This window comes from Polypterus senegalus, chromosome 14 (genome assembly GCF_016835505.1).
Source record: "Polypterus senegalus isolate Bchr_013 chromosome 14, ASM1683550v1, whole genome shotgun sequence".
Classification (NCBI taxonomy): Eukaryota; Metazoa; Chordata; class Cladistia; order Polypteriformes; family Polypteridae; genus Polypterus; species Polypterus senegalus.
Window position 1 is genome coordinate 42030620 of NC_053167.1, and position 231623 is coordinate 42262242.

The following is a 231623-nucleotide window of genomic DNA, read 5'->3' on the forward strand; positions in this document are numbered from 1 at the left end:
GGAATGGTTTCTCGCAGGTTTGAGTGTGTGTTATTCAGGAATCAACTACAATTAGTTTAATATCATTATCAATACGGCAGCAATCTAAAATTGAATATGACATTTTGACACTTCATTCAATAAAAGCCTTAAAATACCTGCCCGCATTGCCATTACTCTCCAATGCGGCGGCTGTAACTCCCGTAAACTGCCTGAACAACGGCGCCCTGCGCCCGCTCCTGGTAAGGCGTCTTCTCCCGCGGTTCCCATAGCGACGTTTGTACACAGCACTGGAAAGCACGTGACAAAAGGTCGGAAAAGCAAAGCCTAATACAAGTAAGTTTTTTTTCTCTACTTTCATTACTGAGGAGAATAACTGAGTAGTAAAATCGGCCGCCGTTTATTAGTGTTTCATACCTTAACTACATGTCTCGGACGACAGTGAAGAAAATGTTCCATTTTGATAACATAAAATGTACATTTCCTTATGCGGTAGTATATGACACGATATACTGCACAGTGCAAGTTACCGCATTATTTCATGTGAGCAGACTATTACTTGATAATTAAATTTCAGATGTTTTTTTAAACGTCTTTAACTTCAAAAATGTCATCTTTTGTACACTCGGATTCGACGTATTACTGAAAGAAGTTGTTGAATACTAGTAAAGATTTTTCTATTTACATATACATGAACGTGTATTTCCGTCTGGACCGTATTGTTCTTCTGCATCAATGACAGCGTTAGAAATAAGTCAACTGTCCGCTCGAAATCCGCTGGAGCCAGAATAGAGTTGCATGGAGCCGAATCAGAGGCAGCATCGGCAGGACAGCAGTCCATCGCAGTGCACACTCTTCACCGTTCCCGTTTATAGAGTTAGATGAATACATCGCGTACGTCCTTTTTATCAAAATCTAAACCGCAAAATAAGGAGAAACGTAGCAAACGTGGATGTAGAGGGATTCGAACCTGAGCTCGTAAAGCTGTGACGTGGCAGCGTCTGCAATTAAATTAGAATTTTAATTATTGATAGCAGTACAGTGTGCAGCCTCTGATTGCTTGAGAAGAAGAAGAAAAATGAAATACTGACTACTGTAATATAATTGTTACTATTAACTACTTAATAATAATAATATCTTCATAGTCACAATAAGGCTGACACATACCTGCACTGGAACATTTGCAAAGATTTTAACATCAGTACAAAAGAAAAATGGTGTGAGAATGAGCCCCAAACAGTAACAGAAAAAGATAACATAACAATCCTAAGGAATATGCCAATACAGACAGATTGTGAGATAAAGGCCAACAGACCAGACATTGTCATTAAGAGCAAAAAAGAAAAAAGTTGCCTGGTCATCGATATGTCCATCCCGACTGAAACAAACACCTCAGTAAAAATAATCAAAAAACTGTCAAAATATAAAGACCTTGAAAATGAACGCTTGTGGGGAAGGATAGCCATAACAATACCAGTAATGATAGGAGCCACCAGACTTCTAAAGAAAGAAATGGTGAAATGTACTGTATCTAACCCTGGTAACATCAAAATATGAGAATTACAGAAGATCACACCACTTGGAACATGTCATGTCCTAAGAAGGGCACTATCCATTAAATAGATGTCTACGTAATTCTAACCCTAGGCGTAAGGAATGGACCTGGTTATTATGTTGTATTATGGCATGAACTCAAATGGACTAATAATAATAATGTAAAGAAAACTAGTGTTAGGGTATATTAACAATTTGTTCTGTGTGTAGTAATGAAATGTTGATCCTGAAGAGCAGTACAGAGATATGTAAAGAAAGGGAGTAATCTTTTTTTTTTTTAATGAAGCTCGTTTTTTTTTCTGTTGTAACTAATGAAGAAATAATTAGTGGAATAACCACAAACATTAACAAAAATAATGAAATAATTAAAAATGCGAAGTGTCATGATAAACGATTAAAGAAACATTGCAGGAGTGTCACAGTGTGAGACCAGAAGCCCCTACTGTGAGAGATCAAAGGCACTCTTGGAGGGGTTGTTTGTTAGCATGGAGAAACAGTGTAGCGATGTGCGAGTACAGTCTCAATAGCCGGTGAAAATCATTATGATGAAACACCATATGAATGCTCCCCTGTGTCATAAATACAGTACTTAGAGCTGGCTTTAAAAAAAAATGTTAAGGTAGAATTTAGAATACAAATATGATCTCAAATTAAGAAAAAACATTGAACTTTATCAAAACCTCAAGAATTTATTATATGTAGAGACCAAATCAGAAGATGATAAAATCTCTTTTTACTTTTTTTAAACATGCTCACATCTAGTGTTACTGACCCAATTTTGGGATAGCAATTTACGTAAACCTCGACAAAATGCAGCGGGCTAAAGACATTTCCTTCCTTGCTTCTGATGCTGTTGGGATTGGTAGCTCTGAACTGAATTAAATGGACGTGAAAGAAAATTTACGAAAGGAAGTATATTTAAAATCAATTTTGGCCTACCGATCACATGCGGTCTAGCAATTGAAAACTGCTTCTTTAGCTGTGCAGCTTGGCACAGGATGCATTTATTTTCAGTCTTGCATTAGCACCCTCATATGTAAAATGTTTTCCATCTTTTTTAATATGCTGTCAAGTGTACATCACACTATAAATATGAATTTCTACAGTACTCTCTAGAGTTAACTTATCTCACTTTAGCAAAGTTCTGCACCAATTGTTGTGCCAGTTTTGAAAATGATTACAGTATATTATTGTTTTTTAATCATCTGTTCCAGTACCACATTTAAATAAAAACCCAATCTTTTGGGTTCCCTGCTAATTAAAAATCTATATGTTTTAAATGAATTTTGCAAGCTAGTGTTAAGCCAAAATTCAAGGTGTTACAGTCCGTAAAAGCACTCCTCACGGTGACATATTACTGCTAAATTATTCTATTTAATGCTTGTTATCTGTTTCATTGTTCTATTCAGGAAAACATTTGTATCCAATGTTACATATACCCTGCTTTTTGTTTTCTCTAAGACTCTGTGAAGCACCTTGAGCATGGTAAAGGCGCTATATAAATAAAATGTATTTTTATTATTATTATCACGATGGAAGTCTTTTGGACTTTTTTTAACTTAATGCAGTTACACCTACAGGAATTAGAGAGATGGATGACCTTTTCTGGTATCTACAGTATAATTTTATTAGAGCTTGACTTTTGTTATTACTCTGCTGACATTTTGCTTTGAATGCAGTTATCCCAGGTGGTTTGAACCTATGTGAGACTTTCAGTTTAGAGAGTTCTGCTTAATAAATGTGGAAGTTGTCCTTTTTCTAATTTTTCCTGTAAATAGTTTTTCATGTGTAGTGAAATGATATCTAAGTTATGAACATTCTTTAACACATTATGTATTTACAGTACTTGTACATGCACCTCCATTTAAAATGTGTACCCCAAGGATGAGGTGAGAATGATCTTGAGTCACCTGGACGGGACTAATTTGGTAGATCGAAAATGAATACTGTTCCTGAATATTTACAGTTAATGCTAATGATGTAAAACACTGAAGGTTAGGTGACCACTAGATATTAAAGAATGAAAAAAGACCACAAATTACAGATGTGACACAAAGGGCTGAGCAAAATACGTTAAAATTCAAAAGGGGTATTCAGGTTTTGAAGTCAAAAATAAAATGTTACAAGCAAAAAAAAGTTCAAAAAGCCAAACTAGAAAATCAGCAAGGCCCCATCCAAAAATCAGTAAAGTAATTGCAAATGAACAATTGAATTAGAAAGAGAGATGTTGTAAATCACTATCTTAAATATGCAGAGGGTGATGATGCCTATGGCAGACAAAGGTCTTAAGATATGTCAAAATGATGTGCTAATTATAATGATACAAAAGAATTAGAGGCAAAGAAAACTGACCAAAAAAGTACATATTAACAACAGTGATTATTAAGAAAAAGAGAAAAAAAACTGGAATCATTACAGGTGGTGCTGGGAAATGCCTTCTTTTAATTTACTGAATTCCATCTGCTTAGATACGTATTTTGGGATGTGTTCATTGAGAATACCTGTTGATGCTAACTGTGTGAGTATTGTAATCACAGTGTTCTTCATGGTTTGAATACACAAAGTGTTTTGATTCCATTTTGAGTCAAGTGAACAGACTGCCAATTTCAATCTCTATGTACAGTAAAATATTCATCTGTGTTTTCCTTGTTGATTTTTACTGTTAGGATTTTTGAATAATATAATGGGGAGAAGGATAGTTTTCAGTACAATCATTGTCACAGGACATTTATACACGCCTCTTTCTCTTTTTGCTTCTGTTTGATTTGATGATGTCTACTGTGAATCTATTCTACATTTTACTTTAAAATAATAAGCATATACAATAATATCTCACCTGCTTATAACCACTAAAGGGCTATACTTAGGTGCAAATGGAAATCTTTGTATGATGAATGTATTTTAGCATTGACTTGTCTCATACATATGCTTATTGCCCAGTGTAGTGCTTTTGAAGTAGCGGTTTAGGGATTGGCACTATATAAATCCAAAAATAGTCACTGTTAGTGCAGGGTTTGCATGTTCTTTGCACGTCAGCATTGGTTTTCTTCTGGTGCTACACACAGGTAATGTTGACTGGCAAGTCTAGATTGGGCTGTTTTGAGTTTATTGTATAAATATGTGTGAGCAGAATTAATTGCCTGTGATGGCCAGGAATTCAATTTTGCCATCATGTTGCCAGAATGGTTCAATAAATCAATTGACAAAAGTATATATATATCAACCTTGCTAGTACTGGGTTAAACCTCCTTTTGCTTTCAGAATTGCAATAATTCTTCGTGCATAGATTCAATAAGGTGCTAGAAACATTCCTCAGGGATTTTGGTTCATACTGATATGATACCATCATGCAGTTGCTGCAGATTTGTCAGCTGCAGATCCATGATGCAAATATCCTGTTCCACCACATCCCAAAGCTGCTCTATTGGAATGAGATCTGGGTATGTTTCCTTTTTCTGACCATGCTCTGTAATCCTAGAGATAGTTTTGCATGAAAATCTCAGTAGATCAGAGTTTGTGACATACTCAGGCCAATCTGTCTGGCACCAAGACCCATCCTACATTCAAAGTCACTTAAATCACCTTTCTTCCCCATTCTGATGCTACGTTTGATCATCAGCAGATCATATTGACAATGTCTACATGCCTAAATTAATTGAGTTGCTGCCATTTGATTGGCTGATTAGATATTTGCATTAACAAGCAGTTGAACAGGTGTACCTAATAAAGTGACTGGTGAGTGTTTATAGTACTGTACAGGTATGTACACAATGGGTGTCCCTAATATTCTGAGAATCATTAAAAAAAACCCTTATAAAAAGATTAGAAATTCCTTTTTAGTAACATTCAGAATACTCTTTTTCAGCTAACATACACTTGTCCTAGTGCCATTCCCATTCCCATTTCTTTTACTCGTCTTTTGTTACCGTGTCTAGAGTCCAGTATTTTCTCCATATTCCTTCCACACCCATATTTCACAATTTTAATTTCAGAAACAAAAACAAGTCACAAAGAGCAAGATCTGATAATTGTAAGGGGTGTCAAGCAACAACCATATTGTTTTGATGAAAAACTCTTTGACTATGCTGAGTATTCAGGTGAGCTGTCATGGTGCAAAATACAGTTTTGCCTGAACCATTTCTCCATACATTTTCTTTCTGATGTTTTACTGTTGAAACCTCAGCACTTCAGTGTAACATCACTGATTAACATTCTGTTCAAAGGGAACAATCTCTTTACTAACAAGTTCATCAGTGCTGAAAAATGTGATCATCACTGTCTCTTGAAAATATTCTCTGATGGCTTGGAGGAAAACAAAAAGCGTCAAAGTCACCCCTGCAATTGTAGACTAAACAGCAGAAATATGTATTCGATCAACTCAAGACGGTGCCACGGATATGTATGTTTATGACACCTAGTGGCATATTCGATAACTACACCCTACTCTTGTACCTACTGACCGACTCTGGGTATATATATGCACAGTATATATTAGAGTGGTCCAAAAAAAAAAACAGATTCAAGTTCTCTAGAAGCTTGGTTTTATATTTATAACAAACACACAAAATTTCATTTAAACATTTACAGGTCACTCCACTAGTTTTTATGTCATCATAAACCAAACAGCAGACAACTGTTCTACATGTAGGTCTACAATAATAGGTCTACTGCTAGTTAAAAAATTCTTGCAATTGTTTTCATCCACTTGGCGAATAAACTGTTTTTGTTCCTTGTCCTCTATCAGTATGTCATTGTATTTTAAGATGTGACTTAATCCTCTGTCAGCTGTATGTTCACTACCATCATGCCTGCCGACAGTTCACAAAATTCATTGAAGATTGGATCATCAGTCCACTGTTCTGATAGTTTCCTGAGAAATGGCTGAGCACTTTCTTTGCCTTTTCCAATAAGGATATCAAAAAGTGATGTTGATCTTTCTATTACTAGATCCTCCAACCTCAGATTTTCAGATTATCTGTCAATTTAAGACATCAATGTCAATTAATGTATGTTAATGTCGGCCGCTGCAGGCTTTGCATCTTCGCCTTTGTTTCTGTTGAGTCATCAAAAAGGGCTAAGCCTGTCAAATGTTTAGACAAAAAATGCATGAAAGTGTTGCATATGCAACTAACAAGTTTAGGTAAGTGTTAAGAACTAATAAAAAATTTATATCATTGAGAGATAAATATGAATTCATGTGCAGCCACTCTAATCTGTGACTTAAAAGAAATATTTACAATGCATAAATGCTGGGACTAGCATCAACAGGTCAAGTCTATGTGGATCCTTTCTGTGGATAAATGAGAGACTGGCTTTCCAAGCAACCAGTTCTCTGAGCCAGATCTTAAACTAGATTAAAATAACACACTGTTATTGTTATGACTGTTATGTGTAATGGGTTACTGGTTAGGCGTTTTGAACACTTTGCATAGGCAATGGTTGTTACCAGACGCTTCTATAAATTTCTGTGTAGACAATGAATAAACCAGAAATAAAATTAAAACTACTTACAGAGTTTTCTTCAGACTCCTTAATACTAGAATGTTCTGTAAATTTCCACTTAATACTATCACATAGCCATTTATGAACTCTGTGTAAGAGTATGTATATACAGTAGTAACAATACAAATAAAATGTTCTGAGTGGAATGAGCTTTAAATGCTACACAATCATTTATTTATATATATATATATATACATACACACAGTATATATATATATATATATATATATATATATATATACACACAGTATATATATTGTGGACTTGAACCCGGACACACACAGACGGACATCGTTGGCTCCACCACACACTGTTTATTTACAATTTATGTACAGTTAGTCACGTGCACCCCCAGTGCCTCTTGCACCGTTTCCCCAAACGTCCAGGCCACACAGTCACAATGCCTCTCTCCTGGCCGCCTCCAGTCCTCTCTCCAGCTCCGTCTCTCTTCCACCCGACTTCCGCTATCGACTGAAGGGAGGCGGCCCCTTGAATAGGAACCTGGATGGGCTCCAGCTGCTTCCCGGCACTCCTCTGTAGACACGCCCCAGTGTGGTGGGAGTGCCGGCTGCGCACCCGGAAGCCATCCGGGTGTCCCCTGTCGTCTTCCCCCCAGCACTTCCGCCACACCAGGAATCCAGGGATATTCAGGCACCGGGGCGCTGCCTGGCGGCCACGGGTCCCTACAGGGCTGGGCTTCCAAGCCCTTTACCCGAGGCCCCCAACATAACCAGGGCGGACGCCCCCTCATGGTCTGGAGGAGGCACAAGCCCTCCTCCGGTCCTCTTGGCCGATGCCACAATATATATATATATATATATATATATATATATATATATATATATATATATATATATATATATACAGTGGTGTGAAAACTATTTGCCCCTTCCTGATTTCTTATTCTTTTGCATGTTTGTCACACAAAATGTTTCTGATCATCAAACACATTTAACCATTGGTCAAATATAACACAAGTAAACACAAAATGCAGTTTTTAAATGATGGTTTTATTATTTAGGAGAAAAAAATCCAAACCTACATGGCCCTGTGTGAAAAAGTAATTGCCCCCTGAACCTAATAACTGGTTGGGCCACCCTTAGCAACAATAACTGCAATCAAGCGTTTGCGATAACTTGCAATGAATCTTTTACAGCGCTCTGGAGGAATTTTGGCCCACTCATCTTTGCAGAATTGTTGTAATTCAGCTTTATTTGAGGGTTTTCTAGCATGAACCGCCTTTTAAGGTCATGCCATAGCATCTCAATTGGATTCAGGTCAGGACTTTGACTAGGCCACTGCAAAGTCTTCATTTTGTTTTTCTTCAGCCATTCAGAGGTGGATTTGCTGGTGTGTTTTGGGTCATTGTCCTGTTGCAGCACCCAAGATCGCTTCAGCTTGAGTTGACGAACAGATGGCGGACATTCTCCTTCAGGATTTTTTAGTAGACAGTAGAATTCATGGTTCCATCTATCACAGTAAGCCTTCCAGGTCCTGAAGCAGCAAAACAACCCCAGACCATCACACTACCACCACCATATTTTACTGTTGGTATGATGTTCTTTTCTGAAATGCTGTGTTCCTTTTACGCCAGATGCAGCGGGACATTTGCCTTCCAAAAAGTTCAACTTTTGTCTCATCAGTCCACGAGGTATTTTCCCAAAAGTCTTGGCAATCATTGAGATGTTTCTTAGCAAAATTGAGACAAGCCCTAACGTTCTTTTTGCTTAACAGTGGTTTGCGTCTTGGAAATCTGCCATGCAGGCCATTTTTGCCCAGTCTCTTTCTTATGGTGGAGTCGTGAACACCGACCTTAATTGAGGCAAGTGAGGCCTGCAGTTCTTTAGACGTTGTCCTGGGGTCTTTTGTGACCTCTCGGATGAGTCGTCTCTGCGCTCTTGGGGGAGTTTTGGTCAGCCGCCACTCCTGGGAAGGTTCACCACTGTTCCATGTTTTTGCCATTTGTGGATAATGGCTCTCACTGTGGTTCGCTGGAGTCCCAAAGCTTTAGAAATGGCTTTATAACCTTTACCAGACTGATAGATCTCAATTACTTCTGTTCTCATTTGTTCCTGAATTTCTTTGGATCTTGGCATGATGTCTAGCTTTTGAGTTGCTTTTGGTCTACTTCTCTGTGTCAGGCAGCTCCTATTTAAGTGATTTCTTGATTGAAACAGGTGTGGCAGTAATCAGGCCTGGGGGTGGCTACGGAAATTGAACTCAGGTGTGATACACCACAGTTAGGTTAGTTTTTAACAAGGGGGCAATTACTTTTTCACACAGGGCCATGTAGGTTTGGATTTTTTTTCTCCCTAAATAATAAAAACCATCATTTAAAAGCTGCATTTTGTGTTTACTTGTGTTATATTTGACTAATGGTTAAATGTGTTTGATGATCAGAAACATTTTGTGTGACAAACATGCAAAAGAATAAGAAATCAGGAAGGGGGCAAATAGTTTTTCACACCACTGTATATATATATATATATATATACAGTATATATACCTTGTTTTCTAACTCCTAAATAATGAATTGGTAACTTTTCAATTTGTAGATTTAAAGACATTCTGATTTGTCAAATTAAAATTAAGCACAATAAATGGTCAAAAAATTGTCTTTCTGTGCAATAATATACGTGTTCTTTTTTAGTTAATATTTTTTATTTTGCTTTATATTTACCAAGTGTAAAAATATATTTTTGTTTTTATTAAAATATGATTACTTATTAATGTGTGCCATTTACATATATACACATCTATAAAAAAATATTTTTTCAATTGTAAACTATTAGGCAAATTAATTTTTGATTGTTTTGTACAGACTCTGTTTGGGCAGGTTTCATAGATGGCTGATAAGGAATCACAAATGCAAAAAGAAAAATACATAATGAAAAGTAATACTAAGTCTCCTGCAGAGCTAAGAAAGATGAATCCTCAAGAGAAAGCCCGATATCTGGCATATAAAGAACCTAGTAAAGAAATCAGGAGTGCAATTTTATGTTCCCAGCAGCGATTGCAACAATGGTCCAAAGAGAGTAAGAATACTTTGAAGACCACCATTCCCCAAAGGGATGAAGAATACAGAAAACATGAAAATCTGATCGGCCAACTCAAGGCAGCTGAAGCAAGGAATAGGATTCGTTTGATGAGACTAAAGTATCAAAGTTTCAGAGTAAGTAACCCTGTCTCTGAGTAGTGGTAGACTGTTTCATGAACATAAATTTTCCATTATTTTCTGTTATGTACATGAACATATTTAATACTTAAGACCAGTTGAATAGTGAATCTTGTGTAATTTGCAATTGTTGAAAAAAGATATATAGTATTAGATGATAGTTTTATCTTGAAACACCAAGAAATATCACTCTTTACGTATGACATACAGTACATTGCACATTGCCACTACATTTGTACTGCCAGTTTCAGGCAACAAAGTGACATGGGAAAAAGAGATCATCTTAAATGGTAAACAGGAAATTAAAGCTCAAAACAGTAAACAAAATAGTTTTTAAGAAACCGTTGGCTAAGTTCAATTGCCAGAAAATCCCTCAATCCCTGAACTGAGAAATTTGAACAAAGAGGAGAGAATGACACTGCCCTAAATAGTATTGCACAACTATGGTACCAACAAAAATGGTCATATAAGAAAACAGATTCCTATAAAAAAATTGTAACAACTTTAAATAATTTTATAGCAAAGGAAAAAGTGGAAACAATCGTAACACTTGGTTCTGTAGTGTGCAACACATTTCAGGAAAGGAACAGGTTCCCTTTTGTATGTTTGCAATTTCATACTTTATTTCAAACACAAAACAGAGCATAGGAAAACAGGGAGCAACTTATTTCACACCAGCACAGGAAACTTGTCAATAGGTCTTCAGATAGGGAAGAATAGAGAGCACTTACTGTAACTCAGATAGCCATGGTTCTGAAAAAAATCAATAATGTTTTCATTGTTAAATTAATACTCAGATATTCTTGATGTTCTGAAAAACAGAAGCCTGCTAAGAAGAATCCACCTGGAGTTCCAAATATTTGTGATGCACTATCACTTTGTTTCTAATCACAACTTTTAACAGGTTTAAACTTTCTAGATGCTTGAGGGTGTTTATTGTGTCTCCCTTCCATGATTGGATCATGTTAATTACAATGTCTCTTTCTCTGACTGAGAAGACAGAGAAGAAAAGCTTATTCCAACCACAGCCACGTCCATCCTTTTTGCAAAATCCACTACTATCTGACCTTCTGCATTCCTCTCACTGACACCGTACCTACCCAACATCCTCAGCTTCTCTATTCCCTTCACCAACATGTCTGTTGAAACCTACTCCAATCACCACTCTCTCTCCCTTAGGTACATTGTCCATCACTTTATCCAACTCACTCCAGAAATATTCTTTCTCATCCATTGCACACCCAACTTGCGGGGCATATGCATTAACAACATTCATCATCACACCTTCAATTTCCAGCTTTATAATCATCACTTAGTCCGGCACACTTTTCATCTTCAAAACACTCTTAACATACTGTTCCTACAGGATAACCCTACCCTATTTCTCCTCCCATCCACAACATGGTAGAACAAGTTGAGCCTGTTTCCAATACATCTGGCCTTACTTCCTTTCCATCTGGTCTGTTGCACACACAATATATCAGCCTTCCTTATTTCTAGTATTTCAGCTTACTCTTTGCCCTTACCAGTCATACTGCCAACATTCAAAGTTCCTACCCTCACTTCCACTCTCTTTACTTTCCTCTTCTCCCTCTGCCATGCAGACACACCGTCCTCTTCTACTTCTCCTTCCTTCTCCAACATTAGCCCAATTTTTGTCAGTGCCCTGTTGTCTAACAGTACTGGTGGTAGCCATTGTTAACCTGGGCCTTGATCGAACAGGTATTGTTGCCTGTATATTGATCTAGCAAAATTTTAGACTAGATGCCTTCCTGACGTAACCTTCCCCATTTATCCGAACTTGTGACCGGCACAAAGAAATACACTGGTTTGTACATCCCCTGTGGCTGGGTTAAAGTTTTTTATATAATTATATTAAATGATATAATTAAATTAACATTTTTATATTTAAAGATTTTCAAGCAAACAAAGCCAAGAATTGCAAAACAGAAGACAGTACTTTAAAGAAGAAGCAGGGGTTGATGCCAGTAAATCCAAGACAGCAAATAAATCACAAGAACAGAAATAAAGAAAAAAGATATATAATGCCACTGCAGTTTTTCTTTTTATACAGCTAGGGCTGTCCTGTTAGCACAGAAAACTAATACAGTAGAGTCTCGCTTATCCTACCTTCGCTTATCCAACATTCTGTATTATGCGACGTCCCACTGCAAAAAAAAATCAAACAAACAAAAAAAAATATGCATCAATCGGCAACAAGAACTGCAAGTTGCGAGCGTGAGCGTAGTCTATTTTTTGTTGCTCCCGACTCTGCCAGAGCTAATTACAGTGGAACCTCAGTTTGTGAGCATAATTCGTTCTGGAAATGTGCTTGCAGTCCAAAGCACTCGTACAGTATATCAATGCAAATTTCCCCATAAGAAATAATGGCAACTCAGATGATTCGTTCCACAACCCAAAACTATTCATATAAAAATTATTAATACAAAATATAAATTAAAAATACATAAAGCAAATGAACCTGCACTTTATCCTTGAAAAGAATCATGGCTGGTGTGAGTGATTTTCTAAACTCTTGTGGGATTCCACCCAATGGGACAACACACGGAAGAGCGTCCCAAAGCAATCGCAGTCTCCCAGCGTTGTAGCAGTTCGATGTAGAAGCCAATCCGAAAAGATCGCGGACATGCTATAAGCGCCTGCCATTGATGGGTGATACAAAGAACAAGGGACATTATAAATGCGCTGGGCTCAGTATTACTTTCCCCCCGACCCTGCCTGACTGGTGTGTCTGTGTATAGGAGAATGAAAGATCCAGCTACATTAAATAACCTCGCTGTTTCTGTTTCAGGCTAAATAAAGCTGGTGTTGCTAAAAGTACTAAGACTCAGCTTCGAGTTTTCGGGTGCAAGATGGGGACTTGCACGTCACAGCACAAACACACACACGCAGTCACAATGCTGTAGTAAACAGTATAAGCTGCTGTAGTAAACAGTATAAGCTCGTACAGATGTTGACTATATTAGTGACGGAGTTAAGGCTAGAAACTGCAATTAATTACACTGAGCAACAAGAAGAAGCTACAGGAATCGACATAATGATGCTGCAAAGATTGTGAGACTTCACAGTGAAGAAACGGCACTCGTCAGGAAAGCAGACTACGATCAAAAATGTCTTTAAATCATCACATTGATTATTAGGTTCGTAATGTGTAAAATTATAACATAGTTTGACGTTTAATAGTTTTTTTTCTTAACACCTGCCATTATCCAACATTTTCGCTTATCCGACGTTCGGCCGGCCCGTTTATGTCGGATAAGCGAGACTCTACTGTACATATAATGATAACAATGCTAAAGTATGCAATAATTAAGCAACTATCAATACAATTACTATATTACAAAATTATAGAAAAGACAAAATTAAAACAATTAATTTCTTTAATGTGAAAAACAATAAAAAGAATAAATAACAATGGGCATCACTGAGCCAGGTAAAAGATGCTAACTGAAACAGAATACTAATACCTCCCTATACCACAAACAACTTTCTGGTCATTAGTTTCAAACCCTGACAAGCGGTTGCATTTTATATGTGTCCTGCGTATCTCCCCAGTGTACAGTATATTCCTAAAATATATTAAAACATGCAAAATATATTTACACACTCAATTACATAGGCAGTGATTGGTTGGATAACTTGCATAAGAATACCAAATACAAATTTAATTTTACATTCTTTCATTTCTAGGTAGAAGAAGTCAATCATTTTATATCATGTCAACCAACAGCACAAAGGGCTCTTCGATTAGAATTATTACTTCCTCGCAAAATTGACACCTCTAGCCCTGGAGACACATTGGATACATTAGAGGTGAGTCTGTACTGATATGGTAACCTTGAGGTATCTAAATCTAACTCAGAAGCAAGATAAATAGTTAGTACTAATAAAGCATACATAAATAGTTTTTGTTTCAAAATATACACTTTCAAAATTGAGTAACTTTGGGGTTTGCTGTCAGTAAAATGTCTGCTTATTTTAATTACATTATTTTATATATTGGCATAAACATTAAGCTTAGCAGTTCTGAGAACTGATATCTACGAGATTGCAATTTAATTAAAAGTAATTTTATAGCTACGAATAACATCATTGACTATTATCATTATTTAATTAATTATATTATTTAGACTGGGATCACAGTTTTATGGGCTCATAAGGATATATGTTTGATTTAAATATATGAACTCCTAACAAGAACAAGAGACTGATTATTACTGTTGAAAGTATGCACAGGAGCTCTACATATAATTTCAATGGGATGAGAAAGAGGCATTCAGACATTCAAAACCTGAAATTCAGTGTTTGAATAAAACAAACATATTGGTAAATCAGAAAGAATTTTGTTTAACTAAATGATCAGCCTACCCCCTGTATACATTTAATAGTTTTTGTTTTTGCCAACATTCTCAGAAAAAATACAAAGAGCTTTTAGCTTCATTTAAAGTCCAACAGTCCACATTCTGAATCCAGTTTTTAGGGTTACTCAGTATAGAAGGCTGTCCCACCAGCCCTCATTGCACAATAGAAACAAAACCACGATGGGGTGTCAGTTCATCTCAGATGATAACTATGCACACATCCACACTGTGCTCCAGTTTGCAGTTGTTAATTAACATATCAGGTGCCAGTGCAGCTTTGTAGAAGTAATAAAACTACAATTCCACAGAGAGTCTGCCCCTCAGAGGCATACATTTCAGTTTTGTCTGCTAAGCAATTTCTTTCTTCATCATCTATTTAAGGTATGTCACAAGATTAAGGAAATAGAGTTTTTAAATGTATATATCTTTTGATGCAAACTTGTGTTTGGTGAATTTTACACTTATCTGGAAGAATCCACCAGGTGGCAGTGCAAGATATCATCATGGTGAGAAAACATTTGGCTTTCCAGTGTTGTGTATTGCCTGAAACATCCTTTAAATTCTGAGCACACCTTTCCACAATATCTCTAAAAAGGATGTTTAATGATTACATCCATCAATCCAGGGATGCGCCCATTCCAGCAAGCATCGGGCACGAGGCAGAAACAAAATCCCTGGATGGGGTATCAGCTCATCGCACACACATACACTAGCGTCATTTTAGCATCACCAAATCCCCAAACCTTCATGTCTTTGAAAGGAAACCGGAGCTCACTGTGGAAACCCACCAGAAAAACATGCAAACTCCAGGCAGGGAACATAAGGGAAGTGACTCCCTACTGTGAGGCAGAAATGGCAGGAACAGCATGTGTAATTATTATCAGTGTTCATTATTTAAATGAAGTTAATGACTTTTCTGTAAAATGTAACATACATTCTTTAATGCATTTCATCATGAAAGTGATATCAAGTATAAATCTAAGGATTCTAAATGTGCAGAGAGCTGGAATATCATAAAAGTAATGTGTTCTGTGTGACAATCAATTGCTGCTTGCTGCTTCTGTCAGTTCAGGAGGAAGCCCCAGAAGCACGTAGCGATTAACAACTGTGTCGGTTTTAAGATGACGTTTATGACGGTCTACTTTAATGATAAAATAAACTACAAGGTTAAAGTGGACATTTTGATATTAAAGCCAAAATGTCCACTTTAATCATAAAACAGACCTTTCACTGTGACCTTAATTTTTTTCTCGGTGGCTCAAACATGCTGCCGTACATTCTGATGATGTTGTGAAGTTGCAAAAAAAAAAAAAAAAGACGGCACAGTAGATGGTATGTGAGACTTTTAAAATGTATCGTGTCATTACGTTGGGGAATATGCAGTGCTTGAATATAAAAGCAATATGAATACATTTGTACGTCTGCATTTTGCTTTACCACATTGAACCATTCATCAATCAATCAATCAACATTTATTTATATAGCACATATTCATACAAAAAAATGTAGCTCAAAGTGCTTTACAAAATGAATAGAAAAATAGAAGACACAATAAAAAATAAACATAAGTCACCATTAATTAACATAGAATAAGTAAGGTCCGATGGCCAGGGTGGACAGAAAAAACAAAAAAAAAAAAAACTCCAAGAGCTGGAGAAAAATAAATAAAATCTGTAGGGGTTCCAGACCACGAGACCGCCCAGTCCCCTCTGGGCAATCTACCTAACATAAGTCAAACAGTCCTCTTTGTATTTAGGGTTTTCATGGAAGGACCTGATGATGATGGTCACGTAGACTTCTGGCTTTCAGTCCATCAATGTTGGAGTATCATGATGCTTTGAGTAGGTGGTGGTGGCGCAGGCCGCAACCACAAAGAAACCGGAAAAAGAAACAGAAGAGAGAGTTGGGGTCAGTACGGATTTTACAGCCACTATGAATAGTTATTGTGATGAATTGAACATACAGAGTATCAGTATTAAGTTAAAGTGAAGTTATGAGAAGGCCATGTTAAAGAAATGTGTTTTCAGCAGTGTTTTAAAGTGCTTTACTGTATTAGCCTGGCGAATTCCTATTGGCAGGCTATTCCAGATTTTAGGTGCATAACAGCTGAAGGCCGTCTCACCACTTCTTTTAAGTTTAGCTTTTGGAATTATAAGGAGACACTCATTTGAAGATCTAAGGTTACGATTTGGAATATAATGTGTCAAGCATTCCGATATATAAGATGGAGCGCGATTATTTAAGGCTTTATAAACCAAAAAATCAACCAAAATAAATCAAACATCAAAGCGTGCACATCGATCCTGTAGTATCCGCATAGTCCTTTTTTGTCACATGTAGATAGTAAACAGAGACTCTGATGTCATGTCCTGACTTTATCACACTGCACCCTAAAAACTTTTTGCTGGGACTGCAACTCACACATGCATCATGTTCATTTCTGGGGATGTGCTCAGAGGGCGCGTCAAATGAACGATGGGAATGTGTGACAGCCATGATAAGTGCTTGTACGCATTCAGAGCATGAAGTATAAACCGGCCCTTAGTCTGATTCACAGTTTTCTTAAATAATGGTCAACTGAAACTTCTTGAAATTGAAGCTAGCTGAATGTGACAGCAGCACTTTTTTCACTTTGTGCAGCATTGTTTTCTTGTTAGAAAAGCCCCTTTAATAAACTTTTTTAGAGAGCTTACTTAGAAACTCAAAATGTAAGTAAGTTCACTGAAGCCATGCCATACCATAAAAGATGTTTGCATGTAATAAGCAATGCGGAAAATTATGGTCTCAGTTGATGGCATTGAGTGACAAATAATAACAATCAGTGGCAGTGGTAGATATTTTCATTAATGGGTTCACAAAAGCACAAATAAGCAGAATATATTTCAGTTTTGGCTTACCCATAAAGATTGTTTTTTGTCTTTTGAGTCTTTGCAGTATATTGTAAATAATAATTGACAAGAAATACAGTACAGTAATCCCTCCTCGATCGTGGGGGTTGCGTTCCAGAACCCCCCGCGATAGGTGAGAATCCGCGAAGTAGAAACCATATGTTTGTATGATTATTTTTATATATTTTAACCCCTTAGAAACTCTCCCACACTGTTTATAAATATTCTCCGCACAGTTATACAGTAAACCCTTGTTTATCGCGGTTAATCCGCTCCAGACAGATAAATGAATTTCCACGAAGTAGGATTCTTTATTTATAAATCTAATATTTTCACAGTTAGAGCATAGAAAACCTGTTTACGACCTTCTAAATATGTTATTTAACATTATTAGAGCCCTAAAAAGTTTAAACTGTGCTCCATGACAAGACAGAGATGACAGTTCTTTCTCACAATTGCACAAATGCAAACATATCTTCCTCTTCAAAGTGCGCGTAAGGAGCAGAGAACGTCAGAGAGAGAGTAAAGTAAACAATGAAAAATCAATAGGGCTGTTGCGCTTTTAAGTATGCAAGCACCGCGATAAAGCAGCGGCAATGAAGGGATCAATGCGAAGGTAGCCTTTCAGCATTTTTTACAGGAGCGTCCGTATCTTCTAAGCAAACAGCCTCTGTGCAAAGCCCTCTGCTCACATCTCCTCCGTCAAGCGCAGAGAACGTCAGAGAGAGAGAGAGAGAGAGAGCAAGATTAAAGCAAACAATCAAAAAATCAATAAGTGTGCTTTTGGACGCACCTCGATAAAGCGGCATTTCTTAGAGGATCGTCAGTATCCACTAGGCAAACAGCTTCTGTGCAAACAGCACCTCTGCTCACACCCCCTCCGTCAGGTGCAGAGAATGTTAGAGAGGGTGAGATAGAGGCAGAGACAAGCAAACAATCGAGCACCGCGCAGGAGGCATATCTTATAGCATTGAGGAGTTTTAGTTAATATGTAATACGTGCTCTGATTGGGTAGCTTCTAAGCCATCCGCCAATAGCGTCCCTTGTATGAAATCAACTGGGCAAACAAACTGAGGAAGCATGTACCATAAATTAAAAGACCCATTGTCCGCAGAAATCCATGAATCAGCTTAAAAATCCGCAATATACATTTACATATGCTTACATATAAAATCCGCGATAGAGCAAAACCGCGAAAGTCAAAGCGCGATACAGCAAGGGATCACTGTATATCAAGTTGAAAAGCCCAAGGATACTGTAATTTTTTTCTTTGATTAGGGGCTTTCAGACTAAACAATGCTCTTCAAATTCTAAATACTCATCTCTAAAATTTTACTTATCTTGACAGAATCTGGCAAGTTCAAAACTTTTTTTGCTTTACTAGACTGCCTTTCATTATAGACACTTAATTTCACATGTTTTCTCTCCTAGTAGTCCTAGGTTTGCCTTTAATTCTTTCCTGTAGCAGTTTTCTTAAAAGAAATAAAATAAACTCATGTGGAAACAATGGCTACAAACAGGATCAAACAAAACAGTAGTCAAAAGTCAAACAAGCTGAATATTTGAACCAAAACTTTAAATCAAATTTAAAAGAGTTATATCTAATGTTGTGACCAGAATCCAACACTAAAATTATGTGTTTTTGGGACTCGATTTAGTATCTGTTACCTAAGGTCTGGGCAATGGTGTGATTTGCAGCGTGAGTTTAAAGACATCACTTGTCAAAGTGACAGGTTTCAGGGCTTTAAACAATATGACAGCACCCATGAAAGTCAAAGCACAAAATGGTGCTGCTGATTAAAGAGAATGGTGATGCATACACATGAAAAATTAAGGTTTTAATAACACTGCCAGAAATAAAAGTTAGAAATAATTATAATCATTGTGTGAATATTTACTGTCCTTGTTTGTTATTTAGCAAAGAACGTTAGTACAGTCCTACTTTGTTCACACAAACATCTAACATACAAAATCTCCTGTGCGTGTCTCATATATAAAATGGTGCCTATGCAATCATAAACTTTTACGTCCATGCACTTGTATGTTTATAATGCCCACATAATGAAAAGAGTACCAGAACATAAACAGGCAAAAGGAAATAGGTGACAACAATAGGTGCAAAGATATTCCAAAAACAAAATGAACAAAAAAACCCTAAAATTTGTGCACAAGCATTTTCAGATATACGGAAGATTGTTCCCACTAAAAAACTTGCTTATAGCATTACCGTATACCTTCTAGTAGTGGCCGGCTTCTTATTGACGCCCGTTTCCAATAAACGCCTGGTTTGAAGAGATGTCGCGACAAATAGACGCCGGTCTCTAATAGTAGCCGGTCTCCTTTAAGCGCCGGTCTGTAGTAAACGCCGCTCTCCAATGACCCACCGCCTTTTTCTTACGCTAATCCTCTTTTCGTACCACCTGGGCTACCGCCCTCCTGCAGTGAATCATATGGTAAGTACCCTTTCGTGTCAAAAATGTTTTGTCGTTGGATGCTATCGAGGAAGTGAGAAAGTCAAAAAGAAATTTCTCTGTGTACATTTTGCCCTTTCGTCTCCACGTCAATCATAACCCCTCAGGGAGGGCAGAGGTGGTGGGAAGAACATGAAAATGCCATCTTCGACACGTTAATTCTGATAAAACTGATTACTGCGCGACAACAAGCAATGGGATTACCTGTATTGCCATCACAAGAAGAGGAAGATGAAGAAGAACTTGCAAATAACGAAGCAATCATTACCTATTCAGACGACGAGTAGATGGTAAGTACTGTACTTTATTGTATCTTATCCAGTCTCATGTCATAATGTATACGTATATGCGTGAGTTTGGAGCTTATTGCATTTCCTTATGTTTCGCAGGGGACTTGTCGGGCTGATGAGCGCTTTCGTGCGAAATTCGGACTGGTGTAGGCCAGAGCTGGTGGCATCATTGGCAAGAAAGTTGACGTCTACCGTACCTGTTTTTCATGCTTATGGTAGTACCGTACTGTATACTGCTTTAATAAGACCGTACTGCTGTACTGATAATTTCATTAAATCCTGAAATGTTCATCCGGTGTTGTTGCCTACATTTTGTGACCGTAAATACGGTACCATACCGTATTTTACTGCCAAATGAACCCCGTTTACCCATCACCATTCCGTCCGCGAGGCGAATAATAGCCGGTCTCCAACAACCGCCGATCTCTTTTAAACGCCGGGCCGTCCGAATAATTTTTTGAATAAACGCCGGGGCTACTATTGGAAGATATACGGTATATTACAAAGATATTGCCTGCTGATGCCAGTAACATCATGCTATTCATAAAAAGATTATAGCACACACATAGGGTGCAATCAAGTGTCAAGAAATGAAGAAAAGTTATAGGTATACATTTGGTTTTAATTACATTAAAGTCTAGTAATTTTGCTACAGATGTTTCAACATAGGCAGAGCTGTCATTCTTGCCTCGCAGCACCAGCATCTCCATGGGATTTTTGGATTCCCCAATGCAATTATGAATTCATTGGTATCAGTGAGTGTGCCTAACTTTGTTTTTCTTACCTGTTTTTGTACTGAATACTAGAAATGTATCATTAATACTTCACAATTATCAAAATACATTATATTGTCTTTTTCCATCCCCAACCTAAGCCTCCAATGATTTGCGGTAAGAACACTAGCTACTGCGCCACTAGATTGACTGTTTCAAAATATTTACATATAGCAAACAATTGTATGAATTGCTCATTAACAGCTAATACTTCATTTATATGTTTCTGTTACTGGACTGCAAATAGTATACTTGTTTTTGATTCGCTTTGTGATTCAATCTTGCAAAGAACCGGCATACTATTCACTACATTTGCTTTGTGTCTTACACCCAGTGCTGTTGCAATACTCACTGGGTTCCTTTGACCATAAACTGGGTGGTTTAAATTTACCCCTCAGCACAGGATTAAATGTACAGTATATGTCTACAATGTCTGTTCAATTCTTGTCCCTCGGTTACATGTTAAATGCATGCTTAACCTGTGGCTGTCACTAGACAACTGGAGCACTAAAGACAACTGATTGTGGCTGGCAAATTTGTTGTGAAATACCGCAGTAAATTTATTTTTTGAGTGGCAAGAGTAGGCTTCCATGCAGATACAATGCAGACCAAGCTCTGACACTGGTTGTACAGAGACCGAACAGCCCTTATCAGGGGGTCCAGTACCCCATGCTCTCAGGGCACCCCGCACGGGATTCCCTGAGGAACACTGTCGAACACCTTTTCCAAGTCCACAGAACACATGTTGACTGGTTGGGCAAACTCCCATACACCCTCCAGGACTCTGCCAAGGGTGTAGAGCTGGTCCACTGTTCTGCGACTAGGACGAAAACCCCACACTGTTCCTCCTGAATCTGAGGTTCGACTATCTGATGAACCCTCCTCTCCAGGACCCCCGAATAGACTTTTCCAGGGAGGCTGAGGAGTGTGATCCCTCTGTAATTGGAACACACCCTCTGGGCCCCTTTCTTAAAGAGGGGGACCACCACCCCGATCTGCCAATCCAGAGGCACTGTCCCTGATGTCCATGCAGTGTTGCAGAGGCATGTCAACCAAGACAGTCCTACAACATCCAGAGCTTTGAGGAACTCCATCTCCAAGTCCACAGGCTCTGCTTCCTCATTGGAAGGCATGCTAGTGGGATTGAGGAGATCTTCAAAGTACTCCCCCCACCAACCCACAACGTCCTGAGTCAAGGTCAGCAGCGCACCATCCCCACCATACACAGTGTTGACACTCCACTGCTTTCCCCTCCTGAGACGCCGGATGGTGGGCCAGTATCTCCTCGAAGCCATCCGGAAGTCGTTCTCCATGGCCTCCCCAAACTCCTCCCATGCCCGAGTTTTTGCCTCAGCACCCATCGAAGCTGCATTCCACTTGGCCTGCCAGTACCTGTTAGCTGCCTCCAGAGTCCCACAGGACAAGCTTGAGGCAGTAAACAGCTTGACGGCATCCTTCACTGCCAGTATCCAGCAACGGGTTCCGGGATTGGCACCACGACAGGCACCAACCACCTTACAGCCACAGCTCCGGTAAGCCGCCTCAACAATAGAGGCAAAAAACATGGCTCATTCGGACTCAATGTCCCCCACCTCCCTCAAGTTCTGCCGGAAGTGGGAGTTGAAACTACTTCTGACAGGGGACTATTCCAGACTTTCCCAGCAGACCCTCACAATACATTTGGGACTACCAAGCCTGACCGGCATCCTCCCCCACCATCAAAGCCAACTCACCACCAGGTGGTATTCAGTTGACAGCTCCACCCCTCTCTTCACCCGAGTGTCCAAGACATGTGGCCGCAAGTCCGATGACACGACCATGAAGTCGATCATCGAACTAAGGCCTAGAGTGTCCTTGTGCCAGGTGCACATATGGACAGCCCTATGCTTGAACATGGTGTTTGTTATGAACAATCTGTGATGAGCACAGAAGTCCAATAACAAAACACTGCTCGGGTTCAGATCGGGGGGGCCATTCCTCCTAATCACGCCCTTCCAGGTCTCACTGTCATTGCCCACATCAACATTGACGTCTCCCAGCAGAACAAGGGAGTTCCCAGAAGGTGTGCCCTCTAGCGCCCCCTCCAGGGACTCCAAAAAGAGTTGGTTCTTGTGCGCATACGCACAAACAACAGTTAGGACCCATCCCCCCGCCTGAAGGCGGAGGGAGGCTACCCTCTCATCTACTGGGTTGAACCCCAATGAACAGGTCCCAAGTCGGGGGGCAATAAGTAGGCCCACACCCACTTGGCGCCTCTCACTAGGGGCAACTCCTAAGTGGTAGAGAGTCCAGCCCCTCTCAAGGAGATTGGTTACAGAGTCCACGTTGTGTATTAAGGTGAGCCTGACTATATCTAGCCGGAACCTCTCTACCTCGTGCACTACTTAAGGCTCCTTCCCCTTCAGACAGGTGACATTCCACATCCCAGGAGCCAGCTTCTGTAGCCGAGGAATGGACCGACAAGGTCCCCGCCTTTGGCCACCACCCGATTCAAACTGCACCCAACCTCCTTGGCCCCTCCTATAGGTGGTGAGCCCATGTGAAGGGGGACCAACATTGCCTCTTCGGGGTGTGCCCGGCCGAGCCCCATGGGTGCAGGCCTGGCCACCAGGTGCTCTCAATCGAGCCCCACCTCCAGGCCTGGCTCCAGAGAGGGGCCCTGGTGACCTGCGTCCAGGCGAGGGAAAACACCGTCCAAAGTTTTTATTCTTCATTGGAAGGTTTTCTGAACTGCTCTTTGTCTCGTCCCTCACCTAGGACCAGTTTGCCTTGGGTGACCCTACCAGGGGCATAAAGCCCCCGACAACAGAGCTCCTAGAATCATTGGGACATGCAAACCCCTCCACCACGAGAAGGTGGCAGCTTGAGGATGAGAGTATGAAGTGCACAACAGCAAAATATTTAGTCTTTTATTCTATGCTGCAAAAACTGTTTTAAGTAAATAAATGTTACTCTGAATTGAGGACATGCACCAAAAAAATCAACAATGTTGGTTTCATTTCAAACTTTCAAATGGGGCTTGTCAGCAATAAGGAAGCAAGAGTCCAGGAAGCACAATGCATCAGAAATGTAAAAGTGAACTTATAGTAAATGGTTTCAGTGCCTTGATTTGATTGAGAAAAGCTACATCAGCAAATCAGCCTCAAATCCTTAGTTTCTTGTGTGTACTGTCTTGAATTAATTAGAGGATCAGAAATCTGATAACAGCAATATTTGTTAAAAGTTTCTGAAGTACAAAACCAGCAAAACTGCATGTTAGAAAATGAAGCTAGGTAATGCTTTACGAGTCCTCACTGGCTTTCTTTGACAATGGAAATGTGGCAGCTGGCATTATCTTAATTGTTTCAACATCTACAGTATATTTCTGTAATTCATCTAGATCAAAACAAATATTGTTAAACAGGAATCTAAATATGTGAAAACTGATAAACAAAAGGAAAAAAGATAATGTGGTAAAGACTGACTTTTTTAAAGAAAGAAATGATAATTATAGGAAGGGGAACAATTAAAAGTGCAAAATGAGGTTTTGCTTGGTTTTAAATAATTGATATTTTTTAAATTAAAGTAGGCTGATGGGTGGTGACTTGGTCTCCACACTAACCTCCCTCACTTAATAAGGAACATTAGTTGCTGTTGCTTTATAATTCTTACTGTTTACTGACTTTAGCACCAACTGATAAATTGCTTATTTTTTATTGTCAATAGATTATGAAAAATGTGTATACTATACTCAGAAATTAAAGCAGCCGCCTAGATTCAGTCTCAAAATCTAAGAGTTGTGAATAAGTAACAACAGCTACAGCAGTTGGATCTATTTTCTATTCAATTGCCTGTAAATTAAAAGAAATGTGCTTATAGTAATAGTAACCAAGCCATTAATGCTTGTACACATGCTGTTCTGAACGAGCTAAAGTTAAATGATAAAAGTTAACAGCACGTGTAAAACCTTACAAAATTTACTTTGTAAGTATATCAAAATCTCAATCTTGTGTATAATGTGTCATCATTTCAAGTCAGACTATCTTAAAATATCTTTTCCAACACGCATTTCTGTAGCTGGTTAAAAGCTTGCTGCAGGAAGTCAAACAGAAACAACTTCCTGAGGATACGATCGGCTACTGAAATGATAAGAATCATGATGACAGGTTGCCTTGAGTGTTACTCTTTGCGCAATGAACTATGAGTCAGCCTTGCAATACTGTCAAGACCGACTTCTGAAAGTATTGTCTTGATTACAACAAAAGTCTGAAAGTCCTGCATGTTGTATTTGTGTTAACATGGTAGTCACCTTTATTATTAAAAGAAATCTTCCATTTTGTAGCTGTAGAAGAGTTAAAGTGTATCTCTATATGAACACAAACATCAGGCTGTGCAAGCATTCATAAGAAATAATTAGAAATGAAAATGTTTAGGTTCATAATGACTTATACCAGCATATGTTGATTGCCAAGCAGTGCAACTTCTTATTACAGATTTAAACTTAATGCTAAAGCAAAAGGCACCACAGTTAATTGAAGAAAATGACTCAGATTACAAACAACTGTCTTCCCATATTTAGATTCATCAATTTATTTTCAGATAATATAGCATTTTAAGTTTTGCAAAAGTAGCTTTAAAACGTGTTGATGACATTTTTACTCATTTTGTTGCTCACTATATCCTCACATGATACTATTTACAGTATAAATCAATTCTTTGCATTGCTATTGTTTCATTGGTGATTTTTTCTTTTTATAATATGTGTTAAGTTGATTCTAACTAGAAGACTCACAAAATGCTTTTATTTGTTCATTTATACAATAGTATAGATTCCAGCAGAGGGCAGAACTCTAAACTAATAAGGCGTGAAGGACAAAATAAAAAATTTGGATGTTTTGTGGATCATTATGCCGTCTGTACCTATTACTTTATACACTTGTATTTCAAACCTGCTGACTCATGGGAGGGAGGTCAAAACAATTGTTATTTTTATTATTATCGGTGTGCACCCCAAATATTTTTGCATTAGTGAGATTTTTTTTGCTATTTATCAATTTGAAAGAATATAAATGTTAAAATGAAAGCAAATACTTCACTGGTCCTATATATTCTATAGGTGTTTTGGAATACTTTCTTTGACAGAACACGTTAACTTCATCTGTTCTTCTTAGTAAAACTGCGCAGGCCCTCACAGTGATGGGACTGACAGCTGGTCGTCATTTTGAGATCCTGTTGTTTAATCTCGACTGGATTGTGATCTAGAATTACACTTGACCTCTTTAGAACTTTTACTTTCATGTAAAGTAATACAACTACCCTTTGGCTGAATATGTGGATAGTTGTCCAACTGTAAATCTTAACGTAAGATGTCCCAGGCTGGCTGCAGACTACAGATTTTCCTTCAGGAATTATTTGTATGTTGCTTTATCTCCTTAAATTGGCAATGTTATGAAAAGGAGTCTTTATAGCAAGATGGTGCCTCCACCTTGCTTCACAGAATAGATAGTAATCTTACTCTGATGAGAGGTGATATGCATTCTCCAAACTTAGCACTGAGCTTTGCTTTGAAAACCATTTTCATTCATATTTCATTAGTCTATAAGTGTAGATCAGATATGATGTTTTTATTTCAACAGTTGCTTTTGTTTTCACACTTTCCTCTGGAACATTTGTTTTGTTCATTTTCACCCATTTCTGTTCTGGAAAGCTATTTCCACAGTGGTTCATAGTGGCCTAATAGACTCATGCCCTTCTTCTTCCATACCCGATTATAGACAGATGGACAGTTCAGTTATATTTCCTCCTTTCATTTATGTACTTGTCTGTTTTTGAGGATTTACAATTCCATGGGCATTGTATTATAGCCCTCTTTTGAGCTGAAGACTTTTGATAAACTTTTGTGACACAGAAATACATTTTGTGTCCTTCTTAAGAGAATAAATTGATAATTAGGTTTATTCTTATAAAACTGTTGTAGGCTATCCTAACTAAGATAAGGTTTGGGTGAGGCATGGAAAGCAGATGTTTCAAAGGAAAGTTTCTGTGGTGCGCTGGGTGGAGTGCGGGCAACTGGTTGCATGCTGCTAATAATGACCCTATAAATATATAAACATATTTATTTGGTTGTCAGTAAAATCTTTATCATCATGGTGTAGTATTTGCCAACTCTGAGATTTTCGCAGATAGATGTAGTTAATCTAAACTTATGTGAAATGCCATTTTTACACATTTTTACTTCACTTTTAAAGATAATTAGTTGCACCACTGCTAATTTATCTCTGACAAAGCCAGCAGACTTATCATTATGGAATAGGACTTGTTGTTACTGCAGGTATAACTCTTTTAAAAGTAGCTGTCGAATTATATTTTTGCCTTAGAATCATTTCAGATTTTTTTGTATTGTTCATTGGCAAAACAATTCAATTAAGTACACTGATTCCTTATTTTAACACAACGAAATACGAAAAAGGCCATGGCCTATATATTTCCAAATGTCCAATTAATTTATATATTATGTGTTAAATATCAAACTGTGAAACTGTCTCCTCCTGATCTGATAAGTGACTGTAAGTTCAGGAAGTACAGCAGATGGATTGATGGATGTTTGACTGCCTGTCATTTGATCATTCTTAATGTGAAAGGCCACATTGAACTAAAGTGATGGATAACCTTTTGAAATATGCTTTCAAGTTTTCAGTCTGAAGCAGTAAATAGCTTTATTTTTTATACCAGGAAACAACCTACATTCAAGGGAGTTTGGCTCCGCAACTAAGCCTCTCCTTTACATTCTGGGGGTCAGTGAAGGGTGTAAGGTCCCAGTATCTGAGCTGGTTGTCACATTTTACCTGACACATGTGACATGATTGATGTCAAAATGAATAGTACAGGCCATTTGAAAAACTGGGGGCTCAATCAGTTACCTTACCACCAAGCCCACCACCATATGCAATGCCAAGTCACAGATGATTGTGCATTAATGGAATATAACTGTTTAGAGTTAACAAAAGCTGCTTCATTCTTGATTCTCTGATTACATTAGGAGAACCAGATACAGCTACAGATTGTTTTTAAGCTGGCAAAAGTATGCTATATTTTATGTATGTACAGTTGTGCTTGAAAGTTTGTGAACCCTTTAGAATTTTCTATATTTCTGCATAAATATGACCTAAAACATCATCAGATTTTCACGCAACTCCTAAAAGTAGATAAAGAGAAACCAATTAAACAAATGAGACAAAAATATTATACTTGGTCATTTATTTATTAAGGAAAATGATCGAATATTACATATTTGTGAGTGGCAAAAGTATGTGAACCTTTGTTTTCAGTACCTGGTGTGATCAAGGGTGTCATCATTTCCCTGTTTTTGCCGAAATGTTGTGTTTAGATTTTTTAGAGTTGTCATAAATGTATACACAGTGGTGTGAAAAACTATTTGCCCCCTTCCTGATTTCTTATTCTTTTGCATGTTTGTCACACAAAATGTTTCTGATCATCAAACACATTTAACCATTAGTCAAATATAACACAAGTAAACACAAAATGCAGTTTTTAAATGATGGTTTTTATTATTTAGGGAGAAAAAAAAATCCAAACCGACATGGCCCTGTGTGAAAAAGTAATTGCCCCCTGAACCTAATAACTGGTTGGGCCACCCTTAGCAGCAATAACTGCAATCAAGCGTTTGCGATAACTTGCAATGAGTCTTTACAGCTCTGGAGGAATTTTGGCCTACTCATCTTTGCAGAATTGTTGTAATTCAGCTTTATTTGAGGGTTTTCTAGCATGAACCGCCTTTTAAGGTCATGCCAGAGCATCTCAATCGGATTCAGGTCAGGACTTTGACTAGGCCACTCCAAAGTCTTCATTTTGTTTTTCTTCAGCCATTCAGAGGTGGATTTGCTGGTGTGTTTTGGGTCATTGTCCTGTTGCAGCACCCAAGATCGCTTCAGCTTGAGTTGACGAACAGATGGCCGGACATTCTCCTTCAGGATTTTTGGTAGACAGTAGAATTCATGGTTCCATCTATCACAGCAAGCCTTCCAGGTCCTGAAGCAGCAAAACAACCCCAGACCATCACACTACCACCACCATATTTTACTGTTGGTATGATGTTCTTTTTCTGAAATGCTGTGTTCCTTTTACACCAGATGCAACGGGACATTTGCCTTCCAAAAAGTTCAACTTTTGTCTCATCAGTCCACAAGGTATTTTCCCAAAAGTCTTGGCAATCATTGAGATGTTTCTTAGCAAAATTGAGACGAGCCCTAATGTTCTTTTGCTTAACAGTGGTTTGCGTCTTGGAAATCTGCCATGCAGGCCGTTTTTGCCCAGTCTCTTTCTTATGGTGGAGTCGTGAACACTGAACTTAATTGAAGCAAGTAAGGCCTGCAGTTCTTTAGACGTTGTCCTGGCGTCTTTTGTGACCTCTCGGATGAGTCGTCTCTGCGCTCTTGGGGTAATTTTGGCCAGCCGGCCACTCCTGGGAAAGTTCACCACTGTTCCATGTTTTTGCCATTTGTGGATAATGGCTCTCACTGTGGTTCGCTGGTGTCCCAAAGCTTTAGAAATGGCTTTATAACCTTTACCAGACTGATAGATCTCAATTACTTCTGTTCTCATTTGTTCCTGAATTTCTTTGGATCTTGGCATGATGTCTAGCTTTTGAGGTGCTTTTGGTCTACTTCTCTGTGTCAGGCAGCTCCTATTTAGGTGATTTCTTGATTGAAACAGGTGTGGCAGTAATCAGGCCTGGGGGTGGCTACGGAAATTGAACTCAGGTGTGATACACCACAGTTAGGTTATTTTTAACAAGGGGCAATTACTTTTTCACACAGGGCCATGTAGGTTTGGATTTTTTTTCTCCCTAAATATTAAAAACCATCATTGAAAAACTGCATTTTGTGTTTACTTGTGTTATATTTGACTAATGGTTAAATGTGTTTGATGATCAGAAACATTTTGTGTGACAAACATGCAAAAGAATAAGAAATCAGGAAGGGGGCAAATAGTTTTTCACACCACTGTATGTTCTGCCATCAAGTTTTGTTTCACAAATCTTGACTTTTTTTTTTTAATTTTATTGATTTTATTGAAATCACACAAGAATAGGATTGAAAACAATCAACCCCCGCCCCTGAGAAAGAGAGCATGGGCAGCAGAATAAATCTTAAACCTAGTAAAAATAAGTAAATAGATAAATTAATAAGTGAATATAGATGAATGGAGAAGAAAAAGAAAAAAAAAGCAATAGGGAGAGAATCTGCTTCCTCAGTGCTTTAAAAGCTTATTTTAAAATGTTATTGATTAGATCCTGCCAGGTTTTGAAACATTTCTGCACAGATCCTCTAAGTGAGAATTTGATTTTTTCCAATTTCAAATAGTATAAAACATCAGTTACCCACTGACTTAAAAGGGGAGAGTTAGGATTCTTCCAGTTGAGCAGGATAAGTCTGCATGCCAGTAGTGTATTTAAGGCAAGTACAGTTTGTTTGTTCTTCACTGCTTTAAGCCCATCTGGAAGAACACCAAACACAGCTGTTAATGGGTTAGGATTGATTGTGACACCAAGGCTGTCTGAAAGGCACTTAAAGATTTTGGTCCAGAATGATGTTAATTTGGTGCAGGCCCAAAACATGTCACCCGGTGAACCTGGAACTTGATTGCAGCGTTCGCAGGTTGGATCTTGCCCTGGAAACATTTTGGACAGTTTTAAGCGAGACAGATAACAACAACAACAACATTTATTTATTTAGCACATTTTCATACAAAAAATGTAGCTCAAAGTGCTTTACATAATGAAGAACAGAAAAATAAAAGACACAGTAAAAAAATAAAATAAGTCAATATTAATTTAACATAGAATAAGAGTAAGGTCCGATGGCCAGGGAGGACAAAAAAAAACTCCAGACGGCTGGAGAAAAAAAAAATCTGCAGGAATTCCAGACCATGAGACCGCCCAGTCCCCTCTGGGCATTCTACCTCACATAAATGAAACAGTCATCTTTGTATTTTGGGTTCTCATGGAAGGACTTGATGATGATGGTCATGTAGACTTTTAGCTTTTAGTCCATTAATGTTGGAGCATCATGATGCTTTGAGTTGGTGGTGGTGGTGGTGCACCACAAAGAAACCAGAAAAAGAAACAAAAGAGAGAGTAGGGGTTAGTATGGAATTTAGAGCCACCATGAATAGTTATTATAATGAATTGAACATACAGAGTATCAGGATTAAATTAAAGTGAGGTTATGAGAAGGCCATGTTAAAGTAATGTGTTTTCAGCAGTGTTTTAAAGTGCTCCACTGTATTTGCCTGGCGAATTCCTATTGGCAGGCTATTCCAAATTTTTAGGTGCATAACAGCAGAAGGCCGGCTCACCACTTCTTTTATGTTTTGCTTTTGGAATTCTAAGGAGACACTCATTTGAGGATCTAAAGGTACAATTTGGAATATAGGGTATCAGACATTCCAATATATAAGATGGAGCGAGATTATTTAAAGCTTTATAAACCATAAGCAGAATTTTAAAGTCAATTCCGAATGACACAGGTAACCAGTGTTGAGACATCAAAACTGGAGTAATGTGTTCGGATTTTCTTTTCCTAGTTAGAATTCTAGCAGCTGCATTCTGCACTTGTTGTAAACGATTTATGTCTTTTTTGGGTAGTCCTGAGAGGAGTGCGTTACAGTAAACTAGTCGACTGAAAACAAAAGCGTGAATTAATTTCTCAGCATCTTTCAATGAAATAAGAGGTCTAACTTTTGCTATGTTTCTTAAGTGAAAAAATGCTGTCCTAGTGGTCTGATGAATATGCAATTTAAAATTCAGGTTACAGTCAACAGCTACCCCAAAGTTTTTTACTTCCGTCTTGACTTTTAATCCTAATGCATCAAGTTTATTTCTGATAACCTCATTGAATCCTTTATTGCCAATCACTAAAATTTCAGTTTTCTCTTTATTTAGCTTGAGAAAATTACTATTCATCCATTCAGAAATACAAGTAAGACATTGTGTTAGTGAATCGAGAGAGTCGGAGTAATCAGGTGCTATTGATAAGTACAGCTGTGTGTCATCAGCATAGCTGTGGTAGCTCACGTTGTGCCCTGAGATAATCTGACCTAATGGAAGCAAATAGATTGAGAAGAGCAGCGGACCCAGTATAAAGCCTTGTGGAACACCATATCGGATATCATGTGTCTTTGACATGTGATTACCACAACTAACAAAGAATTTTCTACATGCCAGGTATGATTCAAACCAATTAAGGACCCTGCCAGAGAGGCCCACAAATTGACTAAGGCGATTTCTAAGAATATTGTGATCAATGGTGTCAAATGCGGCACTCAGATCTAGGAGGATGAGAACAGATAAATGGCCTATGTCTGAATTCACCCGCAAATCATTTACTACTTTAATGAGTGCAGTTTCTATGCTGTGATTTGTTCTAAAACCTCACTGAAATTTATCATGAATAGCATTTTTATTGAGGTGGTCATTTAACTGCATAATGACTGCCTTCTCTAGAATTTTACTTAAGAAGGGCAGGTTAGAGATGGGTCTAAAATTTTCAAAGCAGAGGGGTCAAGATTATTTTTCTTGAGTAGGGGTTTAACTACAGCAGTCTTAAGACAGTCTGGGAAGACCCCCATAACTAATGACGAGTTTACGATGTCAAGAATATTATCAACTAGCAGAATACCCGCGCTTCGCAGCGGAGAAGTAGTGTGTTAAAGAAGTTATGAAAAAGAAAAGGAAAAATTTTAAAAATAACATAACATGATTGTTAATGTAATTGTTTTGTCATTGATATGAGTGTTGTTGTCATATCTATATATATATATATATTGTAAAAGATGCAACAACAAACAGCATAAAGGTTTGGGGTTTTCCGGCCCCGTATATTGCAAACAATCCACAATGCAATAAATCAAAAATTGGGTCAAATATAAACAAAACAGTTCATATGCGCGACGCCACTCTGAGGCGTCGGCGGTCATTTTATAGGGGAGGAGCCGGAAGTGGAGGAATGCTGGGAAGGAACCGTGAGGGAGGATGGAACTGCTGACGTTACGAAAGATGGCGGAGGAAGGGCAGAAGTAGACGTACTGCGGGAAGGCTTGTGATGGCGGAGCGTCTCTTTTCCTGGAAGACTTTAAAGGAGAAAGGTTAGTACCCCGCCACTCCCTGCCGGCGAACGTCTTTCGAAGCAGTTTAAGGTCAGTCTGCGGTCTCCTACTCGCGCGTGCGTGACACGACCCCCCCCTTAGCCCAAGACCGTCAGGTCGGGCGGACCTAACCGAGAGGTCATGGATGCGAGAGAGGGCATCGGCATTGGCCGATGTGACCGTGAACTTATAGGGCTGCAAGTCCTGAAACCACCTGGTGACCCACGGATTCGACTCTTTGTGTAGGGACATTCACTGAAGCGCAGCGTGATCAGTCACTAGAGTGAATTCGCGACCCAACAGGTAGTACCGGAGATAAGTTACTGCCCACTTAATGGCCAGGGCTTCCCTCTCCACCGCTGCATACCTGGTCTCTCGGTCCAGCAGTTTCCGGCTTAGGTACATCACGGGGTGTTCGACACCATCGACGCTTTGGCTCAACACAGCACCCAGGCCTGTGTCTGAAGTGTCGGTCTGGAGGATAAAAGGCAGCCCAAAATCAGGGGTCCTTAGTACAGGTGCCGACGTTAGGGCCTTTTTAAGGTCACTGAATGCGTGTTCCGCCTTGTCGTTCCATACCACATGTAGGGGAGCGCCCTTCTTTGTTAAATTAGTCAAGGGTGCTGCCCTCTCGGAAAAACGGGGTACGAACTGGCGGTAATACCCCGCTAGCCCCAAGAAAGCCTGCACCTGTCTCTTGGTATTCGGACGGGGCCATTCCAGGATGTCTTTGATTTTGGAACATTGGGGTCTCACCTGTCCTCGTCCCACAAGGTAGCCTAAATACTTGGCCTCCTTTAAGCCAAAGAAACACTTACGGGGATTGATGCGGAGGCCGGCCTTAGCCAGTGTCGCGAGGACAGCAGAGACCTGCAATAGATGCTCTTCCCAGGTGCCGGAATAGATGACGACGTCATCCAGGTAGGCGACACTATAGGACTGGTGGGGCCTCAGCACTCTATCCACCAGATGTTGAAAGGTCGCTGGGGCCCCGTGCAGCCCAAATGGGAGGACCTTGTATTGCCAATGTCCACTGGGGGTGCTAAAGGCCGTTTTTTCTTTTGAAGATGCCGTTAAGGGAATTTGCCAATACCCTTTTGTCATGTCAAGGGTAGTCGAGTATCGAGCCGCACCCAGCCGCTCAAGTAGGTCGTCGATGCGGGGCAACTTGGAGACCTGGTTCTAAAGTCATTGCAGAACCTCCAGGAGCTGTCCGGCTTGGAAACGAGGACGATTGGACTGGACCAAGGGCTATGGCTTTCCTCGATAATGTCCATATCCAACATTCGTTGCACCTCCAGTTCCACTTTGGCGCGTTTTGCCTCCGGGAGTCTATAGGGCCTCTCCCGGACAATTACTCCAGGGTCCTTGACTATATCGTGCGCAATCAGCGAGGTCCGGCCCGGTGACTCGCTCACTATTTCGGGGATGGCGTGGATAGCCTGGGTTATCTCTCGCCGCTGTAAGGGTGTCAGCACGTCACCGAGGTTAAGGGCAGACGTGTTAGCGAATAGGGAGAGGGATCTACGAGTGTCGGGAGACTCCTCCCTGTCCTTCCAAGGTTTCAACAAATTGACATGGTAGATCCTCTCGTTCGGTCGATGATTAGGTTGCTTGACTAAATAGTCTACGAGCCCCTTTCTTTCCTTAACCTCGTATGGCCCCTGCCAGTGAGCTAGCAACTTGGAGTGGGAGGTAGGAACGAGCACTATCACTCGATCCCCCGGGCGGAACTCCCGGAGGACGGAGTTGCGGTTGTAACACCGGGCCTGCACAGCCTGCACACGAGTCACGTGGTCCTTTAGGAGTGGCCTGATTTTGGCGAGCCTGTTGCGCAGTTGCACCACATACTCCAATATATTGGAGGAGGGAAGGGCCTCAGCCTCCCAGCCCTCTTTTAGTATGTCTAAAAGTCTCCGGGGTTGTCGCCCGTACAATAATTCAAAAGGGGAGAAGCCCGTAGAGGCCTGGGGCACCTCCCGGTAAGCAAAAAGCACGAGCGTTAGGAGCTGGTCCCAATTCCTGCCATCGGCGCTGACTACCTTGCGGAGCATCTGTTTAAGCATCTGGTTAAAGCGCTCTACCAATCCGTCTGTTTGGGGGTGGTAGAAAGACGTCTTCAGGTGCTTTATTCGCAGTAATCTGGCAACCTACCTGAACGTATCTGAGGTGTAGGGAGTACCCTGGTCCGTGAAGACTTCTTTGGGGATACCCACTCTGGAAAATCAGTTGACTAATTCCCGTGCGATATTCTTGGTATTAGCGGAGCGCAGGGGAACCACCTCTGGGTATCGGGTCGCGTAATCCACCATGACCAATATGTATTTATGGCCACGGTTAGAGGGTTCCAGGGGTCCTACTAAATCCACCCCTATTCTGTCAAACGGGATTTCTATCAGGGGTATTGGGATGAGAGGAGCGCGGTCCCTCCTAGGAATCTGGCGAATCTGACATTCTGGACAGGATTGACAGAAGCACCAGACCTCCTCGTTGATCCCGGGCCAGTAAAAGCGGAGCTTGATTCTCTCCAATGTTTTTTCGGCCCCAAGGTGGGCGCCTAGGAGGCGAGCGTGAGCTAGCAGCAATTTCCACACCTCACCCTCGTGGGTTGCCACCCGATACAACAGATCATTCTCCAGCACAAAGGGCTCGTGTGGCATGGAACCGTCAGCTTGTGAGCAGCCTGGAAGAACAATCGCTTTCCGGGCAAACCGCAGGGAATCGTCATTCCACTGCTCCCTTTTAAATGAGGCAGGCGTGGACCGAAATTGATGGTCCAAATTGCTCAGGGGGTCTTGTGAGCGGGTTGGCAGAAGTGTACCCTGGCTTGTCCCTTCCCCGGCGGATACTTCCGGGTCAGGGTCCGTCGCCTGAGAAACGTCCCCCGATGGGCCTGCGTCACTAGGGCCTGCCCCAGAGCACAGTGTGGAGACCGTAGGAGGGGTGCCTCGCCCCCTCATCACTAGACCTAGTGAGGCTCCGGGAGCGGTGTTCGTCTTACCGCGTTTTCTGTGCGACCAGTCTTGTCCCAAAATTACTGGATAGGGGGGTTCGGGCAACACCGCGACCGTCAAGTTGGATACCTGCCCCTTCCACGTGATGTAACAGCGGGCGGAGCGGTAAGACTTGGTCTCCCCATTTACACACGTGACTTGCAAATGCTGCGTAAGCCACTGTCAAGGTAATACGTAACGGCGAGCAACAATGGTAATGTTGCTGCCGGAGTCAAATAAAGCCACCACCGAGTGCCCGTTCAGTAACACCACTCCCGTGTTTGGACTTGAAACAGCGCGGGGAGGCCGACTTTTCTTTGGGCCTTTGCGGTGCTTCTGCAGCGCGTCGAGAGGGCTTGGGGGTGGCCGCCCTGTCGGTTCCCACGAGCGTACTTTTCCGACCCCGGCTTGGTAGACCGCGAGCTGACGCTCCAGGACTTCCAGGGGGCCTGGCATATCCTTATAGGGGTGGCGCCGGACCTGCTGGGCGAGGGAGCTTGGCAAGGCGTTCACCAGGCCCTCACAGGCCACCTGCTCCACGACCTTCCGGGCTTGGGGACCTCTGGGCCGTAACCAGCGTCCCATCTTCCCCCAGAAGTCGAAGGCCTGTGCACGGGTCAAACTGCCAGCTCCGCCATTCGGTCGCCTGCTGGCCCGGCGTGATGCCGTATCGTGCTAGGATCTCCTGCTTTAGGAGGTCGTAACTCGCGGCCTCCTCCTCGGGGAGGTCGTAATAAGCCTGCTGCGCGGGTCCCTTCAGGTAGGGCGCCAGAATGGGCGCCCACTCGGACCGCTGCCACTGTTCGGGTGGCGTCCGTTCGAATATGCCCAGGTAAGACTCGATGTCATCCGCCTCTGTCATGGGTACCAGAGGCGGGGGAGTTGGATGAGGCAGTTAGGGTCTTACCCTTTGGGCTTCTGCCAACCTGGCCTTCGTTTCCTCCAACTCGCGGGTGGTAGCGGCTTGCGCTTGCTGCAGGGCCAGGATCTGGGCGTTCATTCCCTGCAGCACTGTGTTGAGGTCTTGTCCTTCAGTCATCTCTCTTGGACTGGTATCCTGCCGGCTACGCCACTGTAAAAGATGCAACAACAAACAGCATAAAGATTTGGGGTTTTCCGGCCCCGTATATTGCAGACAATCCACAATGCAATAAATCAAAAATTGGGTCAAATATAAACAAAACAGTTCATATGCGCGACGCCACTCTGAGGCGTCGGCGGCCATTTAATAGGGCAGGAGCCGGAAGTGGAGGAATGCTGGGAAGGAACCGTGAGGGAGGATGGGACTGCTGACGTCAGGAAAGATGGTGGAGGAAGGGCGGAAGTAGACGTACGGCAGGAAGGCTTATGATGGCGGAGTGTCTCTTTTCCTGGAAGACATTAAAGGAGAAAGGTATATATATATATACACATGCGGAGAACTAAAAAGAAAAGGAAACATTTTAATAATAACGTAACATGATTGACAATGTAATTGTTTTGTCATTGTCATGAGTGTTGCTGGCATATATATATACATACATGTGTACATATATACACACACACATATACTACGGGGTGCCAAACAGGCAAATACATTGATTTTCTGAATATATATAGTCGGCGTCAGAATATATAAAGTCAAAACTTGAATATATAAAGTCATTCCCGAATATATAAAGTCAAAACTTGAATATATAAAGTCAGTGTCAGAATATATAAAGTGACTTTATATATACAAGTTTTGACTTTATATAGTTACATTTAGTCATCATTGCATAACTTTTTCTTTAAATTCAACTTCCATTCCTACCAAAGATATTTCTAGCGACTAAACAGAGCCTACTTATATCCAAATTCGAGCTATTGAGCTGTCGCCTGCCTGCCTGAATAAGTCAATTATGACTGTTGCTGTCATCAAGGATTTCATTATTATTATTTCTTTCAATCAGGTTCGTATTTGGACAGTGTGCACAAAACCACGCTTTTATTAAGGCTTCCGTCGGGTAGTCTTTTAAAATAAAATTTCCCTCCGGTCAGTCCTAGAAACGCGCTTTCTTCCGACTATTATATTTTTGTAGCTATGATGTGTGCATCAATGTAATCGATGTACCAGGAAATCATGCATTGACAAAAGTTACCTTTTGCTTGGAATGCAAAGTGTGATTAAATTTTTTTTACGCGTTATGGAGTACATGCATCGAAGCTTCTCAGCTTTGCTTGTGCTAAGAAAAGGAAACATTTTAAAAATAACGTAACATGATTGTCAATGTAATAGTCTTGTGACCGTTATGAGTGTTGCTGTCATCAAGGATTTGATTATCATTATTTCTTTCAATCAGGTTCGTATTTGGAGGACGTGTTGTGTTCAAGTATATTCCGTGTTTGTCAACCGTTGTAAAGATAATTCATCGAAGTGTTCACCACCCAAAACGGAACTCGTGAATGTAAGATGTTCAACAGGCATTCCCGGTAGTAAGTTGTGGAAATTGCCTGTGAATATTTAGCGTTAGCGTGTGTATGAACTTAGTTTAATCTTTTCCAGTCCTGCAAAGTCAGTTGACGCGAGCGCTCGGAGTACATGCATCGAAGCTTCTCAGCTGTGCTTGTGCGATCTCGCGATGTCCACGACTTTATTTAATATTAGCTAAGACCCGGCACTTCAAAGTTTCTTGCTACAGCAATTTTAACTCCGCAACAAAGTGATCCAAAGTCTCGTTTATACCTCGTGTCTTCTCATTAAACTTGTATCTCGCGAACACCATACTCGTTGTAGGCATGACAAACGGCAGCGGGAGTGTGTCTATAAAGTTAATTTAAACTTGCGGTTCACACTGCTTTGTTTCCACAGTTGTGTAATTCGGTTTTTGTTGAGCACTCTTTGGAACAATTGCTTTTTGTCTGTGAACTGCGTCAGTTCACATGAGCCACTCGGTGAACATGCATCGAAGGTTCCCAGCTGTGCTGGTGCCATCTCGTGCGATGTCCACGGCTGTATTTAATGTTAGCTGAGACCCGGCACTTAAACGTTTCTCTCGCAGTTTCGCTGAGTTTGCGCCAAACACCACCCTGACCATCTCATCTTCGTCTGCATAAGCACAGTCCTTCACCCGTGAATATTTAACGGCAGTGTTTCTATTGGATTGCCGATGACGGACGGCCTTATATGGGCAGGCACTAAATTACGTCCACAGCCATCTATTATAGTATATAGACGAAAAAATAGGGTCCAGTTATGACCATTACGCGTAGAATTTCAAAATGAAACCTGCCCAACTTTTGTAAGTAAGCTGTAAGGAATGAGCCTGCCAAATTTCAGCCTCCTACCTACACAGGAAGTTGGAGAATTAGTGATGAGTGAGTGAGTGAGTGAGTCAGTGAGGGCTTTGCGTTTTATTAGTATAGATTAGCACGCATGATACCTCCTTGAAAAAACTTGTTGGTATTGTGTCAAGGACACAAGTGGAGGGTTTCAGTTGAGAGATTATTCTGTGTAAATCAGTCAAATCCATCCTGGTGAAATAATTTGTGCTCAATACATTATTTTGAGTTGGATAATTGTATGCTTTGCGCATATCGAGCTCGGATGAATTCTCTGCACTGCTACCTTCCACTCCTTTTCTGATATGCTGAGTTAGAGATCCTTTTCCCATTGTCCTCTTGGATCTTTGAAAGGAAGGGACAGTGAAATGGTTTTATATATTGCAGAGATACTGTCTGTCCTTGAAACTGATCAATATTTTTTCCAGCATAGAGGAAGGTGGGAGGTGAGGAAAATTGGGCAGGTTCTGTTTAATAAAGTTTCTAATTTGAAGATAGTGAAAGAAATTTGTTGCTGGAAAGTTAAATTTAGAATATAAATGGTCGAATGATGCAAAGATGTTGTCTATGTACAGATCTCTAAGTGATTTAATCCCAAATGTGTTCCAGACATTAAAAACTGCACATGTTTGTGAGGGTTGAAAAAGATGATTCTCGTGCAGAGGTGCCACCGATAAAAGATTCTCTATCTTAAAATACTTCATACACTGGTTCCATATTCTGAGTGAGTGAAGCACTATCGGGTTATTAGTATATTGGCGATTTTTTGCATTTATTGGGGCACAAACCAAGGAATATAACGAGGAACTGCAGGATTTTATTGCTATTGCAGATCAAGCCTGTATATGTTCATCTATTTGTGTAAATGTCCAGGTTTTTATATGTTGTATGTTTGCAGCCCAGTAGTAAAATTGAAAGTTAGGTAGGGCCATGCCACCTTCTGCCTTTGGCCTTTGTAGGGTCGCTCTTTGGATACATGGATATTTTGAATTCCAAATAAATGTGGTTATGGTTGAATCTAATTTCTTAAAGAATGATTTATTTATGTATATTCGAATATTTTGAAATAAAAGAGAAGCTTAGGGAGGATATTCATCTTAACAATGTTAATTCTTCCAGCTAAAGTGAGATGAAGGGTTAACCATCTATGCAAGTCTTGCTTGAATTTTTCCATACAGACAGCGAAATTTTGTTGAGCTTTATGTTTACTTGTGATGTTTACCCCTAAATATTTAAACTGATCTGCAATGATAAAAGAGAAGGTGTCCAATCTAATATTGTGTGCTTGAGAATTCACTGGAAAGAGCACACTTTTAGTCAAATTAATTCTGAGACCAGAAATCTTTTGAAATTCTCTTAGTGCTGTTAGGACAACAGGCACAGTATTTTGTGGGTCTGATATATACAATACCATATCATCTGCATATAGAGAAATTTTCTGTTCTAGTCCTTCTCTGATAATCCCCTTTATCTCATAAGCATTTTGACAATGAACTGCCAGTGGCTCAATGGTGATTGCAAAAAGTAGTGGTGACAAGGGGCATCCTTGTCTGGTACCACGTTCTAGTTTAAAGTAGTCTGAATTAATGTTGTTAATACAAACTGAAGCTTCTGGATTGGTATACAGTAGTTTGATCCATGCACAAATGTTTGATCCAAACCCAACTTTCTCCAATGTGGTGAAAAGGTAGTTCCATTCAATCATATCAAATGCTTTTTCTGCATCCAAGGATAATAAAATCTCTGGGATGTTTGACTTTGCGGGTGAATATATTACATTAAACAGAAGATTGGACGCTAAATGTCGGCCTTTAATAAATCCAGTTTGATCTTGTGATATTACTGAAGGCAGTACTTTCTCCATCCTTCTAGCTAGGACTTTGGAGAGTATCGTTATCATCATTATTCAGAAGTGAAATTGGTCTGTATGATGCACATTGTAATACATCCTTATTTTGTTTAGGAAAGACAGTGATTAATGCTTGATGAAAAGTTTGAGGATAGTTTTATTGTCTCGAGCTTCTGTGAATGTTGCTAATAGGAGGGGAGTTAGCTGAGTGGAGAACTTCTTATAAAATTTGGCAGGGTAGCCATCGGGGCCTGCTGCTTTCCCACTCTGAAGTAACTTTATAGCATCTAATAATTCTGATAGTGTCAACGGTTTATCCAATTCCTCTACACTAAGAGTATCTATTTGTGGTATCTCTAATGCATTCAGAAATGCATTAGATTGTGTCTTGTCTTCTTTACACTCAGTAGAATATAAGGATTTATAGTAAACTCTAAATGTGTTCATAATATTTTCATAGTCAATGATTATGTCTGCGTTTGTGTTGGTAATTGCTGGGATGGCATTGCGAACTTCTTGCTTGTGGATTTGTCGAGCTAAATGCTAATTAGCGTTCTCTCCATGTTCATAGTAATGATATCTTGATTTAAAAATGAGTTGTTCAGTTTCTTTAGTTGTGAAGAGGTTGAATTCTGAATGCAGAGCCTGCCTTTTCCTATGAAGAGCCTCACTTGGACACCTGGCATGTTCTTGATCTATTCTAGTAATTTCGTTAGTTAGCTTTGATACCTGCTTGGTTTCCAATTTATTTCTGTGGGAAAGATATGAAATAATTCGTCCTCTTAAGAAGGCCTTCAGGGTTTCCCAGAGTATATCTGCCTTTGAGGATATATTTGTCTCTAGAAAAAAACTGATTTGTTTTGATACAAATTCTGTAAAGTTCTTGTCTGCTAATAAAAGTGGGTTAAGATGCCATCTGCGAGATGAGTATGTGGGGCATAATGATTGACTTTTGTGTGGAAAGCTGCATATGCACATTTTGACCTTTTTTTTTGCATACACGAGTTTTATAAATCTGTTTACTGAACGTATAAGTTAAAAGGTTTAATATAAAGCAAAGTTATTTTTTTACTCAAATAATAATTTGTTATAATGTTTTAAGCATACATTATATGCATAGATCTTCCAGAAGTATCAAACACCTGGCCCATTCAGAACACAAATCATATTAACCTTTTGAACAATGGAGAGTGTTAAAGTAGAAAAAGCACAAAGGAAAAAATAATGCTACCAAAATGATTTCTGGATTGTGCTGTCTTGGGCTGTCAAAGAATTTTAATGCTTGTAGTAAACTATGAGGGCGGCACGGTGGTAGCGCTGCTGCCTCGCAGTTAGGAGACCCAGGTTCGCTTCCCAGGTCCTCCCTGTGTGGAGTTTGCATGTTCTCCCCATGTCTGCGTGGATTTTCTCTAGGCGCTCCGGTTTCCTCCCACAATCCAAAGACATGCAGGTTAGGTGGATTGGCGATTCTAAATTGGGCCTAGTGTGTGCTTGGTGTGTTGGTGTGTTTGTGTGTGTCCTGTGGTGGGTTGGCACCCTGCCCAGGATTGGTTCCTGCCTTGTGCCCTGTGTTGGCTGGGATTGGCTCCAGCAGACCCCCGTGACCCTGTATTCGGATTCAGCAGGTTAGAAAATGGATGGATAGTAAACTATAAAACTGCAAAAAGAAACTTTTTAAAAAGATTGATTTTAAATATCAGACCAAGGAGGAAGCACATGATTATATTCCTTTTGTAGCCATTTCGAAATGGGCCATACTTAATTTACATCAATAATTACCCATCTTCTAAAACCCAAAATGCACTGGGAGTTCAAGGCAGATTGTTTAACTTTCTGATCCCTGTAATAATCACACATGGTGTCTAGCCACTGCGCAAGATTCAACATAGCACAGATGCTTAATATTTATAAAAACTGTTCAGTTTCACTACTGAAGCTGCAATCTCTGCTTCCGAAAAACTATTTTCTTTTTCCCCTCTACCAAACCCATAGACAGATTGGTACAAAACGCTTTTTGTTTAATTTGTACATTGTAAAATTGCAGCGGTTGTCTTTCAAGTAAAAGTAAAGAACAATGAAAACCATCCATTGTGCATCTCTACAGCACCACATTGCAGTCACTAACTTTGGCAACTCAGCAAGGCTGCAGCTTTTATACAGCAACACCTCAAGATGCACACAAGATATGACTAGTCTGACCCTTGTTGAGTAATTGAATGTCTTTTTAACAGAGAAATCACATTGTAAAATCCAGGAATCTCAACTTTATTTTATTTTCCTTCTTGCCATTTTAATACAAATCTGTAAATATTTTAATATGCTGTTCATTTTTTCAGTGCTTTTATTAACATCTGTCCTCATGTCAAGGTTTTGGGTGTGTCAGGTTCTTAGTGTCAGATTTTTTGAACTGTAGCTTTGTTTATATATTTTAGCAAGATTGACAATCAGCATTATATGTACGCGATGAGACACAAAAATAACCAGATTGGTAAAAAAATAATATTTATTGATGAATTGCAACATTCTAAACATTGTCACCATCTACTGTATATACTCTCCCTCCTGATCTCTACACCACTCCATACGTATCTTGCTTGAGGCTCTTCAACAGGCTTGCCGTTTCTGTCTTCACTTCATCCATTGAAGAAAAAAGTGTTCCCTTCAGGTCACTTTTGAAATTTCAGCAACAAGTAAAAATCACAGGGCGCGAAATCGGGAGAATAGGGAAGATGATTGAGGACAGGTATGTTTTTGTCAGTCAAAAAATGCTTTACGGAAAAAGAAAATTTGCGAGAAATTTGATGTTCAATTGCTGTTCGATTTTTTCCACCCAACATTATCGCGGCAACTCGTGTACCGATTGTTGTGCAAATACTGACTGAGCTATTCACAAGATATACCTAGCCAGTCAGTGGTTTGACAGGGCGTGTAGGAGGGGATATAATTCTATGATTCACATCCAGCCGACCTCCAGATGGTTTTCCAGGAAAGCCCCAAGCCTAGTCCGTTTTTTTTGTGTCTCTCCTCGTATATACATATACATATATATATATATATATATATATATATATATATGTGTATATATATATATATATATATGTGTGTGTGTGTGTGTGTGTGTGCGTGTGTGTGCCTGTGTGTTTGTGCGTGTGTGTGTGTGTGTGTGTGACCCTTATCATTTTCAAATAATAATCAAATTGATAATGGAAAATCTATCCAAATTCACAAAAATATGTTTCTTTATTCCAATATGGTGTAAAGTGCAGGAAAAATTCAAGATATCAATACTTTTTCCCCAGAAATAATCTTGCTACCTTTCTGGGCTTTCCTTCTCATGCATTTTGGCCCTGGATATAGTGGCTGGCCCAGTTGTAGATCTCCCAAGTATCATAAACTCCTCTTGGTTGTCACCTCATGTCTCTCATTCACCGTCTCTCCCTTTCTCTAAACTCTGGACTTTCTTGTTTCCTTTTCCCACCTAAGCTACTGTAAGCTCAGTTAGACTTTGATAGGGGAGCCACATTTAAATCCAGGTATTCTCAGGACCTCCAGGTCATATTGAAGCACAATATAGCACTATGTGCAGTACACATTGCAAAATTAGCTAGAAAATGTTTTCCTTATTTGTTCTAATATTGTTAAATGTGCTGGTGCTGTATCTTTAAAAGCTTAATTCTTCACTGAAATAAGATGTACAGTAAATTGGACTAATCATTATGCAGATAAAACTTAAGAGATACTTGTATACTCATCATTTTGATGTTTTTTATTTCACAGAGAAAAAGAATTGAAGAAATTCTTGAAGATGAAAGAGGACTGACAATTAAACGGACTTAAACACTTTCTTTTAGGTGTTTCTTAATTTAGTGGCTCACGTCACATTCCATAACATGTATTCACCTGGTACATTTCATGTAAGAATGACATTGATATTGCCAGGATAGTCTCTACTAATGCCTTTACTGGACTGGCAGATTCATGGACTTCATAAATGAAGGCATCAGCTCACATAAATCTTCAATCTGCAGTAAGCATTTCATTATGACTCATTTATATATGACAGAAATAATGATTATTCTAATTTAAATATTTAGTTTTGTCATGTATCTACCCATTTTCTGAACATTCTGTCACTATTAAATGTGTACATCATAGTTCTTTCACATCATACAGTATATGAAACAATACAATTGCACATTTATGCTTTTTATGACTTGGCTCTAAACAATAAAGTGTGTGATTATAAAGACTGAAAAAATTTATTTTGGGCAGTATCTGAAAATGGTTACTTATTTTGAAGCACATTTTTCATCTTTTGTCAAGTTTATTGTTTTTTTCATACAGTTATAGTATAGCTAACCTCACTGCACAGTTATTTTTGCTTTAGAAAAAATGAAAACAAAAAAAACAATAACTAAGGAATAAATTAGTTTTTCCAAATCATTCTATCCCTTCTATTTCTTCGTTGGAATTGTGGCATGTCTTTACCAGTATAAAATGACATTTGCAATAATGTGGGTAGACACAAAAGGAACACCAGTTGCCTGAAGAAAACAGAAAGTGATATACAGTGGTGCTAAATTTACGGCTGCCATCTGCTTACTTTCATTCTCTCCTCTGAAAATTAATCATTGCGAAAATGTGTTATGATAATCAATTATATATCTGAAAATGTAGTATAAAATAAAATCAAGTTTAAAAAAATTATATGCATTACTTCAATGTTTACTCTGTGTTAACTATTCCTGTATTTTATTCGATTTTGCGGAATCTTATGATGTGTTTTCAGTTATCTTGTGTTTCTTCAGTAGTGTAAGTCTACATGTTTCAGATTCAGCTATATTAACATATTACTAAGCACCATAAATAAAGCACTATCTATCTATCTGTCTATCTATTGTGGCAGATAGGGGACTATCGCTTCCTTGAACCCTTGTCCACAATTCCAAACACCAGGTAAAAGTCCAATTGTTGACTTTATTAAACTGCCACAGTGCACAAAGCACCCTCTCCTCCACTATACTCATACAATACCAATAATAAACACAATAATCCAATCCTCCAACTCCCAGACGTGTTGCCACCCTTCCACCCAGCTCAGCTCGCCGTCTGGGAGCTCCCATAGTCCTTTTGTATTCCCTGACCCGGAAGGGTTCCCAATCCCAGTCCATGTGACTCTCAATCACTCCCGGTCAGGTAAAATGTTCTTTTCTTCACGCCGGAAGTACGTCATTCCACTTGTCCATGTGTGCTTCCGGGGCGTAGGGAAAATACCCGTTGTTCCTCCCTGCAACGTCTCCTAGTGGCTCCCATGGCATCCAGCAGGGCTGTGTATAAAAACTGCAATGTCCATGATGCCCTGCTGGTCTTCGGGGAACCTCCATACTGCAGGGAGGGCTCCACTTGGCGGCTTGGGGGATATTGGCCACACCACATCTATCTATCTATCTATCTATCTATCTATCTATCTATCTATCTAGTAAACAATTTAATTACATTAAAATATTTTAATACCTTTTTTGGCCCTGCGGTGGGCTGGCGCCCTGCCCGGGGTTTGTTTCCTGCCTTGCGCCCTGTGTTGGCTCGGATTGGCACCAGCAGACCCCTGTGACCCTGTGGTTAGGATATAGCGGGTTGGGTAATGGATGGATGGATGGATGGATGGACACCTTTTTTGTTTATTTTGTGCATGGAAGGTTATTGTAAGTGAGGATGCATGAGTTTTACTTGTGATGGACATTTTCCTGGATTGGTTCCTGTTTAATTTATGACGCTGCTGAGATACTATCTACCTCTTTACCACAGTGAAAAAAATCAGGCTTAGAAAAAAGGATACATAGGGCATGTGTTTTGTATTTTCTTTTTAAAATGTGTTAAGGTTCATGTTTCTCTGCATTCTTCAAAAGATAAAGAAAACTTTGAAAAATGTGAAATTTGTCAGAATGCCAGAAATATTTTTACTCCTCCACTGAACTGTTTGTATCCATCCATCCATCTGTCTATCTTTTTAATCCGCTTGTCCAGGACAGGGTCTCAGGTCAGCAGGATCCTGTCTCATCAATCAAAGGGTGCAAGGCAGGAGTATGTGATAGTGCTGGTCGGCTCCACACTACTGGTTGCATTCCTGGAGTCTCTTGAACCCACCATTGCCAATAACATACCAGAGGGATGAGCCAGCAGATGAGGACACAACACATATATCAAGGGGTAGGTGCATAAAGTGTATCAGTGCTTTTATGAAAAAAAATCCAAAAAACAGTGAAAACCCCTGAATTTAAAAGCAAGACTTAAAGTGAGAATAAAAAACAACAGTCTTTGGGCAATGCACCTTCCATTCATAGACAAGCCCAGCACAACTCCCTCTTCGCCTCCCCTGCTCATCCATTCACTTCAGCAGCCACAGTTCTCACCAACCTGACCCCCATCTTGGCCGCCATGAGTGCTGCCAGCCAGACCGCTCGGGGCCGGTTGTCCTCTCGTTTTCCTTCTTGCTCGCTCGCTCGCGTACCTGAGATCCCTGGAGAGGATGCTGCCTCGATTGCACGGACTCCATTACAACTATTCAATGGGGATTATCAGCCCCTGGAGCACCAGTCTTATTCTCCTCCACGGGGCCAATGACCGTGCTGCCTTTCTCCATACTGGCTGGTGCTAGCTCACCACCCCAAAGCTGCCCTCACAGCTCTGCTTCTATTCTGTCTTTCTTCTCTTCCCTTATATCAACGCTCCTAATGAGGCACTTGCCTGATGCGCTCACTCGCACGTGTCTTCAATATCAGACAGGCACCACCAGCCGCACTTGGAGTAAAGCGTGCTCACACCCGATTAGAGCCTGTCTTCTTGCGGGGTGTGATTACTTATTTAAAATGAGCACAGCATCACAGGCCACTTATCACAGAGCAGCACCTGAACAGGGGGCCAGTCCATCACAGGGTGAACACACACACAGAACAGGGCCAGTTTAACAATGCCAATTGTTAATTTCTTAATATATACCTGTGTGATATAATATGGCAAAAACACACAATATTGTGAGCAGTTGGGGCGCTCTTGAGTCTTCAAACACACAAAAAAAAGAAATGTTACAAAAGTGTGGTTTGATTATACAAAAATAAAACACTCAAGGAAGAGCAAGATAACCATACCAAGTGGGTATTCATAAACGGATTATTTCACTTTACTAACTCCGTTTACATTGCATGTATCAAAGCAGAACACACCCTTCCAATAACGCCTAACCTTTGGCATTTCTTCCTCCCGCCTGCGCTCCCAAATCAATTCTCTACTGTACTAAAACTGGAAGAACTCTTTAGTCCTCATTTGGGGTCTTCTTTTGAGTTTTTACCATTTTAGCTTCAAGATTGCCCTGTAAAACTCCTCAGGCCACTCTCCTGCAGTTATTCATGGCAGCCCCAGGTGTCTCTATAGTCTTGAATCCCAATATACACTTAAAAGGTTAGGCAACCATCCAGAGCCCTGTCCAAAATGACAAATAGCAGGGGGCTCTGCATACCCTAAAGCACCTCCTAACTGCCACAAAGTTGGCAGGGGAGCTCCTAACCTGTTACATTTTGTACACTACTCTCCTCCTGTTATATTTACTGTATTTGCTGAGAATATCTACTTCTGAAGCTCCTTCTGTTATTAACTTTTAGACACTGTCATTTCCAAGTTGCCATTGTGGCCAAGTTTCCATTGCATTTCTCAGCTTGCTGTTGCTAGTGAACATCAACTAGGAACTGTCTAACCTGTCCTGGAAATAGGTTGCAGTCGTAGTCTTGGCCAGGCCCGACATTACAATATACTCTTGTTATAGCGCAAATGTGACTTCTTACAGCAACTGTGGTTTTTAGAAAATATTTTTGAGAAACTGTAACTAAAATCAACATATTCCTGTAATTACAGTAGTTAGTGATGCAAGCAATTACCACCATCAAAAGCAAAATCCTGCTTTTGCTGGCAAACAGGGAATCCATAACATCAACGTCCTGTCATCTCTCTGGGCTCATGAGCTGCTGCTGTGAATGATACAAGTAACGCAGGTTTTTCTGGGGGATCCTTGAACTTCTTGTAGAATTGCACACAATCACATGAGGTTCCAAACATTCTTTCAAAATGCGATTTCTAGGTGTTTTAAAAATGGTTTGAAAGTCCAAAGTTCAATTCCATGTTTTGGAACTCTCATACTGTATATAATGCACCTTTCTGTATAATCTATTCACCCCTGTGACTTTAAGAAAAATCTATAAGGATCGAAACCTACCACATTTAACAGGGAAATGTAAACACTCCATAATAGACAGCCATACTTTGTAAGTTTTTTTTTTTGCTTGTTTTTTTGCTAATTAATGCCTACAATAAAACCATTGAAAGATTTCAGAAGGATACTGCTTACAAAAAGGTGATCAATTTTGAAGGAGACTGGTGGAATATCATAAGCCATACACAAAGAGAGGTTTTTGTCTAGTGAATAGGCAATGGTAGCTTCAGAGCACTTTTTCTTATTAAAAATGAAAAGTAAAAACATCACATTTATTACTGCTCATTGACAGCAGTAATAAATTTTAATGACAAGAGAACTGTCAAGTACTGCCAGGGGTTTATTATTGCAGTAGCTCTTAATGGAACTGTAGGTGTCCTTTCTACAATAAAAAGCACAACTTACACAATCCATTCACAGTCTGCTTGGAATCCCCATTCACTCTGAAGGAAAGGAAGAAGAAAGGAGCAGCAAAGCTTCTCTTTAACTCTGTGTTGACAGTCAATTATAGGAAAGAGTCTGGGAATAGCAAGGTCATACAGTACATGCTGAAGGAAGTACAAAGTTATAGGAAGAAATGCATTGACTTCAATTGGCTGAGTAGCCAGTATCGTCAAGCACTCAAAAACAGTTCATAATAGCTTAGTGTTTAAAAGAAGGTGAAATCAGTCACTCGACTATCCATTTCTCTGCATAACCTTTTGAGGGGTTGGAGTCTGCAGCACCTCAAGATTTCTTAATTTGTCACGTATAACAGGCAGTGAAATGTCAGTCTGGTTCACTACTGGGATTATGCAAATATGAGTAAAAAATATAAATAGAAAGAAACAGAAAAGCAAGTAAGATTAAATAGAACCACTTAAATTCTAAATATAAACTAACAATATGTAATACACTTGGTGTGATATACAGTGTCAAAATGACACAATGTTATGTCATTTATTATATCCATCCATCCATTATCCACCGCTTATCCGAGGTCGGGTTGCAAGGGCAGCAGCCTAAGCAGGAAAGCCCAGACCTTCCTCTCCCCAGTCACCTCCTCCAGCTCTACTGGGAGGACCCCGAGGCGTGCCCAGGCCAGCCAGGAGATATAATCCCTCCAGCGTGTCCTGGGTCTGCCCTGTGGCCTTCTCCCAGTGGGACATGCCTGGAACATCCTCCCCAGGGAGGCGTCCAGGGGGCATCCTGACCAGATGACCAAACCACCTCAACTGACTCCTCTCAATGCAGAGGAGCAGCGACTCTACTCCGAGTCTCTCCCAGATAATTGAACTCCTTACCTTATCTCTAAGGGAAAGTCCAGCCACCTTGTGCATCTCTCTGGTTTGGTGTCATAAGATGGCGGAACCTTTTTCCCAATTTCAGCAGGCAGAATGGTCTGTTACGGGGTGGGAGGAGACCTTAATGATTTGTGTTGCTTTGGTCCTGCAATGCTTAGTGGAAATGAGCTGCAGTGAGGGGAGAGCAGATCTCATAGCGTGGTTCACTGCCCACATGACCCTTTTTTGGTCTTTACAACCTTGCCAGTTGCCAGACCAAGATGTGCCATTCAGTGTTACAATACTTTCTACACCATCTTTGTAGAATTATTTCAGGAGACCCTAAATTGGTTAAGACACTGCCTTGTCCTTCTGACCTGGATATGGGATCTGCCTAAGTTGATGTCAGGTCCTCAGAGATATGAACTCCAAGGTACCTGAAACTACTCTCTCTTTCCTCTATAGTCCCATTGATATGGACTGGTGTGAGGGACCGCTACTATTTTATGCTGAAACAAGCCATCTCATCATTTTAGACACTGTAGAGAGTATCAGATACAATGAAGAAACCAGAATTGAGTAGATGTTACTCCTTTGCAAACGACACTCATGCAAATCCTTAGACTCACTAATATCAATTAACCTAAATACACATTTTTTTCTGAATTTACTGAATCAGAGAAAACTTAAAATTGGAGAATGTGCAAACTCCACTCTGTGACTGGATGGGAGCTCAAGCCTAAAGCCCTGCAGCAGTGAGGTAGAACAGAAGGCTATTAACTACCCTGAGTGTTGTTTTTTTTCTGAAGGTCTGAATCACTTAACAGAGTGTCTCGGTAATTAGAAACGGCTATGACAAGCCATGTGTTTTGCAGAAGTGCTAGCCATTGAAAGCAGAGAGCTGGGAGCATACTTTCCATACATGATGCATTTTGACATTCTTTCCACAGCTTGATTCACTACATATCCTACAACTTTTATATGGATGATCTGTGAACCTCTGGCAAGTTTGTTACAGCTAATTTTAGCTTTAATTCCTGCTCAAGGTCCTGAGTTAATATCTAAATTTCTCATCAGCCAATGAAAACTACGAGTACACTTGTTTAAATGCATAACTTGTAAAATCTCCTTTGAAATATCGCAAGGTACCTTTATGAACTTTTACAGGAAAAGCTGATTGCCCTTTCCAGTTGGGTAAGTCTGGAAGGGTGACACCCAGAGGCATCACAGGATGATTATGTTAGTGGAGATTGCTGTAGTACCAGAATAATTTAATCCATAAGCACCTTAAAAAATAAAAGCATTAAATAATTTACTGGACATCAGAAATCATGATTTAGAAATTACAAGCATATACATGATATATGTATACGAAATATTCATTATTATTTGTAATAAGCTAAAAGGAGATGTGGTACTGAGATAAATGTTATCTATGTTCCCTTCTTTATTTGTGTTCTAGTGTTTAGTGTGGGAATGATATTTTATAAAAAAAAATATGTCAGTTGCGAAAGAAATGCCATATCTTTAAGAGAGCATAAGGAAAATCTGCCTTTTTTATTAATTATTAAAAATTGGGAGACTGATTGAAGTTCTACGATTATCTCAGAATCACATATCCTCTCTTTTTTGATGCTTTTGGACATCACTTTTGACCTTGTCTTGTTTTATCAAATTAAATGTGGTTTAGTGCACAATTGTCAGTTGTACCACTCAAAATAAAATAAGTGATCTAGCAGCCATGTAAAATATTGTGTGTTGACCAGCCTCTGGAGCTTCACCTCAGCCAGGACCTTTCCAGCCACAGCAAGCAGAGATATACCTCTGCTGTCCTAGATGGCCTTGTCGCCATCGTTCTTACAGAAGATTAACATGTTAGCATCTCTCCACTGTTGTAGGGTGGGTTCCTCATCTTAGGCCTTGGTGATGTACTGGTGTAGAGTATTGCATTCATGTATTTGACTTTTTTTCATTTTTAATTTCAAACTTTAGATAATCACAGATTGACTCATGAAATTCTTTAAGTGCAGTAAGACTTAAAAAAAATAAAGAATACTTCTTTGCTGTTGGGAACTGTGCACATTTTTTGTTGAAAAATGGATATGTTATGTATAAATATTGTTTCCAGTGCTTTGATATTATTAAACAAAAGATACATTCTGCTATACTTTAAATATACTGTGCATTATAATAATATGCATGAGCATTTTAGCAGGTTAAAAAATTCAAAAGTTTTATAAGAGAGGAATATGAGGAAGGACAATCTGAAATCAGTCAAACATCAATTATGAAAACCTGGCTAGACTTGTCCCTCTTTTAATCATATACCTCTTTCCTAGCTAATCTTCCTTTGGCCGACATCTTAAAAGTACTACTGACACATTAAATAACCACATAAAAAGCACATTGGATTGTTCTACTGTATATATCCTTAATTTTTTTAAATATTTTCTTTCTCTAGTCAGTGTCCACTGAGTAATAGCAACCAGACCAGAAACTGGCAAGATGGCAGTGCAAAAAATGAACATTTGAAAAACACAAAACACAAGATATACTAAGCTGGAAAAAATGAATCACACTCAGTAAATGTTCTTTTTTAACTATGCTAAAATATATTTGGAACAGAGTGTGATATGATTAACGTACATGTTGTTACACACGTGCGACTAGGAGTGAGCTGAGTGGATCAAGTGGAGGTAATTACCCACTGGGCCAGGGGGTGACGGGGTGCACTAAACCTACCTCTGTTATCTGTGCAGGCCAAATATGGGAAAACCTGCCTGATTCAACGTCACTGCTGGTTCCGGCACCCAGACAGGTGCCACTTCCAGTTCTGGTGGCCAGACTGACGTCACTTCCGGTTCTGGCCAGATGACATCACTTCTGCTTTTCGGCTTATAAAGCCGCCATCTTTCCTCAACTATTGATTTCAGTTCAGGACTCAAAACAGTGCACATGAGTGCTGAGTCAAAACAGCCAGGGACAATATATGGGTGGCTGCCCCAAACCTTTTTGCGTGTGTCAAGGCGATTCATTTCACAATGTGTAAGTAAGCATTATTAGAATAATTGAAATGGCTTGAATATTAAAATATAAATGTTTAATGATTCACATCCATTCAAAGAAGCAATGAAAATATTAAAGTAACTAAAAAAGCAGGATACACTAGTTAGAATCTAATTTACCTCTGTAGTCATGTGAATACTATGCATGGGAGACCATTATGGTATAATGAGAATCATTTATTTCACTGAATGCACAATTAAAGATTCTTATATTGAATAAATGTTCAAATTCAAAGGCTGCCTGTGATAATTGTCTTCAGAAAATGTAAAACATTTATTCAAAAGTCTGTCACTGTGGCTTGCAGTACAAAATACTGGAAATCTCTTTTTTATTCTGAAAGGCTTATGTGTATCATATAGAATGAGCTATTTGCTTGGAGTGAGAACAGCATCTTTGTGTAATCCAACTCTTACAATGGCTGCTATAATAATCCTTTGTAGATGCATGTGCGTAATTGTTTTTTTTTCCTTGTGATGAATCTGTCATTTTTAGAATCCTGTAATGCCCCTTCTCTCATCTGTAACGAGTGACTTCTTTACTGAATACACCCGCACTTTCCAATTAATTGACCATTATATAAGCGATCCTATCATAAACAGAAAATTATATTTAAATGGATTTAGAGAGGTAAAGGTGGATTGTGTGCGTATACAGATCTGTGAATTGGCAATGAATGGCTTCATGAATATGGAAAATTGATTTATTCCCAGTCACCAAAATTCAATGACGAATCTATACAGTGAGAAGCAACGTGCTTTTCTCAGTTGACATGCAAATAGGAAGTTAGAGAGTCACTAAATAGGACATGTGAGCGAAAATATCCTACTGTGTGTGTGTTGTGTGTCTTTCTATGACACCGGGTGTGTGAAGCGCCTAGTGCAGTAGTGCAGAAGTCATTTTGATAACTGAAGTTAGCGCATATTGCATGGCACATTCTACATTTTACTCTCTGCTTATAGCTGTTGCTGCTGGCCGGTGCCCTTCATAGGGTTTAAAAGTGGACACAAGTTCACAACTCAGTATATAGCCTCTCTATCACCAAGATAGAGCCTCCTTGTGGCCACCCACGTACCTCACAGTTCCAGGTTAAACTGCAGGGCATCTCAGAGAAGCATGCAGGCCCACCAATGCATGGACATATCCTGATGCCCATCAACCACAATTCCAGCTATAAGCAAATAGCCCCACTGCCCTATGGTTAGTTTATTAAGATAAGTTCTAAGGGAGCACACCCTGAAAAGAAACCAATATCCTGCTGCTGCACAATAGGTAGGCCTTAACAGACCAAGGATCTGGCAGCCTTAGGTAGCCAAGATGGGTGACTGGTCATCCTGGGCCTATGTTTGCCACCAGGACCTACATCATCAAGGCAAAGACAGTGCACCTGGGGGACTGTGTACCCCATGACACTTTAAAAACTTCCTTGAGCTGGTCACCTTATTTCTGGTCAAAGTCTGGTGGAAATGGGGTATATGTTGAGCAGGTGTGAATGAACTGGGAGCTCTTACTCAGAGCCCTGCAAGTTGGCAGCACAGAGTATTGGGCCAGCAATAGCTTGGATTAGGCGGCAGCTGTTTTCAGCAGGCCCTTGTATGTCTGAGCTGACCAATTCAGAGACCACACTGCTCATCCCAGCTGAGAAAGGGCCTAGAAGATGTGGCCTAAAAATGACCCACTCAATCCATGCATGGAAAAACTACTGTACCTGTTGTGTCATTTCATTTATGCAGTGACAATAAAAATAAGGAAATACTTATCTTGAAATTGGCTCTGATAGACCCAATTTGTGAAGAGCACTGGTTGCCTCTGAACTGAGATGCTATAACTGACATTTTTGCCCTGAATGAGACCAGGCTTCTGGATGAAGTTTTTCTAACAGTAGAAGGGATGGGTTACAGTTTCTTCTGGAAATGTTATCCCTTAGGTGGACAACAGCTCTATGGTGTGGGAGTGGCCATCAAGAATACACTTCTACCAAGGCTCATTGAAACACCCTTGGAGATTAGTGAAAGACTAATAACCCTCCGTATTTCCCTGGCTTTAAAGCTTTTCACCACACTTATCAATGCCTAGGCACCAACTATGGCATCTGAAAAAGAGGCCAAGATAGCCATCTGTCTAGCTATCATTGGATGAGGTTCTTGCAGAATTTCCAAGAGTAATAAGATCCTTTAGTGTGGGGCTTTTAATGCCTGAATGAAACAGAACAACACAATATCAAGTACAGTAAGTGCTTTGCAGACATAGTATTGAACAGGCCAATGCAAATGGCATGAGATTGCTCACTCTTTACTCTGAACACAATCTCACCATAACCAACACAGAAAAATAAAATGAATATATGACATCAATTTTGCACTTATGTTCTAAACACTGGCACCTGATTGACTATATCACAGTGAGGCACCGTGACATTGGAGACATTCTCATCACGCGTGCTTTGGGAGATGCAGAATGTTGGACTGACGATCATAGTGACTGCAACACTAAAATGCATAGAGAGAGGGTTCTGGAGCTGCAGTATGCAGATGACTGTGGTTCAGTGGCTCCCATTTCACAAGACTTTCAGGTTGTTCTTGCTGTGGCAGTGAAAGCATGCAGTAGGATGGAATTGACTAACAAGATCAGTAAAACTGAAGTGGTCTGCTAATGGAGTACCAACATCCCACCTACAGCACCATCTGTCTTCACTGTTGCTGGCAAACAACTCTCAATATTCTCATCTTTAAGGCATCTTGTGAGTATACAACAGTATTGAGAATCAGATTCAGAATCACATTAAGCAAGCATCAACTGCCTTGGAAGACTCTGTCTCTAGGTCTTCCAAAACAAGAACCTCCATCTCCACACTAAAATGAATGTTTACCAGCCAGTCTGTGTCGCTACCCTCCTCTACAGCTGTAAAGCCTGGGTACTCTACAGAAGCCACATCAAATCTGTGGAGCACTTTCATATATACGGCCTTCATATTACAAGGTGTGATTGTCTGCCTCATTTTAAAATATATGTGGAAGGATCAACTGTAGAAAAATTTGAGGCCATCAGCTAATAATTGCCCAGCACATTATAAGGTTGCCCCCAAATTGCCTGTCCCGCAGTGTGTTACATGGGCATTTGCACTTCGGTTGACACTCAGCTGCAGGGAAAAGAAGTGATATACATACCAACTGAAGATCACATTAAAAAAGTGCAAGATCTCACGTGGGGACCTGGAGAAGGCACCTTCTGACTGCAATACCTGGTGACAACTGTGTCAATAGGGGACTTTCCTGCTGGAGGAAGACAGAACAGCCAAGAGACTTTGCAAAAGGTTCAAGAGAAGCTCTCTTTGCTGCCACTACCACCACTGCTACTATTACATACACATGCCCCACATGCAACAGGACTTGTAGATCCACAGTAGGACTTTTCAGCTATGAGAAAACTCCCTGTTAAAGACAGAGTCAGACATCTTTATGGAACTCATTAGACAACTGAGAGAAAAAATGAGAGAGAGAAAGACCCTGCAGTAAATTGGCACTCAGTCCTGAGCTCATTCCTGTCTCATGCCTGGAGCCTTTGTACCTCTGTACTGGAAAAATCAAGTGTGGAATATGAATAGACCAATAATTTAGTAAAAAAAAGAAGTAATATATTTGCAGCATGAATCCCCCAAAATGTAATGTTTAATATTTACATATGCAAATACTATAAAATGAACTGATAAAATCATGGATGAGTGTTTTTTAATGTAGATTTGTTTTTTTTTTTCAAATCATCTCTAAACAGCTCTTTATTGTGACTACTAATAAAATAACTTTAGTCTTGATGATTCATTTTTTTTTCACAACAAATGTTGAAACATGCATAAAGCAGATGAAACGTTTTTGAAAGAATAACAAAACTCAGTCCAGTCTCAACTTGCACATTTCATTTTATGCTATTGCCAGCAGAGTTGAGCTTCATGAATATTTTTCAAATTTAATATTGCTCAATAGCAGTGTGCAAATACTTACATAGATTTGTAACCTTTCAAATATAAAAAATCTGTTATTTGTTGTAGTACTTGAGGTTGATAGCGCAGTTAATTTAGTAAATTTACCAATGCATAAATGTAATTCAGAAAGCCTGTTTTGGTATAGACATCCCTTTTTAGAACTATTTTTTATTACTTACTATTAATCTGTATTCATTTTTTTCATAAACGTACTAAGGATAGGATTACATGGTTAATCTAGGTCAGTATCAGGATTTAAGAAATTATTCTGTATTTTGCATTATTATTTTTGTTTATTCTACTTTTTACTGGAGATGCCACAGTCATGGGCATTTTGTGAGCTGTCTGTTATGCTGCATCACTAGGAATGTGAATCACGGGTTGTGTAATGTGTGACAGGAGGGTTTCGTTATTTATGACTAGGCTGTATCTCATTTGCTGTCAGAACATTGTGAAAATACAGGAAAGACTGCTGAAAGACTGTTTGCTGAGCAATCTCATTACAAGAATTTTCCTTTTAACATCTATTCTGTTTATTGACTTCAAATTTTGTTGTAGCCCATTAAGCCAGGCTATCGCTGATTTAGTGTTTTGACCTCAGCCAGTTTAAGTTACTCAGTAAAATGTTGGTTAGACTTACTATAACCTATGCTTAATAATTAGTCTTTACTACAGTCACAAATGAAACTGACACATTTTACAATTTGTTGTATATAAATACCTGTCAGCATGGAAGATATTTAACATCGTAATAGGGTTCTTTCTTGACAAACCATGTTAAAATTATGTCAGAGTAGCTGAAGTACACAGTATTGTCAAGGTATATTTGTAGAGTGGGTTAAGGAACAAAAGCAAAGGTTTATGTGTTTCTTAAAAGGTGACCCTGTTGTTATTGCTAGCTATCCCATCCATCATCCACACTGCCTCTGCATCAATGGTTCTACTCTCATAAGTTGTGAATTTGTTGTTTTTGGTTCTGAATGGATTCCAGAATTGCAGTAGCTCTTTGTTTGGTTGTAATCATGACAGCTAGTAGTGCTTAAATTATGAAGCAAAGCCAACAAAGCAGAAGTTAAACAACAACCCTTTCATTTTTCATGGTGTTGCACTGCACTTCCACTCTTGATCAAGCCTCACCTAACACCCTCCTTCAAAAACACACAATACTCCAATTTGTATTACAGTAGATAGAATCAGCATCAGAATCAGCATTGCTTGGGTAAGTAACGTTAAAGTAATTTGGTGTGCTAGTCCAGCTTCAGTCTGTTTGGATGTTTCACTCTCTCTGAGCCAGTAGGTGGTACTGATGTACACATTGTACCAAACAGGAAAAATAAAGAAAAACACTGGGTCCCTCAGGGACAAAATTTTAAAGTGGTCTGTCTTATCTGTATGGTCTTGAGATCAACTATGCAAATGTTGTCCCAGATTGCTAAAAGGGTGTAGGATTGTGTGGAGAACACACAGACAGACATTCTGATTTATATACTGTATATACAGTACAGATAGATAGATAGATAGATAGATAGATAGATAGATAGATAGATAGATAGATAGATAGATAGATTAGTAAATTTATTTAATATATTTATGAAAATGAAGTTATAGAAGACACCTGCAGATGTTCAGTTGAAATTCTTGTAATATGCTCATTTTAAGGAGCAGATTGGGATTTCAGGACATAACTCACAAGGAAGGTCATGTCCTATAGTTATTTTTTTTTTTTTCAGTGATCACATATTTGTTCAGATTTTACATGTTTCCTAACCTTTGAAGCAGAAAAATCTCAAAAGATGTGAAAAGATCCCACAACATAAATAAAGATTAAGATTAAATAAAGATATCCCAAGTTTGAAATCACTATTGTATACTATGATAGACAAATCTGACAGAGATGATGACAATAAGGTTTATTGGCTTCTGGGGCAATTTATTGTTACGTTGAGCTAGTTGTTGAAGTGGGCGGGTTACTTCTAAAATTGTAATTTAAGCATTCCCTCACTTCTCATACGTTTCCTTTACTACAAGCACCTTGCAATTTCAAAAGCAAAAAAACCTTCTTTGTTGTGTATTAAACCCATGACGGGTACATAAGAAAAAAAGCAACATTCAAGTATCACATCAATGCAAATACTGGTGGATTTTGACAAAAAAAGTTAGAAATATTTTGCCAAGAACAGGCCATTTACTCCAACAAAGTCTGCAAATCCAATCCACCTGATTTCTCCAAAAATAACATCAAGTCAAGTGTTGAAAGTAACTAAAGTCCTACTGTCTACCATACTACTTGGTAATTTATTTCATGTGTCTATAGTTCTCTGCGTGAAGAAAAACTTTTGAACATTTGTGCAAAATTCAACCTTACAAGTTTGCACGTGTCTCTGTGTTTTCATTAGAAAACTCTTTTAAAAGTAACAGTCTGAATTCAGTGTAGTAATTACTTTCAGAAGTATAAAAATTTCAATCATGGCACCTCTTATTCTCTATTTAAACTGAAAAGGTTTGACTCCTTCAGTAACACATACCTTACAGTTGTGGAATCAGCCTAGTTGCTCTTCTCTAGACATTTTCTAAACCTGATATGTCTTTTTTTGTAATACAGAGACCAAAACTGTACACATTACTCCAGGTCAAGCCTCACTAAGGTGTTATAAAGCTTAAGTATAACTCTTTTGATTTGTACTCCATACCTCTTGCTAAACAACCTAACATTCTCTTAGCTTTCTTAAAGGCTTCTGTAAGCTATTTAGATGTAGATAGTGATGAGTCCGCTATGCCTCCTAAGTTCTTCTCAAATTAGGTACTTTTAAGTTTCAGACCTCCTATTAACATTTTTACTTCCTACATGTAATACTTAACATTTACATACGATAAATTCCATTTATCAGAAATTTCTTTAGTCCTCTGTAATGACACGTGTGATTCTATCCTAACTTTTTGGCATCATCTGCAAATTTCACCAACTTGCTCTTTATACTCCTATCCATATGATTTATCATTATTGCAAAAGAACAGCAGCCTCAGCACTGATTCATGAGGAACACCACTTTTAACATTACATAAATCTTATCAGGCTCCTCTTACCATAACCCTTTGCTTCTGTGTTTCGTATTCAATTTTGGAGCCATCTATGTAATGCACCCTAAACTCCCACATCTGGGACCTTATCAAAGCTTTCCAAAAATCAAGATAAATAATAGCATATGCCCTTATTATATCATTTATTTTTGACTTCCTCATAGAATTCCAGCATAATCTTCCCCACCTGATCCCATGTTAACTGCTCACTGACACGCCTGCTGTTCATGCCTTGTGATTCTCAATCTTTTCCTCAATCTTTTCCTTAATAATTCCTTCCATTAACTTATTAGTGATATGCATTAAGCTTACCAGTCAACAGTTATTTGGATTTGTCTGATCACCCTTTTATATAATAGGACTAACAAAATACCCAAGTTTCGCAGTGGCGAAAATTTGTATTAAGAAGAAAATTAAACCTTTTTAAACTGAGGGAAAATATACCAATAAGTGTTTGTTAAGGATCTCTTTGTATACCACATTGTGAGTTCGGCCCTCCGGTTGTAATATGACCAAGCTGTGCGCTGAGCTTACTCTTGAGCATGCAACGTACAGTTGGCCATGTGAACAGTAATCTTTTTCAAATCTCACAGCTTGAATTGCTGCTGTCATAATCGGTTTGAGTTTCATGGTTTGTTTCAAATACGACAGTATTTGTAGGACTTGTGTTGAAGAGACATTCGGCATCTGTCAAGCGTTGTAAGTATACAACCGGTTTCATTGATAACTTCACATCCAGCTTTTGAGAGTTTAAACATTCATAAAAATTAAAGTGTCCACTACTGAAATCGTCACCTGTGAATCTAAGATATTTAAGAGGTTGTCCAAAGGTGTAAAATATTTGGCCATTTCGGTACACTTGAAAGAGACAACCGAACAATTCAGCGGCAGCCATCAACTCACATGCAGAACCATAGGTGAAGGGCTTAAGCATTTCACTCTTATAGTGCTCCTGTGTAGTATAATTATCTCCTGTACCGTCATCAGTCCACACCTTGAACCTGTCCCAGTCATTCAATACATAAGACACAAGAGTGAGCCTGATATGGCCGTGCAATATTTAACAAAGAGAATGGAAAAAGTAGGTGCCATCTCCGGGCATGGAAACCACACGGTAAGTGACAGTTCTTTGATCGATGGTAATCACCTTGATAGACATGTTAATGTGCGTACGGTTGGAATGATAAAGGAAATGGGTACCTGAACAATGTAAAGTAAGTCCAAAATACCTACACAACAACTAGAATCGTAATAAATGAACAATAAAACAGCGGAGAAGCTGTGGATTAAATTAAAAGGCTGTAGTTATCAGCAGGGAGACGTGAATCCTGTGACGTGGCAAGGAAGGGAATGTAGGGAATGAGACTGGAGCGACGGACGGCCTTATATAAGCAGGCAGCCAACAACGTGGGAGACGTTGGGATGGGGGACCCAACGCCGCCTCACACGGTGACCGAGCTGCAGGCTATGGATGTATATATGTACGTAAGTAGGATTCAGTTAGCGTTGGGAACCCGCGTACCACATTTCTTGAAGATGGGCCCATAAGTAACAAAGACTGTTGAAAAGTTCAATATGGCAGCCGACAGTGGCATCATACCACCGAAATAAGTACGTACATTTGTTTCGGTTAGCGCAGGGAAGCCGCCTACCAAATTTCGTGAAGATGGGGCCATAAATAAGAAAGTTCAACATGGCGGACGTTGTCGACCGTTATGACCGTTACGCGTAGAATTTCGAAATGAAACCTGCTTAACTTTTGTAAGTAAGTTGTAAGGAATGAGCCTGCAAAATTTCAGCCTTCTACCTACACGGGAAGTTGGAGAATTAGTGATGAGTCAGTGAGTGAGTGAGTGAGTCAGTGAGGGCTTTGCCTTTTATTAGTATAGGTAATATTTGATTTTTTTGTTGTCTTTAGGAAATTTCCTAGTGTGCAGTGGCTTTCAAAAAATATGTGTCCAGCATTTATATACAATATGTACTAACTTACCTCCTTAAACACTAAATGTCATCTGGTCCTGATGATTTGTTTGATTTATGCCTTTCTAATCCAAGATGAACTTCCCTTCTAAAATTATCAAGTACCTCCTTGGCAGTCCTTATTATTTTTTCAAGGTTATTCACTTCTTCACACATGTAAACTTCAGACAAATGCAAGTTTAGAACATTTGCTATTTCAATGTTAGTCTATTTCATTCACTTAGTGTCTCAATTGCACTTCACTTCCCAGTTGCCCAGCATCCCCTGACCACCCCTCTAGCTTTTTCTACTGCTGCCAACTCCACAGCTCCTTCCTGCTTCCAGGTAAGAGTTGTTTTGTGTATTATAATGACCCCTTCAGCACTCAGCTACTGCTGCTTCTGCTTCACAGCCAGCCAGTACTATTTGTAGTTCCACCAGTTCTTTATCAAGGTTACATTTCAGAGGTGCTCCTACATTCCTGGTGTCTGTGAACACCCACACCCTCACACTCATGGACTCACTCACTCACTCACAAGCACACACTCAAGCACCACCAAACGCTGCTCCAGTCTCTGATCCTTTAATTCTTTCTGGGAGTGGACGCTACCCTCGTGACCTTTCAGCACCAAATTGCTCTATCTGATTGGTTCACTTGAGTCCCAAAGGTTGCATCTCCTGTAGCTTAGAAATGCTGTAATTTGTATCCCTCTGAGGCTGTTGGCACATCAGCAGACCCTCCTCTTCTGAGTGTAAACACTCACAAGCATATTGCTGCTCTAGGTACCCAGCCAAAAATAGCGGAGTCATTACAGTACTTATTTGGCAAACATATATCTTTGCAATAATGAAAAAATATGAGAAAGAAAATATTGTTTTGTAAGTAACTTTCTGTATTACAGATTTCTTGTAAAATGTACATACATTTTACACCATATTTGTGTAGCTTGATCACTTTTACCCACTAAGTTTAATTAATATAAAATGTCATCACTGTAACATCATAATCATTACATTGCATATAAAAATGAGGCGGGATATAGAATAAAAAAAAAAACAAACAATTAAGTTGAGTCAAGTCAAGAAATGTACATTATATTTGGCCTTGCAATGGTGCCACAATAGGTATGACTTGTGTTCTGTTTTCTGTTAAGAATGCATTGAACTTTCCATGAAATGGTTTGGTCAATGTTCTGTACTAAATAAAAATACAGTTGTAGAAATGTACAACTTCAAATAAATACTCTTAAGACATACAATCAGCCAAACTATCACAGAGTAATTCTACACAATTTTCTATATCTATAAATTGCTGAAGGTTTTATGAAATTTGCAGACCCATACTCATCATTTCCATTGCTATTCAAGTTTCTAGGAGACTTTCATAGGATTCCTGGATTCAAAATGAAGTAAAAAAAATAAGTGTTTTAAATTAAATTAGACAATACTGCTCTTTAAACTTTATATTATAATTTTGTATTTCTGATACATATTAAGTGCTTAATACTAATTTCCACTATTTTAGAAGTGTCTTGATGAGTGAAAGTTGTTTCCATTTGAAAACTAGGAAGGATCCACAGACTAATCTGCATTATAACAGAGTACAGATTAAACGTTTTCAGCAGTTACTGTTTTTAAAGAGATAGGAAGGAGCTCTCTTAACTATAAAAGTGTGTATCGGAAAGGAATTAATGAATATAATAACTCGATTTTGTTCATGTTTTTGTTAGGGATATTACTAAATTCCACACATAAAAAATATTAAATGCACAATATAATAATCTGCAAAACATTAACTACTCCGCTATTTGTTCATCTGTTTGCACAGTAGTTGCTTAAATGGATTTCTTTTGGACCTGGGCTGGTACTTGCCTGTACTGATTTGGGATTGATCTGATTTATGATTGAATGAATCTTAAACTAAACACATTGAAGGAAAATATGTCAGCAAATGATAATGTGACACTAACTGAACCATTGAAACAGTAAAATTCCTTTATACATTGCCAGCTCCAAATAAATTTACTAAATGCTACTTAAAAAGAGCGTGACTGCTACAAATGAATCAAGAAGATGAGTTTCAACGTTGTATTGATAAAGAAAAGAGTATTTATTTGTGTTTTATGCATAAAAAGAGAAATCAAAAGAGAAGGCTTTAGCATCACTTAAGTGCCATGAAGGCCAAAATAACCTGAAGTTTTTCGAGGTAGCAAATTCACACTGAAAAGACGTTTCAGCGGTGAAGTGTAATGAGAAGTCTTGCAAAATGACACCTTTTATTGGAAAACTAAAAAAATTACAATATGAAAGCTTTAAGGGCAACTCAGGCTCCTTCTTCAGGCAGGATGAGTTGTCTCGAAAGCGTGAAAACTGTAATCTTTTTGGTTAGCCAATGAAAGGTGCCATTTTGCTTGACTTCACACTACAACCATAATGGCTAACATGGTACAACACCCTAGTACTACAGTGGTGAAGTGCAGATGAATTTATTGTGAACAGTAACTGAACAAGGAAGGGTCTTGCATAAGGAAGCTTACACTGCGGCTAAGTCATGGAAGTTGCTCTCAATCCTCACTATTCAAATGCTTTACGCTGCTCAAGGACAAGAACAGGTACAACAGATCTGATTTAGAGTGACGCAAAGCATCTGGAGTTGTGACTTTGATTGATGGCAGTATTGCCCTCTATTGACATGACAGCCTCACACATGTATTAGGCCTGATTGCTTTCTTCTCCCCCCTTTAATTGGTGAGGTAGATCATCCCCCTTTTCTCCTTATAGAAGTTGCCATAAGAATTATAACGTGACATAACTCCAGCTGGTTTAGTAATTGCACTATGCCAACCAAAGCTGTGGACTGAAAGGATGCATCAACTTGGGAAACAACACCAAACTTCATGTAGGTTTAATTAGGGGATTGCTTTTAGGCTGATTGCTGACACTAAATTTGTCCAGAATGCGCGAGTCTACCCCATGATGCACTTATGCCTAAGGCTGCAGAAGTAGGCTCCTGCTCCAATGACCTTGTATTGGATAATGCAGGATTGTTAATGGATTAAAATATAGACACAAGTATTACTTTGAATCTTTATTTTGGCCATAGCAATAATTGTAGCAATGAATATAAAAATGTTAGAAAGCCTTTTAACATAAAGTGGTTTCTTAGCAACCGTGTTATTTTGAACATTTACTCTCATAAAAGTATGAATATCAGGAATTAAATATAAAGATGTGTTTATAAAACATAAGTATTATTTTCTGCTTTTATTATTCCCATTATTGAGCTTTTGTTTGATCTTATTGATGCTTCTATGACAAAGAGAAATGATGCCATTATAATACTTACAAGTTGAGCGCCCTTTTAAACATTTTGAACACCTGCCCACAGAGGCAGAGTGGGGGGCACTTAGCCGTGTGCTTAGAAATGGTATAAATGTCACTAATTAACATCTGCTGTATTTTTCATGTTTTTTTTTTCTACATTTTTTTATGTACCTGATGCTGCTGGGATAGAATCTGAGCCCCTTGGCCCTCAATTGAATTTAAAAGGTTGGACAGCATGCTGCAAATTGTTATGATATGCATAAAATATACATTAATTATAACATAAAAATGTGTCCAGGTAAATAAAATTACTAACCAATGAAATGTTAAAGTATAAAGCAATTTGTCCAGTTCTAGGTTGAAATGAAAAATGTTCATTTAGTTACATTTATATTTACAAAACTAGGGGTGTGCCACCCTGGCGGCCCAGCTCTCTTCTCTCACTATCGGTGCACGATGGAATCTTTGGTTAAATGAAAACAAAAACCATTTACACAACATTTCACACAGGGAGGACCTGGGACACAAACTCACAGTCTCCTTAATGTGAGACAGTCACGCTACCATTCCGCCACATGCGTGGCTTGTCAAGTCCTAACACACAACTCAACCACTACTGCGGAGTAAATGTATAAAATGCATTTTTTGACATATTCACATTAAATTTGTTGTACTGGCATGAGAGTATCATCGTTGTATTCTCCTAAGGAAGACGAAAAAAATTATTTATAGATGGATACTATATGGCGTGCAATTTTGAAGAAAAATGAGCATTACATGAAAGATTTGCATGATTTATCTAATCTATTTATATATAGAGAGTCTAGTCTAATTCAAATTTCACAGTACAATTAGGAGATTAGAAAGAAGCAAAGAAAACAATTTATGTTAAACTAAACTGAGTTGTCAATTAATTCATTAATTTAATTTATATAACCCTTTTCTAATATCCTCAAAGAGCTTTACACAGAGAGTAGTTACCCACTTCAACAACCACCAATGTGTGGCATCCACCAGGATGATGTGACAGGAGCCGTTTTTGTGCCACTACACTCACCACACATTAGCTATTAGCTGGTGAAGGTGTGAAAAAGGTAGTTAGCCAATAAGAGAGTAAAGATGATTAGGGGGCCAGAAAGAAAAAGCCATGTTGGTCAGGACATCAGCAAACTCTACTCTTTCTAAAAGATGCCCAGGAATCTTTTATGATCGCCAGTGCTGGTGCTATGTGCCCTAGGCCAAGCTAATTAGTGTGCCAACTGACTTTTTGGTAGCTAACCCATGCAGCTGGGTCCCCCCCCCCTTATGATATGCGCCCTAGGCAAATGCCAATTTCACCTTAAAGGTGGCAGTGGCCCTGATAACCAGTCAGAACAGGGTTTTATTTCTATTCCAAAGAACAGCACCAATTTTGCACAGCACACAGTGGTGTAGCTAGAGTTCATGCCGCTCGGTGCAGGGTGGTGCTTCAATTTGCCGCCCTTCAACATATTTAAATATGTTAACCTATTTAAATAGAAAATTAAAATGACGTATAGAGAAAAATTAAGATAAATTTTGCATAGATTTATTCATATATAGAGAAATAGCAATAATTTTTCACATATAATTATTTATAAGCATCAACTAGACATGAATATAGCATAGACGGCACTGATAAGCCGTGTTCTAATTATTAGTTTAATATAATTATGCTGTGAAAACCAGAACCAGTGTAGTGTACAAGTGATAGTTGGGGATGTTTTCTGCGCAGAAGAAGAAGGCATTCAGATTGATAACGAAACAAAATTATAAATTAGTTATAAATCTTCCTAGAAATTATTATCGGTGTAATGTTTATGTGTATTTTTGCTATTGCCTCATAAATTTCAACTGCTGTGTCTGATGCCGTCACGTGGCGCGCAAACCGCTTGGGGCAAGGAGGAATGCAGGTGGAGGGCGAGGAGGGTTGGTGTGCTTGCTAATCCGTTGGCGGTCCCACATACTGGCGTGGTGATCGCCAACACAAGACCACAGGTTTGTTCGACCCGCAGCAACATTTCCATTGTTGCCCGCCGCTTTGTGCAACCGCAACAGTGGCTAAAATTTAAGACCGGTATAACCTGTGTCCACGGAGACATCCGCTGGTACAGGTCCGCCGCTGTGTCATCAGTTACGGAGGGTCAGTTCAGAAACTCACCGTAGCGTCCTACCTGATCCTCCACACCCGGTGATACTAGGGCGGGACTGGTCTAAAATCAAAAGCGGTGAGACACATACCACTCCCGGGGTTAATTTGGGCCTCGTTATGGACGGAGATAACCCGTCTCAAGCTGCCTCCACGCCGTGTAATCAGCCGGCAGAGAGACGAAGCGGTCGCCCTGACTGACGCGGGCAACTCCGGCCGCCGCTGGCTAACACGCCATCCACCAACGCGCGGCGGAGCGGGAGAAACCACGCCCATTGAGGTCGACGCTGACCCTCTCTCCGTGTTGCGGTTCCAGAAGGACAGTCTGAGAATTGTTTTTGAAGCATTTCTGGATAAAAATCAGAGAATTTTACTTTTTTCGTTCATGAGTGATATTTTTCCAAACCCTGCTGCTTACATACAAATTGTACTGAGCCTTTTGGCCAATAATGTTGCCCCCAAAAATGTGACGTCTGGGAAAGACGACCCCCTCCGCCCATCCCTAACTACACAACTGACAGCACAGTTTCTCAAATGCTGTACTGGAGCTTTACGCCGGGCGCCTCCACGCCAACGCTGATGCCTTTCTCGGGTTCACGACCTCTCGGTTAGATAAACCCACAGACCACAGGTTAAGCACCCCTTGCTGGTCTCACCAACATCTCCTCCAGCACCAACCCAAGCTTCTCCTAGATGGTCTCCCATTCAAATGCTGGCTGGACCCAAACATGCCATCCTTCAGGTGATTTACCTGTTCTGGTACCTGGTCGTAATACTGACATCAAACAAATACCTTATTGTACTCAAGGAGTTGTGTCAATCACAATGAGTGAAGTATGACATCCTGACTCATCACCTCAGAAGCTTAATTAATGAGAGCAACATGCAACTAAGACTAACAAATGAAGTAAGTAGAAAAAGGCAAAAAAATGAAGGCACTTCATTGGTCACAATGTGCCAGTCAGAAATCTGAAAACGATTCTGCAGCATGTCCTACAAAAATGGCTTTCACTGACCATGAAATCATCTGCATCCTCATCAGCAAAGTTAAGCAAATTAAAAAAACAGTTTTTTTTCTCTTTATCATACTTTGCTTCGGCCTGTGATCTCTTTATGTTTATGCATAGGTCTATGAATTTTATAATTTCTGTATCAAAAAGCAAATTCATCTTAAACCAATAAATATCATACAAAGCAGTTATCAGCATTAAGAATTACTACTTTTGAGATCAAATACATTTTATATTCATAATAATGGATATTAGAAGAGCTTGCTTATACTAAATGAAAAATATGAAATATGCTCTGAGCTTTTTCAGTTAAGGAAGACATGTTTTGAGGTAAGGTAGTCATTTCAGGGAGGAAAACAGATGATTCAAACTAAGGTAGTTATACTCACTTATTTTGACAACATGTTGTATATTAATTAGCACATACAAGTAAAAATGTAACTGTACTTTCTATATGGTACAATAATGACCTATGGCATACAGTTTTGATGAAACAGATATACTAATACAGTTTTAAAGGGTAATTTCTAATATCAGCAAACTGTGTAGCATAAAGACGCAGTGGTAACGGCAAGTCCAGGAGGCTGAGTAGAAGTCCTAGCCTGGTCAATTTGCAAGAAGTTTGCATGTTCTCCATATGTCTACATGGGTGTTTCATAAGGTACTACAGTTACTCAAGTAAACTAGAGACTCTGAACTGGCACCGTATTAATGATTGAGGATTACTATGTCTAATTATGGACTGCCCTCTCTTCTACTTGATGGTGCCTACATATCCATACCTGTATTTTGAATTACTGAGGTACACTAAGGAACCCAGTGCACTCTCCCACCTGCCCTCTAGGGGGCTCTACATTGGCCCTACAGAGGAAACTGTGTGTGTGTGTGGGTTGGGTTCTTAATATGTCTGCCCCAGCTTGGAATGTGAGATTTCGAAGGGTCCAGGGGAAAGAAGGATTGCAGGAACACCAATGACCACTACATGAAGTTCTAGTCTGGAATCCCTTAGGCCAAGAGTGTTAAACCTCATTCAGGAAATGATTGTAGGGCTAAATGTAAGTGGCCTCTATAAAGAATGTAAAGTGCTCTGAGCCAGTGACCCATCGAGTCTTAAGATGATGATTTTGTAGTACTAGGGAGAGGTATGCAAGAGCTGGATACGACTTAAAAACCTGCAGGAGCTAAGCCCATTGGGCCAGGTATGGTTTTGCTCTGTGTGATATTTCATACTTTTTAGTTCTCCTTTTGCAAATGCTTCTCTTTTGTCTTTTATTTATGTAACGTTCCAATAACCAGTCAGTATAATTTCCAAGTTATGAATTTATTTCAAACTTTATTTAAACAACAGGTGTTACATTTAGTTACTGAGTGGAACTGGGGTACCTCCTGCAGCTAACCATCAGGACCCCTGCTACCTGGTCTGCCTGCATAGCTGCCCGATTAATAATCCAACAATTTATTTATAATTACCAGAACATGTATCGGTTTATTGGGTTGTTCTTGGCACACGTACAGAGAAAACTGATTTTTTTACCTTTTGATACATCCATAGCTCATCTTCATTACAATTTGTGAAAAAATACTAGGTGGGCAAACTCCTTTCACAGTAAATGTATATTTATCTTTATTTTACAACAGTTACAACTTGAGTTTTTTGGTCATGCCAAAATGGCTGTCTTCAAATTTTTGCACTCACCAAAAATATGAACTCTGTGAAAAGTTTGGTTGTGCATTATGGAGAATGGTAAAATGATTATAACAAAAGGAGTGCACAGTGGAAGAATAAAGAGAAGCAGCTTATCAATAATGATGACTGGCAGTGCCAGAGAATGAACTTTAAAAAAAAACAATAACGGTAATAACTGTAAGAACATTACTATGTGATAAATAATGCAAAAAAAAAAAAAAACCCTCAGTAATGTCACAGAAAGAATTTACTGCACATCTAGTAAACCTTCTAGCAGAATATTTATTTGAAGGTGCAATTGTCATCATAATTTAAAAATAAAAGTTTAGTTGCAACAATAGCCTAAATATCAGGGTAACAGACATTGACAGTGTCAGTCTGGTGACTTCCAGCAGTAATAAGCATTATATTGAGCTTCACACCTTCTTCTAAAAATGCTCATGAGCACCACCTCTGGGCCAATAAACAGCAATAAACCTTCACTTCATGCATTGGTATTACAAAAGGTGATAGATTAACATATTAAATCTAAAGTAAGCTGAATATTTAATGAGCTAACACTTTTTACTCAACACTCATTAAGCACAACTGTCTATAATGTAAAATCCTGTTATGGTAACTATACAGGAATCATTGTTTATAATTAAAACCATATATGGTCTGTTCATGAAGACTATGTAACAAAATGAATTAATCAGATTATTAAACATTTTTGATGATAATGGTTTTTCGATTAAGGACTTAAAGACAATACAGATGCCTAGATTGCCAGTTTTGTTTTGCATGCTTTACTCATTCGTGGCAGCTAGGATGGAAATGTCTTTAAAAGTAGAATATGAGACTTCATAGCATTAAAAAAATATGTATTTCTAAATTTCTGGCGATATTCTATTAAGAACAGATCTGCAATTATAAGCAAGTATGTCTTGACTATACCCAACTGGCTCTTTAAAATGCACAGCCGTAGGGATATTTAAGATTAGAAATTGTTTTACTTATGGTGTTTGGCGACACCTACCGTTATATAACAGTTATAACGGGGAAGGACTAAACTGCCTCAAACAAGCTCACGACTAGTGGGATATCTTACCCACAAAGCACTTTGGTTTACCTTTTGTGATAATTAATTTTTAAAATAAATCGAGATGTGTTCTAACCGGTTTTGTAATTAATCTTTGTCCATCATCAAATATCTCAACTAACAATCAATACTCGTGTAACATTGCTGCACGAGTCCTGATTTTTCAAAACGCAATTCTTGTGCGAGTACAAAAAGCTGTGCTTGGACTGGCTACTTGTCCCATCTGGATACAAACGTGTTTCCTTACTTATTTAAGTACATGCATAGAATTATTCACGCATTAATTACTCCTATGTTTCAAGCTTGCTTCCATACTTTTAGCACTATGACCGTGATGATCTTGATTTTGAATGTAACAATATGGATATTGCTGTAATAAGTATTTGAACCACATGTAATTCCTATAAGTTAACTTAAACAAAGAAACAGTAAGATGTATTCCATTTTTCAAGGTCCGATGTGCTACATAAACGTGTTAGGTCACGTTTCTCTCGTTAGTCTGAGAGTTTGTTTAAGTAAATAGAAAAAATTAAAGGTTTGGAAATATACTGCAAAAAAATGTAATGCTTATCATGCTGTTGTTTTCATTAAAGAAATTTTATTTAAACGGCACTTAGCACTAATTAAAAGAAACATACAATAACGTTTCTCCCAGGTTATAGAGTTAATTACGTGGTCGGTGTCCATCAATCAATCAATAAATCAATCAATCAATCAGTAAATAAAAGATCCGCATTTTCTCGACGTGTTGTGTAATATGAAGAACATTAAGACAATGCAGATTATCTCAATGATGATATCAAGGTGGGGTAACACTACACTAGAATAGGAAAAATAATAAAACAATGATTTCTGGTGATACATGGTATTAACTATTAGGTCATAGAGATGCGCATTTACGATACTAAACAAAATGGTAACGTAAGCAATTTGAATCGATTGCGTAAAGTATCAACAAAGCAAAATGCCAGATTAAATGTGACAGTGCAACGGCTTTTAATATGTCACCTGGAAGACAGTAAATACTGAAAATCGTCACCAATGTAGTGCGCCCGATAATTTCATTACAGAATCGCTTCGAAAAGGAGCATCGGCAGCAACGAAGGAAAAAGAAGGGGGTGCTGGCTCTGCCAGGGCTCTCGCACTTAACCATCTGCATTCACACTTGGAAACTTTAAAGTTATCGAATAAACCAAAAGTAAGACTCGTTCAGATGTGCTCAGAGTACCTGAATGGCCAAAGCAATGGCATTCTTTTGAAGCAGTGAGACAATAGCATTGTCCCCTCGATGCCCCACTCACTCAAGATATGAATTCGATCCATCAGTGTATCAAGATGTGCAACTATCAATCCGGCTGCTCGAGATCGATCGATTTGAGGTCCTTCGATCTGCCATATCTACAAACACCCATGAGCACAATCATGAATGACATGAGCTGCAGAAAGAACCTGAAACAAACTACCTCGTGCGTAAAGCTGCGACGTAGCATTGACTGGCTTTCACTCCAAAATGGCACCATTTTCTTAATTTGCTGCTCTAGACAACTGTTCTAGGTAGTTTTAAACTGGACGAGTGTATAAAGGAGACACATATTTGAACCCGCTCTGATTTGTTTCTGTCCTTTCTGAGCCAGAGGCTGTGCGGGTAGTAACAGGCAGAAGCCACTTTGCCGCAGTGTTTTTGCCCTCTTACTAGGAAGGTCGGCTTAGAAGTGTTAGGGTGAACTGAAGGAAAGGAACCCGAACTTCTCAAAGCAAACGCAAGCACAAGCAGAACACGTTATCTTCTTCAGAAAAAGACATCCGTTACACGCAAAGGTGCTGTGTATCAGACGCTGGACCACAATGCAATCGACAAACAAATACTCATTTTTAAGAAGTAAAAGAATAAAAGTATAATTGTAAATCCTGTTCTGTATAATACCCTGGGTCTTGCATGTGCATTAGATTTGAGTTCACATGGCATGTAGTGCAGGAAACAGCCCCGAACCTGGGGGCCAGTCCATTGTATGGCCCACTCACGTACACGCCCACCCTCAGAATCAGACAGACGGACGGACGGACGGATGGACGGACAGACAGACAGACACACAGATAGACAGACACACACACAGACGTGTGTAGTTTCTTATACTGATCACGGATTTGCCAAGTCACATTCGCTTGTACTTCCTGTTACGTTACAAATGGACTAAGTTGGTTCGATCGTTCATGAAGTTGCCATGCTCTTTATTTTAATGCATATAATTACATTTTAATCCATGTTGCCCTTAGTTACTTTTGTTAAAAATGTATTCAACGTTTGTAAAGCTCAAATTATTAAACTGAAAAATGTCTTTGTAGTTGTATTTTCACAATCCGACCAATTGTAGAGCTTCCATAATTATTTTTTAATGAATATAATCGAAATCGATATAAAAGTAACCTACGAGTGAATTAACTCAGTAACCATCTACAATTAAATTAGATTTTATATTGTGGCCGATGTACAGTCATTCGAATTTCTTAACTTTAAAACATTACATATAGGTTTACTTCGCTACATAATCTTTAGTACTTTCTGGTAGCATATAAAAATCCTGTACGAGTATCTTCTATTTATAGCTTTCCCCTTTTTTAAGTGCATTGTTAAAATTCATCACATCTTTAAACGGTGTAATTGCCACCCCCACAGCGCCCCCCTTACTCTTCCTCAGACGCACGCACATTCATACACGAATACAGACATTACTCGAACAGTTCGTCACGATAAGTGCACGATCTAGTAATGGTGACACAACACAACTTGCAAGTTCTCTGTAAATGCCCCTTTCGCGAAGGGTTAGGCGAAAAAGGGAGTTCCGAACGAAAAGAGCACGGTTACGGTACAGAGGAAGCCATAGGCAGCGAGCAGCTTCAGTAAAGCAGCTACAGGGGACGCCTGCGCACTGCAGCCCTGCCAGCCTCCTGTCTCAGGGTGTCGATACTGAAGCTGGAACACGAGAGCAAATATATTAATTTGTACATATATAATAACCATCATAATAATAAAGAAACGGATGTGCTTCAGAAAACGAAACGGCTACAGCCCTCCAGATCATTTTAATGCAAAAATTGTAAGTACTGCTTGGTAACGAATGATTGTATTTTGCTAAGAGCGCGGCTGGATGTGGGATTTTCTCCAGATTTAAAAGGTCTGTGATTGCTTTAAGTCGCTCGTGGTTAAATAAACCCTTCATTTCCACTCGATCCTATCTGACGTGTAGTTTAGATGAGCAGCACATCTGCGTGTTCTGTTCTAAGGTTTTCCTGGGTTTAGATCCCCTCCGATTGTCATTGCAGAAGTACAAATGCGTTTCCTATTCTGAACTCCTGTGTGGATGCAGTGTTTTTAAATATCTTGACACTCTTTACATTTTCGTTTTCTTTCAGTTATTCACAGTACGGGGTGGGGATGTGGATTGAGCGTGTACGATACCCGGGCCAGTCTTATTCGGGTTTGGTGAAAAAAAAAACCGAAACGATGGCATAGTTATTTACGTAAGATGAAGTGTCCATAACGCCAGTCGTAAGTGGTGTGCTCATTGTAAAAGCGACATGAGGTTGCTTACACGCTGCTTTTATTCATTCCAGCTTTCTTTTTAAAAGCAACAGCTTAACACACATTGCGGTTATCTTAGGTACACATGAGCAACATGATGTATATGCATATGTGTACGCTTTGGCGCCGTACTTGAAACGTATTTAATCGAACGGATGTTAAAATGTTTTATGGAATAATCTCCATTATTAATCGTCTTCATTTATAATTGTTTTAGCAAAATAACAAATTAAAATGTAAGTGTCAAGGGCATATAGGTGTTTGTTCAGGTATAATTTACTTAACATTGAATCAAAAAACAGGCGTATAAATAGACATTATTATATGTGTAAGATAACATGATTTTTTTATAGCGATTTATTTTCAATGTTAAACAAACTGTTCTTTAGGCTCTTCTCTAACGTGTGTATATATATATATGTGTGTGTGTAGTAAGGCGCGCTCACAGAATTGCGCGCGCCTATCCAGTGAATGAACTGTTTGTGCGCGTGGCGGATTGCGCGCGTCCGGAAGGCGGATAGGGCGGGGGCACGCTAAGGTGTCGCGTGGCGGCGTAGTGTTTGGATAGTTCCGCGCGTGCCGTGTAGAAGGGCACGCGCTTTTGAATTGGTTTGTGTGAGCGAGTGAGTGTGTGTGTGTCAGTGGAGGCGGGGTGCTGGCGGTGGTTTGAAAGGCTGAACGTTGCACAGTGTGAGGACAACGCGCTTTCAGTATTACTGTATTTCCTCTTTTTGCCAGTGCTTTTACATACTGTTACTTAGGCACGTTATAAGGAGGCTTTTAGTTTCGTGTTAAAGGTTTTCCACGTATTGCAAATTCAACTGATAAGCGTATGCTATAACCACAACGTCACACTCAGTCATGAAATATTTGGTATTTCACATTTCAGATAGTTTAATTTTCTAAACAATACTACATATGATATGTGTTCAGTAATTTTAGTATAAAATGTAATTTTAGATATATGAACTTTGTACTGTTGGCAATAAGAGCTTGCATTTCCGGTCACTAAAAGACATGGTATTTATCTGGACATGAATAAATAATTGTCTTTGTTCAAGTGAATGCGTGAACACAATAATTATAACAACTAAAGGTTTAGAATTTTGGGACCAAAAATATAATAAACTATAAAGGCAACACATATGAGCTGATTGTGTCACCAGTTTTTTCACAGAAGTGGGTGATTATCAACACTAACCTTCTAGGCATTTGTAGAAAGATTAGTGGGAGCCTTGATTAAGAAAATGGCTCAATGTCCACCAGCCTTCACAGTTATTATACATACTGTTCTAAATTATGCTCTTTAAGCGAAATGTTGCTTTCTCACAGATACAGTGCCATATATTGGCAACATTGTTACATATGATATCATGTGAGGAACTTTGGAAATTGATTAAAAAAATATCAAAGTTACTTTTTGATGGAACTTTACAAATTAATCTTTTTGGAGTACTAAAGGGACTCTTCTGACCTATTAAGGTCAAAATTGGGAATGTGATTTAACATTGAGAGACTTGACTTTTCAAATTTTAAGTTAATTTCCTGAGTTTACAAATATTAAGAAGTGACTAAGTGTTCTTCCAGGCTTCACCCAGAAGAGGGATAAAACGTATGTCACATGCGCACATTTGACACTTACTGTATGACCGACTAGTCGTGTTAGTAAGACATGTAATTTTTTGGCATTTATTTAGCATCTAGTGCCTCTGAGCTTAGTAAGTCTTTGCAAAATTTTAGTATGAAATTAAGTGTAATATTTAGGGAAATACTTGTAGAAATAATTTTGCAGCAAAGAGCAACTTGTTGAACAGTAATAATATTTATTTCAATAGTTCATTAATAATATTGGAATGTTAAAGAGTGTGTAGAATGCACCAGCCGTAATGTACAAGTCGATCGCTAAGAGACAAATGAGGTTCCAGGGTTACACATACCCTCCTTCTCCCTGTGCAGTGCTCCTGGCGGATCCTCATTAAGTGTCTGTCCCCTCTCAGTCCTGCCGTCTCAAAAGGCTTTTGTTACTCCAGCTCAAGCATGGATCTTGTTGAAAATAGGTAATTTCATAACTTATTGTTTGCCCTACACAAAAACTGAATATGAACTTTTTTGGTTGTTACAAAATAAGCATTCAGAAAAGAGGAAGTTGACTTTTAGTGAGGCTGTCTGCTTTTTAATTCTTTCTAAATATTCATACATAGAAAATGTAATATTTTATTAGTCAGTATTCAAAGTTAGACTATACCAGAAATATTTTCATAGCGAGAGGGACCAAGGGGATGTGACACAAGTACCTTTCTCATTTGATGCTACAGCTATTGTGACTTTCATGTAATTGTGATGAAGCTCTCATGCTATGCCCTTAATAAACTGTCCTATTTTTTGTGAATACGTAGTGAATACCAAATATGGGTATTCATCGCAACCAAGTCTAGCAGGTTATAACTCACAGAGACATGCATCCGGCGGCTCCAACCTTTTACAGTGTAAAGCCTTTCATCTGTTTGAGTACATCCACACCTACCTACAAAAGTGATCAAATACAGCAATGTCAGTTTATGTGGCCTTTTTTCCCCAAAGTGACATGTTTAGATAAAAATAAGAAATACAGTGAGTAGCAAACTACATGATTTGGTGTGACTGTAGTCTGTCACTCTGTCTTGATTCTTTTTTGCATCTGTGCTAATGCTGACAGTGGGATGCATGTTGCTGAGAAGGTTGACACCCTTTCTTGACTAATACATTTAGGCACCGAGTGTGGCCTTTCCAGTCTTCACTGCCATTGACAAAACCTATCTTTGCAGACGGCGGCAGCTCTTGCCTTTTTTTGTTCACTTTGCCATGAAGGCTAGTTTTTCTTTCTTTTTTTTTTCCAAACAGCTTGTTCACCAGGGAAATTGATATAAAAATTGTTAATGGTGACATTTCTCTCCTTGCCAGTGAAAGGTTCGACTAGTCACATCGCTTCAGCCTTTGACAGTTTCTCCTAGTGGTCACTTGGAATCTTTTCGCAAATATGGAAAATCAGTTGGCAAATATTTTCTGTTCATTCCAGCAGCTACCCAATAGCTAAATAACTTTGCATTATGTACTTATTACTCAAAATTGGATGTAAAGACATAGAAATGCAATTGAAAGTGAGTTTGTATATGTTTTCTCAGCTAATTGAAATTACTGGGGTGTCTACAGTTTTCTGATTAATCTATTATTTTTTATTATATGTACTGAAGCAATTCAATTGATTATTATTGATATTTTGTATGCACTTTTTGTGTAGTGGTCTGGATGACAGAGTCAGAGCAATTCACATTTGGGTAGAAACATACAAAAACCTCGATAACAGCAGCTAGATTGAATTTTCTGACCTGAAAAGAATATGCAAATGTGGTCAAGTGTGTGCCAGAGAACAGACAGCGATTCACACCTGGGTACCAGTGTTCAATGGCGTTGTTTGTGATGGTAGTAGGAGGTCTTTTGTATTAAAAAAAAGAAAGAGAAATCTAATCAATCATGTTATCTGAATAGAATTTTAGAGTTACAAGTATGTGGGACTTTACAGTGCAGCTATTTATTAAGCAAGGAAGGATAGGAGTGTGACACACACACTGTGGAAATAATTAATGATTTAAAAGCACAATGGCAACTGACACTGGCCATTGCTCTTCTAGTGTTAAGTGATCAAGAAGTGATGAACCAAATTATGCTGAATGGCCTGTTCTTGTTAAAATATTTCTTATATCCATACATATGTTATTGTCATGTATATTACTACATTTTTTATTTATGTGCATCTCTCTGACATACAAAACTAGAATTAAGTATTAAATACAATAAAGCATCAAGTCTGTTGCATGATGGAACCTTTCTTAGTGCTGTTGTACCATAGCTCCAGAAAACTAGGTTTGAATCCCTGTCTGACCAATGTCTGTTTGGAGTTTTCATGACCTCACCATGTCTTCAGGTACCCTGGCTTTTATCAGATATCTGAAAGATGTGCATCATAGGTTGTTTGGTGATTCTAAATTTACCTTGTATGGATGTAGGTAGTTGTGTGAGAATGTTTACTGTGACATGGCTCCTGGCTTGCACATGATGCTTCCAGGACAGACTGCAGCTGACTGTAACCATATTATTTAATAATAAACTTTTAGTAAAGTGTAAAAGTCTATCCGTGGATTATACTTCATTCTAGGTTACACGGTGACAGTTCATAAATAGGACAAAGTAATCAGAATTTTTATGAACCAACTGTTGTGTGCTATTTTGGCTTTTTCTTCACTATATATTTACATTTGGCTTCAATATTCATAGAATGTTCATGTGTTATTTATTTATTTTTTAATTTTTTAATGAACTCTGAGTTGCTATCATAAACAGTATACCAGTGTGGTAGCTGAAGTTCTTGACGGTTTCTAGGGTTATTCTGAGTAGAGGGTTTGGGATTTTGCTGTGTGATTGTTTATTTCAAAAAGTATCCTTGCTTTTCTTTTCCCAAATGTACAAACACACTCTTCTGTGTTTGCTTTGTGTTTTTCTTCACTGTGATGGATGTTGGTATTTGCTTTATCCAGAAATACTTTCCTTATACATAACCTTTTGCTTGTTTCCATTTTAGGCAGTACACACTTTTATATTTTTGATTAGTTTTTGGTCATTCTCTGAAGTATGTCCTGTGTATAATTCTCTTTGGTTTTTGTCCGGTTCTTCTCATAAAGACACTTAAATTGACAATTTGTTCAAATTAATCCATCCATCCATTTTCCAACCCGCTGAATCTGAACACAGGGTCACGGGGGTCTGCTGGAGCCAATCCCAGCCAACACAGGGCACAAGGCAGGAACCAATCCTGGGCAGGGTGCCAACCCACCGCAGGACACACACAAACACACCCACACACCAAGCACACACTAGGGCCAATTTAGAATCGCCAATCCACCTAACCTGCATGTCTTTGAACTGTTGGAGGAAACCGGAGCACCCAGAGGAAACCCACGCAGACACGGGGAGAACATGCAAACTCCACGCAGGGAGGACCCGGGAAGTCTTTGTATTACTTTGGATTGTTACTATGGAGTGTCAAGATCTTCAGAGTTAAATGCATTGTGGTGCTTTTTGGAGACTTTTACTATGTTTTATTTCTTTCAAAGTTCGTTTTATTTGTTATTTCTATTCTGTTGTTTCCTCATCTTGAAGATGACACGATGCATTTCATGCAACATTTCGCAAACAAAGGAACCTATAACGTTGCATCATTTCACTGTGCAGGCCTCAATTGATTGTATACTTTATCAGATGCTGTTTATTTATTGGGTTGGCACCATGCCCAGGATTGGTTCCTGCCTTGTGCCCTGTGTTGGCTGGGATTGGCTCCAGCAGACCCCCGTGACACTGTATTCGGATTCAGCGGGTTTGAAAATGGATGGATGGATGGATGTTTATTTATTGTGAGATTACAGGTGATCAGTAAGAATATGTCTGTACTTTACTTAAAAAAAAAAAAAGAAAAGACTCTTTTAAAACAGAATTCAAAAGACCATTATGGAGAATTTTAGGTTACCATCTTAACACTCTATACTATGATTTCTTGGTTATCCTTTGAATAAAAGTTCACCTTATTGTTTGATCTTTGCCTTTCTTAGAATATGATTTCTGTTTAGTGTTTACAAATTTGTAGTACCTGAGAAACATTTTTCTAGCAATTCACTCCTTTTCTTTGGAAAGTTGCTCATGTTGATCACTACCAAGTAGTTACAAGCACTATCATACATTAAGGCAGTGTTTCCCAATCTTTCTGGTGTCACAACAGTTTTTTAAATGTCAGTCCCCCGCTGTGAATTTAGCGTGATCATCTTAGCTGGGACAATGGGGTGGTCCACCTCTGTGAATTGTGAGCAATCGTCAAAGCAGTGGTGCAGAGGTCTCACACATTCACCAGAGCATCAAAGTGTTAGATGAATCAAGAGCGATCATCGATGCTTTTCCTACTTGATGAACTAAGCACAATCATCAGAGTGGGAGTTGAAGAGGTCATCCACGGTCGGTTGCAGTCCACCTGTGATGTTGCCACTGAGATCAATCGTGATTATCAGGGCAGTGGGGTGTTTGGGGATGTTTCTTCCATGGTAGGACACAGCCCACAAGCAGTTCCAGCCACAGGTTATAAAATGCTGCTTTAAGTCTGAATCTTCTTTATTTGTAGGGCAAAGAAAAGTAATTACTTTGAGGTTTCACATCCTCTTAGCATTCATAAATACGGGTAATACTTTATAAGAAAGTTTAGATCTTGAGAGCTGAAACATGTAACATTTAAGTATTCAGTGTCAGAATGGTGCTTTGTAAAATGTAACATTTGATTGTATATCACAAACCATCAAATTTAGATGAGGAATTTGTAGATATAGTTGATTTTATTATCCAAAAAGGAACCAGAGAACACAATAAATGGCAACCATAGCATTCACCAAGTAATAAAAATAATAAAAATTCTTAAAAGAAAAAAAAAGATCAGAGAAGGAAAAGCCTTTGAGAAATAAACTGAGAAACACATCTGTATGTTTGTTAATGGAGTAATACTAGTTTTAGTTTAAAAGACTAATTTGTATGATGAATACTCATTTTCTAATATAAATTAGTAGCAGCAGGATAACCAAAATTTATCTGCAGTGAATGAGTAGCAAAATAAATCATAAAAGGAAGCACTACTTTATCTTAAGAAAAAACACTACATTGTTAACCATAAGGCACATGAAAATATGACAGGAATTATGAAAAAAGGAAACTGAAGATGCCTAAGTGTCAGTGTATTAGAGTACAAAAGCATTGGCAATAAAATGTTTTTAGTTTATAGTGGAATGCTCAAGATAATATTATGGAGTGTGTAAGGAACGGCATAGGGTAATAAAACATATGGAGGATTAATTTAGACTATTAGATAAAAAATAATCTATTAATTTGTTAAATTGATATTTTACTTCTTACGTATAGTGACAGAGTTTAAGTTTCCTTTTCTGTAGACAAACTCAAATCCAATTTTATGTTCAGAGTCAAAAGCCAGTAGTCAGTTTAAATCAAGACTTTTAAAATGAAAAAAATTGACAAACAGGGGTAAGTTCAAATTAATAATACCAAAAGCACATTTTTTTCTTTTGCTTTAAACACTAAAACACTTTCTCTCACACTAATATAATCTAGAAATTTGTTTCAATTAATTGTATTTAAATTATATATATATGTGTATATATTTCCTTTCAATTCTTAAACACTAGGATTTTTGCTTTTAAAATGCATTTTTGTCCAACGCTTAATTAGTTTTGTCCTGAACCACTAAATACTCCTTCTTTATTTTTCTTCTGATGAACATAGTAAGGCCCATAAATATTTGGACAACTTTTTTCTAATTTTAGGTTCTGTACATTACCACAATGAGTTTTAAACAAAACAACTCAGATGCAGTTCAAGTGCAGACTTTCAGCTTTAATTCAGTGGGTTGAACAAAATAATTGCATAAAAATGTGAGGGAACTAAAGTATTTTTTTTAACACAATCCCTTTATTTCAGGGGCTCAAAAGTAATTGGACAAATTAAATAACTGGAAATAAAATGTTCATTTCTAATACTTGGTTGAAAACCCTTTGCTGGCAATACAGCCTGAAGTCTTGAACTCATGGACATCACCAGATGCTGGGTTTCCTCCTTTTAGTGCTCTGCCAGGCCTTTACTGCAGCGCTTTCAGTTGTTGTTTGTTTGTGGACCTTTCTGTCCGAAGTTTAGTCTTCAACAAGTGAAATGCATGCTCAATTGGGTTAAGATCAGGTGACTGACTTGGCCTTTCAAGAATTTTCCACTTCTTTGCTTTAATAAACTCCTGGGTTACTTTGCCTGTATGTTTTGGGCCATTGTCCATCTGCATCATGAAACGCCGCCCAATCAATTTGACTGCATTTAGCTGGATTTGAGCAGACAGTATGTCTCTGAACACCTCAGAATTCATTCGGCTTCTGTCCTGTGTCACATCATCAATAAACACTAGTGTCCCAGTGCCACTGGCAGCCATGCACGCCCAAGCCATCACACTGCCTCCACCGTGTTTTACAGATGATGTGGTATGCTTTGGATAATGAGCTGTTTCACTCCTTCTCCATACTTTTTCTTGCCATCATTCTGGTAGAGGTTGATCTTGGTTTCATCTGTCCAAAGAATGTTTTTCCAGAACTGTGCTGGCTTTTTTAGATGTTCTTTAGCAAAGTCCAATCTAGCCTTTCTATTCTTGAGGCTTATGAGTGGCTTGCACCTTGCAGTGCACCCTCTGTATTTACTTTCATGCAGTCTTCTCTTTATGGTAGACTTGGATATCGATACGCCTACCCCCGGAGAGTGTTGTTCACTTGGTTGGCTGTTGTGAAGGGGTTTCTCTTCACCATGGAAATGATTCTGCGATCATCCACCACTGTTGTCTTCCATGGACGCCCAGGTCTTTTGCTGCTGAGTTCACCAGTGCTTGCTTTCTTTCTCAGGATGTACCAAACTGTAGATTTTGCCACTCGTAATATTGCAGCAATTTCTCAGATGGGTTTTTTCTATTTTCACAGCTTAAGGATGGCTTCTTTCACCTGCATGGAGAGCTCCTTTGACTGCATGTTGTCTGTTCACATCAAAATCTTCCACATGCAAGCACCACACCTCAAATCAACTCCAGGCCTTTTATCTGCTTAATTGATAATGACGGACTTGCCTACACCTGCCCATGAAATAGCCTTTGAGTCAATTGTCCAATTACTTTTGAGCCCCTGAAATGAAGGGATTGTGTTAAAAAATGCTTTAGTTGCCTCACATTTTTATGCATTTGTTTTGTTCACCCCACTGAATTAAAGCTGAAAGTCTGCACTTCAACTGCATCTGAGTTGTTTCATTTAAAATTCATTGTGGTAATGTACAGAACCAAAATTAGAAAAAAGTTGTCTCTGTCCAAATATTTATGGACCTAACTGTATATTTATTCTGTTCCCTTTTTTACACTTTAACCCTTGCTTTCACTTTTATGTAGGAAATATCAGGCCTGAAGTCACACAGTGACATAAATAAATGCATTTAATTACAGCATAGGAGTGATGCAAACCACAACTTCAGGATGCAATGCTGGGAACAACAAAATGTAAACACTGCAAAACATGTTTAAGTGCTTCCAGATCTTGACAAATACAAGATTTTGTTATTTTTTATTCTTATAACATTTTAGTTTTCACTCTTGAAGAGGGCAGCAGCATGCCAGTAGCTATAGGGAATTTCTAGGTCATACTAAATGATTGGGAAATTATGGACAGTGAAGTGATACAAAATATTAAATGGACAGTGAAGTGATACAAAATATTAAAAGATTAAACACAAATTGTACAGATATTCATTCCCAGGGAAGCTATTGGTTACATTTATTCAACTATTATCATTTATTTTTAGTAGGACAACAGAAAGTGTAACGGACTTTGTAAAAGATTGGAAGTTAACCAGTGTTTATTGTTATATATATAATGTAAAATAATGTAGAATACACCATCCCACTATTACCGATCATTTATGCTACTTGTATCATTGATATGTTCAGGAAGCGGTTATTAAGGACATGATAGCAAAGCAGCCACTGAGCATGGCCATGCTAACTTACAAGTGGCACATGTATTTAAAAGTTCTGTTTAATCAGAATGCTGACATATGTCTGTGAAGATTCTCAGTCATCCAGGTGCAATTATCTGGTAGTTGAATCATGGCAACTGGACATCGTTCTTGTTAGGTAGATACGTTTCACTGCTCATCTGACTGAAGAAGCTGCTTGAATGAACAGTGAAACATATCTACCTAACAAGCAGAATGGTAACATTTTATGTAATATATTATTATTTTGAGTAATACCCAAACGACAAATTTTAAGATTATTTCCTAAAATGTGACAGATATTAACTAAACGGAAACAAGTAACAGATGTGCTGATTATTTCAAAATCTGCCAGACCTTGCAAAGTTCCCCCGGATCTGCAGAACTTTGAATCCACATCAGTCAGCAGTCCAATTTTCTTCTTCTTCTTTCGGCTGCTCCCATTAGGGGTTGCCACAGCGAATCATCATTTTCCATATCTTTCTATCCTCTGCATCTTGTTCTGTTACACCAATCACCTGCATGTCCTCTCTCACCACATCCATAAACCTTCTCTTAGACCTTCCTCTTTTTCTCTTGCCTGGCAGCTCTATCCTTAGCATCCTTCTCTCAAGATACTCAGCATCTCTCACCCTCAGTTCCACTCTCTTTGCATTCCTCCTCTCCTCCTGCCTCCAGACACGTCTCCCCCCTCTTCTTCTCCTTCTTATTCTTCCTCTTTGGCCAACAGTAGCCCAATTTCCGCCAGCACCCTGTTGGCTAACAGTACTGGTGGTGGTCGTTGTTAACCCGGGTCCTGACCGATCCAGTATGGAAATTTGTATTGTTGTTTGCATGTTGATTTGGCAAAATTTTACAACGGATGCCCTTCCTGATGTAACCCTCCCCGTTTATCCAGGCTTGTGACTGACACTGGTTTGTGCATCCCCTGTGGCTGGGTTGCAGTCCAATTTTCTGGTAAAGGTAAAAAAAAAAAGGTGTAATTTTTAGAACATCAATTTGTATTTATGTTCTATTTAGAACATTTATTTGTAAATACTAACACCAAAAAGCAATCTCCTTACTGTTTAGGTAGCCTGCTTACAACAGTACACATCTTACGTTGAATGCGATTAAAAGGGTAAATCTGGAAACAGACAATTCAGCTGCCAGTGTTCCACTTTACCCTGATGGGATGGTAGGAACTTCCTTGGGCTTTTCAGCTCAAAGGCAGAAGGCTACAATGTTTGTGGGTTGCTATTTTTAAATTTCTCCCAGTGTGGCCTACATGTTTGTCTGGATTAATTTTAATAACACTAGTGTTTATAGAATTATATTCATTTTTTATTTTAACTTTATTAAGTTTCAAATTGCAAAAAGAAAAATGCAATTTTGTTTCTTGGGAATCAAAAATATTTACTGAGGAACTCCATAAATACTCAAATAGAAGCTCTAGGGATTCAGTTTACAGTGTGCAGATGATGCAGAGTTACTTTAAACACAGTTATGGTGGTGTTTTTTCTTAGTTGGGTGCTTTTAGAAAGGGAACTCCAGAAACCTCTGGGCTGGACAAATCTTGTCAGACCTATTCTCTTTTAAGAAGTTCTTGTAACAACAATATTAAAGTGAAAATTAAATGGATAATTTTAAGGTAAATAGTTAAAAAAAACGTAAATGCACAGTAAAGCTTTGGAGCTAGAATGCACACCCTATGGAAAAGACTATGAAATTTGAACTGTGCAATAAAGTTGAATCCGTCACCTGTGTGGTACGCTACAATTTGGTGAACACCAATTTTTCTGTTTGTATCTTGTTGTAAATACTTATTTCAGGACTTAAGAAACCTTTCTATACAGGTCCAATGCTGAAAGCTGAGAACTGATAATTTATTCATTGAAGAAAATAAAAAATATATTTGCTTACACATAATTTAAATTTGGTAATTTGCTGTTACATTCACCAAATAGTTAACAGGTGTAAAGGGACTACTTTCATGTTATGTAGGGTATAATAAAGTACATGAAACAATTGGAGTGCCTGTTTAATGTGTTGGAGGTTAGGGTAACACTGATGCGCCTTGTTCCTAAGCTGGTGGATGAGTGACATCAATGGGTTTTTTCAGGATGTGGGGAGGAGATCAAGTGGCAGAGGATGTGGGGCTTGTTGAGAGTACAATCTCAAAATCTTTTGCCCAAATGCCTTTCAAATTGGTCCCTTTAAGAAACATTCAGTTCTCATGCATGTAACAAGGTTGCAAGCAAAATGAAAAAGTTTATATCTAACTGGGTTGGAATTATAGTTTATGTATAGTTTTTTTATTAAGTTAACTTGAATACTTTTTAAATGTGGTGTGCACAGTATCCTACCTAATGATTTTTTTTTACTAATTACATCACTGGAGCAATTTGATCTATTTCCAAAGCAACTGTCAATCCATATGGCCTGTTAAGTTCTGTTTTGGGCAGGCATTGAACATATCTCACACATTTTAAATACATTAGATATTCCGCACAGACCACAATATGGTGTGTTACCTTGATATAGGAAATGCAAAATTCGGTCCTCAAATTTGTTTACCTAATTTAAAAATAAATTCTTCATTTTCAGTCACACCTTGCCTCCAGCCACATCCTTCATTTATAGCCTGCCCTTGGTCACTCTTTATTATTTTGGCTTCCTTTGACAACTAGAGTAGTGTGCAGGGAGTGTATGCTTTCTGATTCAGTCCTATGCTTATTTGGGTTCATTAGGTCTGATGTACTTTGTGTTTCACCTGCAATTGCTGTTTGTATTTTTCTTTGTTTAGGCTCTGTGACATTTTTTCTTGTTTAGTTCTTATCTTACAATTCTACTAGTGTTAAAGTGTGTTTTATATACTGACCTTCACTATGAGGCACTGCTGTTTACATGACACTGAAATGATAGTAATAATATTACTGCACTACTATGCAATAATAGTGGTATTATTACAGAAATATAGTATCTCTTTTTAAAAAGGAAAAAGCAATGTTTCAATCACATGGTCAATGCTTTTCCCAAAAATTATCAATTTGAATAATAATCAAGACAACGAACGATGTATGCAAAGAACAAGTGAATTTTACAAGTGATTCCCAAAGCCCTTTGTTCTTTGACATTTAATGAACAAGTTTAAATTACTGCTTTGTTGGGCTCCTTCCCAGTGTCCACATCAGAAAAGCTAGACTGTCAATAACAGGAACAGGGGTATCATGTAATTTAGTTGCCAGATATATATTTTATTGTCACACCAGACATGTGTAAATGTAAAAAGAAAATGATACAGAACAGAAAAAAGTAAGAAATAATGAAAAACTATAGAAGGGTTAAAAATGTAATTCTTTTTTTTTTTTGCATAATAGAAGAATGGTGAATAGCAAAAAAAAAAAACATAGGAGTTAAAACAACTTATATAGGAGGTGGCAAAAAATGAATAAGTGTTGTTTTCCAAGGCTCATGGAAGCCCATGAATTGGACAGGCACTGAAATGGCATCCTCCAGATGCACAGAGAGCGTTCTACAACAGTACGTGTGCTTTAGTGTGCGGTAATACAGTATACCTATCCTAAGCCACAGTTTGGGGTTTCTACACTGGATTTACCAAGTATTCTCAAAGAGGATACCCACTGTCTCCCAGTACCCAGCCATGTTAAAACGCCCCATTCCTTGCTATTTGACACACCCCAGAGTTGAACCAGATAAAAACATCATGTGTATTCCTAGGCCACTTGGGTTGCATATTACCTGGAAATTTACTGCAGAGAAAGCTTTTCAACAGATGGAATTCTCGAAGTGTGAATAGGGATGAGTGTTGTATCCACTGCACTTACAATGCCAGGTATTCCTGCAAAGGTGTGAAAAACAATTTTAGGCATTGTATTATTATTATTTATTTATTTTTATGTATTTGCCTATAGTCTTTATCCAAGGCAACTTAACAACATTTGACAAACAATTAGTTAGACTTCGCAGTGGTAGTGCTGCTGCCTCGCAGTTAGGAGACCTGGGTTCTCTTCCTGGGTCCTCCCTGCATGGAGTTTGCATGTTCTCCCCGTGTCTGTGTGGGTTTCCTCCAGGTACTCCAGTTTCCTCCCACAGTCCAAAGACTTGCAGGTTAGGTACATTGGCGATTGTAAATTGTCCCTAGTGTGTGCTTGGTGTGTGTGTGCCCTGCGGTGGGCTGGCAGCCTGCCTGAGGTTTGTTTCCTGCCTTGCGTCCTGTATTGGCTGGGATTGACTCCAGCAGACCTCCGTGATCCTGTAGTTTGGTTATAGCGGGTTGGATAATGGATGGAAAGTTAGACTTCTTGTGTCTTTCCAATTGGAGCACAAGCAGGTAAAATGACTTGCTCATGGTCACATAGAGGCAGTAGCAGGTTTCTTGCCTACAACGCAAGGTTTTGTGTGTGCATGGCGTAATAGCAATCTGATCACTAGATGCACAGATTTGAACACAGCACCCTTGCTGAGGCCATGTGCATAACTGGCAATCTGCAGGACCATGGGCGTAGAAATGGAAAACTGCCAGCAGCTGCACAATGGGACAGGGGGCATAATTTGAGTGTTTTTCTTTCCATTTCATTCTGCACCAGAGAAATGGGGGTTACTATTTCTCCCCCCAGGGCAGCTTGTATTTCTGTATTAGTCATTGATAACTGAGATGGTCCAAAAAGATTCATGTGCATCCTCAAAGAGCATTTAGACCTGCAGCTTGTCTTTTTGGATGGTGTTGCCTCAGATGAGTTGCACACTTCTCAGGACAGTTGCCATTATTATTGCTGGTACGAGGGGGTGTTTCACATTACAAGATTAAAGGATGTGACTACTTGCATAGTGGGTTTGATTCGCTAATTCATTATGCACTTAAGTTTTTTCACAGGTTTTAAAAGAGCCCCTTTTGCACTAATCTATAGTCTAAATTATCCATCCATCCATTTTATAAACATTACAATTTTATGTTTATATAATAATAATAATAATAATAGTAATAATAATAATGCCTTTGTTGTTGTTACATTGTAAAAAATAAGAGCTAGTGTCTTTTGTGAACTACTTAAGGCTACCTGTGTTTTTCTAAGGAAGAATTGCAGGCAAATGTCCAAATAGAGAGTAACATTAAAAAATAATAAGTGGGACAGTTCATTTGTTAATTCCAAACAAGATTTAGTGCTACTTGAGTTAGAAAGTGTTTCTGGAAACAATCATTAATTAACAAACAATCTTAAATACAAGATAACAAAATACTCAGAGTTATGAAGCTATTGGGAAATGTATCCAAGCTGTTTTATGCTCTTCTCCAAAGATTACAAATAAAAGTTATCGCTGGGCATGTCCAGAGCACATACAAAAAATGAGAATTATCCTCATAATATAATCACCAGAGTGCCCTGTGCTATTACTCTTAACTGTAGGGCTAGGTGATGTAAAGTAACCAAAGTGGATTGGTCCATACACTTTGTACTAACGCTATGCTGATAAGTTTTTAGTTTAGTGTTTTTTTTTTTTGTAAAGAGATACAAAAAAAGTTGGGAAACTTTTGCACAAAAGACCATTAAACTTGAAGTTATCTCAAAGTTGTATTCAATGTTATCATTCAAGTTAAAACTAAAATGTTTTAACATTAGTAAATAATAAATCACTTACCCAGGGTAAACAGGAGCCTCAGTTTTGACGTTGGATGTTCCAGGGAAGAGTCTAGAAACTAGCTAGAAACTTTCATTAGAAATCATACAATTTAAAGCTAGTGCTAAACTACACAGTCCAAGAACCTATTCAATTTGTTGTGTCTCATCACAGACTGCTATGACTGAATTTTAGGGAATGTCACACTACACAACTAAAGTTTATGTAAAAATATATGAAAACAAATGTATCCGGATCCCAGAGCATACATATCTTTTGGCATCCTTGGCAATCCTATTGAAGAGCAAATATGTCCAAAATGAGTTCCATTTTATACATTGTACTTAAAAAGAATAAATAACAAAAGACTCAAGTGCAACAAGGAAAATGCTTTGATGCCAATACTTTTACTATCTAAACTTTCTTTGTCTTCATAGTTCTCAGTCTTAAATATAAAATAAATGTTCCTCAATGGTCCGTAATATATTTATACTAAATGACAGTGGAAAAAAAGTGTCCAACGCATTTGCAACCTCACAGACACAAATTTTCCTTAACAAACACACACAAAAAATGTAAATTTCAAATAGCTAAAAAAAGGAGAATTGGATCTTGGCTGAAAAACAAAACAAAACCTTCCTCTACTTCACTGCTGCATTCCCCTGGCAGGCTGCACAATTTCCACTGTGGTGCATACAGTTTAAAGAAAATTGCACATACCTACCTGAATCTGTATACTTTGAGACCTTGTAAAGAAAAGAAATGTGATCATATATAATGCCATCCATCCATTTTTCAACCTGCTGAATTCGAATACTGTTGTTCTGTGTTGGCTGGGATTGGCTCATATATAATGTTTTAACCCTAATTTTTTACATTTTTTTTTAAACTTTTAATCCATTAATTCAATGAACTTATTGAGATTCTAGTCAGTTTAATTCACTTTAGCAGTTGTTCTCATAATAGTCATTTAATTTCTTCTGAACAAAAACACAAATGGACAAAAGATGATTAAGAAAACGTACAGAACAATTAGACAAAAATCCTCGGAGATCTGAGTTATTTGGGCTTCATCTGTGTTTAGTGGGTGTATTTCTGAATATTTAGTGTTGTTCCTGAATATTACATGGCATTTACTTAAGTGGATTTGGCCAGAACCTGCTGGACAAGTAAAGAATACTTGTAATGGAATTTAAATAACTGTAATATTTTATTTCTTAAAACAATATTACAGTTTTAAAATTCATTTTGTACTATATTACAGAGCTTAAGTAATTCATTTTAAAATATAATCGTGTTTTAATTTACATATATTCAGATAAAGGTTACATGATACATTTGCTATCATATGACTGAAATGTGTCCTAGCAAAAAATAAAAATAGGTTAAAAACATTTTATTAATTAACTTTCATACTGTTGTTAAACAAGCAAATGTTTAGAAAACAATATCACTAAACATTTTATGTTAGTTAACAATTTGAAAAGGGTAACATATACTGTACACTCTGTGTAAAAATGTCCCTTTTTAGACGAATGGGCAAGAACAAAGTTGATTCATTCTTTACATGAAGGCACAATTGTTTCCAAAATGGCATTTGCTGCAATGCAAATGAAGCCTATCTGACCTTAGCACAGAAGGAGTCCCAAACGATGATGTTTTTAAATTTTCAAAAATAAGTAAAGTAATGGACCCTTAGATGACATAATTAGTCATTAGGAAGAAACATTATATTATTATATTATTTGTTAATTGGACAATAACCCTCTTGTGTGCTGCTTGTCTCTCTGTTGTATAAACATGGACACTGAGTTTTTGTGTGTTTCATAAATAAATATGCCAGACTGTCGTAGTGCCCAGACCAGACATTTTTCTTTCCTGTGGTTAAGGTACCGTATTAGTCTGGTCCAAGAAGGGCATGTTTGGTATCAATGGCTAGCTGAACTGACAATTCTAAGGTTCATACAGCACCGTACATTTTATTGATGACATAGATGAAAATATAATAATAATAATAATATTTATATAATATAATAAATTAATTGTCAAGCAAAAAAAACCCACACTGTTGGTTGTAGTCCGGAGGAATAGAAGGTTAAGTGAAAGGGTATAAAGCTTTCAATTCAGTTTTGCATATTAATACTGTAATAGATTTATATTCAGGTATGAAATTCACAGCCTTGTTATATTACAGCAATTCTTTTCAAATTGCACTTATCTTATTAACAGTACGCATTGATTCCTCCAATAGTAAACCTTCCTAAACTAGTTCAAGGTTGTGGGTCTAGACCCTGTTGCAGTAGCAGAAACCAAATTTGGATGTGACACCAGTCCATTGTCATTACAAGTAGACATCTTTGATAATAAAAAATGAGTGTGTCACCATTGTCTCGTTTTATTGTACGGATTGCAGACGTTTAAGAACAACACTGAAATCTTAGCTGGTAGATGCACAAGAGTCAGTCATTCAAGCAAACTTTCTTTTATTGCAAAACTCAAAAGTCAAAGTTAAGTACACAAAGATTTATTACCAGGAAATCTAACAAAATGTATTTTAATTCTTTTTGATTCTGAGAGTTTATTTAGTTTATTTTTTGCATAAAGAGTTAAAAAGAGTTTGCTGCAGCTAAACTAACGCAAGAGTAAAAGCAACAAACCAAAAGTAAAGTGTTCATGGGCTCTAAGCATGACACACAGAATTAATTATATCTTCATCAAAGTGACAAGGAGCATGAGTAAAATATAAAAGTAGATTTCTAGAAAACTAAATGTGAAATAATGTTCATATCAAATAAAAATAATTTTAATTCACACAATCTCCTGTCAATTGAAGGCACACTTTCTCATTTCATCCACACTCGCTGATCCATTACCAATTTCATTCGTTAAGAACACAAGAGGTTTCACAGCTGAGAAGTTCCTGTTCAGTCCACCAAATTTGTCTGGTTAGCTGACAGCCAAGCACAATATTTAATCAAGATATTTTCAACTTTAGCTAGATGATTTGGTAATTTGTTCCAGATAATTACATTCTTTATTTGAAGAAGTGCTGCCCAACTGTAGACTTAAATGTGCACCCTGATAATTTTTACTTGTGTCTTCAAGTGTGTGATTCATTGTGGAGCCACTTATGTACAGTATGTCGTGTTCTGTTGGTTTTTTGTGTATGTTGCCATAAACCCACAACTCAATCAAAAGCTATAATAGTGTGGGAGGATCGGCGCCTAGCGATGCAATGAATGACTTCTCTGACTTTTACGTGGCTCTTTGAGGAAGCTTGCTTTCTTTAAAAACGCTGCTCACCTTTTGCCGCACAAGCTGGAAAAGCATGTGACTTTGCAGGCTTGCCATTTATATACAGTAGGTGCCCCTGCCACCAAACTCATACTTGGGTGACTCAACCCTGGCTGATGTAACTTGTCAGCGCCATTACAGTATTTGTACATACCCAATGGTGTCATATTTTAAAAAAATAATAATTTTCCATGTTGTCTGCTGTCTTTCAGCAGTAAAATATGTGATTTGCACACGTATATGCCGAGGCAAGCAGCATATCACAGCTGAGTGAATCTACTATTATCAAAGGTCCTACCTATGTCGCACCATAAAAGACTTATTACCATTAAATAGCTCAGTTTCAAACCTTTTCAACAATGAACAATTGACTGTGATGTCACAGCACAGAAGCTTGTGCATAAAAGCCAGTAAATATATTGCATATGCGACCGCTCATCTTTACGCATTGTTACACACAAGCTTCTGTGAGACTGCATGCAGATTGTTTGGTTGATATGCAAATAGACTTGAAGAGTGTACTAGGGAAACGCAATATTTTTCTTCAAAAAAGGAACACATACATTTGAAGAAGTCCTACAAAAGTCACAGAACATGAAGACCTTAAGTCACAGTTTTGACTCTATTGAGAACGACGTGTTTGCTGAAGGACTTAATGCTTTGCTTGATTTGTAAGTATTGCCTAGTATAACTTTGAAGCACTGCAGTGTGCACTTTAGCAATTCATGCATCCTGGGTTCAGTTACCTTATCCAGATGCTATCTGCTGCATGTACTCCCTATTTCAGTTTTGTGAACAGTGCTCTTCCAGTTTCAACTTCTTTACATAACCATTCAAAGTTTAATTTTGAGGAACCCTTTAATTGAATGTAACTGGCTGTGTAAACTTTCACAGTGGACCACTGTTCACTCCAATCTATTTGTATAGTACCATGCAGTGCCACTGCTTGCAGTTTCACATGGGGACCCCTACCCCCCCAATTGAATGTTACTGAATCACACTGAGTGACCTTTCATGGAGGACCATTCTTTGATCTAATGTCAGTGAATCATGCCATATTATGCCATCCCAGCACTTGCAGATTCACGAGGGGAAAGCTCCAATTCTTTGGTCAAATGTCATGGTATCATGCTGCTCACATTGCTGTAACGAGTGCACAAAGTCAGCAGAAACTATTGCAATTACAAATGGGAAATGAAAACAAGAGTGGGCTTGGAGGGAGGTTGAGGCGAGCACATGGATAAGGCAAGTACGAATAGAATGGGTGGTGGATTATACAGTGAATGACTTCCAGGTGCTCATGATGCAGTGACAGCTACCTGCAATCCAAAAGTGGTTGAGAAACACTGGTTTAGTTATGTGTGTGGTGTGTGTGACTAGCTTTGGGAGCGCTGTACATGGCTGTTTCCAGCTCTGCACCAGGACTGCCAGCAAAGGCATTGTCCCTACTCTGTCACCCAGAACTGGGAGAGGCTCTTATGAAAAAATATATGTATGTACTTAGTTTATTCCAGACATGAGATGGAAGAAAAAAGAAATAACCACAAAAAATAAATAAACCATTGTGGGGCAACTGCAACAGAAGACTAAAGAAGATGGGTGTGCAGCAGCACAAAACTCTAATCCTTTGTGCAAAATGTAAGGTTTCTGATGGTAGACAGAAATTGTTTGATGGACTGACATAAAAGATAATTTTGAAAGTAAAGGTTTGGATGAGTACATAATTATATGTTATAGAATTTAAATCAAATATTTTTAATCAATACATGATCTTTTTCAAAATTTAATAAACTAAGTTGTAACAATGAATTATTAAAAGAATAAGGAAAAGGACTGAAGGTAACTAAAGGGTTAACTAAACACAGCTTAAAGCTTGGGCATGTGAGGCTTTTGCCTCATCTAGAGGAGCCATCAAGATAGTTGCTAAGGTTAAAATTAAGTAGATGTGTAATGAACACCCCCTTAAAAAGTGAGAACAAACTTGTGAGAAAACCCCTATTATGAATTGGTGATAAGATCAATGGGAAAACCTGTACGACACCCTTACTAACGAAGTGGTGTTTAGAATAATGGAAGAATCGAAATGTATACAAAGTTACTGGTGGTTGTAGTCGATTGGCTAAGATGATAGAATTCTGTAAATTATGAGTCAGATGACGTGATGTGTTAGATAAGGTAATGGTAAGAGAAAATTATAAAAGGGAATGAATTGTTTTCTTGATAGCTCATTCCATGTACTGAGACATTTGTGCATATCAATATGCAAATAAAGAATCGTTCTGCACTTTCATCTAGTCTCTGAGAATGATTGGTTTGAATATAGAGAGAAGTATTTTCCACAACAAAGTACATAGTTACAAATTATTTACTTGTTGCTTCAGAGTGATATATATGTGTATGTGTTTTTGGGTATGTAATTTAGGTGCAATAATGCCTAAAACCCCTTAGTGAATAAGGGGTTAATTGAAATAATTTGGACTGATCATTTTTATTAACAACTTTGAGATTTTGAAGATCTGGTAGAGTCCATACTCATCCTTCTCTACTCAGAATTGAAGACGTGCATTTCCCTTAGCCTTTCACAGTATGTGATGTACGTTATTTCTGGGATGCACTTGGTTGTGCTTCTCTGCGCACCTCCTAGACCTGTTATATTATAACTTGTAGTGTAGTGACCAGAACTGCACTCAGTACTACAGATATGGTCTCTATATTGCATCAGAGTGTCTGGGCATAACATTCTTTGACTTAACATTAACACTTTTTACAATATAATTTTAATTAACCTTTATACTTCTAGATAATTCTTTCTGGAAATTACTTCTTGTAAAATAGTGTACCCCTTCTTGTAGTTGCAATTAATCCTCCTTTTGCCTGCATTTAGCACTGCACTGAGCAGTTGTTAGTATTAAACAGCATTTTATAAGTGTTCACCCACTTTTTTCGTGATCAGGTTTTTATTAATTAAAAAACAATAGACAGGATATGAACAGAACCAAATATACAATACATAGAAACACAACCCACTCAATCCCACCCTCACCCGTCTAGCCTAAGCCAAGAGGTAAAATACTCTTTTTTTGCCCACAGCCCTTAATGTACAATCTATTTACTCTTAACCATATTTTTGGAGATGGTGGCACTGACCAGAAAGCAGGAGACAAAGCTGGAGGTAGCAGAGTTAAAGATGCTAAGATTTGCACTGGATGTGACGAGGATGAAGAGGATTAGAAATGAGTACATTAGAGGGTCATCTGAAGGTGAATGGTTGGGAGAAGTCAGAGAGGCGAGTGTGTTGGCGAGTGTGTTGGCTTGGACATGTGAGGAGGAGAGATGTTAGGTATATTGGGAGAAGGATGCTAAGGATAGAGCTGCCAGGGAAGAGGAAAAGAGGAGTTTATGGATGTGATGAGAGAGGACATGCAGGTGATGGGTGTAACAGAACATAATGCATAGAACAGAAAGATATGGAAGAAGATGATCCGCTGTGGCAACCCCTAACGGGAGCAGCCGAAAGAAGAACAACCATATTGTAAAATTATTATTCTTTTTCAGTTGTAAGAGATGTAACTTGAAAAAGTATAGGACTATACAGTACATGTATTTTCTATATATATCTTTGATTGCATTACAGTGCATGTTAAAGTAGTTGAGGACTCTAAACTAGCTGTGTATGTATGTGTGCTTAAATGTGCCATATGGTAGGCTCCTGTTCCCTGTAATTAGGTTACAAAATTAAAGCATGGCAGCCACCTCCTGAAAATAAATTTCTCTTAGTACTCACTTCAATGATTATTTTGAAGAATGCTCCACTCTGTTGTGTATCTACTGTAGTGATGTTTTATTTGTTACATTAAATTCCTTACAACTGATGCAAGTTATTTGGTTTAGATCCTTTTACAGGAAATAAAACTAAAGCATGATGAACAAAAATATGCATTTCTGTATCCAGTCATAAAACATTTCACTTACATACAGTAAATGTTTTAATAAATAATGAAAACAAATCTGGGCACTTAATTTAACCCTAGCAGCTAGCATAATATATAAGTCATTTGGAAAACAATTTACTTTATAACAAGTAGTAAAAAATTAACAGGTAAGTTTTATACTGCAGCTACCCTACATAGCTAGCTCAGGAGTGTCCCACTACTTGGAAATTATAAGCAAACATCCAAGAATTGTACGGTTGTATTTTCTCTTTCTAATCTGCTAAAATGTTCTTCTGCAGTCATGGAGCAATGTTGGGTTTGATTAGCTTGCTGTTCCCAAGTGGCCCCATGTGAATGTGACTGTGGGTGCATGAATTATTGGGACCCGCGAAGAGCTGCTTCCTGCTGTACCAGCACAATAGGCTCCCGCTCCCCTTGACTCTGAATTGGAATAAGGAGGTTGAAGTCTGTTATGCTCGTTTTTATTTTAAAAATCTCTTTTCTGATGGAAATTATGACAAATTTAGTGTATTTGATTAAAAAAGATATCATACTAAGTAATTGTTATGTAATTTATATGTAATAAACTAAGCAATTGTATATCCTTTTTTATTTTCATTTGTGAACAGTTTAATTAATTAAAACTTTTGGTATAGACAAAGTTTTACTGGCAAATGTATACTAAATCAATTTTTAAAAGATCTGAATTTTAAAAGAGAAACATTTCTTCTTTATTTTTGCTACCTTTATTTAGCCTGTTATTCTTCTGTTTGTCAGCTTTTAAATAGATTGGTTTACTAAAACAATAGATTGCCAAAACCTGGTCTGAGCTTCAATAAGTTTGCTTTTGATTAGCCTGTTTGGTTTACTTTACTTAAATGATTTGCCAAACTGGTATTGTACATTAATTGAAACATTTTCTTTGACATCAGTTGATAAAGTTGTGTTACTGTATGTTTTACAGCCAAAGTAATTATAAAGCACTTCTTTGACACATAGCAATTCTATGGACTTAGAAAACCTAGATAAAGAAATTTTCTTTGTTTTGATGACATTTGTGTTGGTGCTTAGGCAGAGTTAATGTATGGATTTGAAACAAAAACTTCAATGCTGACTGGAAAGCAGTAAATAATGGTCTTAATAGAGATGAATGATTGGAATATTGTGGCAGCAAAAGATGAAAGTGAGAATAAACATGTGGGTTGAGTAAAATCAATATTGTAGGTAAAGCAGTTTCGGAGGCTAGGGCAGAGGGTTTATTTGTATGCTCTATTTTTAATTTGTAAGTGGTCATTAGGAAAGCCACAGCATTTATGGAATAAATGAAAAGATTCATGATGTAACTTTAGAATATTAGTGAGGAATACTGATTTGTACAGAAGGGCCCCAAGGGATGGCCATCCAGATCCTGAACAGCACTCTGGCATTTGGCATAATATGCTATGAAAGGAGAAAGCCAGCTGATCTGTGCTATTTTTCTTCATATTTTTATATATATTTTAATTTTGAAAAAAGAATAACACCAAACAACTTATAACTTAATGGCAAAAGAGTTCAACTGACCAATTTAATCTGTTTACTAATCCACTGAATATTATTAGCATCCATCAGATCAGATAAGACATCAGATAAGAATGGAGACGTTGAAAGCAGTAGGAAGTTTATTATCAGCAGTTTAATAAATGATAAAAGCTCTCACATGCATTAATATCATTGATTGCTATAATGTAGTGCTTCCCAAAATATTGTTTATTCTGATCACAGGTTTTAATAAATGTCATATATATATATGAAGTAAACAGATAAAATCAGCATATATTCTGCTGTATCAAACGCCTGTCTGAATTTCTTTTAATATGTTGCACCTTCAAAAGTGGTTGACATTAAGTCTGGGTTTTGTTTTAGTCTTAATAGCTATCTTAATAGTTATGTTTCATTGCATACCACCTTCGAAGAGTACAAACAAAAACAATATATATAAAAAATAATGGCGTCTTTAATCTTTCCATCAATGATTATGGTTCTTAAAACATATGGGTGCAGCTATCACTTATTAAACTAATCTAGAATGTTCTTCAGGTAAATGCTGGTCCATTTGTATGGAAATGGCAAGAACTGACAATGGTCATTCAGTGGAGTGTAAGCCATCAGACAGGTTAACTCAAAGGAATAAAACAAAAAATGGTAAATTTGGTTGAAGGCTCACTGTGAAATTCTGACTACCAAGTCATTAATCTTTGTGCACTTTATATACTGTAGATAAATATGCAACTCTAAATGTGTATAGCATGTCCTAAATGTGTTTCTAAACACAGCAGACTGATTTTTTGGCACTTTATTTAATTTTTTTTCTTTTTTTCTTTTTCCTTTTCTTCTATTATTGGTAATTAAGATATTATAAACTTATAAGAACATCTATGACCATATTTCATTTTGTTACAGGCAGTGCTAAGTTAATTGTAATGTTATCTGCATCATATTATTTATTAATAAAAAGCAATATTTAATAAGTGTACATTAAAAATAGACAATTCTTTGTACTTGAAATATAAATACAGTATGTAAAGAAGAAATTATAAACTGTAATAATACAGATTATGTTTTCAAATGATCTTGTAAAATATTATTTTTCCATTGTCAATACATCAGAAATGTAATAGACGTTTAAGGCAATATAATGTTTTATTAGAAATACATTGTCCTGTTGGATGGACTGGTGATCTCTCCATGGCTCTTTCCTGCCTCAGGCCCAATGCTACATGTGTAGGCTAGGGAATCCTGAGACCCTGAACTATACTAAGAAGGTTTGTTTATGTTAAATTGTTTCTAAGCTGATTGTACCCATCTCTGGATTCTGTTGTATCATAAGTGAATACATTTTATATTCTTAGTGTAGTGATTTAGATACAGGTAATTTAACAGTAATCTGTGCTTAATTGTGTTAAGCAATCAGATTACTTTAATTCCTTATATGTGGGTCTGCCAAAATCTGCTCTGTAGCACCTTCAGCTGGTTCAGAACGTGGCAGCTAGATTTTTGATTGGGTCGAGAAAACGGGATCACATCTCCCCCATTTTAGCCTCTCTCCACTGGTTAACAGTGAGTTGTCGCATTGGTTTTAAAATCTTGTTGTTTGTTTTTAAAACCTTGCATGGTCTCGCTCCAAAATATATCTGTGACCTCCTTCACCCCTATGTGCCACCAAGAGCACTGAGGTCATCTGGACGACTGCTCCTTGTAGTGCCAAGATCTCGGCTAAAGTCTAGGGGAGACAGCTTTTTCAGTTGTTGCTCCTAGGCTTTGGAATGACTTACCTCTGCACATCAGGTCTTCATCCTCGATCGAGGGCTTTTAAAAGTCGGCTTAAGACCTACTCATTTTCCTCTGTCCTTCATTGTGTATGATGGGATTGTGGTGGATGTTACAATTGGTTGTTTTAATAATCTGCTTTTGGATGATTGTTTGTATTGTGTTTATTTTAATGCTTTTTTGTACAGCACTTTGGCGCAACCTCTGTTGTTTTAAATGTGCTTTTATAAATAATCTAATCTAAATAATCTTAGTTAGAATAGAAGAAACGTGGTAAGAATAAAAAAATATTGATTTGTAAGGCAGTATTACATCAGTTGCTTCTATGCACCTGAATGTGGTCAAAAGTGACTTACTTAGTATCAAATGGAGAATGTTTCTTTCAAATTTTTGGGTGGGTCTTTTAACTGTAGAATATAGAAAAACACAGTCTGAAAGAACCAACTCCCTTTCTAACACTCCGGATGTGGTACTGTAGTGATTGTGAATCCTCACATAGTCTTGGTGGTTATCAGGTTTTCATCAGTAGCCTCACTACTATTGCACATCAAGAAAGCCCACGCTTCCACTTCCTTAGCAGCTCTACTATATATACTCAAACATAGGTTATATTGTGTTACTGACTCAGGCTCCAAATGCAGTTTAACCTGAAAATATTTTTTGGCCTTGAAACAAACAGAATTTTTGTACAAAATGCCTTAGGTGGTGCTATAGGATAAAGTTCAGTTTTTCAAAGTTAATGGAAAATCAAAATAAAATATTCTGGATGAAACACATCTTGATGTTTTTTATGTAAGATGTATACTCAACGGGTGAAAAAACACAACCAGAATAATTTGTGGATTTTGCACAACGTCCAAAAATCTAAATTTCTTGCCTTATACTGGCAGCAAACTTCACAATTTTGAGTCAGAGAGAATGTCAAACGTAATGACTGCAATTGCTGGAACTCATTACTTTGTCAGATTTCAGTTATGTATTGTAGGAGGTGATGGACAAGAGCATCACAACTATACAGCACAGTTTCAGATTTCCAAAGTACCACAAGGTCTTTGAACTGTGACAGCCAATTATTGCACCTCCTGGCAGTGCCAGTGACTGTACAGATATTTTCTAGGTATGGTGAATTCAGCCACAGTATCTGCTCATCTTTTTTTTACCTTTTTGCCTTGTTACAACAAACACACAGCATCAGACAGACAAGCCATCTTCTGTTTGCATAGTTCAAAACACTTTTCTTGCCATCATATTGGCCATGTTATATCTGCTGTGTTATCATTGGTTGTTAGCTCTCACATGTGCATTTGACTCCGCCCCTACTATGACTTATGACAAAATCAAACAAGTTTTGATTTTATTGTTGCAAGTCATAGACTGACACAGTATGAACGAGTTGCTCGGGATATAACACTACACAACTGCTGGGAAATGGATTCTGCCATGACTAGCACCAACATGTAAAATTATTAAACAAAGGTGACATCTGAAAATCACCTGAAAAGCTATGTAGCTTGAATTCTGATTAAGATGTTTTGAAATGACCACAATGCCTTCAGTTTATCATGAAAATACCATAACACCAATATCTAAAATATGCTATGTCAGTTTAGTACAAATTCAGCACTTTTCAAAAATGCTAGTTGAGTAGCTTTGCACTATTATGCACTAGATCAGAAAAGAAAATTACAAAATAATATATTTCATTAATTGAGAAAAAAACGATTAAACCTTCTTTATACATCAGAAGAAGAAATCAAACAAATGTTTTCAAATCAGATCCAATATTAGTCACTTATTAAACTGAGCACATATATTATAAACATCTGCATTTTTGTCACTTGTCCAAGCACCCATGCAGTTTTCAAAGTTGCTTTTTTCATTACAAAGTCAAAGGGACCTGGAAACTATGGTGACATCATTTATTATAAGGCGCAAATCAAATAACCAACCCTTTTATAATTCCTAATTTGTTCTAAGTAAATGGAGAGTGTAACCAAGTTGTGAATTGAAAACTAGGTCCTTTAAGTGGTGTCTCTGTATGTTTTCCATTTTTTGCACTAGATTGGAATTCACTTTGAAATGCGCCAAAGGTAAACACTGGTTAACTGAGAAATTACTTTTCGTTGTATTCTCAACTTTTTTTGATTTTACCCTTTCGTAAAAGTTTTTTTACAGTCATTTGTAATAAAAAAAACCTTTATGGTCTGTAGCAGTTCTGTCATTTTTGTTAACTTTTCATTGAACATCTAGCATTACTTTCGAATTTCTCAACAGCTACTATGATTATCCTTAACACAAGTTTCATTGTAATAATAAGAAGTATACCAGATTTAACATATAAAAGCAAATGTCACTATAATGCTTGCAAAAATAAATAGGTTGCTCTGATTTCTTTGTTTTAATGATGATATACTTAACATTTTGTGAACATATTAAAGTAGCAGTATATTGGGACACAGGAACATATCTTGGTAGCGATCTGTGTAACACCAAATCATGCTGTGCCATAAGAGAGAGTCATCAAGACATATACTCACATACACACTCGCACTTTGTCATGCTTTCCTGGTATAGAATCACCAGTCAACTTAATAGGTTCATGTTTGCTAGCACCCAGAGTAAAAACACACAAATATTGTAACCTTGTGCAAACTTAACATATACAATACATTTGCCATGCTATAAATATAATCAAGCCCTCTCAAGTCACAAGACAGTTGTGCGAACCACTATGTTAACTTGAACATGCCATTCATAATAGAAGGCATGTCACTTTTATTTATTGTTTTTTTCCACATTATATAAGAATGAAGCGGCTCAATCTCTCTTATTAATTCCAGAATTGTCATGTTCATCTAATGCATTTGGAAGAGGCAATTACTGGCAGCTCTGAGATTTTATAAATGTATTTTATTGTTTTTAAGTAATTCAAGAGCTAGTGTGTTTTACAAAAAGTACTGTATCCATAATACTTACTATCCCATTGTGTGAATTCCTTTAATGAGCCCAGCACACATTCACCTTTGCAATGTGAGTTGTATCGAGGAATTAGAAGGCCCAATTTTAATAGATAGATAGATAGATGGGTGGCACGGTGGTGCGGTGGGTAGCGCTGCTGCCTCAAACTTAGGGGACCTGGGTTCACTTCACAGGTCCTCCCCCCGTGGAGTTTGCATGTTCCCCCCATGTCTGTGTCGGTTTCCTCCGGGTGCTCCGGTTTCCTCCCACAGTCCAAAGACATGCAGGTTAGGTGCATTGGCGATTCTAAATTGTCCCTAGTGTGTGCTTGGTGTGTGTGTGTGTGTGTGTGTGCGTGCCCTGTGGTGGGCTGGCGCCCTGCCCAGGGTTTGTTTCCTGCCTTGCGCCCTTTGTTGGCTGGGATTGGCTCCAGCAGACCCCTGTGACCCTGTAGTTAGGTTATAGCGGTTTGGATAATAGATAGATGAATAATTCTTTGGCTGAAGGTACTCAGTGTTAGTGTGGCAGAAAGAGAATTTGCAGCATTTTTCATATTGGCACTCAGTTTTGTTTTATTTCTCTTTGTTACTACCTCCAGGGCTCCAGAGTATGTGCTATAACTGAGGCTGCCCGATTAATTAGCTTGTTGATTTGATGAGCCTCTTTGAAGTGATGTTACCAGCCCAGCACACCACAGAATAGAAAATTGCACCGGCCATTACAAATTTATAGAAGTTGTACCGTAATACCAATTCATTATACCAATTCAATCACAATATCATTTCAATTTGGCATTATTCAGTGTAGCATTTTTAGCTTTAAAGTTTTCAGTCTTGGGGTCAGAGAGTTAATCAGTGGTTAAAAAAATGCAAACTTCAATTTTTTTCACAATCAAATTTCTGAAACATAACCATACATGTACATTGTGAATGCCCCATACAAACATAGAAGAAATATAAAGAGGCAGAGTTTGTCATGTAATTTATAAACCTTACGATGATTGAAACAAAGGTTGGCCTTTCATTGACAGTAGGTAATGTGGGATACCACAAAAAGGTTGAAAACCACTGCTGTGAAATAGGTTGGGTACTTTTTTCAATGTACATGAGTTAAAGGGATATCTACAACTAGCAAATAATTTGTAGAACAACGTGAATCATGCATACTTTATGAAATCGCCTTAAAGACCAAACTTTTTAAAATACTGTAGCACTGTTTTGGAGGAGCTACTTCACCTTTCAGTGACTTGAGGTTAGATGAAACCTATTAAGGGAGGCTTCTACCAGAAGAACATAGCACTAAAATATTAAGTTTCATATATTTAGATTGTGGAAAAAAATTCTGAAAAATAACTGTAAACCTCTCATGGGGGGTTGTTTGTCACTTGTCTCTAGTGCTGTGAGATATTCAACCTTATCAAAATGTTATACTTATGAAGATGGTTTCTGTTGTTTGTAATAAGGTCATAGCTTTGCATAAACAAAGTAACTGAGGAGTCCAAGACAAAAGCCTCATTGACTATTTTACTATCACTGAAAAAATCATCTCATTGTATAGACCTGACATCTGCATTAAATGATGCATTCCAGTCTGAATGATCTTCGTACCTATTGGGGAATTTACTTAATCAACTAAATGGTGGAGGAGACACAACTTTAAAAGTATAATTTCACTTCATGCTAAATAGCATGATTACATTTTTTACCTAACAGAATTGGTTTGCTGCATTTGAAAAATACTCTATTTTGACTCAGTCCTGGGCTATTACTTTAAACTGTAAATAGAAAATTGAACAGTCATCCACGTGGTAGTTCTGAAAGTTGCTTGCCTCCCACATTTTGATACAAATAATGCATTAGAGTCAACTTCCTTATGCTATAAACTTAAAAAAAAGGTTTAGGTCGTGTAATTATTTTGTATCAATATTTTATGCTTATCTAATAAAAGGTGAATAAGAACAACCAATTTAAAATTATGCAGAGTATAAGGAAACACAATGTGTGTTGTTGTAATCTTGGATATAGCCATAAAAGACATAAATACTGTACGTAAAACCATGAGTGTTTTTATTTTCCAAAAAATATAACTGTACATTGGAGACACTGCATTGAAGAAATAAAATGAGTATTGCATCTGTCGCTTTGCCGAAACCAACTGTTAAGGCAAATTTCATTGTAAATCATAGACTGCTGTCTAATACATTTAAAATTGCTCTTATTCTTCATGGAAAAAAGAAACAAAAAACACTATTTGCAAAACATGCATATAATTTCAAGTTCAAAAATCTATGTGCATAAATAATGACATTTAGTCATGTATTTAAACATAAGACTAATAGGTGTGGATGGCCCATTACTGAAGTTAACAATTGTACAGTACATCTGGCTATTTTTGAACCATCTCTTTCAGAAGACAATTCTTCATATTGTGCTGACCAGCTGGGTCAGGCTAAATTTCACACACGAACATGAATGTACTTGTAAACTGATAGCAATTCAGCGTGCTCTGTAACAGCTAAATGAATCTGTTTCTTATGTGCTGATGACAAGGGAAACAACACGAAGCATCTTTTTCACAAGTACAAGGGCTATCTAGCTTTTTAAGGCCAAACAATTGTGCAAATTGTGCTAATTTTATTTAAAAAATAATTAACAATTTTAATAGTCAGATTTGATAGTGAATATTCAAAATAAAGATATGTGATTACTGGCACTAGTTTCAGCAAAGTCTAGTTGTTTAAAGAAATTTAAAACACTTATTCCTTTAAATAGAGGCAGATAGTCAAAGTATAATCTTCCAGCACTGAGCCCAAGGCAGGTATTAACCCCAGGTAAGAAATCAGTCAAATGAATGGCACACTCAAATCCACATTTACACTTACCCATATGGGTCCAATTTAAAAGTAGAAAATTAAGATAAACTTAATCACAATAACAGATGGAACATGCCAATGGTATACAGCTAATGACTGAGACAGAAATGTAGGTTCTCTGAAGTAACAGCACTTACTATGACATCACTGTGATGGCCAATCACCAATAATGTGTAAAGCTAAAGTTAACTATAACAGAAGACATGCACTGTATATCAAACTCTACTAAATAATATGATAGATTCTTCTAAATTCAACAAAAAAATGTTGGAAGGTCTAACAGCAAATAAAGAAATACATAATTTATATTATGTTACATTCATAAGTGAAAACTGAATCATATTTAAGAATCATCAATTGAATCTACTGCAACTTTTAACCAGAAGGAAAAATCACTGGTCTAGTTGTTAGTGTTTCTGCCTCTTGAATCTTGAGCTTGCAGTTTCTCCAGGTATGATAGTTTTCATATATATAACATTAACATGCAGGTTAAGTAGGTTGATGGCTGTTATTTTAGCCTGGTTTGCATGAGTGTGGAAATGTGCATGAGTATGTTCAGAGAGAGAGTATCATCTCATCCAGGGTTGGTTTCTTCTTTACACCATGAATAATGTCTAGCCCCTTTACATATGATATGGAAATCAGATTTGTTAAATTAATTAATGAGAAATAACTACAATGAGCATGCAATATTTTTCAACTTTTTTGTCCGTATGGCAAAACAGTTAAGTGTCCATAGTTGAACTAAACCAAAAACTCTTGGTTACCCAATAGTCTGATAAATGAAAATAATGAAAAAATGAAGCAACTTGTTCAGGCAGAACATAAACATACTTAAATGAGAACAATGAAGAAAACACTGTGCTTTTGTTAAAATAAAAATTACATAATTTTATAAATGAGGAAATACATAATATATTGCTAAAACATTGCATCAATTGTAATTTCATAATCAGCATTAAGCTTTGAAATTGTGCATCGATAACAAAAGCATGCTCTAAGTTACTTTTTGGAGTCATTTGTCGTAGCCATCTCCTGTCATGCTCTATGTGACTATATATTATGCCACCTATTTGCAGTGTTTATTGCTTTACTTTTCCTGTATTTAGTGATACATTTAGCAGAAACTGTATGAAGTCACAAGTGCCTAAGCTGACAGAGCTGCTAATTGTAAAATGCATATCAGTGAAGGATTTGTTTATAAGTAGTGGTATGTCATCAACGCTTAAAGTTGTGATGCATTTTAGACACAGGGGTGCAGGGCAAAGAGGAAAAATATTTGGTCAGTATTTGTTTCTGTACATCATTCTGGAGGCCATGACTATGAAGATTTGTAGTATGGGTCATCTTATAGAGCTCAACTTGTATGAAAAGCATACATTTGAAGCATTTGTTTTGTCACTTAATTTTTGCAATAAAAATAAAATCTTGAGGGTGAACGGGGCAGCGGGGGTAGCATTGAAGTTGTGCCTTGGAGGGATGCCTGTTGAATTGGGGTTGGCCTTTGGCCGCACCGTGTTCATTCTCAGTGGGCAGATGCTGCAGGCAGCATACTGTAGTGGAGGTGACTGGGAGGTGGGCGAGTGATGAACCCCCCCTCGCCGCCCTAAGTCATTCTCAATAGCAAGCCTTCTTGTACTGTTACGCACATAGCAGGAAGTTGTCTTTTGTCAATACATCAGACGTGTTGACTGGTGCCTTCCTGCTGTGATAGCGTGTACAGTGTTGTGTAGAAGAGCTCATCTTAACCTTTTGTCTTCACCCTTCAAGAATGTCTCTGAAACACAAATCTGATGCAATTGCTGGTGATACAGTAAAGAAGAGAAAAACCATACCATTGAAAATAAAGTAGAAATAATAAAAAGGTCAGAGAGGGGTGAAACTCCATTATTCATTGGCAGAGCACTTGGTTACAGTCGGTCAACAATAACATTCATTAAAATAATGTACCTGTTCCGACTTACATACAAATTCAACTTAAGTACAAACCTACAGTCCCTATCTTGTACGTAACCCGGGGACTGCCTGTATTGATAATGTTTTGCATCTTATGAACAATTATACTTTAAATTTAACTTCTCATCAACACAATTTTTCCACTACTTTCAAATCCAAAAATGTATTAGAAGGAACCTGCTTAATTTATTTTACCTACCACCCAATTCTATTCCAGAAGAAACATTGATCAGTCATGAGTACTCTTAGACAGCATCTCAATAATATATAAAAATATTTTAGTCTCTTCGCTTCAAAGATCCTAGGGTATGGTGGGCAAATGATCTCTCACTTATTAGCTCAGATAAGTACATAATCTCCATATGCACAAATCATTCAATAATTTAACTCAAAATCTTTAATTGAGCACATCTATTTCAGTTAAAATTGTCCAAAATGTGAATGTTGCAATCAAGCTCCAGCCTCACTGGGCCACATATTTTGGGAATGCACCAAATTAACATTCTGGTCAAAAATCTTTGAATGCCTATCAGAAGCCCTTGGTGTCACAATCACTCCTAACCTATTAACAGCTGAGTCTGGTGTACTCCCAGATGGGTTGAAAGTGGGGAAGGGCAAGTTGATTGTATTCAACTACACAACATTATTAGCACACGGACTTATTTTGCTCAGCTGGTAGAATCCCAGCCCACCTCTTATAAGTCAATGAGTAACTGATGCACTATACTATTTGAAATTGGAAAAAAAAAAGTTCTCATTTAGAGGATGTGTTCAAAACTTTTTAAAAATATGGCAAGACTTAATAAAATTTTAGATTAAGCTTTTATATTGAGGAAAACAATATTCTCCTTTCTTTGTTGTCTTTTTAAAGAATTGTTCTTTTTGTTGGCTCTCCTTTCTTTTTTTTCAGGCAGGGATTGATTTTAGGTTTGTTACATTTGACTCAATTGTATGTAATGTTACTTTCTTTGATGTTAAAGTAATTCTTGATTATATGGAATGTTAAGTTCTTTAAATAAAATCTACAAAAACAAAAAAAAGAAAAAAAAGCAAGCATTAGACATTTTCATTCAGCCATGTGTTTTTCCCGTAGAATAAGTACTTCAGAAAATTATAAAATGACAATGTCTTTATTCCTTAGTTCTTCTTTACTTGAGAGTTCCAGCAAAGTAAAATTCTTAATCTGATTTATGCAATGCTTAAAATCTAATACTAATTAGAAATAGACATTTGATGCTCAATATTATCAAGTCATAAAATAAAATTTAGCAAATCTAACATATTTCATGTGATAAACTCATCTTTAAATGATTGCAAAGTCATTTTAGTACACAAGACAAAGACTTAAGTCTAACAAGCGTTATGGCATCATATTTTCTGAATTCTGAGTCAAAAGTGATAGTGATCATTCTGGGGACATTGTCCTGCACATAAAGCACGTTGGTACTGATCTTGTAAAACACAGCATTAATTTACACGAGATATGGTTATAGACCTTGCTGAATACTGATCGAGACTGCTACATGTTCAAAATTGCTGTACTTTTACATCAACAGTTTCTTTGCTGTCAGAATTCCTCTTTCAATTGCCCTTTCAAATAATGCAGTTTTAGCATCTTCTTATCATTATACAATATGCATCAAAACAATCAAAACATTTTTCTTTCTCTAACAAAGATGCAAAGAAGATGTCATACATTTTTCATCTATGGTTTCTGATGGGAAATCTAAACCTATTAAATGAGACCGTGAGTTCCAGTGTAGCAGCTATTTGATAGTGATTTGTTCACAACATTTGAAGGATTGCTTATTAGATATGTTGCTCTCTAAAGATACACATTTATGATTCTGTTGGTCTAAGTTTTTAAACCCGGCCACCCTACAACTTGTACTTAAGACAGAGTTTCAGAATTGTACAAAGCTAGACAAACTATTTTTAAAATAAGAAGCTTTAACAGAATAACTTGTATATTAATTATATTAAATTGTAGTTTCTACAGTTAGAGCTCTTATACTTGGGTTACTTTCTGTACTATAAAACAGTGAAAAAGGAAAAATAGGAAATTGTGAGAAACTTCCAGAACCAGAATTGACCATGACTTAACAGCTCAGATACGAATAACCTTTTTACAGTACCTACCAATACAAGATCATTTTCCAGTTCAGTCTCTTAAGTCTTCCTTTTCTTCAGCAGTACTCAGGTAGATCCTTACAAAGTTATGTGTCATCAGAGAGGAATCAGTTTTATCAAAATGTGAATGTGAATAAAAGTATATTCAGTTTGTGTTATTTTGTATTTTCGAAAAATGCAATGCACTTCCTATGTGGTAGGACTTATGAATGAAGCTCAAGGAGTGCATAGAATGGTGAGTGAGCCATGCATGAAAAGAGTCCATAAAATTCTACTAACTGAAATAAATTAACCTTAGTGAAGAGACTGCTGGATTAGAGACAAGATGTGTTCTAGTCCAAACTTGAGAATAAATAAAATGAGATGATAAAATTCTGATACAGTATGTCAAAACAATGGAAATAAAATGTATTGTATAAAGCACATGAAGACAACCAGTATACAACTTTTATTTAGAAAATGTGCATGTAAAAAACAAATCCTCAGAATGCAGCCTATCTTAACTGTAATCAGAATTTGTTTGGGTTTGATTATGATCTGAAATGTCTGCAGAGTGTTATAAAGAGCATATACTATATATCAGTCTGCTTCATACTTAGGTGGTGGTCCAACTATTCTTGTGCAAACCACACAACTTCCTTCCCCCCATGCCAAATATGCTATAAAAAAAATTACCCAGTACGGTAAGTGTTGGCAGTTCATAGGAATGACTTTATATTACGGCAGATAACTCTGCGGTCAGCAGAGGATAAGGTAAAGGTAAGGTAAAGGATCACTTTACCACCTGAGCTTTTTAATGATAGTCGATATTTTGTCAGTTTGCATATAATGGAATTTGTTTGTTTTGAATTAGCATTATATGCTTAACAAGCTATGGATGTTTAATAATTTGTCAATTTTTAAAGTAAAACATACATACCTAATTTTTTTTAATATCAGAACAAGTTAGTAAAGAGATGTGATCAGATTTTTAATATCAGAACAAGTTAGTAAAGAGATGTGATCAGAGCTTTTATTATAAAGTAAAGCTTCTATTTCCCCTGGTGACGCCATATACAACAGTGTCTTCCAGGTCAGATATATTTACTTTTACTTTATCTTTCTTTTCATCTGTTTCTTTAGATATACTGTAGCTTTTACTTTTAAGTGCTCCCTTCAACTCCAAAGTAATTCTTGAACAGCAAGTCAATTTGTTTTTCATAAAATAAGGCCTGTTTGGTTTTTGATGTCTCTCAGTTTCAGCACTGCTGCTGTTGCAGTTTGGTGAAGTATTTAGGTCTGATAAATGGTTTATTATGAATGTACCAATAAAGCACAGACTGTGAATAAACAGCTAAACTGAGATATACAGCAAAAAAAAAAAAGAAGATATTTGGCCATTTTTGTAGTCTTAATTTCTTTAGAAGGTTGTCTATAGACCTAAGCATTTGATATATAAAATTAATGTGTTTTGAAATAATATTTATAAATGCCCAATAAGAAGATATGAGAACTCAATTCAAGTGTAGTTAAAAGAAAAAAGTGTTGGATGTACGATGTAAACTAAATGCATTTGAATAGTTTTTTATATATTATTTTTAGTGAAATGTGGGAGAGTACACCTTTAAAATGCGGTAAGAAACTTTTAAAATATCAATGATGCACAATATTTTAAAACATACTATTTCAAGTTAGTGAATTTAAATTGGCTTGATGAATAAGTAGTGTGACTGTAAAATACAATGTAGGCCATAGAGTTCAATGTAGACAGTTTTGATGAGAACAGGACATTCACCCCAACAAAGCTTGTCAGTCTAGTGAAACTAATTTCTCAAAAGTAACACTGAGTTGAGGTTTGAGGGTCCTTAAAGTCCTTCTGACTACCACACTCCTTGGTACGTTTTCCATGTGTGATGGAATAGCTTCATTCAAGTTTAGATCACAGGATGGAGCCTGTAAAAGAAGCCCACAGTATATTAAATATTTGCTCAGCATAGTACACAAGCAAATAAACAATCCATTCACACAGTCAGACACTGACAAAGTAGCCCTGTCATTTAGTAATTCAATGTTTTTATGATTTCACAACACAAAAAAAATGGTTGGTGGAGCTTTTTCAACATCCACATCAATTTTTTCTAAAGGTATATCTATGTGGTTATTGTCATTCTTTTATCAGGGTGGCAAAATAGAGTCTGTGTGGAATTTCCATAGTCTGTGTTTAGCGTCCATCTTCTCTTCACGCAACAATTAATTTTTCTCCAGACACTTCCGTAATCATCTCACATTCTAAACACACGAATGACAGGTTACCTATCAAAGCTAAATTGGCCTGGTAAAAATCAGCAAATAGGTGCCTTTACCTTACCTACTATAATTTACAGTTTCACTATAATGACTTGGATTATTCAAATGTGTATTTCTTAACTGCTTTTGCCCTTGGTTTTTATTGTATTTTCTGCCTTTAAGTCCTTTTACCTTTAACTTATTAGCGTATTGTTTTTACAAGAAGCTTAATATAGGCCTCAGTCACACTATACCTTTACAAAATGTTGCATAAAGCATTTATATGTGATCTATTTACACTAACTTTTTGAAAGCTTTCCTGACTGCTTACATTACTGTTATGACATCGGTTTTCACAAGGAAAGTGAATTGCATGATCAGTGTTCAATTACATCACATTTTTAAACATTTACTTTTGTTTATTTCTGCTGTCAGTTACAATATTCTCTGGGTCACTCCAACACCATACATCAAAAAGCATTCACAGAAATATGTAGCTGTGATGCAGGAGTAGCTGGCAATAAGCTGCTTTTGTAGGACACTCTTTCTCATGTATTTGCCATGGCTAAATCATGCAATATCAATGTGTTAAAAAAGTCTGCACCACATTGTGGGAGTCAATAAAAGCATCTACTTTGATATTGTAAAAAGTGAGAGCTTCAAATGAACAACGAAGTCAAGTGGAGATTCCTTCTATGAACTGGTGCTGTGGACAGATTCTGTGTCAAATTTACCTCCCTCAATAATTTACCTGAATACTTTACAGAAGGGAGTGGCACCAGTTCTTCTGCAAGCATTGCGTCACCAATGAAATGCATCTTGCAATTATATTTTTCCATTATCCTTCAAATGCAAGTACTAAACTATAATGTATAATGATATAATGAACATCACACCAGAGATATTTAAATCATGAATGCTGAAACAATGTAACTATTGTTTGGGCACATTCACACTTCCCTGAAAAAGTGCTTTGTGATTAAATTTGCTGTGGCAAATATGGTGATTTGCTAGTATAAGATGGTCAAGAGAAAGATGCTATACATACTTAAAGAAAATGATTTCAGACCCGAGGTATGCCAGAACATATTAGCAGATACATTTTTCTTTAAAGTGACATTGAAATAATACATATCCTCAAAACAGCATTCTACCAGTCATTCTAACAAGCCAACACAAGGAAAATATTATTGCAGCGTTTATGTGTTTTCGGCTAAAATACTTCAAAATAATCTACTGGTTATTCCTCACATTTAAAGTACATCCTCCATTTTGAATAATTCCACCCTACCTCTACCAAGTTGTTTGTTTTACTTTACAGCACAGTCTCTTCCTCTTGTGCTGTTAATTTCCTCATTTTTTTTGCACACTTGCAGCTTTAAATCTGCTGAATCTTCACAATTAATTCTGACTAATGATTGCATTGCTAGACTAACAGTATATAGACAGTTTTTTGAACATCCATTTTATTCATTATACATGTTAAAGCATTATGTATACATGTGTTACAGTATGCAAAAGTAGAACATAAGAAAACATACGCACAGAGTACACATCCATACATACAGTAGATGCATACATAAATGCACACACTTTTATGTACACATACACATCTATATCAATAACTATATATACTGTATATGTACACATACATTCTCAAACTCAGTTCATTTAATTCAGGATTAATGTGGAAGGGTATGACATTCATACTGGTAGTCTGAAGGTTCAAGGTGGAATCTAACTATGGTCTATCACCGGGAAAACTCATAAACATACAGATCAATTATAATTGGCAGTAAACCTAAAACACTGCTTAGGGCTGTGAGGAAAACTATAGGCTTCTCTACAAAGGATATTCAATACCTTATTTATTTTTAAGCATAAAATTTCCTAAAAGAATGTTGGTATCATTGACTCATCTTAAACAAGATTTTCTAGAGCGCTGTTTTACCTTTTGCCCCTTGAGGTCATTTCTTCATACTTTTTTCATTATTGGCATGTTTTTTTCTGTTTAGGTAAAAAATGTTCACTTATTTCTTTACAGACACAATGTTATAAATCTTCTGCAGTGTCTCTATTATAAACAACCTTCACTCCTATTTGTAAGACAAAATGAAACTTTAGGAAAATATGTTTTATTAGAAATCACTTTTAAGGTAGACAAGTCAAAAAGCACAACCAGCAGGCTCTAGCATTGTATGTGCGTTTCCCACCATGTGGAACTGAGCCCGGTTCATTACTGAGCAGGTCACTCTGCCTCCTGTACTGCATCTAACATGGACTGTTCTTGGAATCATTTATTTTTAACTCTCTCATTCAAGACATTGGTTACAGAATACATCAGGCATCACTTTCCATCAACACATTGTGGTGTATGGCTGTATCTGAATGAGCACACTGTATGTACATTATTTAAAACCTTTGCATACTATATAGGTTTATTGTAATGTAATTTACTTAAATGATACATTCAAAATATTACTAATGCAAATGATATATTCAAAAATGATTCATTCAAAATATTACTAATAGTAAAAATATTGCTAATATTATTGATAGTATGCATTAATCATTGGAGGCTGTGTTTCAGGCTCTTGAAGCCTGAGCAAGGAGTCTGTGTTTGGAATTGCGAGTGTTCTGGATAAAAACCAAAATCCAGGCCTTTAATGACCTCTTGGGCACAGCCATCAACAGTTTGTCTGTCTGCAGAGAGAATCTTGACCCTGTTGATAGGTTTGCTTACCTCGGCAGCAACATTCATATCTCTGGTGACTCTTCCAATGAAGTCAGCAGATGGAGTGGGAAAGCATGGAGTGACATGAGGTTGCTGGAAAGGGATGTCTGGCACTCTTGATATCTTTGCAAAAGGACAAAGGTCCAAGTCTTTAGAGTCCTGATGCCTCCTGTCTTGCTATATGGTTGTGAGATATGGGCACTATCTAGTGACCTGAGAAAAAGACTGGATTTCTTTGGTACCTTGTCTCTTCGGAGAATCCTTGAGTACTGCTGGTTTGACTTAATGTCAAATGAGCAGTTCCTCACAGAGTCCAAAATGAGGCCCATTACCTCCATTGTGAGCGAGCGTCAGTTATGGCACTGTGGCCATGTGGCATGATTTCCAGATTGTGATCTAGCTCACTTAATCCTCACTGTTGAGGATCCAAGTGGCTGGACCAGGCCAAGGGGACAGCCATGTAACAGTGCATGCTCCCCAACCTGACCTGACCTGAATGCATTATATTTCAGAATGTTTATGCTACAGTACAGGTCATCTCAACTGTGTACATTTTTGAAGTACTCACTCTTGATAGGCTGACAATCTAACTAAACTTATCTTAAAAATTCTTATGCACTGTAATGAATGTTGAGATATAGTATGCTGGGTAAAAGTGTCACTCATCTGGATTGTACTGAATATACCGTGTATGTGTGTCCACTGGCTTTTGTTTATATGTATTGTTTAAATATATAACATACTTTTAAGTGGCATACGTGCTTTGATGACCTGTACGTAAAGATGACTTTGGTCATTCTAACAGACGAAAAGTTACAGCTTGAATTCATACTCAGGACATTACAACAGTCAATATCAGTAAACTTTTAGTTCTTGGGATAAGAACCTTGAACTAGGTTGTACCAGGCATCATCTATGTCTGCTTTTTATGACCATACAGTTAGTATTATGTTTTTTATATCCACTAGTAGCATCATATACTTTGTATTGCACAAATGTGCCCTATTTCTGTTTGCATTTTAGGAACCATCACCTATTACTGACTCTTTTATGAAATAATACCAGTAAATGAAGGATGTAGGTAAAATCCTGAATATTACTTTTCTGATAAATACTGTTCAGGATTTTGATGTGTATTGACTGAAAACAGCAGTTCAGGTAAAATTTATAACAGCAAGAAACTGTTCAACTTACTGTATATGAATTGTTATTAAAGTCAGATACCACTAAATATCACATAAATGTGTAGTCAGTGTTAAAACAAATGTCTCATGTATCTCAAGTTTCTCTTTGAGGTCTAACACATGCAAATCTGATTAATCTTCATCTGGACGATTTATAAACAATAAATAATTTTTTCTACTGTGTGAAAAGCAGATTAGCCACCTGCTATTCTGGCTTGGAAGAGTTAAGCCTTAGGTACCATAATATTTAAAAAATAACATTATTATGATATTTATGTTCGGTAATGCAGTTGACATTAGATAATAGAAAGAAAGTCCTTCTTCCTTATCAGATTACCTCACAGCACGTACTACTAAGTTAGTCACCACACATACTGTATATATATTTCAACAGCAACCTAATAGAATACATTATGTCTCTCAAATAGACAAGAGAGCATTTTAACATAATAGTTGTATTCATGGAGCATTTCAAAATATTGGTTGCCTGAAATATATATTAGATGAAACATAACACTGTTCTTGACATATGTTTTCTGTTTGTGATTTTTAATGTACTATCTATTCCTTAGTGTAATTACCATATGGCACTGAACATGTGTAACAAGCCAACTTGCCCTTAGTATTTTGTCCATACCATCAACATTTTTGCCTATGGGATACCGTATGATACTTTTGTTCCTTATTTTGCCTTATACAATTTCTCGTATTAGGAATTTATTAGTTTTCGCATACCCCTTGGGGTCAGAGCACAGGGTCAGCCATTGTACAGCGCCCCTGGAGCAATTGAAGGTTAAGGGCCAGCAGAGTAGGATCTCTTTTGGCACTGATGGGGATTTGAACCGGCAACCTTCGGGATACCAGCGCAGATCCTTAGCCTCAGAGCAACCACTCTGCCCTCAAACTTTTGTTTTATTATTCATCTATTTATCTAGTTAAATGTATCTGGAAAACACCATTCATCTATTTAACTGCAGTTTGAAGACAGCATTGATGAAAACAATAATTTCTATATTACAATCTATAAATCCATCCATAAACTGTATATAGACATTCTAAACCTGCTTGTCCTGGTTAGGGTTGTAAAGTACCATAGCTTAACCTGCCACCAGCAGCAATAATGCAAACAGCAGTAAGTCCAAAGCATGTGTTTAGGTGGTGAGAGAAATACACAAAGTTCCAGGGAAAAAAAAAGCACATTCAGCCACATGCATAAGCATTTGTAGTGGAAGACTGAACCAGAGTTCTGTCCGACGTTAACATTCATCCTTCTGCTCTATTCTGCTGCTCTTCTTATAAACTACACCAGTATTTTATGATATTTAAAACAGTCCTGCAGTAAATATCCTTCCAAAGCTCCTGTATCTCAGAGCATTCATATATATGTTTATTAAGCTATCTTTAAGAATTTAGCTATGCTGTTACCTCATTGATCTAAAATTCAAAACAGGCGCACATCGAAAAGCAACTCAAAAGAGATTTAAAGCTAAAGAAAGTATGGCAGTATCTAAACTTCAGTTCTAGCACTGGACTGTAAATATATTTATTCACACAATAAAAATTGAAAAGTGGCAGAAGTCCATGCCACTACACCTGCTTGGTTAGCCATGGAAAGGAAATCTTGTTCTAAATCTTTGTAACTTTGACTATGTGCTCTAATCAACACTACCATCAGCTTACCCATAGTGCAGCAGTTTGACATTTATTAATGAGAATGGAACCAATGTGGCACACATTTGAAAGCACAGTTCTTATCTGCCGCTCTTTTTCATGGTAATCACTTATTTTAGCCTTCCTTAGCCCATATAACATTCAAGCTATAGAAGTATCTACTTATTATGTCATTTAGAGATCTCTATATTGATAATTAACTATTATGTTCCAAAGTTAATCTTACAGCAAAACATATTATCTTCTATTAACAAATTACAACCTTCCCTCATATTTCATCTATATCTATCTTGGAGGTGATACTGGCTGGTTTGAATGAAGATACAGATGGCATCTCCAGACAAAATAAACAATTTCTAGAAATTTACCCTTTGAGGATCTTTGGACAAGATGGAAAACGATGGGAAAGGGACCTATCAGGTAAGATTTTTGCAGTTCACAAAATACATTTTAGTTCCATATTGGCCGAGCATTCCATAATTATGCTAAAAATTGTTCATCATTCACATACTGTATTTCTCAACTAAAGTTATCTAAAACATACCCAGGGCAAAATTCATCCTGTGACTGATGTAATCAAGCACCTACACTCCTAACAGGTCATTCTGTTGGGCTGAATGATCTCTTCTTTTGAGCTGATTGTCCTGATCTCATCAAAATTGTTCTAATGTTTAACAGCAATATTTGGAGAATTACAAGATGAGACAACATTTTGCCATATAGTAATGATTGGAATATTTAGATAAAAATTGTCACGGTGACATAATGAGTTGCTTCCTCATAGCTCTAGGAGCCAGCAGTAATCGTAGTTTAATTTCCAGACCAGTCAATGTTTGTATGAAATTTAAGTTTGCCTTTTTACTTTGTTACTCCTTTGGTTTTCTTTAAGTAATCTAGATTCCACAAACATGTGTGGGGTTTGTTGATTGTGGTTTCTAAACTACCACAGTATGAGGAGATGAACATGTAGTAATAATAGCAGTGGTGGTACTATTGTTATTTGTTCAGAATAGACAATGAAAAGTCTTACTAGCACATCTGATCAACTTGAAATACATCACCACTCTCCAGCATCATAATAAAGCTGCTATGGATGCATAGACCTGTGTTACATTGTTGTCTTGTGCAAGAATAATTCCTGTTTTACACCTAATGCGAAAAAGTTAGATCCTGGCCCTTGTGATTCTGTATTATTAGGAATGAACATAAAAAAGTGGACAAATGTAAACTGAATGAATTTTATTGAGCAATGATATGATTTCCTATACAATCTTGTAATATTAGTAACAGACTTTTTAAAAGTCTTATTTTTAGAAAATGTTGTCCTAGTGTTAGCTTTTTTCAATCACTTGCTAAAAGTCACTTCTGCATTACAGCTCCATTGTAGTGAATTCAAATCCCAGCCCGGTCTTCATTTATGCAGAGTTTGTGTTTTTTTTTTTTTTTTTATTAATTTTATTGCAATCATTCCATACAAATCAATCAATTTTTACAAAAAGTAGAATTGAGAACAAGTCGACCCCCACCCCTGAGAGAGAGAGCAAGGCCAACGGAGTAAAATTTAAGGCTTGTAAACATACCTAAATTGATAAGTTTGATAAGCCAATAGAGATGATTGGAGAAGAAAAAGAAATGCGGAAATAATTGCTTCCTCTGTGCTTTAAGAGCTTATTTTAAAATATTACTGATTAGATCCTGCCATGTTTTGAAAAAAATCTGTACAGATCCTGAGTATTTGATTGTTTCCAATTTCAAATAGTATAAAACATCGGTTTCCCACTGACTTAAAAGAGGAGAGTTTGGACTTTTCCAGTTTAGCAGAAAAAGTCTGCGTGCCAAAGGTGTAGTGAATGCAATCACAGTTTGTTTGTCCTTCTCCACTTTAAACCCATCTGGAAGAACCCCAAACACAGCTGTTAATGGGTTAGGAGGGATTGTGAGTCCAAGGCTGTCTGAAAGGTAATTCAAAATTTTGGTCCAGAATGATGTTAATTTGGTGCAGGCCCAGAACATGTGACCCAGTGAGGCTGGGACTTGATTGCAGCGTTCGCAGGTTGGATCTTGCCCTGGAAACATTTTGGAGAGTTTTAGATGAGACAGATGTGCTCGATATATAATTTTGAGTTGTATAATTGTATGCTTTGCGCATATGGAGCTCGAGTGAATTCTCTGCATTGCTACTTTCCACTCCTTTTCTGATATATTAATTGAGAGATCTTTTTCCCAGTGTCCTCTTGGATCTTTGAAAGGGAGGGACTGTAAAATAATTTTATATATTTCAGAGATGGTGTCTAAGTCCTTGAAATTGAGCAATATTTTTTTCCAGCATGGACGAGGGTGCAAGATGAGGAAAATCGGAGGTTCTGTTTAACAAAGTTCCTAATTTGAAGATAGTGAAAGAAATGTGTAGCTGGAATGTTAAATTTGGAATGTAATTGTTCATAGGATGCAAAGATGTTGTCTATATAAAGATCTCTAAGCAAGTTAATCCAAATTTTTCCAGATATTAAAAACTGCATATGTTTACGAAGGTTGAAAGAGGTGGTTCTCTTGCAGAGGTGCCACAGATAAAAGCTTCTCCATCTTAAAATGCTTTCTACTTTGGTTCCATATTCTAAGTGAGTGAAGCACAATTGGGTTATTAGTATATTGCCAATAACTTGTATTTATTGGGCACAGAGCAGGGAATACTGCAGGATTTTATTTCTATTGCAGACCAAGCCTGTGTATGTTCTTCTATTTGTGTCCAGGTTTTTATAGCTTGTATGTTTGCTGCCCAGTAATAAAACTGGAAGTTAGGTAGAGCCATGCCACCTTCTGTCTTTTGTCTTTGTAGGGTCGTTTTGGATACATGGATGTTTTGAGTTCCAAATAAATGAGGTTATTGTTGAATCTAATTGCTTAAAAAATGATTTATTGATGTATATTGGGATGTTTTGAAATAAAAAAGGAGCTTAGGAAGAATATTCATCTTAACAGTGTTAATTCTTCCAGCTAGAGTGAGATGAAGGGTTGACCATCTATGCAAGTCTTGCTTAATTTTTTCCATGCAGATGGTGAAATTTTGTTGATAAAGAGCTTTATGTTTACTTGTGATGTTTACCCCTAGGTATTTAAACTGTTCTGCAATGATAAAAGGTAGGGTATCTAATCTAATATTATATGCTTGAGAATTCACTGGAAAGAGTACACTTTTATTCAGATTAATTCTGAGACCAGAAAATTCTGTGAGTGCTGTTAAGACTGCAGGCACAGAATTTTGTGGGTCTGATATATACAGTACCATATCATCTGCATATAGAGACATTTTCTGTTCAAGTCCTTCTCTGATAATCCCCTTTATCTGATCATTATTTTGACAGTGTATTGCTAGTGGTTCAATGGCGATTGCAAACAGCAGTGGTGACAAGGGGCACGTTCTAGTTTAAAGTAGTCTGAACAAATGTTGTTGATACAAACTGAAGCTTCTGGATTGGTATACAGTAATTTGATCCATGCACAAATGTTCGGGCCAAACCCAAATTTCTCCAATGTAGTAAAAAGGTATTTCCATTCAATCATGTCAAATGCTTTTTCTGCATCCAATGATAATATTTCTGGGGTGTTTGATTTAGTTGGTGAGTATATTACATTAAACAGGCATTGAAGATTTGAAGATAAGTGTCGACCCTTGAATCCAGTTTGATCTTGTGATATTACTGAAGCGAGCACTTTCTCCATCCTTCTAGCTATGATTTTGGAGTGTATTTTAACATCATTATTCAAAAGTGAAATTGGTCTGTATGATGCACATTGTAATAAGTCCTTATTTTGTTTTGGAAAAAACGATGATTAATGCTTGGCGAAAAGTTTGAGGAAAAGTTTGATTGTCTATGGCTTCTGTAAATGTTGCTAATAGGAGGGGAGCTAGCTGAGCAGAGAATTTCTTATAAAATTCTGCAACGTAGCCATCAAGGCCTGCTACTTTCCCACCTTGAAGTGACTTTATGCATCTAGTACTTTTGATAGCGCCAGAGGTTTATCGAGTTCCTCCGCACTAAAAGTGTATATTTGTGGTATCTGTAATGTATCCAGAAATGCATTATATTGTTTATTGTCTTCTTTAAACTCAGTAGAATATAAGGATTTATAGTAGTCTCTGAGTGTGTGCATTTTATTTTTGTGGTCGATGATTTTGTCTCCGTTCGTGTTGGTGATTACTGGGATTGTGTTGCGGACTTCTTGCTTGTGAATTTGTTCAGCTAAAAGCTTATTAGCTTTCTCCATGTTCATAGTAATGATGTCTGGATTTATAAATTAGTTGTTCAGTTTCTTTAGTTGTCAAGAGGTTTAGTTCTGAATGCAGAGCCTGCCTTTTCCTATGCAGAGCCTCACTTGGAAGCCTGGCATGTTCTTCATCTATTCTAGTAATTTTGCTTTTTAGCTCTGCTACTTTTTTCACAAACCAGAGTTTTTGTTTTTATGTTGGTTTACTCTGAGGAATCCACTTCTTCTCAGGTTTGTCTGAGCAGTGACTTTAAAATGACTTTGTCAGTGGGGGTGTGTACGAGATTGTACCCTGTAATTAGCTGGTGCCTTATCAAGGGTTGGTTTCTGCCTTGAAATCTGTGCTGATGGGGCAACTTCTGCTCTTGCGCTAATTGGCTGCAGTGGGATTGGTAATAAATGGATGGAATCATTAAGGTTATATAGAATATCCATTGCAAAATGTTTCTAATGTCACACATGTGCGATTAGGAGGGAGCAGAGTAGACCAAGTAAAGGTAATTACCCGCCAGGCCAGGGGGGCACTAAACCTACCTCTGTTATCTCTGCATGACAAATATGGGAAAACCTACCTGATTCAGCATCAATGATGTCACTTCCGGTTTTCGGTGCCCAAGACTGATTCTACTTCCGTTTCTGGCAGCCAGACTGATGTCACTTCCGGGTACAATGCCCAGAACAACATCACTTCCGGTTCTGGCCCTAGATGACATCACTTCAGATTTCGGCTTATAAAGCCACCATCATTTTCTTTACCAGTCAGTTCAGTTTAGAACTCAATTAGAGCACATCTCAACCTATTTCTATACCCTTTTGCAGTCAGGGACAATATACAGGTGGCTGCCCCAAACCTTTTTCGTGTGTTGAGACTGATTCTTTCACACTAAGTATTAATATTTTAATTGCTTTAAATCTTAAAGATGCTCCACACAGTAAAAACTGTTTGCTTGATCATGATATACAATATTCCAGAAAAGACAACATGCTTGTACTGATAACACTGTTTAGATACTACAAAAATGCATCTGTTAATTATTTACTTTTATTTAACAAGACCTTAAGAAAGGCTTCTCTTGGTTGTCTCACTTATGACAATTACAAAGCATCAGTAAAGTGACTATTTATCTGTGCAATGTATCCTACTAAAATAACTTCACCTTGGAGTAGTCAGAAGTTTCTTAGGTGGAACATATTTCTCTTGATATTGCATACTCCAATACAGTATATGGCCTGTGAATCCTTCATATTCATCAGTAATTTCACCAGAATATGAAATGCCACACTATACAGAGACACATTACTTATTTATTGATGCTTTGTAAGTGTCATTAACAGCCGAATAAGAAAAGTAAATGAGTAATGCAGTACCTAAACTAAAGTGTTACCCATGTACTTTGTGTTTGTACACTGTGTGCACAATTATTAGTTAGGCAAGTTGTATTTTTGAGGATTAATTTTAATATGGAACAAACACAGTGCTATCAGTCAATCCAAAATGTTAATAAACCTGAAACCTGAATGTTTCACAACGGAAATGTGAGTGTGAACATCATCAGGGGAATACATATGTGCGCACAATTATTAGGCAACTATTAGTGTGCAGATTTATTATGCAACTAAAGGAAAAATGAAAATTTTCCCATCTCACTTGTTTATTTTCATCTGTTATAGTGAGAATAATAAACAAACACCTCAAAATTTACAAATAAACATCTCTGACATTTCAAAAAAAATAAATCAATCAATCAATGACCAATATAGCCACCCTTCTTTCCAATAACAGTCATAAGCCTTTCCATTCATGGAGTCTGTCAGTTTCTTGATCTGTTGACGATCAGCTTTTTGTGGAGCAGTGACTACAGCCTCCCAGACACTCTTCAGAGAGGTGTATTGTTTTTCTCCCCCGTAAATCTAGCGTTTAAGAAGTGCCCACAAGTTCTCGATAGGGTTTAGGTCAGATGAGGAAGGGGGGCCATGTCATTATTCCTTCATCTTTAAGGCCTTTACTGGCTGGCCACGCAGTGGAGAACTTCGATGCAAGTGATGGAGCATTGGCCTGCATAAAAATCATGGTCTTTTTCCTGTATCACTGTTCGAAGAAAGTGTCTTGAAAAACTGGCAGTAGGTTTGGGAGTTGATTTTGAGTTCATCTTCAATGCAAAAGGTCCAACTAGCTCATCTTTAAAAATACCAGCTCATACCAGTACCCCACCTCCACGTTGGAGTGGAGCTCTGTGCCCATTACTGATCCACAGGTCCATCCATCTGGTCCATCAAGAGTCACTCTCATCTCATCGGTCCATAAAACCTTTGAAAAAATCTGTCTTCAGATATTTCTTGGCCCAGTTTTGACGTTTCAACTTATGTTTCTTGTTCAGTGGTGGTTGGGTTTCAGCCCTCCTTACCTTGGCCATGTCTTTGAGCACTGAACACCTTGTACTTCTGGGCACTCCAGGTAGGTTGCAGCTCTGGAATATGAAAGTACTGGAGGATAATGGGTTCCTGGTAGCTTCACGTTTGATTCTTCTCAAATCTTTGGCAGCTAATTTGCGTCTTTTGTTCTCAACACGTTTCTTGTGACCCTGTTGACTATTTGCAACAAAATGTTTGATGGTTCTGTGATCACACACCAATATCTTAGCAATTCCAAAAGTGCTGCATCCCTCTGAAAGACTTTTTACAATTTTTGACTTTTCAGAGTCAGTTAAATCTCTTTTTTGGCCCATTTTGCCTGAGGAAAACTAGCTGCCTAATAATTCTGCACACCTTGATATAGGGTGTTCATCTCCTTAGGCCACACCCTCCCTCATTACACAAATACACATCACCTGACGTGCTTAAATCCAATAAGCATTCAAGTTAATACAGCTTGGAGTTGGAATATACGCATTAAAAATGATGATATGGTCAAAATACTCACTTGCCTAATAATTGTGCACACAGTGTAGTTTAGAATAGCTTCTCAGTGTCTGGTAAAGGGTGATTCAGAGGGGAAATGGATCGAACTTCTGCTCTGTTGCTTCTAGGCTATGGGTTTCCTAGCTTGGTTGTTGTCGGTTGTCGGTTTAGATGATTTCATTTTTTTCACATAGGTTTTCTCTGGATATTCTGCTTTTCTAAAAGATGTGTGTATATGTTAGGTTTATTGTTGAATTTAAGCTATCCCAATACAGATGAGACTGACTGTCTTAATAAGTGTATTCTGTTTTGGGCTCTGTATCCCATCACATCCAGGGTTGTGTCAGATGCTGCTGGGATACTCATGTGAGTCTATAATTGGGAGTATGACTTTCTTTAGCCTAAAAAGCAGAAAGTATAATGTTTTCTGTAGAGGATGACATTAATTTTAACTGGAATATTTTGATAGTTATACTTTTATATTCGTGCATCTTGAATTTGACATGTTTTTTGTGTGTTTTTATAGTCTCATGACATTTTTGCAGATTTAAAATTCTAAAAAGATTTTGAAAGTCAGCCGCTTAATAAATCAATAACTATAACTTGTTTAACATGTAAATGACAATTATTATTGTGCCTGTAATGTTAAGGAATTAATATCTTCTTAAATTTAAAAATAGCATTTGATGAAAGTTTGACCATAAATGATAATGTCATATTAATAGTAACGAGGATCATGGTCTGAACTGAAACTGAACAGTCGTATAACAGGTGTGAGATCAATATATTTTGGTAAAACTCAAATACCTTTTGCCATACTGTCATTTAATCACTTTGCTTTTAGTCCAAAAATGTATATAGCAGATTTAAATATTTGTTGGAGTTGAGTCAAAGGAATTATCATAAAACTGGCAGAGGTCTGATACACATTAGTTTGGTGAATCTTTCATTCTATCAATGCAGAGATTACTAAAACTTTTTTTGTGTGTTGCTGATGCAAAGTTCAGATGCCGGTTTGTGGGCACAACATCACACTTGATTCTGCCATTGGCCGTTATTGCTTAGCAGCCTCCGCCACTTTTGTCATCCACATTGCAATGCCCATAAAAGAGATGAAAATTTATAACAAAAAATAACATTAATTGCACAATTACAACTTTTAAGCAATTGTAAATGCATATTAATCAGAATGTATTGTATTTTCTTTAACCATATTAATATTTTTGTAAGCAGAAATAACACTGTAATTAATTTCTAATAAAAGTTTTAGTAATCGTTTGCCTATCCATATTAAATTGTTTATGTCTATTCATATCAAATTGTTTCAGTTACTTTATTGAAAAATAAAACAGAAACATAAAATCATGATTTAGCTTTTGTACACAGTCTGCACTGTTATAGCTCAGGTTATACTTAACTGTGTGATATACATCAAACAACTCTGCAGCTGTTACCTAGAGATTGGAAATATTCATTATGTTTTTAAACAGCAAAAGATAGACTGAAGAAAACTTATAGATATGTATTTGATAGGGTTATTTATTTAGATGTTTTAAACCACACAGAATATATCATTTATGAATGATAAAATATGCCTTCTAACGCTCAGCCTAAATGGATAGAAATATTAGCATGATTAATTTGCACTGATAATTGCTTAGTTTTATTGTTTCCAGTATAGCATAGGCTAACGTAGCCTATAACATAGGCTACAGCAGGGAACATGAAATAAATTAAATAACAACAACATATCATATCTAATTTGGGGGAAGTGTGAGTGCGGTACAGGAATTGAGCGATTCCACTCTGTGTCATCTGCTCTTTAGCTACTCGGACATGGGCAGAACCTGCACCTTGATTTTGCCGGTCAGATTTCCCTTCATGGATGACCGAGAAGGCACAACACAGACAATCTGTCTCCCACTCATACCTGTACCTCAACAGCCTCTTTTACTGGCAGGCTTGGATTAGCAGACATCACCATATTAATGTTTACACAGTGTGTAGTGTCTTGTTCTCGTAGTTCTGCTATACTAAGTGATGTGACTTTTTCTCTTTTTTACACTTCATGTGTGAAAGCAGCATAATGGCAAGGATGACACCAACGCAAAAACTCAATCAGTGCGCAGTTCTTGTTTGTCTGAAATGTTATCATGATATGAAAATGAAACAAATTCACTCCACTTACATAACTAGTTTGATTTTAGTTGTTCTCATGATATTCTCTACAATTTGAAGAACTAGTGTATATATGAAGCAATGTGTCAAAAAATCATACCCCTTATTGATTCAATATGGCGTGCAACATTTTATGTTAAAATAGGTGATCCCTTTTTATAAGGGATGAGTGGCGACTCTACTGGTGTAGGTGAATGAAGTTCATTATTAAGAAATACCAAAGGAAACAGTCAAGTGCTGATTAACCGCTATGACTATTAATAGACTTGGATTCATTTGCTGTTGCTTCATTAAGTGTTGTGTATGGTCAAACTGACTGGAATAAATTAACATACTTGGGAGTTGATTGGAAAAATGTAATTGCAGAAATTTTGTAATGCGTTAATCTCAGGCATTAATGGCAATTAATTGCCAGCTCTAAAAAAATTGACAGTAGTAATTCCAAAAATTACATAAAACAAATTACAATGTTTCCAAGTAATGTTAGTAAAAGTTAATTTAAAAAAAACATGTAATACTGAGATCCTGAAAAAAGTAGGAAACATTCTAAGTAATTCAAATATATATATAAGTTAGGTCCATAAATATTTGGACAGAGACATCTTTTTTCTAATTTTGGTTCTGTACATTACCACAAAGAATTTTAAATGAAACAACTCAGATGCAGTTTAAGTGCAGACTTTCAGCTTTAATTCAGTGGGGTGAACAAAACGATTGCATAAAAATGTGAGGCAACTAAAGCATTTTTTTAAACACAATCCCTTCATTTCAGGGGCTCAAAAGTAATTGGACAATTGACTCAAAGGCTATTTCATGGGCAGGTGTGGGCAAGTCCGTCATTATCAATTAAGCAGATAAAAGGCATGGAGTTGATTTGAGGTGTGGTGCTTGCATGTGGAAGATTTTGCTTGAACAGACAACATGCGGTCAAAGAAGCTCTCCATGCAGGTGAAAGAAGCCATCCTTAAGCTGCGAAAACAGAAAAAACCCATCCGAGAAATTGCTACAATATTATGAGAGGCAAAATCTACAGTTTGGTACATCCTGAGAAAGAAAGCAAGCACTGGTTAACTCAGCAACACAAAAAGACCTGGACGCTCACGGAAGACAACAGTGGTGGATGATCGCAGAATCATTTCCATGGTTAAGAGAAACCCCTTCACAATAGCCAACCAAGTGAACAAAACTCTCCAGGGCTTGGTCGGCGTATCGATATCCATAAAGAAAAGACTGCATGAAAGTAAATACGGAGGGTGCACTGCAAGGTGCAAGCCACTCATAAGCCTCAAGAATGGAAAGGCTAGATTGGACTTTGCTAAAGAGCCAGCACAGTTCTGGAAAAACATTCTTTAGACAGATGAAACCAAGATCAACCTCTACCAGAATGATGGCAAGAAAAAAGTATGGAGGAGGCGTGGAACAGCTCATTATCCAAAGCATACCACATCATCTGTAAAATAACGGTGGAGGCAGTGTGATGGCTTGGGCGTGCATGGCTGCCAGTGGCACTGGGACACTAGTGTTTATTGATGATGTGACACAGGACAGAAGCAGCCAAATGAATTCTGAGGTGTTCAGAGACATACTGTCTGCTCCAATCCAGCTAAATACAGTCAAATTGATTGGGCGGCGTTTCATGATACAGATGGACAATGACCCAAAACATACAGCCAAAGCAACCCAGGAGTTTATTAAAGCAAAGAAGTGGAAAATTCTTGAATGGCCAAGTCAGTCACCTGATCTTAACCCAATTGAGCATGCATTTCACTTGTTGAAGACTAAACTTCGGACAGAAAGGCCCACAAACAAACAGCAACTGAAAGCCGCTGCAGTAAAGCCAGAGCATTAAAAAGGAGGAAACCCGGCATCTGGTGATGTCCATGAGTTCAAGAATTCAGGCTGTCATTGCCAGCAAAGGGTTTTCAACCAAGAATTAGAAATGAGCATTTTATTTCCAGTTATTTAATTTGTCCAATTACTTTTGAGCAATTGAAATTAAGTGATTGTGTTAAAAAAATGCTTTAGTTGCCTCACATTTTTATGCAATCTCTTTGTTCATCCCACTGAATTAAAGCTGAAAGTCTGCACTTCAACTGCATCTGAGTTGTTTCATTTAAAATTCATTGTGGTAATGTACAGAACCAAAATTAGAAAAAAAGTTGTCTCTGTCCAAATATTTATGGACCTAACTGTATTGAATCATTAAGGTTAAGATTGAGCAGCACATGGCAAGAAGTGGAGTTTTAGGGAACAGTGAGCATGGGTTTGGAAGAGGGAGGTCATGTTTTTAATAACATGTTGGAATTCTACAAGGATGCAACAAAAGGGTAAGTTCAGAGTAGTGCATACAATGTTATTTATATTGATTTTCTGAAAGCATATGATAAGGTCTCACATGAGGAGCTGGGTATCAAACTAAAAGAAGTGGGGGTTCGGGGTTTAGCATGTAGATGAGTCCAAGGGACCTAATCAGAATTGGGTGATGTTAAGTGTGGTGTCCCACAAGGGTCAGTCCAGGGACCACTGCTATTTTTAACATATAAATAATCTGGATAGGAATATAAACAACAAGCTGGTTACATTTGCAGATGATACCAAGCTTGGTGGATTTGCAGACAATCTAGAATCTGTTGAATCATTACAGAAGGACTTGGACAATATAAAAAGGCTTGAGCAGATTTGTGTCACATGTAATTTTAATTTAAGTACATGTAAAATATTAAACTTAAGAAGTAAAAATGTTAGATTAGAATACACAATAGGAGTTCAGAAAATTGAAAGTACTGCTCATGAGAAAGACTTAGGAGTCATAGTGACCCATCACTATCTACATTTAGACAGTGTACAGACACTATTAAGACGACTAACAGAATCTTAGGGTATAAAGTGCAAATTACAGAGTATAAGTCAAAGGAGGTTATGCTTAAGTTTTGAAATGTACTACTGAGGCTGCATCTGGGGTACTGTCTGCAGTTTTAGTCTCTTGGCTACAAAAAGTCCAGAGAAAAGCAATTAGACTGATTCCACATCTGCATGGGATGTGTTATGAGGAAAGACCAAAGGTGATCAACCTCTTCAGTTTGAGCAAAAGGAGACTAAGATGTGACATGATTGAAGTGTTTAAAATTATGACAGGAATTAATACAGTGGATCCAGGCTGTCACGTTAAAATGAGTTTAACAAGAACATGAGGACACAATTGTTAAGGGTGTATATTATACAAACATTAGGAAGATTGTGTTCACACAGAGAACCACACATACTTGGAATAAATTAGTAAGTCGAGTGGTAGAACTTTAGGAACAATCAAAACTCACCCAACCTAATGCTACTTTGTTGAACTGAATGGCCTGTTCTTCTTAAAATTCTTTGTTCTAATGTTATAAATAATAAATGTTCTAAAATCAAGGGATGGAGCCCTTGTTTTTTTCATTAAACAACTGCATCTATTAATATTTTATTCACATTAAATTTTAAATTGAATATTTTTGGAAGGTATTTATGTGTTTTTTTTATGTCTACATAAAGTTGTTTTCTTTGAGGGTCCATCCAAGATTGGCTCTGTTCTTACGCTTGGAGGTGACAAAACAGGTTTCACTTCCTGAAACCATGAATTGAATAAAACAGATAAAAGAAAGAGATGGATGAGTGTGATGATTTACCATATAGTCAGATTTATTTGATAATTTTTTGATTCTTTATACTTGTATAGTAACAGTTTCCGTAAAAAATAACCAGAGGTGTATAATACACAAACATTTCTCAAAAAGCCAAAAAAAGTAACAGTGAACCATAAGGTTTATAAAAAAGGAAATGGAATCAATAAAGGTGGTGCAAGTGAATTTCTGCCACAAAACTAAATCTTTTTAAATTCTGATATTAGAAATGAAATACCTGAATGAACAGCATGTTTTAGCGCAGAGGTGATGTCTGTGTATTTTGACAACAAAACATAAATATTTTCCTGTTTCTACTGATACATTACGTATTTAAATTATACATTAATTTAATTTGTATTCATGGTGTGAAAAGCAATGATTATATTTGCCTTTGGTCTGAACATTTGCCAGGGTTCAATTACTGTTTGAAAAAACACTTTTCTTTAAATTACTTTATCATAATTTTTCTAAATATGTTAGGGTAGATATGTTCATTTTTATGCATTTTTCCTATCTAATGTAAAGTAGAATGGATTTAAAAATGCAGATATGGATGAAGGGTTTATTATTACTTCACTAGCCAACCCGCGGCGTACCATACGCCTCATAATCAGGCCGGTTTTTTAATAATTTTTAAGCACAGGGAGAAAATTTAAATTTGCAAAATCGGTAATGTAATAAATCAGCAAGAAAAGCAACATTGTAACAATGCACGGAATGAACCAACACACAATCGTCCGTGCGGCGTAGCGAGGTGGGGGTGTGTACAAAGTGCAGGAGCATCTAAGAAGACGCATGATTGTCGCGGATGCGAATTGCTGTATGTAACGTGTAAAACAGTTTGCTATGCTGCACGCGTTTGTGCATCGTAACCGAAAACTTTTTTAAAGACTGCTCACTTCATTGTGTTTTAACTTCAGTTGTAAAGGAATGTTTTAATGATCCCATGGGATACCCCTCGCAAACCGTTTTACACGCTGCATATGGTGATTCATCTCTGCGAGAAACATGCCTCTATGAACAGTCAACGTGTGGGAGGGGGGTGTGTACAAAGGGTAGGGACGAAAACAGTGGGAGCGTATGAGTCGCACTTAGTGGCAATTCCACGGTTTGCAGCCCGAATGGGGTTCAACGGCTTACCCACGCCTAGACACACGCTCAATCTCATGCATAATTATTTATTGAATGGTAAACACTTCTGGAAAGACACGTTGTCTAAAACAGGTTAGTGTGAGAATACAACAGTAAGTGAATGAAAAGATGGAACTCTGGAGAGAGGAAAATACAACTCAATAGTGAACCTGCGGCATAACAAACGCCGCATAATTATTTATTGATGGTTGAACACTTCTGGAAAGACACAGGGACACCCCTCGCAAACTGTTCTACACGCCGCATACAGCGATTCACATCTGCGACAAACAAACTGTTTTACACACTGCATATAGCGAATCACATCCGCGACATGATTTTTCCTAGATGGTCCTGTCGCCCACCCTCACTCGAAGCATACACACTGCCTGCTCATGTGCCTGGTCGCAAGCCACGCCCAGCCTCGCTCTCAAGCATACACACCGCCTGGTCATGTGTCCGCCGCAAGAGAAACTCACGGAGAGCCCACCAGCTGCCTGTGTGTGTGCCTCTGTCTGTCTCTGGCGCGGCTTTCTCTTGCACTGCCTCTGTGTGAACCGGTCAGGCACAGAGAATGTCAGCTGCTGACAGAGCGTCTCGACTGTTGCAGGGCCTGCATTGGTGAAACAGGTGAGACGGTAATGAAACAGAGGCACAGGGCTTATTGGTTTGTAAAGACTGATTCCTTCATTGTGCCTTAACCTCAGTTTTAAAGGATTGTTTTAAGGATCCCATGGGATACCCCTCGCAAACCATTTCACACGCTGCATATGGCGATTCACTTCCGTGAGAAATATGCCTCTATGAACAGTCAGCGTAGCTCGGAGGTACATGACATTAACCTGACCTGCACTGCATGTGGCCTCTACGACAGACGAACATAAATGACGCCATTTTTTCTGTGTCGTCGCGTCCGAAGTTGGTGGGCGTGGCCCGCGAGTTGTCGCCGATCCAATGGTCTTGGAGTTGGTGGGCGTGGCTCTTCCTGTGTGCCATAGGTGTCTCACTTGTTGGCGGCTTAGTGAATCCACGCCCCTTCTGGCGTGCTTTTCATGGTTGTCTTGCCTTAGTGAATTATATATATAGATGCTTATTATGTCCTGTAGCACAACTCCTAGAAGCAGGTCCCAAAACCGGATGTGGGGTCAGGGTTGTGAGGATAAAGGTGTGTCACTGGTAAAGTGAAAATAACACAAGTGACAGCTTGAACAGGTCTGTATGAAGGCTCAATGACTACATTATACAGGTCAGTGATTATGGCGTGATTAGAATGGCACTGATTGCTGTTTTAAGTGAATTAATAGATTATCACTTTGGACATCAGATTCAGAAAGGAAAGTTTTGACATTGCAGACTAGTAGCTCTCTGTTGTTACAACGCAGAAAGAAATGCAATTCTGTATGCTCAATACCAGTAATATTAGAAAGTTTAGACAAATTAATTCTTGTCTTAGGGCTTCTTAGGTAAAAACATTAGCATTTTCCAGTTTTTAGGTACTGGTATATTTTGATTCTGTTAGGGTATAATTTGCATTATTTACTATATTGACATAACTTACCAAAGGAAATTTCAAATGTTTGCATACTTCAATATTAATGTAATTTTATTTAATATATCTTTTAAAGTAAACTTACTCAATCAGAATTGCTAACTAAAATGAAGAAAGAAATATGCCAAGTAATATTACCATTCACGTGTACTCTACATTTTTAAGTTGAGAATCAGATGGAGGCTCGCTGCTTGGGTTTTTTGTGGACACTGCAATTTTCATTCCACACCTCAAAGACAACATTAAGTGGATTGCCACCTAAAAGTATACACAAGTGTGTATGCTTAAGTGTGCTGTGCACTCATCAGACCAGATTGGTGCCCCTGTCCAGAGCTGGTTTCTGCCTTATGATTCTTTTTTTATAAATTTTAGAGCTGTAATTTAACTAGTTGTAAAAAGCATTATCCAAAAAGAAAACACATGCAAGAGAACCCTTATGAAGTCTCAGAACAAAAAAATATTGAAAGCTAGGGCACACACATCAATGCCAGACATCTGAAATGCATTTTTCAAGTTCACATGTAGGCCACTCTGAGTCTAATAAAACACTGATAAGCTATTCGTCTGCGACACTCTTTCAGTTTTAACCGATTCAACATTCACTCTTGTCTGACAATGTGTTTGAGTGTGGGTGTGTGTGTGAAAAAGTCAGACACCCACTTTGTTAGCATACCAGAAATGTGAAATGTGTATTTCACCATATAGCTGCCTCAAAGAGATTAACAGAAATATTAACAATATTTGTATAATTTATAGAACTTTATATGTTCTCAACATTTCAAGTTATTTTATTGCCTACCAACATTTTCATGTTTAGATAATCTGTAGTTAATGGCATTTTTTTTCATAGTGGTTACATTCACATAGAAAACATTACAATGTGATCTGAGACCCAGTCTTCAAAAACTTAGGTCTACAGTATTGCCCTCAGTTTAGTTTATACGTACATATTATTCTGTAGAAGTTCCCCCCACAATTCCTCTAGACCCTATCATCCCTTCGCCAAGATCATGTCACCCAGAATACATTTATTTTCATTTTCATTCCATTTACTTTCCATTTCTAGTCTCTATTGCTTTTTTTTCAATGCATGAAACAGCCATTGATGAGATACCAGCCTATTGCATATTATGTTCTCATACACATCTATGCTGACTCACACTTTGAAGGTGCTAATCATCCTAATGCAAACATCTTTGTAAACAAAATATTGTCTCTGTTACTGTAAGGCAGCTGTGCTAAACACTGCATTATCCTTTGATAATTTGCTTAAATTCATTTTTTTTCTTTTTCTCACCCTGAAAACAGACTATAGAGTGCATTTTGTTACATTAATCATATTAACTGTTCCAGATTTGGTGGCAAGATTATAAAAGGGATTGGTATTGAGGATTTAGTTAAACACTTCATTATATCATATAGTACATGTGAAGTAATTTAATAAATAGAGAATACTGGTGTCTCCCAATGTTATACCTGTGTGCCAACCTTGCTGTATTTTCCTCTTTAATTGCTGGTTATTCTTTAGCTATGTCTACCCTATAGTAATCCTTATTCTTCTCTCTTTCTGTCTGCGTACATATTCCTGGGAACTGTTCTTTAAACATGCCATTGAAGCACTTTGTTCATTGCTTTAGCTCAGTGCTTGTGTTCTCTTTGGCATTCATTTACTGCCATTTATTTTGCTTGACATATGCCATTCTGTACTCCTAAATGTGTATTTTTAACTATGATTTTCTAGGCCTCTTTCTGTTCTGCTCATTTACTAGCCTGAGATTCAGCTGCCAATAAAGCCTGAGCATTAAATAATGACAATCTCCAAGACTTGCCAGACCTAACAGCTGTTCTCTGGTGGTTTCTCTTTTAAAGCCCTCATGCTCTGTATAAGTGTATCTCTCCCATGTTATGGTATTCTAATAATTTTAATCCATGTCTACTTTCGTACACAATTATCTAGTGACTTAATAGGAAGATATCATTAATTTCAATTTTAATTATAAATACATGCCAAAGATATATATTTAGAACTTGTTAATTCTCTTACTTAAGATTTTTGGTTAGTCCCTACTCATCCACATCCTTGCTTCCTAATTTTTCACTTAGTGATCACAGAGACAATCTGAATAATTTCAGGACTTGCCAGAGAAGGACAGACAGATACAGAGAAAGACAGGTCCTTGCAACAAACTAATCACTGGAAACTACATGTCTAGTTTCTACTCTACATTCTTCTGCTTGGAACTATCCTTTGTGTGACATTTTACAACAGAACTTCCCTTAGATCCTTTATCCATTTGTTTAATTATTCGGCTGTTTTTAAGATTTTTCATAAGTGAATATATTTATCCAAATTGAATCACTTTGTACGTGCATGAGAAGTGTGTTTTCCATGTATTGCATAGTAACATAATGAACCAGTATACATGTATTAATATTTATCATTTATAAAAAAAATCCAAAAAATTAAGAGCAACTTTGATTGGTCCATTCAATCATTCACTGAATCTGACTAATCCAATTTAAAGGACAAGGTAAAAGGTTGGGATCTGGGTCGGAATCCTTGTTTAATGAAGAGCTTGTAAAAGGTTTATGGAATGTACAAGGGACTGTTGGGGCCTGTGATGAAGCTAACTAACATGCTCCAGAGGACACAGTTCTTGGCTTTCAGACGTGGGTCTAAGAATGAATGCCACTTCCAGTTGGCCTTAATCTTATATGGCACATAAGGAAGAAGCAGCAAGATTTATGGGTGTATATTTGGTAGGTTTTTAAGCTTTTCTTCTATGCACAATAGACTGCAATATGACACACCAGCATGGGCAACATATTTTTTTAAATTTATAAAAAGTGGTTAACTTTAGAATACAACTTTGCATGGCAAATGCATATATAGTATGTTTGTGAAGAAATAATGTTGACTTGTAAAATACTGAACTTATCCTTCAATACCAGATGAGCTAAATGAGAATGCTAAAATTGCACCTAATAATGGTCCGTGCCTCACCTCCATTGTTATAAGGGGAGGCTCCAAACTTGGTAAGCATTTTCATAAAAGAGTATTGATCATTTAACCATAATTCTTAAATGGTTTACTAAATAATTTCCTGACTTCATTTAGTAGTCTTCTACTAAATATTGAGAGAAAAAGAGGTTGGGAGCATGCACTAATACAGCACAGTGCCACACTCCACTAAACGACAAATCACCTCAGTATTCCAAATTAGGACCCGAGCGCAGCCGTGCAACGGGTGACATCTCAGCACCACACTAGTTCGAAAGTTCGAACAGTGGGAGGTTTATTTACAGTGACTTTGCCAATCCTGCTACCAACCCCCAAGATTTCTCTGCAAATTGGAGGACCTGCTTGGAGGGCTGGATGCAGATTAACATCATACCCAGGACGGAGCAATGCAGGTCAAGAGCCCAATGGATTGGAATCGCTTCAGGCATTTACTTGGTTTTGAACCAGTAACCTTCTGATTGCAGGCCCAGACCCCTAGCTACAGGGCCACCAATTCGCCAACAGTAACTTTCTCAAGACTTTATAAATCCAGATCTTGTTCATGGGGTTTCGGGTTATCCTGGCAGTACTGCATGCTATGTAGATAACAGCCATGGGCAGGGTGTACATTCATGCGTACATTCATGCTTACTCTCGCACACTGGGGTTTAGTTAGAATCACCACTTGGTGGTGTGGAAATGAAAAGAGGAGAATGTGCAGACTCCAAATGGACAATGGCTGGTGCAGGATTCAAATCCAGAATACTGAATCCTTCAATCAACAACAAAAAAAAGCTCTGCTATAATACCACCCGCAATGAATCATGCCATTTCCTATTTAGAAGACATTACTTTTGAAAATAATTTGTTTATTTAGGAAAACAAAGAAGTGTTCTGAACACTGTACTATATTCTTGATAAGTATGACAAAAACTGTTTACCTCTAATAGGTTTACTTTTTAACCCTTTAAACTGCCCACTTTTTCTAATCATTAGAATAAGTACAGCAAACTGCCCAGGAGGACAGTGTAGGATGTGACTTTGAAGGGAAAACCTACTTTAATGTGTCTGCTTTTTCTGTATTAAAAATTGGGCTTTTAATGTAATTTTGTTTTGACGAGGTTGTAATTGTAAGTGCACTTTGTAAGAATTAACCAAATCAATTTGTATATTTTGTCGATCAAATATAATACTTTCAAACTACCACATACTGTAACTGACAGGGAAGTTCCTCTCAATGCACTTGGCTCTGTCTGCAAGAAATATTCTGGTCTCCAAGGATTGAAAAACAGTCCTAGTACTTTTCATCTGGGAGCAAGTTCTTATTGTTGTCAAAAATTAGATAAATACAGGTACGTAATAAAAAAGGAACGGATGGTCACATTCAGATGTTTTTTTGCTTGGGTAGTATAAGCATTGACAGTTTACTGGTAGAATACTTTGGAAAAATTGACGTAGTTCTGATAACCCTTATCTTAAGCCTTAGTTTATCTTTTGTTATTAACTAGAGCTTCAAAACATCAACATCAGAGCACATATGCAGAACGTAGACAATAAGAGTTCTCTCTTGAGCTGGATTATAGAGATCTGAGGCATTCTGGGATAGTGGATCAAGAACTGTTTGTCTAAATCAATTAACCTGTCTGTATTCCAACAAATGATTACAGTGCCTATAAAAAGTTTTTACCCAATTGGAGTTTTCACATTTTATTATTATACAATTTCTGCAAAGGGATCTAAATTAATTATGAATATAAAACACAAAATATCTTATTACATAAATATTCACTCCTTTAAAATGAAACACATAAATCATCACTGGTGCAGCTTGTTGGCTTTAAAAGTCACATAAATAGTTAAATGGAGATTACATTGATTGAATTATAAATTCACCTTTTCTGGTATGGGAGTTTAACTTACACAATGAAAACAAAATAACACTCCTGGAAACTCTGTGAAAAGGTGACTGAAAAGCTCAAGGCAAACAAAACATTACATTTACTGGACTTTCCTTAAAGTCCAGTGAAATCAATCACGTAGAAATGGAAATAGTATGGCACAGCTGTCAATTTGCCTAGAGGAGACCACCCACAAAAAACTGATTGGTCAAGAAGAAGACTAGTAAGGGAGGTCACCAAGTGACCTTTGATAACTCTGAAAGAGTTATAAGCTATAGTGGATAAGACTAGAGAGATTGTGCTTATGACAACTGTTGACTGGGTGCCTCACTAGTCACAGCTTTATTGGGGAGTAACAAGTCACTGTCAAAAAAAACACGACATCTTGGCTAGAGTTAGCCAGAAGGCACATAAGAGACTCTAAAGTCAGCTGGGAAAAGTTTCTTTGGTCTGATGAGAACCAACATTGTGCTTTTTAGCCATCAGACTAAATGCTAGGTTTGAACACTTGACATTATCAGAAAGACAACCATCCCCACCATGAATCATGGTGGTAGCAGTATCATGCTATGAGGGTGCTTCCCTGCAACAGGCCTTGGAGGACTTGTGGGATAAAAAGAATGGAGCAAACTACAGGGAAATCCTGGAGGGAAACCTGATACAGTCTGCAAGAAACCAGCACCTTTGGAGAAGATTTGATTTCCAGCAAGATCTCGACTCCAAACATAAAGCCAAAACTACAGTATAAAGCCACAGAAATGGCTTAAAACAACATAAATATCATGTAGTGGCCAAGTCAGATTCCAGGTCTCAATCCAATTAAGAATTTGTGGTTAGATTTGAAGACTGCTCACTCGTGATCTTCATGTATCCTGACAGCTGCTGATCAGTTTTGCAAAGAAGAATGGACAAAACCTGCAATGTCAGGATGTGCATAGCTGACAAGAGATCTGTGCCCACAGACTCAAGGCTGTATTCGCTGCCAAAGGTGCAGTTATTAAATACTGAATGTGAATACTTAGACAGTAATTTTGTATTTTAAATTTGTAATTAATTTATATTAATTTGAAGAAAACTGTTTACACTCTGTATTGAGTTTGCACATTCTTCCTGTGTCTGTGTGAGTGGGTCGTGCGATCAACTGATGCACTGCTCAAGGCCATTTCCTGGTTTGCACTACTACTGAGAAAATAGACTCTGGCCACCTGCAAGCCTTAATTGGATTAAGCGGGTCGATGTAATGTTATGTTTTATTTTATTATAGCTGCTAAATAATTAACTGCACTTCATGTACATTTAAAGATAGCATTTCCTGATTAAAAAAATTCTTAGCATACTTCTAAATAATAAATACTCAACAGATATCTAAGTAAACATTATTTTTGAATAAGAAAGTAGTCAGTGGAAACATGCTGACCCAGTACATCATTACTAATCAACTCAACATTTGGGATGTGAGAGGAATTTTGAGCACCTTGAGAAAACCTTTACGGATATGAGGAGAACATACAAATTCCACACAGACAGCCATGTTCCTGGAGTTGTGTGTCAGCAGCACAAATCACTATCTGTGACATTGTCAAAATGGAAATGCATAGCTTTTACAGGTATGCCGCTTAGTAATATTAATCATGTAAGTATTCTCCCTATAACCATATCATTATATTATGAATCAGTGGTATGTGCAGAGAAGAGATGCTGAGTATATTGGGAAAAGGATATTAAGGATAGAGCTGCCAGGTAAGAGGAATGCCTAAGAGAAGGTTTGTGGATGTGGTGAGACAGGACATGAAGGTGGTAGGTGTGACAGAGCAACATGCAGAGGTCAGGAAGATATCGAAGAAGATGATCCACTGTGGCGACCCCTAAAGGGAGCAGCCGAAAGAAGAAGAAGAATCAGTGAATTTATTTTATCTCCTTAAACCAGTTTTTACAGTACAGTTCAGGGCTGCTGAATGATATGAGATGTCTTGGTTTGCCATTATCCTGGGAGCAGAAACAAAGACCAGAATATCTCAAAATAATCAGTTATAACTAAAAGGTTATATTACAGAGTTCAAACAATGCTGTAGGTGCAAGAATAAAGAAGCTACTGAACAAAAAATGAATGAGAGTTGCACATAACCATTGGAAAATGTATGCTTCCAACACTGCTAAAACTAAATGTATTACAAAAATGGTTCACATTTCATAAGAATTCAACAATAGCAATCCAGACTCAGCCAGTTTTCTAAAAAAAAAGGGTTGACAATGTTCATTATAGATATCAGCCTGTTCAAAAATAGGTCAGTGAATGAATTAAACTAATTGTAATTACAGTATACTTTTAGAAGTCTCCCTTTCAGTACTGACTTCAATGTACATTGTAGATGGTAAAAATGTGATAACCATTCATTATTGCTATTAATGTACAGGAGCATGTATATGCTTAACAAAAACTTTTATTATTTTATCTATACTGTATTTGGTTTTATACCATCCATACAGTCATCTATTTTTCAGTTCTCCATCATTAAAACTCTTCATGCAGACCCTACTAAAATAGCCAAAAATAAAGTCCTCAATTCTGAAATTGAAAAAGCATGCTAAAAATGTAGAATAGAAGACAATTGAAACATTAAAAATTACCTTGTGACAATATTATCATTTCATATTTCATTGTCTTTGTGTAGCTAGAACAGTATTCTCATAAAACCCCCACTCAAACATTGTAAGACTGTTTTAGGGGGTTTGTTTGAGTTAACTTATATTTATAAGTTTGTTTATTTTACTTAAATGTCATTACAGTTTGACATAATCTCTCCAGACTTTTTTTTTTGTGTCATACAAAAATAGGTATATATTATGTTTAAGCATTTCATAATACAGACTTCAGTTATTTATTCATGCCTGGGCAGGCACTATTTATTGAAAATAATGTAAGGATTTTTATAGAGTTTAAAAAAAGAGTAAATGTGCCAGTTTTAGAGATAGGGTTCAAACATATATAGGGTTGTCCAGGTCTAATTATGCAATTTTCATTACACTATAACTTATTAAGTTTATTACATAGAAAATCCTGGACCACTGAGAAGTGTGCGAACTGACGACATGAAGAATCATCTTCGCGCCGAACTGGAATCGTCCCTGCATAAATCAAAGTCATCCAGACGATCTGGATCTGCATAATTACATTTGGACCACCCTGTAGTATTGTTGCTTCACATATGACTTTTAGAAATATTCTTTTATTGTGAAATTCAAGATCAATGGTTACTTTAGGTGATGTTTTCACTTCATGCTTCCACTTCATGTGCCATTCCTAAACCACATTCAGATAATCACTTTACCTTTATTTTTACATCATTACACTTACCTCATAGTGTTTCCACGTATAATTTTCTTCATTCTTATAAAACTAACTAAAATGTAACAATGAGTAACTAAGTATTGTGGCTAACAGCCAAGCCAATAAGGTTAATTCCCCAAAACGGAGCACCATTGTATAAACTGCTACGGAATATACAGTACATCTATGTTTGTTGGTAGCTATGGAATGTTCTGTGGACAGTTTTAGTTTTAAATGCATATTTGTCTTGAAAGTAAGTTAGCGTGTCTGAAACTGGCCACCTAAATGTACTTCAATGAACCTTCAGCGTGTTTCCCAATTATTTTCATTAGATATACAGTGTAATTCTACATGCAGAAAAGTGTGTCATTCAAACACAGAAGGATGATGTTAGGCAGTCCCGAGTAAGGAGGTGCACAAATCCACATGAAAAAAGACTTTTCTCATTTACTGTGTTCCCAAAAAGCCAAAACATTACTGTACCACAAAGAAAGAAAAAAGGTCTGTGTCGCTTTTGCTGAAAATATTATTACCTGACCCTGGTTTTAGCACCAAGATGCACCGAGAAAGAAAATCATGAGAAGCAATTTCAAGTTTTTCATCCTTCAGTGGCATAGAGTTAATGCTGCAGTCTTGCAGTTCCAGGGGCTTTCTTTCATTCCATTTCCAAGTAATCTCTGTCTGTGCAAAGTCTGAACTTTCACCCTAGTTTGATGGAAGATTTAAAATTGATACCAGCACATGTAGGTGAGTGTATGATTGCGCCTTAGAGTGAGTGTTTTGTCCAGGGTTGGTTCCTTCTGTGTGTCCAGTATCTATTCAGCTGTGTGATATTAAAGGTGGACTCAAAGTAATGAATATGTGTATACCATTCAGAGTATATGATTGGCAAACAACAAAACATCACAGTACGCTTTACTTTTGATTCCTATTGTTCACCTCCAGCAGTGCCTTTAAACTGGATGTAAAATTTTATTAAGGCATCACATAAAATATATCATACGGCTCAGACTTTCAAGTTCTATTTTTGAGTTGTTTTTTAAATGAACATTTTATGGTATTCAGTTATATTTCTTTACAGCACTGCATATTATATTGCCTAGAATTTTTTGGTATAATCTGATGGTAAATTAACAGAACCTTGTAAGCAAATTATGTCATTCTTACTCATGTTAATCAGCCTTGCTTTTCATGCCAATGCAAATTAGTTATTAAATTGAAAACATATTATTATTATTATCATTTTATTTTTATTAATTTTATTACAATCCATACAAAGCAATCAAGTTTTTACAAAAAGAAAAATTAAGTTAAGAACAGATCGAAATTGAAAAAATATTATAATATTAGTTTTCATTTTCAACTACAGTCTTTGCGTTAAAGTAACAAATGACCGTAAAGGATAGACATACAGCATGTTTGTGTATTTCGATGTATATGGTATAAATCATTTTTTTAAGAACTATCACACAGCTTTATTTTCACAACTATTGTAACCAGTCTGGCAAAGAAGATATACTGGAGATGCTTTGTGAAGCAATGTCATCTCAGTATTTATTTTCTATTTTACCTTCGTCTAGCATTATTTTGTTGCTCAGCATATGATGTACAGTATAAGGCTAGGCTTGATACAAAGCCTCCTTGAGGATGACTAATGGTACTACAGAAACAAAGAAGACATTATACTTTGTTCCCACTTTGTTGTAGTTTAAACACACTGGACTAAGCACTGGATTCACTGCTTGTTTCATGGTCATAAGAAAGTGAGTTAAACTGGTCACAGTGCGTATCTGCCCTTAACTGTATGTTTTAAGTTTAGATCTTTCCAAATATTTAGTAGTTTTTCTAACATACTTGCAGGTAACTTTGATTGTGTTTGTATGTTTCCCATATTGTATGATCTGAGCATCTATTTACACGTAAATAATAGAATTACTTGGCTTACATTGGAAAAAGAAATGAGAGCATTTATGTACTGTACCTAAACAGACTGCTCATGTGGGAATTTAGCTCTTGCAGTGGATGAGAGTAGCCACTAGAATATCATATAGTGGTAAAGGTGGGGTAAAAATGTAAGGCATATATTATTGAAAATGTTCTGGTACCGTGACTGAATGTAATTCTGTTATCATACAATAATTTTCTACTCCAAAAAATTGAAACTATCAAAGCCTTGGCACAGTATAAAGAAGAGGCTATTGAGTGTGTCTATTTCACACACACTGCAGAAAATTAAACTTCTCTTTGTAATCTTTTTGTGAGCTGATTTATCAAAAGTAGAGAGATGTTTTTCACATGCAGTTCCCTTTTTCACATCCTAATTTCTGCCAGACTTGAAGGTTGAGGTGTAACCATAAAATGTATAACAGTTTCAGCAGTTACTCATGCAAATCTACATTTGCTAAATGTTTCCTAATGTCTGTCAGTGTTACCCAACAAGTATCTTTAAATGATACATAAGTAGAGTTTTTAAAAAATGTGATCGCTTGAACAAGCTTTATATTAGTGACAGATGCATTCATTCACACTAAATGGAAAAGTGTTAATTTCCAATCACCTTTTTGGGGAGTCGGGCCTAAACATAAGCATTTAACTGGATTGCAGTCCACCAAAAAGGACACTCCCTGGCAATTTAGATTTGATAGTTGGCACAACAGAATATATGAGGACTGGGTGAGGAAAACTTTATTTCTTTCTTTGTTTCAACTATATATATATACATAGATGTATGATGATATCTTAATTATTACATTTTCAAAATACTGACATTACTTTTTAAATGAAACTAACAGTAAACTTGTGGTGACCAGTACCTCTTGTTGCACATCTGCTTGTATATTTTCAAAGTTTCATACTGTTCATAGAGGTTTTGCTTCAAATTAAATTTTACAGATTTGTGTGGAGATTGTATGTTCTGCCTGCGTGATAGTATATTTATATTAACCGTAATGGACTTAAATTCTGTTCATAGTGTTTGTAACTTCAGTTCTATGTTTTAGGAATGAGTTGTGATTTCTCCTACCCTCCAATTAAAAAAATCAATAAGAAAAATTTATAGATGGTTGAGTTGGTGGAGTGAATGTTATTTAATGTTACAGTATTGTTTATATGCCTCATAATCAAAGTAGAGACTTGAAAAAGGTTACATTTACTACTGTAAGCTGTCTGTTTAGCACCTGAATCTGTTTTTCAGTACTTTCTTTTAAATGAGCACATAAAAACAACTGAGAGCTTTTCAAAGTGATATAGATCAGGTCAGGCTGGGAAGCATGCACTGGTACTGGCCGCACCCCCAACACACAACGAAACAGCTTGGAATCCTGGTTGGCCACCACCCCCCCGGTAGACACGCGGCCCTGATCTATCTGCCACAGCCAGGTGTTACGTGGGTGTCCCCTTGGCCTGCACCACCCACTCGGGTCCTCAACAGTGAGGATCCTGTGAGCTAGATCACCCTCAGGGAATCGTGCCATATGGCTGTAATGCCACAACTGGCGCTTCATCACAATACAGGTGATATGCCTCATTCGGGACTCCGTGGGCAACCGCTGATTCGACACAAAGTCAAACAAGTGGTACCTAAGGATTCTGTGAAGAGTACAGTACAGAAGGAGTCCAGTCTTCGTGTCCAGTCACTGGATAGCATCCATGTCTCGCAACCATATAGAAAAACACCAGGACTGTAAAACTTGGACCTTTGTCCTACTGTAAAGATATCAGGAATGCCACACACCCCCTTCCAGTGACCTTATGACTACGCCTGGATCTTAGTTTTCATCTGGACACTTACAAGCCCAGACACTCAGACTCTTCACTCAGTCTCTCGAGAGCTCTGATCAGAGACTCCATTGACTCCACGAAGATCACAGCATCGTTGGCAAAGTCAAGATCAGTGAATCTCATATATCTGACTTCTAATTATTGGGAGCTACAACAGACACACAAAGATATATGTATTGACAAATGTTTATCAAATGAAAAGTAAAAAACAATACACACTAACACCAGCAATGTTTCTATCAAAATAAAATTAAGTCATTAAAATGTCTGTTCTATGTAGTTGCAGCTTATTACACAAAAGAGCAATTGAAACAGGCTTGACCCTGGCACTTTTGATGTACAATGTCCATGTTTCCACTTGAGTTGTCTTGTGATTTTTTTACTTCAATCCATACCCTAGTGACTGTAAGTGTGGATCTATACGTGTGTTCCATAATTGAATAGCACCACATATAGAATTGAATCCAGCCTTGTCTTGGAAGCTAATGGGACAGACACTGTAATGAAAAGAGTTGGCTCAAAAATTAATGGAAGGAATGATTCCTGGCTTTCTTTATCAATATATGCAGTAAATAAAGTATTATGTTTGAGATTGCAATGACACTGTGTGCGTGTCACAATGACCCACAATGATATAAATATTTTACTCTTTTTAAACTACAATTGTGGATCATAGAATCATTTTGACATTTTGAATTAAAATGTCTGTATGTATTAAACTATGCTCAGAAGTGTTGATTGGCTGAAGCATGGCAAAGTGTAATATTGCTAGTTTTATTTTGAAAACCAAATTGACTTTTAATGAATCTAATTAAAACTAGCTGTCCCCTGTGGCTCCACTTGCATCGTAGAGAAGGTGGACAAACTTTAAAAATCAATAAAAATTTGTTTTTAAAAATGTAATAATCCAGACAGACAAACGTTGGATTTTATATATATAGAGATGTACCGTAGAAATTCTGAAGTTAAAATGACATGAAACATAAAACAGACGTACTGATAACATTGTTTCCTGAGATATGAGTTAAAGTGTTACTTAGAATTATTTAATGCAAATTAAACATACAGTACATTATACTGTACATTTCCTTGTTTAAGGCAGTTATCATGGAGTCAACATTTTTATCAAGTAGAAATACAGTAAGTTGAGGGGCTTTTATGCCAATACCAGGATGTTTTGGGCTCTTTATTTACATTAAAGAGAAACTTAAAAGTTACTTTAAGGCAAAACTTAATTCATAGAACTCAACAGAGTTCTAATTTGTTTTACAAAATGATTCTGAATGAAAATTCAATGAATATTTCATTGCTCAGCAAGCTGTTTGGTATCCTGTGTTTTATTTTTCCATTCCTTTTCTTGTTTGCATTTAGCATGACTTAAAGTGATTTGTAGTACTAGTGTACTGGTAATTGGTTACAATATTCAGTGCTTTCTGAACATAAATTACATTTTAGAATCAAATATGCAGTACATACAGTTGAGCGATTTAGTTTTGGTTTCCTTTGTAATTCTCATTTTCATAATTCTCACATCTATAATTTGTAATGTTGGATTGCAGCAATTTTAGTTTAGTTTAATTATTTCTCAAAGATAAGAACATTCTTATTTGCACTTGACCTCAGCCAATAAAGAAAATATACTGTATAATATATATAATGGCTTCTATGGCATATATTTCACAGAAATGCATGCCACAATCCTGTAATTGATTAAAATATCCTTTTTTCTAGTCCTTCTTTAGTGATTTCAGACCTTTAAAGGGCAAACACTGTTATTGAACAAGTCCTGCACAATCACTTTTCTTTCTCTTCCACTCTTGTAAGTGTTATAGGGAAATTAGCACTCACACCACTAGACCAAGGTACAGTTTGTATTGTTATATCATAGGGCTAGTCAGCACATTAGCATCATACTCATACCTGAATAGTGTTTGTAGTCGTATTCACTATCTGCAGTTGGATTTATTTATTGTCAAATATGGCATACTGCTGCTGCTACCGTGTGGAGATATGCAAATGAGAATCTCATTACACTATGTGCACATTACAATAAATTCAAAATACTTTGAACAGGAAGACCATTAAAATGGGTATAGCAGTAATCTAAGCACCAGATAAGGGAGGCAGTTCAGAGAACCCTATCAATGGTCAAGTGGAAGGAATGGATTCAGGCTCTGTTTACCAAGTGACAATCAAAGAAGAATGTTGTGAAGTATACGTTAAGTTTAGTACAGCAAGTCCAGCTTTAGTCACTCTGTAAACAATTACAGAGCTTTTTCAAGGACACAAAACTTAGATTCCATCAATAGACATTCTGACTCTTTACTTGTATTAACACAGTAATTAATTAGTTACTGTTGCTTAGAAGTAACCATACATTTTTCCTTTTTACCGCCCTATTTTACCTATTTACATCACTTCCGTTAAAAGTTTATTTTAAGATTTAGTTGTAACTCATGATGAGCAAAACAAGAAGATGTCAGTATGAATACAGTTTTGCACTAAAATTTGCAATTTTATAATTGCAAAACACAAAACTCCCAGAAGACTTTTTTGATCGTTTAACGTTTTTATTTTGATATAAAACATCCATACCACATTGTTAAAATCCATCCATTTTCTAACCCGCTGAATTCGAATACAGGGGTCTGCTGGAGCCAATCCCAGCCAACACAGGGCAGGAACCAATCCTGGGCAGGGTGCCAACCCACCACAGGACACACACAAGCCAATTTAGAATCGCCAATCCACCTAACCTGCATGTCTTTGGATTGTGGGAGGAAACCGGAGCACCCGGAGGAAACCCACGCAGACACGGGGAGAACATGCAGACTCCACACAGGGAGGACCCGGGAAGCGAACCCGGGTCTCCTAACTGCGAGGCAGCAGCGCTACCACTGCGCCACTGCGCCACCATGCCGCCCATTTTTAAAATCATTTCTATTTATACCTTCCATCCACATCATCGAGGAGGACTGCAGTACATTTTTAAACAATCCAATAGGCTGCATATTTTCCACATGAAGATCAACTAAAATGTAGTATCATGCGCACTACTGCTTTTTATTGATAGGACAACTCACTACAAGAAGGTCTCCTCCACCTACCACCTTATCCAAGCTGAGGATATGCATGCCTCCAATGATTTGTTTCTTTCTAGAAATGTTTATTTAAATACTAAATTAGAGGCGGATGTATAGGGAATTAATCCATGAACATGCTTCCAGACAGGGACTAAACTCCCTTATTCTTGTGTAAAAAGCACAACTTTTGCTGGAAGTGAAACACACTTAACAAATGTTTTTTTCAAAGCAAAACATTGAGCTTTTCTGCAAATTCAGTTTCTTGTGAATCATTTCACTCATCACTCCCCTTACCTACATTAAATTGAAATGCCTGCAGTAACTTCCTATTTAATTGGTATTATTAAATGATGACATATTAGTCATCATTTCAGAGTAATGAAAACATTGCAACGCAAAGCATTTCTGTGTGCAATCCTTAGACCTCAAGATGGTTTCTGAGCTGCTGGTAACGCCTGTCTTTTCAAAGGACATTCACCATTTGTTGTGGTGTACATACTGTATATTTGTGCAAAGATTACTTCTCATTGTGAGCAACCGTACCATTGCTGGTAAACCAGAACAATACTGGACAAAGTATGATTTAGTTAGAAAATTGATTTCTAAAACATCACAGCTGCCTACTTAGACAGAACAGTAAGAAAAAGAAACAATAAAAGAATGAGGTTTTATAGCAAAAATCATAATAATTTTTTGTAAATAAAGTGTTCTGAAAAATTCAGCAAATACTCATGAATCATTTTGGCCGTATCTCTCAAGAACCCTCTTCCTCTGTCTTTCTGTAGCTTATTCTCAATATCTGAAGAACTTTATTTGCATTGCTGTTACACAGTATGCTCATGCATTCTGTATCTGCAGGGATACAGTATATACTAAAGAAAAACTACTTTTTATCTTTTAGACTTTCTATACGCAGGGAGGATCAGACTTCCATATATTGTAGAATGGCTAAGAGAGACAGCAAAAGTATTATTTGGTTATTTGTCTTTTGTATTCTTTTCTGCACATCATCATTGTTTGTCTTTTTTTAAAAAAAAAGTTGGTTTATGGTGTTGTTTTGAGGAAGAACTAAAGTAAAAATTAAAACATATTTTGGAGCCTTTTGCTTCTTCTAACAGACACTATATGGAAATCTCATATTCATTCAACCAAAGTTAACTAAAAGAATATTCATCTTCTGCTACTTTATTCTGAACCATAAATACCCAGATAGATAGATAGATAGATAGATAGATAGATAGATAGATAGATAGATGTTTCCAAGGGGAAATTAAAATATTACAACAGCCAACATACTTTAGCATATTAACAGCAGACAGATATACACGCAATATATACAGAACACCAAAGTCTTAACAACTAACTAAATAATTAAATAAAAGTTTAAAAATATAACAACCTTCTGTTATTATTGCAGTAATGAAGGATGGTAAAGGAGGAAGTCAGTTTTTCTTGGTACCATTTGGAACAGGATACAGTACAGTATCTCATCTCTTGCTCCTGTCTTCCTCAAGAGTCTTCTCATAAAAAAGTAAATGCTTTCATGATATCTGATGTGTCTGGAAATTAAGAGAAGGGTGGCAAATAATGGTAAAAGAAATTAATTTATGCTTATCACAATAAGTTGTGCAAATAGAACTCTTGTTTTAAGACAGATTTGTTTTGGTGTTTGGATTTGGCTAGAGTAATCTTCCTGTCCTGGGGTACCTTTTAGGATAACAAGCAATTTTAATATGCGTACCAGTTTTAAATTGTTGAGTTTGGCACAAGTATATCTTGGTGTACATAATTCTAAATATATTTACTGTAAATATAAATTTTTCATTTGAAATGTGCAGTTAAATATCAATGCAGCTTTTCTTATATTGATTTAAATAATTTCAAATTTGGCAAAGACATTTAAAGAAAGAGGAAATGAATACCTTATTAATGCAAATATTTTTTCCAAGTAGCTCATAATTTTTTCTTAATTTTACTTGAAAAGGCACATTAACAGAACAAAAAAAAAAGCCTTAATCAAAACTGCTAAGCCAAATATAGCACTTGAAGATCTGTATAAGCTTTTGTTTCAGCAAAGACAGCAGCAGTTTCTTTTGGCAGGAAATTGTTTCTGCACCACAGGGTTATCTTGTGCAGCATCAGTTCCTTTTATCTGTAGATTTTCTTCCTTACCAGACAACTTTTTATCAATTCATGCCTCTTAGTGGCCTTCTGCCTCATTTCTTTTTAAGAACAGCAAAAATTGTTCAATGGTATGTTAAGTAAATTAAATGCCCCCTGCATAACACAACCATGTGTTTTCTCTTGATGCTTAATAGCTCAACTTCCAGACAGCCATCAGGCAAGGAATAAAATTTTCAAGAATGGCAATAATAAATTATATAGTTTGCACACTGGGTGGATAAACTGTTTAAGGACTGGCTAACTGCTTTCTGTCATGCTCAATAATGGTGATTTTGTTTTAATCTTTATTGCAGAGTGCACTTCTTCATATTTGACATTGACTTTTTTATAGTTTCAAGTTGAGGCACATTAGAATTTCTTGTCTAAAGGTTCCTGGCCTTTGGTTACCAGCTCATTGGCAGTAACTGGGCCGTGAGCCAGCCCTCCTATCACAAAGTAGCAGCCTCTCCACCTACTCTCAAAAAGCTGGGATCCCTTGACAGTGAAAACTGCATTCTTCCCACAAACATGATTATGCATTGCAAAACAATCTCTGAAAGAAAGAAACCAAGGTCATCCAACAGGTTTCCTTTTTTAACCCATTGGTAAAAATTTGGAAGTTGTCTTTGTAACCTGTAGGTTTCAGTCATTTGGCAACCACAGTACATACACAATTACTATATACTATATATACAATAATTGTATGTACTGTATTTGCCAGATTAAAATATAAACTATATTATTTTCAATAAATGATAAACATCTAGTTTGCATTCTAGTACTTCACCTGTTACTTTTGATTTTCAACAGATCCTAAAGAAAGATCAATTCATAGACAAGTGTGTTTTATTCTAACAGTGAGTGACAGCTTGCTTTTAGACAAAACCGGCATTGTATAAAATTTTCTGATTTGTAAAGGAATCCATTTACAGTCTTATTCGGAACCACAGGATGAAAATCTTTTTAAAATGAAGCTGGACACCTTAGTTGGACTGCTGTAACTCTGACATTAGTGGTACAGACAGCTGTGATATCAGATGGCAACTGTTCCACTGTCATGTTACATCAGAAAAATGACTGCATTATGCTTTTGTAATGTTGCAGAAACTATCTTGATAAAAATATCTTATTGTATACATTGCAGATAAAAAAGGCAAAAGAGTTTTGGAAATAGGGTGTAAGGGAATGCTGATTTACTGTTATGCATAGTGTATATATTTAAATAATTATTAGACATATAAAAGATGTGTGTGTTAGGCTTGTTCACACAGGAATGAGTGACTGTGTATGCGAGTGTGTCCTGGAATAGACTGGCACCACTTTTATTTTCAGTTCCTGCTTTGCTTCCAATACTAGCAGAATTTATTTTATCTTTCAGAACCACTAAAACTAGAGTGCATACTATAAATAAATGGATGATTCTGAATCTTATGAAGAAAGAAATAACTAGAAATATGCTTATTAAGCTTTGTTTGACTTAATATACTTTATTATTAATCCCCAAAGAGAAATTGTATTTTTGCATGACCTTTTGGGGGGTTTTTACAAACAATTTCAATCTCATTTATAAACCTACAAAAACCTAACTCAACAATGTTTCAAGTTACCTTTGTAAAAAGATGTCTCTACAAATGCATTTACACATTTCCAAACAAATACAGTAATGTGTTGATTTACAGCTGAATTCATACATAAGGCTGAGGGCCATAGGAAAACAACAGGGTAAAGTGTTCTGGAAACTGCCTAAACTAGCCTCTACAGGCTGCAAAGTTCATATGCCTTTTGTTTATCATGTACTTGCGGCAGTGCTGTCACACACAGAATGATACACTCTGCATAGAAGTGGTGGAGCTGCAGAGGTAGCAGTCTTTTGGCTGTCTCCCTTCCTGCAATGATATATATATCATTCCATTCACAAAGTTCCAACCTTCGGGACACTAATTGGCTTTTTGCTTCAGGCAGATGGGACATCTTTTCAGTTTCCTATTTGTTCTCACCTTTTTCTTTCACCAAGAAGATAAAAATGCCTAATAAATAGTAATACATATGTATTACGGTATTATTATTATTATTTCACAGTGTTTCACACAGTTTCTGTCACTTGGGAGGGCCCTTTAAGATTTGTTTTGACTACAGCTGCTCCACGAGGCTAATTCTTATGTATTTGGGCTGCACAGCCTCCCCTTACATGAACAAGGTATATTTGAAGATCAGTTTGTGCTGTTACGTGCCGGCTGTTAAATTATGAGTACTGGTGGACCCACCCTAGTCCCACAGAGCCTCAATACAATGACCTTTATTCTTTGTGACTGATATACTGTATGGTAAGGGATTAAGGTCATATTACTATGCCCGACCAAACGGACAACTCGTTTATCAAACAAAAAAACATGAGGTCAATGTTGATTACTTAGATTTCAATTTGGCGTTGATGGGTAGCACAGCTAGTACATATAAACTTTATATATATCGCAAAGGGGTTTGCAGATGGCCTGGCAACTCTGTCAAGATGGTGGTGGTACATTTTTGCATACAGTGAAAAAGAATATACCCCCTTTATCAGGTTTCACATTTTGTTAATGTAAAGTCTAGGGTTTAAATAAAGTATAATCTAATCTAATCTAAATGCAACTAATCTACATTTTCTCCAACACATAATACTTAACAATTTTAAAATGAAAAATATACTGTATATATTCATGTATAAGACGGGTCTTGAAACCCAAAAAATCGATTATAAAATCAGACCCCGATTTATACACCCATTCAAAAATACGATACTTACATTTTATTTTTTTAACGCCTTAATGCTTCCTCTAATCTTGCACCAGTTTCTTAGATACATCAAATTTTATTGCAGCAGTGCAGTTATGAATTTCTTTCGCCACTTTAACGACTTATAATTTAAAACCAGCTTCATATTTTCTTCTGATCAAATGCTCCATTGTAGATAAGGGATGCTCTTATGATTAAGGTGTATGAAGGTATGAGATTCAACAAACATAAAACAGTGCAAACATTGCTTCGGAATAGTTTGGATATTACCGTGTGGTCACGTAGGCACAGTACATAGAAAAAAAGGCTGTGTGCTCCATGGTTACTCTCTCAGGTGGGCGTAAGCATATCATAATTTCTTGGACCAATAGCATGAGTTTTCCGCATTCGATTTATATAACCGACATAAAAATACCAGAAATTACGGTAAAATCAAGCCCCGACTTATCCACGGGAGAACTTATCTGCGAGTATATGCGGTAGTTCTAAAAAGTGTTTTACATTAATTAAGCATAAACAACTGCAATATCTATGTTATGTAAATATGCAGTCCCTTTAATGTAACATTTACTTTTATTGATTTTATTTGAAGAAAACAACTTTTCATGAAATCATGTCAAACTTACCAAACCATAATTCAGCCCCCACCTGCGAGAAAGAGAGGAGAGACTACAACGTTAGCAAATCTTTAAAAACAACAAAGAAAGTAGAATGTTTTTTCCCCTGATATAAATGCTTATTCTAAAATTTGGTTAATTAGAACTTGCCATATTTTAAAAAGTAACAATTTAATTTTTTCCAATTCCAATTTATATATAGAACATTGGTTACCCACTGACTCATAACAGGTGGGCTGGGATTCTTCAGTTGAGCAAGATAAGTCTACATGCTAGGAGTGTGGCATAATTAATTACAATCAATTTGTCCTTCTACACATAGATAGATAGATAGATACTTTAAGCCCATCTAGAAGTACACCAAACACAGAAGTGAATGGGTAGGAGTGATTGTGATATCAAGACTGTCTTATAGGCATTCAAGGATTTTTGTCCAGAATGATGTTAATTTGGTACACGGTCAAAACATGGGGACCAGTGAGGCTTGAGCTAAACCGCAACAGTGACATGTTGAATTCTGCCCTGGATACATTTTGGATAATTTTAAATGAGATAAATGTGCTCGATAAAAGACTTTAAGTTGGATTATTGAATGGTTTGTGCATGTAAAGCTGGAGCGTATTCTATGAAATGGCTGCCTTCCACTCCTTTTCAGAGATGTTAAGTGAAAGATCCTTTCCCTATTATACCCTATGATCTTTGAAAGAAAGGGAGTTTAAAATGCTTTTATATATTGTTGAGATGCTGTCTGAGTCTTCAAGTCTGATCAATAGTGCCTCTGGATTAGAAATGGGTTGGACGTGAGAAAAATTGGGCAGGTTCCTTTTAGCAAAGTTTCTCATTTGAAAGTAGTGGAAAAATTGTGTAGATGGGAAGTTAAATTTGATGCATAATTCTTCATAAGATGTTAAACATTATCTACATACAAATCTCTTAAGTGTTCTAATCCAGGACATTTTCCAAACATTAAATACTGTGTAGGTTGATGAGGGTAGAAAAAGGTGATCATCATGTAAAGATACAACAGATAAGAGCTTCTCACATTAAAAGTGCTTCCTACATTGGTTCCATATTCTGAGTGAATAATGGACAATTGGGTTACCAGTACATTAATGATAATTTGTATTTACTGGGCCACAAAATAGGGCATATAAAGAAATACAGCAAGACTTTCTTTCTATTGCTGACCAGGCTTGTGTGTATATTCATCAATTTGTGTCAATGTTCAGGTCTTTAGAGCTTGCATATTTGCCATGTAGTGATAAAATTGAAAGTTAGGTAGTGCCATGCCCCCTTTTGGTTTAGGTCATTATAGAGTAAGTAGCCCTTTGGATGTGTGCATGTTTCAAATTCCAAAAGAACCTAAAGCATAAGGCCAGAGCTACCATGGAATGGCTTGCAAAGAAGAAAGTGGATTTTCCGTAGTGGTCAAGTCAAAGTCCTGCCCTAAATTCAATTGAAAATCTTTGGAATGGCATCAGTGAAAACCAGCTTGCTTCTCCCAGCTTGAACAGATCTGCAAAGAGGAGTAGGGGAAGATCCCAAAATCCAGGTGTACCGGCCTTGTACAAAGCTACTCCAAAAGACTGGTAGCTGTAGTTGCTGACACTTTTACTTCCACCAGGTGCTGGCATAAGGTGGAGTAAGCTTAATAAATTAAGAAATTTCAGTTTTGCTATTTAAACGTTTTTTTTTAAATAAAATGGTTTCATTGCATTTATATTGTTTGTTGTGTGCTCTGGATCAGGATAAAACAAGGCCATTTCAATCCAAGCAATTTACAGATTGCAGCACAAGAAAATATAAAATCTTGGTATGCGGGAACATTCCTTTTCTATTAATAAATTTCATACAGGACTGTACAGATTTGAAGCTGGTAATTGTGTAACAGTGAACATTTCTTTTGAGATTATGTAGATAGAATGAATATATGTGTGTGTGAAGGATGTGCCTATTACTCTAAACAGTGCACACATTTATGTAACTATTTAGCATGGCTGCTCAAGGGGTCTCTGTGATAGATCTATCCAAGGTTTATGCCCCATGCTGCTAGTTCTTCACAACCCTGAACTGGACTAGGTGGGCTTGAGATTGTTACACATGTATATGAATTATTAGGCTTTAAATCAGAACACTAAAACTACAGCTCTTTCTTTTTTTTACATATTTTATAATGAACAAAGGCAAAGCAGGCCTCATTGTGTAATAACATCCATCCATCCATTTTCCAACCTGCTGAATCCGAACACAGGGTCACGGGGGTCTGCTGGAGCCAATCCTAGCCAACACAGGGCACAAGGCAGGAACCAATTACGGGCAGGGTGCCAACCCACCGCAGAACACACACAAACACACCCACACACCAAGCACACACATTGGGCCAATTCAGAATCACCAATCCACCTAACCTGCATGTCTTTGGACTGTGGGATGAAAGCGGAGCGCCCGGAGGAAACCCACGCAGACACGGGGAGAACATGCAAACTCCACGCAGGGAGGACCCGGGAAACGAACCCGGGTCTCCTAACTGCGAGGCAGCAACGCCACCGTGCTGCCCATTTCTATAATAACAGCAGAAGCTTATTATAAAATAAAAAAGATCATTACGCATGATTTTGAATTTATCATAAATTTACCTAAAGTGAATTTCTTTTAACTGCATTCTGCATTTACACAAAAACCAGCAAATTCTGGAACATTAGACTCTGTTTATGTGCTGACACAGTGTTAATTATGACAGAGTTATAAACACTGGAACCAGATCTGTATCTCACTGCTACACTCTGTAAAACTCTTCAACCTTACTTTCAAATATATTTCTAAATATCAAAAAAATGTGCATAGCATTGTCCAAGCTAAGCAGCAGAGTTAAAGAATTGTCTACAATAAACCTTTACTGTTACATTTATAATAGCATTAATAATATATAAACACCTTTTATTCTAGTTTTAGGCATTAAAATTAAAGAAATGTATGGGTGTTTTCAATCAGCCACCCCTGACATTCTCACCTTCTTTTATTCTTTTTGGGCTGAGTGTAGTCTTGCATTGTTTCCTGTATCACACAGAAGGCACTATTGCCTAAACATTTAGCAATTTCTCTTCCAGTCACACATAAGCTAACCTTCCTGTCTTTTCTGATGGTAGTAGTAATGCAATCCAAAGCAGTTTGGAAAGTTAAGTGACTTCCCAGAGAGCGCTCAGGCGGGTGAGCATGCAACAGTGTATATTTTTTTCCTGTCTTTTCAGTCACTTGGTGGCTTTTGCTGCGCACTGTTGAATGTGATTTTCTTTCCCACTTTGTTCAGTATACAGGCCCTGTACCGGCAGAGAGACAGCCTCCGATGTCGCAGAATGAGACTTCCCCAAGCAGAGCACAACAGGCTGGCAACCACCGACCAAATACATGCTGCTTCTGCTGGTGTTGCTGCTGCAGCTGTTCATGGTACGTCATACAATCTATTTGGTATGAAATACGACAGATTTGTAGCAGGTAAATATACCTGTGAGATTGCTTTATACATTTTTATAATTTGCATGATGCTGTATTGCTAAAATACATTTACTGTAGTAAACGCTTGTGATTCATATGCTTAATGCTTGTTTTTTTTTTTGGTTTTGAAGGGTGGAGCTTCAAGTGTTTAAGCCTTTAGCACTTCCTCTTTTGATTTATGGGGTTAGAGGCGGGGTTATCTGTGGCTTGTCACAAAGCACTGGGAAAATTCTGATTTTTGTGATTCTTACTGGGTCGCACTAACCAAATGAGTAGTCTACAGGCTTCTAAGCTGCAGTAAAAGAAACAAAAAAAGACAAGTATAAAAAAGCACTCCTACTTTTAGGTTAAGTGAATAGCATATGTAAAATATATACAGTCTCAGTATACTCAGCATCTATCTGTTTCTAATCACAATCAAAAATGATGAGTGAAAGTGAAATGTGTACATTTCTACATGTAGTTTCCAATTAAAATATCACACATACATATATCATACATACAGTAGATTGGCATTCCAATTTCACTTTAACTTATTACAAATTCATCTTAAACCAAATACCTCAGATAATGAAAGCGTGGACCACAATGTTTTTTCACAAATTGAGCCTAATAAAAATATGACTAGTCAATGCTAAAAAAATTGTTCAAGAAATATTTAAGAGCCTTTTTTAAATGTGCCACCACTGTGACAAAAAATAACCCAGATTATTTAAAAATGTCTTACATTTTTGTAAAAACTTGGACTGCAAATTAGCAGTCTCTGAAAATAACAGGAACATTCGAATCATTAGCAAAAATTTACCAAAAATAATTAACAGTTTCAGATGCACTGGAAATGGAAATGTCTGGTATAAAAAATCATGTTGGTCCAAATATTCTATAAAGAGTAACAGTGGACTTGAAAACCTGAGGACTTCAGTCCAGAATGTTCAGACATGAAATAACAATTGTATATAGTATATATGGAATGGGAGGCAAGCCGTGCAACTAAACAAACAGATTTAAATGTGATATTATTGAAAACGCCACTGAGACATCTTGAGCTCCACCCTGTAGATGAGTTTTAAAAGTAAAGGATCTTTTTGTAAGTGGCTGCTAAGTGAGTATTTGCTGCTTAAGTTATATTTGTATTTCCTTATAGTGCTTTGGGAATATGTGGAAAAACAAATGTGTTTTATCACTGTTAAATTATTTTTATTATTAAAGTCTTCCTGTAATTTCCTTATTACATGAATATATTTTCTATTTACTATCACCATTCCGTTTGCAGAGTACACAAGCACTTTTTAATGATGAGGACAGAGAGAAAAGACATAATAAAGAAACATGCCAACTGTATAACCAGAAACACAAAATGATCTTTTCAAACAAATCCTCAAAATCCTTAAAGAAAAGTTAAGTCTTTTGTTTCTAGAATTATACCTCCCAAAAAAAAAAAAAAATTCAATATCCAGATCTCAGATACTTAAACAATGCGCAACATTACATTTGGTGCATCTCAAAAGCTTTCTGGGTGAAATCACTTTGGGAACCACAGTGTTGAATAACAGAAAATGTTGGCACTCAATATGGCATTGCAAAATATCTATGACAAGCCATTCAGGAAAAAAAGATTAGAGCATAAATAGTATAACTTGGTTCAGATATTTATATCGGTTCAGATACATTGATTTAATACATGCATTGGCTGAACATCAAAGAAATTATAATTAAAAGTCTGATTTTAAATACTGCACTGCACAACATCCTGTGATGTCAACAACAGGTGCACTAGAGGGGCAACAATAAGACACCCCCCAAAACAGGAATGGTTTAACAGGTGGAGGCCACTGACATTTTTCCCTCCTCATCTTTTCTGACTGTTTCTTCACTAGTTTTGCATTTGGCTACAGTCAGTGTCACTACTGGTAGCATGAGGCGATACCTGGACCCTACAGAGGTGGCACAGGTAGTCCAACTTCTCCAGGATGGCACATCAATATGTGCCATTGCCAGAAGGTTTGCTGTGTCTCCCATCACAGTCTCAAGGGTGTGGAGGAGATTCCAGGAGACAGGCAGTTACTCTAGGAGAGCTGGACAAGGCTGTAGAAGGTCCTTAACCCATCAGCAGGACCAGTATCTGCTCCTTTGGGCAAGGAGGAACAGGATGAGCACTGCCAGAGCCTACAAAATGACCTCCAGCAGGCCACTGGTGTGAATGTCTCTGACCAAACAATCAGAAACAGACTTGACATGAGGGTGGCCTGAAGGCCTGATGTCCTCTAGTGGGTACTGTGCTCACTGCCCAGCACTGTGGAGCTTGATTGGTATTTGCCACAGAATACCAGAATTGTCAGGTCCACCATTGGCTCCCTGTGCTTTTCACAGATGAGAACAGGTTCACCCTGAGCACATGTGACACACGTGAAAGGGTCTGGAGAAGCCGTGGAGAAAATAATGCTGCCTGTAACATCATTTAGTATGACCAGTTTGTTGGTGGGCCAGTGATTGTCTGGGGAGTCATATCCATGGATGGACACACAGACCTCTACAGGCTAGACAACGGCACCTTGAGTGCCACTAGGTATCAGGATGAAATACTTGGACAGACATTGTCAGACCCTATGCTGGTGCAGTGGGTTCTGGGTTCCTCCTGGTGCATGACAATGCCCGGCCTCATGTGGCAAGAATATGCAGGCAGTTCCTGGAGGATGAAGGAATTGACTGGCCCCCATGCTCGGCTGACCTAAATCCAAGGCAATACAAGCACGTGGGGGCCATACAAACTACTGAGTATGATTTTGAGTTGCTGCAATGAAATTTCGGCAAAATGGACAAGCCTGCTGCATCATTTTTTCATTTTGATTTTCAGAGTGACTTTGAATTCAGCCCTCTGTAGGTTGATAATTTTCATTTCCGTCAAACGAATATCTGGATTGAAAAAGCTTCATTGATGTAAAAAAATGTCCTACTGAAACTAAACAAGCATCAGTCAAAAAAATGTGACTGCCTTTATTTGATTTCAATGGATGTAGAGCAAATAAATACCAATATTTTATCTTTTCTTTGAGTAAATTATCTTAAAAAATATATCGAAAGATTTTTAGAATAAAAAAACATTCCTTCTATCCTGTATGGAGGGAATGCTATTCTAATTACATAGGAAATATCAGTTTATAAAAATGAACATTTGAGACAGAGGCACAAGTGGCATAGAGTCAGTATGAACACAAACTACACAAATGCATTAAAAGTTAGAACTCAGTCACCACCACCACCACTGAACCAAATAAAATATTTTCACAGTTTGTATTTGCTCTGCTATTAGAGTAAAAATGTTGTCATGCTCATTCCAAATATAAAATAGATTTCTATAACTTCACCTCTTTGTACTGTGCAAGTAAAATAACACACCAGTTTTGGCCTAAAACAACAGAATCAGAAAGTTATTTTTTTAAGTAGCTGTGTTTTTAATAAATGCTGCAGGTTATATTTTTTTAATGCGTTTTTACCTTAAAAATGGTTAGCATATTTTGTCAATCAATTTCCTAAGTTCTTTTTCAATACTGAGGTGGACCAGTTGTGCTGTCTGTCTGATTAAAGAGTAAAGAAAAGTCGCTCCTTTAATGAAATCTAATACTATAGATAAATCCCACAGTTGAGAACAAACAAAGATGCATCTGACCTGGGCTGGTTTTTTAAGTGGCCAATTTACTTCATGTCCAATAAGTTGTCAGTTTTGACTTCCTGTCAACCTCCACTTCATTAAGGGCCCATAAGATATGCTGTAAGTAACTGCACAGAAAGCAAAAGACTTGAAATGTGCTATACTTGTTAAATTATTTTCAATTCAATGTCAGGTGTGAGCTGTAATTCTATTGCTTAGATGCAAGTGGACATCAGAAAACAAAACTGCTACAGCATATTAAGATGAACAAATTGTAAAGTATACAATATATACTTTTGTTAGAGTTTAAATTAAAAAATAAAGTTTTTTTTTATTGTGCTTTGGTAAAGTGTTGGTGGCTAAAACGAGCTGACATGCACATAAGTATAAGGGTTCTTTTTTGCATTGTATTTATAATGTTGATGTAATGGCCAGCATAGTGAAGCACTGGGAAGCTCTTCTGTCTCACAGATTTAGCATTTTAACTTCAAGTCTTACGATGTCTTCATGAAGTCTGCATGTCCTCCCAATATGTGTGTGCATTTTTCTCTATACTGTATATTCCAGTGTGGGTGCTCCATGGTTGGCTTCTGGCTTGTGCCCAATGCTGCCAGGGCAAAGCAGGTTGCAGATTGTTAAGTATGTTGATGTAATATGCATCCATGCAGTGATCTGCCTCTGGTCTAGCACTGTTTTCTTTCACCCACTGTTTCCATCAAAGACTCCAGGTCTCTATAAATCTGTAATGTAAAGGCAGATTCAGAAAATTCATGAATGGATGGATGTAATACCCATGTAAAATGTTAACAATGGAATTAAAAGTGACTGTGTCATCATTGTATTAACATTATCCTAACTAGTAGCATGCAACAAAACTATTGCAGTTTTTTGAACATCTTTTTTGATTAAAGGGACTTTATTAACAAATAATTAACTAAAATCTAATTGAATAGATTGTTAGCTCTGATATATAAATGTCCAGATTTTACAAAGCTAAGCACACCTTCATTCTTGAAAATCACAAGTTTATGCAAAGAACATGCATGATTACAGCTGGATTTGTTCAGTATAACCTGCAGTTTCACAGATTTATATATGCAGTGAGCTAAAATAATTTTACGTTGCTGGAACAGCATTTTAACTATTAACTCTTAATTTACTTTTGTTCATTTCTGGAAAGTGACAATAGTAGGTGGGGGTATTAAATAGTGGCACTTCTATGTCCACTCCTGCACTGTTAGTCACTGATTTTAAGTAGTAAATATAATGGAATTTATTTAGCAAGTTCTATATGTTTATCAGTACTAGTGCCATTTTCAATGCAAGGAAACATCACTTCATGAGAGGTGCACTGAATCAACAAGCTGATTAAGAAGTCAAGCTCAGTTATGGGACTTAGTTTCGATCTGCTGTAGGTAGTAGCAGAATAAAAAATGAAGACAAAACTGATCACCATTAAGTATCAAGTAATACCATTGGGACTCCTTTATGCATGTATAGGCCTTACTGCAAAGGCTCTCCTAGGTTTAACTAAGTCAGATATTTTCTTCTTTAATTCGTTGCATGTGTCTGAGAAGGGTTGTTGTTGATGTTTGCTCTAATATTTCTTGAGCTTCTGTAGAAAGCTGATTTTTCCCTTAGGACTAATAAAGTACTATCTATCTATCTGTGAAGCTTTATGAACACTTTTAGTTTTGTAAACTTGGCTTTATCTAAGGCAACATGCATTTGCATTTACAAATATGTACATTATTTACATATTTTTTTTTTAAAGTTGGGTAAGACATGGGACTTGCTCAGGATCACACAGAGGAGATGAACGTTGATAACCTGATGGTTTGAAATTTGTTGCCCTCCATGTAACAAAACATTCTCTAACTCCAATTCAGGGCCACAGGGCAATACTGGGTAGTCCATCATAAGGCCAACTCAGACACATACCCATGTGTGGCCAGTTAAGAACTGCCAATTAACTTATCACCTATGTCTTTGGGAAAGTGGACAGAAGACCAACACAGAAGCGGGCAGAACGTGCAAAACTCTACACAGACAGTGCCAGGGAATAGAGTTTAACTGTAGGTTGCTGCAGCTATGAGGCAACAACACTATGCAACTTTTCCACAGGATACCAAATTGTGACACAAATATCAGAATTATATTCTATTGTAGTATCTATAGTAAATCTCTCTCTTTAGTAAATGTGTTAGATAAATAAATACTAATAATATACATTTTCTTATGCCTAGACGGTGAATCTTGTGTAAGGAAAAAAAGAATATTCATGAAATTATAGAATTAAACTGTATAAAAAGATAATCTGCAAAAATATAGCTTTCTATACTATGTTCTTCTGGTTCATGATAACTTGGATCACTTTGACATTGATTAAAGGATGTTTTTTATTGTTTGAATTGTATTTTATCTTCATAATTGGTTTTCAGTTTTTTGAAATCTTTTAGTCTTTGACAATTTCAGCATATAAATTCGACAGGATTCGTCCTTATGGATGTCAAGTAGCTATGGGCTTCACAGATTACCATTTTGGGTTCAAAGAAACATGCAATGCATGTGATAAAGCCCATTATGAAAGGTACTATATAAAATGTGGATTGACTTATTGATTGACACAAATACCAGAATAGTAGAACGAAGAAAATTAAAAAGTTAAAATCTTTGCAAACAGGTAAACAGCCCATTTTGCATGACGTAGTACTAATATTTTTTTATTTTTAAAACGCTTCTGAATAAAACAGTTTAATTGATAGTGTAATTAAAAGCCAACATTGCTTTTGTACAATGACTATCAAGACACTGCATGCTTTTCTTTCTCTGGAATTTCCAAACCAATTCCAGTTGTCCAATACATTTGGAATTACCCAGTGCATTGGGTATATACATGAAGACAGCATCTTTCATCATCTGTTGTTTCCTTGGTAAATGCAATATGCTTTACTTCCTTAATCCAAAACTCACTTCCCATTTCATTTTTACCTCCCACTCAGAGAGTGGTTTTGTTCTTTCTTGTACATGAATTAGATTTTTCTTATTTTGTTTTTCTTCATTTCTAATTGGCTAATATACCTTATTTTATTAGTCTTTCTTTTTATCAGTTATACATAACAAACACAGTAATTACAGAACAAGTAAAACTTATTTTGAAAACCTGATCACATTTCTAACAACCCCTGAATGTCTGACTAGCTTTTTAGTGTCTTCTTTTAGCGTCCCTAATGACCACCTTTCACTCCTTTTCCTGTTCTAGTATGTCAATCCTTTCAGATTCCTTGACATTTTTACGCTTTCTCACTGGTACATCTTACCTGAGTTTTATTTTTCAGGTACATACCTTTTACGAGCATAACAGTTACACACGTATTCACTTACTTATTCATTTTTCAGCTTGCAAATAACATTTGCTCATTTTTTCTGTTCGCAGATGCTTGCTAACATGGCGTCTTACTAACACCATTGTAATTCTAATTTCATTAATACTAAATGTCATTATTAGGTTGAGGATATGCAAGCTAGATTAAGATGTTTCCATATTCATAAACAAATACATTTCACAATAAATCAACTGAAAGGCTGCTGAGTATGTTTCCTTGTTTTGATATTTCAAAATTTAAAGTATGAATAAAAATGCAGAAATTTAAGGAGTGACAATGTGTGTGCTAGTTATCTGTTTTAAAAATATTTAATTTTACAGTATGTATCAAGAAAAAATCTTTTTTGTGACTTGAATAATTTTCAGGTTTTAGCATTTTATTTAGTAAAACAACAGACTCTTAATAGCTATATAAAGTAAAGGAAATATTTAAGAAGCTCAATTATCAATATCCACTGACTCTTACACAATAACCACAAAAGAAGTGGGTTATATTTCTGACCACTTTGATATTTTATGATCAGGTTGGAAGAAAATATGTTAACCCTGCATGTTTGGTTTGATGATGGTAATTTGGATACTTTTCGTGTGCTAGGCACAGCTTGGATCCTGCCTTGCACCCAGTGCTGCTGGGATAGATTCCCATGACCTTGGATTAGATTAAGTAGGTTTCCTAAAATGCATGTTAAATTAATTTCACATGATCATCTAAGGGTGGCACGGTGGCGCAGTGGTAGCGCTGCTGCCTCGCAGTTAGGAGACCCGGGTTCGCTTCCTGGGTCCTCCCTGCGTGGAGTTTGCATGTTCTCCCCGTGTCTGCGTGGGTTTCCTCCCATGCAGGTTAGGTGGATTGGCGATTCTACATTGGCCCTAGTGTGTGCTTGGTGTGTGGGTGTGTGGGTGTGTTTGTGTGTCCTGCGGTGGGTTGGCACCCTGCCCAGGATTGGTTCCTGCCTTGTGCCCTGTGTTGGCTGGGATTGGCTCCAGCAGACCCCCGTGACCCTGTATTCGGGTTCAGCAGGTTAGAAAATGGATGGATGGATGATCATCTAATGGTAGCTAATGTCTATAAACAAAAATGTGTAGAAATGCGTGTAATAAGTTGAGTGTGTATATTTTGGGGTATTTCTGTGATCATTCTCTGTGTTAGTGTTTTTGTTGCATAGTGTATGAAGGGTGTTTGATGGAAAGTGAAGCAACCTGGAAAGGAATTGGTACACCATAATGCTGTTTTAGGATTTTTCAATATAGTCTCCCTGAAGGTGAATGCACTTCTCCTACAGGTGTTCTAAGCTCCAGTTGTTTCGGAAAAAAAGTAAACTTCTTGCAGGTCACACTACTGCATTTCTTCATCAATGATATTATTATGCGAGTCAAAGTGGTGACCATGCAGTTGCTTATTCATCTCAGAAAAGATGAACTGAAAAAATAATTAACACAAATGATTATTTTAGATGAATTAAGGGCATAAATGGTGGTACCAACACCAAAGAAAAAAACTATGATATTGTGGTTATTTTATCTGAGCCTTTAATAGGACACAATTACTACCAATAGTTATCTCCAAACCGTTTTAACATGAATATTTTTTCCATCACTATGTTGCAGAAAGTAATAGCTAACCTCAATAGGTCCAAGTAAGGAATCATTATTAGAGTAGTCATCAGTCCATTATTTGACATACTCACATAAATGGTCACACTAAATGCCAATTAACTGAACATGTACATCTTTGGAATTTTGAAAAAAAAAATCCAGACTCCAACAGTGACCAGGCTGAAAACAAATTAATGTGTCTAGAGTAGTGCGGCAGCAGATCTGATCATTGGGCCATCATGCCTCAACCTACAGTGATCTCCAATTAATTAAGTAATTTTTAAAAAAAATCAGTATAAAATGAAGAAAACTTAATGTACATAAAATGTCAATGAATGGGACAGCAGCCTTCTTTAACTAAAACTATATAATAAGATAAATTGTTAGTGCATAGTGTGTGTAAATAAATTACGATAAAGACTTTTTACTTAAATGTGCGCATGTCGAACGTGAAAGTAAATAATTATTACTCTGTAATTTTATTATGGATCAATGGTTAAAAACGGGTAGTTGAATCAAGTCTGACAAAAAGCTGGACAAGCAATCAATTGCTTCTTCTTCTACTTCAGTCCCTGATTTGGTACCAACACAAGGTGACAATACTGAAAGTTGTAGTGAGCTACCGTCTCTGCAGAATGAAAGCAAGAAAAAAATGGGCAAACACAGTAAGACAAAAGAGAAGAAACGAAAATATGACAGCGACTATTTACGAATGGGTTTTTATTTTACCGGGGATGAGTCAGAACCTAAACTGCTTTGTGTAATTTGTAATGAAGTCCTGGCCAACAGCAGTTTAAAACCATCACTTCTTCGTAGACACATTGAAACAAAACATACAAGGATAAACCTATCGTAATGACTACACAGGGGGTTCGATAATTTATTCCGGTTTTTTGAAGGGGTTCACAAGGAGAAAAAGTTTGAGAATCGCTGTTCTATAGCATTAGAGACACCCTCACAAACAGAAGCCTGAATTGGAGTCAAGCCAAAGGAGTTCTCCTTTAACACCATTGTCTTAAATAGTTGATTCCAAAGGCCCCAAATTTGAGTCCCGTTACTGCTTCCTCATGGATGACAACCAGTTTAGAGGTGGTGTCATCCTGAGATAATTGCTGACCAGAGACTGACTGGCTTCAGACTCTTCAGTGATATTTATGCCATTTCTTAGATTAGATTAGATACACTTTATTAATCCCATGGGGAAATTCAGATGCATAAAGCAGTAGAAACATAAAAAACAAAGTTGCAGACTCACAGGAAAAATAAATACAGCCAATCAATCCATCACTCAATCAATTGATAAGCAAATAAATAAAAATAAACTTAACAAGCAAATCAGGTGGAAGCATTGAATTATATGATAGCACTGGACAGAAAAGACCCCAGGGGGTGCTTCTTAGCCCACTGTGGTGGAATGAGCCTTTGCCTAAAAGTGCTCCCTGGAGAGGATGGAAGGGAGGAATTTTTGATGATGGCATCCAATCCTTATTTCCACAACAGCATCCAGTGTTTCCAGGGTTCGCCCTGTGATGGAGCAGGCTTTCCTGTTAAGTTTGTTCAGGCATTGTGCTTCTTTTGAGCTAAGGTTGCTCCTCAGGTGACAGGCTACTATGGACTGGTAGAATATTTCCAGCAGCTTGCTGTACACATCAAGGAGACCTGAGTCTCCTTAGCGAGTACAATCTGCTCTGGCCCTTCTTGTACAGTGCCAGTGTGTTGTCTGACCAGTCCAGTTTGTTGTTTCTGTGAACCCCCAGTTACTTGTAGCTCTTCACCACTTCCATATTCTCGTCCTGAATGGTGACTGGTCTCAGAGGCTTTTTGGCATGTGGAAGACTTTTGTCTTGCTGAAACTGAATTGCAGGTTGTTGTCCCAGCACCACAAGACAAAGTCCTCCACAACCTTCCTGTACTCTGACTCGTCTCCATTATTAATGCAGCTTATGATAGACGAGTCATCTGAAAATTTCTGTAATTGGTAAATGCTTTTATTGTGCTGGAAGTCTGATGAGTCAAGGGTATACATGAAGGGAGACAGGATATTTTCCCGAGGTGCTCCAATATTGCATACTACAATTTCTGACACACAGTCCTTCAGCCTCACAAACTGTTGTCTGTCTGTTAGTCAGGTAGTCAATGATCCAGGTGATTGTATGGGCACCAAGATTCAAAGCCTTGAGCTTCTTTCTCCAGTCAGTGTGACAGAATAGTGTTAAAAGCACAGGAAAAGCCAAAGCACATTATCCTGACTATGGTACTGGCTTTGTCCAAGTGAGAGTTGGCTCTGTTGAGCATGCAGATGAGAGCATTCTTCCTATTCAGCATGTTAAAATGAGAGACTGTAGTGACATGATGATGCCACTGCAGTTTGTGCTAATGACGATTACTTTCTAACATACAAAAAAGAGGCCTTTAAATCTGGGAATATGCTTCTTGAATCAATTTGGGGATTCAAGTCATAGCAATATGTCTTATGTTGTACACTACTTACCCAAGAGGTACTTTGACTACAATTTTTATGTAAACATTTCAGTGTGTTCATTTAATGTGTTATGACACATCTGTTTAGGCAAATGCGTTGTGCAACCATTTTGAAATGAGAGTGTAAATGGAGTCATAGTGTGATACTGACCTTGCAGCAGGTTTGAAGCTGGGAACCAACAGTGGTCGCAGGATGTTGGTGCAGTGATAGTGGCTAGCTTCACTAAATTCATCGATCATATCAGTGGTTGCCTAAAGTGGAAATGCTATCCTAAGCAACTAAGCAGAAGTATAAACAATATGTGGAGCAAAGAGTGCTGCCGGATGTAGCTCAGTATGAATTTTGAGGAGTTCTAAATCTTTTACAGAAATTAGGAGTTTCAATTTGTGAAAAGAAATGGCCAAACAACATGGCTGCAGCTAGATATTTAAAAAATGCTAAAACATAATCTAGTTGAAACATTTGGAAGCAATTGCCTGCATTTAACATGAAAAGTACAGAGTCTGATCTACCAAGACCAACTATTTCAGAATGTGATTTAATCATATTTTCAATTCGTGCTAAGCAGTATATCCTCATTTTTACATTCTATATATAAATGCTCAAAAAACTCAAATGCTTTATGTTCGATTTGCAAATACAGCTTACTTTCAGGAATATAAAACAAAAATGTAGTCCATCATTGTTGCAAGACTTCTTTAAGGAAGTTGAGGGGTGGATTTCAGGGCCATGCCTTTTTGCAGAGGAAGAGTGTATCTGTCAAGCAAGAACAGTAGAAAGAGCATGTTTTGCAAACAGGAACTACTGCTCATGTTGCGGTTTTTGATTTAAAACTAAATTGGCACATATCACATAAGCAAAAGCATTGAAAAATAACAGGATTCTTTAAGTTTCATTTAGAACTATGGTATGGAGCTGCATAAAGTGTCAGAATGAATGGTGTCAGATGTGAAGGGTGTTATCAAATGACAATGCTTTACAAGATCCCTAAAATTTGTTAGTTCTCCTGTGGGCAGTAACTAAAAAATAAGAGCAAATAAAGCAGAAAAATAAAAATATTTAAAAATCAGACAAATTTCTACATTTAATCCCCACCTATTATAAAGTGAGTACATAATAAAGGGCTATGCTCTGTAAATGTCTAAATGCCCAAGCTCCAAATGGTAGAATGGCTGGTAGGCTAAATGTTCTAGGCAGCGTATGTCATTCATTATCATTCACTCATTTCAAATGACACAAACATTTGCAAAGAAACAGCCATCATTTTGGGACAAGTGTGTATCACAATCCCCCTATAGTTATAAATTGTACAGCATTAGTAAAATAATGTGTTTTTGGCTGAATATCTGGTAATGTCTCCAGAGCATATATGAGTATTAGAAACAGTGTCCCTGTCATGGATTGATGCCATACTTATTTATGACTGTTTCTTGCTTTGGCCCTGATGTTGCTAGGATGGGCTAAGGCCCCTACAGTCCTGAATTAGATTAAGTGGGTTAAAAAATACATGCTTACTTGTATTAACAGTAGTGCTGCTTCCTCAAAGCTTCAGAGCCCTGGGTTCAAATCCAAGGTGCTGTCTCTTTGGAAAATGCCTTTTCTGCGTCTGTGTGGGTTTTCTCTCTGGGTTACTATTTTTCTGTTCCAGAAAATTTTATGTTAGGTTAATTGATAGATTGTAAAGTTTGTATTTAATAATTTGTAAAGTTTTTATTTGCATTTTACCATAGAACTTCTCCCAGCTCCTGCACTTAGGGAAGAGCACTATATAAAAATAAACAGAAGTGAGCTGAATTGGCGACAAAGTAAGCGTAAATAGGAGTATCTGTGTGAATAGTCTAGACTATCTGCCTTCTGTCTCTATTCTTGTCACATCCAAAAGAACTGTGTGTTAGGTCAATTGACAATTGAAAATTGGTCCCATTTCAGGGGAAGTGTGGATGTTTTTTTGAATGTGCCCTGCGATGGACCAGTATCCCACCCAGCACTGGATACTGCCTTGTTCCTATATTGTAATTAACAAATTCAGGAAACAAATGAGTGAATGAACAAGTAATCCTGCTTCTAGAGTTAATTTTCTGACTTCACCTCCAAATAACAGTTTTCTGTTTTTTTTTTTATAAATGATGGAATCACTAAAGAAAATTAAAAATAAAATCCACACAGAAAGCCAGAGGGATAAAGGATACCACTGAAAAGTGATAATTCAGATGTACACAATACATTCTATATTAAGGTTACCCAATCACAGATGACAGATATGTATATAAGTAGATCTACATATATAAAATGTACAGTTGACTGACTGACTCAATTCATTCACTCTGTCATCAACAAAAACACTATTTACAGTTTAATTTAAAAACTGAAAAATGGGAAGATTGTACATCTAGGGCAGCATGTATCTGCTAAGAAAGGACATTTCAGTATATCAATTAAAGGGTTAAAACAACACCTATAGTAGAAAAACTGTCCCAAAATCTAAAAAATACTTTGATTGATATAATTTAAATTAGTTGACATTAAAAAAAGAGAAAATTAGCTGATCTGTATTTTTATTAATTTGTCACTAACAATACTCGAGCACCACATACTTTTTTCAGGCACAGTGCTGATATGAAGTCCTCAGAGAAACAGTGCTAGCCTGCTGTTCAGGGCTTGCCAGTTTATGCAAATGAAGGCTGCCACCAGAAGCAATGGGCGGGACACTCAAAGAGAGGCACTGACCAATGGGATGGACAGACAAGAGAAGAGATGGGTAATGTGTGGTATAGAAAGGGAGCTGTAAAATGGAAGGAGAAAAGTTCAGCTGAGCTCAAGGAAGATATGGTGAGCATGTGCTATAAGGCTAGCAACAAAAAGGGAGGGAGAGAGAGCAGTAAATGAGGAAGTGACGTTTTCAGGCAAAGAAAAGATGTCAGTGAAGGTAGTGTCCATTGGGCAGTTTAAACATGAGTACAGCTTAATTAAATGGCACACCACAGCCAGAACAGAGAGGGGGTGGACACTGTACATAGCTCATAATATGCTTTCTTTTCTGTACAATACAGTCCCTACTTTTCTTCTGTTTTGAAACATGCTCCTTAATAAAGAGTTTTTCCCTTGGTTGTCTGCCTTAGCAACGCATTTGTCTTCTTTCCTGAAACCCTCAAAGAGGTCACTATGATATATTTAAAAAGAAGAAACAAATCCAGAACTAAAATATATATGCTGTTTTTATTTGAACATTGAAGACATAGGTTATCCCCAAAAAGATAATTAAATCAATTTACTGGAGAAAGGGAAATCTTTTGAACTCCTCTGAAGAAGGAGGATTGCCTCAGACCTTGTACGTCAGATTTGCACTATGTAAATCAAACAGTTCTCTAAATAGACAACATTAAAAAGCAACCTAATCTAATATTTTACATCATGAAGAGTTTGGAGCTTATACAACTATTATAAAAGATTTATTGCTGTGTTCCGACTATTTGAAAGCCCAACATGAAAGTTGGTATGCTGTGTACTATGTGAGTGGCTGATCTGCAATTGTAGTACGACAAACAACAATTCTAGAGCCCTGTTTGGACAGGATTGGTTTCATACCAGGAGGTGGGGTAAAGTAACTATTACTAGACGACCATTGTCATTTTAGTCCTGTCCTAATTACTCACATTAGTAATTATTTGTGGACTGCAGATTCTTGAACTAATACTCTTCTAGAAATAGTTCATAAGAAATCCTAGTGAAATGGTCTATGACGCTACTTTCTAACTGTATTAAAGGAAGAGAAGTTCTTTTATCACAAGGAATTCAATGAACTAATTTTAACTGGGAAGCGTGAAAATAGGGATGAATTGTAAATTGAGAAGGAATAAAACAGCTGGGTATCTTAAAGTAGGATCTGAAGTGGACAATACTTTTAAAGTGCTAAATGAGTGTTATTCTTCATGTTTTCAAAAAAAATATTTTTGTGATTTTCTTGGAAAATGAGGTTATGGGCACAGTTACTAAGCTGAAAATCTTAATGAAATGTCTGTTATAGTTTACAAATCCCACAAACATTGGACTTGTTTTACAGTTTCTGTGACTTTGAAATTAAGAATGGAATTATTTTGGATTTATCTATTTTCAGTCCTAACCTACTCTTCTTGTAACCAAAGAAAATTGTTTGTCAAAGGATTGTAAAAATCACACTTCTCTAGTTTCACACAGAAATCATTTTTACAGAGCCTGGAAAGGATTTCCTGAATATTTGGCACATACTGTTTCATATTATTGGAACATATGAGAATATCATTAATGTAAACTAGTACCAAAATTACCAACATATCTAGGAAAATACCATTAACAAGTGACTTAAAGACTGCAGGGGCATTAACTTACTTGTAACATATTACCTTCAATTCATAATAACCAGTAGAAGTGTTAAAAGCAGTCTACTACTGCTTTTAGTTTGCCTTTAGTTTTAATAAGACTGTACGTGATTCAACTTTGTGGCCAATCAGGTGACTTTGTTAAGAAACAAAGTAATTAATGTGAGCATTTCATTGTTCTTTAGTGTTATTTTATTGAGATCCCCTATAATCAACACTACAATAAGTCGAAACAAACCATCCTTCTTTTCTACAAAAAAAAAAAACCAACTCAGATCTTATAAAACCGCTTGTAGATTTAATATATCTGTTTTGCCGACTTTCTCTGATCTCTGGTTCTTCTACTGCCTGGGACTCCCATTAGGAGTGAAATATAACAATAGCTCCCGTATACCAAATAAAATTCTTCCAGCATGGATTTCAAAAAATGTTTTACCAGTACTTTGAAAGTTAGTGAAAAAATGAAGAACAAATTTAAACATAAAATAGAAAAGATCTGTTCATGCAAAAGGAAACCTGATGTTATTGTCTGTGCATTAGTGGCTGAAAAGTAATGTCTTTGCTTATTGACTTGTAAGTGAACTAAGTGGAATACGTAAGCCAAAGAGTTTAAGAATATTACACAGAGTGAAGTGTAGTTCAACCTGATTTATGAGTTAATGCAAACAGGAAAAATAGGACAAGAAGACACCTTTTCTCAATGCTTGTCACAAGCGTAAGCAGGCTAGTGAGTGAAAAACTGTACTTTTACCAATTTAAGAAAGGTGAATAAATGGTTTCAGATCCACTTTAACTGTAGTGCATTAACAAGTGTTTTGACATATAACAGGTGTGCCTGTGTACAGAATGAATTGGTATTGTGTTTGCTATTTGGCAAAAGACAAATTTCAGCCTGAAAATTATAAACAAATACATTATACCTGTACATGCCAAAACTGCAAGATTGTTTTTAATTATACCTAGAAAAAGGTTATCTTTTACATTTTTTGCCACCATAACTTAACTAGTGCTAGTCTAATGATATTACAATACAGTAATGCAAAAACACCTAATGAAGAAAATTGCCATTTATTGACAGTTTACTTTAGAACATTAATAGATTAATACTTTGGGAAATAAACCCACACTGTGGATCATTGTGGGTTGTATTCTGTTGTGCACCTGACAACCTGTATTCAGCTTGTTGTGATCTTCTTTCTTGTATGTGAATCCAGAGAGCTCCTGACTGCCTTTTCAGTGGCTCCACTACACACAGTACATTGACTCTGCGTACAACTCTTTTCGTCCACAAAGGTGCCCTCCTTACACAGGTTGCACCTCACTTTAGCCTCATAATGATATGGCATTCAGAAAAACTGAAAAGTATGTTCACATTCAGCTTGTTTCTGTGACTTACTAATGCTGTATAGCGAAGTGAAGAGTCCACAATATTTTCATTACTTTCCCAGATTTTATTTTTATGTGGACTGCTTTTTGCCAAGGAATTAACCACAGTCTTTTCTGCCCTCTTTGGGGAATTACTACTTCTGAGAGCTCTACCATTCCCAGCCTTGAAAAATTTGCTTTTCTAAATTGTTATTACCTGAAAAATAACACTTCAAATAGCACATCATTCCTTTACCTTTAATTATCCAGAAAAACCTTGACTTATTTTTGATTTGTGAGACATGACAGCAACAAAAGGACTATAAGCATTTTAATTTGATGACACCTTTTGTGTCAAATTTTCTATTTAAGCCTCATTTGAAGAGTAAGAGCAGAGGATTAGGTGCTGTTTTCCACAGTAACTTTAAAGTAACAAAGGACTGCCTTCCTCAATATAACATCCTTCGAGTACATAGCATTCAACATGCCTCCTTTATTGCACTGCTGATAATGTTAATGATATTTTATTGATATTGTACACTAAAATTTAATCTAACTTTGGGTCTAAACTAAAGTAATTGTATACACATGCTTCAGCTGTAAGCCCTGCTATGATTCTACGTGCCGATTTTTATATATAGTACATATGGAAACACATTGTTCTGCTGTCTATAGTGAGAAGTCAAGCAAAATGACACCTTTTATTGGCTAACTAAGAAGATTACAATAAGCAAGCTTTTGAGGCAACTCAGCCTCGTTCTTCATAATCTTTTTAGTTAGCCAATAAAAGTTGTAATTTTGCTTGACTTCTCACTACATTCACAATGGCTAACTCTGTACAACACCCTAGTACTTCTGTTGTCTATTAAATTTTGACTATACATACATTGGATCTGATTTATTCTCTTGGTCTTTCTACATTGATGTCTCTGGTTTCTTGCTTGGGATTGCTGATCATAAACTGAAAGAATGTAATCTTTGTATTCCCACAAAAACACAAAAAAACAGGTAAAAAAACTACAGTATTATGTCCTTTCATAAAACTGATCCATTAATTTTATCCCAGTCCTTACAACTTTTCCAATGTGTCCTATTAAGATGACATGGCTTCTCAATATAATTACATCTGTTCAAATATAATTATTATGTACCTCTAAGAACAATACAGGTACCTGCTGCTCACTCTTGCACATGGTATAACACATGTAGAAGGAAATTTTTTTATTAGCATAAGAGAATAGAAAATTAGCATATAAAGTCATAAAAAGTAATTAAAAGCTTCTAAAACATTAGATTAAGCATAAATCAGAATATTGAAGCAAATATGATAGGTCTAGCAAATATTTAACTAAAAATCAGTTATATTGCATTATTTTATAGGCTTACATTAAAATTTCCAAAGTAAAGAAAAGAACAGCTAATAGATACAGCGAAACCAGTTTTGGACAGGATAAGAGTTTGAGAACACCTGTGATTCAAGGCTAGGAAGAGATAACATAGAGAAGAGGCCTCTAAAACCAGCTGGGTTGCTGAATCAGCAGAAAGGCTTTTACTATAGGCAGGGTCACGCTGACCTAATGCATGAAGAGAAAATCTTAGTAAATGCAGGCATTAGCAAAAAATATTATAAGAATATATTAGCAATTAACTTAACTAGTGTAGAAATTAAGACAAATCAAGCAATGATTAAATGAAAGCACATGCTATACTTCTTTTTAATTAAAGCTTAAGCTTCAGGTCACTATTGTAAAACGTTTGGAAGGCTTAAGAGAGGAAACGATGAGAGGAAAACCCATATATGGAATTGAAGCCTTGGCCAGTTAGAGAATAATGGGAACAGAATAGAAAGATAACACATTCCATAAGGGGGCCAGTAATAGGAAAAGTAAGGAGATAATAAGGGTTCCCATGGAAACTCAAGGTCCAGCCGGACAGGAGTAGAGGGTAGACAGAGGAGTTACTGTGAGGAAACCATCCACCCAGTCTTAGACCAATCAAAATAAGCCAAACAGACACCAAGAGGAACAATGGACAGTGAAGCCAGGTACAGAATGAGCTAATCGATTGCAGCCAAAATGATAAGACATTGTTATAAATACTTCAGTTGTTGTAGTGATCAGTGCTCAATCTCATTCGGCCGAATTGGGTTGAGTCCGTGTGGTTGATTTATTGCAATAAAGCCTTAAAACTCTGTCTATCTCGAGTCCTAATAGCCTTTATTTTTAGGTAAAAAGCCTTCTGATGATGAATTTTTCGCCACGACACACAGAGCTTTGGGTGTTGAAAACATCTGGTCTTTGGCATAAGAAGGAAGGAATACTTAAAAAAAGTACTCCTATTTCTACTACCCTCATTCTTATAAAGGCAGGTAGTAAAAATCGTAGAAATCCTAGGAATTTTTCCAAGAATAACTAAACGTACACAGTCTCCCATACCATCTGCTCCTTGTTCTCTTCAGCAATACCAAGGATTTTTACACCTTTTTAGGGACAGAGTAAGTAACATCTTTCATCAGTTCTCTATAATTAGCTCCTTTCCACTTTCCTATAACAAACCCTTTTAAAAGTTTATTTCAAAATCTAAACCCCTACAACCTAATCCCGCTACTACTTTTGTTTTCAAGACATGGGCCTTTGTTACTGCAGCTCCCATGTTACACCTCATTAATATATTTCTAGCTTTAGTTAAAATCACTGCTTTTATAACTATTCCTAAGAAACCTTATCTTAATCAAACCTCCCTTGATAGCATCAGGCCCATCTCCAACCTCCCAGTCATAGCAAAGGTGCTGAAAGGGGTCATCACTAAGCAATTTCAGATATATTTAGCTAAACATTATCTTTACTAACATTTTTGTTCTGAGTTCTGCATGCTACTCTCTTGAAAGCTGTTAACGAACTTCTTTTAGGAACTGCTGGTGCTGGGGCACTCCATTTTCCTCCTCCTCGGTCTTACTGTGGCCTTTGACACTGTAAATCATAATATCATTCTGTCTTGCCTTTCCTAAGTCAGCATTGTAGACACAGTTCCGACCTGGTTTAAATTATCTGTATGAAAGAAAGTATTTTGTAAAAACCAGTAAATATAAATACCTTTCTGCTGCTTTATCCAAGATGTACCTCAGAGATCTGTTTTCATTTCTCTTGTTTTTCTTATATGTGCTCTCTTTAGGAATAATTTCTCACCATCATGGTCTCAACTTTCATTGTTATGCTGATTACAGTGAGATTTATCTTAATAATAGATCTTCCACCTGTCATTTCATTCTTTGCTGGAGTGCATTTCTAACTTAAGGATATGGTTGGATACTCATTTTCATAAACTGAATGCTGATAAGACTGAAGTGTTGTTAGTTGGTTCCAAGTCAATTGCCTTCAGGTTTTCGGACTTCGTTTGATGTGTGTTGTTTCAAATTTCACGAATTGTGCATATTGTAATTTAGGGAACCTTCTTGATTCATCACTTACTTTTGAGTCTCACATATGCTAACATAGCACACTGTTTAATATCAGCTTCGCAATATCATTCATTTTCACCCATTATTTTACAGGAGAGAAGCAGAAACATCTGTGCATGCTTTTATTACTTCTTGTCTTGGCTATTGTGATTTCCAGTTTCCTGTTAAAACACTCGCTAGACTACAATATATCCAAATTGTGAGTAATAGAGTTCTTTCATACACCAGGCATAACAAATACACTGCTCTAATACTTTATCATCTGCACTGGCTGACTGTTTCTTTAGGTATCACATATGACCTTGCACTCATTACTTACTCATTTTACATAAACTAGCCCCAACATGTGTTATTTAGTTATTTCATTAGTATAATCCTCCATGTGCCCTTAGGCTTCCTGGTACTGGGCTACAGATGATCCTGCAAACCAAACATTTTTCCTGGGGCAACAATACATTCCACGTCATGACACCCTACATCTGGAATTCCTTATCTCAATATTTTCATAACTGTGCTTCACTTTTTTCTTTTCAAAGTAAACTGAAACCTTTTCTGTTTAATCAATATTTTTTAACTCTTGTATTTTTAACACATGTAGGATTTTACTATATTTCTTGTTCTGTTTTGTCATTATTGTTTGTTTCTGCTGTCTTAAATACTGTAGCCATAATAATTTCTCTCCCTATTTTTGTATGAGGAGGACAAATCAGTTTTCCTGCAGATCAGAACAAGCTGCGTCTCTGTGTCCACCACATCTATAATTTCCTTAATATCCCTCTTTTTCTTTCCTTTAAATGAATGCTTGTTTGGCTCAGTTAATGCGTTCACATGAACTTCAATAACCCAATTATTCACAGAAACTTGATTTCTAAAATGCTGTTTAAGCCATTATTCCGATTACAGAAATCGGTTTATTGGCCTCTAGGAAACCTGATTAACAGAAGTACATTTCTTTGCAAATAATCCAATTATGTGGCCATATAAACCCATAATGGGGTTACTATAAAGGATTTGGTAGTCTGCACATGACTGTTGCACTCTGTCAGTCCATGCATGTATTTGTCACAAGAAGTGTCCACAAAATACATTTCCAGAGGCGAATTATTGGGCAATCACATTATTCCTTCTCCTAGCTGAAACAATCTGTCACAATATTTCAGAAATGTCTAAATTTATGTTGATCATCTGAATGTACAGTGTGAAACTCAGCAACAAGATTAGTAGCAGTAGGGAAACAAGTTAAAAGTATGTTGTGTTAAGTAATCAGATTAGTTTTTAAAGTAACAAGTAATCTAATGCATACCTTACTGAAGTAAAAATACCCGTGTTATTGTTATTCCAGCAGCACTGGGTGGTAAGACAAGAAGCACACGTACTACGTCCTTTGCAGAGCTCAATTACACAGAGAAGAGTTTGCAGTATGTAGTCTGGCAAAGGAAACCTATAAATAAAGCATCGATTTAACTAAATATATTAATAAAATGCAAAAAAATTATCACAGGCGTTGTGTTTATTTTCAGATTCACATTGGCCGATGATGTTTAACTCTTTTTTTGCGCACTTTATTGATGTTGGAGCATTTTGCCAAAGGAGAACTCCAAAAGATTACTCATATATTTAAAGGCGGATTATTAAGAAACTAGGTTTCTTACTTAACTGGTTTATTCACCTTAACCCAATTATGTGTATCCATGTAAACACAATGATTGACCGATTTTACTGATTCAGATTGACTAATCCTCTGTTCTTATTTACATTCATATAATCTTGTACTGACTTTTAAGGCAATACTCAGTGTTTCATCCATTGTGTTTCTGACATCATAATTAGCTAATACACTAGATGTAGTTTTCCTAAATTAATAAAGTATCTATCTATCTATCTATCTATCTATCTATCTATCTATCTATCTATCTAGATATCATCAATCATATAGTGCCTTTCCTATCTATCTATCTATCTATCTATCTATCTATCTATCTATCTATCTATCTATCTATCTATCTATCTATCTATCTATCATCAATCATATAGTGCCTTTCCTATCTATCTATCTATCTATCTATCTATCTATCTATCTATCTATCTATCTATCTATCTATCTATCTATCTATCTATCTATCTAAATAATCAAACAAAAGTGGTTTCTTTCCATTCTACATGTCCTGCCACTAATTGTCTTATTGTCTTCCTTAAAATTCAACAGTCAGTTAATAGCAAAAATGTACTCCCTGTTTGATCAAATATAATTACTTCAGAAAAAATGTAAATGAAAAACAACATGAGTGATTGACAGTAGATAAAGCAGAGGGCCATTCCAATAGCTTATCATTGAGTACTGACTTGATAATGACAATGCTAAGTCTATCTAGGGGGTATATTTGGGGCTACTGGTCAAGTATCACCTTACACTGATTTAAGAAAATCGTTTACCTTTTATGGTCTCTAGTAAATTGGCTAAAATAATGGGTTAACGGCTCCCCGTGACAGGCACCTTACCTGAGGGGGAACATCAGTTAGTGAATCTCATGTTTGCTGCATATGGCTGAATTCTAGCACCATCTGCTGGAAAAAAAGGCATTACATCATTGACTTGTTTTATGTAGGACTTTAATGTCTTTCTGAACCTGGTTTATTTCACTAAATACACATTTCATAATGGGGTCAGTCATGGTGCACAGTCCAAGTTTATATTTTACCAGGTCAGAAAAGAGCACATAGCTCAGAACTGAATGTGGACCAGGAGAAGAACTGATACTCAAATTAAAATGAGTTTTGGTCAAAAGATAGAAGGACAAGAAGAAACAGCTCACCTGAGGTCCATTACAAAATTTAAAAAATCTTTGTCCAGAAATAATTTGTAGAAGTCTTTTTATGGCAAGTCTTCAGAAAAGTGTGATGTCTGGCCATCAAAAGATGGCAACAGAAGATATTTCTAATGTAAAATATCCAAACAATGGTGATATCCATATCCAAACACTGAAAACAAAATTAACAAAAAATAGAAAGCACAATGCCAAGCGTTAGGACAAATGCTGAAATATTCAAAATAACAACAATTTTCAGCCCCTCAAATAATAGCCATGTAAAAGTCAACCCTCCAAAAAATCCTAAACCTAAATGATCGCATACTATAAGACTTATAAGTGAAAAAAGCAAATGGGGAGCCAAAGAATATAACTGCAAATCAACTAAAGCCACAACAAAGAAATTGTGACAAGTGGTGACTTTAAATTGCTTTCAAGCAACTGTGGCCCTAAAAACAACAGCTTCATTTGGGCATCAATCTTACTGGAATACCTGCCCCCAATAGACAACAGAGACAACAAAGGTTATGGGATCTAGAGGATTCAAAAAATATAAAGCATAATGAAATCCAAATCCAACATTAAAAATAAATAAACTGCAGTGAGGAGCAGCTAGAACCATAACGGCACTTATTCAGCCAAATAACTTATTCGCAGAAAAACAGATTCTGCGGGAAATTGCAATTTCCCCATACTTATGCTGGATTTACTCTAGAATGGCTCTTTCCAAAAAGAAAAAGTGTATTTAGCAGTACTGGTTACACTCAGTTCAAATTCAGCAAACAAAGACTGCAAAACATCAACTCACATGTCACAAGGTACCAGAAGTGGGGTCTTGCACTAATGGAACCCCAAGAGGCACATAACATCCCAATACTGGAACCTCCCCCTGTAGTGGATAGAGAGGGGTTCAACGCTGACAACGTCAGTCAAGGATCAGGATTTGAAATTGAACCAGAGTTGTCCAATGAGGTGGGAGACGAATCCTCAAGTGAGGACCTAGGACAGCTGGTAGACTTTATTACGCTGTTGCTCACGCCAACATTCTTCCCAGTCCAAACATCCGCTATGGTGCCTATTTTAGATGTCCACTTTGAGAGGGTGCGACTAGATATTGTTGGCCAACTTCACCACAATAAAAATGAGTTTCAGTATATGCTCCTGTTAGTTGATTACGTCACAAGATACTCAGAAGTGGGTGGGTGGATGCCGGACTATTTCAAAAGCACTCTCAGAAATGTTCACGCGTATTGGTATCCCTCGCAAGCGTTTGACTCATCAGGGCACACACTTTATCTCTCGTATCATGAAGCAACTATGCGAAAGTTTTGTGATTAAGCAGTTGCACTCCACAGTTTATCATCCACAGACAAATGGTCTGACTGTATGACTTAATATTATCCTAAAACATGATTCGACAGATGGGCATTACAATCCAACCTCCTGAGATACAGTATTGCCCTTCCTCCTGTTTGCTGTTTGGGTATCTCCACAAGTTTCTACCAGGTTGAGTCTTTTCAAATTGCTATTTGGCCGCCAACCACGCAGTGTGTTAGACATTTTTCAAGAAGAGTGGCCGAGGACTTGTGAGACTCCTCGCGGGGCGAGGTTTGTCGAGCGAGTCATTTCACTGTAGGAACAGATTTCCAGGTTGTCCTCTATTGTGGCGGAACATCTGCAGCATAAGAAGGAGGTGCAAAAGCATGATTATGAGTTTAAGAAGGGAAATCGCGTACTAGTGTTGATCCTTTTAGATCTGCATAAATTTCAGGCTGAATGGCTAGGTCCAGCAGTGATTGGAGAGCGTATGTCCCCAGTGAATTATAAAGTCAGAATTCTTAGTTGACAGGAACCTGTACAAATTTTGCATCTTAATCTTTTAAATAGGTGGCACAATCCCTAGCAAATTCTGGTCATGTTCGCAGCGGTCCCTGCAGACTGAAGTCACCACTGAAGATGAGTTAACTGATACTCATAAAGTGGAATTGCTATCACTGATCGAGATGAACTCAGATGTCTTTTCGGCCATACCAGGCCAAACAGAAATTAAGGAACACAGTGTTACTGTACATCTGATCCCATATCGCCTTCTGGAGGCAACAAGGAAGGTGATACATGAGGAGGTTCAACAGATGCTCAAGATGAGCATTATTCGTGAAAGCAAAAGCAAGTGGTGAAGCCCAGTTGTGCTTCTCTCAAAACCCAACGGTTTGGTTTTTTATTGATTTTAGGAGGTTGAATAAGATTTCTAAGTCTGATGCATACCTGATGCCGTGTGTAGATGACAGGTGGGCCTTGTATATTTCCACCCTAGATCTCACGAAGGGTTATTGGCAAGTGCCCTTGGAGGAGTCCAGTTCCAAGAGGACCACATTCGCCACTCCAGACATGTTGTTCGAATTTACAAGGCTCCCTTTCAGTCTCCATGGCGCACCATTAACCATTCAGCAGATGATGGACCAGATCCTGTGTCCCCATTCCGCATACATGGGAGCTTATCTAGACAATATAGTCATTTTCAGTAATGAGAAGAGATCTCATCTCTTCCGCCTACAGGCGGTGCTTGACAGTTTAAGATTGGCGCGGGGTTGACGTCTAAACCTAAGAAATGCAGCCTGGGTATGTCGGAAACCCATTATATGGGAAATTCCATGGGGAAGGGTTAGCGCAAGCCTCTATTGGACAAGGAGCGGGAGGTGCTTATATATAGATGTTTAGTATTATTTATAATGTCCATCAGTTTGATCTTCTTTCTCTCCTTCATTACTACCTCCAATGAGTCGAGAGTGCATCCCATAACTGAGTCTACCCTCTTAATCCGATTGTTAATTCAGTGACATGCTGGTAACCCCAAAGAATGGTAAATGCTATAAACTGAGCTTCTGTAAAAAGTAAAATTTCTCACTGGGGGAAAATAAAGTTCTATCTATCCATCTATCTGACTATTAAACTATTAAATAGTTCAGTTTTTAAAATGATTGATTCACTTTACAGGTGAAATTACTTTAAAAGTTTTATTGTTCTTCCACAAAACCATGAACCAAAATAAGGAACTAGAATTAATCAAAACCAAAACTAGGAACAGCATGATGAAGAGCCAGACTTTATTGTCTACTACAATGAGAAACTATTAATGAAGGTGTACTATTACATTGATTACATGAAACCTAAGTGACTAACAAATGTAATTGTTTAGCTGACTCCCAGCAAATATGGTGCAAGTTATTGTGGTTCTGTCTTTTTTCATTGTTATTCTGAATACTATCAGTTATTGTGTGTGCTTCATCTTTGGTCCAGTACACCTGTTGGCCCATTTTGTATAAAAACATGGGTATTTAAAAAATTAACCATACAAAAATATGGTTTAGACTACAGGCTTTTTATCTACTCAGTTACATAAGCTGAAGCTAAGCCATGACCAAAATATATGCCCTCATTTGGGTGTTCTCCATTCACTGTGGGTTTTACAGGTTGAGCACAAACCAACTGGGCTACAAAATTTCATGGACAGCTCAAGGAAATTAAAAAATATAATGGAAGCATGCTTAACCTGGTATTATCTGGTTCTTGGTGTTTCAAAGGAAGGATCAATTGAAAATGTGAAAACGAAATAGAAAAATTAAAATACACCCATTGCTTTGGAGGCAGGGCCACCTACAACTGAGGGTTCACCCCTGCACTATATACCATTTGTGCCCAGTTTAATGAGGCACAATGGGCATGTTCAAGTAATTGTGGGGAATAAGATCTGGTAAGCTGGATGAAATTCTTCTTCTGTTGTTTACTTTGAGAAAAAACATTTTACCGATTTGTTAAAAATTTGTGAAAAACTTATGAGCACATTTAACATAAACATGCACGTGAAAGGAAAGAGAAAATGTGATTTCATGTCGGTGTATTAGTGTTTTAAAGGTAATGTCTTTGTTTTTGATTTGTATGTAATATATGTAGATGGATCTTGCTCTAGACCTACAGAGTTCTGCGATTCAGGAGCTCAACTGAACAGCCAATCGAACTGCATGTTTACATTACATGATTTGCACCGCAGATACTCAAAGAAGGTTTGGCTGTGTCGTAAAACTAGGGAGATCTGAAGCTCAGGTACCAAAACATTTTCCAAAGTTGCCCACTAGAGGGCGGAAAACACAGTCAAACCCCCCCAACTAGAAACCAAAAAGTGCCTTGCAAAATCTTACAAAAGTAAAAGGTTTATTTTCCAAAAGGCTCTGTAATACATGAAGAACTGAAGAGCACAAGTAATTGCCTGAAAAAGGCAGTGCAATCCACAGTGAGCAAAGTCCCAAAACACAATCCAAAGGTGGTGGTCAAAACAGAGCAGGGGTTCAAAATATCAGTAAACACAGTTCAAAATCAGAATCCAAAGACAAAATCGAAACAGAGTGCACAGAGTTGAAATATCAGAAAACCGTAAGGCAGAATAAGGTACAGATACAATAAACTCTCCACTCCTTAGCTCATTCATAATGAACCACCAGGAACTATGGGAGGCTCTCCCTTAAATAGGGTGATTGGCAGGTCACCCCACCTCTTGGGTGCCACTCACAAAACTCATAGGCCATGCCCCTTTCCTAATACACACATAGAAAAATGTATATTAGAAACAAAAAAATTAAACACAACAGACAAGAAACACAACTTTGAACGACAGCCAGGGGGAAATGCCAGCTGAACCATGACAGGCAGCAGTGGCATGAGAGATCAAGCCAGTCAGTGAATGAGAACAAAGCTGTACTTTTATCGGTTCATGAGAGGTGAATACCTGAAGTCGCATTTATTTGAGTAGCAGAGTGTTGACAAGCGTTTCAATGGATTTGTGTCTGTGTTAATCACTAAAACATTTATTGTTTGCTTAAAAATAAAGAAAATTAAAGAAAAATACATTATACCAGTATTTAGTAAAACCATTAGAATTTTTTAGTTTAATGACACAAATTTTAGGCCATACCGCCTACTCTTAAGGACAAGTTATTTTTTGAACAAAATACTTTTTGTAAATTAACTAAGTGGTTAATTCTGAAAGCCCAAACATAAGTACAGTAAATGCATTCAGATAAAGTTCTAAACCCTGCTGTATAATCTGAATAATTTAAGCACTATTTCCTATGTAATTCAAATAGTTCTTAAACCCTGTGTAATTAAAGAATCAGCTGATAAGGTAATGGTTTATAAACATTTTCTGGGTGACATTTGCGACTATGATATTTAAAGCTATGGTCATTTTAAAAAGTGTATTGCTCTGCTTGCATGTCTCTGTAGACATAATTTGGATTAAAGAGGTATTTTTGGGAATGCGAGCATGCTTAGGTTCCTTGCACAGTGGGAGTTTACAATAAAATATGTTTGTTTTCTTTTTTCTCTCTAAAATTGGATTTGTGTTCTGCATGATCATTGTTCTGTCCATAAAAGGCAACAGCCACTGCTTTTGTGGCTTTGGGAAGGATGAAGTATTTATTCTAAGAATGTCTTGCCACAAAACATATTTTCATAAACTATACTAAAAATAATACATTTTCAAAAATTAACATGTAGAAAAGAAGGGGGATTATTAATAGTCTCCAAGGACGAGAATGGAACAGCCCTGGTTTACTGCCAAGAAAGTAAGGCTGGAAGGAGTGACTAAAATAGCTACAGATGCACACAAAAAACACAAAAGATTTTGACCTCTCATGCCACTGAATGCTTGTTTGTCTCATAAATGAAGTGTGTGTAAGAAAATTACAAATTGCATTTTTAAAATACTTCATCAGTCATTTTGAGGCACATTCTTGTGAAGTTCATGTATGGGCTAGAAGAAAATAGGCCAGCCGGTCATGTGACAGTAAGCGTGCTGTTATTTCTTAATATCGTTTACTACCTTTCAGTCTCACTGTTAGGAATGAAGATGAGAACCGAACACGAAGGAAGTCAAAGTCGCAGGACACCAAACTGGAGACCATACCAAACTGTGAAGCATGGTGAGCCTTATCCCTATATTACTTCTTCATGAAAAGCTTCTGAATTAGAACAAAGTAGAATGTCATAGTACAATAGAGGAAACGTTGGGTTTACAAAAGGTGTCTGCTATTTAAAAGTCTATTATCTATCACCACTGCAAACTTTTAAGGTTGCATACTTAATGAATAAACTAACACAGTGCATTATACAGTTTGGTCCAGATCTAATTATGCAGATCCAGATCGTCTGGATGACTTTGATTTATGCGGGGACGATTCCAGTTCGGAGCAAAGACGATTCATCATGTCGTCAGTTCGCACACTTCTTGATGGTCCGGGATTTTTCAGGTGATTTTCTATGTAATAAACTTAATAAGTTATAGCGTAATGAAAATTGCATAATTAGATCTGGACCACCCTATATAGGCATTTTCCCCTGCTGTTTCTTTAGTTTAAATTTGTTGTGTCATCTCATAAAAATGACTCAAGGTAGAAGTGTATTTTTTCCATTTTCTTTTGCAAGTAAGAAAATAAATCCCTTAAGGTAAGCAAATAAAACACTAGTGCAATAGAGATTAGACCTGAATTATCATGGATTATATGCTAGTTTGTCTCATGACTCACCTCTAGCATACTGTAGACACATGTTATCTCACCCTGTGCAAGCCTGACCGCATATATTTATTATATGTGTGGTTTTAAACTAGGGTATCTCAAGCAAGTCCATGGCAACACAGAGGGAAGATCTACATGAAAACTCAAAATGGGGTCTAAAAACAAAAACACAGAAACAAATGTACAGCAGACACCTTGTTTGTCTATGACATACAGTATATAATAAAGAATGCAATGAGCTACAGTGAAAAGTAACCACCAAAGTTTTGGATGATCCCGGACTATTGGGTGAGCTGTGTGTAAAGGAAACTTGCTATGCAAAAACTCCTACCTGAGTATATATCTGACCTTTAAGTAGGAAAGTCTCTTTTAAAAAGTGGTGTTCTTTCTGTTGATGTGAAAACTGGAAATTGTATTATCTTTCATGCTTTGTGATAATGCTTGATTTTTACTTCAACATTTGAACATATTTTTTTTTTTTCCTGCAATTTGCAGTTCTACTAAGGTGGCTGTTGAAAATGACAACCCTTGTTTTTAAAAAAAGATTTCAACGGCGTCTTAGAGAGTTTTGTAAAACTGTAAAATGGCTTTCCTGCAGTCCCCCAGGTTAGGAATTACTGATTTAAATAGAAGTTAATTAAAAATAAAATGAATGACATTTTCTGATTATTGAAAGTGCCTATTGCAAATTACTCAGCAATTCTTTTGTTATTTGGTTGAAATACTAGTGAGTTAGATCATGCTTACTACTAATGCAGCTGCACGATGACACAGTAGTTAGTATTGCTGTCTTTTTATCATGGACTCAACACCCACATTCAGCATTTTTACTTTCATCCTGTCTTTGAGTGTTTTTGCCATCAATTTCTGTTTAAACCACACATCCCAAATTCATGTGTATTATGTTAATTAGCATTTGTACACAGTCTCTGTGTGGGTGTCTATACTAGGGGTCCTTGTAATGAACTGGTACCATTAGTCATGGTTGGTTCATACATTTTGTTCAGTACTGTCAAAAAAAGCCCCCATAAACCTGAATAGGATTAAGTGGAATTAATATATTATTTTTTTATTACCATTAAAAATTTCTGAAGTTATTGTTGTCACATGTACAGCTTACAGTGAAAGTCTTATGTGCATTGTTTTCAACATGCGACACAATGGAAATCTGCTGCTAAGTTTTAGATAGATAGATAGATAGATAGATAGATAGATAGATAGATAGATAGATAGATAGATAGATAGATAGTGTCGAGGGTGCCAGGGGCCACGACCGGAAGTGGGCATGTACCCATCTGGGATCACGTGGGGGCCGCCTTCCTGGTTGCTTTGGGGGCCACGGGTTCAGGGCGTGGAAGCCCCACCCTGTAGGGGCCTGTGGTCACCGCCAGGAGGCGCCCCAATGCCTTGGGGACCCTGGACCTCAGCACTTCCCCGACACCAGGAAGTGCTGGGGGGAAGAGAAGCAGGAACACCCGGAGAGCTTCCGGGAGAACAGCCGGCACTTCCGCCACACTGGGGCGTGTCAGCGGGAGATTGCCAGGGAGCACCTGGAGCTCATCCGGGTGTGGATTAAAGGGGCCGCCTCCCTTCATTCAGGGCGAGAGTCGGGAGCGGAGAGGACTGAGCTGGAGAAGGCAAGGAGGCGGCCTGAAGAAAGGAAGGCATTGTGTGGCCAGGACTTTGGGGGTTTTGTGGTGCACGTATTGTAAATAGTTGTGAATAAACGTGTGTTTGGGTGACAATGATGGTGTCTGCCTGTCTGTGTCCGGGTCAGCCTCCACAATAGATAGATAGATAGGTAGATACTTTATTAATCCCAAGGGTAAATTCATTAGTTTAGAAATGTTACTAAGAATAATAGCATTTACTTTCATGCCTTACATAATTTTCCATATAACAATGTGTCTACACAGAATCTAGCCCTATAGAAATAAATGTAGGATGCTAAACTTAAGACAAATATTAATTAGATGATGCTTATTGAAAGAATTTGATAATTCCATTGATTTTTAAGAAGATAAAGCATAACTGAATGTTTGAGTGTTTTTTGACCTTTGGAGTGATGCAAAGAGTGCCAAATCCTAAATTGCAGCATCAGGCACACTAAAGGCACAGGCTCTACAGTAGGTAGAAGTCTCAGATATCACGGGCATGTGTTGGTCAGACATGCAAGTAAGAATTTTACAGTGCGCTGCACCTCTGACAGTATTACTACTACTGCTACTTTTACACTCAGGCATGCATACAAAAACTATCCCACTAGGCTAACCTAAAGCCGATGTCAAATTTACACAACCTCTTGTCATGGGTTATGTCAGACTTGTCAACCAAAGTTACTGACTTTGTCATTGGACAATGTCAGTTTAATCTGATATAACTTTATATGAATTCTAGTCATGGAGTATGTCAGACTTACTGATTGCAGTTGCTGATCTCATTGCTGGACCATGCCAGTTTAAACGACTGGAAATCACTGAATATGTTTGTTTTACTGACTTTGCAGAGTAGTCATACTTTCCTCTTTTTGTGACAGCCAAAAACATTGTACCTGACGAAACTGGCATAGCTCGAAGGTATGGCCAGTTTAGCAACAAACTTGGGCTTTTTTTTCTTTTTCCATTCCTTCATGACATTTAAAACATAAGACATCAGATAGAGAGAAGCTGCTCTTCTATTTGTGAGGTCCAAAACATTCACATTCCTTCTTCCTTTCTGTTGTGTTATATGAATTACACTTCTAGATAACCATACATTGGTTGTCAACCCTCATGCACAAAGAGTTTGTCTGTATGACTAACTACAAAATCGACAGAGTCACAGGGCATGTCACATTACACAACTGGTTTTACGGCCATTGGCCTCTGACTTGCTAAGATTATGCAAATGAAGGCTATGACTCAAAGTTACTTAATGTGACATAACCTTAAGCTGTTCCTCTTTGGAGCTAATAAAGAAATCGAAGTTCCCTGATAAAATCAACCAAAACATGGGAAGAATGTATAAACCTCAATACAAAAAATGGGCTACAAATTAAATGAATGTCCCTGTGACTGTGAAGAGCTTATCCAAAAACTACCTTATCACCCCTAAAGGAGTGACTAATAAAACAGAACATAAAGGAGAAAATACTGAGGCATATTATATTGTTAAAATATCATGTACTTTGTACTTAATTTAAAGAGAAATAAGTTAGCATTTTTGTGCATGTACTTTGGCTCCCTTTCACATCCGTTAGGTTAGGTTGGGTTAATTGGTGAGTATGAAACTGGGCTCTTATGAGTAAATAAAGCTGTGTGTGCCCCTCTTCTGGTTGCTGATTTGCCTCAACTGTTGCTGGGTAAGTTTCTGCACCTCAGTAATTATACAATGGAATAAGCAGGTTCCAAAAATGGATGAATGGTCTGGCCTAAATAGACCTTATAAATACTACACCAGTGGTTAATTGTGGTTAGACAATACTATTGAACGAAAAGTAATCACCTACAAAACTACAGAGAGTGAAACAAACGTCCCTGATGAAACAATGGGATATATGAACTAAATACTACCTTCTACAGATCTCTTACTACAAATACTAGTGCTGCTAAAGATCTATAAAGTTTTATTGTTGAGTACTAGATATTAATTGTTTATGAGCATATTTTGGGTGGTTTATGATACGGTAATATGTATCCATTGTGCTTCTCCTAGAAGATAGAGCTTATGTCTAAGTTACAGAGTTTCATTTTACTTCTTTCTTCTATAATCTATATACCATGAAAAACTGTGGTTTGTTTCAGCCAGCATTCTTTCTCTTTTGTATTGCCTCCTAATGGCATACAATCCATCCCTCACAAAAAAATTATAGAATGAGGAGCAAGGAGTAATGTCCCAGCAAACTGAATGGATTTAAAGTGATGGGGAAGCTTTATCATTTGACCTGCTGTAGCAAGTTCATACTGAGTCCTATTAGAAAAGTTATTTTGTAACTGTGAAATGCTATAATAAAATGTTAATGACCTATCAGAAGGGTAAAGGGTTTCATGGAAAAAAATACTAATTTATGTAATAACTTTAAAAAGAAATGAATGTTGAAATCCTTAAACACAGCTTACCTCATATTTAATTTAAAGAGTGAGTCTTTGCCGCAGTTCTTTACTACAGCTTGAAACAAGGAAAGAACTTTTAATGCAAATTCTGTGACTCTCAAGATCAATATCCCTTTGAAAATCTGACATTCATCAATTTACTTTTATGATATTTAAATGAAAACATAGTTATGTTAAGTTGAATATTTAAAGTCAAAACACACTGTTTATAAAAGTCACATTCTTTGTCATTTAGTCAATAATACATCCATCCATCTATTTTTTATTGCGGACACTAAGTCTTTTACAGAGTCATGTGGAGCTTCAGTGTATCCTGGAAGCTTTAGGCACAAGTTAGGACAAATCTCAGTGCGCTACTACACCACTGAACAGACACACTCTGTTCTATAGTCAATCTTACTCGCACTCGCTCGGTTCAGCGTTAATAGTCAGCTTCTCACCTACATCTTTGAAATCTTGAAAGAAAAAGAAGTATCTAAACAAAACTCACAGGAAAACAGGGAGAAAATAACAGCTTTAAAAAGACAATGGCAGGTCTGGGACATAGTCACAAGGTGTTCTTTAGATCACAGGAAAGATGTTGCAAGGCTGCACTGCTATGTCATTGGATGAAAGTGATGTAAGCAGAGACTCAGAATGGGGAAAAGCAGAGATGTTTCCTTTTCACTTATTTTAACATATTTATTTATGCAATTTCCCTTTTTCAGCATTTACACCCATCTTTCAAAACACAACAAAGCTGAATTAGTGCACAATACCCTTCCACTGTTTAAAGAAACAGATAAAATACACTGTAGGTCACCATATTGGCTTTCATTGTGGATGAAAAACATCCATCCATCCATTATCCAACCCGCTATATCCTAACTACAGGGGGTCTGCTGGAGCCAATCCCAGCCAACACAGGGTGCAAGGCAGGAAACAAACCCCGGGCAGGGCGCCAGCCAACCACAGCACTACCATTATGCCATCCTTAAAATTCTCAGTTAAAAGTGGTTGTGTTTTTCTCAACCAGCTTTGATTGATTGCAAAGGGTATTTTAGTAATAAGATTTGGCAACCTTGAACAGGAGAGCATGACACACCTCACAAGCTCTGCATTAACAAAACAGACAAAAATGAACCATAGTAAATGGAAAAGATCTCTAAGCAAATACTTAAAAAGACATTATTATTGCTAGATTGAACACTCAACATTGTGTTTAAATAACTGAACCACAGTCTGCTATATGCATACTGCTAGAAATGAATTACTGGTTTGCTTGACCTCAAATAATCTAAAGATTTATTAAATATATTTTACATCATGGCCTGTGATGGGCAGCTTGTTTCCCCTGTGGGTTTGCTTTGTTCTTTGTGCTCACTCCTGTCTTGATAGGCTCTGTCTCTTTCATGTTCTTAAACCTGATCTAATTAGAATGTAACAAAATGAATTTTGGTATTTTATATAAGCAATAAAGTCACTTATAACTGTTACTTATTATTAATATAAAAATTTATGTCTCAAGCAATCTTTAACTTTTCCTTATCAAGAATTATTACAGTCATATGAAAAAGTTTGGGAACCCCTCTTAATTCTTTGGATTTTTGTTTATCATTGGCTGAGCTTTCAAAGTAGCAACTTCCTTTTAATATATGACATGCCTTATAGAAACAGTAGTAATTCAGCAGTGACATTAAGTTTATTGGATTAAGAGAAAATATGCAATATGCATCGTAACAAAATTAGACAGGTGCATAAATTTGGGCACCCCAACAGAGATATCATTACATCATTACTTAGTTGAGCCTCCTTTTGTAAATATAACAGCCTCTCGACGTCTCCTATAGCCTTTGATGAGTGTCTGATTTCTGGATGGAGGTATTTTTGACCATTCTTCCATACAAAATCTCTCCAGTTCAGTTAAATTTGATGGCTGCTGAGCATGGACAGCCTGCTTCAAATCATTCCATAGATTTTCAATGATATTAAAGTCAGGGGACTGTGACGGCCATTCCAGAACATTGTACTTCTCCCTCTGCATGAATGCCTTTGTAGATTTCGAACTGTGTTTTGGGTCATTGTCTTGTTGGAATATCCAACCCCTGCGTAACTTCAACTTTGTATCTGATGCTTGATCATTATTCTGAAGAATTTGTTGATATTGGGTTGAATTCATCCGACCTTCAACTTTAACAAATACCCCAGTCCCTGAACAAGCCATACAGCCCCATAGCATGATGGAACCTCCCCCAAATTTGACAGTAGGTAGCAGGTGTTTTTCTTGGAATGCGGTGTTCTTCTTCCGCCATGCAAAGCGCTTTTTGTTATGACCAAATAACTCAATTTTTGTCTCATCAGCCCAAAGCACTTTGTTTCAAAATGAATCTGGCTTGTCTAAATGAGCATTTGCAAACAACAAGCGACTCTGTTTGTGGCGTGAGTGCAGAAAGGGCTTCTTTCTCATCAACCTGTCATACAGATGTTCTTTGTATAAACTGTGCTGAATTGTAGAACGGTGTACAGATACACCATCTGCTGCAAGATGTTCTTGCAGGTCTTTGGAGGTGATCTGTGGGTTGTCTGTAACCATTCTCACAATCCTGTGCATATACTGTTTGTGTATTTTTCTTGGCCTGCCAGACTGGGTTTAACAGCAACTGTGCTTGTGGCCTTCCATTTCTTGATTACATTCCTTACAGTCGAAACTGACAGTTTAAACCTCTGAGATAGCTTTTTGTAGCCTCCCCCTAAACCATGATACTGAACAATCTTTGTTTTCAGATCTTTTGAAAGTTGCTTTGAGGACCCCATGCTGTCACTCTTCAGAGGAAAGTCAAAGGGAAGCACAACTTGCAATTGATGACCTTAAATACCTTTTCTCATGATTAGACACACCTGTCTATGAAGATCAAGGCTTAACGAGCTAATCCAACCAATTTGGTGTTGCAAGTAATCAGTATTGAGCAGTTATAGGCATTCAAATCAGCAAAAGTACAAGTGGACCGAAATTTTTACACGCCCAGTTTTTCACATTTGATTTAATTTCATACAACTAAATACTGCTTCACTAAAAATCTTTGTTTGGAAAACACCCCAGTACTCAGATGTTCTTAGGAAATGGAAGACATACTACTGTTATCTTTCTGGTTGAAAGTAGAGTAAATTATTATGCAGGCTGAGAGGGGTTCCCAAACTTTTTCATATGACTGTATTATTATTTGTATTTTGACCCAAAATTGGTCTGGTCATTATGGATTTTGTTGTAATTGTAAATGACAATTCAAAAACAAATCCAGAAACATTTCAGTTTTTTAAGTTCTGAAAAATGGGTTGGCATTCCCTCACAGTTCCAAAGTCCTGGATTCAATGTTTGACCAGGTCACTATCTCCTCAGAATTTCATAGTCTCCCCAGGTCTGATTCTTCCCAGAGATGTGCATGTTACACCGTATAGTGGCTCTGATTGTGTGGTTTCAGCTTACACCCAGTGCCTACCAAATTGGATAGCAAACTGTGGACACATTCGTTAAATTATTTTCACAATTTGTTCTGGTAAGGTTTAAGTCTTCCTTTCTCATGAGTGAGTATCCCAGTGCATCACTATGTAGAATTCTTCCATGATTACCACAGTACATACAATAGCCTACAGAGAGAAAGTTTAAATATAATATCATAATAGCAATAGTATGACTGCTTATATTTCATGAAAAGATGAATATTGATTAGAAATTCAACTGATTTCTCTCCTACAGTTTCTTTCACTGGGTAGAGGATACTTGATGCTGGATTTTGTGTTCTGTATTATGATTGCACTAGCTGCATGTGGTTTTTGGGTTAAAAAAACAACCTGAAGATGCCCTAGCAGTTTTATTATATTCATGAACTTGGAGAGGTGTCAGCTAACTCTTAAGAATTACCTAGTGCAGAGGACATGGACCCACCTTGTGTTTGCTGCCCCACTTGCTTTTGTAAGAAGACACTGGCCATATCATACCTTAGCCTTATCGTTGGTATATGAGTCCTATTAATCTTTGTATCGAGAAAATACCTCCAGATAAACAATGTTTATAGTGAAAACTTCAAGCCTTGCGCCCTCCATTGCTGAGGTGTTTCACTTGCACATTGTTGAGCCACACCATTAGTTTCATTTTTACGTTATGCCTCTTCATATGTGTCATTAGCAGATGTTGTTGCAGCGCATCAGCATTTGCTGCGCACAGGTAGGTCTTTTATAGCATGTGCTGAAAAAAATCTAGTGGCAGTGGCTGAGCATGAGCAGAGCGGACTGCTACATACACACACACACACACACACAAACGCACAGAGGTTTTCGTTTATTGAAGTTCGTTTGAGAAATGTTTTATCTGGTGTCTTTCATGGTAAAAACCATCAGAATGTACCCTTTTTACATGCATGTGGCTGTGTGTACAAGGGTGCCTTAGATTAGCACTGCATCTAGTTGTGCTTCCTTGAATGCTCTCGATGATGCCCTGAAAACACTCTGCCTGTGAACTGAGGAAGAAGGCATACAGTTGGCAGTTCTCCAGGTCGTGTTAGACATTGTGAGGCAGACTTTCAAGAACAATATAAAAAAAAAAAAAAACATCAACTAGGACCAAAAATCCAACCTTAAGAGAAGTAAAGTTGAGGAAATTAGAAGTTTAGCTTTTTACATTTTTGGACATGAGAGTTACCTAGGATGGGCTATGAAACAAAAATTGGCATAAAAATGCATGGAAAGAAAATTGCAGCCATATGATTTAAACTATTCCAGGGTCTTGTTCCAATTTTCAAACAGTACACAAGATTGCATTCTATTGACTACAAGCAGATGACTTTACCTCAGGAATAACTGAGAGAATATCCTGTGCTATTAATAGCTGCTGGCAACTGAAACAAGTCACTTGGAACATTTCTGTTGTTTCAGTTAAGCTTGGCACAGTGTTTTGTATGTGAAGGCCATGCTTTTTAAGGGTTTTTACATACTTCTAGAAACAATAATTAATAGCAGTTTATTAAAAAATGCATGTCATTAGGAAACTTTTATTTTTGACTGAACCAAATTAGTGTAATCTATAGGAAAAATATGTATTCCTAAAATTACATCTATTATTAAAATGTACTATTTAAAGCTGTCTGGCTTGAATAATGATATGTTTAGGTATGTTAAAAATTGCTGCTGTCACATTTGCAAGTAAGGTAAAAACATTTTATTTGCCATGGGCTGAGATTGGCTCCCGCAGACCTCCGTCACCCTGTAGTTAGGATATCGCAGGTTGGATGATGGATGGATGGATGAAGTTTTTCATAGTATGTGAAATCATATACAATAAAACAATACAAAATAGCTTAGACGCTATTTAAACTTTATTGGGATTCAACATCATGCACAGGTTAAGTTTATTTGAACTTTTTCTGGATACATTTTCCACAGTTTGTTTCTTTGAAGTTCAACTTGATTTATTGGTTTCACTCATTTGGCGCACAACGTCTTTAGTTTCACATTTGGTATCCAGATACATAATTCCACTGCAGCATGTCACTGTATTGGCATCTGTTGAAGACATCAGTTATGTGCAAAATTATATTTTTTCATGATTCAGTTCATTTTGATCAGTTCACCAAACTGATTTGAACCTTTGAATTACTGATTTGTTCACTTCAAAAACTATATTACAGTGTAAAATCTAGAATAGTACAACAGTTTAACTGCCAAACAATATAAACAATATAAAACGCAAGCAACAAAATAAATACATCAAACATAACAACAATCAAATAAGCAAACATTTTTACATCCTAGATATCAAAATGAACACAACAAGCGAGTGCTTACATCTTTTATGACTAACGGTAAATAAAATTGATTTCAGTTTTGGATTAAGCTAGTCTATAACCCACATAAATAGAAAGCGATAGGTTGAGACAATGTTCTATGTGCCTATAACATGCTGTTAGCGTATGCTGCATTTAAAACATAGATTAACAAATTTTTATTATACATATTATAATTGTATGTTTATAAATGTAACTCCTTAAAAATATTAGCAATTTCCAGCAAATGACCCTCCAATACATCCTCCCGTCAGGCATTTGTATGTTTTGCACAGATGCAGAAGGGATTAAAAGCAGGTAGTGTTTTACTTTTTTTCAATAGATAGTAAGAACAATAATTGAATCTTCCACAAACAAAAAAATACCTGCCACTTCCTAGATGTCAGTCTAGATCCTTCACTGTATCAACCGCTGCAGTCTCCCGCAATTTCCTTCCTTAATATCCCATCCTTTCTGATGGAATCTCCCATACATGTATCATCAGTGAACTGAACTGAGATTCAGTGTACTGCGTGACATGTGTCTGCAGTTCATTCCTCCCTTTAGTACACAAAATGATTCTTTTCTTTTGGTGAACTAGTTCAGTGTGCTGTACTGCCAGTCTCTTGTCTGAAGTTTGTAAACGAACTAGCAATGGTTCTCCAGATCAGTATGGGCATACTGGCTCATTCAATGTGTCAGAGTACTGAGACAGTCATAGTCACTCGTGTCAGAGTCAATCCGTCAATGGAAGGTGCTTGTGTCATGTCCCAAATCAGTCATTGGGTAGTTGTGTTGGTGAAACATTATACTGATAGGCTAATTTTCCAAAGACAGCAGCCAAATAAGTGAAGTTAAGATGGTAGCTCTGGACTGTCGCAGAATGCAATATAGTCCAGAGGGGACTGGGCGGTCTAATGGTCTGGAATCCCTACAGATTTTATTTTTTTCTCCAGCCGTCTGGAGTTTTTTTTTGTTTTTTCTGTCCACCCTGGCCATTGGACCTTACTTATTCTATGTTAATTAATGTTGACTTATTTTATTTTCTTACTGTGTCTTTTATTTTTCTATTCTTCATTATGTAAAGCACTTTGAGCTACTTTTTGTATGAAAATGTGCTATATAAATAAATGTTGTTGTTGTTGTTGGTGTAAAACATAGCATGCATTGCGCATGCCTCAAAAGGATTCGTTCTTTAATGTAATTTTACCAATATGTTTATTCAGAGACCAAGACAAGTACAAACAAACTAATTTGTTCATTCGTTGCACATCACTAAAAGTGCCTTTCCATTTTAGGCCACAAATGATAATAATACTGTCAGTTCTTATATTAAAAAAAATTCAAGAATCTGAGCAAAAATAATTTTAAAAAATTAGGATTTCTAAGAATTTTAGGTGACTGCCAAGGTGCTTCTGACTATGATTTCTGGTCCACCCTTTTGCTATAGTTCATCAGATTAATCACCCCCCTGCTTGTCTCAAGGTTACTATATCTGTTTAGCAACGTCTGATTTATCTGTGAAAACAAAAACATATAATAATTGATATCTTATTGAAAATACACGTTTAATGACCACAGATCTACATATAGCCTGGTGGGAAGCCAGAGGTACTCATATAATCATCCATCCATCCATTTTCTAACCCGCTGAATCTGAATACAGGGTCACGGGGGTCTGCTGGAGCCAATCCCAGCCAACACAGGGCACAAGGCAGGAACCAATCCTGAGCAGGGTGCCAACCCACCGCAGGACACACACAAACACCCCCACACACCAAGCACACACTAGGGCCAATTTAGAATCACCAATCCACCTAACCCGCATGTCTTTGGATTGTGGGAGGAAACCGAGCGCCCAGAGGAAACCCACGCAGACACGGGAGAACATGCAAACTCCACGCAGGGAGGACCCGGGAAGCGAACCCAGGTCTCCTAACTGCGAGGCAGCAGCGCCACCGTGCCGCCCCTCATATAATCACTTGCACTTTATTCCAGCAAATGCAGCAGACATTGTTTGAAGCAAGTTCATCAATTCCCATGAAGCAGAATGGCCATTGACAAGCCGTAATATAAGGAACTGACCAAGCAATAAATCAAAATTGACTTTCACAAGACATTCAATACTAAAAATATTTGTCAGAATCCTGGTACAGGACTCACTACTGAAGCCAAATGTGGGTTTAATGTTTGACTGTCTTAATTCCATGTGTACTCATCATCACATTCTGGGATATTGTGAGACAGATACACACAGGTTGCTACAGTATATGAAGGGCAGAAAAATAATCTTTATAAAAAGAAAATATTTATTCACAAAAGCTCTATAACTCAAAAATGCTGAAAGAAGCACATGAAGGCAATCCGATAGCAAAAGAAGACCCAATACATATTTCAGAATAGGAGTGGTCAAAAACAAAGCAGAAGTCAGAAATCCAGAGAATCGAATAAACAATAATATTTCAATAAACACAAAGAGAACTCACCACCACCAAGAATAAATAACAATGAACCGCATGAGACCAGTAGGTCTCCACAGCCTTTACAGGGCTTGGGAGCATTTTAACAAGGAGACAGACAGGTGATCCTACCTCTTAGGGAACCACCCTTAAAGCACAAATACACACACAGAAACATAACTACACAATGATGAAAAATTATACACATTACATAAATAAATACAATACACATATAGTTGATGCTTGAAATTAAACAAAGAAGCCATAAAGAAGGAACTTAGACAGAGAATACAGAACATAAGCAAGCAGAACTATGACGCTTGTGGCATAAACTGCAATTTCGGAATGTAGAATAACACTAAAATGATGGTTAACATTGCTGGAGATTAGGTGAAAGGTGTTAAAATATTGGCGAAATATAGTCTGTCTTAATGTACAACATGTGTGAGTCAAATTTGACCCATTTTTGTGTTTGAAAACATTTGCTCAGGACACCTTTTGACTTTCCTTAGATCCCATCAAATTAACAAACAGTAAAGTAAAAAAAAAACTAGTCGTCCAATGATTGTATAGCTTCTAAAAATGTTTACCTTAGCATGCCTTTTTGGTCATAATTGACTCACCACTGACTTTACTCTACATTTACAATTGCTTGTTTGTTTATGACCCGTAAAAACACCCTAAATTGCAAGTTTTCAGCTCAGAAATATGAAGCATTTTAGTAAAATGACTTAACTTTACAAAGAGAAAAGCATTTTCCAAATATTGTATTTTTTGTACATCTGCAATACAATTTGAACACTGCTGTATTCTTCTGGGGCGGCACGGTGGCGCAGTGGTAGTGCTGCTTCCTCGCAGTTAGGAGACCTGGGTTTGCTTCCCAGGTCCTCTCCTGCATGTTCTCTTCGTGGGTTTCCTCCCACAGTCCAAAGACATGCAGGTTAGGTGCATTGGCAGTTTTAAATCGTGCTTGGTGTGTATGCACCCTGTGGTGGGCTGGCATCCTGCCCGGGGTTTGTTTCCTGCCTTGCGCCCTGTGTTGGCTGGGATTGGCTCCAGCAGACCCCCGTGACCCTGTGGTTAGGATATAGCGGGTTGGATAATGGATGGATGTATTCTTCTGGTCAGTGTTGACCTACCACTGACTTTAATAGATTTCCCCTACATTTACGGTAGTTTTCTGTTCATATAAATACATCCTCAAAGATTTTTTTTCAGATAGGGAATGCCAGGGCTTTAAGTAAAGGGACCTAACTTTACAAAAAGCAAAATGTTTTTAATACTGCCAAGGCCTTCTAGTCAATTTTGACCCACCATATACATTAGCATATTTTACTCATTATTTATGGATATTTGTTTACTCACAAACCATAAAAACATTTTAAATGGCATATTTTCAGCTCAAAAATATGAAAGGTTTTATTCTATACTATATCCTATATTCTATTCTATTTTATACAAAGAGCTAAATATTTTGCAAATGTGATATTTTTGTACATCTGCTACACGTTTTGAACTTAGCCATCTTTTTCCAGGCCAATTTTGACGCTGATGGATTTTCCACTGCATTTACGGTGCTTTGGTTCATTCATCCACCCATCCATCCATATCCTAACTACAGGGTCACAGGGTCTGCTGGAGCCAATCCCAGCCAACACAGGTTGCAAGGCAGGAAACAAACCCCGGGCAGGGCATGCACACGCGCACACACACCAAGCACACACTAGGGCCAATTTAGAATCGCCAATCCACCTAACCTGCATGTCTTTGGATTGTGGGAGAAAACCAGAGCACCCGGAGGAAACCCACTCAGACACGGGGAGAACATGCACACTCCACACAGGGAGGACCCAGGAAGCGAACCCGTGTCTCCTAACAGCAAGGCAGCAGCCCTACCCACTGCGCCACCGTGTTACCCCCTGGTTCATTCACATCCCATAAAAATCCCATTGTTCTAAAATTAAGATCATCAGTACTACAGGTTAAAATGCTCAGTCAATATAAAAAGATTTGGCACAAAACATTGTTGTCCAGGACATCTAAAATGGGGCGTCAGAATCAAGTCTAAAAGATCTGTAAGGCACAGCATTGAATCAGCATATGAAGATATTGCATGGGTTAGCTGCCCTCATGTTATCTGCTCTGGAACCAGAATGCTTGAGCGAAAGTGTTTCGATTTTAGTTAATTTTTTTGTGGGGTCCATTACTGAGCATAGACACAGAGCATGTTCTACTATTGGATCTGTTTACAGATGTCAGAAGACTCGTAAGACATCAGCTGAGTCATGACTAACTGGTGATTTTTCCAGTGAATGAGTGTGTAATAGGTGATAGTGCAGTGTTAAGCACTGCTGTGTAATTGCTCCAGAGTCCTGGGTTCAAATTCCAGCCCAGCCACAATGTGTACACATTCACTCTGTAGCTATATTAGTTTTTCTCTGGGCACCACAGCATTCCTTATACCCTGATAAGGAGTTTTATGCTAGGATAATTAGTAGTTCAAAATTGGCCCAGTATCAGTAAATGTGAGTGTTCTTTATTACACTGGCATCCCATCCAGAATTGGTTCCTGCCATGCATTTGATGCTACAGTATCTGAAGACAGGCTTTTGTGAGATTCAGAGTGGTAAACTAGTTAGAGTAATTAGCCATTTTAGAGATGGTGTTTGCACCTATAAACTAGCTTTGCTGTAGCCATCATTATGTAACATTATTCATAGCTGGATCTCCTCCCCAATTTGCAAATCCCCAACTTTCTTACAATTGGGATTTCACAGATCAATAAGAATTCAGAACATTGCAGTGGACGGCTGGAAGACACAGATAGATAGATGATAAATGAAAGTTAGACAAATTCTGTTTGGAAAACAGCAAAAAGGCAAGGAATGCAGATAAACTTTGGTAAGGTAGCTGGCCAAAAATCTTGACTGATAAAAATACAAAAAAAAAACACATACCTAAAAATTGCAAGAAAAGCAAAGTAAAAGAATGCTGATTAGTCTGAAAACTGTTCCGGTTACTTACAAATGCCTGCAAATGTATAGAACTTTGTTACTAATTCGTTTTGAACTGAAAGACTTAATTGTTTAATCCGAAGAATAATTGCTATAGCTAAGGCTATGCGTGTACTCAGAAGGGGGTGATCAAGACAACAGGAGGGATAGTACTTGGAAGAATGTCTTAATTAATAATTCTTTGCATTTATATAGCGCTTTTCTCACTACTCAAAGTGCTCAGCAATTGCAGGTTACGGGCCTTGCTCAAGAGTCCAACAGAGCAGAGTCCCTTTTGGCATTTATGGGATTCGAACCGGCAACCTTCCGATTGCCAGTGCAGATCAGGCATTGTCTTACTATTGCACTTCAAAGCTAGTCATGTAAGTGATTGTAAGTTAAAAAAATAAACAAAAAAAACACGAAGTGGAACCAGAGCATCTTACCCTAAATGCTTAATATGCATGTTGTTGGGATTTTTTTGGTGTGCACATATTTTAGAAATAGTTTCTAACTACATGTATCTCCTTTTTCAGCACCAGACCAACAACAGAGGAAGTGCGGCTATGGGCACAGTCTTTTGACAAGTTAATGAAGAATCCTGCTGGAAGAAATGTCTTCAGGGAATTCTTAAGAACTGAGTACAGTGAGGAAAATATGCTGTTTTGGTTGGCATGTGAAGACCTCAAAAAAGAAATTAGCAAATCTGTTATTGAAGAGAAAGCAAGAATGATCTATGAGGACTATATATCTATACTTTCACCTAAAGAGGTATTGCCATTAGAAACAGCATCCAGTATCACTCATAGACATATTCATTTTACCCCGAGTAATAATATATACAGTACATATGCATACAGTGCCTTGCAAAACTATTCAATCCTTTGACCAATTCACTAACCAATAAATCCTAAATTGAAATTTTGTTCCTTTGCAAATATTTTTACCATGTACTGATTAGTGTTTTAAATATGACATCGACTGTGTGCAGTTTACATGTTTGATCTCTCTGTGCATGAGTTACTCTTTGGTTCCAAAGGCACATATGTACTATTAACTGTCAGCTTCATTTTGATATTCCACATGTGCATGTCCTGCAATGGACTGGCTTCTAGTTCAGGTGGTATTCCTCCCTTGTGTTCGATCGTATTGAGACAAGATTCAGCATCTGATAACATGACAACATTTAAATCCTAAAAGTAAGAAAATATGTAACTTTCGGGGTACATATCGATCACAAGCATTTGTCTAATTCAGTTTAGAGTGAAACAAACAGTCCAGGGCATTATTGAGCCAGGTAAATAAATTAGAAAAACAGTAAGTTTAGACAATTGGTAAAACAATAAATCAGCAGATACTGGACATCAACAGGTTTAAGGCCGGGTGACCCTGAGTTAGCGTTTTTGTTTTGTTTAACAGTAGAAAACTGACATCCTTTAGATTTGACCAAAGCAAGCAACCCTTTTACATCAGATAGACACAGTACAATGTAACAAGTGAGACAGATACCACACGTAATTTGATCCTTTTTTTGAATGTGTGAGATTCTAAATAAATGAATTTTATGTGTTAGAAGTAAATTTAAGGAGTACTAAGGACTACTATAGCACACTAATGTTAATTTTAGAGAATCCAATTATTTACCCAACATGCACTGAAAAAAGTTTGGTAATGATTCACACTTAATATTTTCAATCTGAACCAATATCATTCTTTTTAGCTTATTGATCCCACAATGTTTAAGTTGAGGCAAACATTTAGAGTGATTGGGTGCAATTCACTTGTTTTATACTGAAATTAATCTATTTTTTAAGTTGTTCTTCTTTTTTGGCAGTTGGAAAGCCATCACGCTGGAAAGTTCGACCAGAAGAATATACATACGGCCCCTCAAACACAGCACATGAACAGCCTAAAATATTAGGTTAACTGAAATAGGATTTTTATGTTTATTCTCCCCACCATAACTTACTTTGGTACAAACAATTTTTTTTACTTTGATTGAGATCTGAAACCAATTATTTCAAGCTACGACGCTAAATGCCTAATCTTAAGATGCTTGAAAGAGAAAATGTACGTTGAATGAACAACATCAGTGTTACACTTTTTTCAGTGTAGTTCAGAATGTGTCTTGTATCACTTCCTCAGCTGTTAATAACTAAGGCAAAAGATGAATGACATTATGTTCAGCAAAGCAGCATGAATGACAAAACTGAACAAATGAAAATGATTTTTTCTGAATATATACAATTCCTACCATACATAATGAAAATATATATTTTTACTTTTATCAACATATTTTGTAAATAATTAATTACTAAAAGCAACAAATTACAAAATAGAATGTAGAAATGTACTGTAACATTTATTATTAATGTTTTACAAACATCTTTTTTTTTGCCTTGCAATGTTTGCAAAACAATAGATCTATAAGCAATATACACAATATATTGAATATATTCACAAAGGAAGAAACTAAAGCTGTATAGTTAAAATAGAATGTTTCAATCCATTTTGCAAAATGATTGTTGATTTTCTGTCACTGTAGTAGACATTTGCATTGCAGTGAAATGAGAGCAGCAACAATAACACATTTCATTAATAGTAAGGACTAGCTTCTAAATGAACTCACTTCTATGAGAAAAGGACAATGCAGACATGACAGGTTGAAGTCCAAAGCAACAACATCACACTCTGAAACAGAATAAAAGGTCGAAAAAGAGTTGTATATTCCACAAAAGTAGAAGTCTTGAAAGGTTACAGTAAGGTTGGTCATCCTATTTATTTAAATACTGCCAGGAACTAAACAGATCAGAATTTGTGAGTGCTGGAGATCACTGGGGGCTGTGTAGAAATAATTATCACATATAACCCTACAGGTTGCCAAAAGGGTGAAATCTGACCATTAAAAAACAACACAGAAAAGGTATGAATGACAAGGAAAATCAAGGAGAAACAAAACTCCAACCACTGATGAACCTGAGGAAATGCAGTTTAGTTGTAGGGAATTTGAATAATAAACACAAGTTGACCTACAGGTAGCTGTGAACAAGATTTAACACTCTATGTTAATACAGTAGTCTCCTCCTCCATGCAGTGTACAGACATAATCCACTAGCAAGGTGCCATCTAGATTACTCAGGAAGCTCTGGTCATCACTCGACAAAAATGGCAGTTGGAGCTGTTTAGTTAAAAGCAATCCAGTTCATCTCTGGTTCTACTGTGACAGATGAAGAAAGCTCAACTCTTTAGCATGGATCCAATAAACCTACCTAGAGATCTAACTGAGGTCTTCAGAGTTACCAAAGTTGCTTCAGGAGCACTCTTTCAGTTAAATAGTAAATCATGTACTCTGGGACACTGGTGGAAATTAAAAGGAAGTGCATACTAGAGAGAATTTAGGAAGTCATGAAAAACTGAAAGAAACTAACATAGACTTTTTTAAAATGTCATGGCTTACTGAACTGAATGGACCCTCAGATGTACAATATATAAGGTTCCTGTTGCAGCTGCAATACCATATCAACTAAGTGATAATGTACTAGTGAAGTTCCAAGTTAGAAGATAGAGTGAAATGTGTAAATTAATATGCTGGTGTTTCGCCTTTTCTCCTCGCTGGCTACAATAAGTGAAATAAACATAATGTTGCAATGCTACCAATGTAGGCTTACAAATCATTATTTCAAGGTAGCCCCAAACACAGGCGTATTACCTCTGTGTGTTAGGCAGAAAGGAAAAGAATTAGAAAGCCTTGTGACCTACTGTGTGAGACATCTCCTACTTAGACACTGCTCTGTAAAAATAATACATATAAATATATTTTAATAGTGGACTTTAGCTTGCCAATTCTCAAGCTTTCGCCTACAGCCAAAACCAAGGTTCACATTTTGCCAAAAAAGAAAATATTCATGCACTTATTTTGCCAAAGTAAAATTATGGCTGTAAGTGTTAATTGCATCAGTATGATGCCCAAACAAATCTGCATTGATCTGTCTCCACTGAACAAGCCTTATATAAAATAATGGTTTAACTTATTTTTTTTCAGTTTGAGACAGACGTCTTAATGTTGTAATGCTGGACTGCTCTTTTAAAAGAAACTAAGATAGGTTTCAGGAACTGCAGATCGTAAGGAGTTTTCTGAAGAACTGTAAAAATATATACTGTATATGTATTGAATGATCCATTCTCTTCTTTTCTTTATAGGTTAGTCTTGACTCCAGGGTACGTGAAGTAATTAACAGGAAAATGCAGGATCCAACGCCTCACGCATTTGAGGATGCGCAGCTTCAAATCTACACCCTAATGCACAGAGACTCTTATCCCAGGTTCCTGAACTCTATGATATACAAATCACTGATTCAGAGCACCTCACGCTCATCTTCAGAATCGTAGGCCAATTCAGTTCAACTGCACAACCACTGAAAGCAAATCCAGATCTTTTGGATTATTTTTGTTAAGCCCTTTTTAACTCACCATGTCTGTTCTACAGACATAACTGGAAGGTACAGGGTCATCGTCAAATGACATTTATTTTCTTCTTTTTTCACTTTTATGAGGCCATTTACTATGAAGACTACTACTACTGATTTCATGTTGCCAAATGTATAATAGGAAGAGGGAAGGAGACTGCAATAATACACTGTGTGAACCGGCTTTGTGAGAAGACTGTCATTGTGAAAAAAGATTCTTATCATTTCTGTCAAAATGCAAAAAATAAAATATTCATTATTTGTGTAAAGTGGGAGGCACCAACGGCAAATAGGGTTTTAAAAATATTGTACTGTTTTTACAGTACATTCTAGAGTAAAGGTTTTAAATGGTGTTTAAGCACCAGGGTAGGAGAAACACCTGAGGCATTTGTGTCCTTGTGCACATAAAACGTCAGTTTAAAGCTACCCTGAAATGGGCACCAGTCATGGCATGTACTGGGATCCAGGTTTTTAAATTTTATATTACCCACCACATCAATATAATAAAAAGGTCAGAGTTCAGTATACTCCTAACTACTTTATCATACTTATCAAAGTCAGTGGTTTAAACAACTGGACTCTTTTGAGTGTTTTTATTGACTTCTGCTAACAGTATGATCTGCGCTCCCACTAAGTGAATTACAGCTTTTCCAAAAAATGAATTCAAATAGAGGCCTGTACTGTATTTTATAACCTCCTCGGAGTTTTTCATCTGTAGTACAAACTAAAGTGGAGCGCTTCTAGGTGCCAAACCTGTAGTTTATAGACCTTGTTGAGGACACAAAACATTCTTCAGGATGACTTAATCCTGTGACTGAAAGAAAGCCAGAGATTGTCAGTAGGGTAATCTCATACTCCGGAAATGCAGAGAAAATGTTTTCTGCCCATTACTCTTCATGTACTAACATTAACTGGTATACATTTAAGCAGTGCAATGAGGTTTGTTTCTAATGAAAGGTACAGATCCTTTTCCTTCCTTGCTGCAAGGACTTAATTGATAACTTCATAGAAACCTTTGGATGGTCACTGTGTCACTTCTTATTTCATGATTGTTTCATTAGCATAGATTAGTTGAGAGAGACACTGGCTGTCATATCACTGTCTGAGAATCACATATTTCAGGGCTTTATTAGCAACTATATCCAAATGAGGAAGCAAACATAAAATCTGTTTTGACTTGCATAATGGAGCAGAATAAAAACTGTAATAAAGTAATCGATCAATTAGTCAGAAAACCTCGGAGACTAACTTATCTAGCATTTCTGGAACTTGATGGATACCTTACTTATTTGTAACTTTTCTTGTGTATTTTTGCAAGTGTTTGACCGCAGCAAATGTGAAAATTGCTGAGATTTTATGGTATTTTTATTTATAAAATGCAGATGTGCATTTTACTAATACAGTATATCATTTTATTTATAATCAACAATTTACTATTTGTTTTTAAATCAAAATAATAAAAGTAATTTGGCCATTATTTTATGTCATTACCAAATAACAGATTTCCAAAACTATGCTAAACATTCAGATTAAAACCATAGGAGATGTTAAATTCAGTGCAATTTTAAGCTATAAATTACCACATTCCTATAGACACCTTACTTATTTATTGCATTTTATATGATTTTTCTCTTATCCTTCACTCTAGTGTGATATATAAAGCTAGATGGGCCGCAATAGATAACTTGATATTTTGAGTGTTAAGCCACAATGTTGTCCCATATTTAAGTAATGTGTTTAAAACCCTTGTCAGTGGGACTATCTCAGTTGAAATAAAATGCCTGATATATATGGTATAGGATTTAAAATAAATGCACATAATGAAAGCATTTATGTGGTACTGAACTGTACTGCCACTCATTCTTATATATTCTGGTGGCCATTATTTTTGCTCTGTAGCTAGAAGCTGCTATTACCCTGTGTCTTCTCTAACTGATTTCCACATATTACATGAGAATGACTTTATACTTGATACAGTAAGAGTGGTCACAATTGACTAAATGGTTGGCCAAATTTTTTAAATTGCAACCACCATACAAAAATAGCATATTGTGAGCTGGGGGGGGCTGATCGCACCCTCAGAGAATACAGACGTTCCTGGGAAAACCCCTGACAGACTACCTTCACATTGCTCCTTACCCCACTTCTGGTACCACTTGTCTCGGTTGAGTCACAGATTTGTGCAGAAACAGAGGAGGTTGTAGAGACAGGAACTTTATTCAAGCACTGCAAACAAACACATTTCTCCTCTATTTAAAAGTTTAAACGTGCTCCTTGACAGGACAGAGATGACAGTTCCGTCTCTCAATTAAGAGAATGCAAACGTATCTTCTTCTTCAAAGGAGTACGCGTCTGGAGCAGGAAATGTCTGAGAGAGAAAGAGAGAAGCAAAACAATCAATTCCAAAACGGACAGGTGCTGTATAGGCTTTTAAGTAAGCGGAGAACCGCACGAGAGGCTTATCACGTGACAGAGTACGCCGCAAGTAAGGTAAGGAGCAAAGTGAAGGTAGTCTGTCAGGGGTTTTCCCAGGAACGTCTGTATTCTCTGAGGGTGCGATCAGCTCACAATATGGTTAACGGGTATCTGTGTGCATGTGAGAAAATACTGTGCTAAAAGAGGGTGTGTATGACTAGAAGTATATCGCTAATTAAACAATTAATATCAACCAACAAAGGCAATAGGTGTTTATATAACGCAGACTTAAATACAATTTGAAATATAGTCATAAAGAAAACTCTGGACTAATGTAAACAGTTTGGCTGATGTTACTGAAGATATCATTTGGATTGTTGCAGCTTTGTGGAGTTCCTATGATTCATCCTTACAGTATAATGTGAATTACACAACAAACCAACGTCACGTTAAAAAATTTCTGCACACTACACAAATTTATGTAAAGTGTTTAGCAAGAGGAACATGTCACGTAAATGTTAACTTCAGTGTTGAACTTGTTGCTTTCTGTATTAGATTACTGCAATACTTCAAAAATGCTAACTCATAAATATGATGCTCACTTAGGCTTGAAATCTAAACCATCACTTTTTAAAAATTATTTTCTACATATTTTTTAATGTTAACTGTCTTTTTCTGTAAGCGATCTATTGACAAGGTAACAGTCTGATTTATCTGCCAAGCTTCAGGCTTATGAGGATCAGGCTGGTAACATTATTACAAAGTTAGTTTACTAGATTTTGTTGTGAAGGTTAATGCTTTCCAGACATTCGTCAAATCCAGTTTAGTGTATGCTCTAGTCCAGGGGTGGCGAACTCCAGGCCTCGAGTGCCGCAGTGGCTGCAGGTTTTCATTCTTACCATCTTCTTAATTAGTGACCAGTTTTTGCTGCTGATTACTTCTTTTAATTAACTTGACTCAGGCCCCATAGTTGTTTCTTTTCTTTTAATTAGCAGGCAAACAATAATGAGACACAAAACAAGCCACCACATGACCAGCTCCCCTGTGCCCATCACACAATATCTGAAATTAAAGAGAGATGATGGTCTTGGTAAGGTTGATCTCTCAGGTCACCAAAACATTTTGACGGTGCTCTTAGAAAGAACAGAAAAACAGCAGTTTTCGAAATGTATGCTGTGGCAGAATGAGAGCAGCAACACGCCATGGAATTAAATAACGGGTTTAATTAACAGCAAGAATTGGCTTCTCATTAAGAAATTGGTTGGAGTTTGAAGCCCCAGTTTAGCTGGTCATCTGTTAGCTCGTTTCACATCTCATTTCTGCTTGGCTGTCATTTAATGAAGAAAGGAGTCAATTCAGAGGGCTGAACTCTTCTAACAGGGCTATTAACGTGATGGGGAAAAAGTGAATTAGCAGTGAAAACAGGCAAAAGGGTTAGAATGAAAACCTGTAGCCACTGCGGCCATCCAGGCCTGGAGTTGGCCACCCCTGGACTGGACCCACAAAAACTACATCATTTCTGAGAGAATTATTTTCTGCATCTATTTTTATAAATCAATTTAGTAGATAGAGGTCTCATACTAGAAGACTTCAGTGGCTATAAGTTTTCATTCCAGGCATTTTCTTAATTAGTAGACAAATGTGTTGTTAATGAAACATACTTAGCAAGAATTGTCTTCTAATTATGAAACTTGTTACAGTAAAACTCAAAAAACCATTGCACTAGTGGGATGCATTAGAGTAGATCAGTACTTATTGTTAAGGAAACAAGTAATTCAGATATCAGAAAGCTAACAAGTGAGTCAGTTTAAACAATGCCACCAAAGTATGTTCTATTAGCAACTGTAGTTAACTACTAAAGACGAAACTGGCTAGAAAGAAAACCTACAGCCACTATGGCCCCCCACCTGCTCTAGAACATTATCAGATCTACTGTATTCCTCTTCTGGACTGGTAACCCAATGCCTTTTCTATTCTTACCAATTTTTAACAATAAGCTAACTGAAACTGGCATCCCTCCAGTGATGTGCATGTTAAGTTAAATGGTGACTTTATGTTGTGGCACAGTGTTTCTAAGTGAACCCATAATTAGTCTGGCTTCATATCCAAGTGGATTACTTCCTGCATCTTATGGTACTGAGACAGACTCCAGCCCACCATTACCCTGCATAAGGACAAGTGGGTTATGAAAAGAGGTAGATGGTTGATCCTTGAAGTAATACTCATTTAAAGTGATAAACCAATATCATAATGTATGCTTTAATTGTGTAAGACCAATTAATTGTGGCCAAGAGGTTATATAAAATGCACAAGATATCTGAGCCTTGGAACAAAGCCTCCCTGCTGTATGCCCTCCTCTAAAATCTACTAAAATCAGTCAAAGCACATTTTCAGTAGAGATACAGGGTCATGTTTGATGTAGTGATGTAGAAACTGCTAAGAGCTGAACATTTAGTTAGCAATATGCCACTCTGTGAAAAGTCTAATATTCATCCATCCATCCATTATTCAACCCGCTATATCCTAACTACAGGGTCACGGGGGTCTGCTGGAGCCAATCTCAGCCAATGCAGGGCAGTGCATCTAATATTCAGTCATGAAGTATATTCAGTGAATGTTTGTTTTTCAGAGGACTTTTTATTATTTCGCAATCATTTGTGCAGCAATTTCAATTATTTAGATTTAGGAGTAAATCCAAATGACTGTAAAAAATGTATGAATACAGGAAGATCTGAGAAGTTTTATAGTAACGTATCAGTTAAATGCTGACTCACAGCTCCAGAGCCCCGGATTTGAATATCTACCTGGGCACTGACCATGAGGAGTTTGTTCATTTTGCTAGTGTCCACATGGAATTCCCTCTCACGTCCCAGAAATGTGCAGGTCCAGTTAATTGATGAGTCTGAAGTCGCCCAGTGGTGGTGAGTGTGTACTATGTTGAACTGGCACCCTGGCTAGGGTGGGCTCCTGCCTTGATAGACTTGTTCGAGAACGGGTGACTGGAAAATGTGTTTTAAGAATGAATCTAGCGCTTAATCAAGTGCTTGTTTTCTTTTATTATTTTCATATTTGATGATGTGCTTTGGCGGCATGGTGGAGCAGTGGGTAGCACTGCTGCCTCGCAGTTAGAAGACCTGGGTTCGCTTCACGGGTCCTCCCTGCGTGGAGTTTGCATGTTCTCCCCATGTCTGCGTGGGTTTGCTGCGGGTGCTCCGGTTTCCGCCCAAAGTCCAACAACATGCAGGTTAGGTTCATTGGCGATCCTAAAATGTCCCTAGTGTGTGTGTGTGTGCCCTGCGGTGGGCTGGCGCCCTGCCCGGGGTTTGTTTCCTGCCTTGCGCCCTGTGTTGGCTGGGATTGGCTCCAGCAGACCCCCCGTGACCCTGTAGTTAGGATATAGCGGGTTGGATGACGGATGGATGGATGGATGATGTGCTTTCATTAATAATTCAGACAAACTTCAATGTCCACTGTGAAATGATTAGGTTGTACTAAATGTGTAAATAAAATATATAAAGGTTTTAATGACCTTAGGTTTGACTCTGATGAATGTATCGTTATTCTAAAGTATTTATTCATGCGAAAAAGATATACATAAATAATTGATTCCCCATTTTTATGGCAAACCTGAATAATGTAAGTTACAAGTAAGTATACTAAGTGCAGGTCAGTATCAGCGTAGAGGGCAGAGTGGGCAAGTGTCTAAATTCTGTGTCTAATTTTTCACATTAAAATGTACCAACAGCTCCTCATGAGGCGATTATGATTATGATTATGTCGCCTCATCTACCTTAGCTCTAATTATGAAAGACGGCACACTGATTTGTAGGGTACAGCATGTGCAGAGTGCAATGGAGTAGTATTTATTATAAAGTGGGAACTCCCGTTGGACTAAAATGCTCATTTCTGTTGATCTACTGCCTTTTCTTAGTATCCACTGGCATTAATATAACCTTCTAAAAAAAAAAGCATTCAATTCAAATGAAACAATTAGCTAATAATTTGTTTTTTGTGATATTTTATCAAGAACTTATTGGACATGTATACAAGATTGTAAAATGCCAATTGGAATACATCGCTAAACTGTCTACATTATTTTACTTTGGGAAAATAAGAATAACGTCTTAATGAAAATGATTATGTATAATATATGACAATAAAAAGTAACATAATTGAATCATTCTGAAATAAGGTTAATGTCAGCTTCATAAATGCAGGTGTTGTATTAGACTGGAAAAAGCCCTCATCCAACATGGGTGACAAGGCGCTGCAGCTTGACCCTTAGCCTGTTCAGTAGCCGGAGTCCTTCTGCATGCTCTTTGGCATTTTTGCCTGTGGACTTGTGGATTTTTTCATCACTGTACAAACACAGTGGTAAAACTGGCAGAAGTGTACATGAGTGTGGCTGGCCAAGGAGTGGGCTACCAAACTATTAATCGGATTCTTTTGTATATTGCACATGACTTATTGACCAACTCCACAAGAGCTAATTCCAAAATTGGAAGCCAATGTTTCTATATTGTGTCAACAAGTTCACACAGCATTATAATCCTTAAAGTGCCTTTTTACGAAATGTAAAGACAACATTGGAAATTTAAAAAAAGGACTAAATATTTAGGGAAAGAGGAAAACGCTCAGTTCAGCAGAGTTTAAAGGATACAGCTAAACAAAAGGTTGTCAACAAAGAGTTTGTTTGAACAATGGCCGTTGTACGGTTTGTCCGAGATTTGAACAGCTGCATAAAGCACATTTATTAGGGAGTAACTTCATAACAAGCCCATCCACGTAGGAGTTGACATTATTGACAATCTGGACAAGTGACCGTACTGTTTGGCTCTCCTGTAAGATCATTTCGCTAAATGGTACATAGGCACATTTGTCTGGTGCATACACAAGAATTTCTTCCCTATTCTTGACATGCAAAATGCACGTAACATTCTGCAGTTACATTGCATACGGTGTTTTTATAAAATTGAACAAAAATCTTCTGGTCTAGAAAACAACTTAACAATTAATATATACTCAAGTGATGTCTAAGCATTCTATGTATAAAGCCTTAGAAATCACTGTATAGCAACGTTCACATTTTGGCCTTTCGTCGTTTTTATGTTATCTTCAACTAATTAAGTAAAAGACTTGGATTTTCGTTATGTTCAAATATTACTGTTACAGACAGTTAAATTATATCTATACATTAAGCATTAGAAAAGTAGCAGCAACAAGAAGAAGAAAGATTTAAAGCAACAAATGCTTCAGGTGTAAATAAAGATTCATTTTCTGTGCAGGATCTACATGTGGTTTATATTTATATAAATAAAAGGTTAAGGTAAAAATGTTTTGAACTGAAGATGATGAAGTTTCTTCTCTATATTTCTATATATGTGGTATACTGTGTATTATAAATATGCACTATATACTCTATATACAATATATGTTAACAGACTGATTGCCATGTTACTGTAAGTGCAATATTGGAAATGTAGTTTAATGCTCTGATGCTTAGCAGAATTTATATCATGTCGGAAAATGTTGTATGTTCAGGGAAAGTGGGAAGCTGGCACGAATAGTATTCTTTTTTATTTTGTTAGGACTGCAACCTTCCTGCACTCAATCTTTCTATGTCTCTATGAACATGTGCACTGTAATGCCTGCTAACAAAATGACATCTTTGTTATGTTTCTGGTAACTGTGGCCTCTTTTGTTTTTAATAGGTAATTCATTCTTCACGGCCTTTCTAATGTTAAGCACTAATCTCTGAAGCCACTGTCCACTGTGAACTGTACTTCTTCAATTTCTTGTACTTGATTCTCCCTTCAGTTCTGATACGTATTGGGAGTTTGTTTTTGACTAATATTCTCACAGGCTCAGTACACGCTAGAGTATTGCCAGTGTGACAGCCTCATTGCAGCGTACTCATGAATTCTGGACGGTGATTAGTTGTACTGATCAGAGTTAGTGAATTTGTACCTCAGCTGCCTATGGCAAGTCTCACTTTTGTTATGTGTTCACTTCACTCCATTCATGAGCTGCTTTTATAATTGATCTGTAACTGAAATAGAGAAAGCAGATTTTGCGAAAGGGAATGTAGGAGAATGTGTTGATTTACAGTAACAGAGCAAGGTTTGTTACAGACATGAAAAGGTCTAAAGGCGTGTAATCTGAGCTATGCTTATTTAAAAGAGCTAAAACATAACAAAGGAATGGAAAAACGGTTTGTACTTTCCTGAATGGAAATCATTTTGTCCTGCAGTGTTTACAGTCAGTGACATCACTGGTTTCATTACTTTTTACTATCGATTGACCTGTTGTACACTGATGTCCACTCAGTCTTCAAAGCTTATTTGGGAGGTCTTCAATGCTTTCGGTTATGAATTTAATGTGCACTGCACAAAAAGATAACAAAAGGCATTTTTTTTAGGATTCCTTCATCTGCAATAAACAAAATTACACACAAAACCGCCACTATAACCGCCAAAGTTTGAATTTGACTTTTTATATTGCTCAGCAGACAGCTCTCATTTACTGAATATGCTGGCTAAATTTTATTCTTGTGAAACTTAGAACCATACGCCTGCATCAGAATACAGTATACCAGTGAGCAAAAGATATCGGCAATGATGCCAGAAAACATTCATCTGAATTTAAAAAGAAATCTTAATGTATCAAAAATAACACTCATTTGTAATTAAAATAACTTTGAAAAGATTAAATTAACATCAGTTTTCCTTTATTTTTTTTTTTTTTCCAGGTCTATTCCACTATATTGATTTGACTCTACCCATACATTTGAAACTGCCATTTGTATTTCTTACTATATAGCTGCCACTACCAGATAGCAGCACCTTTTCTTCACGTAAAGCAGTGACACTTCCAAACAAGCTTTTGGTACAAGACAAATGAGCTAAGCCATTTAGTCTTTAAAAAAGAAAGAAATAAAAAGTATCCATGGTAAAATTCTTGCCTTTTTTCAGATGTAAAACTGTGCTAAAGAAAGCAAAGAGATTTTTTTTCCAGGTGCTTTGTTGTTTGAAAACATTTTCAAACAAAATGGATTATTTATATTTTTTTATGAATATATTTTAAAAAAATACTGGATATGTCTAAATCAAATCAGAAGGTCTTTTACATACAGAGCATTAACTTATGACTTGAGGTGCACAATGAAAAGGAAGACGCTGGATTATTATCCAAGGAAGTGTGTCGATCTCGGTATACAACTGTTTTACAACTACTGTGAAATGATTTGTTACTGGTGTATTGCCAAATGTCAATCATTGTTAATGCTGATTCCCCTTTTTTAAAATTTTCTGTTGAACTGAGTATATAGACTTAATAAAAGGACAGCATTGTTTTTGGAATTCTTTCTGTATGCAGCTACCACTTCTTTATTTAATTATACACTCACTTTCTTAACAGTCAGCATCAGCATTTCTCAACCTTTTAAGTATTTGCGACCCGAGTTTTCATATAAGTTTTAATCGTGCCCCCTAACGTTTTTTTGAAACCCTAATAAAATGTATTCCTATTTTTTTGTAGGTAATACAAAACATGGTGTATTGTTTCACATGTTGAACCATTAATTGAATTATTGAGTACTTCAGTAGCCAAATGAAAACTGTGCAATATACAAGTGTAATACTTTATCGTTAGTTCCAAACTAAAGTAGGAGGTTTCTTAGTGTTTACTCTCTCCATCGAGGGAAAAATAAGATTTCAAGAAGTACGACAGGAGAATACCAAATTCTGAACAAGTGAGGGAACAGACACTCACTTTCTTAACTAAGATCAGCATTTCTCAACATTTAAGTATTTGCGACCCGAGTTTTCATACAAGTTTTAATCGCATCCCCCTAACGTTTTTTTGAAACCCTAATAAAATGTATTCCTATATTTTTTGCTGCCGATACACCACTACAAGTTTTATTACACCTACTTAACTTTTATCGACATTTATCTAACTCTATATTTATTTTTCTAGTATCAGAATGTAGTTTAAGTTCATTTGTTTTGGTTTCAATAGATGTATTTTTCATATTTTCGATTCTTCTTTTCTTTTTTTCACATCTTCGTGCCCCCTTTTTTGTTACTTCGCCCCACAGGTTGAGAACCGCCGGCTAAGATCATTTTTGTGTTATTACAAACTAATGTTCGTATTTATTAAAAAAAAGAGGTGGGTGTTCTTATTTATGACACATTAATTTGAGAATCCCTACAGTGCCAGTATATAAATTACACATTGATAATAAACTGGAATAGACAGGTATATGTAACATTGGATACAAATGTTTCCTCAATAGAACACAAGAGCAGATAGATAGATAGATAGAGAGAGAGAGAGAGAGAGAGAGAGAGAGAGAGAGAGATAGATAGATAGATAGATAGATAGATAGATAGATAGATAGATAGATAGATAGATAGATAGAAAAAAATAATATAAAATTAAAGAGTGATAAAAATGCAGGTATAACAGACAATAACTTTGAATAATGTTAACGTTTACCCAACCCACAGATCCCCCCGGTGCAAATGAAGAGTCACATAGTGTGGGGGAGGAATGATCTTCTCAGTCTGTCAGTGGAGCAGGACAGTGACAGCAGTCTGTCGCTGAAGCTGCTCCTCTGTCTGAGATGATACTGTTAATAGATACAGAATATATAGAAAGCATTAAATAGAATTAAAAAGACAATTAACCAGAGTAAAATGCTAAATTCAATACTAAAAGAAAAGCCTAGCAGATAACATCATTTGTGACCTTACACACACACACACACATTATACTGAGCATCTGGACAGAGAAGAAGACTGAAAGAGGGAGGCAGAACGTTCTAAACAACTTATAAAATGAACATATTCAAACTTTTGTCATTTTTTTCACTTAATTACAGTATTCAAAAGACTAAAAGTGCTAAAGCCCCTATCACACTAATATCCGTAGCCTGAATGTAACATTAGTTTACTCTGCACAAGGAGCTAATTGTCTTGTGTGTCATACCCTCATACTCACACAGTTGTTAAAGCTGCCCACAATATTTTTTCAAAAGCCTTTAATTCGCCCCCACTCATAATATGTTGTGTTGCACCACACAAAAATGAAATAGAGGTAAAATTCCGTAACAACGAATATCTTTACAACAAAGTATTTTTATGGTCCTAGCAGCTTCCCCATATATTCCCCATAGAAATCTTGTTACTACAAAGTACATTCAGCAGATACTTTCATTACAACAAAGTGCACAAAAGACCTTGAAATGCCTGAATGAATCATCCACAGAGCAGTTAGTTCTGTGGCCGCAGCTCAGTTGTGCACAACGATCCCCAAACAGAAACACTTATTTTTTTTTTCTTTCTTCAAACTTTTTTTTTGCCTTTTTTGTTTCCTGTGGTTTTCAGTGATACCTTTTACTTATTGCTCGTCAACATTTGAAAAACATCCATTGGCATTTAACTCATTGTCACCCTTCTATAGAAACGGCAGACACGAAAAAATGATAATCTATACTAATAAAAGGCAAAGCCCTCACTGACTGACTGACTCATCACTAATTCTCCAACTTCTGTGTAGGTAGAAGGCTGAAATTCGGCAGGCTCATTCCTTACAGCTTCCTTACAAAAGTTGGGCAGTTTTCATTTCGAAATTCTACTCATAATGGTCATGGAGTTTCGTGCGACATCATCACGCCTCTCACGTAATCACGCATTACGTAGAAAACCAGGAAGAGCTACAAAAAGCGCTGAAGAAAACATGCATTATATAATTAAGAAGGCAGCGAAACAATTAGAAGCGAGCGAGTGACATATAAAACCATATTCAGTGGCTCACGTGAACTGACGCAGTGCGCAGACAAAAAGCAACAGTTCCAAAGAGTGCTGAACAAAAACCGAATTACACTGCTACGCTCAAATAGACAAACCACACGCCGTGGCACAATAGTGGAGCCTTCGCCTCTAGCGCCGACGTCCGAAGTTCGATTCCCGAGAGGGATGCACTAAGTATGTACGTGCTTCTCGATTCATTTTAGCCTCGCATCCCCTTGGTTTGAGACGTATGAAAAAATATGCGGTTAACACAGAAAGACAGATCACCAATTGAAGCTTCATGAATAATGGATACTTTATTCACGATCAATGATTGTTTTGGTAAAGCCATACTCAGTGTATTCATTAGATGAACGGTAAAAAAGTAAGAGCAAGGGAGGGTAACTTATTGAGGCACACAGGCAAAACCACAATAGCACGCGGGCTCGATGTACTGTAGTGCGCGTCAACTCGATCTGAATTGCGCGATCACATTCGAAAAAATATTTCTTTTCAAGTTCTATTTAGTCCATATGTGTCAAACTCAAGGCCCACGGGCCACATCTGCCCGGCGTAATTATATCCGCCCGCAAGATCATTTTATATACTGTATTATTGTTATTAATGGCCCGGGGATATGAAGCGCTGGTAACACAATAAACTACAGATCCCATAATGCAGCGCTTCAGCTGCCTTGCCAACACTTACGCGTTAATCAAGTCTAGCTTATGATGCTGCAAGTTACTGAGAAGCTAGCTCACACGATGCCGAAGAGAAAAGGTGATTCTGAACATAGAGCCTTTAAAAACCGATGGGAGGCTGAGTATATGTTTACTGACATTGCCGGTAAACCCGTGTGTCTCATTTGTGGAGCTAATGTGGCTGTAATTACAGAATTTAATCTAAGACGGCACTATGAGACAAAACATCAAGATAACCTGAAAGACCTGAATGCAATGCACAAGATACAGAAAGCAGAAGAGTTAAAGAAGAATCTGACACTTCAGCAGACGTTTTACCCGTGCAAAATCACAAAGTGATTTCAAGTGAAGCTACTTTTATGGGAGACACAAATGCACCAGTGCAACTTGCCCCACTTTCCCTGTTGCCAAGTAATGTTGAACCAAGTCGGCACTACGGTGTTCCCAAATCGCACTTTGCTGATAAACTGAGCGCACTGTGCACTGAGTTCGCACGGCTTTGGTGACTTTGAAGAACAAAAAGAATTTTGAGTTGTTTCGCAACCCATTTGCCGTCGATGTGGAAACTGCACCTGTGCAGATTCAGATGGAGGTGATTGAGCTGCAGTGTAATGGCACACTGAAGGCAAAGTACGATACTGCACGGCCCGCACAGTTTATTCACTCCATTCCCACAAAAATGCTCCAGCTCCGTCTACATGCGGCTCGAACCTTGTGCATGTTTGGTAGCACATATCTGTGTGAGAAGCTCTTCTCAGTCATGAAGACTAACAAAACAGCACACAGGAGTCGCCTCACTGATGAGCACCTGCAGTCCATCCTGAGAATCTCCACAACACAGAACCTCACACCAAACATAAACGAACTTGTTGCCAAAAAAAGATGCCAGGCGTCCAGCTCTGATAAAATGACATATGAGCAAAGACAACTGAATGATTTGATTTGTTATTGCTGAAAAGAACAAATTTTATTTATATTTCCAGGTTTTGTTATGCACCATGTTCATATTTGAATTTGTATAATTTTGACAGGATATATTTTTATGGAGAGCAAAATCTTTTGGGATATTTAAAATTTAAGTTTATTTTTATATAAAATTACATAAGAGTAAAGAAATTTGAATGTTTGTTCTTTTAACGTTTACTTTATTTCTAACTTGTATAATTTAGACAGGATATATTTTTATGGAGAGCAAAATATTATAAGTTATTTAAGGTTTGAGTTGATTTATTCCAGAATAATATTCCTGTCTGTTTTTATTCATATTTATGTTCAAAAAAGTTAAGTTTTAAAAGTTTTAAAGTTTTAAAAGTTTAGTTTTAGTGTGTTCAATAAATGTTTATCCTTTTCGGCCCGCGACCTAAAGTGTGTTTTGGATTTTGGCCCCCTGTGCAATTGAGTTTGACACCCCTGATTTAGTCGACACAAATATCTTTGGTTGGAATGTAAGGCGTATTTTCTCTTTAGATTTGTATGGTGAAGAAAAATTTATGCAATGATGCCTTTAACTTCCATTCCTACCAAAGATATTTCTGTCGACTAAATAAAAATTCCTTCTATTTAAAATTTAAATTGAACTTGAACAGATACAATAGTTCATAATATCCACGCAGACTTGCACGTAAGAGCGGGAGTCATCCGTTTTAACAAGCAGCGTATTGCACTGATATGAAATAGCCTGCCCATTTAATTATTTAGGAATGGATAAATAAATTAAGATTTTGTACAAATAATGTTTTTCATTTTTCTTCCTTCATGGATTCTGGCACCCTCAGCAAAAGTTGCTCACACCCACCCATATATATATGTGTGTGTGTGTGTGTGTGTGTATATGTATATATATAGATATGTATGTATATATATATATATATGTTTATATATATGTTTGTATGTATATATATATGTATTTGTGTGTATATATGTGTGTGTATGTACATATGTATATATATATGTATATATATGTGGATGTATGTGTATATACAGTGGTGTGAAAAACTATTTGCCCCCTTCCTGATCTCTTATTCTTTTGCATGTTTGTCACATAAAATGTTTCTGATCATCAAACACATTTAACCATTAGTCAAATATAACACAAGTAAACACAAAATGCAGTTTTAAATGATGGTTTTATTATTTAGGGAGAAAAAATCCAAACCTACATGGCCCTGTGTGAAAAAGTAATTGCCCCTTGTTAAAAATAACCTAACTGTGGTGTATCACACCTGAGTTCAATTCCGTAGCCACCCCAGGCCTGATTACTGCCACACCTGTTTCAATCAAGAAATCACTTAAATAGGAGCTGCCTGACACAGAGAAGTAGACCAAAAGCACCTCAAAAGCTAGACATCATGCCAAGATCCAAAGAAATTCAGGAACAAATGAGAACAGAAGTAATTGAGATCTATCAGTCTGGTAAAGGTTATAAAGCCATTTCTAAAGCTTTGGGACTCCAGCGAACCACAGTGAGAGCCATTATCCACAAATGGCAAAAACATGGAACAGTGGTGAACCTTCCCAGGAGTGGCCGGCCGACCAAAATTACCCCAAGAGCGCAGAGACGACTCATCCGAGAGGTCACAAAAGACCCCAGGACAACGTCTAAAGAACTGCAGGCCTCACTTGCCTCAATTAAGGTCAGTGTTCACGACTCCACCATAAGAAAGAGACTGGGCAAAACGGCCTGCATGGCAGATTTCCAAGACGCAAACCACTGTTAAGCAAAAGAACATTAGGGCTCGTCTCAATTTTGCTAAGAAACATCCCAATGATTGCCAAGACTTTTGGGAAAATACCTTGTGGACTGATGAGACAGAAGTTGAACTTCTTGGAAGGCAAATGTCCCGTTACATCTGGCGTAAAAGGAACACAGCATTTCAGAAAAAGAACATCATACCAACAGTAAAATATGGTGGTGGTAGTGTGATGGTCTGGGGTTGTTTTGCTGCTACAGGACCTGGAAGGCTTGCTGTGATAGATGGAACCATGAATTCTACTGTCTACCAAAAAATCCTGAAGGAGAATGTCCGCCATCTGTTTGTCAACTCAAGCTGAAGCGATCTTGGGTGCTGCAACAGGACAATGACCCAAAACACACCAGCAAATCCACCTCTGAATGGCTGAAGAAAAACAAAATGAAGACTTTGGAGTGGCCTAGTCAAAGTCCTGACCTGAATCCAATTGAGATGCTATGGCATGACCTTAAAAAGGCGGTTCATGCTAGAAAACCCTCAAATAAAGCTGAATTACAACAATTCTGCAAAGATGAGAGGGCCAAAATTCCTCCAGAGCGCTGTAAAAGACTCATTGCAAGTTATCGCAAACGTTTGATTACAGTTATTGCTGCTAAGGGTGGCCCAACCAGTTATTAGGTTCAGGGGGCAATTACTTTTTCACGCAGGGCCATGTAGGTTTGGATTTTTTTCTCTCTCTAAATAATAAAAACCATCATTTAAAAACTGCATTTTGTGTTTACTTGTGTTATATTTGACTAATGGTTAAATGTGTTTGATGATCAGAAACATTTTGTGTGACAAACATGCAAAAGAATAAGAAATTAGGAAGGGGGCAAATAGTTTTTCACACCACTGTATGTATGTATATATATGTGTGTGTTTATATATATACAGTATGTGTATATGTTTATATGTATATATGTATGGATATGGATATACAGTATGTATGGATATATATGTGTGTGTGTGTGTGTATATATATATATATATATATATGTATATATATATATATATATATATATGACAGAAACACTCATAACAGTGACAAAACAATTACATTGACAATCATGTTACGTTATTTTCAAAATGTTTCCTTTTCTTTTTCATTACTTCTTTAACACACTACTTCTCCGCTGTGAAGCACGGGCATTTTGCTGGTAGTTCATATTAGAAAAAATTGCAGCAAAAAGAAAAAAGGCGTTGCCGGTGAATTCGGAATTTCACTATCAACACTGACAACTTTTTTGAAAGACAGAGCAAAAACAGAAGAAAAATCTCAGGTTGCAAACGTATGTGAACTGCTGCATTTAAAGACGTCAAAAAAGCAGTTTTTATGTGGTTCAGTGATGCTCATTCAAGAAACATTCCTATCATTGCGGCACTCGTTCAAGAAAATGTGAGGTTTTTAAACTCTCTTGAGACCTCCCCCAACTAGACAGTATGCTGAAGAGAGTCCCGAAGCGCGATCTCCGCATCTGTACAGGGCAATAGCAGGCCCACAGCTATACTGCATCTCTCCGCCAAAGTAAACAGAAAAGATCTTGATGGGCGATGCAAGGTTAGGAGCTCGTACATTGTAAATGCAGATAACAGGATTACTTGATCACTGACCTGGCCATGACCCTGCCTGACTGCTATGTCTGTGTATAGCAGAGTGGAAGATCACGCTACAATAAATAGCTGTGCTGTTCCTGTTTCAAGTTGAATAAAGCTGGTTTTGCTAAAGTACCGAGACTAAGCCTCGTATTTTGGGGTGCAAGACAGGGACTTATAGCGCGACCCTGATCTTCCACAGATGCTGCAATTGCTTGGGGACGCACTTCAGCGTGTTGTTCCTGTTGGGGTAGGGGGTCTCAAAAGAGTTCAGAAACCTCACAATATGAAGAAGAAAAGGATGATTCGGCTCCTGATTGATAACAATGCTGCCAACAACATGCTTCCACATTTAGAAATGTTTGTGTTGAATTCCTCCCACCCAATTGCACGGCAATGCTTCAGCCACTGGATTTGGGCATCATTCACACCCTGAAAGTGTATTATCGCAAGGAAATGCTGAGAAAAATTCTCGTCAGCATAACTTGTAGGCAGGAGGAGATAAATATTAACACGAAAGAAGATATTGAAATGCAAAAGCCTGGATGCAAGTTAAAGAGGGCACTTATAGTAACAAATATGGAATCTCATTACAACAAAATATTTTTTAGGTCCCTGGGGGGTTCATTGTAACAGAATTTTACCTGTATAGACATGTTCCTCACCAATCCATTATTCTTCTTGAAGGAGAAGCCTCCTCTTATTCTAAGAACAGAATTAAAATGTACAATAAAAGGACATGGAAACCAAAATACTTACATTTATTTTATAGTGAAATGGTGAATAAGGAGACCATTATAACCTCAGATTCAAGGAAAGTTACTGAGCAAAAGTCTTTATACCCATGGAAGCTACTTTTAAACCAAAGATAATGAGTGTAGGTTAAACTTTTGTAGGTAATACAAAACATGGTGTATTGTTTCACATGTTGAACCATTAATTGAACTATTGAGTACTTCAGTAGCCAAATGAAAAGTGTGCAACATACAAGTGTAATACTTTATCATTAGTTCCAAACTGAAGTAGGAGGTTTCTTAGTGTTTACTCTCTCTTGAGGGAAAAATAAGATTTCAAGAAGTACGACAGGAGAATACCAAATTCTGACCAAGTGAGGGAACAGATCTTGAAAGCGACTGAATGTATCGTTAAGACATTTTAACAATTGGACAGAAAAAAAACCTTCTTGTCTGATATTGCATTATTTTTATAACATTTATATTTAACTCAACATGCTTTTTCTAACTAAATAGTTGCACAGAAATGAAATCTGTATTGTTGTCCGCATATTGCAGAGGACAGGAGAGTATGGAAAAAAGATGATCTAGTGTGGCAACCCCTAATGGAAGCAGCTGAAAGAAGAAGAAGTTACACAGAAATGAAATAAAGATTTTAAACATTTGGTTCAAAAAGCCACTGCTCAGCATTAGACTTTGGTTATGCCTTTTCATGCTAGTTTACGTAAGAATCAGACAACTAAGCAGATCAAAAAATACATTTACATGTTTCAAAGAGGACAGGCATAATATACTGTACATTAACACAGGAAAATTAATAGTTTTTTTTTTTAAGTCTATGCATAATTTCAGAATGAGATCAGCTAACTATAATAAACTGCTTGTCAGATGCATCTTACAATACTACTTAGTGTGAATGTTTAAAAAGCGCTTCCCTTTTCTGCCATACAAACTCTACAACTCCATCATCATTGTGGCTGGAAAGACCATCCATTATTTTTTATAAATGTGCTTATCTGGAGCAGAGCCTTGGAGAAGTCAATCCTTTTCAATGATATGTGGATGCATTGTTATTTTGTCTTAAGGAAGGCTGTTTACAAATAATTTATTCAAAACTATATTGATAATTAATCCAATTCATAACACATCCAGACCAACACTTAATGTAAACCAACAACATTTCTTTATATAGTAGAACATTATGGAATAATAATGAGAACATGCAATTCAGCCAAACATCATCAATCTCTATATACAGTAGAACAATATAATTGAGTAATTAAGAAGAAAAATCCATCATCACCAAAAGGGAGAATTCCACAAGGGTTATCTTTAAATGAAAAGATAACAATCTAATATGATTCAATACCAGTCATTTTTACGTTGTATTGAATAAGTGCGTCTTGTTATACAGTTGATTGTATTGTATATAAGGTGCAACCGATGGCAATGATTCATTTTTTATCTACAATAATGAAATATTGATTATTTCCCAATCAGTGTTTATTGTTTACTAGTGGAAGAAGGAATAGATTTGTTATGGGAGTTGATGTCAAAGATCAGTTATGAGGAGAAAAAGTCAGTTCAGTGGAGGAATAGTGTGAGTGAGCCTACATATAAGGAGAAGGAAGACATCCAGGATTCTGGACATCATAGGGATATACAAATGTGGAGATGCATGAAAGAGAAGGGATGGCTGGGTAAGTATATAAGGATAGTTTAGAGCACAAGTGTCCTGGAGGGCCGCAGCGGCTGCAGGTTTTCATTCTGACCATCTTCTTTATTAGTGACCAGTGACCATTGGTGCTGTTAATTAACTTCTTTTGCCTTAAGCTTTAATTAACTTGACTCAGGCCCCTTTGTTGTCATCTTTTCTTTATTTAGCAGCCAAACAATAATGGGACACAAAACAAGCCGCCATATGATCAGTTTATCTGTGTCCATCTGTTTCCTTTTGGGGGTGATATAGTTCCCTAAATGGAATAAGGTCTTTTATAATTGCAGCGTTTTAAGTAGCCGAAAAATATAGAGATATGATATTAAAGGGCAAGATCCCTCCCATAGTGATACGGCAGTAAAAATCACATAAGAGAAAATAACCGATTTACGTGGCATTACAGACGAAAGGAAGCCATGACAACATTTTGTGTATAGTTTGTCATTTTCGTCACTGCGCTGAAAGGATTTTTAGCACAGATGACATAATCTTTTGTCCATTGGCTTGGACGTGTGTGGCTGCTGTCCAAGTATTTATATATTGTCTTCTCCACGTGTAGGCCCTTCCTTGGTTTCCAAACAAGGAAAGCAAAGGATTTAATTTCATCTCTAACATACAGGAATAGTACAATGCCTGTTTTCGTAGTTGAACCTTCTCTCTTGAACTGCTTGCCTCGCAGTTTCTAAATGCGGACAGTCCCTGTGTGTTAATTTTGGCCTGCACATGTGAGTGAATTTATAAAATAATGTCTTCTACAGAGCACAGTGACATTAAACTTACATTCTTGTTACACCATCAAGCAATATCTGAAAATAAAGTTGAAGGTCTCGGTAAAGTTGATCTCTCAGGTCACCAAAACATTTTAACGGTGCTCTTAGAAAGAACAGAAAAACAGCAGTTTTCGAAATGTATGTTGTGGCAGAATGAGAGCAGCAACACGCCATGGAATTAAATAACGGGTTTAATTAACAGCAAGAATTGGCTTCTCATTAAGAAAGTGATTGGAGTGAAATTGGTTGGAGTTTGAAGCCCCAGTTTAGCTGGTCATCTGTTAGCTCGTTTCACATCTCATTTCTGCTTGGCTGTCATTTAATGAAGAAAGGAGTCAATTCAGAGGGCTGAACTCTTCTAACAGGGCTATTAACGTGATGGGGAAAAAGTGAATTAGCAGTGAAAATAGGCAAAAGGGTTAGAATGAAAACCCTGTAGCCACTGCGGCCATCCAGGCCTGGAGTTGGCCACCCCTGGCCTAGAGTACACACTGTAACTTGAATTTAATAGGCATTTTTGCTTAATGGACACTTCTTTGACCTATTCATCTAGCTCAGGGGTCCTCAATCCCAGTCCTGGAGAGCCGCAGTGGCTGCAGGTTTTTGTTCTGACCTGGTTGCTTAATTAGAAAGCAATTCTTGCCAATAAAGCACTAACAAGCTATGAAATTAAATTAACTCTGCTATGTCAGGTCATTCTCATATTCTAGATTTTCTTTCCCTTTCTATCATGCAAATGATTTGAAGGCTAAAATGGACGAGTAATTCTCAGTCCTTCACTTTTTTCTCTTCATTTTTCTTCCAAGTATTTAATTAAACCCAATAGTGCAGATAAATGCACACAGGTGTAAATGTAAATAAGCTAAATGGAGAAATGCTGCTCTCTCTTGTCATTTGCATGTTATTGATAATAAGGAGCAATTAAAATAGCTGTTTAAGACAAAATGAAGCAATAAGGGCTCAAAATCACTAAAGTGAAGCAGAAGTGTTACTTTAGCAATAAGTGCTTTTTATTAAGCAACTGGGTTGGAGCAAAAACCTGCAGCCACTGTGGCTCTCCAGGACCGTGATTGAGGACCCCTGATCTAGAAGATGGGTGTCGAACTCCAGTCCTGGAGGGCCGCAGTGGCTGCAGGTTTTCTTTCTCACCCTTTTCCTAATCAGTGTCCAGTTTTCACTGCTAATTAACTCCTTTTCCCTCTATTCTAATAGCCCTGTTTTTAAGGATTAAGTCTTCTGAATTGATTATTTTCTTCATTAAATGACAGCCAAACAGAAATGAGACATGAAACGAGCCAACAGATGACCAGCTAAATTGGGGCTTCAAACTCCAACCAGTTCCTTAATGAGAAGCTGATTGTTGCTGTTAATTAAACCTGTTATTGAACTCCATGGCTTGTTGCTGCTTTCTTTTCCAAAACTGTCTATTCTGTTTTTTTCTAAGAACTCCTAAAATATTTTAGTAACCTGAGGGATCAACCTTACTGAGATCTTCATCTTAATTTTCAGATTTTGTTTGATGGGTACAGGTGAGCTGGTCAGGTCCTGCTTGTTTTATGTCTCATTGCTGTCCGGCTGCTAATTAAGGATAAAACAACTAAGGGGCCTGAGTCAAGCTAATTAAAGCTAAGACTAAAGTTAATTAGCATCAAGAACTGGTCACTAATTAAGAAGATGGTTAGAATGAAAACCTGCAGCCACTGCGGCCCTCCAGGACTGGAGTTCGACACCCCTGCTAGGCACCTAAAGCAAATTAGGCAGAACTGGGGTTATTTCTACCTTGAGCATGATGCTTGCTGGGATTAGCTCCAGCTTCCCAGCAACCCCACTCCGGATAAACAGGTTTTGAAAATGGATGGATTCTACACAGTGTTGTATAAAGTACCCAAAAGCATTCTGCAAATTGGCTCAAGTAAAGGTTACATCTGCTTAAGAGAAAACGACTAAAGTGCAGATTTTAAGGTGTTTTCACATTCACAGGCAGCAGCTAGTCAAAAAAAAATGATCACAGAGGGGTTTGCTAACAGTAGTGTTTTCAAACCGCCGCATTTTGGTTTATTTACCAAACATAGACTTTGTGAACAAAAGGCTTATCAAACAAGTGGAAGACTCCTTTAACATCACCTGCGATTACTGTGCATGGCTCGGAAAGGACACGTTTCAAACTGGTGACTAGAAGCAAACTGTGCTGAGGACACACACTGATGTGCTCAGTTTTATGACAGTACAAGTAGCCGCTGAGTTTCCCTCAACTGTTGCTTATTTACTATCCAGTAGGCACAATATGAAATGTAACCTCAATTTAGTTTATCTCAAAACGTATGTATAATGTCTTAACCCTTATAATTATTTGCTAATAATGTCCATATTGGAATGTCTCATTAACATTTACTACCGACAGCAGGTCAAAATCAATGTGCCTCTCTGTCCGCATCACGCCCGAAATTCGATCGCACCGAGAGAACGTCCAGTGCATCACGGAGGTCTGTCTGGAGTTCATTACAGGGCGCTGCTATTCGTTTCTCAACATCTCTGCGTGCATTTTGATAGACCCGATCACA

At 37.3% G+C, this 231623-nt stretch overlaps 2 protein-coding genes across 8 annotated transcripts; both read left to right on the top strand.

Moving 5' to 3' along the window:
• The first annotated feature begins 271 nt into the window (after positions 1-271).
• LOC120514718 (protein LKAAEAR1-like) lies at positions 272-45951 on the top strand. The gene is made up of 4 exons (XM_039735229.1): positions 272-315; positions 9857-10207; positions 13922-14044; positions 45078-45951. Exons 2-4 carry the CDS (start codon positions 9881-9883, stop codon positions 45135-45137), a joined length of 510 nt encoding a protein of 169 aa, XP_039591163.1. The 5' UTR covers positions 272-315; positions 9857-9880; the 3' UTR covers positions 45138-45951.
• Positions 45952-74873: 28922 nt separating this feature from the next.
• rgs19 (regulator of G protein signaling 19) lies at positions 74874-210714 on the top strand. Of its 7 annotated transcripts, XM_039734740.1 has the most exons (6): positions 75203-75265; positions 119616-119739; positions 158953-159137; positions 188128-188208; positions 204677-204911; positions 208341-210714. In XM_039734740.1, the coding sequence occupies exons 2-6, from the start codon at positions 119710-119712 to the stop codon at positions 208527-208529; spliced, it is 720 nt and encodes a 239-aa protein (XP_039590674.1). In that variant the 5' UTR covers positions 75203-75265; positions 119616-119709; the 3' UTR covers positions 208530-210714. The 7 variants fall into 7 exon arrangements, with proteins under 7 accessions (XP_039590673.1, XP_039590675.1, XP_039590676.1 ...); XM_039734739.1 differs by lacking the exon at positions 119616-119739 and having other exon boundaries at positions 74874-75265; XM_039734741.1 differs by lacking the exon at positions 119616-119739 and having other exon boundaries at positions 74874-75265; positions 158953-159089; positions 188116-188208.
• The last annotated feature ends 20909 nt before the right edge of the window (positions 210715-231623 follow it).

Bases quoted from the DNA above. Each gene is read 5' to 3' on its own strand.
- rgs19 (XM_039734739.1), top strand. From the start codon at position 75,209: ATGTGCTTCAGAAAACGAAACGGCTACAGCCCTCCAGATCATTTTAAT. The intron at 75,266-158,952 runs GTAAGTACTGCT...CACTTTGTTCAG, and splicing joins ATCATTTTAATGCAAAAATT to TATACAGGCCCTGTACCGGC. The intron at 188,209-204,676 runs GTGAGCCTTATC...CTCCTTTTTCAG, and splicing joins ATACCAAACTGTGAAGCATG to CACCAGACCAACAACAGAGG.
- LOC120514718 (XM_039735229.1), top strand. From the start codon at position 9,881: ATGGCTGATAAGGAATCACAAATGCAAAAAGAAAAATACATAATGAAA. The intron at 10,208-13,921 runs GTAAGTAACCCT...TTTCATTTCTAG, and splicing joins TAAAGTATCAAAGTTTCAGA to GTAGAAGAAGTCAATCATTT. The intron at 14,045-45,077 runs GTGAGTCTGTAC...TTTATTTCACAG, and splicing joins ACACATTGGATACATTAGAG to AGAAAAAGAATTGAAGAAAT.